This window comes from Dermacentor albipictus, chromosome 3 (assembly GCF_038994185.2).
Source record: "Dermacentor albipictus isolate Rhodes 1998 colony chromosome 3, USDA_Dalb.pri_finalv2, whole genome shotgun sequence".
NCBI lineage: Eukaryota > Metazoa > Arthropoda > Arachnida > Ixodida > Ixodidae > Dermacentor > Dermacentor albipictus.
In genome coordinates this window covers 65,160,117-65,448,474 of record NC_091823.1, presented here as the reverse complement: position 1 = coordinate 65,448,474, position 288,358 = coordinate 65,160,117, and the positions used below count along the sequence as shown (strand labels likewise).

At 46.2% G+C, this 288,358-nt stretch overlaps 4 protein-coding genes, 1 long non-coding RNA gene and 1 pseudogene across 11 annotated transcripts; 3 read left to right on the top strand and 3 right to left on the bottom strand.

Moving 5' to 3' along the window:
* Window positions 1-78,389: 78,389 nt before the first annotated feature.
* On the bottom strand, window positions 78,390-102,041 carry LOC135905541 (cytosolic non-specific dipeptidase-like). Of its 2 annotated transcripts, XM_065436498.2 has the most exons (12): window positions 101,879-102,041; window positions 101,247-101,370; window positions 96,465-96,635; window positions 93,205-93,360; window positions 91,608-91,765; window positions 88,901-88,975; window positions 87,890-88,034; window positions 85,924-86,023; window positions 85,012-85,183; window positions 84,350-84,435; window positions 83,056-83,222; window positions 78,390-78,946 (listed from the first exon to the last, which is right to left on the bottom strand). In XM_065436498.2, exons 1-12 carry the CDS (start codon window positions 101,920-101,922, stop codon window positions 78,899-78,901), a joined length of 1,446 nt encoding a protein of 481 aa, XP_065292570.1. In that variant the 5' UTR covers window positions 101,923-102,041; the 3' UTR covers window positions 78,390-78,898. The 2 variants fall into 2 exon arrangements, with proteins under 2 accessions (XP_065292570.1, XP_065292571.1); XM_065436499.2 differs by lacking the exon at window positions 78,390-78,946 and having other exon boundaries at window positions 83,062-83,222; window positions 85,017-85,183.
* Window positions 102,042-136,334: 34,293 nt separating this feature from the next.
* On the top strand, window positions 136,335-138,251 carry LOC135905516 (serine/arginine-rich splicing factor 5 pseudogene; annotated as a pseudogene).
* Window positions 138,252-140,915: 2,664 nt separating this feature from the next.
* Window positions 140,916-149,006, bottom strand: LOC135905542 (uncharacterized). Of its 2 annotated transcripts, none has more exons than XR_010565410.2 (5): window positions 148,824-149,006; window positions 147,190-147,295; window positions 144,774-145,011; window positions 143,365-143,443; window positions 140,916-141,041 (listed from the first exon to the last, which is right to left on the bottom strand). It is a non-coding gene; the product is annotated as an uncharacterized lncRNA (long non-coding RNA). The 2 variants fall into 2 exon arrangements; XR_011513043.1 differs by having other exon boundaries at window positions 144,826-145,011.
* An 8,261-nt stretch (window positions 149,007-157,267) lies between these two features.
* LOC135905518 (PHD and RING finger domain-containing protein 1) lies at window positions 157,268-264,642 on the bottom strand. Of its 4 annotated transcripts, XM_065436457.2 has the most exons (14): window positions 264,099-264,642; window positions 257,345-257,438; window positions 232,461-232,561; window positions 227,888-227,965; window positions 224,187-224,475; window positions 219,472-219,722; window positions 211,934-212,237; window positions 199,726-199,913; window positions 197,374-197,607; window positions 196,519-196,760; window positions 185,123-185,236; window positions 176,720-181,391; window positions 161,854-161,982; window positions 157,268-157,932 (listed from the first exon to the last, which is right to left on the bottom strand). In XM_065436457.2, the coding sequence occupies exons 5-14, from the start codon at window positions 224,419-224,421 to the stop codon at window positions 157,807-157,809; spliced, it is 6,495 nt and encodes a 2,164-aa protein (XP_065292529.2). In that variant the 5' UTR covers window positions 224,422-224,475; window positions 227,888-227,965; window positions 232,461-232,561; window positions 257,345-257,438; window positions 264,099-264,642; the 3' UTR covers window positions 157,268-157,806. The 4 variants fall into 4 exon arrangements, with proteins under 4 accessions (XP_065292529.2, XP_070391633.1, XP_065292527.2 ...); XM_070535532.1 differs by lacking the exons at window positions 257,345-257,438; window positions 264,099-264,642 and adding an exon at window positions 235,160-237,473; XM_065436455.2 differs by lacking the exons at window positions 257,345-257,438; window positions 264,099-264,642 and adding an exon at window positions 234,547-234,685.
* Window positions 249,608-256,967, top strand: LOC135905519 (uncharacterized). Of its 2 annotated transcripts, none has more exons than XM_070535534.1 (3): window positions 249,608-250,733; window positions 255,144-255,275; window positions 256,218-256,967. In XM_070535534.1, the coding sequence occupies exons 1-3, from the start codon at window positions 249,624-249,626 to the stop codon at window positions 256,350-256,352; spliced, it is 1,377 nt and encodes a 458-aa protein (XP_070391635.1). In that variant the 5' UTR covers window positions 249,608-249,623; the 3' UTR covers window positions 256,353-256,967. The 2 variants fall into 2 exon arrangements, with proteins under 2 accessions (XP_070391635.1, XP_070391634.1); XM_070535533.1 differs by having other exon boundaries at window positions 255,144-255,458.
* Window positions 264,643-272,879: 8,237 nt separating the features above from the next.
* Window positions 272,880-284,183, top strand: LOC135905520 (solute carrier family 22 member 4-like). Its single transcript, XM_065436460.2, has 2 exons — window positions 272,880-273,295; window positions 282,004-284,183. Exons 1-2 carry the CDS (start codon window positions 272,909-272,911, stop codon window positions 283,480-283,482), a joined length of 1,866 nt encoding a protein of 621 aa, XP_065292532.2. The 5' UTR covers window positions 272,880-272,908; the 3' UTR covers window positions 283,483-284,183.
* Window positions 284,184-288,358: the final 4,175 nt, after the last annotated feature.

The window sequence follows — 288,358 nt, the reverse complement described above, 5'->3', positions numbered from 1 at the left end:
CCGTTGCTTTAATATTGGTGCCCATCTTTGTTGCTACTTTAGCTAGGAACAATCTTTGGATTTGTGCTACTACTTTGATTTACTATTTTACGGATAAGACTTAAGCGAAAAACTTAGGTGAGAAATTATACAAGTAGTGACTGTTACCTCAGAACATGTTAGTTCAGAGTTTGCTTTCTGTCTTGTGTATGCTTCCTGCTTTATGCACTTGCGCTAAACATACCTTTTTTTCTGAATATGTTACCTCGGCCCTACATTTGTCCAAAGGAACCTCTGCTGTGAGATTACTAAAGCAGCGTCATTCGTTGTAGTAGGTGTGCATTCGCACTTGTAGAGCACACCTATCATTTTTTCTACGCTGTACTTACACACTGCACTAAATGACAGAGCTCAGTACGAGCTCCCACAGATTCAGTTTTAATTTGCGCAGGTTTATGGCGCGAAGCTAACACCAGAGTCCAGATGGGCGCAGCGATCACCTTTGCGCTATAAACCTACAAAATTTCCAAACCAGCAGAGCCGAACTCGAAGTCATATATAGTGTTTGGTTACATTGTCCCTACTAGTGACAGAACGTGTGACAGAGAACCATTCTTCGTGCGCTCTGTAAAAGCCGCGAGCTCAGTATGGACTGTCATTCTGAGTCCTTCTTCATCCGGGCAGCGTATCCAAACGCCTCCGAAATCACTCAAACTCCTGAGCATGCTAATACTGACCTCACCTTGATGTGTCAGTGCAAGTCGTGTATTGCAAACTACATCATCTCTTAAAAGCGTCACCATGCTCTCAGCTTACCCACTATCACCATTCGCGCACCTGACGCCCCGTCTACAAGTAGTGCGACCGGGAGGCTCTGAACATTCCCACTGCTACACCGCCTCTCCTCACTTAATCGTTGCCCACGCACCACCGAATGCTACTCATGTAAGTGCAATTTACCATACGAAGCAGTTGATTGGCCATCTGATTGCGAGCGGTTTACAGGAGCTCAACGTTTTACGTTGTACTTATTGAGACAATGCAAGGTTCTGTGGTAGCCCTATCGCTAATGATTTTGGGTTAAAGAAGAAAAAGAAAAGGTTAAAAAGGCATGTCAGTTAGCAGCACAGGGCTATCCATATTTAAGGCGCGTGTTAGGAAACAATCAAATTACGGCAACCGTTAGGAGGAACTCAAGAACATAAAACCGATGCCTATAGGCGGTACGCGACCGTTGAATGGTTAGCAAACAAAAAAATGAAAAAAACGGGCCACAGCGCGTATTCATCGAAGTGGCGCTGCCGACCGGAGAGTCGATAGACGTCGCAGTTTGGGAAAGAAAATAACGAAAAGTGCTGGAGAGCGAGTGAAAAATTACTTCTCATTTCCTCCCCTAGACAACGAACAAGATGAACACGCAACGAGAAGTGAGCGAGCGCAACGGCAATGAAATAAACGAAGCATGCAATGCGGCTTAATGTAAACTGCGATCAAAGCCAACCGGTGTACTAGCGGTCTCGTCTAAAAGCACCGATTACAGAGTCGCGATAAGAGTGCATCGAACACACGAACACAGGGCTCATTTACTAAGCCCTCTGTACGTTCCGTTCTTCAGATACGGTTTTCATTTATGAGGACCTCCGCTTTGTTCACGTATTTTTTTTTATTTCGTGCCCGTTATCACAATACTTTCTGTAAACTTTCTCTTTGTTCTAGTTTAAGCGACAGCCTTCTATAAAACGCCTACCGTTTTAGCGAAAGCAATATTCTCTTTTTTAGGATATATAGTTCGCTTTCTCACCACCAACAAATGAGGGCGTAAAGGTTGCCAAGGCGAGAGAATGGGTTCGCTGTATAACGATAAGCCTCCCCATGTTTCTATTATTTGCACTCTGTTTCATATATTTCCTTATTTCATAGAGCTTTCCAGCCAACCTCACTTGCACTATGCCTTATATATTTTGTTTTTATTCCATCGATATTTTCTGCCAACCCCTCAACAGACTTTTTTAGAGAAGGCAGAGAGCGTCGTTGAATTAATCGAAACACAAATAGATACTTTTTGCAATTTCCCTCGTTTACTTGTTTTTGACAAGTCCTTCCAAACTTACGAGAACATGCACTTTTTTTTTTATTGCCTGAAAAAGAGTGCACAGCATTAGAACCAGACCTTCTGTATTGAGGATTGGCTAGATCGATGAGAGACAAATGTGGAGCCTTCGTATCGAGCTGGCTCGGCCGGTTATTCATATATCGCTATTCATTAGTATTTACGAATATTGTAGACCGCTATTTGTCGACAACATTTTTATTTTAACCGCCCAAGCAAGCATGGCTTGATCGATCAGTCACGCTCGTCATATTCCGACGTTATTAGAGAGCAAGCTGATATCGGCCAGCCATTCAACGTGACGTGTAGCCTTCTCAGTATGCTTTGACAAGTCGCCGCAATAAAAGTAATTATACCGGATACCACACTATGAGCTCAATTACTAGAGAGAAAGAAAATAGACAAACGTCTAGTTTGCGTCCCCACATGACCACTGGTGAATCCAACAGACCAAAAAGGAGGGGGGGGGGGAGGACACAGGTTGACATACAGGTTGACAGTATTGTGCATACAGCGAGCCGGCCCCCTCCCGTCCTCATTCTCTGTGTGCTTTGATCTAAGAACCCCCACCCCCTCCCCCGTCTACACTGGATCCGTCCCTAAAAACAACTGAATGGCGATTACACACGCGAAACTTGAAGAAAAAAATTCACCCACGATTACAATACAGCCTAACGTGAAATTTTAGCGCAGCTCAATATGTGTTTTAATTTCGCGATATGTTGACTGGCGTGAACAATCTGTCTCGTGGGGCACGTTGCAAACGGAGCGAAGCACTGGAAAACAAGTAACGCTCAAGCACGACGGAAAACAAGTAACACTCAAGCAAAACGAAAGCGGCCAGCAGGGTCGGCGATCGTCAAAAATTTGATCGGCAGGTCAAGTGCGTCGGGCCTTTTTACATGACTCGTCCAAGGTTCCAGTGTAATCATGTGGCTTCTAGAAAATACCACACAATTCGCGGGGCGCACACAATAAGATTACAAATGCTGTGGCGCCATCTCGTATTCTCGTACAGCACTTCGCTTTCCTCTTCACCATTTCGTAACACTCCCCTCATCCGCTTTCCTACTCGTGCTTTCACTGTAGCCTACTCCTACACTTTCCTCCTCGAGCTCCCTTCTTTCGTCTCCCGCTGTGCTCCACGTTCGCTTTCATCTAACGGCCATCCCACCACCTCGGGCTTCCTGATCGGCCACTACTTCGCTTCCATCTCTACGACCTTCTACCTTTCTCCCTCGTACCCTCTCTCTCTCTTAACCCCATCCCCCCCACCCTGCTGGCGCTGAGCCGTGCTCCCGCATGGGTTGCAGAAAATAGCGCTAGCCTTTTCTCCTTCCCCTCAAGAACCACTTCTCTCATCTGTCGCTGTACTCGTTCGCTCGGCTGCGTCGAGGAATGACGCCGACAGACGCCCACAGGCGCCGACGCTCAGCACAGGAACGGGCGCCTAAAAGCTGCGCTCTAAAAAAATGAGGGTATAAAGAAAAGTAATTACCTTATAAGAAACCTGACAAGAGGTATCGAAGGCTGAAAATGTGTCTGACGCTGTGCCTCCTCTATTTTAGCTGGACTCTGTTCGGGGAGGGTGAGAGACAAAGCTTTTTTTTTATTTTAAAGAAGAGTGTTTAAGTGCTTAGAGAGAGAGAACTGGTTCTTGTGGGGAAGGAGGAAAGGCTGACACTATCTTCTGCAACCCATGCGGGAGCACGGCTCAGCGCCAGAATGCTTAGCAGACGTACTTTGGACTACACTGAACGTGACGGAGAGGGAGAAAATCCCAAGGAATAAGTATGCAGGTTGGGAAAAAAACACAAAAGAGAAAAAGGTAGACGTGCCAACCTAAGAGATTTGTACAAAATTCAAAATAACTTGCTCTAGGGCAAGTTAGTTGGTGCTTTGTCCATTCTAGTGCAAAGAAAACCAACGCTATAAACAAAATACCGCATACTACGGACGCACGTAGCGCCTGCAGTGTCCTGCTTACGATCCTTCGTTTTTGTTTCATCACGAAGCACTGTCTCCGGCCACAGCACTGCACAGCATCTGCACTCCGTGTGCCCACCCTCCAGAACACATTTCATAAGAAATACCGATATTGAAAGAAGCTCGCATCCACCGAGACGTCACGGTAACGAGCAAACATGGTTGGTTAACTCATATATACGTATACTATACAAATTGTTTTTGAGTTGGACGGCGGTGTATTTTTCACTGTGTTCTTAGGTCGTCACAGGCTATTGTTACCTAAGCCTTTGATGCACTGAATATGTTTTTTCATGAAAAAGCAATTATATTACTTTCCCCTGTTCTTAGCTTGGCTTTACTGTGTATTGCCTTCATGTGGTTGTGAATAACAAAAGAAGGGGACCATCACCTCCCCATTCTTCTCTATCATTGAGAACAGTGCAGTAGAGATTAAAACAAGAATGCCAAATGAAAAGAATAACGTCAGATTTTATGAGAAGCTATTATGCGTATAAATCATAACAACTGTCATAAGAACTGTATTGAACGTAGGAGATTTCAGCTGGTCAAAACATGGCAATACCTTGCCAGAATACTAGTCCGAGCATTTTTTTTTTTTTATGCGGAATGTTGGCCTGAGCCATATCACTCAAAGGTCATTTAACGTATGCAAAAAGGTTTGTTTCATGTCATGAAGTACAAGTCGAACCGATAAAACAGCCCATGCATCAAGCGGTGTAAGTAAGGAAGTGTAAAGGACATGGCGTTTACATGATTGCTGCAGTCTTGAACGGCACATTAATGAATCCCAGGCGGCGAAAAAAAATTAAACCGAATTCTTCCACTATGGCGTGCTTCATGTTCATATCGTGGTTATGGCAAGTAAAACCCCAGAATATAAACATTATTTTTTTTTTTTAGGAACGTGACAAGGAGGGCGGATACATTACTGAAAGGAGACGCCGGTCATTTGAGCCCGGTTGCTTGTGGTGCGTTTACAGTTTTATTTGCCTCAGCCAATTGATTAACTTAGGTCGGAATCTGGTCTACGCCCATTTCGGGTCTTCTCGTTAGTCCCCTTCTCATCATATTCTTTACTTTATATATAAAATGCAATTAAAAAAAAGGTTACCGCAGCGTTTTCGTCTCTCCAGGATCAAAATATTAAAAAAGAACAAAAATGCAAGCAGACAGATCGTTTTCTTACTCTCTAATGTAAAAATGAAGGCGAGCGTAACAAGCAAACATAAAAAGCAATGAAAGAGAGGACACATTCTTGGGATTTACAATTCGCCTCTTCATGCATTCGGTTTTGACGAAACTTTTAAACGAGTCCCGGATGTTCGAGGTGTCCTCCTCCCGTATCACGCAATTTCGCGCGAAGACACGAAATTTGAACGGCGCCGAGCTGACACGAGGAACATCAATGGAGTCGTGAAGAGGAGCGAAGGAAATGACCCTGCAGCCATCGACCACGGCAGCTTCCGCTAATCAGCTCGATACCAACGCTTGTCCCCTAGGGAAACTGCAGTTTGCGGCGGCGGGCGGCGTCCATTATTCACGCGCATTGACCCAGGCTCCAGGCCAACCAGGACCGCATTCGACCGCGCCCTCTATTACTGCCTTTTTCAGTTACTTCTTTTCACCTCTGAATGCGTGTTCATTATGCAGCCCAGCTCCTTCCCCTCCAGTTCGCGTTATCTTCTTTTGTGTGTCTATGCGACGCCAGAATCTGGCGTATACTACGATAATTTTCCTTCTGACACGGACATTGCAATAACGACCCCAGTGGCGCGGTTTCATCTTTGTCAAGAAGTTACCTTTATATCGCAGTTTCTGCATTTCGACTATCGTTCTGTGCTCCTGCTCATACGGCCGTGAAAAAAATAAAGTGAGCGTCCTCAAGCTCTCAAATGAGCTGACTGATATCGAACGGAGCTACTTCTTACAATACAAAAGAAGGAAAGTAAAAATACCACTGGCGTGGGAGACTTCATCAACATTGCTATGATCACAATGACAATAGGGTGAAGGAATGAGATAAAAATTAGGCTCTTTCTGTTCAGTTCTTTAGTACCTAATTTTACAAGTCTCGTGCACCGCATATATAGTAATTATGCAGACAGTTCGCGTACAACAGAAACTCAGTATAGTGTACATACCGCAGGCCTCGCCATCACGATCGTGTTTTGCACCTCTTACAGCGCCTGCGCCTCAGGTACATGTTCCCACAAATTATATTAGGCCACAGGATTCTGTCCTAAGCGCCAGTTTTCGTCACAGCGTGAAGATCCTTACATGTGCACGTACTACGACCCGAGTCGTACGTGTCGCTGGGATGTCGTGCATGTTGTTGGGATGTGCGCGCCTCGGGTTACCGTTGCTGGTCACCAGGTGGCGGTAACTTTTACTGTCCTTGCGCAGTGCCCTCACGACCTCATACTCGGACTTGATTTTCTTTCTGCCCATGCCGCTCCGATTGATTGCTCCACCGGTGTCCTCCCCCTTGAACTGCCTCACCACTGCGAACCCAGTCACCAGCCTCCTCCGTCTCGTTTACATAGCATAAATTTGGTGGCCTATCATCTAAAACCGTGGCGTACGTTTAATTGTCATGTTCGCCAGCTGTTTCAGATGACAGCTACCACGTGACACCTCTTAGTGACGTCCTGCTCACGCTCTATATTACTGCACCCTACACGGTCCTGTGCATTACGGCCATCAGAACCTGCCTTCCACTTGTGAATTTTGGCTTCATCAAGCAAGTCCCTCCACAGAGGACTTCCGTAGCCCACCATTTCACCTCTTTACATAGGTGGAAATGGGCAAAACGATTGCTCTCACTTTACTAGAAACAGCCATCTAGGCTCATCTAGATCCTCTAAGCACAAACGTTACCTTTCGCCTTCTCGTGCATACTTTCATAACTATAGCTCGATGGGAAGAACGCATATGTGAATGCGTGATGACACTGGCACTGACAAAAGATGATTTAGCAGTTATGTAAACTTGATAGGCCTGACATTCCAGTAGCTTGAACTCGACCACAATTCGAACAATAAGCGCAATTGCGGAATTTGATGAAGGCCACGAGCCACGGAAAACAATTACGACTTCTCGAAGGTGTCGGAACGTGGCCTAGAACACCAGTGAAGTTCACAGCGCATTACCAATGGTCAGGCCACACTTCAGCGTAACGGTGCCACATAATCACTTCTCTTCCTGGATCGCATGATGTGTGTGCTTTTGCCCCCTACGGTACGTTCTTTCTTTTTCTTTTTTAACGTAGCGCACGTGCGTCAGTGCGAGTAGAACACTGTCTCGCGAGTATGGGCAGTGAACAATCTAAAGCCAACAAGGAGGTTACTGAAGGGAACCAATGCCAGAACTGCAGCGTATGGCTGCCGTTCTGGAAGCGCTTGCCATCTTTACCAAAGGTTAAAAAAAACGACGTTCATTGCAGTCCTCGCTCCTTGCCGCACGTTCACGATGCTCGTGATAGCAGTGAATGAACAAACAGCTGAACGAAGTTAGTAGTATTAGGGGCTGTTCGCTGCTCACGCCACATAGCTGACGAAAGTTGCGCAGGCCTGCCCGATTTTTTTTTTTTCTCAACCTACAAAACTTACAATGAGCACTCCAGACGGCGCGTTACTGTCGCGCTCTCTGGGGCCGTAACCGTGGCGAAAAACAAAGGCCCGGGAGGACGTTGGACTAACAACAGCCCCGAGCGTTGGTACAACCGCGTTCCAATTAACGTAATGCGCTGTTTCCACCGCACTCGTGGAAACGCGCCGCGCAGCCTGTTTATTGTCCCTCGTTTCTCTCGTTTCTGCTCCCGCTTCCCTCTTCGAGCTGAAAGTTCACGCAGTCACGCGACAAGCACGGGACATTCGTTTCACCGGGACTTGTACTCGGCACTTCGTAGACCATCTAGCGCAGCAGAACGAAAAAGGAAATTGGACATTCGGGCTTACGTGACGCTATTTCTTTTAATGTCTCGTAATATCTTGAGTTCATACAAAAATCACCGCCCCTTCTTGTCCGTGAAGATGGTCGAACAGCAAAGCTGTGTTAGCTACACCGAGTGTTACACCATGCAAGTCAAACTTCGCAAGCAGTTTATATTGTAAATTTTTGGTTTCACCATTCTTTCAGCTCATTTTGGCTTTTGCGCGCTTCGCGTGGTGCCAGCATACGTTACAGAGGTACATGTTGCTGGGCTAGTTGGTTCATATTGCTGAGTAGACCATAAATACGATCGCTTTGGGGCTTTTGCGCCAAACCGATCGTATTTATGGTCTACTTAGCCAGCATGCTTTAGAAGCGCTTTTTTTTATTCTCCCAGTTTCTTTTGTTTTTGCGCTTGAGGCAGGCCCTACGACAACGAACGCGTTCAAGAGCCAACTCTCGCTCACGCTCGCGGTACGCAGCTTCTTCCTAGGGAGTACGCGCTACTCGTGGTCTTCCCATAGTTGTAGCTTCGATGGAATGTGTGGTACCACTACTGCAAAGCTCCGTACATTGGGCGCGAGGCCCACCACTGGAGATGCGGGCGCTGCAGTCGTTTCGATGATTGGTTGGATTGGTTTGACGATCGACGTGGCTGCTGGCTCAAGAACTGCCGGCAGTCACGCCCTCCTAGTGTCGCGTTTCAATCACAGAGCACTGTTCGTTGGCCGCAAACCGCTAACATAACATTTGTTTCTTTCGCAGCAGGGTGGAATCAATCGTCGATAAATTCGATGCCAATCTGGCTCGATCGCCGAAAATGAACCGTATGACAACCGTATAAGATTCGCGTATAACGTAGCATTCTCACAGGGGGAAACTCCAACCCCTTTCTCCCTGTGAAGCTCTTCTTTTCCACTCCCGCTAGGTCACGTGGCCCGTTTTTAGCGAAATCCGACAACGACGGCACAGGGTCCGCATAAACAGCTTCGCTGTAAAAAAGCAGGCGGATCTATTGCTTTACTAAATATATAGTTTTCCTCCCTAAATCAGCTTACTCATAGTGAGCCAATTTTCTCGACAACGAGCACTTCTAAATCGACAACCTACTGTTTACTCATCTTTCAGGGAGCACCATATCGCAGAACCGCATATAAAAAAAGTCTAGTTCTATTTTAATTCCTGAGGCAAGAGGACATCCGTGTCATGCTACAATCCAAGGAGCCAGAGCACCGATCTCGCATACGGATAAGCATGGAGTTGCCTTAAGCGTCCATAGTGTACTCAGTAGCATTCCCGACACCGGATTTTGTGCCGTAGGGCAGTCTGTGCAGTCACTCTGAGTTTAATGAGAGACAGACCGCGACATATGAAAGAACTTCGTTAGATGTGCGTTACAACAATCATGAAAACGCAGACAGGCACCATCGTTTCGTCTAAAGATGGATTAAAAGAGAGGACTCTAAAAACTTCTTGATAGGAATCAAGTGGAAAGAACTTAAAGCGGTCATTTAATTCGAGGCGCTTTCTATATCCACAGAGGCGCAACAATTACAGTGAAAGAAGAACAAAGCAGCCGCATACAGATGCGACCTCCTATCAGAGAGTAACCAGCCTAAGCTACAACAGCGCCTATTGCTTCCGACGTGATGTAACGCAAGGTGGCCAGCCATAACAGATGAAAACAACGAAAACAGTAAAACTTGTTCGAACACGAAAAACGTATAGCTCGCACGCGACCGGAGAAAATAAACGACCGTAAAAAGGCACCCCTTTAATTAATTAACCGTGTAATTGAACGACCCACCACACACAATTTGTCATCGATGTTCACTTCTTTTCATGCTTCTGCGCGCTGTGTGCGGGCATTAAGGGCAACGCAATTTATAACCCCGCTAACTCCGAAAGCTCAGAAAGCTAGCAAGAAGTACAAAGGATAATTAAGCAGCGAAAAATAAAGCAAGCGTGCACCAGACCTCAGCCTCAGTCACGGTCAGCGTGAAGACAGCACTCGCTGCGGTTCTCCCCCAGGGTGCCCTAGCACATCTAACTGTCTTATTCAAAATCAAATAACTCATTCTTTGCGACAGGCAATTACTGCACATGAACACTGGTACATTCGCTGCATAGGCGCCGTCATACTGCTGTCATGGTATCTGGAGTATGCGCGGCACGCTAGTCAGTGGTTGGAGGGCCTTCGTAGACGCGAGACGCGCATTCGTTTGACTATACTCGTTTGGTTAGCTCAGATGGCAGAGCGGCTGTCCCGGAAAGGCGGTGGTCCCGGGCTTGAGTCCCCCGGACCAGGACGAATTTTTCTTCAACTGAGAGGCTCTTCTTTCGAGAAACCCGTATGGGCTTCTTTTGTAATAATTCCTACGATTGGCTGGATGTCGCATTTTCCCTTTATTATTTACTTCTTTCCACCTTCCGGATGTGCGCAGAACTTTTACGTTAAAGCGAAATTTAAGGGCAGCTGTATACGCGTTTTCATTTTGCGATATATTGGCTGGCGCGGACAATCAGTCTCGCACGGCACATCGCAAACGAAGCGAAGTGCAGCGCGAGTGCCTCGCTAACCAGGAGATCGCGAGAGGAAGCGCACGGGTGACGCATTGGCACGATTTACAGCAGCCGCCGCAGACAAACCTTCACTCATCCAGCGCTTTGTTTCCACACAGACGGCGCGCGCAACTGTGGCGCCATCTCGCAGCCATCGTCGCCGCAAAAGCCACTCGTGTGCGGCACTATGCTTTTCTTTCCCCGCTTTCGCCTTACCCTCCTGATCCGCCTTCCTCCTCGCACTCTCTTCTCTCTCGACGGCTTTTTCATCCCCCGCTACGCTCCCCATTCGTTCTCTTCTTTCGCTGTGCTCATTCTCTCGGTTACGAGGTATGACGCCGACGTTCGAAGCAGGAACGGGCGCTTAAGAGCTGCGCTCTAAAACGACAAGGCCGAAAGGACACTCCACTCAATCACCTCTACAGCGAAGCCAGGGCAGCGTTCCGCCTCCCGCTGCTGGCGTGAGCGTCGCGCTCACAAACATTAGCATTAACTGCCGATAGGCCGTGTGCCTACTACATCGTGGTGCATTCTGTGGTCTGAGCGCAACGGACAGTAAACTTCCAGCGACAAACGCCGAGAGTGTTCTTTCAGTCTCAGGTCGTGCACCGTCGAGGTACGGCGTCTGCGACGTCTGCGGGGGTGCTGGAGGTGCTCCTGATCTCGCCAGCGTTGAGAAGAGCCTGGTAGATGCCAGACATGTTTCTGGAGCAGCAGCAGCAGCTCCTCAGGCGTCGGCAGTGTCCTCAAGTGGCACGTCACGCCAACATGTCATTGTCGCGCAACACCAAACCTTGCTATCGCTCTAGAATGCATCACCCTTCGGGCAAAACTGGCATTTTGTTTATCGCAGAACTGCAGCGTCCGGTACACCATACGAAATCTTGTCATCGACTGCCCCACTTTTGTAATAAATCTAGCATACGCTGGATTGACGACGTTGCCATCTGATTTATTTTATGCTCACCTACTCTTCCTCGACAGCCTTTCTTCTGCTTCATCTACTTTACGATGGTGCAAACTGAGGCCTCTCAGCTTACCCGCCACAGTGGCCACAGGTGGCTGTGGCGTTCTGCACTAAGCACGAGGTCGCAGGTGGTTCGATTTCACGGCCATGGCGGTCGCATTTCGATGGGAGCGAAGTGCAAAAACGCATTCGTGTACTTTAATTTAGATTCACGTTAAAGAACCTCAGGTGGTCAAAGTTAGTCAGTAGTAGTTCACTACGGAGTCCTTTATAACCCACAGGGCAGTTTTGGGGAGTTAAACCCCACAATTCAAAAGAAAGCTCAACGAGTCTGAATAACACGTAGGGTAATGAATCAAGTAAAAATTTAAGCTTAGTCCAGGGCGGCACAGCCAAGGTTTGACGGTGGCAGCACGCAGACGTCACGTCTAGTTGTTCTCCCCTACTGTACCCTTGTACTTCCAATTGCTTAATTCAAGTTCGAGTCACTTATTTGTCATAATCAAAGAATACTTGCAATCGAACAGATATGTGGGTCCCAAAAGGTGGAGGAAGATACATCATCATCATCATCAGCAGCAGCAGCAGCAGCAGTAGCAGCAGCAGCAGCAGCAGCAGCAGCATCAGGCTACTTATGTCCACTGCAGGGCGAAGGCCTCCCCTAGCGATTTTCAATTATCCCTGCCGTGCGCCACCTGATTCTACTTTAGACCTTAACATTTCCCCAATTTCATCACACCACTTAATTTTCTGCAGTCGTCGTCTGCGATTCCCTTCCCATGGCACCAATTTTGTAACTCTAGTGGCCCACCAGTTATCTGCCCAGTGCATTACATGGTCTGCTCAGCTCCATTTCTTTCTTCTTGGGTCAACTGAAATATCGGCTACCCCCGTTTGCTCTCTCATCGACACCGCTCTCTTCCTGACTTTTACGTTACGCCAAACATTTTTTCGTTCTCCCACCCTTTGCGCGGTTCTTAACTTGTTCTCGAGCTTCTTTGTTAGCCTATAAGTTTCTGGCCCATATGGTAATACCGGTAAAAATGCAATTATTGCACACATTTATTCTCAAAAGTTGCAGTCAACTGCCCATAATGCCTTGGTAATGTTTCTAGTGGGCGCCCAAACCCATTTTTATTCTTCCACAGATTTTCCCTCTCATGATCCGGTTCCCCCAAGAGTAATTTGTCTAAATAAACGTGCTCTTGCATCTATTCTAAACGTTGACTGCAAACCACAAATTCTCATTCTCCGCTACGTTATCGAACATTACAATTGTCTTCTGCCTACTAATATTCAAAAAACTCTTGCACTTTATCATCTAACGTTTTCAATCATATGTTGTTGCTCATTTCTAGCATTGCTGAATAAGACAATGTCATCCGCAAGCCACTGGTTCTGACACGTTTCCCGTTGATCCTCGCACCTATTATTCCTTTAGTCTAAGAGCCTAAGTACTGCTACGTTTGCAGTGCATAGCGTTGCAGAGATCCTGCCTGCTTGTCTGACCCCCTTCGTATTCTATATTTTATCGCTTTTTCTGTGGAAAATTAAGGCAGCGGTACAATCATTATACACGTTAGATAAGACTGACCAACCGACCACACACTCCATAGGTGTAGTTATGAACATTATATAAGGCACAAACTAAATTGAGCTGCCGCTACTACTCTCGCTAAGAGTACGTCCATCTACACAGTAAGTCATTTTTGAAGCGTGTATGGCTTACGGTAAGGCAAGGAAATCTCATTCTGGACATCGTGTGGATGAAGGTCAGCCACACATTCTATATTTGCACAGACCGACCACAACTCAAGACTCTGGCCGCAGCGGAAGCTCTTACGTATTCACTCTGCCAAAGTGCTTTGCGTACGCGAGTGCCGCAATCAAATTTATATCACTCATGCAGTCGACGTTCAAAGCGCGCGTTCCACTACGCGAAGGTGCAGCAACTGCCGCTCACGTCACGCCACTGCAGGAATAAATTGTCCCCATATGAACTTTGTCTCCAGTCTGTATTACTTAAGACTACATTTTTTTTATGTTGCTTCCACAGGTTGATCTTCATAGGCGCGGATTCGCAGTCACCTAGCGTTGAATCACGCCGGACCAGCACAGAAGCCCGGAACGAAATCAGCATGAAATCTTCAGCTGCGTTCCAATACGTACACCGCGGAGACATCTGTGAAGACAAGACGGCGCAGGCACTGAAGGAAGAAAAGTAAAAAGGGAGGCAAAAAGTGTGACAAGAGCACGAAAAGGAAATTAAGTTTGCCTGGGCGTTCCGAAGACGTGACACGCAAGCATATGTTGGCGTACTGACGTCCACCACTCGCAAATGGAGTTGTGCGCCTACACACGTAGCGTTCCCACTTTTTGCTTTATGTGGTTTACCTTATGTAGCAAGCTCACGTACGTTATCTGGGCGACGTCCATCGTTCTATCCGAGCGAACGACGTCTGGCATGATAACGCATGAAAGTCTAGCGTGCAGAGACAAGTAATATTGGGCGTACGCCACGAATTGTTAACATTTGTGAGAACAGTAGAAAGCATTTAAGCCTTGAAATGCCCTGTCGTAATTCAAATAGGGCCAGAAGAACAAGGACTCCGTAAGAAACACGGACGCACGTGCAGAGGTACGCGTTAAGTAAAACGTGTCGTGCACAGCAGACCATATCGTTTACTTACCCTAACAACAAAAACAAAAAACTAGCTTACGGGCTCACTATAGTAAGGGACCTGTTGTACAGTGAACAGGTTATGTATACTAGTGACCCTTTTTTCGCTCTCTCTTGAAGTCTACTGTAAATCATTTATGCAGAAATCCGTAAGGTGGAGGAAAAATCATGACAGGGATTTGTGATATACCAGACAGTACCTGAAGCTACAAAGGAAACACCGCAAACATTTCTCGGAAAAAAATGATTAGCAGTTGAAAATAATATTCTTTCTGGTCCAGGGATCGAACACGGAATAATCGCATTTCTGGGATGCCACCTGAGCTAGCTATATGGGGTAGCACATAGCAGAGCAAGGTTAAATTAATTAACAACTTGCGATATTCTGTATACCCGCGCTTTGACGCGCTTGAACGTATTTACATAGTAGCTTTGGCTACTTCTGGGTGAATGACAAATGTTATCCTGACCGTCTTTCGTATATTATCGAAGCATATAACAGAACTTAACACTTGCGACCACTATTTACAGTCAGAGTTTCAGGTGTGCCATGCCACAGCGTGGTTGATCTTCCCGAGTTCATAGTTACTGGCGGCACTGACGACGAGGACAGAGAAAAAGATCGCACAGGACGGGCGCTGAGATTTACCTGTCGTTGTTCGGGCTGCCCGTAACCACGAACCAGCACCAACTAGCCCGATTTCCGTTCTCTTTCCGAGTATTGGAAATGTTGCCTCTGCTGCACACGGCACGACCCAACACTCCTGGAGTCCAGCCAGGCGTTCACGCCAACCCGACCAAGTCAAGATAACTCGGCTCATGCCAATGTATTCCTGTCGGACACATGTAAAAGCTAGTCGCTTAAGCTAAGCCAGAACCATATAAGGATGTATGAACGCACACTGGCGTGCTGTTGGTCGACACGGCGCGACCAACTTGGTGAGGTACCTGTAGACAGCGTCGAATTGTGCTGGTGCCTCAACCCGAATTCACTTATTCTGCTGTGCCGCAGGCTTTCTCTGGGCGTCCTTTTCCTAGAAAGTCGTGCCATATTACACTCTAATCTTTTGCATGTGCGCTCTAAGGCATTTCTCGTGAGTGTTTCGTGTCATCGGGTGTTCAGCGACAATGGCATACCACTGTAGGCACGTAGAAGACTGGCGCGTCTCACTTGTACGGCAGGGTCAATTCCATCTAAATCCGTACTCGACGCGCTTAGTTCAAGACATGTAATCCAGTAAATGTGGGCAAGTCATATAAAACGGGGGAGGCCGTTGCGGCCGCATTGTCGGATACCATATTCCTACACTAAGCTGCAGTGGTTTGGAACGAAAGACACCAGCCAGTATATTAGAAGCGAAGGCGAGCGGCCAATTGCAAGCAGTTCTCATAAGTATTAGAGATTAGTTTGTTCGGCCCTATTTCTAACCTGATTCATTCTGCAAAGCATAACACTGACAACACGCACTCGTGTAAGAAGAAAGGAAAATACACAAGCATATTTACCACAGGTGCTACTGGCTATTGCTGTCGTTGGACAATGTCACTGAAGCCCGTGTCAAAGTCACAGCATGGGCGATACTGAAGCTGACTCCGTCTTTTTGTCATGCATCCCGTCGCCATCTGACTGAGAGGGCTGCGCTTGCTTACCACTGCGGAAGTGGTTTCGGACGACATTGGCCGCAGGCGATCGCGTAAAAACTAAGGGAAAGCCACAAACGTAGTTGGCCAAAGACAACGGCAGAAAACGCGAACATTCAGGCTTGTCCCACCAACCTTATGCTTACAATCTGCTCCGAATATGAAAAGGGGCCCTCGATAATATCACACGGCAGGAAAACAGCCAAAAAGTAAAAGCTCTTTTCCTCATGTGAAGCGTAAAACATTATATTATTTAAACGAGAAGTAAGGGGGTTAACCGAGGGGCCCGATTTTTATTAGTCATATCATACGAAGCCAACAAACACTGACACCGAGGACAACATAAGGGAAATTACTTGTGCCTAATAGAGGAAATAACAAAACAATAAATTATTGGAAATGAAAGTTGATGTAAGAACAACTTGCGCAAGGCGGGGAACGATCCCACAATCTTCGCATTTCGCGTGCGATGCTCTACCAATTGAGCTACCGTGGAGTCGTTTCCCTATCCACTTTCTTGGGTATTTATGTTTCTTAGTAGAACCCTGGGAGTGCTAGCCAGCGCCACCACTCACAGACCTTTGCGGCGGATGTGGAACATCCTTTCTGCCGCAGGCGTCACGAGAACGTGACCCAGAAAGATCAGTGTGTGTGTGTGTGCGTGTGCGTGTGTGTGTGTGTGTGTGTGTGTGTGCGTGCGTGTGCGTGTGTGTTGTGCGTGCGTGTGAATGTGTGCATGTGTGCGTGCGTGTGTGCGTGTGTGTGTGCATGTGCGTGTTTGTGTGTGTGCACTTTAGCATTGGTAGTTGCCGGCTTTTCATGAACATGGCTCACGAACGAAAACATTTGCGAATCTTGCCGCAGTTCCGCATTCTTGCAAGTATATTTCTATGCGTTTCACGTGTGCTCTCCGGATGCCATATCGATACCACACCATTTCGGTAAATACAGCACGCACTGCTGCACCAGCCGCAGCACGTTAAATGGATAACAGCGAATCCACAGACGGCGTATTTTTTCTAAACGCCGCCGCTTGAGGGCAGAATACGGGTTGCACGGAGGTTCAGTATATACTTCGGACGTATAGCATTCCCCAAGAGGCATTCCTAAGCGGTGGCGAGAACGTGGCCAGCCTTGCTCATTCGTGATCGCTCAGCTCAACGGTATACACTCGCAAGGGTGAATAGCAAAATATCAGCACCCCTACCCTCCCCACCCCCCACCCTCGTTTCACCACCGCCCGACCCCAAACTTCCATCCTAACTCCTCCCGTTGTCGAGCTTAGCCCGGTTCCTACAGGCGAGCAGCACTGGCGCAGGCCAACGTCGAAGGTGGCATGCAGTTGTAGGGCCGCATCTGTATGCGATGCGTCCGATGCTGCCTCTTCTTCCGGGGCAATGAAGAAAGGCGAATGAAATGGGTTTGCTTATCCCCGACGAACACCACTCGAACGGTCATCGACGATCAGGGGGCCGAAGAAAGCCAACGGCTAGGCAACGCAGACGGGCCCACGCTTTCATAATATACGCCGGCACACAAAAAAAGGAAAATCCAATCACCTGGCGCTGCAGCCGCATTCCGAACACGAACGCGGGAGACACGTTCGTGCGGAGAGGATTCGCCATTTTTCCGTGCGCGAAGAAAAGACGCCGAGCGAGCTCGGGAGGAAGCGATGCGAGGGCGGCCCCACTGTTGGGCACTGCGTATCACGCGGGGCGCCAGAAGTTGTCGCAGTGGGGAGGAGGGTGCAGTGGACCCATCTGGCGTGGCTTCTTCGACGCGATTGATTAAACGCGGTATTTCTCGTGCCAGGCCTCGCGAGCAAGAGATAGGGATGCACGCGAAACACTATGCGCCTTGGCGAATGAATGACGCGCTGAAAATGGGGTTGCCGGAAAGGATTGCGGGACGTTCTTGGCTACCATCAAGAGCAATTTAGAAAGGCACAACTGCAGTAAAAAACGCGCGTGCATCAATTGATTCGAGTTGAAATAAACGCAAGACCGTTTTTTTTTTCGTTTTTTTCAGGTTTGAGCATGCCTCCGGCAACACAGAAAGAATGAAAGATGTCGCAAGTTGTGAGGTCAGTGCCTGAGGTTGGAAATAGCAATCAACAAAAAAATTATTCGTGCTACTATATCCTGCTTACTTTTTCATCAGAATTGTACAAGAAAATCAAGACAGTCCGTTGAACGCGTCCACCTTTCTTTTTTCATTGTCTGTTTGTTTGTGGTTTTCACAGAAATTTGACGCTGCGACTGTTGTGACTAATTGAGGTACCGCGCATATATATGAACGAATCAACGTAAAGTAAACGTTAACATATAATGCAACAAAACACAGAATACCTTGATTTCTTATCAATCTTTCTCTAAAAATTTGAGGTAGAGGAAATTACTCATTTGATGCAAACTGCTCACTGCTTAATCTGCAGTGAGGCTCGAAAAATTGCAGGCTTCAAATTCAGGACACTTTAGTATGTCATGATCAATGTCACCAAGAGCTTGACAATGCACGCACCAAGATGAAAAACGAAGGTCTTGTACCGCCAAGCTTGGTTTTGCCCTGACTCTGTATGAATGCAATATATAGAGGAGCGGCATCGGTTCTGTAAAGTTCCTTAATAACACAAGCACAATGTAAAATATTATTAAATGAGCTGAAGCTCAAGACGGCAGAAGGGTGCTTCGGCTACTCCCAAAGTTCATCAGTGTTACAGGGTTGGTAATTGAATGGCGATCCGTGTGGGTAGTCGTAATGTGGAAAACATGAAACGCATTGGGCTCCGTATGAACTTGTTTTTGACACCTGGCATTGTTATCGCGTTTGATAAGCGGCGTTGAGGCGGGGAAATTGCCGGCAACTTTTATATGCAGCAAGCATCATCCCTCCTCCTCCTCTGCACACTTCAGGGCACTTCAAGGAGTGGTCACGGTCTCTTCGAGATTAATTTTTATCAGGAATAAATTCTGACGCTCTGTGTTTGGCAGCACGAGAAAAAGCACCAAATCTCAATATTAGACCGAATACAGCCTGTATTCTCAATCGAGTTCGTGCTCTCAACCGGCTCGTAAGAAGAAGTTAATGGAAAGAGAGAACGTATCACAAGTAAAGCAGGCGCTCCAACGACACAAAGCTCTTACGAAGTGAAATCACTTCGAAAATAAAAAGTCGTTTTGGGATAGTGCTCATGCCTGTAGGTCCACACTAAACATATTGTTCGTTTGTAAGCACGCTATCTACAAAATTGCACAAATTAGGGTTGCAGCAAACGTTCGCGTAAAGCTTTAAACCCCATGCAGGCGACGCAATGGAGATGGCTGTCGCGTTCGCTCGTCGCCTACAAGTCAAACCCCACGCGAGCGACGACTTTGGCCCGGTTTTGCCGGTATGTGGGCAGCAAATACGCGCCAAGACTGGCCTGACGCGTGCTTTATTTACTTAGGTTGACGTGTTTTGCTGTAAAGAGCAGCCTAAAATATTTCTGAAGGTCTTCTAATAGGTTCTTACCCTTGCACGTACACAAATTTGGTCGTTTGCTCGTTCCGTGCGACAATCGATAGTACTTGACCGATGTACAGGCGCCCAAATCTTTAACTGGTGTGCGGGAGCGGCGACTTTTTCGTGCGTCAGCGCCGTTTGACGGGGCGAGGCTGGAAACAGTCTGTGGCTAACCGCATGCGGACAAAGCGCGCTCAGCTGGGCCCATCGTCTACTAGGCTGTTTCCAGCCTCGCCGCGTCATACGGCGCTGACGCCCGGAAAAGTCGCCGCTCCCGCACACCAGTTAAAGATTTGGGCGCCTGTACATCCAGTTTGGACTTCGCCCTATTGACTTGTCGCTCATGGTACTTCCGGGTGACTGGAGACGAATTCTAGATTTCCGGAACCGACGAGCGATCGAGTGAAAAGAACGAGCGATCCGTTCGCGCGACGGCCCGTTTCGTCGCTCAGAGCCGTCACGCACAAAATCGCTTTCATTGGGTTTGGGCTTAACGCTAGAAGGAGATCTCTTAGAAATCATTGAGCAAAAATCATTATGGGCGGAGTCCCTGAAACATACGCGCAACGTACGAAGTGCTGACTTATATATGAGGTGAGTAGGTGTTGATGATCCCTTACACTGCTAAGTGCTGATAAGCCATTCTCATCCCTGTGCATGATGTAGTATAGTATATTGAATATACATTGTGCATGTTATGTCATATATAGCGTATATAACAAATATAATCCGTATCATTTGCAAGAGGTTACGAGCAAGGATGCAAGTTTCACCTCTCTTTGAGCAGAATTGAACGAAGTCGTCTGCTCAGCAGAGCTTGTAATGTCATAGGGCTTTTTTTCGTCATAAGTCTATGTCAGCTAAAATTACACGGCGAAATTTTGCGCTTCGGATAAAAGCCTTTTCCTTCAACTAGTCTATCTATTGTCTTTCCGTGCAGCAACAGCAGATGCATGCAGAAATATTCCCAAAGCAAACACCTCTAGAACCGAATAATGCGTAAGTTTATAACCGCGTCATGTATTCTCTGTAGATGTACACCTTTATAAATCACGTTGTGCTGTTGAGTTGTCCTGCTACGGAGTTTATTTAAGACAATTTAGATACATTGCCTCGGGGGACGTGAAAGAAGTCACAACACGTGCTACGGAATAACAGCAGCAGGATTCATCACTATAACACTATAACAGTAACAATTATACTATACAATGTGAGAGCAGTCTTCCTGTGATTTACATGCTTTAACAAGAAATTGAACAGAACTGACGCACCATGGCTCACATACAGGAAAAAAGAAAATCCGCAGTACGCAACGACATAAATTAACAAACATCAGTGAGAAAACGTTCTTTCACAACCTTGTTTAGTTGAATAGGTAGAATTATTTCAATTAAAAGACCTCAGAATACGGCGTATTGATTTAAGGAGTCTGGAGTACAATGACTTAATTTTTAATCACCATAGCGTATTGGTTTAAGGACTCTGGAGTTCCATGTCTTAATTTTTAATCACCATAATTCGCACGTGCATAAAATTTATACAGGGATGGCTTTCTTAGCGTGCAAGTGCATATTCTAAACGAATATTTAGTGTCAGATAATATGTCAAGAAATAAATTGTTTATGATGACCGAAAATTCCTTGTTGTAATCTGCCTCTATAACAGAGTTACCTTACTTTCAGAGTTTTCTATATTTGAAAGCATGGCGTGGTATTTAGATGGAGGAAAATATTTCCTACAACTCACATTGTTTTTGCAATGATTCAAAATATTTCTTGTTAGTTTGTCCTATTGAACACGATATTTATTAGCAGCAAGTTAAACATGAATAGGCAAGTTCATTGTATATAGACGCCTCATATTTATAAGCAAATAATATCTTAACCGTTCTGAAGTTTAAATCGAATGTCTCAAGTTGGCACTGAGCGATGTGATGTGTTCACAACACGGGAGATCTTCTTGAAATATAGGACACCTAGAAAGCGAATAGTTCTTAGGCGCTTGATAAAACTCTCACGAAGCTTTATTGACGGCTCTGCAAGCACCGCTTTTATCCTTCAGCTTTGAATAGCAAGTACTTCGACTTTTTTTTAGTGTTCAGCAGACTGATTCTAACCAGAGGCCTAATTTTGCCATCCGCATGTTTGCTTGTTTATAAAGTTTTAGTACATCGACGCCAAGTGGTGATACCGCTGCTGCCAAATTACGTCAAGTCCGTGCAAAGTAATCGACTCATGACTTGCACTCCTAAACCAAGTTCTTGGCGCGTGCACGCTTGCCTATATATGTGTTATCTTTACCGGTTGTCCAAAGCAAAAGGGCTCAGAACTGCGGAAAATTTTGAACTTATTTCGCGTTTCTCTCACATCCAGCCAAAATATATTTGTGCGCGCTGCGTATTTCGCAGACTCCGAGGCAAAATACACGCTTGCGCTGGCGCGAACAAGCGTCAGAGCAATAACACGCATATCGGATTACGAAACCATTCTCAACACACTGGTTGTAACGCCCGTTTTTTTTTTCATCAAAGCGAGGGTGTTGTGAAATCTGCCACACAATGCAGAGAGATCAAGTTTGCCGCAATATCTGGAATCCATGGCCGGTCGCGAATTCGAGGCAAAGATTGCACATAATGTATACATGCGCATGGGTCGCGCTTGGAAGAAGTCGTTTTGCGCATTATATTTATACCTAGTCTGTGGGCCTCGCTTCTTGACAGCCGGTTTCGTTGCGTGCCTGTTTTGAAATATGTCCGGCTCATTGGCCCAGCCCTCTCTCGAATACCCTTCGGCTGCTTCTTGCCGAGTTTCTGTAATGTGTGCGGCGCGCAAGATGCTAGAGCGCGCAACTTGGAGTTAAGTATCTGTTCTGTGCGGCGTCGAATTTCGCCATAGAGCGAGGTGGCAAGTACGCAGTGCCACATGCTTGATTCGCGAATACAAGACACACGTAGTGCTTTCTGCAGCTTCGCTTCTCAGTCGGGGGGAAAATGCTCAAATTTGCTTCTGCATTGTGCGCCACCAGCTGAGCATCAGCTTGCCTCTGTCGCTCCGGCATCACAGTGAAATAGTCCAGCACCAGCAGCCCCAAAATTAAGTTATTTGCGTGGGTCGCAGACATGTTGGTGGAGCATATAGCTCGTTATTGCAACTCACCACCTACATATTTCTTTATTTGTTCTGCAGCAGTAATAGTACGGAACTATGATTAGCGGTCTTAGAATTTATTACCCTAATTAAAGGTGCCTTGAATATAAAAGTGCAGCGTCGTCGTACGCAGCATTACGCTTTTACACTTTCGATGGTTATATCCAAGACAGTACCAAACAGAACAAAATGTTCAATTTTGAGTGGAAATAGAAAACACTGACACCTCCGTGACAGCCCCACAGTAATATATCGTTAAGGTAATAATAACATGACAGCATTAATTTTAACCACCTGAGTCTCCTTCACGAGCATCTAACCTCCGTATATTCCAATTTTTTTATCCAACCAAATCTCCACCGCGAATCAATGATGATGACGATCATGATTTATTGGCATCCCCTTCAAAACGGGGCGGTGACTAATAGTCACCTAGCCTGTCTTGAGTAATTTACATATGTTTATCAATCTAGCACTTTGTTGATGTCTCCTTAACCCGTTCTCTCTTCCTTAATACATCTGTATCTACCTTCTATAATTACCTATATATGTATGTAAAGCTTCCGATCCCATCAGTTTCTTCTCTGCTTTTTCTCTCCAATTCCCTATGCGTCTCTTCCTTATCTCGACTGCTGACCGGTGGATGCTTCCATCCAGTCTAAATCGAAGCGCTTCTGTAAGATGCACGTTACCTACGGCTTTCGCTGCACAAACACCTTCTGATTTCGTTAGGATGTGCTGAAAGTGGATAACAGTGCCGTCCTTCGACAGCAGCAGTGACTGCACTTCATTGACACTCCACGGTAATTCTTGAGAAGCGTATCGTCTTCTGCAGTAAAGGGGCGTAGAGTGGAGGAATAAACTGGGGTCGGGGATCACTTGATAATAGCCGGGATAAATTTCTGCATGTGCACGAACGTCATCGCGTTTTGCCATTGCCGGAATTCGGGCACCACCACCGGGAAACCAAAGCCATGCCCAGCCGCACTATGCCGTAAGTACTGAGCCACCACAGTGGGCACAACTGTCGTTCTCTAGCGTACGCAATAGGGGAGGCATGGAGCTTTCTGCTAAAATTACTACAAAGTGAATCTGGCGCTGTGATCGCTCCGCTACCTTGGGAATGACGGTTAGTGCATAAATTTAATTTGTCGTCGTGCTTGTGGTTTCGGACTTTCTCGTAGCATTGTTTATTACGCCTTACCCGCTCTTATATTGACCTACATTTCGAAGCAATTCTACTTTTCAAAATGCAGGAGGCGGCAAGACTGCGCGGGTGCATAATCATTGCAAATTGTTGCACCTATAACGCAGTACTTTCTTTAAAGTTATCAATTTGCAAAGTCACCGTGCCGTGTGAAGCTAGAAGGACGAAGTTCACTCGTATCCGTGCAGTAACCATCATGCCCATGAGCGCTGAACCGCCATTATATTAGCTCCCATAGAAGCTAACGTCAGGGTTCACTCCAGCAATTCAGGTAGAAAATTTCACTGGGGAAACTGCATAGGCGTACTATCAGCGCACGTGTCACGCTTACGCCCGCGCCATTGACGCGCAAAAGAGCGCCCTGCGCTGGCAGAGCCCCCGGCGTCTTAGCGCGATCAGGCACGCTTGCATGCAAACTCTTTCTAAAAGCAGAAGAGTCAACAGCTTCACTGTCCCCGCTTATTCGGCGCGTGGGTGTCCCGGATAGACGCTGGCAACTTTCGTCAACTCCGTTACCCTCTTTTAAAGCGGCGGTGGGGAGAAAATTAGTTCCGAAGGCTAATGAGAAAAGTCAACAGCAGGCTAGCGGCACCAATTAGTGGGTCGTCGTTCGTTACGGTGCTACCGTATATATACTTTGGAGCGAGGATGTCGGAAGCCTTTCGAAAAATTACAGGATTCGATCGATCTCCAAGAGTAGTTTTTCTTTGTTGCATAGAAGTGCATATGACTGCTAAAATGTAGATCAGAAAGGAAGGAAGAACTTTAATAGTCATTTAGTAAGCTCTAGTACAAGTATAGAAAGGTTAAAGTTTATATATCCTTTCTTTTCATGCTCGTTCCTCGACTTTTAAGTGCGCTTTTTACATGGGCATGAAGAGGATTCATCAACCCTTGTCCGCTGCTTCAGAGGAAATTAGGTTGGTCTAGTACGCCGTGAGAACTCTAATAAGCGTACGGCGGTCAACAAACATAGCCTGAGGATAATTATTTCCATGTAGGGGCCGCATTGTTAATTATCTTTGTGTACATCACGAACCGCATAAAAATTTGTACAATAAATACCTGCCGTGTTCAAAATATGCATCACAATTAAATTATGCTACACTTTCTTCCTACGCAGCCATTGAAGTAGTATAGCAAGATAAATGCGATCATTGCTCAGGGCACGGCTTCTAGTACTGAAGGGGCGGGGAAAGCAAATCTCCAAGCTCATCCTCTCACAGCAGGAAATCCGAATGGGCCTTGTAGATGTAAGACCGTCGCATGCGATATGAGGTGCCGTTAGTCCGTGTCCCCAGGGCACTTTCCGTTCGCACGCTGACGCTGGCACGTGCAGTGTGAACGCATATCTCGTAGCTACTGCAGCCAAAAATGTCTGCGGCTAGAATGTATTGCCCATAGCTTAATCGTGTTCATGCAATAACGCTGCTATTTTGCTTCTCCCGCTATTCTGTGATGTCAGGTGTTAGAGTGACACCTTAAAAAAAGGTTTGCGTATGATCACTTCAAGACATTTCCTCTGTTACGAGAGATGACTACGGAACACAAAGGAACCAGCGCACTTGTCTGAAGGAGGAGGTGGCTTTCGCAGGCTAAGGTGCGTAGTCTGGGGTCGTCAGGTCGACGATATACGTAAGGTCTGTTTTAGATGTTGTCTGGAATAAAAACCGGCGTTATTGTTTCCGCGTCCACCTAGATGTCCACGAAACCACGCGACGGTAATTTTACACGTGTTTTCTAGGGTGGCCTATAACTGCAAGAATATATGCGTGTTGTTTTCCGAATAGAGTCAGCGTGGACACTACGTTACCTTGTCGACGTATAATATGCCTTGACCCTGCGCAGTGATCAAAGGGCAGCAAAACAGCATCAAATGTTACACATGACGTTGTTGTAAGTACACTGTGCAATGTTTCGATGCTCGAACTCTGTCTCGAGAAATTGGCACCCGGTGCGCAATGCGAGTATTCTCGTAGAAGTTGTGCGTCAACCAGAGCTTGTCTTAAAGTGACGCTAACGGAAAGCATTAAGTAAAGCTAGATCTACAAAGCATTCGTCTAGAAGCCCGTCATCATTTTCTGTATGCCAATATATCAAATGTCTGCCTAGTTAATTGTCCTCGAAAGTCCCGCTCTGCTGCTGCTTCTCAATTTGAACCACCCGCGCAGAGGATTTGGCGTCATCCCCATGTGACAGCCCTCTACGCTGTTACCATTTCTTGTAAATTATTTGTTTAGCTTTATATACGAAGCATACTGCTTGGCGGGTGCAGATGTTCAGCTTGAGTGAGTCACTCTGTAACTCTGTTTGGGTTCAGGTTACCAGTTACAGTCTCTTGAGCTTCGGCTGCCGGAGCCGGCAGGGTGGCCCATTACGTTGCCGCCTCGACCGCTGCCAAGAGAGAAACACGATGCCGTTGGTAGTGGCGGTTTGTGGCCGCTCTATGTGAATCAGAAATGCTGACGTCACAAATAAGCGGTACCAAAGCGGACAACAAATGGCGCCAATACGGTTTTCTGTTTTCGTCATTTTCTCGCTTACGAAAGCTATATTTTCATTACGAATGTAGCATTCGTCATTACAGAAGCATAATGTATGCCAATATAGCTCGACATAATGTTTGCCTTTAGTGTTCTTTTTAAAAAAAGGAATTAAATTTAGTAAGTGCGACGAACTGAAGCTAAATTCTCCTTCCTACGCCGGCGTTACGGTCTTGAGATGCAGGTAAATATTTTCCGCACCTCTTGAATTTCAACACTGGCGTTGGTCATTTTGCTATGTAGAGATGGTTCAAAACCCACGTCTCAGATTCACTTTATCGCTCGAGGTTTCGTTTACGCTTTTGTCACTAATTAACTTTTTTGCACATGGTCGGTGTCGGCATGCCCAAGAAGCGCTATGATTGGCCAAGAATGTGTTAAACCTCTGCGCTTATTACTGAGGACACCATGCACACGAAAATTTGCTGTTATGAATACGCTGTACGCGTATATAGCACGCTGGAATGCAACAAGATTACGCGCCTTTGCCGTAATATATTTAGCTCAAACACACGGGCGAAGTTTCTGCCGTAACCATTCCACTAAGATCCAAAACATATATTTACAGCAATGGTACGTATAAAAAAACGCGGGTGATGTTATTCTAATAGGAGTTATATGGAATAACGTGTTTTCGGGTGTTATCAACGTTCCTATTAAACGAAAGCAGGCTGTCGAAACCAAACGGCGGATTTCAGAACAACAAATGACGCTCGTGAAAAGTATTTCCACATGAAATAAGCATTTTGTGTCTGCTGCGCACTTCATCAACAGAAACAGCAGTGAAAAGAGCTTAGAGGCATGTTGCTCAAGGACCTAGCTTTGGCAGTGCTTAACATTAGCGCACTAAACGTTATAATGAATGCCTAAACAAGAAAATAACCCCTTTTTTCTCCTTTGTTTTTGTTGGTTCTAGGTTGTTTATTATGTTTTTTTTTCGTTTCCTTTCGTCTTCCAGTGTTTTGCAGCAATACAACGCTGAAAAAATCAGGCCCGGACTTTCACGACCTTAGAACAATAGACGCGAATGCATCGAAATATGTTCTCGAGTTTTCCACCGTCTTCTTATTTCATCGACGTTTCTTTTGCCGTCGGTTACCTGAAACGGCGACGAATCCGGATGACGCTGACGTTTACTGAAATTAATGCCTCCCCTTTTAATCACATCCTGTAGCTCGCACACGTGCAGCGACACCGACCTCTCGTCCAGGTAGCGTCCGCGATTAGGAGAACTTGGTGACCTCAATCCATAACTTACCGGTGGCGCACTGAGCTCCTCTCCGAGGAGCCACTATCGGTCACAAACCAAGAAAGGCGACGAGAAAGCAAACACGAGCGCCATCGGCGGCGCCTCTACACACTCGCCCTCCCATTCAAACGAGCATAACTCTTAGGGCCGGTTGGAGGAGGAGGCAGGAGGTCGGTTGCAGATGGCAAGAATATGGTAAGAATGGGAGCCTCCGATTTTTTTTTTTTCATTCGTTTCTCTTTTCCCGACCGTCAGGCTTGAAGGGGAGGGGAATTAGATAAATGCGGAGTTACGGTGGGGAAAAAAAGACCTAACTGATGACGGGGGAGTGTTTCGAGGTATTGGGATAGGAAAGGAGGGTCCAGAACGAGAGAACCGGAGAGGATAGGGGTAGAGTGGGTGAGAGAGAGTGAATATGATAAGGATCCGAGGGTGAGAGATGGAAGAGAGAGAGGGAAAGTGAGAAGGCCCGTAATAACGGGTGTCGGCCGACTGCGGCAACCGCGGCGCAGCCGAATTTGGTTCTAGAAGGCGCCAACGACGCCTTGGCGCCGGAAACAGCCGCCGAGGCGGGAAAGGTGAGACGACAGAGAAAAGAGGGAGGCGCAAAATAGGTTAGTGGTCGCTCCTCTCGATCGATGCACGAAGAGATAAGGGAGGAAGCGAGCACAGGGCAGAGTAGTTCAAAGGGACAGTCTCCGCCCCAAAGTGTAAGAGCGCTCGGAGGTTAGATTGGCCAATCTTAGCAGGTGTGCAATCCGCATTAAAAGAAAAAATTTTAAAACCTGCCGCATTGCGTAAATACCTAATTTACTGCCAGTGAACAGCAATCTTTGGTACTCTGGAGAAATATTTTAGGCCACCGATCCCCTCAACAGAATGAATGCTCTCGGGCAAGAAAGAGGGTGGGGGAGGCAGGGAGGTTCTCGGGCAAAGCAGCTGCATCAGTGAACCATCGCAAACACATAAAAGGCTCTGGAACGTAATGAGCACAACGAGGAGAGCTGCCAAATATCGATTCTATCATAACAGAAAATGTCGCAGCACGAATAATGCATACTATGCGGCACACACGCTTTTGCCTGCTGGTGCAAGAAAGACACAGGGGCAACGGAAGTAAATAAATCTATCAAGTGCTCATTGCATCATGTACTTAACAGAATTTGACGGAGGGAAGATACTGTGAAGACGCAAAACGGGACGTATAATCTATCGGCAGACATGTCGGTAAACGTAGTGATAAGAAACGCGGGAAGCACGTTTGCTATATCATCTTCAAGGGATGCTAAAGGTAAACGACAAGTCAAGCTACATTGCGACAGATTAATGCGCGAAAATGTCTAAAGCGTCGACATTATGGAGAACAGGTGTTTAGTGAGCGATAAATCGAGTGATATCTGAGAATTGATTTGAGACTCATCCGGGACATTCTATAGTACTAGCCTGATGACGGCGTAACGCCTAAATTTAATTAATCCGCCAGTACTCAGCGATAATAAAACGACCATATCATTGCATTACGCTATAAGGCGGAAGCAAAATGCTGCTTGCTGCATTCGATTCTTAGAAAAAAGAAAACTTGACGTTAACTTTGACAATGACACGGGTGGTCAAAGTTTCTAGTTTTCGCTAGACATTGCACTGCCCACGCTCTTACGTTTCGGTATATAATCTGCGTATCGCGCAGGCCTGCGCCTGCCATGCTGGCTCGCAGAGCTCGTACTAAGGAGGCAGCCACATGCACGCGACATTCAAGAGACAGCGTCGCGACAGACGGACCCTGTCGCGTTGCGGCGTGGGGCAACCACATGGGCCCGACACTGCGAAAAGAAGTAGCGACAAATTTTCGTCCTTGTCAAAGTAACTACAATCGTACGCTCGCAAAAAAAAGCCGCAAACGTATCGCGAGGCCGAAGTTTCAACCAGAGGGTGCTAGATTTAGTTATAATATGCCATCATTGCAAGTAAAAACGAGTTTTTGTCAGAAGCGTCAAATGCTGCGGCTCCCATCAGATATCTAGAAATCTAAGCGTCTCCGCAACTCTCGGTGGTGCAAGTCTCAGGTCTAAAAGCGTCAAAGCAAAGAGCTGTTCTTCATAACAACAACACAACATCGCCAATACTTCGCCCTTATAGTGAAATGAGATCAAGCGAAGGCTGTTGTTACCATTTATTCATTGCTGTTAGAGCGGAGAGGAAATAGTAAGAACGAATCAGAGTGCACGAATTGGTTGCTGCCATGTTGTTACGGAATCACGCGGTCGCCGGCGGAAGCTGCCGCACAGACTTCCGGGTGACAAATGAAATGTTTTCAAGCTGTCAGATGTCAGCTCTGTCTCGGCTCGGTTTATGGATGCGTCGTTGCGCAAAAAGAAAAAAAAAACACGGAGCGCCAGTTCTCGGGTGCTGATTTACTTGTCAAGGCCACGAAATGGTAGCAATGACGTATACAGCGCCACGCCGCCTGCACGTTGCAGACAATTTGAATTTCGCTAGCTCGAGGAATTCGGCCTCTTCAGTTGCGATTTTCTCTGGAACTAAGTCTCTTCTTGGCAAGAGACAAGAGTTATGAAGTTTCTGTAACAATATTTTAACAACCCACGTTGATTTAATATTTGCCCTCACCCTCTCTCCCTTTAGTGCCATTTATAATACTTCCAATAAATCTGCGTAAACAGTTTTGTATTCGATACAAAAACGTGAAGGTATACCTGCAAAAATGGCGAAGACAGGTGGATGCCCCATCACGTACTCTCTGCTCGATCGACTTTGCAGCAGAGTCAAGGTCTAATGATATGAGCACCTCGTCGAAGCATAATTTTGGTCGCATGACTAGTTTTGAGCATGAAGTTGCTTCTTTCTTGCACACAAATTTCTGCTGGTCTTGCGCCCGTTATTGGCGATATGAACAGTAACACCTGAAAGACCAAATAATTAATTAACTCCTAGTAAGTGCGCCTGCTTAAGTTTTACTTGGCTATAGTGTTTTGTACGCTCCTAAAAATGAATTCTTTGCAGCACCGAGCCACCAGCGATTCTTTAAAATTCCCTAAAACTTAAAAATGATCAGCCCCGTATGTGAACAACGTTTTGATGTTTGATTGTACTGACTACTGCTACAGGCTGCTTGGAAATTGTACGCTTTCCAAGATCCGGTGCTGTGTAAACTTTCATGGCTATATAGTGTCAGGGTTGGGGCTCAATCCCATCGCTCGTGATCCGTTGTCAAGATTGGAGTCCGGCATGAATTCGAAGGTAGCTGGCCCATGCCGTCGTCCAACTCATCCACGCTGAGGACGTTGATGAAGGGAAGAACTGCTTCTCATCGAGAAAGAGGAATATGGGTTTATTTACACTACTTATGTCAGTCTAACATGACTGCTTGAGAAAAGTGCATCAGTCTAACATAACTGCTTAAGAAAAGTGTCAGTCCAACATGACTGCTCAAGAGAAGTGTGTCAAGCATTCGCACCACAGCAGTTCTTAAACACTCGGTCTTCCCGCGATACAAGGTGACGCGAACGTTCGTTTACTCATTGTAAACTCGCCGCCACCCCGCAGGACCGTTTACACACACAAAGGCACCCACGGGCGAATGTCTGGAACCGACGTCAGAGGGGAGCCGTTCCGGGTAGCTCGGAGCCATTCTCGGTAGCTCGTTGTCCTGCGTCCCGGTCGGCACGTGGGAAGCAACTGAAAACGGCTTTCCCGCGGCAGCTCGCGCACGCGTAGCAGATCAGGTCCGCGCTGGGGAGTTCGGGCACAATAGTTCACCCGCCGAACTCATTCCGTCACAACGGCGATGGGGCTAGAGGATGGCGGCGGTTTCAGCACAAAGCCCGCTTCATCGAACGCATCCTAGCTGAAGCGACGAAGAGTGGGGGATGCGCGTCTTGTTCCCCAGTCGTAATTGGGTGGCAATCCTGCATTGCAGCTCGCCATTCTTAACAATAGTAGTCAGCAACTCCGCTTCACGAAAGTCTCGGTATAATTGGTGTGTGTGTGTGTGTACGTGTGTGTGTGCGCGTGTGTGAGTTCGTCTGGTCCGGGACTCGAACCCGGGACCACCGCGTTTCCGGGGCAGCTGCTCTAGCCTGTGCTTCGAGTTGTTGACAAATTCGACTTCGCCCTGCCGTCTGCTAGCCGCCTGGTTAGCTCAGATGGTAGAGCGGCTGCCCCGGAATGGCGGTGGTCCCGGGTTCAAGTCCCGGACTAGGACGAATCGTTCTTCAACCGCAAGGCTTTTCTTTCGAGGAACCCGCATGGGTTTCCTTTGTAGCATTTGCTACGAACAGGTGGATGTCTGATTTTCTGTTTATTTAGTTGGCTGTAAATATATTCAAACTCGTAGACGTGGTGCATTTTTATAACCCTATAGTTCTGTGACGAAGCTTTCGCGCCGGTAGAGCCATGGCGTCGTACCTATGTGAAGTGAGCGCTTCCGGGCGAACAAGCTTGCGCGTACTCCATGCCGAGCATTAGTTTTCGGTAAAACTGAACGTGAGCACAACCGTAACGATCCTACATTTAAGTGCATATACGGAAAGAATGAATAGCTAATGCGTGAAAGACGGGCGAAATTCCACAACGGCATCTCGACTACCCCAAACCAAACGAAAGAAGCGCAGTGCACAAAGACGTTAAGAATGTTCAGCTACCCTACATAAGCTACAGTGCAAAAAATTAACAAGGCAAATGCCCACAAAGAAGAACAGCCAGTCGTGCAAAAAGAAAGGAATAAATGTCGTTAGAACAATAAACGGTATAAGTTGCGCAAAGTGAAAAGTCTCAAGGCCGCACGCACGAAACTATACGCCGCCGAAGCTTTGCAAACGTTTTCGCCTCATTTGCCGCAACTTACGGCATAGATCTGAGCACTACGTACCATATTTCTACGGTATATCATTAAAATAAACAAAGGAAATAAGCGATCGTTCAGTTTGCGGAGCAGGCGTCTCGGGTTTCACGCCGGCATTTACGCTTCGAGCAGACAATGGTTAAATAGCGCATAGTGTGCGCGAAGCGTTCTTAATGGCCTGAAGTACAAAGAAATGGGCCTAGAGGTAGTATGTCTTGGAAGTGTCGTCACCCACTCTCCTACCTGGTTTGTTCAGATAACGAAAGCCGCCTTTGTGCATCCACTCAGGCGCACAACTTACATCGCATTTCTCCTTCTTCTGCTGCTCCTTTGTTTACCCTTTTCTCGGTGCTTGTTAACTTTCCCTTTCTCTAATCGCCTCGTCAGCATTTTTTAGAGCCCCCTTTTTCGAAATGTGCACACGGGCGTTTACACAAAATTTCATACTGCTTGCGATCCCTTTCGGTGCTTGCTTTCTTGCGTGCCGAAATTGGGCGACCACGCGTGATGCGTGAATGAATGATGAGCTATGCGCGTGTATCGTTACGGGTTGTTAGCATCGCTTTTATTCATCGCCTATATTAATTTAAGCCGAAATGTGACGTGGCTTGCGACGAAAGCCTGTGCTGAACAACGCCGCTTCTGATAAGTGCAAGCGATTGTTTACAGGAACGACACGCGCATATTAATCTCATGCAAGGGTATTAGTGAGAGGAAGAAATTAATCCCGTATGTTAGCAATGTTTCTCAGGGCACACATATTTGGCACACGATGCAGGTAGACAGCGTAACAGGTCCACCAGCATACATGGCCACCTTTAACTGAGCAAACGACAAACGCTCGCGCGTGTCTATGCGCGCATATTGCCGACTTCTTTTGTTAAGGTTAATGTTAAGGTCTCGATCAGTTATTATACACCTAGATTCCAATGCTCAGATACCATAGTTTAGAACCAGAGGATACAGGATAACGGTGCATCGGGATAATTAACCTCGTCATTCGAAGAGTCAGGGACGTCATGCACTTATAGTGAGCAGGTAAGGTACCAAGGCCGTTTACAGTATTGCGCAAAATACAAAACGGCAAATGTAGGTGCTTGTTCCCATTGCGGTGATGCTGCGCATCTTAAACTCCTTCTTCTCAGTTCACTGTCCACGAAGAGCTGCTGAAAATGTGCTTCAGATGTAAAGGCACTCACAGAGGGCAGATCACTCATTCGATATGTTGTGCGATCCCTCTAACGCTGAGACATGTTGAACAACGGCACTGAGGACAGGGGACAAAAGGGCGGCATGACATGGACGTCGCTGCATCGACGACCTCCTTATCTTCTGTCCTTCTTTGTCTCCTGTCTGCAATGCAGCTGTTACTCTCGCATAGGTCATCAACCAACGTGAGACCACTAGCATATATGAATACCATTGTAACGTTCCCTCTCGCGCTTAACTATAGTTATGACTACACGCCCTGAGATGCCAAGAATGTGAAAATATTTACTTTGGAGTTTTAGCCATCATCACGGAGTCAAACTTTCCTAAACTGGTGATTTCCTTCATTTTATCGTGCCGAAAGGTGGGCGAGCTGACTACTTCCGAATACGGTCAAATAGGCTTCTGATCATGATCAATCGCCGATGTATTCAGCGCCTCACATCGTTAAACTTCCTGCGTGCTACCTCGCTGGCTTGCGTGCGCTTTTCGGTTTACCCTGGTATGGAAATTTTTCGTCGACCAGTTGGCAGGCGTGCCGATGGCGGGCCTGCCTGTGACAGGATGGCTTTGGACACATTTAATTTGGTTTCGGGAGGGCAGGAGCCTATTGTGCCTGGCCTATCGGATAGTGTCGCTTTTGACCTCCAGTATCGACCTCGATAAAGCAGAATCGATTATGAATTGGCCATGTAATTCCCTTAGGCCAACACGCGGCATTTATTAAGCATCTGGTGGAAGACGCAAGGTCAGGTAGACTTTATTCAGCACTAATCGCTGCGTAGCTACGGCAGATTGTATTGCAGCGCCATTATGGCTACAGTCTATAGTTGGAAAAAGCACCGCAAAAAACTTGGCACGTCCAATGTGGATGCGAGTTAATTATTCCTTCCCCCCTCCCTCCTCTCACATACCCTCACCTACATGCCCAAAAATTGCCGCGCGACTAGCCACTCGAAGCATTTTGCGTATATTCGCTGGCTTCTCTCAGGCTCGGAAAAATATTCATGTAGCACGTATTGAACAACAGAAAGCTGTATAGCGAGCTTCTCACGTTGCTTCACTATCTTCTCATGGATGGATGGATGGATGCAAAACTTTAATAAGGTCCTGAGGTACGCGACTCAGCGCGCTGCGGGCCGCTTCCACGTTGGGACAGTCAGGCCTTGCCCGACTGCCGCATCGTGGGCCCTCTGGACAGCCCATAGTTGCGCCCCGGCATCGGGGCTCTTGATAGCGGAGAGCCACTTGTCCTCGTTGATTTGTTCTGTGCCTCGGAACGAGGGGCAACGCCAGAGCATATGGTCTAGGCTAGCGATGTCATTGCAGTGCCTGCAAGAACTAGTGGCATAGGTGTCGGGACAAATTTTGTGGAATAAAGCCGGGTTGGGATATGAGCCTGTTTGCAATAATCTGAGGGTCAATGCCTGCGCTCTATTTAACTTCTTGTGTGGAAGGGGAAATTCTTCTCATTAACATTTTTTATCAAATTACGGTAATTGAGAAGTTGATCATCAATTAAGACTAATTATCTAATTAGGCGGAATGCGAAACATAATCTGAGTGTCTCCAAGCGACAGTAAACAAGATTATCTTGGTTCTGTTCAGCTACGTGGCATGTACACATTTTTAAGGTTTGGCTCAAGTTACACGGGACACCCGGTATATAAACATACTGCAAAAGGTGTTGGCATTTGTTTCTTTTTTTACCACATTTGTGCAATCCGGGTTCTATATAGAGTGTCCCACCTAACGTTTTCCAAGCTCTGTAATGAAAAAGAAAGATTTAAGAGACACCATACAACATGCAACTTTATAACCTACGGTGCCTAGTCACCAGACTTCTGACTACCGAACGCTGTATGTCTTAGGCTTGCATCCTGCACCATGTTCTTTAAATCTTCATTTTCGTTGCACAGCTTGGCTAACCTGAGCTGGGGCACACGGTATGTCAGCCACGCGTTTGCATTAAAGCTTCATTTGATAAACAGCGCCTGTTGTCATCTTTGTTTTTTCGTCTTGGTATTTAGTTGTTGCGCTGACAGATCACCAGCATATTCCAACTCGGTCAGTTCTCGCTACTTGAGCAACATCTCACTGAAAATAATTGATCTGCAAATTCGCAAAACTGCTTGAAGCCACAAGGAGAAAGCTGAGGTGAACCTATGCACTATCCAACTTTCCTACCCTGCATGGCTAGCTGAACCACCGTGGCACGCTTAATTGCGACTCGCATATTCACCAGCGAAGGAGTTTCGTCTAGCAATCTTTGTTGGAAACTCTGTGGCTATGCCGTTAAGGTTGCCAGACCACGTGCCCGAAGTAATAAGTTTTCTGCTTCCGTCTTCGCCCGCTCGCACCTGCAGGATGGAACAGCCTTCTCCGTCACCATGCCATTGCACTCACCGATTCGACTGATTTCTTGAGAGCCAGAACTGATCGTGTGTCGTCCTGGCAAAATAAATAAAAAAGAAAAAGAACACCAGTGCCTCGCTATAAGCATCAAAACTTCCAGTCCCCTCCCATAAACCTTGCATTTCAAAGGCGCGTGTACTCTGTGTCGCAGCGCCGCCTCATGCATTATTATCTCTTGTGAGGTGGCACCAAGCACGGGCTTCAATAACCACTTTATTTTGACGATCGTCGTTGATGTCAACGAGGTCACACCGAAAAGACGCCGCATACGATCAATCGTTGCGTGTCCTGACTTAGTCATAGATTATTCAGGGAGGTATTTTATGCACCAAAGTAGTAGGTCTAGGCACCTGCCTCCAAAATTCTCTGGTCTGCTTGAACGTAACTTAGTTTTCTTGCGTTCATTGCCAATGAAAGGCGCAGCATTAAGAAAAAAATATGGAGATTTTTTATTAATATTTAAGCAACGATCTTCGTGCTGTTCTTTTTATTTCTTTATCTTCATGTGTGCGTGTGTGTGTGTGTGTGTGTGTGTGTGTGTGTGTGTGTGTGTGTGTGTGTGTGTGTGTGTGTGTGTGTGTGTGTGTGTGTGTGTGTGTGTGTGTGTGTGTGTGTGTGTGTGTGTGTGTGTGTGTGTGTGCGTGTGTGCGTGCGTGCGTGCGTGCGTGCGTGCGTGCGTGCGTGCGTGCGTGCGTGCGTGCGTGCGTGCGTGCGTGCGTGCGTGCGTGCGTGCGTGCGTGCGTGCGTGCGTGCGTGTGTGTGTGTGTGTGTGTGTGTGTGTGTGTGTGTGTGTGTGTGTGTGTGTGTGTGTGTGTGTGTGTGTGTGTACATTGTTTTCGCTCTTCGCGATTACACAAAACGTCATTAATATAATCTCACATTAATAGAATCTCGCATTACATGGTGTGCCATCGGATAAATTCGAAAAGCACACGAGCAGCCGTGTTTTGCAAGAATTATGCCCTTCTGATCGCAATCATTTGTTATCATCGGTCCCACCGAGTGGTTGATGACTGCGATAACGAGGACGTGGTCTAAAGCGACTCGATGGCGAAGGGCAAACAGAATAGAAAATGAAAAGCATCGTTACAATAATACGTTCTTTTTTTTTCTTATGAGTCGCGCCGAGTCGCCAATCCTACATAATAACAGCATAGTGGAGGCGTCCGAGCGAAGTCCGAGACAATAAAGAAAGGGAGGAAGAGGAAGCATAAAATGAAGTTTCGCAATACGGCTCCAGTGCCCGCATTTTGTAACGATTCTTTTCCCTCAGTATTGTTCTTGCACATTATTATTTTTTTAATTATGAGGTCTTAAGTGCCAAAACCACTTTCTGATTATGAGGCACGCCATACAGGGTGACTCCAGAAATTTGTACCACCTGGGGTTCTTTAACGTGCACCTAAATCTAAGTATACGGGTGTCTTCGCATTTCGCCCACATCGAAATGCGGCCGCCGTGGCCGGGATTCGATCCCGCGACCTCGTGCTTAGCGTCCCAACACCACAGCCACTAAGCAACCACGGCGGGTCCCTTGCACATTGCCTTTGTGGAAACTGCAGCCTCGCTACAGCAGGGACCAGCCACTTACCATGACGCGTATAAAAACGATCGTGAGGTGAAGGAATGTTTATCAAACACGTGCGCAGGAAAAACCTCTTGGTTGATTACGCGCGAGGCGTATAATGATTACGCTACGCTCCCTGTTGCTAGGCGTGTTGCGACAAAATGCTCCCAAGTGCGAAATTTGAGCGCAGCTTATACGTGTTTTCATTTCGCGTTATATTGAGGCAAAGAATTTGAGAGAGACATGTAGCAGCGTCGGCGATCGTCAAAAGTCTAATCTGCGGGTCAAGCGCATCGGCTTTTATGCACGACTCGTCGAAGGTTGCAGTGCAATCGCTGGTGCCGCGTGGCTTCCAGAAAGTAGTGCACAACTCGCGCCACGCATGCAATCACATTACAAAACAATCGCAAGCCATGACAATCAAAACAAGCGCTAACGAGACCAAACCAAGCTGAGCTCGTTCGCTCTGCTACGCCGCCGCCGACGCCGCCGAAGCTAGCCGCAGGAATGGGCGCCTAATGCTATGTTCACACTACGGTCGTAACGCGCGTAACAGCTCTTTTGGCGTATCGAACGTAACGGCTGTAAAAAACGTTACGGCAGTTAAGCCGGCACCTTCGTTCACATTTACTGCTGCTTAAATTACGGCTTTTACAACAGGCCAATCAAATTTGGAGCTGCAGAATCGACGTCACCAGCGGTCCAATATGGGCTCCTGCCAACATGCGAGCGCTGGCCGAGATCGAAGAAATTCACGCTCCAAACAAACTTATAGTCATGCATTCAATCGCCCAAAGACGACGAAGGCGACGTAGAAGGGTTTGGGTGCGGCAAGTATTTCTCGACAGGGCCGTGGACGGCGATTTTCACAACCTTTTCGCCAAGCTCCGAGTTGGTGACGCTGCGATGTTTCATAACATCATGCGCATGTCGCCCCAGCAGTTCCGCTACCTTGAAAACTTAATGAGACCACTGATCGAAGTTCGGAGCACGCATCTGCGGCCATCGATTTCCTCGGCGGATAAACCAGATGAACTGAAAACAGTCTCGCAAGGCGCACTGCAAAAATTTTCACGAACACAGCCAATCGTGCGCACGGAATGGCGGAATGGCAATTCCCGCGCCCGGAGCTGTCTGCAGACGGGAGGACGGAATTGTCGTCACCGGTTGTTGAAAGCCGAAAGCTTATCGGTCATTGGCTGTGTCGCAACGGTCGTAACATAACAGTCGTAAATGTTGCCGACCCTTTAACACGCTCACCCACGATTTTTGCGAGAATTGCGCACGTTGGTACCTTTACGTTCGCAGTCTGAACTAGACGCATACGCTTGTTGCGCTTCCGCTTACGTATGTTACGAAAAATCGGCGCCTTACGAACGTAGTCTGAACATAGCATAAGAGTTGCGCTCTAAAAAGAAATCGGCGTCTGTGCTAAAATGTCCACAGCGTACTGCTTCTTGGACAGTGGTTAGAAAACAAAACTTTATTGTCGCTCCTGCGTGTCCCGGTTTAGGTGGAGTGTTAAATTTACTTATGATTTCCTCCACGAGGCTGAAATGCACACGTGGTATTCCACGCGGACATTTCAGGCTCTGAAATTGATCCTAAGAAACTGAATTGAGTGATCTGTCACCGGATAATCATGGATGCAACCATTTGTTTTTTACTTGCAGAAAGGCCGTAAAAATGAAGCCGCACAACATTGTAAGAATGGTTTTGTGGTACGAAAGCGAAGTTTCGTAAAGCCAACCTGTGGTTGGCTTTAGACACAAAACTAAGCAATGCACAGGTAATCTCCCCTGCCCAGTTTCTACTGCTGGTCGTTGCGATCGAAATTTGGCCGCCATGGAAATGTAACGAGTTTCTACACTGGAGTGGACGTTGGGAGAAACGAAGAATTGTGATTGCCTTTTCTCACGTCTCCTCTACCACCATCTCCTAAAAAAGATGAAAGAAAACCATTCCGCTTCTGGTTCATTTTTTTAATCCGTCTCTTTATTTTAAAAGCCATTGCTAGTCGCGCAAGAGTTTAGGGCGTAGCGGGGCAATGTACTATTATTCGCGACACACGAACATTATCGGGGCGGTTTGAGCAAGGAAAGAAAGAAAAATGCAATAACAGAGGAAAATAACGGCGGATCCATCGAGCGGGGTACATTCCCTTGATCAGCTTAAACAGCGGCGTTTTGGCTAAGCGACGGTTATTTGAACTGCAGGGCGCGGCGCAGTTCGCCAGCCCGGTCCATTATTCACATAGATTGACCGATGTCCCTCAACAGTGAAGCACTTTCTCTCTATAATGTTTTAATTTTGTTTGTTGGTTTCTTTTTTTTGCTTTTTTTATCTGAGATATGCCTTTTGTTTTCCGCTTAAAATCGTCCTTGTTCTATAGGTGGACATATTCGCTTGCAAATTATTCTGTACCTGACAGAGATATTTATTTACACGAAGGGCAGAGACGTCCGCCTCGTGTACGTAATCTGCAATGGGAAGGATGGAAGGGGAAAAAATGTATAGAGTCATGAAAGATGATGAGGAGACGAGAAGGGGCAAATTCTTGTATGCTAAAGTGAGTAGATTGAGTGTCGTCAGATCAACCAGGTGGCGTTGGTAACGAGGCCGCTTGAAGTGCGGTCCACTTTGAAAGCCCATGCGCTATACTGGCAGTTCCTCCTTGAGGGCGTAACCGCATGTGCCACGTTTAAACGGATACAAAATAGAAATATTATTTTTGTTTAGTCTGATATTCCCTATATTCTTTAATGCGAAATTTGAGTGCAGCTCTATGCGTGTACTCATTTCGAGATATATTGAGGCAAAGAATTTGAGAGATACATGTAGCAGAGTCGGCGCGACCATCGAAAATCTGATCGGCGGGTCAAGCTCGTTGGCTTTTATACGTGACTCGTCGAAAGTCCCAGTGCAATCACCGCAACCGCGTGTCTTCCAGAAAGCACAACACAATTCGCGACCCGCGTACAATAAGATACCAAAACAATCGCAAGCCATGACAATCGAATCAAGCGCGAACGAGACCAAGTACTGGTATGCTGTACAAAAGTGTAATACATTCTCTATATTTACGTGAACCACTCCTTTGTTTTGCTACTGTAACCATTTCCTCTTTTCTACATTCATTATAATTGTATTAATTGTATATGAAGTTATTTGTTGCACTTTCCTATTTTTGTATTGACTCCTTACATTGCCTTCCTGCTATGCTCTCGGTTGAGAGCAGGAGTATTCAAAGTAAAGAAATAAATAAATTACTAGAAGAAAAATTACTGTTAGCGCATCACTTTCTTAATTTTAAATTTTAAGTTAGAAGCACAGCGCATGTGCTTTAGTGTGACACCGCGCATTTCAAAGTGCGTTTTCGTATTTGACTTGTTGGGGCGCAGTAAACGTTCTCGAAGCTTGTCAAGTCCAGACGTTAGTTCTCATTAGAATACAACGTAGTGCATGTTACTTACAAAATGTTAACTGTCGGCCCGAGCAGACGTTGTCAAAATTAGCGACACCACGGCGAGATGGTGCGGGTACTACAAGGTTACGTCACCGCCCACACTTTTGTTTTCTGCGTATTTTACAGCTCACCAAGCCTCGTCTCGCGCTAAGAGTCGCTGCTTCTTTTTACTGTTAATTTGAAGGGCGATTGGCTAATAAAGATCTAACTTTTTCTTAATAGTGTTCCTTGATTTCTACTGTGGAAGAGCTCTATACTCACCGTTAAAATACGCTTACTCCGCTTGTGGCTAGTCGAAGTGACCTTACGTTGTGGTAAAGTGCCCGCACGCTAGAAGTGGGAGTTGTAAACACGGCACAGGCGGTTACAACCAGCATACGAAACCCTCATCACAGCTCCGGCTCTACGAGTATTCAGTAGGCGCGTAGGAGGTAAGCTCTGTACGTTGATTTAGATCCATCTCGCCCGGTTGGAATCAAACCTTTTCTAGCTCAAAAGTACGGTCCAGAAAGGCGAACGTAATTTTCTATGATGACTAACACTTACCAGCTCGGAATTTCTGTCAAATATCCTCAACAGAACGTTAATTTCAATGAGAAGGGAAAGGTATCGTGGTGAGTTGAGGGATCTTCTTTTTTTTCCTAAAAGCAATGCTGAAATCCCGTTGCCCATTTAATAACGGGCAAACAAATGACGAATAATAATATTCTTACGTGGCAGCCAAACAGATTGTTTCCTTTTAATGCTGTCTTTTTTTCACTTTTGTTGTTGTTATTTATAAATTACTCGCAAGAAAGCCTTGTAAATTGTGGCAGTAGACCTCGACTGCACTTGCGGAGGCAACGCATACTCACAAAGTTGTATTTATTGCTGGTTAAAACTGCAACCACATTCACTCGCCCGTATACCATGGCAAACATGTCAGTGCTTTCACTGTCCTGCTACACCGCCCACTTTGCAGGTTGAATAGAATCAAGACCGCGCGTCACACCTGATCTCCCGCGTCCCTATCACGTTCTACAACATCTCAAATAAATAAATAAATAAATAAATATATATATATATATATATATATATATATATATATATATATATATATATATATATATATATATATATATATATATATAATTCTAAGGTTTTAGGCGCGAAATCTACGATCTGATTATGAGGCATGCAATAGTGGGAGACTTCGGATTTAATTTTGACCGCCTCGTCCAAATGGGAGACTGCTCATAGCAGCCCCGTTCTTGAAGCACAGCTGTGGACGCTCCATCGGGCCCGAGAGAGGCTCAGCCTTTCTGTACCGACGTGGGAGCGGCCCGCTACGTGCTGACGTACGTTCCGAAAGACCGGAATAATGTTTTACCATACCATACCTTGTACACGGTACACAAGCGCTTTTGGATTCCGCACTCCATCGAAATGCGGCCGCCACGGCCGTCCTGAAAAGAGAGGTGGAAATGAAAAAAAAAGAATGTACAGGAACCAACGATGGTTATTGTGAATGTAAAGGAATAGCCCGAACGAGTTAACGGACAAGCGAGTGAACGAAAGAGTGAAAGAGGGACGGAGAGAGAGAGAGAGAACGAAAGTTTTCGTTGCCGTATAAAGCTACTGACCTACCACAAAAACGACCGAAAGAGCCAAAGAGCTGCAAAAAAAGAAAACATGCCCCAAGAGGACGACGGTGAATGCATGTAGCTCCAGCTGAATGTCATCTGTATGCGGTTCGCCAACTCAGCTTCGAAGCGAGACTTGAAGAAAAGGTGAAACGGAAGGGCAGCGTTCGGTTAACGACCCCCATTTTCAAGCGTTCGGAACTCGGATGATCATCGACGACGGGACGGAGTTTTCTGGAATAAAAGAATTCCACAGACACAGGTGGAAAGAGTGAGTGCAGTTGGTACAGAAAAGCAATCATCTCACGTTCTCAGCCGCAGTCTGAGCACGCCAGTGCCAGACGACCTTCGGAAGAAAATGCGCTTTGTGTGCGATCACGTATAGGGCGCGCAGCGAGCAAGATATACCAGTAAGTGCCGGTACAGCCAGCGCTGGTTTACCGAGCGTTAAGGCGCTTGTGTGGACAGCCAGCGACCATGCGTGCCTGATTTAGTTATACTTCTTTTACACACTCTCGATTGGATGGGAGCTCAGGAATTTTTTTGTTCTTGTGGGAAGGTGAAAAGGTCAGGCAGCTTAGAAGCTGGTACAATGCTACAATTGCTGTAATTTCAAGGCGAAATAAAAGATAAATGTAACATTGGCTTATGCAGAACGATCGAACTGGAAAGCCAAGCTGGGAATGAGAAACATGCAATGAGGTTCTGAACAACTATAGGAAAGAGTTGGCTGTTCATTTTACAGCAAAGCTATACAGCTTTACCTCCCAATGGGTATGCCGTGTCCGCAGGCAAACACTCGGGATACGAACGCCGCGTGCGCCGCTGCATTCCCTGCCGCACCAGCAGATGGCGCTCACCTCCACGCCTCCGCGGCAGTGGCGGCGCCGGCCGTGCGGGGAACAAAAAGAAGAACCAGAAAGCTCACCTTCGCGCATAGTGTTCGCCGCAAGCATTTCCCGGCAAATATTACGGTTGCATAAGCTGCAGTTGGCGGGAAGCGGAAGCTGTAGCATACGAAGCAGGGAGCGACGTAACTACACTTTCGTATGCAAAAGAAGAACCCGCCTAGCAATTTTTGTTTTCAGTGCCACGGGAAGGACGCGTATACTGACGACTCCTGAAGAGCAGCGTGCATACGAGGCACGGCGAAAGTGTTGTTAAGTGCACTTCGCTTCCTTCTGGTCCACTCTTTGTAGGTGCACGAAGTAGCGGCACAAGCGAAGTCGCAGGCCGTTCAAACGTCTTCGGCTACTAATCAGGTAAAGTGCATGTGAATGTCGGCATGTGAATAATTTCAAGCTACGTCGCAATAAGTAATCGTTCTAGTCGTCAATAGGCAAACGTTCTAGTTCTCGTTTACAGCTTCACTGTCCAACTACCTCCACAGCGTCTATTGGAGACCAGCTTTCTAACAGTCAGATTTCTCAAAAATATCGTCTAAAACGTTCGCAAAATGCGTCGATGAATTCTCTGAATTTTACAGTTGGTTACAAAGGTCTCAAATGGTTTCCATGGTTCTTTCACATTGTTAGTACACGAGGCACGGGATGTCTAACTCGAGGGCTAACTGCAGTTTCATAATCTTAAGTGAGCATTCTTCAACGCCGTCGATAGGCAAACAGCAAGAGCACTGTGCACGGCCGAATAACTACGTTATTCGGCCGTGCACAGTGCTTCCTTAAAAAAGGGCAGGCTGTATCAAGGACGCAGCCACTGTGCAGTTCGTGAAGAGTCTTGCACGGGCTGTAGACACTGTATGGGCGCTAGGGTACAGAAATTCTGTAACCGAATGCGCAAGTCGCACTTATTCACGCGTTAGAAAGCTCACATGCCTAACTTATGTTAAAGCTAGTAAGGGTCTTACGGTCTAACTTTGCAATCATGCTCACTGCCTATTCTAGTGTGCCTGTTTGTAGGGCGTTTGGGCACTATAGGGTACAGAAGTTACCTCCCTACTGGAGGCACCCGAGACTGCCTTGCGCCTCTCGGAGGCGCCGCACTTGTAGATGGTTGGGGATCCAGCGCGTGTCCTACCCACCGTCGTCAAAGGGGTTTGTATTCGCGCTTTCCAGATACGCTAGCGCCGCCGCGCGGATTTTTTCGGAACCCGGGAGGGGGTGATGGATTTCCCGCCCACGCGGTTTCTGCAGCTGTGTTGGCGTTTTCGTACTCTTTGATATGGGAAAAAAAAAAACAGTCGACGAGCGAAGAGCAACCGCGTGTGCAGTGTGCCACAATGCACAAATCGTGCAATATTGGGAAAAGTATTGGGAAAAGCACCACTTTCCAAAAGAAAAAAAAAAGACAGGAAGTTGTGGGTGATCAAGCTCCGCATCGGGAAGCAAGTGAGCGAAGAAATAGTCATATGTAGCGAGAAACAAAAACTTCTTTTGGGGCCACCTTGGTGAGTGTACTTGACTGTTGCTCAATGATTTCATTTTATTTTTGTGGCGAGCTCTTACGAAAGCGGCTGAAGAGAAACGCTGTGCCTTCGCAAAAGATCCCGCTGCGGTCCCACGAAGCAAAACTGAGACCATGGTGTAACTGAGACCTAGCGTTGGCCGAAGAAGGCCCTCTACAGATTCCCAAAGTAAATTTAAGTACACAAGTGTCACCGTTTATTAAGTTTTCTGCCTGCACTCGCGCTGTTTCGGCAAATACTCTGCGACGGTGGCTGACGCTGCGTCGCGAGCATTGCAAACTAGAGAACCTATTCCGCAACTGTTCGTAGTCGTTTTGCGTGAGAACGAAACAGGCGGTCTATGCACAAGGCGTTCGCTGATTTTTTTTTTCTTTTGCTGTATTCAAAGGCGTGTACTGATCGGGGGTCGAGCGCACGTGTTTCTGATTTTGTAGTTTTGTTTGGTCTTAAAGTATCTCTTCTATAACAATGTTGCAAGAAACAAGGGCCAGGACTATACGTACCTGAAGCGGTCATTGATGAAGAATGCGCATGCGAGCTTCCCTACAGCACGCGAAAGCATTAATCGTGCTGTAAAACGGGGCGCACTGGCACACGTCATAGTGTCACTCAAATATTGTAAATCGGCACTACTGAAATGTTTACGTATTATCTGGCATCATTAACAAGTATTCCGTATATAAGCCGGTGCGTCGAGCCATTTATCTCTTCGTGAATGCACCCAACGTTTACCTTATGTACCCGCCGTGGTTGCTCAGTGGCTATGGTGTTGGGCTGCTGAGCACGAGGTCGCGGGATCGAATCACGGCCACGGCGGCCGCATTTCAATGGGGGCGAAATGCGAAAACACCCGTGTGCTTAGATTTAGGTGCACGTTAAAGAACCCCAGGTGGTCGAAATTTCCGGAGTCCTCCACTACGGCGTGCCTCATAATCAGAAAGTGGTTTTGGCACGTAAAACCCCAAATATTATTAGTTTACCTTATGCAGCGGCATAAAGCGCATACTGCGCTTTGTTTACATCTTTGCGCTACCGATTAACTGCTTGGTGTCAATTCTTGTACATCGCGTATAGATTACGAAACGTAAGGATACATAGTGACCTTTACGCGGTGCCGCTTACACTGCAGACTTGAACTTTTATAGTATGCGGCGGGCCTCTCACGGCGCTTGTCTGCAGGCAGAGTTACTCGACCTGAACAGCCGCGCTTGTCGTCTTTCGTATTTCACACCATATTATATGGCCAGCGTTAAACGTAGCCTCTCCCTCTAGAACACATCTCTGCGTTTCCTTAGCAATGTTAAGGATCGCGCTTAGAGATACCAGAGGCCCGTAAGCCGCCTGCTTCTGCAGATGCGCACGCTTTCGTATCGCCTCCATCACCTCTATCCCCACCATATTGGGACGTTCTCCGCGCCACCTACAGGCGCTGGAAAGTGCGAATAGCTATTCACCTTGCCACCAGAGTCTCTTCACGCCATTTCTGTACCACCCGTGTAGAATGCGGAGGAGTGGGGTGGCGCATAGCCAAGCAAGTTTGAAATTTATGCAAGAAATCACACACTTGTAGGCCTTATAACGCCTGATGTGCGCTAGTCCAAATTTAAATAAATTATACCATCTATAGCATAGTGAGCTCTCTCAAGCGCGACCAATACTGCTCGGATGGACAAGCGTACTGCCGAGACGCGCCTCTGAAAGACGCGCGCGAGACTAAATCGAGCCCAGATTCCGTCATGGGTGGCCCGACATCTGCGCGTGCGATTCATGCATGATCGATCAATGCTCTTTTTTCTACACAACGATACGAAAGTAAAATACATGACGTATATTTAGGCCTTTGAAAACTTACGTTCTAAGAAAAGTGCCGGGAAAAAAAAAGAGACTAACTGGGCAGTTCGTGCTAAATGTGTGTTTTCGTCCGTGAAGGGACTAACTATAGGAGTGTGCGCTGTAGGGGTTGTAGGACGGACTTCGGGATGAAGACCCAAACTTGGGAGTATTTATTCTACATTATTTACAAGGAGGTGAGCGTCAAGTAACAGTTGTACAGACATTACGGGCCGGCAGCAACTCGGACGCTGCGGCCCGCGGCAAGAAGTTCGAGAGAGGTGAATCAGGGAATCAGGGACTGTCCCAGAATCTCTCGAAGGCTTCTTATAAGCCCTTCGAGCACTGTAAGTCACGTCATGTTTGACCAATAAGAGAATCCGCTCCGATGACGCCACTTTCAGCCAATGGTAGGCGCCCGTGTCGCGGTGTCACACCTGGCGGCTTTCTGCGGTCTTGCCTCGCAGACTGGCAATGCACTTCTAACGAGGAGAGGGGAGGGCTGCTCATGCTCCATTGTCCAAGGCCCACCTGCTAATCCCGGCGGCGCACGAACTTGTTGTAACGTGAACTTGTTGCCTTAAACTTGTTTGCTCGGCCGCTCCTCTGGAATGTGCTTTCCTGCTTCGGCATTCCTCAATTAGCTGTGCTGCGACTCGAAGAGGTTTGGGGAACTCGAAGTAATCGCAGGAAACAGCTCCATATCTAACAGCGCGCCATGTGCCCGTTTCGGATGGTAAATTTTTAGTCCCCGGTTCGAAATAGAGGAATGAGAGAATGAACGGCAACGGTTACTCCCCATGCACTCCGCTGCTTTCCCCGTGTCGACGAGTGAGACTGCGGAAATGGTATCGTCTGTATAAATCCAGCAAACCTAAATACTTTGAAGTTCCCGCACTGTCTATATTGGACTACATGCAGGGCACGAAAATTGCGCGAAATTTAAAAAAAGGTGGAATGTGCCGACAATTCACTAGCCTCATTTGCGCACTATAAGTGAACGATACACATTAAACATGCAAGTCATTGATGAGCTGGCAGAAGTTCTTCGTCAATGGCACCTAAGTTGCTTCCGTTCCAAGGAAAATACAAGTGGCGCACTAAGCGACAGAGAAACAAGCTTTCTCTAGAACTTAGGCTTTTTGTTTTCCATCCTGGTGCTAACAGCGCGAAACGTAGACGAGACACGAGACGAGAACACGACACCACAAGCGCAGCGTTTGTGGTGTCGTCTTCTCGTCTCGTGTCTCGTCTACGTTTTGCGCTGTTAACACCAAGTTTTCTCGGTCGTTGTGGGTGCCCCGTTTGCGCTACACGCACGGCACGCAATATGTCACAGGTAAAAATCATCCCTAGAATAACCGGACAGCTACAGGGATCCTTTTTTCTTGCTACCCGCTTCTCGTCACGACATTTCTGAGCCCTGCGCGGCGAACGCGGAGGCGCCATGACCCAACAAGCGTGAAATTTCTGCAAAATATTTGCCCAGCTGTAGGCTTTATAACTCCTGATGAGCACTGGTTTGAGTTTAATGAATCGTACTTACTATGGCTGAGTGAGCTCTCTCAAAGGCGACCGCTCTTGCTCGGAACGATAAATGTACTGCCGAGCAGTGGCCGTCTAGCACCCGGGGCCCATAGGTCTTCTGTAACACCTCCCCCCCCCCCCCCCGGGTTTAGCCGGCGGAAAGACGGGTGTGTTTAGACGTATATGACACCCCCCCCCCTTTCTCTGGCCCCTTGCACCCGGGGCCAGAGAAAGAATGAAGTAAAAATACAGGAAGCCAGGTCCGATGAATAGGATGCGTGGGAGCCATCGGATCATCCCTGGTATGCTAATTACCACGTCATAGCCAAAGCAGTTGCAGCTGCGGCGCTGTCATATTGGAGCCATCAGTCACCGGCATTCCAAAGCCTTGCACATTTCCCTCGCACGTAATTTCTTAATCGACCTAATAATTGCAAATAATAATGGTGACACAAAATTCTGTCCCTGAGAAAGTGACGGAAAGCTCTCACTGCATAAATCCACAAACGCCGAAGAAGAAAAAAAAAGAACGAAATGGTGATCACCGTCTTGCCACGAGCACACTTGTCGCATTTCTTCAGTCTTGGTGAAGAAAACGTGTTCCACTGGCTCAAAACTTCCTTGGTTTCGGAATCATACATATAGTACAATCTTACGTCACCCGTGATTATTTTCGAAATGAGGCCTTGGCAACATTCGATGTGATTTTCTTTTAATCCTGGCAAGAAAGCAAGTAAAAATTCCGGGTCTTGGTTTTTACTATTACCTTTTCTTTTTGTCTTCTGTGGGCAAGTGGTACACAAGCATCGCAGCAACAATTTTCTTGCGTAATTAAGCACCCAAAATCCACTCCCAGGAGCTCTAAGTCAGGACAGCAGTTTCTGAAATCTTGGGAATTCTGTGGCAACGAATCTTTGTCGTCGTCGTCGTTGATTGTCATTGTCGCTGTCGTTGTCATCGTCGTCGTCGATACATTTCAGCAGTCTCGTAGCCACGACTGGTTGAAGGTCCGCCAAGATGAGAATTGCCTTTAACGCTGGTTTGGCCATCTTGAAACAACCCAAATCACTCAAAAACTCAGGTGCGGTGCAGTTAAACGTAGTTTGAAGTATTTCAAGTGCTTCGTTGTCGTTTTGCTAAAGGATAATGAATATATCAAGGGGATTCGCTCTCTGTTATGCACAGACGTCACGGTTTCGCAAGAGTTGCGCGACGACAGTTGGAACAAGTGTAAGCAAAAACCCGTAAAGATTTAACGGAGATTTCGGCTAGACTACTGACTTGTGAAGTGCATGTCTACCTACACCCACCTAGCGGGAGAACAGTGCAATGTCATTACCAAAATCTTCAAGTCAATCCGATTTCTTTTTTTTTTCGTTGAACACCTTGACTAACGTTAGCTGGAACACACCATATAATCATATGTGATAGTTTATGAATAACTGTTTTAGAGGAGTCCTATAACAACTTAGTTCTGTACAGAAACGCTTAATGAAAGAACACTTGCGTGATAGTGAAAGCAAAAATTGCTCATAACCTTTCAATCCTAAAGAGGTTCGAAAAAAGTTCAAATTAAGCTCGAGTACTCCGACTGTTAAAGTCATATGCGTAGATTCCACATCCAAACTATGTCGCCCAGTGCGCACAAGATGGCAGCCGCCATGGAAACAGCCTCTTTTTACTTTTGCCTGTAGCGCCGCGAGAGTAATTGAGGTCTCGGATACCGAGTTGTAGTTTTGATCGAGGGCTATTATATTTGCTGGAAGCAACCGGGAACCCATTAACAAATAGAACGAGGTGCACAAGAAAACACCATTTTACATGCCTTCGTTGCGCACGGTGATAGGTTAATAAGTGTGAGGTGTTTCCCTTACAAAATACTCTACTTGAGGACGTTCCGTTGTGAATTTTATTTTTATTACGCCCCGAAGAAATCTGTTCTCGCCGGCGGCTCCGAGCAGCCAGAGACGAAATGAACGGCGCGCGGCCATCTTTTATTCCTTTCAAAACGGGGCATTCTCAGGCTTTTACACAACTTTTCCCGTTTTTTTTTCGGCGTAGTAACGGCGATCGTTAGTACAGTCGCGGACAGAATATTATGGACCATGAAATCTAAGAAAAAGCTGAATACCTCCGCAACCTCACAACGCAATCTGGTATTTGCATTTTGGACCTCGACTAGAATATGCTAACAACGTTGTCGTGGGCAGTTTTACTGGTTACTGCTACAGGCTGCTCGGGTATTTAACGTTTTCGGAGATCCCGTGGTCCATTTTATTCTGTCCGCGACTGTACGTGCACGTCACTTTGACGCGATGTGTTTTTGTGGCTTTGTGAGGACGCGTGTCAGCGAGGCCAAATACCGCGGCCTGAAAAAGTTTGTCCAATAACGGAACTGTAATGGCGACAGAGAGGTACAATCGGAAATATATATACATTTTTTTTTCTTTTGTTCGGCTTAATCATGCATAATCATTGTCTACGCGTTATTTTGAGTTAGGGACCTTTCCCAGTTTCGTGACATCACGCGACAGACAAACGAAATGACCGTTGTCCGAAAATGTTTCCCTAATCGCCCAGGACAATGGCGGGAATAGAATTAAAAAGAAATTGGAGTCTTTATTAAAACTTCTTTCTGGGCGAGTTGGTGCATACTTGACATAAAAATGGTTACAGCGCAAACACATGCAACCATAAAGTATGAAGGACGGGACACACATCCCGTCCTTCATACTTTGTGGTTGCATGTGTTTGCGCTGTAACAATTTTTATGTCAAATTGGAGTCTATAGCTTTACGAGTAGCTTTAGCGCCCCTGATTCAGCGATCAGTCGCTTGCATCCTTGGCAGACGGCGACGAAGTTTTGTGCTCCCTTTCAAAAAGAAGCATGGCACAGAAGTAAAAGCTGCGAGAAGTAATGTGGCGCTCGACACTGTAGCTTCGTTTCGATGAACGCGACGCGAGCGGGTCGAGTTGGAAGTCTAGGTGACCCAACACGACCTGACCGCGTTTACGTGCATCTTGCCAGCGGGTCGGGGTAGTCAACCCACCCCTTGCAGGTTTATTGACAGAAGTCACCTCGACGTTCAATGGGCTTTATGCAATAAAGTTTGCATGCGCCCTATCACCAGATTTTGGCCCGACAAGCCAGTCAACCCGACTTTAGCACGCTCATGTAAGCGTAGATTTTGCTTGCGAAAGGGCATGTGCATGCTCATCATCGCACTCCATGCCGACTGACGCCATGTGTAGATTCCAGTCTATGTGAACGCCACCTCATTTCTAAAACAAGTTGTACGTAGTAACAGGACATATAAAGATTCAATAGGTTTCATCAGACCTGCCTTAGACCAATATTGTGGGCACGCATTTAATTTTACTGGTATGTGACCTTAGATACCTCTAATTGAGCGCTATATGAGGTATGGGGGTTTTGACGCATAAAAAAGCCTCAGCACCTGGATTACGAATTCCCGTCAACGATGGTCTATGTGAGTCAATGGGGATGTAGGGTGCGAAGCCAGACTGAGAGGAAGTAACGCTTACGCGATACACGTGGAAGAGGAGTTAGAAAACTTCAGAATCAGGCATTCCCTAAGGAGTGACGACAACGTGTAAAGTACGTGTGTTTCCATTAATTATGAGTTTATTTTTGCACTGTCACAGCTCATACATACAGGCCGCGTTGAATTGCGCTGTTGACGGTCGTATTGGCAACTCTCCGCAAACAGCACAGCTACTTTCACGCAAGTGCATCTGACAAGCAAATAAAATTGCAAATCATTTGACATGTGCTAAAGAGAGGCAGATTTTCGTGGGACCGGTCACATACACGGCAGGATATAGCAGGAGCTCCCGTTAACAAACTCACGCTATAATCTGCTATGTTAACTCTGTACATTTGCACACAAATTGGACTTTGAGGCCGCTGGTAATAACATGCCCTCAAATTATATGCCTGTCAAGGAAGGAAAGTACCAAGTCGTCCTCATGTAATGCCGTTCTATTTCGAAAGCAAACACCATTATCTCTTTCACCTGCAATGCCGTTCCATTTCGCACGCGAAGTCTTTATGCAAGCCTTGCAGGTTAAGTTGAAGAAATTGCTGCTGCTTCCGCTGCTTACAAGTTGAGAGCTCCTGGTGTGTCACATAAATATTCAAGCTGTATCTCTTAACAAACATACCCATATTTAAAACACCTTTAGTTCCACTGTTCTATTATATTATTATTGTTATCCTTTCTTCCTGCCTATATGCAGAGAGGTCCATGTTCGTCACTCTGATGACCGAACCCCACAGGCATTATAACTGCATGTTGCACTTCGTTTCTTTTATATTTTTTTCCGTTGAACAGCTTGTCTAACGTTAGCTGGGACACAAGGTATATTCAATATGAGTAATGCGTATTTTAAGTTACGCGCAACGTGTATTTTCTATATAAGTTTGGACATATGCCAGACATTTTGTTAATTTGTAAAGTTCTGAACTGTATCGATTGCTCCACTCGACATTAAGCAAATCTCGTTTACATTGTGCGTTAGTTTAACTACTGTAAATAACAATTTCCTCAACGGGCGAACACGACGGCGAAAGCGCAGTCAGCAGTTATCACACCTCGGAATTGCGTTGGGTTACCCGTTTATATTTCAGTGGATTACCGAGTTGGGTTACTCGCTCTTCTGGATATTCATCGTGAGCCTTCGAGTAAACAGAAGAAAAACAAAGGCAGATTGGATTTCAAGACTGCAGACTTCAACTGAGCCGGTATGCGTAAGCGAGTTTCGAAAATTCTCATTACTTTAGTCGCATACGTCAGCAAACTGCAGCCTACGGAACAGAGAAGCACGATACCATTTTACAAACGGAAGCGCCTGTGAATAAAACTGAAATTGGACTCTGTATAGAAATAAAAAAAAAGAATGAAAACTGCTTTTAAGGCAGCCATTGCTAAGATGTTCCCACCCGGCTTTCGTCTGCTGACATACAGGTCTTAGGAAGTGGGACCTTTTCGAGACTACGCATACGCCATACAAACTGAGTTGAAAATTACGCTTTGAAAAACTAATCCAGCCACGCCGTACTTTTCGGTATGCTTGCTCCGAAAATCCTTTCCGTTTTCATGTGTTGCGCTGGAGTCCCCTCGCATTCTAATCCAACTATCTGTTTGTATCACTGCCTTCGTTTTATATGGTTGGTTCACCGAGGTGGGTGTCGTCTATAGCGCTGGTAATGTAGGCGGCTGTCGGCCGCAATTTATAACCACGGAGTCCTTCCGTTATAATTACGGGCGTTGTTCGCCCTACCAGTCGACCAAATCCCCAAACCAAGTTAGGTAACCCGCGCTAACTGTACAAAACTAAACCGCCGAGGCTCACAATGTCGCCTTATTATACGAAATGTCTACCCACCCGCCTGAAGCACCTCCCCGCGATTCAATCGTTGTTCGTTTTCTGTTTTCTGTTTTTTTTTTTTCACGAGCAATTCATAAATGCAACGCGCCTGCTAATTCCGTCTTGTATAGTGTGCGCGAGTTTCCTGTGTTACACCCGTAAACGTGCCTTGCAAGCATCGCGTGCCCAGCTGCCTTCCTAGCAGAGCCTTCCTTAGCTGTGGCGCAGGGGAGTTAACTCGTTTTCCAAGCCTATATTCTTGTCCTGTGGCGCACTCAACGGAACGTGGCCGGGCTCCGCGGCCTTCTCCTCGCTTTCTATACGTTCCTTAGTTGCGAAAGCTCATTAGCAAAATCAACGAAGGTCTAGCCGGTACCTATAAGTACGCCGCTCGTAATTAGTGTAACTTATGTCGGTGCGCACGCTGTCCGCTTTCCCTTGAGGAAATTAGAAAATTTCGATCGATGCCCGCGATTAATCTCATCTGGTCTGCTTATTCGTTCCGCACACGTAGAAAAAGGAGGAAAAGAAGAAAGCAGTCAAGGGGGGCAAGTAGCAGCGGGGTTGCTTTCCGTTATGTTCTCTTCGCTATAAACCTCCTGTATGCGGAGCGCATGGAACGTTGCCGGTGCCTGTCACGATTAAAAGTACACAGCACTAATTTCATCCAGTACACCAAAGTTACACCCGCACTGTTACAATAGTGATGCGGGTCGCAGCCTGTTCTTTTCTCGCGTTTCTCGTCCGCTGCTTGACAAGGCGTTATATAAAGTCATGGTCTACTTATTCGTTTTTCTTCTGCCTTCACTTCTCTGCCCGTTCGTTGAGGCTGGTTTGAATAGAAATAGAAAATTGACCAACTAGCGCTTACCAGTTCTTCAATTTATTCGCTTACTTGCTTAGTTCGTAAAGAAAGCTTATAAGCCTGTCTTTTTTTCTTAACCATTTATTCCTCGTAAGAGTAGCGCAGCTAAAATTCCTACGATAGTTTATTGCCAAAGCGCAGAACGCTAATGAGCTTGCTTCTCGCGAACTTACGGTTCGGTGTCGAGTGCCCCGAACGAAAGAAACCGGACGCATAAATCGCAATTTTTTTTTATTATTCTGTCGTTTTACTTTCCAAAAACCACAATTATGAGACACGTCGTGAAGGGGGAGTGCGGAAACTTCGACCTACCGGGGATCTTTATCGTGCACCCAATGCACGGCACTGAGGCGTTTTTGCATTTCGACCCCATCGAAATACGTCCGCCGCCGCCGCCGGGATTCAATCCCCCCACCTGGTGCTTAGCAGCGCCAGGCCATATCCGCTGAGTCACCACGGCAGGCCGAAATTGCTAAGACACCAAATCAGAAATGAGTGCATGGAAGGCAGTAATGATCGTAAGAAGTGAAAGGTCTTTTTATTTTACCCGCAAACGTATTACCTGTGCACATGACTGCAGCATGATATATCTGTAAGGAATTAGAGATACGAAAATTTAAAGAGAGGAAAACGTTTTGGAAAAGCTAAATGTCCCGATAATAATTCTTAACCTCACCTACTGCATATGTTTGCTGTACAGACATATACTCCACATTCATAGTCCCTCGTAAGTGCCAGATAATGTCCTACATTATTATATGCGAGGATTAACTTGTCCCTCGGACGATGAACCTGCGGCAGAGTGTGATGCGCACTGTCCGCTCCATTCGCACTCGCGCATTTGAGTCAAGTGTCGCCCTCTGTCGAGCTAACGACAAACTCCCGCACTGCGCGGGACATAGGAATTGACCCCCGATGTACGTCAGACATATGTCCGAAATTGGAAATGTTAAGGTAGATTAATGAACGGCGCTGTTTGTGTCTACGGTGAACTCAAGTTCATCGCACTCTGGATTAAGACAAGCGTCCACGTTGCTGTGTTGCCATAAACGATGGCTTTCTTATGGATGTAACAGCGACTACGTGCACCTACCTACTCGGAGAACATGCAATGCAACAGTTGTTATGCATGCCCATCGTGCGCAGAGCCGTATAATTCACTCACATCACCCAAAACTTCATTTCGAATCATTGGCCAGCAACAGAGTGTATCGTGAGTGGTCACTTGGTCAGTCTACAAGCGAATAACACTTGTAGACTGGAATCATTTTCTATTCGGTTCCTAACTTTCGCAGTTGCTTCATGGTGCAGCTGTGCCATAGGGTATAGCCGTCCGGATCTTCAAGAATAATTCAGTACCCGCCATGCTAGCTCAGTGGTTGTGACATTTTGATGCTGAGAAGGAGTAATCTACTGTGCAAGTGGACCCTATACACGCCGACAGAAACACGCTGATCCTGTATGGATGTGCCTGTATGTCATGTTCATGTATTTACGCCGCCAATTTCTTTAACTATACGACCCCGCAAACGTCCCAAAAATATGTGCCAGTCGTACACAGGGTCGCAGTTCGAATTCCCAGCCTCAGCAACCGCATTTCGAAAGGACGGAAGGCAGAAACTCTCTTGTACTGAGCTTTATGTGCTCGTGTATACAAACTCCTGGTGGCCGCAGGTTATACCGTGTAACCGGCAACGGCGCTTTTTCATAGCCTTTGTGTCGCTTTGGGATCGATTAGTCAACAACCCATTACTATTTCTATCGTTTCATTCCGTAACATCTGAGCTAGACGGGTCTAGCGATATGCCTGTATGAAACCCGATTCTTTATCCATTTCGCGCCTACACGGCCAGATAGTTTTGCTTTTGGGTGCGAGTGCGTATCCGCAGGCCAAAGGGTCTCATTGTGGTTCAGTCCTCCCGGTATTGCCACTGTTAGGCTCCAGAGACGCGCAATTCTACGCAGGTCTCATAGACACACAGGTCCCAGACCTACACAGGTCTTACACCCTATTCTCCTTTGTGCTTTTTCTGTAATTAGAACGAGGCGATTTTATTATTTCGTGATGTCTCCGCTCTGCTTTAAGAAAAATAATTGTACGACTTTTCCCTCGCAAACATGGCTCGCATTTTACACATCTTGTACTCCTCTGTTTCGGAGCATCGACTCTGGCATTTTGTCTCCTTTCGTTGTCTAAAATTTTCTTGGTCAATACATTCAAGCGATTCCTCCTTTACATATGCATCTGTTTTCTTTTTTTTATGCGTGCGTGCGTTCGTTGCTGCGCATGTATGTGTGTGTGCGTATGTGCATACGAGTGCGTGCGTGCCAATGTTCCTTTCTCGTTAACACATAATTTCGCCTCTTCGCATTGCTTACTTTTAATCGGTCCTCGAAGATTATTTACGATTGTCATTCCAACTAAACCATTCGGCTCTTGGCAAGTGCCCCGCAGTGGGTACGAGCCATGCACTTCTTGACTAAAAATGAAAAGTAGAAGATGCCGACGAAGAAGAACCTGCACCTAGTGAGGCCCGCAACTCAGAGGAATGAGCTCCATCTCTGCTTCGCCGGAGCACAATCAGGACGTGAGCTCAATGGATGGCGCCGGTGCAAAAGACGCGCGCCGCCACGAGACCGAGGGCCTGGTGGCCGCCGCCCTGTCCGTGACGATGTGCCTGCTGATCGTGCTCGGCGTCTCCGTGTCGGTCATGTCTTTCTACGGACGCCAGCGCGGGAACGACGTCGGTCATGCCGCCGCCAGCAGCGAGCCACCGCTCTCCGATGTCATTGCCACAGGCGAGTCAGCATCGCACACTAGGATGCCGGGACAACTGGCCGCGGTTTCCACGGCGACTACGAACGAGAGCGCGAGCGAACACTCCTGGCACTCCTGACGCGTTCCTAGATGATAGAGGCCGTCTGCGGTTTCGAAATCGGCGCATCGCTGTGCCACGAAGATGAACGTTGCGACGACCGGTTGTCCGTTCAGTGGGCTTACAAACTGAACGCTTTTTTTGGCGTTTTACACATGCAGCGCGTAATGAAATTACCTTAAAAGCGGCACTCGTGCTTTGTCGTCGTTCATGCCGTCCTCAGGGTTTCTCGTCTGCGAGCAGTGACGCTCAGTCGTGTCTTCATAGGAGTATGCTTGCATCACAACGAAATGAATAAAATACCAATACGTTTCAACGTTTGCATGAAATTTTCATGAACAGACCGATTATAGATTCCTACTAAGTTGCCAAACAATCGAAACTTAATTCAGTTTGGTATTTCCTTTATATCATGCATAAACCAAATATTGGTTGCGTCCCCACTAGCTGGGTGAAGGCCAGTCGCCAAAAGTTATTCCTCTGAGCAATCGCGTGTGCGTGTGTGTGCGTGCGTGTGCGTGCGTGCGTGTGCGTGTGTGTGTGTGTGTGTGTGTGCGTGTGTGTGTGTGTGCGCGCGCGTGTGTGCGTGTGTGCGTGTGTGCGTGTGTGCGTGTGTGTGTGCGTGTGTGCGTGTGTGCGTGTGTGCGTGTGTGCGTGTGTGTGTGTGTGTGTGTGTGTGTGTGTGTGTGTGTGTGTGTGTGTGTGTTTGTGTGTGTGTGTGCGTGCGTGTGAACGAGAAGAAAAGGGGTTAACCGAGAGGCCCAATTCCTATTCTTCATAAGAATCCAACGAACAATGACAAAAAGGAAACATAGGGGAAATTACTTGTAGTTTTCTAATTGAATTAGTGAAAGGACAAATTAATGGAAGTGAAAGTGGACGAAATAAAACAACTTGTCACAGGTGTGAACGATCCCATGTCTTCGCATTACGCGTGCCGTGCTCTACCATTTCAGGTATACCGAGGCGCCTTTTTTCCGTCCACTTTCATGCGTACTTATGCTTGGCTACTAGAACTAACCCTGGGCGTGTTAGCCCGCGCCACCACTCCCAAACCATGGGGGAAGGGGGGGGGGGGGGGCGGCAGATGTGGAACATCCTTTCTACCGCAGGCGTCACGAGTACGTGATCTTTTTAGGTGAAAGCAACTGGTCAAGAAACACACGCGTGCTACCTGAAGGCATCAATGCTGCCGGATTCGAGACCCGCGTTATGTAATGAACGAGGAGAAAGGAGGCCTTCACCTCAAGCTCAACCTCAAGCTCAGCCCATCTAATATTTCGCCTGGCGCTGGCGAACGCCGATTGTTTACCATCGGTCTCTTCTCATGCACCATCGAGATGCGATGCTGGTAACGCCGACGCTGATAAAACGCTCTTCATCGCGCCGGCGTAGCAGTAACTCTACGCCAGGCGTTATGACACGCCTGGTACCTGATACGGCGCTGTTCCTGCTGCCCGGCCAGAGTTGCCTCGCGTGCTACGTCGCGACATGCCTCCGCCATGTATCTTTAAAACACCGCGTGAGGGTCTCGAACGCGACGGTAGACCTTCCTGTCGCTTTCAGTGGTTCACCTTAAACCCTACCTCCCTCTCGGGCAAAACTGCCAATTTTTCACTTGCCTCGCATTGAATTGCTTTGTTTTCGGCGGCAACCTGCATCAAAGCAAAACGGCAGAATTATTTCGGCACTTACCATCGGCATGGCATTTCTGCTTTCGGAGCTTTAAGGAACTTCGCCATTTACGTTATCCCTCATAACGCTTCCATAGCACCAATTGTTTTGGTAAAGGCGCGCAGGACAATGCCACGCCTCACGGGAACTTTCTCGAGCACAGATCTTCCGAGAAGTTGAGCGAGCGGTGAGAGTTTCAACGTTTTCTCTGGGTAACGCCAACAATGAGTGCTCCCGCATGTACACAGTTGAAACTCCAGGGCAGCACTGTTTCCAGCTATCTTGTTCAGCGCCCAAGTATATGCCGTCTCTAACGTTGACTAATTGACTGGAGCGTACGTCGTCCACGTGGGAAGCAGGGACTTGCGGTGCCTTTTGCTCGTGTGAAAAAAAAAACCGGAAATTTGAGCGGATCGAAGCAATGCACGAGTGTCCCGGTTGTCAACAAACTGTCCCGTGCTCACATCGTTAGGCGGTACTATGTGCCTCTGGTTCTGGCCTTCCTTGAGGATTTGCCCCGCTTGCCCTTCACTTCCTTAAGCAAATTCCGTACCTCTTTTTTTTTTCTTTCTGTTTGATGACTTTCTTTTTCGTGCACTTGGGATCCTTTGGGTGTACTTCACGAGTGAGAAGGAAACTTACCTAAAGCTGTTAAGCTGGACAGAGCGGATTTCGAATCAGTTGAACTTAAGGGTCATTTTCGCAGAAAAGGGCGAAGTCGCTAGTGTCTACCGCAGCTCTTGCAGGTAGTATACAGCCGTTTCAGGGATACGACTGCCGGCAATCGTCTCACGCCACAGTCTCTCTATTCACATGGTTTGCGCTTGGTTGCGAAAGCATTTCCATCCGCTACGTCTGGCGGATGCCTTCGTATGTCAGCTCGGACACATTGTGTGGTCCCTTGCCAGGCAGAATCCGGATGAATGTACGATGTTAAGTGCCGCTATATTGAATGTAGTGTTCAGCGTTTTCACTACTGCACAAAAAGGTGCAAGAAAGTGCTAAAGCCCACAGCACGAAGAAGCAGTGACACGAACATAACAAGAAGTACAGCCACGCGTAGGAACTTGACGTAGATAAGACAATAAGTTTAGTGGCCGAGTGTACGTACACTCTAAACAGGGTAACTTATAAAAGTGTGCTTTTTCACAATTTTGCGCACATACATAAAAGTTACATATATATATGGAATGCGCCGTTTGTGCAGTAACTTATCATATAAGTGTGCATTTTCACAATTTTGTATACGTATAATAGAATTTACATTCTATAGGAGTGTGCCGTTTACTGGAAGCATACATTTCAGTTCTGGCAATGTAACCTTTACAGTAAGTTTACACCAAGCCTGCAGTTAAACTTGATAATTATTTAGCGTTACCTTTACTAGGGGGAAGGGGGGGAGCCGTACTCCCATAAATTACATATACTGGTCATTCGTAAGCAGCTCTTATAAAAAGAAAATGCGCCCTTTAAGCAGTAATAACTTCGCTACTGCTTCTAGCATAAAAAAAATTCTGCACGACTGTGTATCACCATCGAAACACCTGTATAAAATTCAGTAGTGTCAAATGTAAACGTCTGCTCATATCCAAAGGGAAATGCAGCCTAAACAAAGAGGAGACACAAAATGAGACATGTAGGCTACATTTTCGAATCATCAGGATCTTTAATTATGGAATTGCAGCTGTTGATTTCTCAATTACGCAGCGTTCACTGAACACTCCGCAATAAAGAAGCACCATGTGCTTTGTGTGGCGTAGAAGATAAACAATTTTGATCCCCTTTAAATCACGCGATTTTTCTACATACTGCATAATACACACTGCTCAAACAGAATTTCACTTAAACTCAGATTGTGCAGTTTGTGTTCTGCTGACACTTTAGACAATTACATACTGCGCGATGCTTTATGTCAGGAACGTTATATACAGCGATAGAAAGAAACTTGCAGGTCGTCTTTTGAGCCATTTCAATGAACAATAATAGAAGACGTCCATCCTGTGCAAGTCCGGTATAAAAAACAATAAAAGTGAGGAAACAAGTTTCAGCAGTAAGCTCCGAGTCAGTAGAACTAATATTTTAAAGGGTGACGTTCTTTACAGCTTGCTTCGCAATATTGGCCTCGAGCTCCACCACTGGAAAAGCTGGCGCCACCATCGGCGTGACGTCCTAGGAGGGATCACGTGGACATAGCGGCCGCGTCGGCTGCTTCGGGCGCGCCGAAGCGAGCTGAAAACGAGTTTAAATTCCCTCGTACGCTGCGGTTTTCATTTAGTGGCGAAATTTTCCCGCTTCGAGTGTCTCCTTTACAACGCTTGAAAGCACTGCAATAGGTAGTGGCTGCCTTTGAAGGCGCGCAACATGGTAGGCTACTGCTCGGTGCCGCAGGGCCGGACGCACGTAACGGAGGCCGGTGTCGGCCTTATTCACACGTAGCCGCAGGACAAGAAGCTGTGTGAATCTTGGCTCGCGAAACATAAAACCGGCAGTCATCGGCTACAACTCGGGTATGCAGCAAGCACAGACGCGAGGAAGATTTCTGCTACGGCGCCCGGTCTGCGATGTTCTCAAAACGCGCACTGAGACGCTCGCCTGAGTCCGCTGCCCGACTAATGTCATGACGGTTTGGTCTATGAACTTGTCGATGCTATAGATACTGTCAAGTTCAGTGGAGTGGAAAGGCAGCGGTGAGAAGCACATTTAAAGAAAGCATGGCATATGGTCATGTTTGTGTTATGAATTAATGCACTGGATTACAAAAAACGAGCAGCGGGAAATTGCACGCTGAGAACGCCGATAAACATACAGTGCGACGCAACTCGAGCAATAGTATTGAAAGGTCAAAGAATTTAGAAGAAAAAAAAGATTGCATCGTCGCGACGGCACATCACAGACCCCGTAGGCGTCGAAGTCTCTACAATGAAATTATTTTTGAACAGCTCTGATAGCGCCCACGCAACAATGGTTGCCAGTATACTGTCAAATGCTCATATTCTGCGGCCTAAAGCTCATGGCACGGTGCGAAAACGCGCGCGCGGAGAAAGCGAAACAGTGCGCGGACAAGCATGCAGACGCGCAGTCGGTCGCTGCGAATCTGCGCGATCGCTGCATTGAGGCTTCATTCTATTACGCTCCATTTAGTTATACAAACACTATAAGAACATATTTCACATAGTTTGCTCTCAGCGTTTACCTACCTTTCACGCAAGAAGCCGGTTCGGGAGACTCCATAGCGGCGACCGCGCGCAGTGGCGTTCACTGTACGTGTTCGGTAAAGAGATAGCGGCTGTAAACGATTGTGTGCTTTCAGCTTGCCCAAGATTATTATTTAGACAGTAAGAAACTTCTCTCGTTTCGAAAGTACTTACAGAAATGTCTGGCAGAGCTCGCGCGTGGTGTTTTCAGTGAGCGCTGACAGCAAAACCTATGAGGAGCGCGTCACGTGATCCCTCATACTACGGCATCGAGGCGCTTCCGATAGAGGGCGACTCCGTAACTCCTCGCCGCCAATAGGTGACAGGAGATGGCATAGAAGTTTCTAATGCAGTCGCATGTCCGAGCTCGAATTGCCTGTGCAAATGAAGGTGGCCGTTGATGCACATGGCACAGTGCATTTCAGAGGTGTCTTTCTCTTTCCCATGACTTTCGTACTGTGCTTTATATATATATTGCAAGAAAGCATTACAAACTGTATGCCAACTATCCAAATTATACACGTTTTACTTTCCCTAAACAACTTCTTGCATAATGTTTTCCAGCATTAATTTTTTATGCGAACACTATAGATGACTTTACAGAAGTACACAAACTTATTCACAATACAAAGTTAAAGAAACAGTTACTAGAATGCAACACAACGGTGCAGAAATAGAAGTCAAAATCATAAAAGAAACTGTTTTAGATGTAACCACTGCTGGGAGCTCGGTTTAGCGTTGTCAAGTAATACACGTTTTGATAGGTGGAAAACGCTGAGTCGACTGGTTTTATTCTAAAGTGAAAGCAGGTTTGCTGAGTGGCTGTGGTGGCACCCCAGTCGGGCCCACTAACCTCCAAGAAAGAGCAGGGGGCAATGACCCCCACGTCGAGTCAAGGTGAGCAAAATGGATTTCCCAGGAGCGGGGACAACGTATAGTGACGGACGGTCGGTACACTACCTATGATCACAGAAACTAACTAGATAAGAAAACCTAAAGTAGTACAAATACAAAACTATGCTGCTTGTAATGTGGCACTGAGATCACACATAAGAAATGAAGGAATTTTGCATAACGGACTATACTCAAAACCATATTGTTATGGTCTTTTTGATGCCTGAGGAAGCTACACATGTCTTGCTCAAGTATTAAAAGACTTAATTGCTGCCCTTGGTAGTACTTTGATGACAAGAACGAAGTTCTGTAATGCATGCTTTCTAGCAATGTAATCGATTAGGCAGCAGATATTTTGAGCCCTATATGGCACTATGTTGTGCTTTAACGCTTTTTTAAATATGTGATGCTTAGTAGTCGATGCGTTTATTAGTGTCGGCTACCCAATTTCACGTATAGATCTACACAATGGAGGCCACATACACCAAAAGTCACGTGAAATGTCGCTCAAACTTAAAGGTCAACGCGTATAAATAATTAAAACATTGAGACTCAAGTCATTAAACATTAAGCAAAAGACACAACAAACACGAAGTCCCGTCACATTTCTGCGCTGATTTCGACACAAAGACCAGCTATATAACTACACTAAAGTCAGAGCACATAAGAAAACGCAAAATACGTTAACACGAAGGCACACGAATCCAGGCATACAATGGAACAAAGTCAACTCAACACTTTTTGGAGAATATTTCTCGCTTGCTGAAACCTGTGGAGCCGCATTAACGGTCGCCTTTGGAATGAATGTGTTGGCTGTACACCTAGAACCTACTTCAGGCTGAAACGCCTGCGGTATAATGCTGTTAAATGACTCATTAAACGTCGATTTTGTGCGTCCTGTCAAGTCCCCTTAAGTATAAGGTGAATCTTAACATCCACGGTGCCTACAAGTGCATTCCCAACTATCAGCTCGTGAAATTTTGTGCAGAAAGTGTTTTGTGGCCGCGTTACCAAGCAAGAGACAGCGAACCAGCATTTCAACGAATGTACTCGTATCCAATGTGGACGAGATTTCAGGTTCAAGCGTAGGAACATGGCAAAGTAAACTTGGACATTTTGAATTATGATCGAACCACGTCGATGTGCAACCACGTGCTGAAATCTGCCTTAGTATATGCCACAATTCGCCTTTGTTAGAGGAAGTCCAGATGTAACATTGTTCGCATGCACTTGTCCGGCTGCAACATTACCAGGAATATTGCAGTGGCCAGGTACCTTGCTGGAATATTATTGTGTGATTCTGTTCGCTAGCTTTTGTGAGTTTCTTCAGAGTTTCGTAAAGTCTAGGAATCACATTGGATGACCAATTTCCTCTATTCCTACTAAATTTATCTACAAAACCATAGACAACATCGCAAAAAGTTTTGCTGCAGTTCACGATATTGCGCGAGACAGCTTAAATGACTGTATTAGATTCCGTTATAAAATAACAAAGGCGGCAATAGAAAAGTTTGCTCGACCAAAACTATCTGCGCGCGCTTTAACAATAACAATTAGATATTTTACCAGTATCAGGTTTCAATATCACCAAAGGTACACGTTTTTAATAGCATAACGAATATGAAGGGCAATTTTTACGCAACAGAAAATGCTCCGCAATAGTTCTACGCACTACTCAGTCGAGCTTGTTTCTCTAAACGCACCGCACATATTTAAGGAAGCCAAATACACGCGAATATTTTTTTTTCGATCTCATTTGAATGAATGGACCAGCATAGGGCTTTCTGAACCGGTTCGAACCGTTATAATTTTCGCTCCGAATTTGGAGCTGAACCGAAGAGCCCGAACCCGAACCGGGCACGAAAAAATGTAGGTTCGGAACCCTTTTAGAGTACCAGTAGCAAGTCCTGCTGCATACATTTCAGACACGAGTGGCTTCTTGATTCTGCGCACACAGCGTCACAAAGGTAACCAGAGTGTGTTCCCTCTAGCCGCGCTATATGTTTTGCTAATGTACTATGCAGCCGTGACAAGGCATAAGCGTTAACAGCAGAAAACCGCGTCCCCCCTTAATCGACGCCCATTAGGCCATTATCAATTCAGCTACATAAAAGTGAGCACGTTTTTATGTGCCAACAAAGTAAAACCTTAGAAACTGTCACTGCGCGATTAAAGCCGGGATATCACGTATCAGAGCAACTTACCGAGCTCGGACATCTGGCCGTGAGCGCTTGGACAATGGTTGCACTGCTTGAATGTCATCTTCGGGTCCGAGTCGCCCTACAGGTCGATAACTGTGTACTGAGCGCAATCCCAGTATGACTAATTCCAGTGGCCCCGAATCACGCGAATTACGCTCTCTTGCTCGACGCCGTGGCTGCAAGGAAGAAACTGCGCAGCAAAAACTGCAAAGACACCTGAAAATTCAGCGGCGCGGGAAAGTACACATTCACGGTGACTCGCACACATCGGCTAAGTGGCGGCTTTCCGCTACGCAAGTCTTCCCGGCGTGCACCTCGAGCCAAAGACAAGCACGAGACAGATAGATGACACTGCCCGATTGCGGCTCCGTTCCATGCATGCAGACACACTAAGTTACGCTGCAGTTTACACGCTATCATGCAGACGTAACAGGATGCACAGCGCCGCATTAGAAGTAACTGTTGGTGTTACCTACAGTCAGCGCACAAAGAATCAGCCACACCACTGTTACGGCGTTGCGCCTATGGTTGCGCTCCGGCAGCAACTGGGTATTTCGCGACCGGGCACAAGGGGAGCTCACGATCGCGACTCAGTCTAGCGCGCGGGAGGGATGAGAGCGGGGAAGAAGCGCGGGAGAGAGGGGGCGGCTTCGACTGCGCCAGAAAGTGCGTACTTTGCACGGCATTGCGTGGTCGCGCGTGCCGTATCTTCAAAGGGATATGGGATCTACAGACGGCACATAATATAGCGCGCGCTGCGTATGGCTGCGTTGATGCCGCTCTTGCGTTGAAGCGATCGACAAACGTCACTTCGCTCGCAGCTGCAGCCGCGCTTGCTCGCGCGCCAGCGTTTTGACAACGAGCGTCCGCGCTCATCGAGTGTGATGTGTTCATGTTTGCTTGTGCGCGCTGACAGCATGCTCGTTAATTCAGTTCGTTACATATGCTATCTTCGGCTGGTCGTTTCTGAGCGCTCTGGAGTGCTCTGGCGAGCGGAATTGTCTTCGGCTGGTTGAAAGAGGGTGCGCGCCCTTCGTTCGGCTGGTTCTTCTCGATTGCTCTCCTCTATCTTGGAGCGCTCTGAGGCGCTCCGAGCGCTGTCGTCGGAGCAGTCATCGAGATTGAAACGTCATCGCAGCGCCGCGTCGCTGCTGTTGGCGACGGCCCACCGTAACCTTGGCAACCTAGGCCACTGCATGCTGTCGTTTCGACGAACGTTCGTCCCGCCGGCTCGTCCGCCGGTTTTTCGGGCAGCGCCGGGAGCTTTCGATAGGCGAAACATTGGACGTTGGCAGTAGTCTCGTGGTTTCGCATCAGCAATTTCCTCCTCCGAGAGCGAGTCGCACGTTCGGCTTGCGCGCTTGTCCTCTACCTCTGAATTCGGGAAACGACCTATCTACCCGACTCTGCTTCGGGGCATACAGGCGACCAGTCGAAGATACCAATAGTCAGCAAGCGAATGCTTCGAAGTTTATACAGCCGATAAAACTACTATACTTACTTCGTATAGCTGTCCACTGATTTGCTATCGCAATCGATGCTTCTCCTTTCGGGCGAAACATATGTATATACCTATGGTGTTCTCTTGCTCAGCACTCAGCGCAATGTTGTCGGCTTGATTCCGAACACGGCGGCTGCACTTTGATTCAGGCATATAGCGTAAAAAAATGACACTCGTGTGTCGCGATTGAATGTATGGTAACATGCCTGACGATGAAAAAAAAACATACCCGAAGCCCTCCACTATGGCGCCTCCTAACCGACTTTGTGTCGCTTTAGAAAGTCAAACCCTGAAATTCAAACGGCCTAGCCAATGCATCATAGTACTCTCCAGTTATACTCTCTTTCAGAGCTGCGAGGACGGTCCCACATGGATATGAGTATGCCTGTCAAGAAATTTCATTGTTAATCATAACGATAATTTGTTGCTTCGCTCCAGTCTTTGCATATGTGTAGTATTATTTATTCATGCTGACAGTTTAGGTAAAACACATCTGTGCTCATCACGATCGTTCATTATATTACACGTATTTCCCTTTTCTTCATTTTCCGGTATATATATATATATATATATATATATATATATATATATATATATATATATATATATATATATATATATATATATATATATATATATATATATATATATATATTCATTTATTTATTTATTTATGCTAAGATGCATTGGGGTCGATGCTATGGTCCTACCGGGTGCGCGACGAGTTCCCGTCCTCGCCGGACCTACAATAAGGTTTCTTCACTCACTCACTCACTTAGGTCAATATCATATAGCCACCAATGTGTCTTCAGCTGGCAACCCAGCTGATATAACAACCGTATGAAACCAACTGACAATGAAATCGTGGAATGCAGAGACGAAATTAAACTCTTACTGCATTCATTTTAATTTTCTTGTGATAAAACTAGACAATTGCATATTCGTTGAATAAAATTTACTTGTAAGTTAGCGCTTCTCCTCCTCCCCCTTACTTCCGTGCTATAACAGCTCATATCTATCATGGGCAGCGAATGGACAGAATCACCGAAACGACGGAAGATACTGTCGATCTGACAGCAGCGCTCATCGCTGGATGGATTTTTCGTGCCATTCAGTCTGCGCAAACAGCTTATGTTGCTAAGCGCTGAGCAACACGACAAAATGGTTCCGCCCTGTACTTAAGCGATCTCACAAAAGTACAAAAAAGAAAAAAGCAATACGGACAAGGCTACATGCAAAGGCACCGCTCGCAGTTCTTCAATTTCGTCGTAAAAAAGAAAAAGGAACATTGACGTTTTACGTGCTCATACCACGCTCTTATTATGAGGAACACCGTAGTGGTGGTCTAGACAATAATTCTGACGACCTTGGGTTCTGTAACGCGCACCTAAACCTACGTACACAGACGGGTTCTTACATTTCACCCCCATGCCATCGCCCCTGCCGCATTGAACCCACGGCGTCGGGCAAAGCCATGACCACTAAGCTATGGCTACCTGTACCACGGCCGGTTCATCTTATTTATTTATTTATTTATTTATTTATTTATTTATTTATTTATTTATTTATTTATTTACTTATTGTGCCTTCAAGGCCCGAAGGCGTTACAGAAGGGAGTGCAACTATATATACAGCATGTGCAGATAACAGGGTATAATAATAACAAGAAAAAAATTAGAAAGTGCGGATTAACAAAAGTATTCTTCAATAGTAGTTCTAAAAGCAGATGTATCGGTTATGTTAACAATTGAGGCCGGCAGATGATTCCATTCATTGGTAGTTTTAGGAATAAATGAATAAAAAAATAGGTTCGTGCGACAGTGTGGAACGCTCAATTTATGCCGACGGTCAGTACGAGATGATATATATGCAGATTCGGACAAAAGTTCACATTTTAATTCCGGATTGTAATAATAAATTGTCGAAACTAAATCCCAAAAGTGTACCAATATGCGTTCGCAATGCTTTATGAGTACGAGACACGCTGGAAAGCATAAGATTTCACATAAGGTCACCGAAAACAAGTGAAGATCCAATGCGCAGTCATTGAGCCCTTTAACTAATCCAGAACAGGAGACCTGCTAAAAGCGAAAGCGTTGATGCCATTTTCTGCGGCAGGCGTCGTTCTGACGTTGGCACCAGTCTCGACGCAGGAAGAACAGCGTTCTGGCGTCTCAGCCAATGGCTGCGCGGTCGCAGCAGAACCGCTGTTAGCGTTGTGCGACTCCTTGGTGATTTGCGCCCAGTTCTCCTGATGGCTGTAGAACGAGGCCGTTGACAGCACCATGGCCACAGTAAGGAGCAAGCAGAACATCGCACAGCCCAGGGCTGCAACCGGGGCCACGCTGTTTTCGACGTCCCCTCTTGGCTCGGGTCCATCAACCGCTGCGAACCCCTGCAGAGGCTCCGTGGACTGTGAGGCACTGCTTATGGCTGGCCTGGGCACTGCACTTAGCTTCTGTCGCCTTCCTTTCTTCCGGATGCACTCCTGTCGTCGGTAACGTTAACTCGCCGTCTTGCCTATGACGTCGGTTCGTGGATTGCAGAAGACACTAGATAAAAAAAAGCTCATCGCAGCATTTGACAAATAAGGGGCCGGTCGAAACAACGTCGAACAGTGACCCCTTGATCGTGGTTGGTGAGCTCCTTCTTCTTCTTCTTCTTCGAGTAGGGCGCCTTCATACTACGTGAGGGCTAGAACAATAATGCCTGAGCAAAAAGCGCTATACTCGGTTACGGGTTAGAGAAGGATTATTGTCATGGTGTATAGTGAGAGGGGAGAATAAAGCATTACTAGAAGCAGTAAATAACGAATATAACAACTTTATTGGACAAACTTGTGCCCGACGAAAAAAAAATTGAAGGTACCTCAACATTCCAGCCCTGCTAATGTCGATGTCCAGAGCGGTTTCACAGCCACGTTGCAAAGTACAACTGCTGAGGGGGGTATGCAATGCTTAATTATTAATTCGGATGTTTGTTTTAAGCTTGTTCTTTGTTGAAGCGTATGCTGTTTTTTGTGTTGTATGGGTTAAGTCAATGAATACATGCGCTATTCGCTTCACTTTGCTGAGCGTTTGTAGCCTTTGCTTTACGGAGGTATGAGCCATTACGTCTTTTGCTTGCTTACCGGGGGTATAATCCATTGCTGATGATGATAGATGCTTGTTTTGAGCTTACTCTTTATTGAAACGTACGCTGTTCTCTACAATGTATGCGTGATTCCAATAAATGCGTGCACTGTTCGGTTCACTTTGCAGAGTTCTTGTAGCCTTTGCATTACGAGGGGGATGAGCCATTTCATTTTTGCTTCCTTAGGGGGGGTACAAGCCATTGCTGATGATGATAATTTCTGCTCACGGACGAACAGCCGAATCTCACGGCTAAAGTCGGTCTGGCCCTTAAAAACGCGCCACCGCGTACATTCCAAAACAATCGTGACAACAACGCCATTTCAGTAAAGCTGTGATCAACAATATATACAGGGTGTCCCAGTTATCTTGGACCAAGATTTTAATTGTACCCAATTTCTCTAGAGCTCTTTTTTTTTATTGCGATAAAGACTTGCCCTTAAGACATAATTCTTGGTGCGTATATCTGTATTATATGTGTGCTGTGAGGCCTGTGTTGTATATGAATTGAAGCAGTGTTTGCTCTAGAGAAATCGTGCCGACTGCATAGTAGCCGTAGTCATATGTACTTGCGGCCAGCATTTCTTTCATCACCAAGCATTAATTACGTTTAATTAGTGAATTTTTAATTATTGCTTGGATCGCAAACATATCAATTACAAAGTTGTAGGGCACCTCAAGTAACCTCCGAATCAAGCATTTATGTCGTGCTGAAGTGGTCTTGGTTGTTTTTTCCAAGAAAAAACAAAAGCCCGCGAAATACGAAATAGATGCGCACTCTCACGCCGCTACTCAAGCGCCTACAAGCAACCATTGAAACATTTACGGCTGCATTCTCTTATCGCCGCATCGTGCAAGGCTCGGACTACGCTTATCAATGCGTCAGCGGCGTGTTCTCTTGATGCCGCGACCATCACATAGCGTAAAGCCCCGCATCGAGCTGCAGCCGCTGGTAAAGCCGTGTATCCGTGGCTATTCGCCTGGGAACGCTTGAGTAGCGGCGCGCCACCGCGTATCTATTTCGTGTTTTGGATGTTTCGCCTGCTTTTATTTTTTATCGGAAAGACCAATGAGACAAAGCTGAGCACTAAACAAATGCTTGATCCGGAAGTTATTTGAGGTGCCTCACAACAATGTAATTGATATGTTTGCGATTCAAGCAATAATTAAAAAGCTCAAAAATTTAAAATCATTAATTAAGCAATACTTCGCGGTGAAAAAAATACTGACCGTTAGTACATAGGGCTACTGCTACTACGCAGTCGGTAGAATTTCTCTAGAGCACTTGGGTATTTTCAATATCTTGGTCCAAGTTAGCTGGGACGGTCAGGGTGCATATTCCGGGGAATTGGGGCCACATGAATTTTGTTGCGAATGCTGAGCGAAAGAAGTGTGCGGTCTTCCTGTTGTGGTTTTCTTGGTGTTTGGTATCCTAGCCGGGATATCATGACGCTCCCTTGCATTGTTCGTTGCAGACGTTGCAATTGGCTGTTAAAATGACCTTCGACTAGTTCGCGGATGGTGTTGTGCCCCCTGAGTCGTAGGAAGGGACGTTGCGCAGTCTATGAGAATTGTCCCACATACTGTAGTCGCTAACTCGATCGTAGTTATCGAGCCAGTCTTTGACGTCTTCCCCACCTAAGCCAGCGAATACTTGGGAGTCACGCTGACGGCTGTTGATTGTTCAGATGGGAGAAGACTGGGCAGAGACGGCGGCGTCAGTTGTACTGGGTGGGTCTTGACATTGCAGCGCACGGTGAGATGATGTGACGACCTGAGCGGAGCTCCAGGAAGACGGCGAGAGGACTTGGGGAACAAGTTCCCCAAGTCCTGAGAGGTCACGGGGAACAAGTTCCCCAAAACCTCTCACCTAAAGCAGCCTCCCCCACTTGTGGAAAATGTAAAGCAGTCTCCACCACCTCTGAGGAACTTCTTAATTCTTTATTCCGCGCTACGACGACGAAATAGTCGCGGTTCTGATGATAATATGTACAGATACGATGATGACATGAATCGATGGTGACATGTACAGATGAGGAAGGTGAGATGCGAATACTTTGCTAACAATATATGTACACACACAACTATGGGTGGCAATGCGACCTTGTTGTGGCTGATGGCCACGGAGTCGCACCCACACTAAAACCATATTATGGTGAAACCATCGTGACACACCATGCAGAATAAGATAACGCGATACGCACATTCTATTTTTGGGCATCCAGAAGTTACGTCTTGCGGATACCTGTGTGTTCGTTATTTTGCAGTGCGGATAAGTCAGGACACGTCAAAACTGCAGAAATGCAAGTCGTGTTCGTCTGCATTCAGAACAAATATTGATAAAACCCAAATCTGCATGCCCTTTTCATGAATTTCGGGAACCAGTTGTTCTCGCTCATTATTGGAATTGCGCAACCCACACTGGGGCATCGGCCGTGAATCGGGCGGTGAAAAGACATCTTTTTTTTTTCTGAAGGAAATAGAAGCGAAATGAAATAAGTATCTTGTAAGTGTGAAATAAATTCTATACTGTTACAGATATGAATGCTTAAGAAGCTAAATATAGCAGTAAACATTACGTGAGCATAAGAAGCAAAGCGAACAATTTTAGCATGCCATTATTTTGTATCACGCAGAAAGTTGCAAAGCGTTTCACAAACGTTCCTGTGGCTATAACACGGTACGATAACCCCAAAGAGAAGAATTACCGGAACAGTCAAATTCAAGTCAAGGTTTTGGAAGGGTTCTTCTAAAAATCGGTTCCCTTGAATAATGAATGGGCGTCATGCTGAAAAAGAAATGTTGCAGACATTCACTCTCATTGCATAAAGGACACAAAGGTGATATATTCAGACCAGACCTCTGACGGCAAAAGTTCAGTGGGGAGACTCGGCACCGCATCTGGTAAACGTTACTTCAAGATTTCTAGTGGAGCATCATTTGTTGTTCCAAGGAAAATTGATATGCGGGAAACAGACGTTGACAACGATGATTTGGCGAAGCTATTTGTAGTAGCATACGTTCTGAATCACGCCGCAGTGACGAAAGCCGACGTTGGTTGCTGCTGAGGTTAGCTATGTGTAAACGTCGATGTTTTCGTTTTGAACCGACAAAAGCGCACCGAATCCTCTTTCACAAAATTCGGCTTAAACCGAAAAGGGCCAGCAAACTTATCAGTGAGCTAAAATAGCGATGTGTGCGCAGCTGTGCGCCTACATGCGCTCCGATGCATGGCGCAGACGAGGCTACGCGTTACGCGTATAGAATTAGTCAGCGCTGGTTGGTCAACACTCTAGCAACGCTAACACTCCAAGGGCTAATATTGTACACGTACGCAAATACCCAAGAAAGCTTCTTGGTAAAGCATCACACGCGTAATGCGGAGAACGTCGGTTTGGCTCCCACCTGGGACAAAGTGCCTTTTCGTCCACTGCCATTTCCCTTCAGGCGTATGGCCGATAGTACCGCGTTGGTGGCGGCGCTGCTATCGAGACACCGACAGATGATTTTTTTTATTAGTATTGTCATTGGCACCTCTTTCGAGACGGAGCGGCGACAAAATGTCACTTAGTCCGCTTGATCCGATCGAGCTTTACTACATCTATTGCAGTCCGGAATCTTTCCTATCCTTTCTTGATCTTTTCTTGGATTAAAACCGATTGCCCAAAGGCCTACCTCACGTGGAGCTCAACTCCTTATTCATAAAGCGAGAGCTGGTGCAGCCCTTACAGAAGACGTATACTCGCCAAATGGCGAGCACATGCAAGTCGCCGTGGCACACAATACGACTCAGTAAGCCACCGTGAGTTAAGTACCGTTCAGCACATGCTGGACGTGCCACACACGAGCGCCTATACTACAATGAAGTATACTGTGTGGGATTAAGCACCAGTGTGCAGGCTAAGCGGGCATTCTACCACGCTAATGTCTCGTTGTATAAACAATGAAGTTCAGCCCGGCCGCAAGCCAACGCTATTCGCGTGCTGCAATCCATGTCGGATTTCGCCCATGAAGCCGGAATCATCGGAAGGATATAACTTTAGCCCCTTTACCCTAGCGTCGGTCAGCGTGCCGTCACGTTGCGTAATAACGTTTCCCTGTCTATCCGTTAAAGCCTCCATCTCTAGGTGGGCAGCATTGTGACGTCACCTACTATAAGCCTATAGCATTGCATGGAGGCCAAAAAGCCCCAAATCAGCAAAGAGGGTAGGGATAATTAATTGAAATTTGAAATTTGCACAATCCTGAGTGAGAAAGATGCGTGAGATTGTATATCAAGCCGGATTCGCAATATAGCAATGCCAGTATAATTTAAACTGCGAAAATTATCGAAAAAGCCCCGCAAGCTTCATTTACTCGTTAACACCCCCAGACTCGTAACACAATATTACGACCATCTACAAGGTACCTGTTTCTCACCTCAAAGTGGTGCATACTTTGAATTTTGGCATTTAATGAGCGGTACCCCAGCTGGTGTCGAAGCAAAAACTTGATACTGCACGAAGCTACCAGATCCTGTTACGGTGACAAGCTGGCTGCCAAGCTCATGGAAAAGTACCTGCCCCTAAAGCACGGAGACGAGGAAGTCCGGTTTCCTGACTATTTCGGCCCGGCCCATCCGGAGTTGGACAAAGACTTCACCGTGGGGAAATTATACAAGCGAATTTCGCGCGCAACGGCAAGTCCGCGAAAGGTGCTGACAGAATCCCCAACAAGATGCTGCGGAACCTTGACGACCATTTGTTCGAATACCTCACCGAGAAGATCAACAAGACGTGGAAAAACGGCAGCGTCCCAGGGCAATTGAAGACCGCGTAAACGTCCTGATCCCCAAACCCGGCAAGGCTCTGAACGTGGATAACCTCCGACCCATTTCACTCACGTCCTGCGTCGGGAAGGTGGCGGAGCACGTCTTCCTCAACAAACTAAGCAGATATCTCGAAGAGAACAACGTCTACACCCACAACATGATTGACTTCCGTGCTGGCCTCTCTTCGCAGGACGCCTTGAAGATGATTAAACATCATATCAATGGCAGTACCATGGACACCAGGGCCCTTCTCGGTCTCAACCTCGAGAAGGCGTTCAACAACGTTCTCCACGAATACATTCTGGCCTCCGTCGCGGATCTCGAGGTGGGCCCCAGGCTGTATAACTACGCCCGTTCGTTCCTGACGGGGACGAAAGAAAAGCTGCGGATCGGCGACTTTGTCTCCGATGACGTGCTCCTGGGCCCACGGGGCACGCCACAAGGCTCGGTCCTTTCGCCTACTCTCTTCAACATCTGCATTGTCGGCCTCTCGAAGAAGCTGGCCCAAGCTGAATGTATCAACCACACCCTCTGCGCCGACCACATCCCGTTCTGGTGCACCGGCGGTAGCGAAGGGCAGGTGGAAAACGCCATGCAAGAGGCCGTAGACGTCACGGAGCAGTAGCTGCTACCCATCGGACTCAGGTGCTCCCCGACCAAATCTGAGCTTCTACTTTACAGAAAGGAAAGACGGGGCAGACACAAGGGCTGGAAAGGGCAACGGCATTGCGTTGCGCAAGATCATTGCAAAGACCGACAACGCTTTTTGCTTCGTGCGAATGGTCACGAGCAGACATCGTGGTCTAAACGAGGACAACCTGCTGCGGCTCATCAACGCCTTGTCACTTGTCACTTGCTTGTCACTTGTCACGCCTTGTCACTTGCTTTGTCACTTCACCTACCCGGTGGCCATGCACAACTGGCTCAGAGTCGAGCGGGCAAGTTCAATGGCCTCATTAGAAAATTTGTCAAGAGAGCCCTCGGGCTGCCCGTCAGAACACATACCGAGGACCTCCTCCGGCCCGGCATACACAACAAAATGGAGGAGATAGCTGAGGCTCAGGAATGGGGCCCAGCTAACTCGCCTGTCCAACACGTCAGCCGGCAGGCGTATCCTCGAGGAGATCGGACTCGCCCCCACCAAGAACTTGGCTGACAACACCCTCATGACCAGACAAATAGGGGAGAAGATCGTGGTCGCCCCGCTGCCCCGCAACGTTCATCCCGTTCACAACGCAGGTCGTCGCAAGACAAGAGCATATAATATACTGAAGAAAATATACAAGGACATGATCGAAGCAAGCTTCGTGGACGCCGCCACGTAACGAGACGGCAAGGCTTTTGCAGTTTCCGTTGTGGACACGCTGGGCAAAGTCATCAACTGTGCCTCGGTCCGGACGACGGACCCCGAGGTGGGCGAGCAAGTGGACATTGCACTGGCCATGCGAGACTGTCCGAGAGACAGGGGGTATAGCGATTCGAAAGCGGCTGTTAGGACATTCCAGAAATGCCGGATAGCCCGGCATGCAGTTCCAATTCTTAAATGTGCCAAACACGGCGACAGCTCCATACACTCCATCCTTTCGTTCCCTGCCCACGTCGGGGCGATTGAGGGCTTTCCCCTGAACCTCAATGAGTCTGCCCACGAGGCTGCGCGTGGCTTTACCGACCGCGTTGCCCTCGGATCGGGCGGCTTTTTCCCCGGACACAGAGACGCTCCAATCACACACAACGAAATCACTACATTCTTTTACTTAGAGAGAAGGGTTCTCCCGCCACCCCATTCCAAGCTAAGCAGGCCGCAGGCGGTCACGTTCAGACTCTTGCAAACTAACTCCTACCCAAACCCGGCGTCCCTTAACAGCATATATCCTGAGATTTATCCGAACTGTTCTTGCGTGGTTTGTGGTGAGGCTGCGACTTTGTCTCACATGCTCTGGCAGTGAGGGTCGTTGGGCCCCAGGTTCACCAAAAAAGAGTGGGACGCGCTCCTACGAAGTCTTGTCTTTGAAGACCAAATCCTGGCCGTCCAACGCGCCCGCGATCGGGCCAGCAGGCTAGACCTGTCAGTCCCGTCGGGTGATTAGCCGGGTGCGCGTTTCATCGCGTTTTGCTGGACCCAATAAAAGTTTATTCACTCACTCGCTCACTCACTTACTACTGTCTTGACCCAGAAGGAAAGAAAAAGCTTCCGTTTTTTTCTTCCATGCTCTTACTGCGACACCATATAATGGCCATAGAAGCCTCACAGATAACCGAGTGAGACAACGGAGACGCAGGTGCAGAGAGGGATGGGTTAAAACATAATACAGCATGTTAATAAGCGCCGTTAAGGATCACCCACCTAACAAAACATTCAGTGCGATATAGCGGTAAGTGCTAGGGAAATGCGTTAGCATTATCTCGCACCGCGGTCCGGAGAAGTCCAGTCTGTCTATATATATATATATATATATATATATATAAATGCACACACATCAATGTACCTCTCTAGCAATATGTACGAGAGCACTTAGATGCCTTCAAAAGACCATTCTGGCTAAACAAGCACGCCCCTCGCAAAAAGGCACGCTCACCGAGCACAAATGTCCGACGGGGAAAGCTACTTCTTACTTATTGAGGTGTCAGATTTCAATGCATACGTCACGAATACGTGCTGCTTGTAATTAAACATAAACTCGATGCTCTATTGTTCCTCACGATTCTACCTCTGAGAACTGTTGCTTCCAAATATACTGTACGTGAAACTGCGTGATCGGTTCGTGTCACTGCACAAGTCGTTGAGACGAAGATGACAATGTAAGCCCTCTTATCGATTTCATAAACGTGAAGGTGAGCGGTTTTCCTTTAGCAAGCCGGTTGAAGAACCGCGACTAGCTCAAGGACCTCGACATGCGTTGACACTCGCTCTGCATGGTTGCCAGTCTCGTACATCACGCCACCGCCAGGCCTGGCAGGGCGCCTTGTTTTGAAACCATAAAGACGTATCGACGACATAACTGTGAAGCCCGATAAACCAAAGCACATACCAGCTTGAAAATTCCACAAACTGGGCTGCTCTCAGAAAGCGACACCCTTGAGCCTTCTAATCTGAATTCTTGGTAAGTTTGATAAAGCTCGACAAATTCGAAAGTCCTGTGAAAACGGTGGACTGCATTAGGCGCGAATGTACCCTTTCCATCACCGAGCATGTTCGCCAAACAACTTCATGCCGTCTATGTAGACGTCACACTGCAACAGCCAAACTATGATTTTCACTTTTTTGCTCAACAGAAAGGATACCAACTGAATTAGATGGCTTTTCTACCGTCTAAAGAAGTGATCGCGTTGCTGCTTTCATTTTGTGACTGCAGTTCTGAACCTGCAAAAACTAAAGCTCACAAGAGCCGTCCTCTTGGCTACCTTGAGCCAATGGAATATAGTGGGAAGTCCACAAACGCAACATTTCATTTATAGCCCGATGGAAAATGGCGCCGTTTCTAAATTCAATCTCTGCACCAGGCGAGTAGACGGGAACATGTAGATTCATGCCTGTAATGGCACACATGTCAGAGTGACGTGATGAAAAGTTGTAATTGAAGCAAAATATTTTCTTGTATCTGTGTTTTCTAAATCGCCATCATTCATATAAATAAAATATTACTGTAATTCTCGTCAAGGAAGATTGTTTAGCCACACGAACCCTATCTACTCAAAGGGGGTGCAGAATACGCGTGCACACAGAAAATTAAAAATGCCGTGCACAAATAAAGAATTCGCTTCTCCTGCAAAGACAGTTTCTTAACATGACTGCGTCACCACGGTTCTTAATTCGACGAGCTTGTAGACAAAACGGCCACTTGAAATAGGGCTTCCAGCACTCAGGAAGAACGCGCGTCGAAGTACGTCGCACTGCAGTGGTCCCAGATGAGGGGCCATTCTTTCTTCCGGCCGGCTCGTTACTTCAGCTTGGACAGCTCGTGCATGTAAGCAGCGAACAGCTTCGCCTGAAAATAAAATATTGGAAGAACGAAAGCTCTTTTAAAATTTGCTACTTCTAAAGTCAACAAAAAGTTGGGCGTATCGGGTTGTTACGCAACGGTCCACATCTTTGTTCCACGGTCACAGGTTAAGAGCACTTACGCCACTTGGCTGGCTCCCACGCTTTACGTAGACAAGTGCGCTGGGGCAACACTTCCTTTGGCTTGGGGCGGTACGCCTATTCCATTGACATTAACATTACCATTACCATATCGTTAGCATACACGCACATCCTACACTACTATCACCTTTCACGAAGAACACTACCACCGCCTCAGATAAAAGTGCTTTTCCGAGCGTGAAAGAAGCCCGCGAATACACGCGAAATTACATCGATCGGCCAGCCACACGGCAATATTGCGTGTACGCGAGCTTCTTTCGTGCTCGGAAAAACGCAAGAGAAACCTGTATCGGTAGTTTTTCGGGCTGCTCTACAATTTTCTCATTGACACTTTTCATTTAATTATATTACTTGAGAAGTTGGTTATTTATTTAAGACTAATTATGTAATTATGCGGAATGTGAAAGATAATCTGGGTATCTCCAAGTGACGGCAAACAACATTACCTTGGTTCTGTCCAGCTACGTGGCATTTGCACACTTTAAATTGGTGCATGATAGCTGGGACATCCTGTATACAGAACACTTTCTGTTTCAGAAAGCCTACGAAATTTACTCGAATCACATCGCTAAACCGATGAATTACCTGTCATGGTGAACATCATTTAAAGTAAAGCAATTCATTCAATAACTAAACCAGTTACACTATTTATTTAGCTAAAGCTATAAAACACATATGCTCATACTGGAAGTTGAAGGGAATTAAAATACTAGCTACGGGTTACTTCATTTCAAAACAGCCATGCGAACCGAAATAACCGGCCGTCACTTTACTCGTTCAATATTCCTGATTATGCGCCCGACACCGCGAAGCGTGACTAGCATTGTAACCCCTCTGTGACGTAGTAGGGCGCTCAAAGGTAAAGCTTCGCCATACCACGTGATATAGTGGTCCGTCTCGCCCTTGCTGCTGAGATGACTACGCGTCCAATATGGAGTTGCGCAAATCGTCAATCGGACTAAGCGCGTAGAAAAATAAAAGGGAGAAAGCAGCTTTCTTTTACGTCACCCTTAAGTTCTGCGTCACAGAGAAGTTGGACGCTTCGTGGTGCCGCGCGCGTAATCAGTAAAATTGAATTAATTTAACGGCCAGTTATTTATAGACGATTCGAAATATAGCAATACGTAGGTGCACTATTATATGGCGATTCCCTTCAACTTTCTAACGCAGATACCTGCTTTGAAGTTTTAACTAAGTAAGCAATTCATGTAATTAGCATAATTTGTGGATGGATTGCACTGATTGTTCCTGCAAATGATGTCCGCCTGGTCGGATAATTTAGTTTCGTAGTGACGTAACTCGAGTAAACTTTGCAGGCGTCTTTTTTTAAGTGTTACAAGTAAAAAAAATGGGCAACGTCGATACCTGGAATAGTTGATTCGACATAAGTACGCAAGCAGCGCAAAGACGATGAAAGGAAACGACGGTAGGTCACCAGTAGTGCGGTTGCCAGTACAATGAGAAAGCAGCCGCAAAAAAAAGCCGCCATTTAGTCCTCCATGAAGCATCTCCATACGCCCACAATGAGCACACTGTAGAAAATGCCAAGGCGGCCGGATTCAGCACAGTACGCTGTAGCTCCGAGCTTGTCCGTTCAATAAAGACAGTCATAGTTCGCCCCTTTTTACAGCGAAGCTGTATATGGCTAGCCGATGTGTCCATCCGTCCGTCTGTCGCCTGTACGCCGAAAACTCGTCCGGCGTAACCCCATGCGCATGCGCAAGAAAGAAAGAGAAAGAGAGGCGCGCAATTGGCTGCGCCAGTAGTGACGTCGTTGCTTCCCGACGCAGACGAATGCACGCGCAGCAGTTTCTCTCAGGCTCCGAAATGGGTAGGCCACGCTTCACACGTGCTCCTGAGAAGCAAGTAGCTTTTGATCAGCAACGCCACGAGCAGAACCGGGAATGAGCTCATCTACGCCGTGCCGATGCTGCAGCCCGAGCACAAAAACAGGCTCGTGCAGCTGAGCGCAAGCAGCAACTGCGCACCGAGGATCCGGCAGCCTACCTAGCCGTCGTTTAAAGGGAAGCTGAAAGGTTTTCCAGAAAAAATCAGTGAACATCTGTACATAATGGTTTTCAACCCTCCGAATTCGAATATCGTATCCAAATTGAGCGAAAGAAAGCGCAAATATATTTTATTTTGACGAAAAGTGCAGCAGCGGACACGCCCAGCTCGTGCGTCTCGTTTCCGCCTGTGACGTCAACTCTGAGTCGTGACGTCAACTCTGCCGCTGCCGACCGCTGCCGCTACACATGAAGCGCGGTGCCAGGTAGTTTGGTGCTGTTTTCTGAGACGGTAATGGAAAATTTAGAGAGACTGCGTCTTTCTGAGGAGTTCGGCGTTACTCCCTTCATGTACGAGCCGATTGCGAAGAGCCGGCCTCTCGAAGAAGCAAACGATGCTGGTGCGAGCAGTGCTTTAGACGCGAACGAAAGCAAAGCCTTGTGATCTCCTCGTGTTGGAAATGCTCTTTAGTGAGTGTGTTTTTTCCAAAGCGATCTAGTGATCTCGGCGATCTTTCGGTGATCTAGTGAGCTAGTTTCCGGTCAAACAACTGTAGTGTTGTGTTCCTGCATGCCTCCTCGTGGAACGTAAGCGGGGATGCGATCGTCGGCATTTGTGCGCTGTCCAAAGCTGTCGGCAATCTACAAAGACGGTTTAAACGCGCGAAAAGCTTCCCGGTTCATGCAGTACATGTAGCGACCTTCATCTGTTGACTACCACTCACGTTGACTACCACTCACGTTGATTACCACTCACGTTGACTACCACGCACGTTGACTACCACTCTACATACACGCAGACGCACCAACAAAGGAATGCAGGGTCGATCGAAGCAGATACACGATGGCACGCACGCAGAAACAAGCGCGGTCAGGCACGGTCGCGGACGCTGCGAAGGAACGAAGCAGAGTTGACGTCACAACACCACGGTTTCCGGTCTCCGCTCCGCTCGCTCACTCAAAGGGGGGCGGAGCTACAGCGCAATTTCAACCGACGATTACGTCGCTCCTAATTGAAAAAAAAACCCAAATTTTACCGACATGGTTTATAAGGTTCCCGCATCCGTATATGAGCGTCTTATTGAATTCGACAGACTCTTCAGCTTCCCTTTAAGCAACCGTCGGGATTAACCCAGTGATAAACAGTGGCGCCGCACATTTCAGCTTCGCTGGTCAACCATCTGTGCGGAGTGCTGTGCTTGGGCGGTGATTTTTTTTTACCACATTTTGTTTATATGCTCGTAAGCGTGCCAAGTTCTCGTGTACGAGGTAGCTGGCCAATAAAAGCTTTCGTCCTTAGTGGCGAAAATGAAGACGTGCTTGCACCCCCCAACGGAAGCTACCCCAAATATTGCCAACCCTTCATGCGCAGCGCTGGGTGAACACGAGCCCTTTATATATAGCCATTCCCAAGGACTGCAAACAAGCACTCTTCTCATTCACCGAAATTAATTTACGCTTCAGCTGTCCTCCGTGCTGAAGTAAACAAGCATGCGTTGTAGCTTGCCACATTAACAATGCCAATGTGCAGACTTAGAAAACTGCGGTATACCAAGGAAATCTCTTAGCATGGTCTCCTATGCACCGGGCGCTCCTGGACTTTGTCGTCGAGAAAGGTCTCGGCCTTTTAATATAGCTTGTGGCTTATGGCGTTCTGACAACAACGAAACAACAGAAAGAAACGAGGCTCGCCGTAGTGGCGTAGTGACTATGCTGTTGCGCTGCTAAGCCCGCGGTTGCGGGATCGGATCCCGGTCGCGGCGGCCACATTTCGGCGGGGGCGATATGCGAAAATACCCGTGTATACCGTGCACAGGTTGCCCGTTAAAGAACCCCCAAGTGGTCGAAACTAACCCAAAGTCCCCCACTACGCTTTGTCTCAATCACATCGGGGTTTTGGCACGTAAAACTCCAGAATTAAACGAGAAAGAAAATATAGAGGGCGCACCCCGGAGACGAGATCGGCGACGCGGACGCTCTCGTTCTGCGAGTGGAACCCGCAGCCGGGCGGGTTGATGGACATGACCAGCACGTCCCGGCAGACATTGTCCTGGATAAGCTTCGCCGGGCCCACCGTGAAGCCACCGCGGGTCTTATCGGGCACCACGCCGTACGCTGTTCCGCAGGGGAGAGAGAGAGAGAGAGATAGAAATATGCATAACCAACGCACATTTTAGAATCTACGTACATACAGCTAAGCTTTCGCCAGGCGGTTAAGCAAATGCTATAAATTTGCCCATTTCATTCCTGCGCTTTTAGCGTAAAGGAAACTGGCGCGCATGCGCTGTCGCGCACTCGTGCTAAGCAATGCGACACACGTGGCGATCATCTTAATGAGCTAATTGGCGTCGGCACAGGAGAAGTATGCGTGCGAATGTGGTCAGATGGTTGAAGCATCGGGCTGCTGTGCTGGGCCACCTAGGCTCGATTACCATCGTGCACGCATAAGCGTGAGTTGCTCGGCAAAACAGAAGCAACCACGATCAGGAAAGTTCGGAAGAGTTCGAAAAAAAAAGAACTGGAAGGCGGCGTCGAAGAACACAGCTCGAGCGAAATTGCTAATTAAAAGCAACAAATGGAATTGGTGTTGGGAACTAGCGGTGTCACGGGAATATGTGTTTTGGGATTGAGCAGTTGCCCTCCGAAGATCCGTCATATGTGCATTCTCTGAGCGTCTCTTTATTCCGATTTCGCACGTCCCTGTGAAAGCCTGCAAGAACTCGCGTTCTCTGCTAAATACTTATGTCCTGCAGGAAAGGCATCAACTTTTTAAGCCAATGCTGCGCGTCACATGATTATCTTATGCTTTTTTTCTTTTCTATTTACACTGACCTTCGCTTCCTGAATAACTTCAAAGAAGATGAGCATAGTTGCGTTAGATGAGGAGAGGATGAAGTTTAGATATACGTTTTGGAAAATTAAACGCCCCAAAACGTCACGGTGGGCTATGCGGAATGCCCTGCAGTTAATACGAAACGACGATTCACCCTATACTACGAACTACGAGACTTCTGTATCCAATGGATCCCAACTAAAGCTATCTGCTATACTGTGCTGCCTACTCTTATGAGACACACAAAACGAGTAAAGAAAACAACAAATTTAAATGTGCTTATGTTATTCAGACAAGTCACTTCTGACATTTACTGTATTTGACACATCATTATGAATTAGCCTCAAAAAACAATTATTAGTGAAGTGCTTCGTTATTTACTAAATTAAGCAATTCATCACCGACGTACCGTGTTTCATGGCGGCTTCGGCGGCTTGAAAGTTCGGTCCACTGGGATCTGTGAACCAAGGTTCGGCACAGTGCGTCATGATGACCCTGAAACATCACGTTACGTGGGTGAGGACATCGATATGGCAACAGGTTATACGCGATGCGACGTTATTTAGGTTTTCTCAAGGGTATACCCTGTGGTGTACAGGAGTGTGTTAGAGTAGTGGAGACAAATGCCGCAGCTTGAGCCCGCATATTGCACAAATGTCAAAACAACGCATATTTCCGGCATATAAGTCAACAAATATGCCTAGAACCTGGCTTTCTTGGAGACCTTTCGCCACACAGGCTTGATCCACTTGTTCCTTTATTTCTTTAGTACCAGCCGTAACGCTGCTTCTGTCCATGATAGCTGTTCTATCTAATTTCCGTCACTACACGCATTTGCGCTGCCACATTGTTCAGATGCGTGAAGGGTCAACTTTCGGCGCACACCTTTGCGTCCGAGGAGCTTTTATGCGAAACCACCGAAACAGTTTCCTTCGGCATTTGTTGGCAGCTGGCATATCGTCATACGACATAGTTTTTACTGAACTACTATATTAATGACCAGGACCGTTCACTTGGTGATCCCGAAGGAGATGGGCAGCATAGAACCGCGCCCAACTTCGCGCGACTGACCTGACCTGGTTGGGGCTTCCCCGCTTGGTGAACTGGCCCTGCAGGTGCTTCTCGACGCACTCGCACACCTTCTGCACCCTCTGGTTTGGCACGGTTCGTATGGAGAACTTGCCCACCACCCGGGCCGGTATGACAGCCTTGTCGCCGGACGACCAGTGGGCACCCTCGACGCCTGCGCCGATCGACATGTGGCATTTCCAATGCGCGTGTTCCAGCTAGCAGCAGCGCCTTCGGAGGAGGGCACGTTCGCTTTCCTCGGCAAGACGTGGCTCTACGCCAAATAAGTGCACGTGTAGATGCTACTGCCGATATATCTATAAGTGCTACCAGCCGATTCAGCACATTGCGTTAGTGCTAATGTCACAAGAGGGAGTGGCTCTGCAGCGTCGACCTGGTTTCGATGGTTGATTGGTGGTGTCGGAAAATGTGCACACGGGCTATAAGATGGGCCGTAAGTGGAAGACGGTGGATCAAATATTTCAACGCTATCGAAGGGAATGCCTTTGTTGCAAGGACGTGACGCCATCGTCCTTACTACTTGAGACAGCCGAAAGTAGCGGCCCGCTCGTAGTGCGAGCACAAAGCGCGCACAGTGCGCATATCGGTGCACTTGGAGACGCCCCGAGTTTGAAATAGAAACTGCGTTTTTCAATATAGACAAATGAAAAAAAGAAAGAAACCCCTCTGTGCAGCTCTTGCGAGTGCGTATATTTTATGTCGCCAGTTACATGAAAAGAGAAAACTTAACGGGCAGCTCCTCGACAGCAAGACATGAAAACCTCTCGGCCAGATCGTTGGCGTCGTATCGCATGAAAGTGTGTGCACAGCTTCGACAACATCTAACGGAATCCGCATGTTCTTCGAGTCACTTCTACGGCGCAAAATTTCGAGGACGTCGGCGGTTTTTCTCACCGTGGATAGAGAGCGAAGGATACCGCCACCGACGCATCAGTAATTCCACCTTGTCGGCAGCGGCTAGCCTGGGGACGCCCATCTCCTTTCTGTACGCTTCCTGCAAAGGTCCCCATTAACGTAAGCATATAGATAGAGACTACTGAAAAGGAAAAGACACGTCAAGTGGTCCCCGGCTGTTACCCTTTCCATTCTTCATTTTTGTTACATTTCTTCAATTTGTTGACATTGTACCCCTATCAAATTATTCCCTCAGTGGTTTTAATTTTTTGTGTTTTGCTTCGTCATTTCTGTAGACAAGTTAATTCCAGCTATTACCCTAACCCTACTGTGGTGCGCCATTCCTTTTTCTTATGAAGGTGCCTATTATATTCACTTTTATCTGTAGGCTCTCGTCTGTCAAATATAGGAGCAACCAAGCCACGTACAGGTCGCGTGCGTTTTTCGAACACTGCTGTGTCTCGTCAGCCGTGGCGTTCAGAAAGTAAAACTACGCTACGAACTATACTAACAGCTTCATTGCTCAACTGATTCATTCATTCAATGTGAGATTTGTGTTTGACTTTGTGGCCATCATAAAGAAAAAAGAATCGTAAGCTACGATGCAATTCACAGATCGTCTTTTTCTTCTTTTGTATTGAATTGTATACCTTCCACCTGGATCCAGGCACATTGAATTCAGGCGCGTGTTACAATTTCTAAGGTGCCAAATATGCCCCAAACGATAAAGACAATAAACCTGAGCGGTATTGCTGGAAAGCTTTCACGATTTTCAGCGTGACTAACTCGACGATCAGAAGCGGCAGAGACACGATGCACCGTTCCCTAACAATAGCCGAAACAGACAATGAAGTTAGTGAAAGCATCGGGGAAATGAATTGCTACGTTTTATTTGAAATGTAGACATAATAAGGTGAAAGGAAATGAAAATGGACGCAAAGATAACTTATAGTATATGGGAGCCGAGCTTAGACCGTCTGCATTATTAGTACTGTGCTGTATCAACTAGTCCACCGTGGCGGACATGCGCTTTGTTGGACATTTCTCTATCTGTACAAGATTAGCTGTGGCAGTGTTAGCCAGCGTCCCTCACTTCCTGTATCTTCATATGATTGTCATTCACAAAAAAAAAAATCCAGCCTCTCAGGTTCGCTTATTCTTCCTGCTCTAGCAAAAAAGGAGGCCCATACTAAACATAGAGTAATAGAAAATTTCTACGCTGCTTAACCAGACAAGACACTTATTGCAGGCCAGCAAACGAGTCGTTATCATCCTTGCCTCGTTAGATATGAACATATATCTTCGATAAAATTAGGATGATTCTGAGCGTGCATTTAGTTGTAAGACAATGGTTTATAGTCCTTTAAACCCTTGTCGCAATCCTCGCCACGGTGCTCAACAAGGACACTGTAAAGCTTATCCTAATGCTGATCACCATTTACACGGTTGAACTGGATGCACTCGTACTCCCTGCTAAGGCTCATCACCACTTAGGAGGTCGAACTCGATGCCCTCGTACACCGTGCTAATGCTGATCACCGCTTACAAGGCTGGTGCCCGCTTACAAGGTCATAATTGATGCCCTCGCACACCTTGCTAATGCTGATCACGGCTTACAGGGTCGAACGCGACACACTCGTCCGCCATGCTAATGCTGATCACCACTTACAAATTTGCAATCGGTGCACTCGTACACCTTGCTAATGCTGATCACTATTAGAAGGCTGATCCCCGCTTACAAGGTCGAAATCGATGCCCCCATACACCTTGCTAATACTGATCACGACTTACAAGGTCGAACTCGATGCCCTCGTACACCTTGGTAATTCTGGTCACCGCTTACAAGGCTGATCCCCGCTTACAAGGTTGAAATCAATGCCCTCGTATACATTGCTAATGCTCATCGCGGCTTACAAAGTCGAACTCGACGAATTCGTACGCTTTGCTAATGCTGATCACCACTTACAAGGTCGAAATTGATGCCCTCGTACACCTTGCGCTCCTCATGCGTCAAGGGCAGCACTTCGTCATAGATGCCCGGCACCTTGATTCGCCCCTCGGCGTCAGTCAAGCTGTTGAGCAGGTACATCAGGTCGGGCATCGCTTCGATGCTGCCGGGTAAAAAAAATCACGGGTTGCGTGTATGGCACGTACTATGCACACAACGAGTGCTACAGGACGCACGCAATTGGTTTAAGTGTTCAAGAAAGTCCAGAACCGCAAGAATAATTTTTGGTGCTTTATTGGGTACCTCTCGCCCACCCACGTACCCGCGCCTTTGACCGGGCCAACAGGAACTTGATTTTAAGGAGAATGCAGAGAAGATAAAGATATTTTACTGGACGTGCAACGTCCCAACACAACCGCGATTGAAACTGACCACAATACCAAGGAATGAACGCTATCCGTCGTACTCGGTTCGATGCTACTTAAACGTACTTTAGCTAATGAGTCAAGGCAGCCAAACGACACATCCCATTCTAAAATCTCATCAATACCATGACACAGCAGTTGCACATATTTTACTTTATATATATGTACTTCACTTTTCGTGAAACCCGCAGCCACTCTTTAGAAGCACCGCACCTACCGCTGTGGATTGTTAACGCTTGCCGCTAAGATGTTGGCAACACGCGCGCTCACATGCAACGTATGAGTCAGTCCCGCAAAGCAACACGAAGCTTGCAATTTCTTGAAGTGTACAGCAAGCACTAAATTAGATGTGTACATGAGAGCTGGCCTAGGATGGAGAAATATCATTTCGTCATTAGCAGTCTCAACTTCCATGCACTCGTCTGATTTGAAATCTCTAACATTTCTTCGAATCAAACTGAGGTGCATCTTTAATCAACTGGTACGCTAGAAGGGACGCAGCCTAGCGCAGACAACTATACTATTATTTTGCTTCTACTACAGCTGATCGAATTTCATGCGTGTACGCTACAACATTCATCGCACGGACCAATGAACATCTTACGCTGTTCCACCGTAGATTCCAGAATGAAGGTCCGAATCGGCGCAAGTCACTTCGACTTGGAAATGGCATATGCCCCTGAAAAAAGAAACCAGTGACAAGAGTCAATGCGGCTTCAAGTTTGTGTCCTTTGAACAAGTGCGCAAACAAGACATTACATTTTGAGTATGCATAGATGAGGCGCTTTTGTGCTGAGCGAAAAAAACTTTCGAACGTCCTAAGAGTTCGCGTTTCTTTTTATTACTTTTTCGCAGCGGTGTTCGTGGCTTACATTTCTTTTTTTTATTTTTGGCGATTTGGTAGATTCGAACGATGCGTTCAGCTGGTGTAAGCGTTTACAGAGCGCGCCTGAGCTTGTAAACGTCAGCACTTACCGCCCAGTATAGGCATGTGATGATGCTTACCAGGTAAGCACAAAATTGCGCAACAGTTGTTGGCGGTGGCTAGTGGTACGACTACCGCGTCAGCAGATATCCTCTGCTCATTTCGGACGTAGAACACTATCATCCACTTGAAGCTTCTATGTATTTCACAGTACGACCGAATTATACTATTAATAGTTCCCGACGTCAGGATCTTGAATTCTCCGAGAGGTTACTTTTGAAGCAACAAACACGTGGATGAATTCGGGCGGGGCAAAATAGATGGAAATTTTCTGTAGGTCATATCAGCAGAGTACTTAGTTCGCAGAAACTGTGTCACTGGCCGGTCACCTCGGCCTTCACGATTGGCCGAGGCCGTTTCTTACAAAAATAATGTAGCGTACGAACGTCCTGCGATTACGGGCTCCGATGCTTTCAGCAATAACTTTCAGTTTTATACGCCGAGGAGTCAAAGCCCAACTTCCCCAAAAAATCGCTTACGCTGGAGTTGTTCATCAGAGCAAATTCTGGACATATCATTAGCGAAGCCGGCCGGTCAGTGGCAAAGAGCGCTTACCGAAAAAAAAATCATAAAGCCTCGTGAATTCAGCTCCAGGTTAAATGTCACGTCAGTGGGTTGGTCCAATGCCGTTGCGTGCAACTACAGTCAATTTATTTGTTCTCGCAGTGCGTTTTCGCGTCATGGAGGGCATTGCTATTTGTCTGCTGCCTACGCGTGTTAATAATGACACGGAAACACAAACGGCTTACTTAGTTTTAGCATTCTCTAACCATTTTCACGCGAACGCCTTTATAATGCTGGTCGCCCAAGCAATCGAAGATTTTATCTTTGCCTTTTGAACACAAAGACTTCTTCAAAAACATTAGATCGATTTAGGTTCATCGGATCTGGGTATCTGGCTGCCACTTTCTGACCACTTTCGTCAAAATAGGGCAATTTGAGGCCGCCTGTAGTGCACGTAGGACAACGGAAAAGGCGACAAAATGAAGCTCGTAACGAAAAAGACGCACCAGGCTAGCGTAGATCTATGTCAACGGAGCATTAATAATTCGCAATCAAAGCCATATTGTCAAAATTATATCCAGATGCGCTTGTTCAAACTAAGCGCTACTAAAACCGGAATCCGAAGTGCTTAAATCAGAATCGGAGGCATTACTTCCCGAAATATACGGGCCGATCCAGGAGGTAGTGCAGTATAAGCAAACCACATCGTACAGTAATGCATCCATGAGGACCTTGTCTTTCTTAGACGTCAACCGCGATTTTACTCGCCTTTTCTTGGATGTCGAGAGTATCTGCCGGGCAAATTCCAGTGCTGTGCTCTAGCCGAACCCCCAAAACAACGTTTGGTCTTCTCTTTTTTTTTTTCGCAATGACTGCTTCTTTAAGCGAAGCTTTCCTTGCGAATCCTCCCAGACCTTCCTGCCCGTGGCCCTCTGGGTACGTGCTGCGCTCTTGCCGAATAGCTCATGTTCGAGACAGAACTGCCAAGTTACAACCCTTACGAGTGTCCAGGCTGCTCAGCTTGTTGTGTACAAAATCGCGCAGTGATAAAACAAATGCTACCTAAATATTTCCATTGCAACAAATATACGCCATCAAGAGAACGATTCCTTTACTAAAGGAAACCTTTCCATGTCTAATTTCCTAGCATTTGTAGTTCGACGTACCTGCTTAGTCGGTCTTTCGCGAAGCAGAGTGCAGTTTACTATTGCACGGTCTCCAGGATCGGTCCACCCTAGTAGGCGCGCCGAGCCGGAATACCGCGTCATGGCAAAGGTTGCCAATCCCGGAGACAGTATAAATAATGCGCAATCCCGTGGGTGACGTGGTGGGGGTTTCTGCGTTCTGCCGTCTTCACTGGCATGCAGGTAATCGCCACGGTGCAAAACGCTGATCAGAATATGATCAGGTTCATGGCATTTATTTAACCGCTACACGAAAGCTTCGCTTCTCGTATTCCAACATGTGGGTTGGATCTGCATTTTTTTTTTTGTAAAGCGGAGAGCATCAGTGCCTTTATTTACACTCAGTCAAAGAATAGCCGCTATTAATGCTTTCTCCCTTCCTCCCCCTATTTCTATTCATTCATTCATTCATTCATTCATTCATTCATTCATTCATTCATTCATTCATTCATTCATTCGTTCGTTCGTTCGTTCGTTCGTTCGTTCGTTCGTTCGTTCGTTCGTTCGTTCGTTCGTTCGTTCGTTCGTTCGTTCGTTCATTCATTCATTCATTCATTCATTCATTCATTCATTCATTTATTTATAGTGTTTCTCGATCTCCTGCACAGATACGAGGGTGCGCGCAATAGTAGCCTCACCGGAGTGCGTAGCTGAGGCACGGCGTCTTCGGACGCAGCCACACGCCATCCGAGATGCACACGTAGTCAATCCCGCCCAGCAGCTCGCTCTTCTTGCTCGACTTGAGGTAAGCGGCGATGCCCTGCGAGTCCACTTCCTGCATGCTGTCGATCAGCATCTGCGTGCGACGAGAAACAGCTCAGACTGCATAGTTTCAAGCTGTCCGTGCAGTGCCAGAGCGATTTCTCAAACAAACGAGATAAGATTGTTCGTTTCTGATATCATTTGTTCACCATAAAAGTGGAAAAATTATCGATGACGCACCCTGGGCAGCCAATTGGATAGCTCGCCCTCATGACGTCAATTGGATGATTTACGTCATATGGGTAGGGGCGGCTGAGAATTCCGCCGAGCAGTGTGCTGCGATCGGCAGCGACGTAGATATTTAAAACCTTATAATAAATTACACGCTTTACGCGGAGCACTTAGTTGCGTCAATTAATGATCAGAAGGACCCACTCTAACGACTCAGTACGTTTGTACAAAATCGTCAAAATCGTTTCAGGGTCCCTTTCAGGTACTGGAAGGGGCAGCGATTTTTTTCACAGACGAGGTCGAGCTGGTGATACTGACGCGCATTTAAAGATAGTTACGAGGAAATATGGATTGGGGACTGCCTCAAAGTGGCGAAGTTCGTAACACTTCTCTTTGGATCAAGGTAATAGAGAAGCGGTTCAGCCATGTAAAGTGATGAGGAGTTGATCGCAAACAAGTCAGCAAAAGTTGGAAATGGTGAGAAGAGGAAATGAAAGAGATACTGAAGAGCGACAGAAAAGAAAAAGAAATGAAAAAAATAAAAATATTGGCAGGACAGCGTAGAGAAATATGTTAAGGTCGGGAATTTCAAGAAGCAATACGAATATTACTATACGGAACGTAAAAAATAAGTCCAGGGAAAGTGCGTGCTTATTAAAGTTGTTAGTTTTGCTTTCGGACGCCATGACACGAAAGTCATCGAACGCGATGCCACAAAAAGTATATAGGACGTAAAAGACAACTTGTACGTTACAACACAGACGCGACATTGGAGGGCAATCCGCAACTTTCGCAAGGTCGCTGAATATTAGATGCAGACGCACTGATTGCTTGATCAAATAAAGACACATTTCTTTTTTTTTTTGTTCCTCTGGTGCATCCTCATCTTAGCGTCCGCGATTATGTTAATTTCTTGGCCAAGTATCGTCGCGCAACTTTTAGGAGTCAAACCTTCAAGTCCTAAAGCTACACGCTATCAGGAACGCGTTCTTCTAAGAGCTGCCATTATTTTTGACCACCTCGGCATACTTACCATGCACTAATATCCGAGCGCACCGGCCCTTTTACATTATTTCGCAATCAAAATACGGCCGCCTGACAGCCGAAAACCAAACCCTCCACATCGTGCTCAGCAGATTAACGCAACCACAACGGCATCTTTAAGCTAATAATTTTCGCCGATAAGTTATGACACAAATGGCTATCACTGAGACAAGGTATATATTTTACGAAAGAAAGAAAGCTAAGCGACGCAGGTTACCTTGAAATGCCCGCCCGCGACGAGACGGACCTTACACTCACCCTGACGTTGAGGGGCGGCCTTCCGGCGCTCTGCAGGTAGGCGCACAGAGCCCAGATGCAGGCGGTCAGCGGACCCTTGTTGTGCGCGGTGCCGCGGCCGAACAGGCGGCCGTCCTTTTCCACGGGCTGGAACGGTTCCGTGTTCCATCCGTCTTCCTAAAGACAGCCCAAAGAACGACTTCTGTGTTGTACTATAGCAGCACACTTTTCAGAGACGCGTCGTACACGTCGTTTTCCGCGCTAGGTATGTACGGTGCGATCATTTTAGATCGCAGCCGTTCCTGCCGCGAGCGTCAGCGTAGGCGTCGGCGTCGGTGGCGTAACCGAGCGAACGGGCACAGAGAAAGATGAAAGAGCGAACGCGGAGCGGGATATGAAAGATGCGTGCCGCGAACGGCGGAGACCAATGAGAGTGGCCTCTTCAGCGGCGTGCGCGTGGGAAACTGGTGTCGTGCGGACCCGCCCGAGCGCTCGATGCGTACGGTCTCAGCCGGACCCTTCGTTACGTACTATCGTCTGCTCACGTCGGCTTTCACTTGCGCTTGTTTGCTTTGCTCGGTTTGGTCTCGTTCACCCGCCGTGGTTGCTCAGTGGCTATGGTGTTGGGCTGCTGAGCCCGAGGTCGCGGGATCGAATCCCGGCCTCGGCAGCCGCATTTCGATGGGGGCGAAATGGGAAAACACCCGTGTACTTAGATTTAGGTGCACGGTAAAGAACCCCGGGTGGTCGAAATTTCCGGAGTTCCCCACTACGGCGTGCCTCGTAATCAGAAAGTGGTTTTGGCACGTAAAACCCCATAATTTAATTTTTTTTGGTCTCGTTCATGCTTGTTTCGATTGTCATGGTTTGACATTGTTTTGTAATCTGATTGTATGCGCGACGCGAATTGGGTAGTACTTTCTGGTAGCTACGCGGCAACAGCGATTACACTGGAACCTTCGATGAATCGTGTATAAAAGCCAACGAGCTTGACCCAGAGATCAGATTTTCGACGGTCGCCGACTTGGCTATATGTCTCTTTCAAATTTCTTGTCTCAATACATCGCGAAACCAAAGCACGCAATGAGCTGCGCTCAAATTTCGCATTAGGGAGTATCGTAATTGTCGATTAATTATGTTTTCCTGAATTGTTAAAAATCGCCTGTTGCAGATAACGTAATCCTAGTCCTCGAGCTGGATTATTCGGAGAGGCAGACATTACTTGCACGAGAAATCGGAACACTAAGCTTATTCAACAAAGCAAGAAATTTTCAGTACTTTACTTCTTAATTACATTACTGTACATACTGCAATTTACGACTTGTACCCGGTGAGGTTTCACGGCTTATCCACTTAGAATGGATTTCCAGAATGACACCAGCTTGGAGATATGCGCCATCAAACTCGCCGCAAAAATGCTCTGCTGTGCCGTTTATTATTTCAACAAAACGCTTTTTTGACCCACTGAAGTACAAAAGTAACTGGAACACCCACTTATTTCATCTCACACTTAGGGAAATACCTCGAAACTGATGCCATTATGGAGATTCAGTTCAAGTGGATCGACACCTCTTGCAAACTCGCCGGCTACAATCCGTAAATTACAATATGAGCCGTAAGGTAATTAATTAGGACGTTAGTTATATTTTGTTATTTGAGTATATGTTTCGATTTCTCGTGCTAGTAATGTCCGCCTCCTCTTCAAGTTCAAGGACAGCTCGAAGAGAAGAATTATGTGATCCGCCACAGGCGATGTTTTAAAAGTTTCGGAAAACTTAGGAATTATCAGCCCGTATAACGACAACAAACACTGTAGCGGTGTCGGCACTGTGTAGATACCCCTTTTGAGCCCGCATTCGAATAACTTCTACGTATACATAGTATGCACGTGACGTCACATCCACTGCTGTCGTCTGCTTCCGCTACCTTCCGCCATCTTGGGGAACCTTATCAACAGGCGCGCGCATATGCCTATAGGTTCCCCAACATGGCGCCGCCGCAAACCGGAAGTCGCGGAGTATCCTTGAATGACGTACGTGCATGGTATGTATTACGTCGACTCAATGGCCAGCGCGCGCGTGCGTCCGCCACTCACAATGTTCCGGAATCGACAGGATAATGGAACTGCCGCGACGGTGGCTATTTGCGCACACCACTTGCGAAGATGAAAGCCAAGCGCTGTGCAACAAAGCGGCGACGTGCCACACGCGGTGCTTCATTGAAACAGCGAAACACCTACGCTAAGGGCCTACGCATGAAAGCACGCTGTCATTATCTACGACACCATTCTCATCATTCTCATCATCTCACTGTATTAAACCAAAGTCGGCGACAAACAACCAGATCAAGTGGAACGCCTAATTCAAACGGACACCAAATAGTGGCACTAAGTAAGTTTTAGAAAAAATACACTCTCAATAACCTATCCGAAATAATTTTGCGAAAGACGGTTATTAACAACGGGACGAATGAAGAAAAAATATCCTTTTCTTTTTTTAACTTCGCGGCCTATTTGTGGCGCCAGCATGTCGGTATGATCGACGTCGCGTATTTCAAAGTATCTTCTCATATTTAAGCCGTCCTTGTGCAGAGAAAGTTCTCGAAACTTGCTATGTTCAGTACTTGGCTCGCTTTCAGCACGATGTAATCCTCCTTTATCTATTAGCAGTTAGCTGACCCCAAGCAAGATGTTGTCAAATTTCATGACGCCAACGGGAATTGGTGCAGAAAATTCTAGATCGCGTCACCACCAGCCTTCTCGTTTAGTGTGTTTTGTTTTCTGGCTTGCAAGTCTCTATTCATGATCCAGAAGCAAACTTGGCCTCTTAGAAATCCGCTTTAACTTGAGATTTCTCTTTAATATCCTGTAACGCGAGGTCTGCAGTGTGAACACTTCTTTGTTCAGTCTCCGTGCACGTAGCGGTTTATTCTAAGCGCTCATATTATGCTTCCTTCCTACTTATTGATGGAGTTTTCCTCCCACAGCGTAAGCAGAACTCACGACCTGGAGGTTTTTGCATTTCGGCCTAAAGAGCGAACGACTTCATTGGCAGCAGCGAGCGAAAATAAAAAGAAAGGTTAAGGACACTGCGGCATTGGCATGGCAATTAATTTGAGGAAAGGAATTGCCGAAACCCGAGCTGACATAAATCGGCCGTGTGACGGTAGGTCGAGGGTAACGAAGGGTAGCCAACACACTCGGCGCCATGTATGGAAAAACGCAACGATTCCTAATTCGTTCCGCCTCTGAGACACCCGGCAGTGGATGGTGGATAGCTGACCTTGTGAGCAGGCTGAACGTCCAGGTGGCCGTACACGCACAGCGTCTTCCGCTTGGGGTCGTGCTTGGTGCTGGCCAGAAGCAGAGGAGGGTACGGTATCGTGCTACCGTCCGAGAGCTTCTGGTCACCCAGGGGCTCCAAAGTGACGTGCACGCCGTGTTTCTTCAGCTTCTGCAGGCGACGTGCGAGGGAAAACGAGAAGAAGGGAGCGTCCACAGAATCGAGCCACTCACTTTGCATCGCTCAAATGAAAATGCAAATCACTTATATTGTAAAAGTGTGTCTAAAAAAAACACAGTTACGTCAGTTACATCAAGCAGAATTAATTGCGAGCAAGATGTACTCAGCGAAAGATTGTTACGGAGGCACGCGATCAAACGTCAGTTATCGATGACTGCAAGAGATTGTTCATGCGAAAAAGCGTCCGCTTCGTTTCGGAGAGTTAGGAAGGGCAGTCTCAAAAGAGCTGGGGCCGAATTCCCAAAGCGTATCATTCGTAGGTGCTCTCTGCCATTGGCCGGGCGCCTTCGCTAATAATAAATCTAGCATCAGGATTGGCTGAAATTTTCCCGTATACGAATAATTCTCCAGTAAGAACCTTTTGTGAATACAGGTCCTGATACGCTATCAAGAGGTCATGAACTGCGATGAAAAACGGTTACAAAAAATTTCGATGCGCATATCAACATATAAATGTAACATTGGAATCTTCAAATTTCACCACGTATTGAAACCGAAACTGAAGGTCATGGTCAGATGCGTTTTTTTGCATCAAACAACCATAATTCTCCCTGCTATCTCTTACCCGGCAGTGTTGACAGTATGCGCCAATGCTCGGGCGAGGCAGATTTAACAAATCTAAACCTTTGCCAAAGTGATACTTTATGCTCCTGCTCTTTTCAAGGCAGAAACGCGCGATGGTTCATGTGCGCAATTGCTTAATTGGCAAAAGAATGGGCTTTTATACCCTCAGGAACTCGATCAGACCTTTGAAATTGTCATTTAAAACTTATTTTCGTATCTTAGACGCTCCTACAGAAAACTTCTAATGCAATATAATTTCTTAATGACTTTTTTTCTGTTAAAATTCATTCAGCCCTTCTGGCTTCAAGAACATGCAAGCTAGGCAATTAACTCTTTTAAACATACATACTCAGCAATTTGCACAGTGCACAGTAGAACTGCTTGTTCTGACAGGCTAGGCAGAAACTGTTCATTTGCCTTTGTTTTACGACGAGCGCGTTTTACTGACGATGAACAAGAATTATAGACAGGCTGAACGGCAATGAAGTGCGAGATTATATGCATGAAAATTAACTATGATAAATCTTGGTTTAGACGCTGTCTATTTCATAAGAGGTTTGAGGCTGCCTTTTTCAGAATAATCGATAGTGTGATCTACTTGAGATGTAAGGCGACACCTATATCTTTAAATACCAGATCTTACGACTTCGTGCATAGTGTAATGCATATCGTAATGAAAACCTTAGAATTGCCTATCATTAATTTTATGGTGGATATGCTACAAATCCTACTGAACATGATGGAAAATATGGTGTGCATGCTGGAAATTAGTGTTGGCGTGGTAGTGATGATGAGTATAGTGTTTTGTGGCGCATGGGCCAAATATGACCAAAAAGCGCCAGGCCAATGTGAATGTGTTCAATGCGGAGCTATAAATTACGAACAAAGGATGATACAGGGCTGTAAAGGGGCCTAAAAGACGTTAGAATACATGCAATAAAATTATGACAATGACTATGAAGCGTGCCAAGGACGCGAAAGAAACGTTGTGAAAGAATTGCAATGTGCTAAAATTGAACGCAGGCTAAAAAATTCCTAAAATCACTACTGCCATAGCAGAGTCCTTGGAGCGCAAGGACCTGAAGGCGCGTGCTATAAAAGGACCACTATCACAGCAGCATCCTCTGTAAAGAGGATGTGCTACGAAACCTTTGGGCTATTAACGTGCAAGTTGGCGTGGTAGTAACTATGGTAGGTAGAGTGGGTGGATGGTGGCTGTGGTGAATGGATGATCGCATATATGGTGGGTGGGTGGAGGGTGTAGTGGTACTCTATTTTATCGACTCCGTGCAGTGCAGCGAAAGCTATGAATTGGGACATAACTGAAAATTAAAACAAAAACAGAAGCACACTTCCAATGTCCGCCTCAGATAGCCTTCCGCGCGACACAGTCTGAATGGAAGCGTCACGGAAGGATTAGTAGCGCACAGTGGCGTAGCAACGGGGGGGGGGGGGGGGGGGGGGGGCCGTGGGCCCCGGGTGCAAGGGGCCAGTGAGGGGGGGGGGTGGTGTCATATACGTCTGAGACACCCCTCTTTCCGCCGGCTACACCCAGCGGGGGGGGTGACAGAAGACCTAAGGGCCCCGGGCGCCACGCGACCTAGCTACGCCACTGGTAGCGCACAATGGGCGAGCCCTCCTTCCCTTTTTGGAGCACACAGCCTACTCTCGTTAATGAATTGCTGACACGAGCCTTTGCCGCACTATGTGGAAATCGCGAGGAGGTTACTGTCTCATGCTTACTCAAATCGCATGCTTCATGGTAGAGCATGAATGCAGCTTTGCATTCTGCAACGTAGTGGAGAGCTTGTTTTTTCGCAAACTTCTTTACGTTTGCGGTTTACCGGGCTGCCGGAGCAGTGGACGGCACTTGCGCGAAGCCCCTCAATAAAAATCATTACAGCAGCAAAGCTGGTAGCGACGTCCTGTGGCGTTTTGTCCAACTTTAATGTGTTTAAAAAATTTTGATGCCGCGTCAGATTATCGTCGAAAAAAATCGCAGAAGTACTGCACATTAACGATTACATAGCTACCAACGCTTTGCACCAACACCGAAGTAGAATATTTAGGCCACTGCAGCGTTAGATTTACGTGCTCTCTCGTTAGACAATGCGTCACCAGATGTCACTCCCAGCGTTGTTGCGGCCGCACACTTCCGGAAACCCGGTATTCCGCGAGCGGTGTTATGTTTACGGACACGCTAAAACTCTCACGTGACAACGGACGGCGTGATATATGTTAGCGTGTCCGGCATTCCGGTACACGCAGTAGCGATTGCCGGGTCACCGGAGGCGTAAACGCGAGCGGCCGTATTAGGCCAGATTGATTGGTGACGCCATCTAGTGGGGCAGAGATCAATCATACCAACACAGCTTTTATTGTTGTAATGATGTGTATTCAACTTTGCCGCAGGTGTGGATTTTCGGCAGTGGCGTAATCGCGAACACGTTGCCTTTTTAAATGCTTTTTTTTTTTCGACAACACTCACAGAACACGAAAATGTGTATAAGGCCTCGTGTTTAGACGAAGTGTAACAGCAGGCTACAAGCATCCGGTAACCCAGTATTACGCAAAAACCACTGCGTATATACCGGAATACCGGTCACGCCTTTATCTGAGCATTTACGTTCCGCTCCGCTCAGACCACGTATGCTTTGCTCCGTGCACACAACCGCTCAGCCCGAACGCTAGTTTGCGCTTGCGCGCGTCGCTCATGCCGGCAGCGAAGCGTAGGACGCAAGGTCGATTCAAATAGGTCGCGAAGCTTCGGGCGAAAAGCGGTTCAGTACAGATTGTCACCGACATCAGCATAGGGGGTTATGGGAGCAGCGATTGAAACGCGACTATGTTTGGAGGGAACAAACATTGGGAAAGAAAAACGCGTTTTTTAATTCAAACGAGACACAGTTAGATTCATTCAACGAAAATAAAATTCCTAGGCAATTTTATACATTCTTGACGAGTTCAGAAAATGCAAGTTTAATTTTATTATTATTAATAAATGCATTTCTTTTAAGCGCCCATCGCTACAGGGTGCGTTGACGCCACTATCACTCGCAATGCAATGCACGTCTTGAATTGGGCAGAAAGGCGCACTCGTATCACCTGTTGAAATACGCCCCCCTCACAATTTGTGCTTTCTTGCTTGTCGAAGTTTGTCTGAATTTGGTGACGCGGGTAGCTTCATTGCTTCTTAATCTGTTCAGTCAAAAGTAGTGAGTTACGACCACCAGATAATTGTGTAGTTGTTTTCGTGCGACTGCGCTGGCCGACGGGCTTGGCATCCGACAATAGGATCAGCACTCTACACCTAAAGCTTTCGTCGGCCTCTAAAGAAAGTATGTTCTGTGCAGGGATGCGATTTCGACAACCGTACGGCTGGCCTTTTCCTGCATCGCTTTCCACGCTGAAAGCTCGAAACGCCCATCAAGTCGAATGGTGGGGCACTTGAATATACAGCTCCAAAGGAAGAACAACAAAACAAATTTCGCGCCTTCGAAAAATAAAATGACGTCACTTCTGCTCTTAACGGACATGGCGTCACGTTATTTTTTTCTTCCGCCGGAAGTGTTCCCACCACATACAGATGGCGCTAAGCCCCATGAACCGGCGATGGACCGCCATGTTTTGAACGTATGGGCTCCTATGGAAGCTTCGCTACCAGGTATATTAACCTTGTAGAACGCTTCTGTCGCTATCGCTAAGCGATTGAGTGGAGCGTGAGAGCACGTCCACTAGGCTTTTTGATCGTTTTGTAGCCGAACTGATGGCGCATCGTTCTCGTCCCGGCAAGACGCGCTTACCAAAACGCGAAGTTTACGCAGTTTTGGGCAGTGCTTGAACGCGTGAAATATCAGAGCGGAGATGGAGCGTGCGTCACTCTGCTAGATCTGTTTGCCACGTTACACCGAGAGTGTTTGGTGTACACGCAAGAAACGTTTATGCCGGTTGCTTTGATCAGATATTGTAGGCACAAACCCCTTCTGTCTGATGTATGAGGCGCATGATGTCGTTGCGGTGGCTCACTTCTGCAGACACAGTGGGAATAGCAACCGACTCCTTCAGCCAGGACAACATTTGATCCTTGTCTTCGTCGATTATCCTGTGCACGTCACCATGTTAACAAAAGCATAAATGAATTAGGTCTCGAACATATCAAGAGTTTCTCCTGTAATTCTTTAGACCATACAAAATTTCCGAAAATCACCTGTGGCAGTCTCGAGAGGGAGACAATATACAAATTATAAAGCAAAATGTTTAATCGAATAATTAACTGACTTCCAATAAATAAGTTTTTAACCAAACGGCACCGGCTGCAATTTACGATTGCAGCCGGCGATCTCGTAAGGCGCATCCGCTCCGCACTAAAAATCCCGTTGAAACGTATTGCGAGAAATTCCTTCCCAAAATGTGTAACGAAATACACTGGCATTCCAGCTATTTTTTGTGCTTCAGAGCACGAAACGGCGTTTTGGTTAGACTTGACCACTTGAAACTAACAGAAAACAGAAGCAAAAGTTTCACTTGGGTGCATGCACCGCACGTGACCGGCGCCATAATTACGGTAGCTCGTCGTAACCGATCGTCGTAACATTGATATTCGGCCTCACCTGAACACCTCAGCCAGCTCCTTGGGTATGCCGCTGTCATCCATTGTGTTTGTGGTTTCTAGGTCAGCAGCGAGAAGTCAAAGAGAGGGCGTTCAATGCGCAAATGACGACTCCAAGCCTTCAGCGCTGCGCCTAGCCAAGTTCTTCTTTTCTTTTAGTACTACCTCTGGGCGCGCGTGCAGTTTGAGCTTCTTCCTTTTCTTTAGGAATTCGCTTCTAAAGAAATGTCGGTTGGCTGGTTGGTTTTTCAGTTATGCCCAATATCTGATTAGATTAGAAAAAGTATTTAGAGTCATGTCTGTTTATGATAATTATGAATAAACCGTAATGTTCTGATCAAGCGAAGCCTTAAAAAAACGAATAAAAATTCTGAGGATATCAAAGGAAGATAACGTAACGTATCCTTGTAACGTTACATTCTTTTTTCACCATGCTACAGACTGTAGAACGAATCGGTCGCTACCGAAACCGTCATTGAGTTAAAGACACATCTGCTAACCACGAAAGCAAATTTACGTGTAATTTTCGTTCTACATCACCGCGTTCCGCAGTGTATAACCTAATGCTGAACTGGTTCGTTCAAGCTGCGAAAAAATAATGCAGGGAGTGTATTAGGGACGAGCGTCGCCACTGGCATGACTGGTATTCAGGCACGTATCCAAGGGGGTACGTGCCTGAAACGATTTTGATAATTTTCTACAAACGTACTAAGTCATTAGGGTAGGTCCTTCTGATCATTAAGTGCCACACTTAAGTGCTCTGCGTAAAGCGTGTAACTTATTATAATATTTTTTTAAATGTCTATTGATACTGATCGCAGCGGCGCCGGTCCCCAGTTTCAAGCACCCGAGTTACATCAGCTGGGCGAGCTATCCTTTAGCTACACAGATCGCATTATTGATAATTTTTCCAACTTTGTGGTGAACAACTAGCTGTTGTTCGTAATAGTTCGAACGTTGGTTATAATTTGTTCCTATAAATAAAAGTCACACTTTCGCCGAAATACGAAGCATCGATTGCGATAGCAAATTAGTATACAGCTACACAAAGTAAGGATAGTAGTTTTAACGACTGTATAAACTTGTAAACATACGGTTACTAACTAAATTGGCAAGCATGGTGTCATGCGTGCACAAGCAAGCATGAACACATCTCACTCGATGACCGCGCACACTCGCTAGCTGTCAAAACGCTGTAGTGAGAAAACGTGCGGCAGCAGCAGCGAGCGAATTGACGTTATTGCTGCCTCTCAACGCGAACAAAGCGGCGAGAACACGGCGCACACGAAGCTTCGAGCCCTCCACACACCTATACTTGATCTCTCAAGCTGGTTGCAGCACTCTGAAAGCTATGCGAATTCTTAGCCTATAGGAAAACCGAATGCCCCTCGACATGTGCTCATCCTCGCCGCGTCGTCTGCTCAGTGTCTGCTTGCCATAATTTTACATTCTCCATGGTTCTCAGTATTGACCCTTTTCGCGGATCGGTTGGTCCTAGAGAAACGAGATGGCGCTTTCGGCGGCGCACCGCTTTACGAAGCGCATGTTGCCTCAGCGACAGCGCACGAATACGAAACCATTACCGCTTCCACTTTGCTTCTGTGCGATCAGCTGTCACGAATGCAATTGAGTTTTCGCTAACGCACTGTGCTCCAATAATGCCGGATTGAATCATGCGGATTGAAGACATGGGCAGTGTTTGGCAGCAAAAATAGTGACTATAGCGTATTAAGGAATGGAATGAATCTGTGTAGCCAAGTTCGCGGACCGTTGCCCCCTTCAACCCTCCGTACATACGTAAGGCTTTCTTCGAGGATACAGAAATTTGCTCATCCACCAGCATTGTATCACTAACGTCCAAAGAAAGTGCTTCGGCCTCGGAACGTATAGGCCAGAGTGAGTACCTCTCGATCGTTTAAACGACAAAGGGAGTAGCACCACTTCCTGTCATAGTACGTTTCGCGCACAGTATCCAAACACATCTACCCGAACTGGCACGGAATCTTACGCCTAATCTACTGTCAACGTGTCAATAAGTGAATGGGCGCACACTTGTATGTATGCGCACCATATACACATAATAAATGACGGACTACACCGACAGCGCATTAATGGTCGAAGCTGAATGTTTCGTGACGGTCCACAAGAGTAAGCGAGTTACTAGAGATGACACATATTTTGCTACAATGTATTACAATGTACAAAATGGCGACGTTTCAAGCCTTGCGCGCAGCAAAAGCAAACCAATTGGAAATGAGCACACCCGCTAACGATTAGGACAGGGTGATAAGATCGCAGGGAGAGGCCTTCGTCCTGTAATGGAGATGAAATATGCTGCATGCTGCGGATGATGGTGAATCAGAAAGTAACCACATCAAGGAAATTTACTGAGTCAGAAATGTGACAAGCAGCCGCTTCAAAATACTTGGCAATTAAAAAAACGCAGAGCAAAACACAATAATCCTGATTTAGTTCATGGGCGGAAAGTTCGGATAACTTGGAATACATATTTAGCCTCGCTTTTAAACCAAGCACCATATATATGGTGCTCGTGCCATTTGAACATGATTTAACCAGCTTCCAAAGTGCTTTTGCATGTTCTCTGAAGCTATGACCAAAGCTTCGGGTCATCTACCCAGTCAGTCTACGATATCACCCGAAACAGGGGTTTGCTAATCTGCACCGGCGTCACACACACCCATTGTAACCGCGGAGAGAGAGAGAGAAACAACTTTATTGAGCCGAGCTCGACATCTTCTTAGACGCCATCGATGGAAGTGGTTCCCTCTTCACGGGACCCATATGCTTCCCTAGCCGCCTGGCCCCTGGAGATCAGGACGAGCTGGTCTTCCAGGGTTAGCAGCTGGTTAGCAAGGTCTGCCATCGCTCGGTAGCAATGAAGGTAGCTGAGGCAAGCAATAGACGTGTCACCATGTGATCAAACATGGCAGTGTCAATGGAATACTCCATGCGATCACAGCAAAAAGGGTCATTTTCCATGGAGCAGTTTGTTCTAGAGAAACGAGATGGCGCTTTCGGTGGTGCGCCGCACGCACGTGGCCGCACGTAGCCTCAGCTACAGCGCGCGAACGCAAAACCGTGGCAAAACCATTACCGCTTCCACCTTACTTCTGTGCGATCAGCTGTTGGAAATGCAACTGTTTTTGCTAACGCACTGTTCTCCAATTGTGCTGCAAATTGTGGAGTGGTGGATTGAAGAGGTTTGCAGTAGGTGGCTGAGAAAATAGTGACTGGCATATTAACAAATGGAATGAATCTGTATGACCAAGCTCACGGGCCACTGCTACATATATATAACGACAGCCTGTGTTGCCGGCCATTCACGATGCATGACTTTTTCCGAGAATAAAAGACTTCGCTCATTCGCCAGCGTTGTATCGCCAACTCTCAAAGAAAGGACGTCAACCCCGGAACGTCGGCAAGAGTGAGTACCACTCGTTATAAACAGTGACAAAGGGAGCGCTGCTCTCACAGTAAGTTTCCTGCATGTTATCTACACCCACGTAACCAAACTTAAACGCAAACTTACGCCCAATCTGTTGCCAACGTATAATGTATAATTGAATGCTCACACACTTGAATATATGCGCACTTTACATGCACAATAAATGACAGACTACACCGGCAGCACAAGAATGGCCCAAGCAGGATGTTTCGTGAGAGTCGACAGGAGTAAGCTAGTTACTAGTGATAATATGCATACAGCGTTGCTACAAGGTATTACGATGCACAAAACAGCTACGTTTTATGCCTTGTGCGCAGTAAGAACAAATCTATCGGAACTGAGCACACTCACGAGTGATGGCAGAATGAGATAGTGACTGCACCGAGGAACTTTACTGAGCTAGGAACGTGACAAGCTACTGCTTCAAAGTATTTGTCAAATAAAGAATGAAGAGCAAAACACACCTTATTCCTCATTCAATTCATAAGGGGAAAGTTTGGATAGCCTGGAACACATCTTTAGCCCCACTTTTAGAACAAGCACCATATACGCTGCTCGCACTATTTGGACACAGCTTAATCAGCTCCGAAAGTGCTTTTACATGTTCTCAGAAGCCCAGGCCAAAGCTTCATGTTGCCCACCCAGTGAACGTCTATGATATGTCCCGAAAGAGAGGTTTGCTAAGCCGTGCCGGCATCATACACATCCATTGTAAACCCGGAGGCAGCTGAGGCAAGCAATGGTCGCGTCACCACGTGCTCAAACATGGCAGCGCCCATGGGATCGCCGCGAAAAGGGTCAATAAGCGGAGACACAAACGTGAACGCCCTGCACGGTGCAGTGACCTGGTGGCCCAGAGCTCAACCAGACAAATACACAGAGCTAATGTAGAAATCACCAAGTGCATTCAACTTTGCTGCTCATATAAACTTTCAGCAGGAAAGTAATCGTGAACATGCCGTCTCTTTAAAGGGACACTAAAGGGACACTAAAGGACACTGTAACAGTCAAGTTAAAGTGATAAAGCAATGCTCTAGAGCGTCTAAGGCGTCAGTATAATCGCGAACAGAGCAGTAACCGAGAAATTGAGGTAAATGCATGACACGATTTGAGACCCCCCCAGCGACATTCCGGTACTAGCCCGATGACGAAGGCACTCCTCATCATATTTTATGTTACTAGTACTCAACTACTCGTATTAAAAAAGATAATCTCATTAGGTTATAAGACGGAAGAAAATGCTACTTGTCTACTTCTGTTCGATTCGAAGAAAAAAACATTTTCACGTTACCCTTCAATAGTATGGGTGGTCGAAGGGTTTCGTTTTCGCTCGACTCTGCGCGCTCGACTCAGCACCGCGCGCGCTTTGGAGTTTCAGTTGTTTCGTTATCGCGTCGTACTGCGCTGGTTCTGCTGGCTCGCGAAACTTGCATTTGGAACAAGCAGCGAGAATGGCACGTTCATGTGATGTCGTGGGATGCGCGAACGGTCCGCGGTGCTTCGTCAAGGGCAGTTGCGGCGTCGAATCCAACGTTACTTATCACTGTGTGCCAACGAGTGAACCTCTCCGTTCGAAGTGGTGCAGTGCCGTATCTCCGCCACAGCGCGATGGCAAAGAGCCGAAAAATCGCATAGTGTGCTCGCTGCACTTTCGTCCCGAGGATTGCGAGTTCAACGCCGACTTACTGAAGTCGTGTGGAGTGCACGTCAAAGCAATGCTTTCCCGTAGCGCTGTTCCGTCGGTCGTGCCTGCATTCTCCGTAGTGCAAGAGCTGCAGGTGGAAGACGGGGCGGTGAGTGCGGCATTTGGTTTTCACGAAGGAAAAGCTACAAATCTGCGAATATGTACAGCCATGACATACAGTTGCCGTCGTAGTAGTATGCTACGACGGCGGCAGCGCGAGCCCTCAGCAGCAAGTCACGTTCATCAGTGCTTAAATCGCTGAAGTCGAGCCCAGCATCGCGAGCCAATGTGTCGTTGTCAGGGTCGTCCATTGCAACGAACGTCAAAGTTGGCGTCATAAAATAAAGAACCAGCTTATCGTCGCGCGCTTTCCCTTGCGCTGGCCACCATAGTTCCGCTTTTGCGCTGCTGTCGGCTCTGTTGGCTCTGTCTTGCCTCTGTTTCTGGCTGCGCCAGGGTTGCCGTTGGGAATTTTTCAAAAAGAGCCAGAACTGAGGCTAAAAGTAGCCAAAAGTAGCCACGCCACCTGGTCTTGGCGCCAAATTTGTAGCCAAGTAGAAAAGTACCATTATTATAAGCAACTTTTATTAATGAACAATAAATAATATCATTTTGAATCAACACAAGAACACAGAGTAAATAAAGAGCAAGGAAATTTGGTTCTCTTGCTTGGCCTTCAAGCATCAGGTACGTTGCAAATAAATAAAAGCTCAGGCCGCGTAGTTTATCTAGAGTAGATAGTGTTCATGCCGGAGTAATTTTGGCACATGCTATTCAACAACTCAGCAGGAACGTCAAACGATGATGCTGTTTTTTCTTGAAGTCGTAGCCCAAATTTGATTCGCAGAATCGCCATGAGCAAGTCCAGCTTCATTTTGTTACGGATCTCTGTTTTCGTCAAGTTCACGCAAGAGAACACGCGGTCTGCATCAGCGTTAGAAATTGGAAGGGTCAAAATTTTCAGTGCTCCTTGCGCCAGGTGTTGAAAAGGGCATTCGCCGCAAGGGTCCTTGTACGATGCCGCTGCGCGCCAGAAAGTCAAACATGATGCGCGATCAAGTGCACCGCTTATACTCTGCAGCTGGCGTATTTCAGACTCCAGTTCGATTGAGGAACATCCAAAAAAATGCAGCGGTAGCTTCATTATGCATTCACGGCTCTTAGCACTTTCTATGCCATCGGGATTTATGGCACACAGTCTTCGAAGTGCAGAGGAGGCATTTGGAAGTCGCTGCTGCAGTCCCATCGCCATTTGCCTCAGCGTTGAAACAGCGCTCCCTCACGGCCCGTTGGTCTTCAACAGGGACTAGTGAAATCTTCTCTCTGAAGACGTCACCTAGGTCCACTACCTCTGGTTGCAGGAAAATCGACTTCATTTTTGCCAGGTCTAGCGACAGCAGACTTGCCGTTGTGTTGTGCCTCAAAACTGATGGATTCAAAATCCGCCTAAGAATTTCCAAATACAAATTTTCTAGCTCTTGGAAGACAACCAGTGGGTCAGTTGTGTTTGTTTGGAACATTTTGTTCACTCGCCTAACGTTACGGAGAACTGAGGCAAGAAACACGAGGTAGACACAATTTTTTCTGTCTCGATACATCTCTCGTAATATGCGCACGTTGTAGCTGCGATCTTCTGCTTTCTCAAAAAACTCTTCGAGAGACTGGTACTGCGCCAAAATTCTTTCTATAGAGTCTGCAATAGCAAGCCATCTCGTCTGCGAAAGCGACAGAATCTTGGGCGGTGGATTTGCACTTTCATCTTCCACTGTCATACTCGCATACACTCTCTTATACGCATCTTGCCGGCAGCTGCTGTGTGCAAAGTAGTTGTAGGTTTCTCGCACTAAGTGCTCAACCGCAGAAGGAATCGCCTCCGTCGACTTGGATGCCACAAGGTCCAGGCTGTGGCAAGAGCATTTGATCAGAATCAAGTCTTTGTTGTCCTCACTAAGACGACTGAACAGAGAATTGTGTTTGCCGCACATGGCATTTGCACCATCGGTGCAGAGTCCGAGACAGTTCTTGATCGATAGGCCGTGCTTGTCCAACGTCTTCAATACCGTGTCGTGAAGCGTTTCTGCCGTTCCATCAGACAGCTCTACGCGATCAAGAAGGCTGGTTGCAATCCTGTTTTCTTCTAAACTCAGAAACCGCACAACCATGCAAAGTTGCTTTGTCGTGGATACATCGGTTGATTCATCCACCATTAGAGAATAGCTGGAGCCGTTCAGTTGTTTGTCCGTGTTTTCCGTGAAGTACGGGAAGAGAACATTCGTAATTATAGCCGTGCACTTCGTTCTGTGCAGATCAAAATCATTGAATTCGGAATGCAGAATCTCACCAAGTTCGTCGACAGCATTTATGGAAGTGTGCACTGCAGTGTACAAGGCGATCCTTAACTCTCGGCGAGCCTTTTCATAGTACGTTCGACTCGAAGACGCTAGAAGCTGCGGCAGTTTTTGGTGCGAACTTGGGATTACTGCGCACTCGCGGTGCTTTTTGGTTTCTGCGTGCTTCAACAGATCACTGTAGTGGGGTCGAATGTTGCAATTGCAGTACTTGCAGTGAGCAGTCGTTCCGCCGTCACGTGACGAAATCCATCCTGTAACGCATGGGAATATGCATATTAGATACTAAGCGGCATGCGACTAAACGCCTAAAGAATAGTTTCCGTTTTGCTTACCGCTCAGTTTCTTGGCCTTTCTCCATTCTTCTCGAAACGTGCGCTTTGCTCTTGCGTCTTTTCCCATGGTAGACGCCGGTGTCGGCAAGCCGAAGGCACAAAAACAGAAGCTTTGTCGCCTTGGGGTACACAAGTGTTATTTCACCTGTACTGCTCGTTCCTCTCTGGTGTCATGCCGTGCACACGGCTGCACCTAAACGCATGGTTTCGGATGCATGACCCTAACGGAGAAAGTACTCTAGATTAGTGTTATTTTCTCCAGATGGAGCGCAGCGTCCTTGCGGCCTTTGCTTCGCCGTGCGCTAGAATTAGCGTTATTTTCTCCAGATGGCGCGCAACGTCCTCACGGGCTTTATCACGGGCTTTGCTTCGACGTGCGCCCATCACCCAGAGTCCGTGCGTCTGCGCACCCGCGTCTGCTAGTTGGTCTCTATGTGCGCACCGCCGGCGGAGAGAATATATGCGTACAGGACGCGCGCGCTATGGCGCGCGCGCGTCAAGGCGACCGGAACAGCCATGAGGAGAGCAAAGCTTTAAAAATAATTGTTCTTCTTTGTTCTTGCTTGCTATTGTATATGCAATTGCAAAAAAAATGGCTAGTGAATGCGCCAAAATAGAAGTTCAAAGTAGCCAGAAAGTAGCCAAGGAGCCAACGTGAAATTTTCATCGCCAGACGGGGTCGAAAAGTAGCCAATTTGGCGCAAAGTAGCCACCAACGGCAACCCTGGGCTGCGCGTTTGTGTTTCGGCCCGGATGGCATCCACTACACTACACCAGCGGGATGGCAGGTAGGAACGAGGGTGGGTCGTAGGGCTCAGGCTTTTTTGCAGGTGCGCAGGGCGGCCTTGCAAGCCAAAACCTAAAAGATGAAGGACAGGGGAGGGGGGGCAGGACAGGAGCACGGAGGAGGAGGAGGAAGAGGAAGAAGGCAGTAAATGTGGGGTTCATCAACATGCAAGGGGGAAGAAATCGCATTAAGTGGGACGAAATAGAAGAACAGTTACAAACGGAAAATTTTCAGGTATATGGAGTTGCCGAAACCCATTTAAGAGATGAGGAAGAGCCACCATTCATTGCGGGATACACCTGGGTTGGTTGCAACAGAAAAAGGGAAGAACGCAGAGGAGGAGGCCTTGGGGCGCTAGTGAAGGGACAGGACTGGGAAAGGGTAAGAGAGAGCTGCAGTGAGCACATGTGGCTCAAGGGCACCGTAGGGAATGTTGAGACAATCCTGGGAGTTGTGTATCTGAAAACGGGGAATGGGTCGAAAGAGGAGAATGCAGAACATTTCAAATGTATGGCCAAGGACATCAGGGAGGTAGCTATGAAACGGGAGATAATCATCCTAGGGGACATGAATGCACATTTGGAATACTTTGACGGGGCGACAGATGCAACAGGGCAGATGTTAGTAGATTTTTGTGAGGCTCATGATTTTGTGATAGTTAATACTGAAATTAAATGTGATGGGAAAATAACATGGGAAAGAAATAACACCCACTCGACAATCGACTACTGCCTAATGTCCCACAAGCTGTATGAACGGTTGGGATGTATGGAAATTGATGAGGAAGGTACAAAAAGCCTGGGGAGTGATCACAAACGAATCAAAATCAGTTTTGGAAGGACAGTACCACTGGTAGAAACTAAAGAAAGGAAAGGTATGAGCAAATTGAATGACAGGCAGCTACAAGAAGTGGCGAAAAACATTGAAAGCATGGTATCCAAGCAACCACAAAGGGCATGGACATACGACGAGTTAATAGGTATTTTTAAACGAGAGCTAGAGAAGGGACAGATTAGGAAACTAGGAAGTAAGCAGGGTAAATATAAACCGAAAAGCTGGTGGGACCAAGAAGTTAAGGAAGCCGTAGAGCAACGCAAAGATGCGTGCAGAAAACACAGAGCAGCGAAGAAAAGGGGAGCCACACCAGAAGAGGTGGAGACTAAATGGGAGGAATACCTTGCAATGAAAAGAGAAGCAATGGCATTAATTCAAGCCAAGATAGCAAAAGTTGGGGTACAGTGGATGATAGAGATACGGAAAAAAGACAGGAATGCCTCTAAGAAATTTTGGGAACACATTAGGCAACAGAATAAGAAGACAGAGGTGGTTCAGCACTCACTGACCACGCCAGATGGAACAAAGGTAGAGGGAGAGGAAGCTCAGGAATATATTAGGTTAACAATAGAGGCAGCATTTGCAGAGCCAGTGGGTAACGAAATGGAGAATAATGACAACAGCAGGACAGACTTAGAGGAGGAGTACAGAAGGATGACAAGTAAGGAATGGGACAGAATTGAACACAAGGTCCCAGTGGGAACAGCGACAGGACCTGACGGCATACCTATGAAATTGATAAGCATATTAGGCCAGAAAAGTAAACTAAAATTACGACAACTTATTGAACAAATAGTAGTAGGGGGAGATGTTCCACAGGACTGGAAATCAAGCAGAATGTTATTAGTTTACAAAGGTAAGGGAAGCAAGGACAACATTAAATCCTACAGGCCAATAACTATCACATCAGTCATATACAGAGTAGCAATGCAGATGGCGAAGGAGAGAATGGAGGAATGGGCAGAACGAGAAGAGATCTTGGGAGAACTGCAGAATGGATTTAGAAGGAACAGAAGGCTAGATGATAATTTATTTGTTATAACACAGTGCATAGAGATAGCGACAGCCAGGCAGAAACCACTATGGATAGCCTTTTTAGACATTAGAGGAGCTTATGATAATGTAAACCGAGAAAAGTTATGGAGCCAGTTGAGGGAATATGGTCTAGAGAGAAAGATGATAGAGTTCCTACAACAAGTTTATACAGATAATGAGGTAGAGATAACATGGGAGGAGGAAACTACAAAGCCAGCTAAAATAAGAAGCGGTCTCAGACAGGGCTGTCCATTGTCACCTCTGCTTTTTATGATCTACATGAGCCAAATGGAAAAGAGACTAGAACAGAGCACAATAGGAACCGACATAAGCTATATGCTGGAAGGGCAGAAGGTAGTTCAAGTACTAGCCGGACTGATGTATGCAGATGATATAGTACTGCTTGCTGACACCCGAGAAGGACTACAGGAACTAATGAGCATATGTGGAGAGGAGGGAGAAAAATTGGGACTCCAATTCAGTAGAGAGAAGTCAGGGGTAATAGTATACAATGCAGAAAGGGGGGAGCCATTGGAAATACAAAGCACTAAGATTGATCATGTTCAAAAATACAAGTATTTGGGCATATGGCTAAATGAGGGCAAAAAGTACTTGGAAGAACAGGAAAAAATCATGATTGAAAAAGTGAAAAGGAACTCGGCTGTAATGAAACACAAGGCACTTTGGAACTATAATAGGTACGAGGTGGTTAGGGGCGTATGGAAAGGGGTTATGGTACCTGGCCTCACATTCGGAAATTCAGTACTGTGCATGAAATCGGAAGTTCAGGCATGCATGGAAACGAGACAGAGAAGTGTAGGCAGGTTGGCCTTAGGAGCACACGGGAACACCCCTAATGAGGGAGTGCAGGGGGACATGGGATGGACGTCATTTGAAGGTAGAGAGGCAATAAGTAAAATAAAATTTGAGCAGAGACTCTCAGCACTGGAGGAAAAAAGGTGGGCAGGAAAAGTGTACAAATATCTGTACATGAAAAGTTTGAACACAAAGTGGACACTCCGAACGAGGAAGCTGAGGAATAGATACCTACAGCCGAGGGAGGGGATCCAAAGTGGTTCTAGTGCGGGAAAGGAGGTGAAGGAGACGGAAAGAAAAATGTGGGAAGAAAGAATGCTCGGAAAGCCATCGCTATCAATGTATAGGTCACAAAAACAGGAGATTAAGAGAGAGCTCTTATTTGATAACTCGCGGGGCAGCTCACTATTATTCGAGGCTAGGACGGGGGTTTTGAGGACGAAAACATACAGGGATAAATTTGAAGACGTGGACCTTCGGTGCGCAGCTTGCGGAGCAGAAATGGAGACCACTGAACATATAGTGCTGAGATGCACAGCCCTTCGCCCGACCCAGGCAGAGGGAACAGAGGCAGATATGGAAGGGGCATTAGGTTTTCCCGGGGAACGAGGGCAAATAGATGAGAAAAGAGTGGCAGTAACGAAGGGGAGGCTAGAGGATTGGTGGAGGAAGTCAAGGGATAGATAATAACATAAATCGGGGACAAAATGTTTCCTCTACTGTTTTAGATAGTTATCTTGGGGGGGGGGGGAGGGGAGTAAAAAATAGGTTGGGGAAAAAAAAGAATAATAATAAAATAGGAGGGGGGAGCAAAAGGCTAGGTGGCGCTAGCCGCCGCCCGTTACAAAGGGTATAGCCGCCATCCATCCATCCATCCATCCGTTTTGCGCAGAAAAGCCGTAGCGCCGTCTGCGGGCGCCGTTTTAAGCCTGTTTCACATGATGCGACTGCAACGACGAAAATCGGTGCTGTCGCACGCGTCGCAATGCGATTTTTAGAGGGCTCATTTCACATGATTGCGATTTTAACAATGCGACTGGTGCGACGCCCAGGGTTGCTTAGTGCCAGGTTTCGTGGCACACGCTGCATAATTCATTTATTGTAGTGAATAAAACGTTTACACTATAATATTATTGACTTCTTTTGATTATAAGCAAATAATATGTACGTTTACTCATTTAAAAACGTTAGTTAAGATTTGTCTTGGGGTGCGCGACGGCGGTTTCTGTAGTTCAGTGCGACATCGCGCACGTAAACAGCTGTTCGTAGGTGGTTCAGCGGTGTGTGTTGCCTTATCTACCTTCTATGACCGTTTTGTTCTGCCTGTGCTACAACAATCTGCAAGATGACCTATCGACAAGTTCATATAGCTACCCTCACCGTATATGCAGTATTCGGAATTCGGCTGCCACGAAGTTGTCGTGTCAGCCCAACAAGATCCTCGCGCTACCCGTGCTCGGCGTCAGCGTCTAGAGAAATGATGCGTGTATATTGCCTGTCATTGCGCATATGTGGTGCCTGCTCCTAGCCATATTCTTACGCCAAACGCAACAAGAAGCACCAACCCGAACGCCCGCGTGTGCCCCTGAACGAAGCCTCAAACGATCTGTGTGATTACGACGTGGAATGAAAATTGTGTTGTGAAATTCAACCTTAGCGCTAGCCTGGTTCGTCCATCGCCGTGCTTGCGCTGCGAATATATATATGGGAGCCCCCTCTCAATATTTCTAAAGGCGCAAAAGCCGACGCATCAAATGTTTCGAGCAGTTACCGTCACTTTTGTAGAAACCTGTACGTTGTAACATAGCATTCTAAAAGACACGCTTCTCGTCCACTTTGTTGTCCCGTGTCTCGCGCTCGTCCACTTTGTTGTCCCGTGTCTCGCGCTGGTAGTATACTCGGAACTTCTAACAAGAAGACCATATCAATACGCGCTATTCATAATGCAGGATCGTAGGCCCACGGCAGGCGCACTTGCCGTAGAATTTTTCAGCTTTCTCCTCAGCCTCGCACGCCTCTCACGGTTAGCCTGTTTTGTGGAAATAAATATTATTATATTATTAATGTTATTAGATATTATAGTTTCTTCACTGTAATTTATAGCAATCGTCCAGATTTCTTAAGCTAGTCATGCATTTAACCTATATTAGATCAACATTGTTACGACATGCTTATGGGAGTCATTTCAAACTAGATTGCTCAGCCAGAGAAAGTACAAATGCAAGCCTCAATGTTTATTCCAATTTGGTATTCCTATGCATTATATTGTCAGAATTTTATGCCTGCTTGCATTTCCTGCAATTCAATGTTCAGAGCTGGAAAAACTGATTCCTTTTCTTGCTGTCGAATGGCTGCTTCAATGTCGATAGCAAGCTATAATTATTCATTTCGAAAGTGTTAAGCAATGACTATATGTCTAAGCTTATCAGTGCGTTTTTGTTCCACGAACACTTTTAAGTTTTCTCTCTCCCTCTCATTGACAGCCATGAAATGAAACCGTTCACTTTCATATGTATCAGAATGCAAACATTCTGAAATTTGTCCTGAACATTTGTCTGTGTCCTATAGTGTGCATGTTTGTATTAAGTTCTGGGGTTACAATCGCAGTGATCTACACATATTGTTATATTGCAAGAAACAAATTTATTTCACTTTGTTTTCAAATCTACAATGTGGCCATGCAGTAACGACTGCATTAATAAGCAAAAAAGAAAACTGCAGATTCAGTGTACGTGTTGGAATCTATGCGAAGTGAAGTTTTTGTCAAGTGGTCAATTAAATGCTGTTAAAGTAACTGCGATATATACCATTTGTCTTATTTTCAACAATCCAACTTGTCATCTTTTGCAAGGTTTGCTTATGCACCGCATAGGTCACAACCTTAATGTCATGTAATCTTTATGCATTACACTGTTCACAAACCATACCGAAACGCAAACGGCAGTTAATGTAGATGCACGCTGCGAGACATCAACACAGTGACGTTTGTTGAGCAAGGAATGGTGCGAGGTGTATGCAGATGAATGAATGACGTGCTTATGTACTTATTTATTTATATACCTCGCAGGCTGCAAGGTTGGAGTATTATGCAAGGGGGAATAAAAAAGTTGTTACAAAAGGAAGAAGGGCACAACATTAAGAAAAAAAAACAGCAAAAAAAAGCAGTACCACTACATTGCACCAACTAGCCCAACATGTTTTACTGGCACATTATACAATACTTAACAAACAATAACAGAAAAAGTTACTGCCCATGCACCCTGTACAGACGGTAAACCATCGAAGCTGAAATGTGCAGCCCCGGTTTTTATCACTGGGTTAATTCCAATGGCTTATTAAAGTCTTTCTATATTATTGGTTATGTCTGTGTTTCTTAATGAGGTTATGCACATGTTTGGCTTGGGTTTATCACATTGTTTATTTGGAATGCCGCACATTGCACTTTGCAAGATCACCATCTTCGAAAGTGCAATGAGCAGCGGTTCATTGTGTTAATCCAGGTGGTCCGTCGAAGTCTTTCTGAATTATGTTACGCATTTGTGTTTTGTAATGCGTTAATCATAATGTTTATGACTCAGTTATGCACTGTAGTTACCAAGTGACACACCGGGGCTGCACATTTCATTTAATTAAATACAGGGACACATTTTTGAACCTATAGGGAAGTCTGAGAGAGACTTCTGCACGCGCGCTCTGCTGCTAGAGAGAAATGACGTCACTATCGGTGTAGCCATTGCCCCGCCACACCTTTGCTGCAAGATAATTATGACATCATGATCTTGTCTTAACCCCGTCCCACTCTGTGTCCCTTCCTTGGAATAATGCGTAGATAAATGTTTATGTGTTAAATGCATAAGCAATTTCTATGTCTACCCAACAAGAAATGTCTCCGTCCCTCATGTAAGACGAACAATGGCTCACAACCCCCGAAACAATGGCTCATACCCCTACGCTAGGGTTCTTGTGATCGGACCATGAGTGTTTCGCCTAGGCATATACAGCTTCACTCTAAAAAGAATGAACACCTTTCTGCTAGATACCAAGATAATCTCATGAGGTGTTCTAACAAATGAAAGTTTATTGACCATGCCGAGTAAATGCTGGTCGACAAGCAATAAATCGAATTTACACAAAAAGCAGAAGCAAGATCTGATGCGTGTCCATACAGATCCCAACAGGAAACGCATCCATCTCTGAAAGTGTAACAGCGGCCATGCTGACACAAGATTCTCCCAGTGTATTTGCATCTACAGCATCCATAATTTCTCTAGGCAGCCGATCTCCACAGAATGCTAGCTTCTTCCTCTACAATGCACTCTCCACATCTGAGCGTGCATCGTAGAGGAAGAAGCTAGCATTCTGTGCAGATCGGCTGCCTAGAGAAATTACGGAAGCTGTAGATCTAAAAATGCTGGGTTAATCTTGACATCACGGCCCCCGCTAAATATGGATGCATTTCCCGTCAGGAAATGCACATGAATTTTTGCTTCTCCTTTTTGTGTATGTTCAGTCTATTGCTTGTCAGCGAGCATTTACTCGGTGTGTACATTAAACTTTTGATTGTTAGATCATCACGGTTTTCTTGTTTGTCCTATGTGTTCTTTGGTGCCATTTGCAGCCAGGCTATTCGTTTTTTTTTTTAGACTGCAGCAAGTCACTTTAATAGCCCTCATGATACCTTATAAAATCTTTTATTTGGCCAATGTAGCAAGAATTTACAGTGTGAAGCAGTAAGAACAGGGTATGCTAACTTCTAATTAAAAGGTTTATTGTGAAAGTGCAGTGATCTATAAAGGTTACCACAAAGTAGTGCAGCAATAAAACCTGATAAAGACTAGTGCTTGATGAAACCAAACATAAAAGCAGGAAAGGGGGAAAATACGTATAGATATACAAGTCCAGGGAAAAAAAACAGTGATGACCAAGTGTGCAAGTGGCTACCTTCCAGGAAACTCATTTTTTCCCCAATGGCATGGAACTGGAAGAATGTGCTTGCATTGCATAAGCAAACTGTCAGTCTGTCTATTGGAATAACAACAGTGTTTCTTGAAAGGTGCTGGCATGCAGGATTGGCAATTGTAATTATTTTTTCCTGCACTTGGAATTTTTCTCTATTTTCTTTCTGTAGCATATTTATTTATGTTTGGCTGCATCAAGCACCAATTTTTATCTATCCTTCAATGATGTCTTTCTTTTTCTGGGGAAAATTCGGGGAAGGCAGGAGATGGAAATTCAAGACGATGAGCAACATGATAACAAGGTGAAAGTAGGAGCCAACGTTTCCACACGTGGACTTTGAAGAAGACAAGTCCACTTGTCGAAACGTTGGCTCCTGCTTTCACCTTGTTCTCGTTTTGCTCATCGCCCTTTTACAACTCGCCACATTTTTACAAATGAACCTCAGTTGAAAGTTAGTCCTCATCCATATCTAGTGTCATCCTGTTGATACTGCTCCATGCTATGCACTCTTGCAACATTTGTGTGTGTATGTGTGCACACGTGTGGATTTGGATGCGAGATCGGACCCTTGGGCAGAGGTATCATTCTTCTCCTGTGCAGCCTTATGAATTCATTAACTATACTGCAACAGAAATGCAATGGACAGGAACGAAGTGAACACACAGAGCGCTTCGTTCTTGTGTGTTGTCTATCTGTTGCACTTTAGTTAATAATGAATACACACAAACTCATCTAGTTTTCAGTTATTATGTCAGGCTTATAAGCCCGCTTGTGTCCTGGAATAACTGCATGGCTATGTATCCTGTAATTTAATTTCTGGCCATGTGCTGGCAAGTCGCGTGTTAATCTCTTGATTTTCCTGACAATCTTGTGTGATGTGCAGGCCCAGACAGTTTCTGGTGAATCCATGCAGGGTGTTGTGCAGGGTGTAATCTGCATTACAAGTGCTGCTTTGATTGCTTTCCGTTCAGCTTTTCTAGGTGTAGGATGACCTAAAATGGTGCTCACTTATATGGGGTTTAGTTTTATGTAGTGTCATACTACTGTTACACTGCTATTGCCAGATCAGTGTACTATATGTGCCTTATGTTTGCTTGCATCTTCGTGATTAGCAACCTCCTGTGTTTGTTTGGCAGCTGCATATAATCTCCTGGCCTAATTGTTTGTCCCCATATTTCACGGTATGGGCCTGTTGTGTTTCAACTTCACGTACTCCCGAGGTTGCCTTTCTGAAGGGAGGGGTGTTTGCATCTCATATGCTAACTGGCATAGTATCTTGGGACGAGGTTCTGAGCTCTTGAGACAAAGAATTTGTGCTGCAGGCTGCAACTCTACTCTGTCTAGGTGCTTGTTCGTTAGCTCTTTCTCATAGAGGTCTTCAAGCATGGTACAGTTGGAAAGACCTGTTATTACTACCCGATGCCTGTATTCGATGAGTTGTCTTTTTTGTGTGCTGTTGGTAATTCATACCGTACCATACCTTGGACACAAGCACAGCATCTGCGATTTTCTATAGTATCCGCTCGCCCACCCCCGTTATTTCGAGATTATTCTTTTCACCAGGTGTGGAAGTTGCGTCCAGGCATTGCATAATTGTTTCACCCACATGCTGGCTCTGCCGTCATGGGCTTACACTAGCTGAGGATTTGTGGATGTTGACTTGCGGGCATATTTGTCCAGCTATGTGGATCACTATGTGCAATCTGGGGTAGTTCTTGATTCTAGTCTTTCTTTTTTTCTGACGTCGATATGAGCTGACTTATCAGAAAGCGAGAGGCCAGACTAGCCAAGAAAGTCTGCAGTGTTGTCGAGGGCTTGTTGCATCATTTTTTATTTCTGTATAAGATAGCTTTCCCACAGACTGTAATACACCATAGGCTGTAGTGTTTCTTGTAGTATGCCCGTGTTGTTGGTGTGTGTGGGCTAAACGTACCTCCAACTCTCACCTGGAATTTTCTGTCTTTCAGAAAGTTAGTTTAAGTGTTCTACCAGAAATGTTTTTGCACATCGTTCCTCTTATTAGAGCAGCATGAGGTACTGCTGTTAACCCTTTAATGACGAGACATATAAATACCGAGAAAACATGTTTATTGTTCTATCTAAATATGCAAAACACGTCAAGAGTAAGCATAATCAACAAAAAGAAAAAATATTTTGCAGAAATTTTTCAGCAATAGAGGGAAAACCCCAGGCAGGAAACTGGAAGTGGGCTTCACCCCATTGAAGCCACCTAGCTTTATTTTCCATTTGTATAGACAGCTCTTATCATATGTGAACCAGAGGTGCCCATTTCATTTGCTTTACATCAGATGTGCGACACCAATGCAGCTGCATACGTTGCATTGGCCTGTCTCCTCTGAACTTGCTTGCACAAGACAGTGAGTCACGTGCCAAACTTCTTCTTCCTCGTCCAGTGTTCCTGCTCTAAACCAACAAATTGACAACCAACAACGCTTGCTGCTTGTCATTCAGTGTTGGCCGAAGACATTTAGCTAGAAACTTCGTACTCGATACTTAAACTCGACAAGAAAAAAATTCTTTTTTGGTGTGTTGCCTGTAGGCAACACTCGTCAATACAGGGTTAAAAGCCTCTTCACTCTGTTCATTTTTTCATAAGCGGTATTACACAATGTCCTGCAATAAAGTTTCTGCTGCTTATGGCCCACTCATATCTGCCAGAAGGGACAACTCTTGAAAAAGGTTTTCTTTGTGCTATGTGTGCCACGTAGTATGAGCATTCATGCCTTGACATTTATACATCTGTATAACCAGCTTCTTGACAGAGTACTTGCTATACCTGATCATGCTTACTTGTGCAGTGCTGTTGAACAATACATATTGATGCAATGAATATTTACACACTTGAATTATCACGAAAGATGGTTGTTTTACAATTCTGCACTTTGCTTTCTATTGGTGTTAGATTTTGCATAAGCATGCCCCCCGTGCAATAGCATTTTGAAGTGTAAGGGTTCAATAAAAGGTGATGAACTAAATCTAAGTGCAAGAGCTTTTTTTCGCACCTATGACTCCCATCGAAATGCGACTTCCATGGCTGGCAAATCAATCCCTCGCCTTGTGTTAGCAGCAGAATGCTATAGCCACAGTGGCAGGTGAACAAATTGAAGAACAATATTTCTGTCTATAATTTTTTTTCTTGCCTGTATGTAAGTAAAGTTTGGAATAAGTTTGTCATTGCAAAAAAGCCCAGTTTGTGTTCTTTTATTGAATAAACCACATATTGTGTATAGTTGAAATGCAGAAATTTGTTCTAAAATCCTCAGGTGATATATGTTCTTGCAAGTAGCATGGTATTTCATTACTTACAAAGATAGTAATCGCAGCGGATATCGTTATATGGGTTTACACACTAATATATGTGATCACAAACTTATTAGAAACTTACTAGAAACATGTAAGGCATGAATGTTTCTGCACACTTGATCAGCTGTGAACGTGCAAGAACTACTTGTACTGGCTGACTTCACTGCACAGTTTAGATTTACTTTTCTTCAGCGTGTCGTTTTATACTGTTTTATCCACACAAGAACAGGGCGTTTGCCTGCTTTTCGCATTGTTGCACGAGTTCTACATAATTGTGCAGGAGGGTACGTTGTCACTGTATTTACTTAATCTACTAGCTGTGCAGTTAGTTACCTTGCAGAGCAAGTGTTCATACAGATGCAGTAAGGATACAAAGTCCGCAACATAGTCAATGTTTATTGGTTTCTGTGCAAGAAAAAAAAATTCTCCAGCGAAGAGGTGCAACCAAACGTGCATGTAATATTTTATTCAAGCCACGGATTTAATGCTATCGTAGCAAATTCATTACGATAGCCTACACTTTTGCTCTGTCAGATTTAATAAGAGGCAAGATAAGCTTTCAAGATGCATCGGGAAATTCGTGCTTGAAAACCGACAAGAAAATGCAACTGAACGGTACCGCGTTCAGCGCAACGTTGAAACTTCGGGTACTTTGCTGTCTTGTCATTTGCCCTTGACGAGGTTGAAATAATTCAAGCTGCTCCGTAAGCGCGATTTTTGCATGCTACTCAAAACATTGTAGCGACCTCGTCGTCTGCTGGGGATCGAACACCTCCTAGCACTGACAACTCGCAAAGGCGTACGAAGCAAACCTGAAAATGCACTTCATTTGCTGTGCAGAGTGTCAACAAACGCATAGAAATCGGAGAATGCAATCTGCGGTACAAGTTTTTTATTCTCCCTTCGCGTACGTACCGAATTCGACGATCCACGTCTCCGCGTATTGCACTTGTCGATCGAGACGCCATTTTCCAAAACAAACCAGCGAAATAGCTCCTTTGGCAGCTCTCCGCGCAATTTCGACGGAAAATCGCAGCGATCGGTGCGACGGTGCGACTGTGCGACCAACCGGTTGGTCGCAGCCGAAAATCGGGGGGTCGGCACTGCGACTGCGATTTTCATCGCAAACGACGGAAATCGCACTTCCGGTACGACGAAAATCGCATCATGTGAAACAGGCTTTACTCACGAACGGCGCAACGTCACTATGAGACCATGACGTCACCACTCCTCGATCGGAGAGCGAGCGATTTGAACTGCGCTAGAGGCACGCGGACGCTTCAGAACCCATTTTCTCTTAAGTCTCTTCTTCGCATGAAACAAGCGTTTCGAGGTTTCTGGGATGGTACTTCAACAGCCCACGTTGACTTAAAATTAACCTTTAGTGCCCCTTTAAATGTTTAAAATGTTTTACACTTGGTTACAGCAATAGTAGCCCTGTGTTTGTCTGGTTAAGCTCTGCGCCGCCAGGTGGCTGCATAGTGCAGGCCGCTCTCGTTTTCCCCAAAGCACCTTTATTACAGTGGTAGTAGAGTAGTAGTATGGAAGGCATGGAGGAATGAGTACATGACGAGTCATGAGTACCTCCATCAGTCAAGGTACTCCATCATGAATTTCTTCCTCCATGATAGAGGGGCTTCAGTTTACCTTTTGTTTATGCTGCCGCCCATCAGTCAAAATGCCCAGCTTGCCTGCGGCTTCCGGAATACCAAACACGCTCGGCGCTGTGACTGTTTGGATAACTCTCATGGGGGATTGACAGCCATGCGGCTAGCAGAGAGGTTGGAGTCTATGCGTGCTGGCTCCAAAATAACCAGAAGTAGACAAAACGACGTCACATCATGACACAGAGTTAGTGAAGGTGGAGCTCAGCCCCACTCACTCAGCAAATTAGTTGAGGAGAAAAAGCGTGGCTATAGGGAGGAAGGCAACTTGTAATCGCCCGTAGCTCTCTTCATATGAGATGCTTCACTTAAATTGTGGCGCTAAATTTTTACTGTAGCTGTACACTATGTGTCTACAAAATCTGTCCAAACTGTTTCAGGGACGCTTCAATTGGTCCGATCAGCGGCCCTCCCTTCATTCATTTCCACTAACAGGCTGGAAGCTACACAGGGAAGACAGCAGGGGGCGCAAGGGAGCGGTTGATGCTAGAGTCACTGGTGACTCTAGTTGATGCTAGATTTACTGTATATAGCTCCATATACAGCTCCATATACAGTAACTAATTGATGCGGCTTTAATTAATGCCCCACTGCACCCACCCGAACATTGAATGCAAGATGGCTCTTGGTGCCACCTCTTGGCAGCTGCGGTGTCTACGCTGCGCTTTTCCTCCCAGAGGCCACCCGCAGCAGGTGCAGCCCGTGCAACTGAGGTTTAGCCCGGAAGTGCAAATATGAAATTTTTCTTTCTGCCCTTTTGAAGCCACAGACGTATATATTTCTCACTTATTTAACTCAAATTAGCAATAACTGCATTCCTCAAAATAATGTTAATTCCAGGGTGATCACGAAATTGTTCTAAGGTGATCACGAAATTGCGTCCAGGTGCTTGTGATGACGCCGCGTGATGACATTGCGGAAGTGAAAGCAAGCAATCTTTCACTGCTTTTGACATGAGATTGTAAATTCCCTGCTGCATGATAATGTTTGGCTCATACGTTCACAGAAGCCTCGTTAACAGATTGACAATGTTTTCTGTGTAAGTTCAAAGTGTTTCAGGTCCCCTTTAAGTATAAGGGTGTGCGAGGATTCAAAAATTTTGTATAACCAATTGAATATTGTCCAATTCGAGCCTTCTAAGCGAATAATCGATATTCATAAATATGAATATTTTAAAAATATTTCATGTGGTCAACTGTGCATTTCATCCCAACAGCCATAGTAAACAAAGAGCAGCAGAACAGCGGAGCATGCTATAATGCATTATTCAGGGTTTCGTATGTTTCTGGCTAAACTGCTGTCATTTACCCTCGCGAAAAAGTTCCGAGTACGCAACAAACTGATGATGCATTCTTAATGCTCCATTTGTGCATTTAATAAACGATGCCTCCTAATGTGCAACTTAATGATAGGAGCTTGCTAACATTGTAAATACCTATACAAGGATGTGAATGTCATATTATGTTAATGGCAAAAATGGCTCCTCAATATTCGAAAGGTATTCATAATTCAATTTGATTTGTTTTTGGAGTTATTTGACCTATATTTGATTCAGTCTCAAAAATAACTGCTCACACACTCCATCCAACCATTGAGCCATTTTGGTGCATAGTTTGTTTAGCATGACAATGCGAACTGCATGCTATCACTGCTGGCACAGGTGCCCTGCCAAAAACGGCAGAGAGCCCACAGAAGCAGCTATGATAGTATAGCACCTAGTGACCCCATAAAAATTAAGCCTGTTAGCAAAAGGTAGTGGAACAAACTGCAAGAGAAGCAAAAGCTTAAAGGGACACTCAGCGGAAAAAGAAGCTGCATTGCATTAATAAATTCCCCTAAGAAAAGCTTCTCTTATTGTGAGAGGAGGCTTGGAAAGCCAGAAAAGATGCAAGAACAAAAGCCAGAAGGCAATGCCACCTTGATATTCCTACTAGAAGATCTACACCAGCTCAACGCGAGGCAATGGCTTTGGACAGCATCTGCGAGGGCTTAGTTAACAATGTATTGGCAAAGATGAACTCGAATGTATTCGAAGAGAGCCCGAGATTGAGTTAAGCAAGTTTCAAAAACTTTTACTGAGCCACAGTGGCCCAGGTATAAAAATACAATTTGAAATTTGCGTCGCCCCACTGACGTACTACAAGCACTGAGGTTTCAACATGAAATTCTTTGTAAAACGGAACTTCGACCATCATTTTCTTTTCTAATAATCAACCTATTTATCACAAAATTAATGAAAATGAAGTTCTTAGAGTCAGTCTAAAGTCACTGTTTTTCTCTGTAACGTACGTCTTGAATATATCAGAGGAAAAGTCGCCTTGAATGGCCGTAAGGGAGGCTGTCGAAGCCACAAAGTTGCTAAATAGAGCACTAATTAAGGCTGTAAAACAAACAGCAGTGCTCGTGCCTCTCATTTATTTACATGCCATCAAAAAATGCCATTCTCTTTCATTATCCATGAAGCTGAGAGAGTGAAATGAAAACAAACAGAACAAGAGGAAGTCAGTAATGCGAGTTCGCATTAGGTTAACAGAAACAACAGATGCCTCATAATATAGCAAATTAGCTGTGGAGTGTTAACAAACCATTTCTACCCAGATGAAATACCCTTTCAACCTACATTGTGAACTGCATCTAACAACTGTCTCATCCTAAGTATCTTGCTGTCTAGCTTTTAAAGTCATACCTTAAGTTCATCTATCCTTGTGTACAAGGCACTGGTTTTGCAACATTCTGTAGTCCCTCGTTTAATTTTAATGGTAATTTCAATGAATTTGTGCACAGTATGTGGCTTGCCTGTAAGTCCACTTTATCAAGGACACCTGAATAGGCAAGCATTACTTTTTCATATCTGTGCAAAGTAGAAAACTGGGATTTGCTGGGATCTGGACTGCTAATTATACCCCTTTTGTACAGTCAAACTAATCACAGTTATGGTGAACCTTGCTTCTGGCCTACTTTGATTTATGCACTGTTGCACGAGACACCTAAGCAGAGTAAATACAATTAACCATGGTAGTAACTGCACGTGCAATAATGGTTAGATTTTCCTTCTAATTGAGCCATAAGTCAGACTCGGTTCAGTAACAACTAGCATGCCAGTTTGCTTAGGATACTAGTAATGTGTGCATCATCCTGTTGTTATATGAATTTATTAGGCACATAAATTAATTTTCAGCTAAAATGCAGCAGCTAAAAGACACATTTGTCAAGCATTTCAAGAGTGACAGGAAACAAGCAAAGCATGGAGGATTGTATACCTTATTTTCCTAAAATTATGCCCGCTCCTTATCTCTTTCCATGGTTACTTTCTTTTGTGGCTACTTAACACACCTTTTGTTACCTCTACTTCTTTCCAGCTACATTAATTTATGCACTTGTGCAGGTTACTTCACAGGTGAGTAAAAAGAAGGCGCTTCACAACATGTCTTGTTCATTCAACTTGCTGAACAATGACTCTCGTATATATCTTTGAACATCTGTTGGCATCACTATAAGGGGAAGTACAGCATGTGGCAGGCTCTCATGGTTAATGCTGCGTTCTGTGAAGCTTCACTTGCTCTTTGGGCATTTTCCAAGAGCCGCCCATGTTAAGGTTGTGGTACCTGGTTCTTGCTACTCACAACATGCCTAGTTTTTCATCACAGTAGCGAGCATAAGACACATTAATCATTTACCAAACAGACATCAAGAGCATTTGAAATCCAGATGAGCATAGGGCAATACTACGGCTTCTTTTGAAAAAAAGAAAAAGGAAAATTTGAGCCACAATGGCTCAAACATGAAGGCGTTTTAAAACGTGGAACTGGCACTGGGGTTTCAGCGCATAATTCATAACTTTGACCTTCAGTTTCTTTTCTAATAATCAACATATTAGTGTTAAATTAATTAAAACAAGTTTTGGAATAATATTTTATCAGTCTTGGTGCAGTTTTTCTCTTCAATGTCCCTTTAAACACTACTAAGGGCAGTTTTTATGCAAGCGATGCAGAAAACGGAGGCACTTAGATTTCACTACGACATTTATGATATGTCACAGAACTAAGGATCAACAAGTCCCAAACAACTTAGATGACAAAATGTGTCATATGTTGATTACATTTGTGATAAATCCCAATTTGCAGATGCCACAGCAAGATCAGAGCGATATGACACCAGAAGTCAAGCTTCTTATGCATAAGGCAAATGGTACTGCTGCTGGAATATGCAAAACCAGTGTAGTAAAAATACACACAAAAAATATGTTAGCACCAAATGTGAGCGCATTCAGGGCAAGGCACTTAGATTTGTCCCTAACTGATATACAGTCAAGTGCAATAGGTATAACGTGCAAAGAGAAAAGCTGGAGTTCAGGCTGCACAACAGATGAAGGCTAATAAATTAAAATTCTTTTTCTTTCAAGATATTGAATGCTTGTTGCAAAACGGACATTTCAAAGTGTTTATCTCCAGATACACAACAATCAGCTAGGCGCTAAGCATGGAAGGAAGTTTCCAGCTTCCAATTACAGAATGTTAATCTTTTTTCTTGTCAAAGCTGTAGATGCATGGAAAAAAGATACAAGGAATGTAACATATTACATACTAATATATTTTTAAGCTGAACTTTTAAATGTGAAAATGCAATTGAGCATTTTAAATTTGTCAACTAGCACTATTTACACAATACTGCTAATACTGATGCTGTTTTTTATGTTTTTTATAACCGAAATTACTTTTTGCTCCCGACAACAGTAACAATTGTTATGGTATAGATGCTGACAGCATAAATGAATGAACGAATGAACAAATCTCCCACACTACCACCAGACGAATATATATGACTGATTGAGCAATTCACTAATCTATTAATTATTACTGATCTCTTTTCATATTATAAAAGATTTATCGACTGCCACATTTCTATAGCAATCTCACTTGAGCTAGCTGCACAATCCTTTACCTCAGCGCAATCTATCGCCACAGAGTGCTACTTTGGTGTCAGTTGGTATACCCACATACTTCGCTAAGAGAAGAAAAAAGAAAATATATATCGTAGAATTTTTTTCAAATTAATAGTAACAGTTTTCTTCTTCTTAAAATCAGTTCTTCTCAAGATCTTTTCTATTGAATAACAAATGGCGACATGTCAATAAGAAGTGTTGCAGATATTCACTCTCATCGCATAAAGGACACAAAGGTGATATAGCCAGACCAGACTCGTGGAGGTAAATACAGTTAAGGGGGGGGAGTCGGCACTGTAGTCTCGTAATCGTTACTTCAATTTTTCTAATGGGGCACCATTTGTTGTTCCAAGGAAAATTGAGATGCGAGAAATCAGATGTCGACAACGATGTTTGCGCAAAGTTATTTGCAGTAGTATATTTTCTGAATCAAGCCACAGTGGTGAAAGCTGATGTAGGTAAAATGGGGATTATAGATCCATTGTGGGGTGCTACTGTGAGTCCATCTGCATATTCATTAAAGGCTAGACATGTGTAGCCTCGCACCCACGCTAAATATACGAGATACAAGTGTCTTGGGAGAAGAGTATAAGCAGTTTCTCACGAATCTAACAATTTGGATGTAGTTAGTGAAGAACAGACAGACAGGCAATCCGTTAAGATTATGGCTGATGACAGAGACTATGGTAATTTGCATAAAGCTAAGACAATTGCCAATAATTCTGCCTGAAAGATAGGTGTGAAGTCAGGTAGCCAAGTGGAAAAAGACCAAGTTAGATGTGGTGATACAATGCCCCCACTTGCCTTTTCTTCACAGAGGGAAGCATGAGTTGTTATAACGGTCTTATCCAGGTGTTCAAGGTGGCTTTCAAAAATACTGTCAGGGCTATAAAATTATTTACGCGGTGTAATTTCAAAGCGTATATAAACAGCTGCTGAGAATCTCGAGAGGCTCTTGCCACTTCTCTTCACTGTCAATGACCTTGTTCTCTTTTCCCACCATAACACGACCCCTGGCAGAAAAAGCACCGTCCCGGTGCTTCAGATGGGGCCGTCGGCAAGGGCATAGTAAGGCTTAAGCTGAGAGACATGTACAACGTCCGGTGATGTGGAACTGGGTGGCATGGCGGAGGCATCAGGGATTATCTCATAAGTGACATTGGTCAATTGATGAAGAACACGGTAAGGGCCTTTGTAGCACGGAAGAAGTTTCTCAGAGAGCCCCGCTCGGCGGCAAGGGCACCAAAGTAGCACAAGAGAGCCTGGTGAAAAATATGTGTCACAATAGCAGCGCTTGTAAGCATGCCGTTAGATTCCTGCAATGCTAGCAGACGAGTATGGGCAAGCTGGCACGCATGGTCAGCATGGGCAATGGCGTCGCGGGCATACTCGGTCCTCGAATTCTGTATCAAGGGGAGTGAAGTGTCCAAGGGTAATACAGGGTCATGACCGAAAAACAGCTAAAAGGGGGAATACCCAGCAGTATCATGACAAGATGAATTACAGGCGAACGTGACATAAAGAAGTGCCACATCCCAGTCCTTGTGGTCAGGTGAAACATATTTCGATAGCCTGTCAGTAATGGTCCGATTAAGTCGCTCAATAAGGACGTTGGTCTGGGGATGATAGGAGGTAGCCAGTTTGTGCTTAGTAGAACATGAGCGTAGGATATCAGCGATGACTTGGGAGAGGAAAGTGTGGCCACAGTCAGTAAGGAGCTGATGTGGGTCACCATATACTAAAATGATACTCTGGAGTAGGAAATCTGCAACGCCAGTTGCGCAGCTCATGGGAAGTGCCCGAGTGATGGCATAGCGCATCGCGTAATCAGTAGCGACAGCAATCCACCTGTTGCCAGCGCTGGACTCGAGGAAACCGCCAAGGAGATCCAAACCGACGCGAAAGAACGGCTCAGGTGGTGTGTCGATCGGCTGTAAGTACCCGGCGAAAGCGTTGCTGCCTTTTTGAGATGTTGACAGGGCTTGCAAGCAGCTACACAGCGCCGTACGGAGCATGTGAGGCTGGGCCAGTAGAAGCGGCGGCGCATGCAGTCGTAAGTGCGAGCAAACCCAAGGTGCCCGGCAGTTGGGGCGTCACGGAGCTCCCGAAGCACAGTTAAGCGGAGGTGTTGAGCAACGACAAGGAGAAGGGGAGGACCGTCAGGATGAAAACTGCGTCGGTACAATATCCCGTAGTTGAAAACGAACCACCATAACGATGGATGAGTAAGAGCAGATTCCATTTGGTCAATGAAGGTCCTCAACGTAGCATTGTGGCATTAGAGTTGGCCATGTCCAAAAGCTGGGAAAGGGAAAGAACACTTGCAGAAGCATCCATGTCGGCGTTGATGGGCGTGTGTACAGGGTGATGGGACAAGCAGTCGGCATCCTTGTGCAGGCGACCAGACCTATACACCACCGAATAGGAATACTCTTGTAGCCGCAAAGCCCATCGTCCAAGCCTCCTTGAGGGATCTTTTAAGGACAAAAGGCAACAGAGAGCGGGGTGGTCTATAACAATAGAAAAGGGCCTGCTGTATAAATAGGGGCAGAATTTCATCACTGCCCACACAATGGCCAAACATTCGCGCGGTAATAGAGTAGTTCCGCTCCGCAGGTGACAAAAGATGGCTAGCATACGCAATGACACGTTCATGGCCGTGTTGAACTTGCGCCAAGACAGCACCGATTCTGTGGCCACTGGCATCGGTGCGCACCTCTGTGGGGGCTGAAGTAGCAAAATGTCCTAGAATCGGTGAGGCGGTGAGCATGGTGGTAAGGCGTGAAAAGTCGGTGGCCTGAGAGGATCCCCATGAAAATGGCACACTTTTCTTCAGGAGATCTGTGTGAGGACGTGCTGTGGTGGCAAAATTTTTAACAAAGCGCTGGAAGTAAGAGCAAAGGCCCACGAAACTTCGGACATCTTTTGCAGACCGTGGAACAGGGAACTCTTTCACTGCGTGAATTTTCTTGGGGTCCAATCGGATGCCAGTCGCATTGACATGTCCAAGAACAGTAATCTCATGATGGCCAAAGTTACATTTCTTGGAATTGAGCTGTAGACCGGCCTTGCGAAAAACAGCAAGTACAGCTGAAAGGCGCTCAAAATGTGTGCTGAATGAGGGCGAAAACACAATAACATCATCTAAGTAGCAGAGACAAGTCGACCACTTGAATCCTGGGAGTAATAAGTCCATCATATGCTCAAAGGTAGCCGGAGCGTTGCACAGCCCAAAAGGCATAACTTTGCTGGTAAAGACCATCAGGCATTAAAAAGGCAGTCTTTTCACGATCTAGATCATCGACAGCGATTTGCCAATATCTGGACTGTAGGTCGATGGATGAAAAATACTGTACCCCGTATAGGCAATTGAGGGCATCATCGATACGAGGTAGTGGGTAGACATCCTTCTTTGTGATGCGGTTGACGTGGCGGTAATCAACGCAGAATATCCATGAGCCATCCTTCTTTTTGACCAGCACGACAGGAGACGCCCAGGGACTCGACGATGGTTCAATGATGTCTTTCGCTAGCATCTTGTCTACTTCTGTTTTGATGACGTGCCGCTCTGAAGCTGAAACTCGGTAGGGTCGCCGATGGATGGGTGTATTATCGCCTGTATGTATGCGATGTTTGACAAGTGCCATCTGGCCTAAGCGTCGGTTGTTCAGGTCGAATATATCCTTGTAGGAAAACAATAGACTGCAGAGCTGTTCAGTCTCCGCAGGAGTGAGGCTCGAGGCAATCATTTTCCTAATGTGATTGTCAGTACATATGGCAGACCAGAAAGTCTCACAGGAATCGTCGACGGCAAGTCTCAACGCAACTAACTTCTAAAGCAGTGATTGTAGCCAGGGTGATAACTTTAGGCAGAATTTGCTTAGCGAGCCTGAAATTCACCACAGGGAGGCACGTGCAATTGTCTGTGACCCTCAGTATTGTATGCGGGATAGTAACGCTGTGCGTGAGAGCGATGGCAGTTATGGGAGCGGAGCTGTAATCACCATCAGGAACTGGTGTAGAAGGCGAAATTTCGATGTATGTCAAGACCTGCAGTGGAATGTGAACAAAATCACTCGGCCTTAGGCGAATTTCGTGTGGTGTTAGAGGAACGTCCAGTAGAGGTAGGTCAAGATGCACAGTACTTGAAGAACAATCGATGAGCGCTAAATTGGCGGAGAGGAGAGAGAGAGACAACTTTATTTATCCCATCTTAAAGGGAAAGGAAGCACGGGAAGAAGGCGAGGGAGGTTATCCTACTTGCGGTAGGCCTCCTCTACCACCTCAGCCCACCTCAGGATAGCTTCCTGAAGTTCGGGGTTGTAGCTGCGCATGGCAGCCTCCCACAGCTCCCTACTACTTAAAACTCTACAAAGGTTAGGGGGAGGGGAGTGGTTCCTGCATTGGAGAGGAAGTTGAATTGGCGGAGAGGAAGTCTAGGCCTAGGATGAGGTCATGGGGGCATTGGTCAAGCACGGTGAAAAGAACGACAGTATGGCGGCCGAAAATGCTTAGACGGGCAGTACACATTCCGACCACGGTCACCACTTCGAGGTGCCGCATTGCCTAGTTTTCCTGCTGGGATGATCCTGGGTAGGTTAACGATGGAGAGCGGTGAAGCTGGGGTGGACGTGACTGGCGATGTTGAGGCGAGGGCGAGCGAGCATAGCGGCGAGTTGAGGTAGTGGCGTCGGAAGCGTCGTAGAAGCAACGGGGTGACGAACTTCAGGGCAAACTTGAATTCCGGAAGGTGTTTCGAGGAGGGGACGGCCACCGGTTCTGGCAGTAATGGGAAACTTGACCGATTCGGCATCAGCAGAAACAGATCGGCCTGTCGTCAGGTGTACACCAGTCTGAGGGATTCCTGGTCACTGTGAGGACACTGTGAGGTGGACTGCGATAGGACCGAGGCATAGGAGCAAGGTGGGTGTCAGGGCGACTCAAGGAGCAGGCGCTTGGAAGACCCATATTAGCGATTTTTGGACGAACTACGGACTGGATCAGTGATATCATCTCAGCAGTGTTGTTCCAAGATGTCTGTTGAGGCAAGGCAGGAAACGCTGCTTCGAGTTTGCGGTGTACAATTCGGGTCACATTTTGCTTGGTGGTGGCGAGCTAGATTGGTCAGCACAGAAAGAGGTCGCTGCAGTATTTGGAAGCCGTGTAAAGTGACTGTATATACGGCGACTCTTTGCCTGCTCGAAACGGTGGCATTCCTTTATGATGGCGTCGACAGTCGATAAGATTCTGGACACCAGAAGGTTGAATGCGTTTTCCGCGATGCCTTTGATAATGTGTCCAACCTTGTCCACCTCTGGCATGGACGTGTTGATTTTATGACAGAGGGCTAGGAAGTCCTGAATGTAGGAGACATGCGACTCGGTAGTAGTTTGGGCACGCATGGCGAGTTGTTGCTTGGCGGCTAGTTGTCGACCGGTCGGATTACCAAAAATGTTGGACAACTTTTCTTTGAACAAGTCCCAGCTGGTTAGCTCTTCCTCGTGTGTATAAAATCATGTTCATGGTGTTCCGTCGAGGTAGAACACGACATTGGCCAGCATTATGGTCTAGGTGAGCCAGCATTATGGCTCACCTAGCTGACACGCTCATACATCTTCAACCATTCTTCTACGTCAACACCATCGAGGCTGGTGAACTTGCCGGGGTCTTGCGGCTGAGGTAGAGCAATGTACTGGGTATCCGTAGTCGGCATTGCAGCTGCAGATGCGGTGCCTTCTACTGGAAGCATGGTCCCAGGCTGGGTGAGCTGTCCACTGCAGAGCTCTGTGGCGAACACGCGTACCCCGCACGTCCACCAAAATGCCATGGATATAAAACTATTTACACGGTGTATTTATAAAGCATATATGAACAGCTGCCGAGAATCCCGACAGACTCTTGCCACTTGGTCCTCTTCACCGTCCACGATCTTATTCTCTTTTCCCACCATAACAATACTATTCCAACATTGATAGGGCAAATGTTTAGCATTGTTTGGAAAAATATCATCAAATTCAATCTTGGCGACTGAAACAGAGAAATTTAGTAGGACCACTTTGTATAGGTGAACATTTAATGGGTCCAATAGTTGTAGGAAAAGAACTGGAGGGCAACGTGAGCAATGCCATTCATTGTTAAAAAATGAGGCCAATTTGTTAATGAAAACAAATTCTGACCTCCTCTGTGGTGATGCACATGTCTTTAGAAAAGATTGTACTGTTATGATATGAAATCGCATGAGAAGAGAAGGCAGGCATGTTTCTAGATATGCCATTAAGAACAAATTTAGGAGACCCAAGACATAAACGTAAAGTCTCTCATTCTAGTAGCAACAGACGCCGAATTTTGTATGCAGGTCCACCAGAAAACAAAATGCAGCTAAACTCTATTATTGGGTGAACGTTCATGCAACAGAGCATAATGAGGGTGTTCCGACGCAACCCTGATCGATTGCTGCTAAGTTTACGCAGCCAGCATTCCTACTGTGCGTGCTCCCTTTGAGGTAATATGCTCTATATGGGGACTACAATTAAGCGCATTACACCCAAATATTTAAGTGAACTCACCTGTGGGATACTTTCTTGTCAACAAAGAATCGAAATTTGCACAGGAACGCTTTCAGGAAAAATTAGGATCACACTTTATTTTATATTAAGAGAGAGGTTAATGCCATCAAGCCACAATTCTAGGCAGCTCATATAGGATTGTAGAGTTTGGTACAAAGCATGTAAATCTACTAATGCAGCATAAAATGCTATGTCATTGGCGCATACGTAGATAAGCACATCCTGTTGCAAAGGTACAGTACTCGGTAAAACATTAAACGGCAATGGCGATAGGACTAATCTTTGCGGTATACCTCTTTACTGTTGACACGTTCATGAAAAAGATCTGCATTGAGAACAGTAAAATTACTTGCGAGTTAAAAATTCATAAACCCACGCAACAAACTAATTTGGCAGACTTACATTCTGAAGCGTGTTTACCAGGCTTATATGTTCAACACTGTCATAGGCTTTAGTGATATTCAAAGTGACTAAGCCTGCATATTTTTCCTGACGTCGAGCTCGTTGAATACGACTTTCTAGGTCTACATGGGCACATCAAATCAAGCACCCACGTCTGAAGACAATTTGGCGTGGGGTTCCAAAATACGCTCTCTATCACCCAATTATCTATGCGGTCATGCAAGATTCTTTCGATGAGTTTTACTGGGTTAGATGCAAGAGATATTGGTCTGTTATTCAAGACATAACCTGCGCCTTGCTTTCTTTAATGATGGGATTCCTTTTGCAATCATACTGTCCTGCCAATGTTTCTCGTTGTCTTTGGCTTTGTTGCACCTTTTGTTTCATTCTCATTATTGACCACCACGTTTCCCTAAAGTTAATGAAGTCAGCTTTCCTCGCATATAATCTAGGTGCCCAAAATTACTGTTGGCCCATTTTAGAAATAGATTTTGCCCCCCCCAAAAAGTGATTACTAACTGACCCATTGATGGAGTCATACACTAGAAATAAACAATATGGCTTATTTGGACTTAGGTCCTGTTAAGTGAATTTAGGAAATTTGCAATATTTAAAGGTTGACTTGCAAGTAGTCGCGCCTATTTATTTCAAGGCTATTTTACGCCGCTTGCAGTTCATTACACACGTAGTTAGCTGTCGTGGTGCCTTTCTTCTGAAGACGGTAGTGGTTCCGACTGGTCAGACGTTACATGATAATTAAGAAATGGTAATGCTAAGCTAACGTGATTGAAAGCCCATAACCTACCAAAGTTTGAACAGATCAGAGATAACCGAGACGACCGAACCGCGATACAGCAAATCAACGTCGCAGACGGATGCTGACCGACGTAACAAGCACGTACACACGCTATGCTAGCTAGACTAAAACCTCTAGATTTCGTTTCTGAACATTAGAGAATAAGAATAATGGGCAGCTAAGCTCACGCCCATCTTCTGCCCTGTCCTTACACATGGCTGTGCAGCATAGAATTATAAAAAAGAAGTGACACAGCTTTTGGCGTCATGTCTGGCGTAATTTCGCCCAGTTTCACCAGCTGCTTTGGCAACTACGGCACTGCGGCTGTGGCACTTCCTCATTGGCTACAGTCATTGGCGACTTTGATTCATTCAGCCGCCAGATTTTCTATAAAGTATAAATTAAATTCTGCATAACCTAGAAAAAAAGAAGCATGATTTGTTAATCTTATGTGCGTAATGTTACGGATGGTTTGCATACTAAACTGCTGAACAGCTGCAGTTCAAACGACCACGTGACGTCGAAGAGCAGCCGATCGAGCCTGCTTTCGTCGTCGTTTTCGTCTTTTTCGTGATCGGTTCGCTGAGACGGTTTTTGTTGTATAATTTCTAAAATCGCTGACAAAGCGACAACGTTAGCTACAACGCCTGAAAATGCGAGTTAAATTAGTCAGCGAGCTAAGTCCACGCTCATAGCACAGTGCGCTCAGTGCACGGCGAGCTGCCGTGCTGCAGCCGAACGCCATTTCACAGAACCGGCGGTGCCGGGCGGCGCGTCACGTGAGATTCTGAACCCATCTCACCACCCTACCGCGGGGCCGTGGTCGAGCCACGAACCGTGCCATCAAGGTTCCATGTTCGAAAAGCTAACACCTCCCAGGAGCAGTGCTTGAGTGTGCTCGTCGTCCGCTGAAGCATCGGCGAGTCGTGGCCGCTGGCGAACTCCACTTTCGCGTGTTTACTGTATCGGCTATTGCAACAGCAGGAGTGAAACCATGGCGACCCGGGTGTTCGTAGGCCGGCTCAACTACGACGTTCGCGAACGCGACTTGGAGCGCTTTTTCCGAGGCTACGGCCGCATCGAAGACATTGTCCTCAAGAATGGCTTCGGGTTCGTGGACATCACCGACTACCGCGACGCTGAGGATGCCGTGCGCGATCTGAACGGCAAGCGACTCATGGGCGAGCGAGTCACGGTCGAGCTGGCGCGGGGCATGCGGCGCGGGCCTCCAGACTACGACCGCGGTTCTCGACGCTTCGGGCCGCCTACGCGCACCAACTACCAGCTACTTGTGGAGAACTTGAGCAGCAGCGTGAGCTGGCAGGACTTGAAAGATTTCATGCGCCAGGCGGGTGACGTGACATACACGGACGCACACAAGCTGCGACGCCACCAAGGAGTCGTCGAGTTTGCCAGCTACTCGGACATGAAGAACGCTTTGCGGAGTCTTGACAACGTGAGCCTCGACGGCCGGAGGATCCGCCTTGTGGAGACTAAACGTCTGTTGCGTCGGTCGAGCCGATCGAGCTCGCGCTCCAGGTCGCCGCGCAGGTCGCGCTCTAGGTCCAACTCGAGAACACGCCAGTCGTCGGGTCGCCGCAGGTCGCGCTCTTCGTCTGGCTCCGGACGTGCCTGGGTGAGTCGCAGATCGCGCTCTTCATCGAGGCGCCCGAGCAGCAGCCGGTCACGGTCAGGCTCCAGGTCGCCACGCAGAATCAGCAGTCGTCGAAGCCGTTCGAAGTCACGATCACCGGAAAAACGTTCGAACTCACGATCATCGTCGAGGGAACGTGCCAGTCACAACCAGTCGGCGAAGAAGCCTTCTGATACCGAACACCCAGAGGATGCACAGCAAACTCAATGCATAGCCCAAGAGAACAATGGTCCCTGCGAAGAAGCGAGTAGCTCGCATTCTCCGTCAGGATACGCCGAGTGAAAAAGCGACTAGCACGTGAACATTGCTCACCTCGTACACGCCGTGATTCCACTTAATGGCACCATTTGCAAATCAGCGAGAAGTACTACCAGCATGTGGAACTCTAATCATAGTCACTTGTGCGCAAAAACATTTGCATGTTGTCATCGTTGCAAGAGCTCGTCTCAGGAAGCAGTGTTGTTGGATGTGCCTTGGTTTGTTTGTGTTGATGTTATTGGTGTGGTGGCGTGGCGAAAAGAGCCACCACTCATTGTAATGTTGTACATTGGGTGTTGTGGTCAATAAAGTAACGAGCTTTCATCACAAGCTTCCACGCAAGCTTAGATCAACGAAGTGGAAAGCGAAGGCACTGTAGTCCAGTTGCGCTGCAGCAACTGCTGTGCATGCTGTTGGCCAGCCAAAAGCCCTTGTCACTCTGCTTGTTGTCAATTGCTTTGTTGAACAAATAAAGTATCAAGTTTTGACTGTGTACAAGTTACAGCTGTTTCATAAGCGCCTTCTTGCAGTGAGATGATGACTTCGGAATATCTCATTGCTAGTGCATTTCATCATCAAATGCAGGTTTGTTTTATATATTCTGCATTTTGTGATGTGCAGGTTGGTGTAAATGAATTTTTTATGTTGATTATACCACTGGGTATCGCAAAGCACTCCACACATGACTCAAAACAAGCACACAAACACAAGACTTGTACAGGATCCTCAAGAAAGGTATTTAAGTGACTGAGTACCATGTGAAAAAGTATTTGAGTAAAGTACGATATATACAGTTCATTACTTCCAAGGTGCTTGCAAGATAAGTTTACTTCTGCATCTAAAGAAAGTGCAAGAAAAGGCCTTGCACTACAAGGAAGATTTATCATTTTGTAGGAGGAGTAGCGTCTGATGACTGCCATCTGACAGCTTATCTCCGGTTCTCTTTTCACTGTCTGATGAAGCTTCTATTGCAGCAACAGAACTGGAGTGACAATCACGTTATGAGGATGACAAATTGTGTGCCCACTACAAAGTTTAAATGTAAGATGACACAGGATCGGATAGGTTTGTAAGTTTCTAACAGCAGTAAAGCATTAATTTGATATGAGTCATAAAAACTGCACAAGACACTGACCGCATGACCACCTTGCCCAGTCTCCCCACCGCATCAGTGCACATATGAATTGTTGTCATGCATGTCCTTAAGAATGAATTTCTGCACTACTTGTGTTCAACTGGGCACACAAGAAATGGAGGGAAACTGCCCGCTTGTGCTTGGGCACAACCTTGAGCCCAAGCACAACCTTGTGCTTGGGCGCACCCTGAAGGGAAGACAAAGCTGGAAAATATGTAACATCAAGGAAACCAGTAGGGGTGAATAGTATTTGAAGGGACATTACAGAGCAATACAGAATTAGGTTGTACAAGTGAATTATGCCTCTGCAATAGTAAAACGGGCTATCTTGCCACAAGGGGATGCTTCATAAGTCAGAAATGATGTGTAGACTTAAAGGGACACTAAAGTGAAACAATAAATTCGTTTAGACTAATAAACCATTGTTTGAGAACCCTGCAGGCAGTCATTTCAAAATAATAGTTTAATTAATATATGAGAAAATAAAGGTAGAAGTATCACTGTTTGAATTTCGCGCCGAAACACTGACGCCGGTACGCCATTGCGACATCAGGGATACCAAAGTATGTTTTCACATTTGGGCCGCATTGGCCGAGTAAAGGTTGGCGAAAATTGCTTTGCTTAATATCTGGTTCCTTTAGAACACAATGTAGTCAATATGTATCGCTATATAAGTAGGCCCTAAAAGATGCCATCAAAATCCATGACGTCACAGCAGCCAGGTGCGGGAACTTCAAGGAGGCGTCGCCACCCATTTTTCGTTTTTGCGCTTTTTCTGGTTTAACAAGCGCCTTATTGTAGTAATAGTGGTGTTTTTAGTGCCGTAGGAACATAATTTACTGATGCAGAAGAAATCATTTTTCTCTTTAGTGCCCCATTAAGATTAGTGGGGACAATGCCCTGAAATTACCACACCAGCTAACCGTGGCATTATGAATTTTGGCATCGTCTGCCTGTGTGCAGGTGATTCTTTATCTGGAAGAGAATGGCTGCACTACATGCTAAAGGAAGCAAAGAGTTGGCAAGCTTTGAAAGCTGAAATGTGAAAAAATACTTTGAAATCTTTGAGGTCACACTGATGTATCAATTGAGGCTTTCGTGCAACCTGCACAAACGGAAAACATGGCCTTGGTTTTGAACCTTTTACTTTCAAGTAAATGAAAATCGGATTTTTCAAGACCATTTAGCTAGTCTAAACTGATCTATATAGTCATGGACAACTTTCTGTGGCAATGAAGAGAAAGTTACAGAGGCAACGCGGTGCACAAGTAAGAGTGCTCCTGAAAAGAGTCCCATATTCTCATCAGCACTAGTTTAATCCGGGCAAGTGAAAACATAAACACCTCATTTACAACAGCTAAATGAAACAAAACAGCAATGAGAGTTGAAATTATCTTTTGGCTTTTCCCCTTCCACGTCTGGACAAATGCGATACACACACCACCGTATGGCAGCTATATTGTACTGGGCAAACATTTGCATGTATGTGCAGAATGCGAGGCAATGCATATAATATGGCAATTCCATGGCAAAAGAGAACAGCAGACCACAGCCGTAGACGTAAATATATAACTCCTCTTCGGCACTGCCAAACGAATGGCAGTATTGCACATTGCCTGAAGCAGCTTTTGGCACTTGAATGTTCATTTGCAATTACTGTGCAATCCCATAAATTGGCATTTCTAGCATCTACTCAAAGTTGCTGGAGTGGAAGAGCCTTTTTGAAACAACTCGCAGAATGAATCGCTGAAGGGTGAAGTGGCTACATGAGGTGGGAGGCAGCATTCCCCTCCACTTTGATCAGACTCAAGTGAAGGAGCATGTGTTGTTTATGAGAGAATAACCCATAGTTTGTTTCTTTAGTATGCAGACATAGGTGCAAATGATGAAGGCTAGGGTCCATCAATCAATACGCATAGACTGAAAAGCAGCTACAATCAGCCTGTGTGCACGAGATGTGGGCTTCGAAAGTCCCTGTAAAAACCACGAGCATTCAATGAGGCACCCTTGGAAGAAGAAATGTTCCGTAAGTAGAAGCACCAAGACCGCATGGTAGGTTCCAGGGGTCAATGAAAATGCAACAGATTTATTTAAAAATTGTTTGTGACAGTGCCTTTTCACCTCTTCAGGTTGGCTTCTGAAAGAGTTGCAAATGTTACCTGCATGAAAAATGACAATGTTGAAGCAGCTAATTAAAAGGATTCACCATTTCACCTTTCAATTATTCACTTTAGGGCCCATGTTGCAATTGTAACATCCTAAAACTAGCGATATTCATACCGAAAATGTTCTAAAAAGTACATTGGCATTCTCGCTAAAATTATCTCAAACTGCTAAAGGAAGAATTTTAAGACACTGTTCATGGAACACCAATGCATTTCATTGCACATTGCAAGAACTGATATATCGAAAATGGTGCTAGTCTTATTCCTGCTAAGCAGAGATGACTTCGATGCTGTTTGGCTTCACTTTCCCAACTTCGATAAGTGTCCCATTGCAAATAATTTAAATGCAAAATTTTAAATTTTTTTTGTGAGACTACAATGCGATTTGTCCTGCAAAAAATGTATGCTTCGTCAGGTAACCCACCTGAATATGATTAACTGCACTATATGAACCCAAAGCAAACACTGCGACATGCTAAAATAACAATAAAGTTAGAACCCATGGAACACAAAACTACCTGCAAGTGTCTTGAAACTGATAAAAAAGCCAATGAGATCTTGGTCTAGATCAAGATGCTTGGTAAACATATCCTTCAAGAGACATGCATTCACAATGTGTAAAAGGTGTTTTGTACCTCAAGTAAACAACAAAAACACATATTCCGCAAAATTTCAACAAGCCAACTTTAAGCCACTCAGCATTCATTTGAGTGTACACATACGCTGCTAGGGTGGCTGCAAAATGGCTTATACAATATGAATATGCTAAAACAGTTCAGTGCATAGCTCTTGCAAACAGCTCGCATATATACAGGGTCCTGCATATTTCGCTGCGCTTGTTCGGAAAAAAGTTTTGCGCTCACTGCTGCACTGTTCATGCTCAAATTTTGCTGAAAGACTGCATTTTGGAGTTTATCTCCGTTAGTATAACACTTACACCAGTTAATTGCCTGGTTTTTAAGAAAAAAGTGAAAATTTGCCTTCATTTATGGGGACACAAGCTTCTACAGCGACGGTGCTAGCATTAACTTGCGTCGTCGCCTACCGGCTGCTGCAGAAAGCAGCCAGTCAGGGAGGTTTGCCACATGTTCCAGGAACAGGCAACACGTGGCAAACATCCCTGATTGGCTGCTTTCTGCAGCTGCCGGCAGGCGGCGACACAAGTTTATGCTAGCACTGTCGCTGTAGCAGCTTGCTTCACTACAAGTGAAGGCAAATTCACACTTTTCTTAAAAACCAGGCAAGTAATTGTGGTGAGGGTTATGCTAAATGACGTAGATTCCAAAATACAATCGTTCAGCGAAATTTCAGCAATAACAGTGCAGCAGTGAGTGCAAAACATTTTTTTGAGCAGGTGCAGCGAAATATGCAGGACCCTGTACCATAACATAATCACATACATATTACAGGAGCACTAAAGAGAAATGCTTTATGACATTTTTTTCTGAAAGCCTAGGGCTAGATTACTACTTGACTTATAATACAACATGTCAGCGTATTCCTGAGAAGACATCTCCTAGGTGTCCACATGAAATTTTTCTGTTGTCTGGGAAAAGACGTCACATCGGAGGTCAGCTTTGATACTGGGACTCTACAGCATGCACCTATATCAGAGAACATGAACTTTACTGCATTGGTCACCACAGCTGGGAACCCTTACCTGCAGAATGCTGTAGCCACAGAGCCAGTACAGTGGGTACATTTGATACACTGTGTAGATGCTGCATCCCGTTTTCATCCTAAAGCTTTATGCTATGTCCAACGAATTTGTACTGTTAATGCCAAATGTGTGGTGCACCATCCTCATCAAGTCGCATAGTACTGACTTTTTGATTGTCCCACAGCATTAGGTGATGATGAAGTTAGAAATATATGCATATTAACTGGTAGCTGTGGTAGTAGCCATAAACTGACACCCTCTAAGCTGACTGTGTCACATGCTCTTAAAGGGGTCCTGAACCACCCCTCGGGCTTGGTGAAATAACATATCTCAAGAAGCACTCAGCTAGCTAGCCGATGTCTACCTTCCAGCTTGATCTAGCCAAGGCCACAGCTAGCAGCTGTCTTTTGTAAGCTGTACTCTAGCACTAGACTTTTACAAGCCAGCTGGTAGCTCAGCTAATGCTCCCTCCATTTACGGCTAGTAGCCACCACAGCCACTGTAGCTGCGGTGTAGGCAATGTCCAGGCTTGTTTCAGCTTCGCAGGTACTATAGTTAGCTCTACTTACCACGTTTACAATCCTGGAAAGAAGAATTCTTATTTTACATGCCCCTACAAAAGTGCAAGAAAGGCAACGACCACAGTAAAATATTCACTTTGACTGGTCAGCGTCTTTCTTGTGTCAAGTTAATCCCCAACCAGATGAGCTGTTGTCAAGCCCTTGATTTCTTGTCACTGTAATATTGCACAAATATCAAATCGATAATCATTTAAAGATGCAATAAACACAGTGCAACAAAATGCATTTTGTCAATACATAGCACCAGCACCGAAATAGTTATGTTCACAAAGAAATGTATTTGTGCTCTATGTATTGTTCTCCCATTCCTTGTAAACTGCTCCTTGTAAACTGAATGACAACGGTTTCCACCTAAGCTCATGCAAGTATATGCATTTCTAGTGGCATCAGCACTAACCAACTTTAATGTGTACCAAACTTGGTAACGAAACATTATTGGAGGTTTTCATACAAACTATGGCATCTGCCTTTATACATGTGCAGCACAACAAGCGACTTTACATTATGCCTCTTTATTAAAAAAAAGTTAAGATACAGCTTAAACAAGTGTTGCAGTTTAGTCTAAGCACACACTGAGTTCACATAATGCATTGCAGTCCGCTCAATTTGTTCAGTGATTCTTAACATTTGAGAACCATGGCTGTAAATAGTTCTACATTTTCAGAGTCAGATAGGACCATTGTTTTGTGATACTAGTGGATCAGTATTAGCATACTACACTATGCATGCCGGCTATAGCAGTGCACTTAATAAGCATGTCTGTCTGAAATATTGCAACAGATGTACGATTCTACTTCTCTTGTTCCACATGCAGGTCATGAATAGGCTCCACATCTTATGTGCAGTAGTCTTGCACTGGTATGAAAATGCATGGATCTATATGCAAAAACCACATATACTGTTTCCATGACTGAACACAGCCAATAAATGTTACAATCACCTGAGGTAAACTGCACTCTAAATGGTTGCATGCAGGACTAAAGGCAGCAGATCTGAGTGCAAGTGTGTGGAGAGTGCATTTTAAGGAGGATAAAAGAGCATGCAGAAAAGCTGTTTCCTGTCTCTACACAGACACAACCTTGCATAATTGCTCACCGACACTTAAGGGAGCAGTAAAAGAATGTAGTTTATTTTATAAATATCAATGTGATTCAGTGTGGTTGCTATGAATATGGGAGCAGGTCCTTAGTTAATGCAACATCTTTACAGATAATTTAGAAATCTTAATTATCAATGCACCAAAAATAAAAATTGTCTTGTTAAAATGGTGACTATGTTTATAAATTGCGTACAGGAGCTAATGAGTTTTTTAAATAGCATCATTAAATGTAGTAGACCTTATTTTCGAATAAAGCTAACAGCTAACTATACCATTGTCACGCCACACACACACACACACAAACACACACACACACACACACACAACTGATTTGTGGTGCTGAAATGTTACTGATTGGAATTACAACTGAACTGTGGCTGGCCTACCACAAAGAGCTCGTTGTGGGCCCTGGAGCCATGTTTTGATTAGGAGGCCCACCATTTCTGCTAACTGGAAAGGCTTGGTTTTCACCCTGGAATACTTTGTTGCAATCTTCTACGAACAGCTGGGACTCCCATGGAGAAAGATGGCCGATGAAACCACAGCTTCGGAACTTCCTTCTTTGTGCCACCTCAGATGCAGCTGCTTACACAGGGATTGGCGGGCCCAATGGTTGCTAGTATTCTGCATGAGTTAAAACAAGGCATCAACAATGTAAACCAAATTGTTCACCAAATTATTACTCTCTTTTAAAATCAAGTAATGCACGTTGGAGAAATTCATTAAGGGAGTACTGACACAAAAAATTTTGTACCCCACTTTTGCACTTCTTTAGGTTAGTTGCCGACCCCGCAATTATGACATGGAGCCACAATTCCTTGAGCAGTACAAATAATTATTACGTCACATTTTATGCAGCTAGTTTAAAATGTACTCCAAGTTCAGTACTACTTTATACGTGAAACCGGAGACTATGCACATCACCGAAACCATAGCTGGAATTCATGTGGTGTCGAACAACTCGAGCACGATACAGTTTATTTATTTTATTTGCTCTCATACCCACAGCGCCATTTAGGCATTACAGTGGGGGGGTTACGTACATCAATGTAAACAGCTTATGGCATCGAATAAACAGCATTAAACTATACAATACAATGAAAGAGAAAAGGAGAAAAAAAAAACTGCAACAATGTCATGACAAAAATGGTACATCAGGATGTACATGTACAGCACGCAGGAAACGGCATCATACAATTAAGTCATAAAGCACTATGTAATGATAGCAAACTCTGCAATTACTGTTTACTGTAAAATAAAGAAGAAAATTTCAAAGAGCATTTGCAAAATGTTCATTATTAGGTATACTAACTACGGCAGCAGGCAGTCGATTCCATTCTAAAATGGTTTTGGGGAAAAAGGTGCTTTTGAAAAGTTTAGTTCTACAAGTGTATTCCCTAACCTTGAGCTCGTGATCTGTTTGTCTGGATATATAATGTGGCTGAAGAATATACTTATTACGGTCTATTCCAATTTGGCCATAAAATATATTGTGAAAAAGTTTCAAGCGTAATGCCTGCCTTCTCTTTTCTAAGGTGTCCCATTTTAATGTTTGTTTTGCACTAGTAATACTAAGGTTTCTGTCATAGTTGCCAATTATGTACCGTACTGCTATATTCTGAACTCTCTCAAGTTTATCTCAGTCGGTACACGTAGGAGGGTCCCATACGGTACATATTCTAAAATGGGTCTAACATAGCTTTTGTACAGAAGATCACGAGCCTGCTGGGGAAAGAGTTTTGGATTGCACCGTAGAAATCCTAACACTTTGCATGCCTTTGCTGTATTGAAATCAACATGCCTGTGCCAACATATGGACGGTGTGAGGAATACACCCAAGTACTTGTACTCGGAAACAATCTGCAATGGGGAACCGGATAGATAATATACGGCTTCTGGCATACACTTTTTAGTAAAGCGCATGTGGACAGTTTTCTGTGTGTTTATTTGCATATGTGACTCTCTGCACCAGTTTTGTAGTTTAACTAAATCATTTTGCAAAATAATAGTATCGTCAATGCTTGTAATTTTTCTATATATTATCAGATCATCAGCAAACAATCTTACGGAAGAAACAATAGTGTTGGGAAGGTCATTTATAAATATAATAAATACAATACAGTAGTTGATGGCGATATAAAACACAGGAGGACTCTCTCTCAATATCCTGTTAGGTGCTGAATGATTTCTGTTTTCGCAGCATGGTCATAGTGTGTGTGTATTCGTCATTTGCGTCTGGTACCATGAGACTGCCACGTCGAGTACTGGTGACATGAATAGACTTCTGTTTCATGTCCAAGGCCACACTACACTTCGCGTATGTTTTGAGCTGCCACACTAAAAGGTAATGTAATAATAATATTTCTGTATTTTTAAACAAGAAATTGAGGCTCGATAGCATAATTACTGAGTTCACAGCTACCTAGTCTTGGTATAAAAATAAGACAAAACTTCTGTGGTATACTTGTAAAAAAACTAAATATACTCTCGACAGCAAAAACAATCACGAACAACCTTATCATCATTGTTTCATGTCAAATTCACATTGGATATTGTAAATTTCAAAAGGGAAAGTCCATATTTCTTACTGACAAATAGTACAACATAAAATTCCCTTTCCTGATGCCGACAGCACTTAAACATAGGAATTTGGCAGGCTCGAGCTCAGACTTATATTTATAACTGAATTAAAAAGCTATAGGTTCCCCACCAATAAATGCAAGCATAGCTCACTTTTATATATGCCAGAAAACACAGCAAGAATTCTATGTAATTAAGGCCATAAAATGCATAATTTTTTACCTTTGAGTCGCAGATGATGCTCAAGCAGCAGTGTTGTCAGCCAGTCGGCTACAATTTTGATAGAGGGTGACAGCATAGTAGCTCACATTAGACCATTCCTAACCACCTATGAAAATCAGAAAACATTGATCAGCTGATGCAGGTAACATAAACGACTTCTTAAATTAGAATAGTAAAATAATAGCACATTGGCAATAAACAGCCTTAAGCTGCACTAGCTTATGTCAAAACAGTTTAAATGTGATAGTGCACTATTCAACAAACAAAATGTACCTTGTTCTAGCCTTGTTTCTTGTCTCAAATTTATTGTCATCGCTTTTTCTCTGCAGCCAAATTACCCGTACATTACCTAAAGGTCACATTCGATGACATCTATGAATTGCTTCATCCAAGGTTTTCCTCTTGCAGTGAGAAAGGTAGATTGTCATATGAACAGTGAGAGCTTACACAAAATTTCAAATGTGACCTCTGAGTGAAGACAGGTGCTCCAAATGAAAAAAGATTCATATGTTCGGAACAACAAAAATAGAAAAAGATGCAGACTAAATGACTAACACTACTCTGCAACGACACTGCAAGCAACACAGCTGTCTCGAGTCACATGGGATAGCACAGCGCAGAAGCCATTCAGTAAAAACAGAATAAAGATCAACTGACGGTTAAGCTATCTTAAAGAAATAAAAATAAATAAATTATACTCATTCAACCAAAACAATACACGCAAAAGTAACTTAAAGTTCACCACGATTTGCAGATAGGATTTTTCAATTTCGCACAGGAACATTGAATTCAGTCCCTCAGTACTAAATTTCTTTACCTTGAAATTGCAAGCTTCATTTAGTGAACGTGTAAAGTTATTTATTATTTATTTCTTTTGCAGTCAAAATAGCATGCAGTGCCCGTCAGATTTTTGAACCACTCTAAATCTCCAATTTTCATGAAATGTTGCATATGTGTGCTTATGAGTTGCTGATAATTTTGTTGTCCTCCATTGTGGTTTCCCTTGAAATAGCATAATAAACTTCTGTGCTTTACTGTTATGATTGTACAAAAGAGGCCTCAGCTGCAGGCACCCGTTACTTTCGGTGATCGCACTTGTTTGCTGCCTGCCTTCGGTATTAGTATTTGCATTGCCTTCATGCCCAATAGTGGAGTGGAAACACTTTCATGAGCTAAATGTGGGGGCATTAGCAGTTCTTTTCCCAGATTTGGGAGGTCAATGAAGAGTGTAGAGGTGAATTTTATGCAATATTTTTGTGGTTTCACTTATTTTTTGTCTGTAGTCGCAGCTTGCAAGTGTTATTTACATGATCATGTTTTAATACAGTGCATGCATAGTGATGAATATAGTATCGTAACTGCTTATAGAATCGGTAACAGAATTACCCAGCTCCCGCCATAGCCTCAAAGCCAGTACCATCTCTATGGTACCGTATTCAAGTTACAAAAAGGCAAAAGAGAAAAGAAAATGCTGCTAACAAGCTAAAATGAAACTAGCAATCTGAAACAGCCTCCTTCAATAACTGCACAAATGCGACAATCAAAAAACGTTAACTGATGTTCATGCCGTTCAAATTGTGCCACATGTTTCCGAGCAAAGTAAAACCCTTCAATCATATAATAATGTCACTTACCGAACTGAAATAAAGCGGTGTTGTTGATGCCGTTCTCGCAAACATGATCCAAAGTTCCTCACTTGAAAACTTGCATCACTTTAAGCAAGCGAACATCACAAACCGCCACCACTGCTGCCGAAAGTTTTAAAATTGGCAAAAAAAAAAAAGAGCGCGAAGCAGCACCGTTGCATGTGGGGCCACCTTCGCTGCTGGCACTGCTCTTGAATAAAGCTGTCTAATCCTTTATCATGCTGACATATTTTCGCATTAAAACAACTATAATGCAGCTATGTATTTTGAACAGAACCCATTTTATTTTTTTACTTGTTCTTTATGTTTATTTCAAATTGTGTGCCCTCTTTGCAGGCTGCAAGAACCACCATGCTATCAATGTGGTACCAGATGTGAACCGGCAAAGGTGTGCACTGCAAAATGTGCATGGGAAATCTATGAAGAATCGGTTTCCGCATGCTTCATTTGTGGTGCCGATTACGTTACAAGCGGTTTCATATGCCCTGTCAATGCAACTATCCCTTCACTTTTTTCCAAAGCACACGGGCAAATGTTGCGCTCACAAAATCGACCTTGTCGCCCTCTGCTCCCCCAATTCGTTGAGGCTTTCCTGGATTCTCCGTGGGAATGCCTTTGAAATTTCGACACTTTTTCTAAGAAATTGTCTTCACAATGGCTAGAAGTGTATGGCTTGGAGACATCAAGCGCTAGCCATCTTGAACATGTCTAAAACTATAGCTTGGCATAGCTCTAGCTGCTTCTAGCCTGCTCAAGCTGTATCAAGCTAGCTAGTAGCCAACTTGTGCTTCTTGGGATAGTCCACGGGTAGCATACGCTGCTGTGAACATCTCAGCCAAGTTTTGCTGTTGTACGCGGTGCATGGAGCTCGCAGGCGGAGCGTGGGTCACCTTTCTCTCAAACGCTCTCTTTTGAAGCAGAAGCCTGCTCCTCCCTCTCTTCTGGATGCTTTATTTCGTAATAAAGTGGACTCCCACACACGACTGCTGTTGGTAGCTGCGGTTGGCTATATCGCGTCGATACAAGTCCATTGGCAAAGCGCACTGTGGCTCGATGAGGACAACCACGTTTGGCTTATGTTTAGTGCATCATAGGCACCAAAATTGGAAGTCGTGGCATCTATATTAACATCGAAAATGAAATTTAAACTGCGCACCACGATGAAAATCAGAAGGAGGAGTGCTGTCGGCACACCCCACTCCGCCGTAGCCTTCGCAGTGCAGGGCATTGAAGGAGGAGCGGAAGCACAACAGAGGCCGTGTTTGATTGCCAATAACTCTGCTTCTGCTAAATGCATTGAAGTACTTTTTGCGGCGAAGTATTTTTGAAATAGCCTATTTTCACTTCAAATGCCTTTCCCCAATTCAACGAAAAGTGGTTCGGGGCCCTTTTAAAGGGCCCCTCACGAGGCCCCAATGCAAATTTTATTTATACACTGGAAGATCTAAAATTCTGCCTAGCGATTGTTCTACCGATAAAAATTTTCAGATCAGTTTACTAGTGAAGTAGATACAAGAAATTGAATGCGTATTTACTATACTACCAAGAGGCGAGTGCAGCTGCCAATGGAGACTGTCTCCCTCTGCTTTGGCCAGCGTTTGCAAGCAACATTAATTTCCTGCCTTCTTTCATAATGGAGCTGAGAGACATGGTCAAGTTCACGTAACAAGCCCCGCTTCACTTTTTTTTTATTGCTCTCTTCCTTATTTGATACACAGTGTACCACCGGTGGAAGCACTGCACGTTGCGCATTGGATGATTTACTAGTCGCGTCATAGGGATTGACATTGCTAACACTACTACATCACACTGGCACTGCGTTTTATGTAACGGCACTTGTGCGTGTTACTTTGACTCTGCCTGGAAGCTTTTTCGATAGGTGGGCGTGTAGCATTTGGTTTAAAATTTCAGTTGTTTTCATAGGCACACAGCACTGCAATAATTTGCAGGCACGATCACCAGCACGTGAAGTATACATGGTGCTTGTCTGTTTGAAATGGCCAAGCCTGGTGAGGCGCCCTTTAAACTGACATTGTCAGAGTGGCTCTGGTGCTATGGCAAATGAGTTTGAATTTCACAAATCCACTGTTTCCAAGTACAGCTAAATTAAATGCAAATGATAGTTCCAGTAGCATTAAGACATGCTATGAAGCTTTTCTGGTCACATTATTTGTTGAGTTACGAATTGTACAACTACCAGATTTTGCAACCTAAACCTGTTCTTGTGCTATTTATTTCTTAAAAAAATTGGAGGACACTTAAGCTTCGCCTTCAAGAGTGGGACGCGACAGCGTTCCCGTCGACCCGCCAAGGGGTATAAGACAATGCGCTATGGCACAGCGATCACTTACGATGCGCCCCGCATCGGACTTAGCGCCCACCTATCACGCGGTGAGCGTCGAGCAACGGAGCGTTCGCCGCGGCAACGAAACGTGCGCCTGAGCGAAAGAAACGAACCAAAGAACTCGGTGTCTCGGAGGGGAAACGGTTTACGCCAGCCAAACGTCGTGATCGGCACGCGCAGAGAGATAGATAGTAATCTAAACCGGAAGCACGGCGAAGCGTCGTCAGGGGAGAGGGAGTCCCGCGACGCGCCTGGCAGCGGTCCCAATGCGCGCGCGGCGCGCCTCCTGTCGGGGCAGCGCCGTACATTGAGAGGAGGGGGTCTTCTGTGTTTGCCGCAAGATGGCTCTGCGTGTGCGGAAAGCGCAGAAGAAATTCAGCGGAAACGCACTTCGCAACTCGTGTAATTGTGACTTCTGTACGTTACATGTTCATAATTACCGATATACACCGCAGTATAACTTTCCACGGCTCGTATCCGCACTGGGGAACAGTAGCTGTTTCACATTATCTTGCTGCTACTCAAGAGCAGTGATGACAAGCTGAGAAGAATGCAAATGTGAAATGCTTTATGTGAGCACCGCAACATCCCAAATTCAACACCTGCACATTGATAAGAATATGACCATTCTGGCATAATTCAGAGGTAAACCTGTGACCAAATATATTTTGTGAAGTAACTCACAAGCAACCTTAAATTAACCTTTCAGTGACAGACGTCGGGCATTGCTGGGCTCTGTTAGTTAATCATCTCATTTTGCACTCAGCCTGACCAGATGTCTTGCACTATGATAACATCACTCTCATAGTAGCATGGAGCTTTACCTTGTTTGCATATGCACCACTATTTAAGGAAAAACCAGGTTACGATAAATGTATTTGGCAATAACAATGCTGGTAACCCTGAAAAACTTTACTTGAGAGCAGTACTGGCAGCAGCCAGGATGTGTTCAGACTGTTTATTAGTATATGTTGCTTTGTGTGTATATGTCACATGCAAACAGCAAACTGTTTTTGCAAAGCTATGTTTGTGTTTATCAATTTGTGTAAATAAATATGCTATTACATTTGTTTCATACAAGAATGTGCAGCATTCCTTTATGGTCAGTTTAACACTTTGCAATCTACCCAGCAGAATTCACTGCACGTGGTTTTGCCGAGGACTACAGCTATGCAAATCTGATACTTCGTAGTTGTTAGAGCACAGTCAGAGGGCAGATACACTTCAAGCTCCGCCATCGAAAATTGATGAACTGTATGCCCTTGAAGTACGTAAAAATTGAAGTAATGACGAACAACATGTTTCCCGATGATATGAGGGTGGAATAGTGAAGGGAGATTTGTTTTGCATCTGTGATGTGTATACTGATCTTGTCTCGTCCTTTCTCATCCTCAGTTCGCATTGTTCTATTCTGTATGGATTGCAAACATGCCCATTCGTATATTCTGCAGGCACATCAGTGTAACATGAACAGATTTCAAAGGATCTTTTTTTTTCACATTCGCACCGTTGTGGCTTAGTAAATGCTCTCAAAACTTGCTAGGCTGTCTTTGGGTCTAATAATATACAACGTATGGATAAGGTTGTTCGTTTTCATGTTTAATATTTTTATGAAATTCTTGTGGTGAAAAACTCGGGTTATATTCAAAGAAGAAAACTGGTGTGGAACTGGGGGATGTTGTTTGACAGCCTAAAGTTCAGGATTTTCATGGTAACTTTCACACACGATTAACACAGCAATGGTCGCCTTTCGGACACAAACATTCTATTCCAACATGTGAAATCACTGATAGCAACATGCAATGACAAAGAGTTGCTTGCAAATCATATAACGAACTTGCCTTGACAAATCCTCATGGAAAGGCATTATTCATGCTTTTAAAGGAAACCACATGAACAAAAACAATCTGTTGTCTTCGACAACAAACTTACCTGTTGTCGTCCTGCTTTACTGGCTCCAGCTACAAGCTTTTGCTACAAAATTAACAGAATACAACCTAGCCGAATGAGCCACCCTTGCATGAACATAACCTAGTTGGTTAACCTTTTTCGTTCCATGGACAACCTAGGTTCGTTCACACGTGTCTGGCAAAATGGCCAAGGACGTGCTATGCTCGTTTACGGGACTTCTCGTTTTCTAGCAATGCCATGCATGCACTGGTTTGGTTTCAGTGCTTCATTGTGCTTCTGGTAGATGGCAGCACACAATCTGAGGGACAGCGCAAGCAGGAGCGAGTTTATTCTAGCGAACCAAGTAAACCAAGTTGACAAGTAGGACCTTTAACTTGTTCCCTACTGCACCCATTCACCATTGTTTTCCTCCTAACGATGGTTTATAAATTTGAGACCTCCCACGCGGCTCCCGGACACACTAAGCCATCTGACGTACAGGAGGAGAACTAAACTTCTATCTTTTATGGCGTTTTTTTTCCCTCTCTCGCTTGGTGGTGATATTTCAATGGGCTCCAAAGACGCTCACATGCAAATCGTAGCTGAAAGCGACAACGGTCGCCTGCGAAAGCGGCATGTGCACTCCAAAACATCGTAGATCTTGGCATTACACTGTGCCTGCGGTTGATTTTACCAACGGCTCAAACAACAGCAAGTCAGAGAATAAGGCCTTTTCACCTGACTGATTCCGAGAGTGACGACGACGAAAATTAACCTGCACCTTGAGGATGCACTACTAGTTTGCACTCCTCCGCCAACTGAAGCCATTCAGCAATAGCCAGCTAATATGGGGATGTACCAAAGCTGCAAGAAATATTACAACAGCAAAACACAGCAAGAAACAAGAGATTACTGCAAGACTTGCAGTTTTCCCATGATTGTTTCAAATCAAGGAGCTGCTTTGCTTCATGGCATGCCCAACTGTAGGTCTTCCAGTTAAATTTTTGCAGTGCAAGTAGTTTTCAAGGAAAGATATTGATTTCTTTTCAGATAATGGCTATTAGACAGCAAGACATTTTGCATATTTTAAACGTTAATAATTTTTTACAGCGAAACTATTAAGGGCTACTTTCCCTATCATCGTGTCCGTGTGTAGAATAAAATCCCGAAGATAGTGCAATGCCAGGCCGACCCACTGCGAAGGTGATGCAGGCGTTAAGCACTCCCCATACATGGGCCCATCAAGAAGATAGTAAAATACTGGGCCGACCCACAGCAGATGTGAAGCAGGGGTTAAACACTCCCCTTACGCAAGCTGAACCCAAAGATAGTGCCATGCTGGGATGACCAGCGGCGGAAGTGAAGCACGCATTAAGCGCTCCCCATACGTGGGCCGATACCAAAAGTAGTGCGATGCCGGGCAGACACACGGCAGAGGTGAAGCATGCGTTAAGCACTCTCCATACGTGGGCAAATCCTGAAGATAGTGGAATGCTAGGCTGACTCGCAGCGGAGGTGCACTCAGCCACTATGGGGCCCAGATACATAGCTTTGCTGGTCATCCTTCTTCACAGAGTGGAAGGGCACTGAGTTTTTTAGATACAAGCATCGTGGGGACAATTGACTCTCGCGTGTCCCTTGATGTTGTTTTTCCCACATGGCTCTTGCGTAGACCGTAATCCAGCTTCTCCGTGTAGCTAATCGCTGGCAGCAGTTGGTGTGGTTGCAGCATATTACGAGATGGCACGAGTGTTGCACTGCTAACGCCACCTAACAGAGAGGTTACTGGGGCGCAAAAGGGAGTAGGCTCTTGATCTTTGGCTTGGGGTTGGTAAGCAGCGCAGATGTTTGGCACACTCGCCCACCGTTCGTGGGGCAGTCCTGCAAAAGGCTCTGGTGCAGGACACCAGAAAGTACAAACAAGATCGTTTGAATGTGCACGTCAAAGTGTTCTATGGGAAGCAATTCAGCAGACAGGCATTAGCGTATCAAAGGTGCAATAAATGCCCCTGTGATTGCTTTCACTACTGTGCTATCGTTCCTTTACCCCAAGAGCACGCTTAAGACCCCACAGCGTATCTTTACAAGCTTTATCCAATTTTATTCTACAATTTTGTTTCTGGCAATTTATATTTCTTTAATGTCATTAACTTAATTAATAAAGGTTGTATGCCTGAAAAGCGGATTCATTTTGCTTTGCTTTCATGTATTGCATAATATTTTGAGTGGAATAGTTTCTTCAGAAAAAAAAAATATATATATATATATTGTGTAACTATGAAATACAGCCTTTCCCCCCACGGTAGGAAAGGAGTTAAATGTGACACTGCTGGCAGCTCTAGCTTCGCTGGTTCTCTCTCGGAAAAAGAAAAGCCAACTTTAGCGATGAATCCAGCGTTCTCGAAGATGAAGTGTACTGCTCTTCGAGTGAAGAAGATGAGATAATGAATGCGCTGAGCTCGTCTTCAGAGAGCACCGCTTCTAGCAACCTTGAAGTCACACGGCAGTAGTGTGAACTTGATGTAAACACAGCCCCTACATGGCTGCCTAGCTTACAGTTATTGCAGCCTTTAGTTATGTTTGATGTGGAGGAAGCAGGTGACCCATTAGAGCACTTCAATGCGTACTCTGCCGGCAAACATCGAGTTTCGTGTTCTCTTTTTATACCTATCACATGGTATATAGCATAGTGTTGTTAAGCGTCAGTTTTGCAATAATGGTGGACATTTTGAATAAACACGATGTTTTCATAAAAGATTCTAATATAAAAAAATTATAATAGATGGCACGAAAGGGGTCGGATGTTCTCTCAAGGTCACAGCTACTGTTTGTAATGCAGATCAAGGTCACCACTGCGTTTCCTTCCCAGCACATTACCACTGTTTACGCGTATGCACTGAATATAATACATATGCATGCTTTTGCTTGAGTGTAAAGCAAAAAGGAGCCATATACCATATATGAACAGCAACATTATTTTGATACATTTTAACACTTTTTCGCATAAGATGGGTAACATTTCTTATTTTTGTAGTACTACCTGCATTTATTATTACCATTTAGAATAGAGAAGCCTCTGGGCAGAAATCAGGTTAATAGTACCAATTTTCATAAAACTTGTTTGCGGAGAAAAATAGGGGAATTATCACATTTTAACTGAAAATGAGGGACAATATGTACAGTCCATCTTTACTGATGAAAAACTCGCACAACAGTTACGACTGTGTAAGACGAATGGTTAAGCATTAGTTGTGGTGCAAGCTGCACTTTCTCGCTCCCAATCTAGAGCTTGCCGTATCACTTGTAGGCCTGAAGGGTCCTGCTTCGTCAATAGCATATCAGTGTAAAGTATGTTTTCTAGCGCTTTCGTTCGTCGTCTCCGATGCCCGAGCGCTCGCCAGCTGGCACAGCTGAAGGTGCTATGACGACTGCATGATGACAATGGGATGACGATTCTGAAATGATGCAGATAGCATAACGACGATAGCATGAAGACAATAGCATAGAATAGGATGATGAAGCTGGAGCAACCCCATGACATTATGATGAGGGTAACCATAAATGTGACGGCTGTATGAAGCCAATGTCATGACAATGGCATAAAAATCTTAACTGAGTGACAGCATGATTGGAACGGAGTGACAAAGAAGGGATGCCAAAGGCAGTATGACAAGTGTAGGGCAACGATGGTTTGATGACACTTATATGATGATTATGGCACATACCAAGTCGCAAGACAACATACTCAGCGGCAAATACCTATGAGAACTGTAACCTCTGGAATCAGCCCACCACTGTGGACGGCACTAAAGGCACAAAACTGAGCAATGAGCTAAGCTAGTGCTTTACAATTGAACCAGTCCTAAAGTTCAAGATGTAAAGGCAAGCTGCTGCATGAACTTCAAGGTGGTGCCACCACCTATCTTTTGTTTTCTAATCTATAAAGTGTCCTCTCGAGGTAAGAGTAGCTTTTCTGCTATTTTAGGAGGACAGTTTATTAATACAGCTCAAATTATTTTTCTCATTGTGTCTCTTTAAGAAGTGCTGTTTACCTTGAACGGCTTTTGCATTCTTACCTGAGAACAAGCAAACATTTTGGTGACATGCAGAGACAGGGAAACACTTCCATGGCTGAGCAGGTATCTTTTCCAAAAGAGGATGCACGCACACACAGACATACACACACCGAAACGGACAGTTCTTCAATGTGTTAGCTTTTTTTAATTTTAGCAGATGATCCACGCGCTATATTTACACAAGGTCTGGGCACGTGATAAGAGACACTGTGTGCACAGCAGTTGCTGCCGGTGGTATGCCAATCACAGTTCATTTCACACGCACACACAATTGCACTGTGGACATGTGCACACAGCAGTCTCTCCTCTGCTTCGTCTTACTTTACAACGTATTAAAGATGCAGTCATTGCCGAAAGATCTCGGGTGACAATGTGGGTTTCTCTGGTCGCTGACCAGTCATTGCAGCTGGCTTGGCTGGAGGCTGGACTGGGTGGGCAGTGGGCGAAGGGAGGGCTCGTAGTGAATCGTGGCAGGAAGGGGACGGGAGACGGTCCTTTGTTTGTACAACACGCAGCTGGCAGACGTGCGATGACAAGTGCCCACCACATTATGATGATGACTCGTTGGGTGCTGCCAGGTACAAACTCCGCAGCCACTTCGCGAGGCGAAGCGCTCCTTTCACGGTGACGACGAGGGCCCGAGGTGGCAGTCACTCATTGCTCAGGATGCTTTGTGTCGGTGCTCGCTACTCAGCTTCTTGCGGTGGTGCTTGATCTTTCGGATGTACCCCTCGACAAACGCCTTGATTTTCATTGGGTTGATCTCACCCTTTTTGTTGTGGCAGATCTGCAGGTTTTTTTTTTTTTCGAAAAATGAAATGATGTCACTATAGTGTAACACTACAGTTTGTACGGTGCCTATTGGCTGTGTCAGCTTTTCAATGCAAGCTGTTTGTGGGAGAAATGAAAATGTAATTGAGTCTTAAGTAGGCCCCAACACATGCAGCCCTGCTCAAGGTCTTTTTCCTGAATATGCTGCACTGCTATCCTCAATCAAAAGCACAAAGGCTCCACACACATTTTATGTGATTCCTTTTGTAATCAGTTATTCAAACTAAGAGAGAACCTTCGACTTAAAAACAATGTTTACAGTAATATTTGCACGAGAATCACAAAGACTAAGGTGGTAGACCACATAAAAAATTTTAAATCGGAAGCCAGGATTTAAATAACTTTTTTTCGTGAATAAGCAAGTCTTATTTAACTTATTCAACTATTTAAAGGGCAGAAAATGGTTCATTTTATTTTCTGGCATGTAATTTTTGTCATAAGATGTGGTAAAACTGCTAGTCGCGCCAGCGATGTTAAGTAACTAATGAATTGCTGAATTGAGTAAAGCTTTGGCATTTATGTAGCCAAGTGTGGGACCTACGCAATGAACTAGGATAAATCTAATGTGGTAAATATTAAGAAAGTAATGTCTGAAAAACTAAGCAAAGTGATAAATACTGCCAATTTGGACCAAATTTATTTGAAAAATAAGCTGCAAAACAAAAATACTGCATCAATTTCTTTTGTCCTAGTTCGTTGCACACATCACTATGTGAGGAATGAGTGTGCAAAATTTCATTTAAACATATTCATTTGGAAAAAAGTTGTTAAGTTTGCGTAACATGATGTGGAGCAAAATCTTGCTTAAAAAAAATTTGCAGTACATGTATTTACTCGAATTTAACACACACTTTTTTCCTGATAAAACGTGTCTAAAAATTGTGTGCGCATTAGAATGACCCTAATTCTGCATTACCATATCACCATCGGCATTTTAAAACGGCCACCTCGTACACACTTCTTGCCTAGCTGACGTAGCTTCCTCTACGTGCCGTAGTAGGTCTTCCCGTTTTCTGCGTTTGTTCTATCGGCATGGAAGTGCCGACTGTGAAAATACGCCGAGCTCATCACAATGCCGCAATTAAAAGGAAAGCGATCACGTATGCCTGTCCTGTATTGTCTGTCCTCACACACGTCGTTATAACCATGTTCCATCAAGCCAGCAACCAACTAGTGCATCTAAGTCTGTTAATTACTATAAAGGACTTTTTAGGTCATGGCAAACGGGTGCATGTTACAATTGAGGGCATTTATTTTTCTTCCTTTTTTTGGTCACGGAAAACGGATACGTGTTACAATTGAGGGCGCATTAGAATCGAGTAAATACAATACACAAATCTTCCAAATGACGTGAAAGTTGCCAAACACAACACAAAGGCCTAAAGTGTACCAGCTTCATAGCTGGAGCCCCCATGAGATGCACTAGTCTCCTTTTGTTCATGTGGCTGCTCGTCGCTAGCAAAAAATGAAAAGAGTATTTTCAATAGTATTTATATAAAAGGAATACAGTCTACGCTTGTTACAACAAACCTGCGTACAACAGACTTTCTGATATAACGGACCATATTTAAGCCTTCGTTTGTTATACAATGCAATGACGTTCACTTTTAATGGACCGCACTACAACGAACTATCGGCTTCAGCGGACGAAATTAGCGGCAATTTTTGTGAAATTTGGGTGTATAAAACGGACTTTTGCCATGTCAACATGGGCTGGCAGCTGACTTACGAGGGTCAGCTGACGATCGCGGCTCAACATCTTGCGCCCAAGGGAGGGAGGAAAGCGAAGCGGTAGCGCCGGCGTCCTTCCCGCATGAGGCACAGGGGAGAGGCGAGAGAAAGAGGGGGGGTTCTACTCTAGCGGCTGCTGTTAACAGCATGGCCGCACGGGTGCCGTATCTTGAAAGCGATCTGCGATGTGGACAAAGTGCGCCCAGTGCTGGTAGCTTCGTATATGCTGTGCTTTCGATGTGTAGTTCGCGATGAAACGAGAGCAAGCATGAAGGCCAATTTGCTTGCAGCTGCGCTTATCTTGCTTCATTTGCTATCGCAATTAATCCTTCGCCTTTCGGGTGAAACTACAACTTTTTTGTTTTTTACTTTGGATGCTCATCACTCACAATTTGCAATAAAGTTAGACATAGTGAGGAAAGTTTCTTCTATCGTTTTTATATCGGCCAAACGGGGTGTTGCATCAATGACCGCATGCGCGAGCACTTCAACAAACTTCAAAAACGGGCAAAAGATAGTCAGTTGTCACTACATTGCAATGAATGCGGCTGCAAGCCATCTTTCGAAGGTGTAACCTATCTGCCAAAATATCGTGATGACCGCGCACGCCTTATATCCGAAGCCTTCCACATTCACGTTAGTGGCGAAGCATGTGTAAGCCTTCCGTCCATTTCTCTCCTTCCGAAGGAGATTGCCTTCTTATCACATTAATTGCAATTCCCCCTGCGCATGCCCAATTCTGTAGATTCTGTGCTTTCAGATAGCGGCGGAGCATATATATGCTGACTGAAGGAATAAAGACACTTTGGTTGTTAGTCAGCGCTGTTGTCTGTGTCCCTTCACTCGTCCCGTCGTTTAGCGCTGTTTTTTTATTGCTCATAATCATGAACCAACCAGCCCAAATGCGTACTCTTTTGAAGGTTTCGGAAGTGAGGCATCTCAGATATTGTGGACTTCGGATAAAATTAAAGTTTTCTGACGGATTATCAGGGTCCGTTGTAAAGAGAGTCAACTGTAGTACTGACTTTCGGTATCGCAATACGAGGGTATGGGTTGGAAAACTCACTGTAGCTCCCAAACTAATGATGATAGGAAGATCATTTCTTTTGAAACATGTCAAGCGTTTTGGCATACATAAAATGTAAAACACAAAATCAAACTTGTTAAAAAAAATTGACTTTTGAGTGTGGCCTCCCACTTTAAGGACTTCCAAGGCTCTGACAAGAACTTTTCAAGGACTAAGGCAACATTGTACTAGAAAGATTGATGACAAAATATTGTTGTTAAGAGTGAGCAAGGATTCTTTTGCTGCTAGATCAAGAAGGGCACATATTGACTCTATTAGGTATGTTTTGCGCCGCAAAGGCGGCTAAATTGTCAGGCATGTCTAAAAAGTTGGGTGTCTGGAAAATCGATTGTTAACTGTAGAGCAAAGTGAATTGCCGGCGTGTTTTGGTGTTTTCCTTGTCTTTTGCGCAATTGGACTTATCGGATAATTCGAGTAGTTTCATCAGTCTCGTCAGGGTCAAATTACTTGAAATTGACCTCATTGAGTTTTGACTGTATATTCACAATTGAGTCGCAGTAAACATGGGCCGCGATTTTGTAGCGATTTCTTTTCCTGACGCTAATGCCTTTCTTTGCTTTTTGCATTCTTGAGTGGCCGCGTCTGATGCTCCACCCGGGACGGAGTGTCTCTTGATCACTCATGAACGCGAAAAGCACGAAAGGCATTAGCACCGAGAAAAGGCATTGCTACAAAATCGCAGCCAAGGTCTGCAATATCTCCGTGCACACTAGTGCCAATACTGATGCCAGGGCCTGTAAATTTTTTCTCAAAGACCCTTCACATCATTCAAATACTAAAGCTATGGCAAATGAAGTCCTCGGAGGGGGGGGGGGGGGAACATTCCAAAGCAAGTTGCAGACTATCAGACATGCATTGGCGGGTCTCCAGATTATACCTGTGTGATTTTGTATTTCCTACTTGTCAAAACGTGATCACCATGTCTGGGAATCGAACTTGTGACCTTGTGCTTGGCACAGCAGAATGCAATGAATGCAATAGCTACTGAGCAAGACACTGAGCCAGCAACTGGCTGCGACAGTTGAATGCAACACTACAACTAAAGGTCTGGGCCTCTACCTTTGGAACAGATTTCCGGAGGATGTCCTTGTATTCCTCCTTGGAGATTTCGCGGCGATTGTAGTAAGGCTTGAGTGCCAGCTTCACTTCGTCCACCACACGCTCCTGCCTGTTCAGCTTCTTCAGGAACTGCAACAGGCGAGGATAAACTATAATCTTGGCACAAAAAGAAGACCTGCCAAAAGCTTAACCCAGCAAGCAAGAAAATTACAAAGAAATGGCACACAAGATCAAGCACTAAATTAGGAAGAAAGGGCTAGATCAAATAAGAGGATTCAAATTTATTGAAAGGCGGTCAATTTAGCAGCTTTCAGAAAATGAACTGTCTATACTTTGCCCTTACAGTGCTCCATCAATTTTCTGAAAAGGCTTGTGGGAAAGCACCTCTTTAGACAGTACAACAAGAATACCAGTTAAAAATGAACATTCCTGCTAGACACAGCAGAATTTGATGGCTACAGTCATTTGTTTGCTGGATACCTTGCGGCATCCAGCATAGTGTACATGCTAACCACTTCCACAGACTAAGACGAGAAATCACCCCCATGCAGCATTAAACCTTGTGCCGTATACGACACTGGCTGTACATGTATAATTGCTCTCAAGTGTGTTACGACCTATGCTGTGCCACACTGAGGTGCTGTTAGTTCTAACTGCCTTGAATTTGGGCGACAAATAGTTGGAATTGCATGGCGCCATCACTGCTCTCTCACTGTGCATCATACATCATACAGTAGAACTCCATTCAGCCTCCGGTTAATTTGATCCCGGCTGAAAGTCCCGGTTGGTACCCATGAATTTCTGCAACGAATGGTGTGCCACTGGGAAAGCGTACATTTTTACACATGCAAAGAAGAGACAGCGCGAATAATAAGGGCCCAAATTTCCGATATTTTGGTCCTAAAATTGGCCATCGGCTGAAAATTTGAACTCGACCAGTCAGCACGTGCACATGTGCCTGACCCCTCAGGTGACAGTGAATGCGTTGAAAAGACGTCATGTCCTGTCAAAAACGATCTTTTTTTTTGGCTTGCCTTAGAAAGATTTTCAAGAAATAACGGCGGCTCACGATGTCCAATTATTGTATTTACCCAATTCTAACATGCACCTTTTCTTTCTTTTAGTTCTGTCAGGATCGAATTAACGGAAGTCAACAGTATTTACATAATCTTCACGGATGCCCTGTTCTCAGAAAGGGTATATAATTGTCATTCTCGAAGATTAAACCACAAGCTTAACTTGATATTTCAGTATTTAAGCAGAATCACATGCCATTGTGGCCCCTCCACGCACGATGACAACACGCATTAGACTACAAGACATCAGTCAAGTTTAAAATGCACAATCATCAAATAGCTTTGAGCAGCTGTTGCAGTGAACACAACAATGTGCAAGTGTGATTACGATGCATTCAGGCAACTCATGCGAACTGTACAACCACTTATGCATTTTTGCAATGTTACTGCATTAGAAAAAAGTAATAATAACTATACATAACAGAGGGGCCTGATTTTTGTAAATCATGAACACACAAAGCCAAGAGGTGTGTGTGTGTGTGTGTGTGTGTGTGTGTGTGTGTGTGTTTGTGTGTGTGTATATATATATATATATACATATATATATATATATATATATATATATATATATATATATATACAGTGCAACTGATGTTGGTCAGCTTCGGACCGCCGTGAGTTGCACTTTGCTCCTCGAAGAGGCAAAACATGTGCTGAGTGAGCCCCTGAACAGCACTTCACAATGTGGTAACCTCAGTTTAAACCGTGGATTCCGGACATCAAAGAGTCGTGATGCAGTTCCTGACGCATCTCTCTCCCATATAGCTAAATCGCGACCGTTCTTTTCCCCAAGGATTTTGCATTCCTTTTTATTTTGGCGCACAGACTGAGTAGTCAGATTTACTTCTTATAGCAGTAGTGTGGCATGGGAGCATTGCAGTGAGCAGTTTGTTTTGCCACAGCACGCATACAGAAATTGACGGTGCATTGACTGCTTACTGTTGTATCCAATATATTGCTAAGACCACTGTTTTATAAGTGGGTTTGACTGTATTATGTAAGCTAACACTGATAGCATTTCAGAACTAATTGGCCACTTTTTCTGGTGCTGCATGAAGCATATGAAAGTGCTGGTCTGTCACAGTGCAAGCCACTTAGGAACATTTTTAAGTATGTTAACAGACACATTTCAAGATGTGCTGAAGATGCTTCACAGCAGTCACTGGAGTGCTTGTAGTACACCTTTTGTAATGTTAAAGGGTATTTAAAGCATACCAGCATGACCTGTAGCATAGTGTGTTTCACTTGATGTGTCTGAAAATAATGCAACACAGGGCTCAACAGGCATTTAAATGATTCTTGTGAGATAACTTAGTGTGTGTCAATAAATTTAAATAGCTACAAGTTCTGTAACTGGCCAATTAACAAAATACATTATTAAACATTCAATTGGCAAGGTAGGCACCACAGTAAGTTTCCATTATAGATGGGAACTTTATCTCTTTTACAGTGTGCTTCAAGATTGTCTTTAGTACTGCAAAATGGCAATGCTACTAGCCACAGCTTCCCTGGTAAACTTTAAGCTTATTTATTGTGCTAAACCAAAACTGTGTGCATCAGGTGCACTACTGCTATGCCCAGACTGAACACACTGGCGACATGAAAGAGCACTATCGCAATGGCTCTGTAGCTGCCAGTGTCATGTGGTGGCAGACTAACGCAGTCTTTTCATAATGGCATCTTATACCCTAGTCAGATGGGCTAATTTAGTGACACTTCGAGCAAGTGTACTTTGCCGTTAGTGTCACTCTGAGGCTGTCAGACAGAAAATTTAGTGACACTTGCTGTGGAGTGCACTTGCCAGCAAGTGTGTTCGAGGAACTCGCTTCACTGCGTCAAGGTGTGTAGCCTTGATAGCAATGTGTCAAGAATAAATAAATAAATGCTCACAGCAGAGTTGGTACTAATAATAAGACCAGTTTTTCATGATTTCAAATGTGATGGGCATGCTTGTAAAAAAAAAAAAACTTGAAACGTTCACTTTAGACAGATTCCACTATTTTGGCCCTGTGGATATCTTCCTTGCTTGCACTGGCTCAAAACAAATAAACATGTTAATGGGACTACAGTATTTCTATTTTTGATGGCAGAGGATTGTGTACATAAGCGTTTTTTCTATATAAAACAGCGATCGTTTCTAAAACTCAAAATGCCAAGAACCATATCAACCCCTATGGCTTCATAGATTGTCACTGTCATCAATCCCAAATGATACCTCATTTTGCTGTTCTGTGTGTCACTTCCGCACCACCATAGTGACACTCAGTGAGACGAAGGGCACTTACTTGAAGTGTTGCTGAGTTTCCTCGTATGACTTAGGTATCACACATCTACCCTACATTCACGTAAGTGCAACGTCTAGCTGTGAAATTTGTGACCAAGTAGCTGTGCTATCAAGCAACACATACATACACACATAGCATATTTACTTGCATAATGATGGCACTCGCATAATGATCCCACCCCTGAATTTTGTTGTCAAAATTCTTTTTTTTTTTCCTTTCCTGCGTAATGATCGCACCCTGAACTTGCTGCAGCGATATGTTGTGTGCCAGGTCTAGCTAATGATGATCCTGCTTACCATCTGTCAGATGCTGTAATGGTACGCAAATGACATTTCGAGACATAACAAATGATCTGCATTCACTGAACAGATTCTTAAGCAGATGCCTCATTTCATTCCTTTCATCACTTTCTGCACTTCCATGAAAAAAAAAAAAAAGATCTACGACCAAACTTGCCTTGGCTTTAATATTTGCAGGCTTTATAATGGTTGTGGTCAACAACAACAACAAAAAAGGCACCTTTTGATTCCTCTCGTCTGCACTTGTGGGCACACAACAAATTGCGAGCTGCAACGATAGAAGCCACGTTTACACTGATACATAAGAAGTGTACCCCATTCATAAGCCAACGCTTGTAACACAGCTAAGATATTTGTCCACCCCTAGCAGAAACATGGCGCATTAGGGTAGTAGTGAAGACAAATGTCGTAGTTTTCACAGCATGCCCGCCATGTGTTTCTATGTCACTGGCAGCTAAGCACGCCTATCTCCGTTTCTGTCCCCTCAAAGTGGACATGGCTATGTTATTGCTGCAAACTTGCCACAATATTATTCATTAATGATACGGAAGAACCTGTTCCAATGCACAAAATGTATTCAGGAGAAGAAAAAAAATCATGTTCGGTGCATTCAGCTTGCTCCGCCGTTGATGTCTCACACTGTTACAGTGGCAGCCGCCTGTTCATTGACCTCTTGTCATCCCACAGCAAATGCGGGATGAAAAAAAAATTTTTTTGCAGAAAATTTAACCCACGTTATCGCACCCCTGAATTTGTGTGAATTATTCTGATAAAAAAGTGTGATCATTATATGAGTAAAAATAGTAAATACTACAGTTAAACCTCGATGTAACAAAGGCGGTAAAATCAGCAATTTGGTTTCTTATATTGAAATTTCATTACACTGAAATTCGACCCTTTATGCAAACAAGTACAGTCACTGATAAACTTTTCTTACTTGGACTGGGCTGCAATATATTCCTAATTATCAGGCAATCAGGAAAACCAAATTTGAATGAGATAAAATTAATCTTGTTGAATTTGAGAGTTGGTGACGAAAGATATAGTTTCATGCCATGTCGGCGGTATATTCACATTGGTGGTATTAAGTAAGGCCAGCCATGCTTTCGCATCAACTACAGTCTCCCACAGTGGCACGAGGCTATCATGAAAAGCGCCAGCAGCTGGGAGTAAATGCTTTCGTCTGGTTGGTGTCTCACTTCGACATGCCTATGAAACTCGAGATTATGCAAACTCCAGCATTAAATGCACGTGAAGACAGCACACCATGATGTCACACCATCTCGGCTCGCAGTCTTTGCACGTGTGACAAATTACCTCTAAACAAGGCACGCGGGCTGCGTATGCGCTCATCCACGCTGACAGTCATGCGCAATTATGGTTGGGCTAGAAAAAGGTGCGCACCATGCTGCTTCCATTTATTGTTAGTTTTCTTTCACACCAACTGGGAAATTTCATTTTGTTGAAATAATGCATAAACGTACATCATTATACTGAGCTTCAATATACAGTGGAACCCTGTCCATATGTTTTTCACCGGACTGGGGCAAAAAAAGATGTAACAGCCAGGAAAACGCAGCAGCAGTGAGGAAAGCTCTGAAAATGAGTGAAAACAGTGTGCTTTTGACTTGAAACCACTTATTTTTTACAAAGTTGCCTTTCAAGGCTTAAAAAATATTGAGAATGGAGGCTTGCCGTTTCTTTCTCTCACTGGATAGCACTACACATTTCTCAATCACCTGAAAAGCCTCATTGCTGTCGGTATCAGTTTGAGGTGCAACGTACCTACACAGGAGGTGACTGCCTCTGCAAAGCTTTGATTTGTTAAATCCCCAGAATCTTGTGGCTTGTACTCATCGTCATCATCACAGGCATTGGTGTTGTCACTCAGGGGCAAGTTTGCAACGATCTCGACAATGCTCTGGCACTCCGACGTCATGATGGCAGCATCCAAGGCGACATAGTCGTTGTATGAGACTCCAATCGCACCTAGCGTATCCATCTCCTCACTGTGCTCTTGGTCATGAGTGGCTGCTGCTGACTCTTTAGGCTCTTCAGCTTGTACCAAGGCCATTTCCATTTCTCCATCCATGTGGAAGCCACATCTCGCGAAGCAGTGCTGTGCGGTTGATGTACTCACTGCAGCCTACGCTGTAGCGGCGTAGTGCATTGCGTCAAGTACGGAGATGGTTGCAGGCTGCTGTCCACGATCAATACGTGCCAGACGTTGCTTCACGATACACTTCTGATAGGTGTGCTTTAAATTCTTTTTGATGCCGGCATTTAAAATCGAACGGCTGCAAATGGATTGTGTTCGGTTGAAAAAAAACGCAAGCTTGATGTTCGAAGAAACGGCAGGTTTCTCTCGTAGGCTGCATAGTTGTCAATAAAAAGGAGAAGACTCCTGCACTGTGAACCCATCTTATTGTCGAGGTGCTGAAGAAATTCTTCGAACAAAGAACAAGTCATCCACACAAGACTGTTGCTTTTGTAGTGCCATGGCAGTAGGTGAGTGTTCTTCAAGCACCGTGGATTCCCATATGTTCTGATCACCTGTGGCTTTAGCTTGTCCGAGCCATCTATATTGCAACGAAGAAGCACGGTCAAATAGACTTTGCTGCATCTGTCTCAGTGGCACACTTTGTTTTTCAGGCTTAGCGACTGATGGCTGCACCCGAAAGAAGAGGCCGGTTTCGTCAACATAACTGTCGCAAGGCTCATATGGTTTCCTCTATAACTGAGGGGCAATTATAGATTAAAGTATGGCCTTCCAATCATCCATTGTGTCTGTGTTGATACTCGCCGCTTCTCCGCTGAATGCCCTATAAGCAATGCTATGCCTCTATAGAAATGGTCAATGCAGCCATTTGACGCCGTAAGGTCTACAATGCCCAGTCTATCTGATACTTTTCATGGCCTTCTCGCTTAAAATGCTGCTGTTGAAGTTCACACCAGAAGCGTGAGCTTGCTTTAAGTTCTCCAGGATCTCCAGAAAGTTCGAGGGAGAAAAATTCTGCTCAATGAAATTCAGTAAAATGTTCTCAAGATATCATTCTGTAACTTTTATGGAAGCATCAGGGAGACATTCTAAACATTTGTGCCAATTTTCATCAAAATCCATGAAGAAATAAGGAAGTTGATATTCAAAGCCACGTCTCCCCTTAACCACGTCAGAAATGCCTTGTTGAGGTTCTTGTACTTAGCGCCACGAGCCCGCTTAGCTTTTCTGCCGAAAAGCATGGCATTTCCTGCTATGTTGACCCACTTCTTGATCATGCTGTTAAGTGTCAAGAGTGGTAGTCTGAGGCCCTTGGCAATGTTGGCTCTTTTGTGTGCTGGCTGCTTGTCTACTGCGTTGAATACACCAAGCTTTCTCTTAAGAGAAAGCGCCTTCTGTTTTCACGATGCCATCGAGAAGGCACGGCAAAGACCAGTTTGGACCAGTTTACCAGCTGCCTGCTAACTTAAAAGTAGGTCAATTCTCAATCGCCGATATAAAAAAATTTTTCCGAAGCCAGCAATATTCGACTCCTCTATAAGTCTGTGTTTTCTCTTTGATGCATTCTTCCTTTTATTTTTTATTATTTTTTTTACTTTTTTATTTTTTATGTTGTCCTCCGAACTATTGTATAATTTTTTGAGCATTTCGCCTGCCTTTGTGTATAACTGTCGTATAACTGCTGTCACGTGAATCCTGTGTAAAATACTGAGTTGTCTCGCTATAATTATTTTTTCGCACTTCCTGCATGGGCCCAAGTCTAGCTGAGAAGGCTAAGGGCCCAGATGATTCACATGTATTTCTGATTAGCCGTTTGAATAAACTGATTTTCTGATTTCTGATTTCTGGAGGTGTCACTAGATGGCCATCCATGGATCACCATCTAGTGCTGGCGATTCTCACTTGCGTGCTGCTCTGTGCAGGAAGTTATATGATCAAGCCAGGCCAAGGCTCGCCAAAATCAAACTGACGGTTGGCACTTGTTGCTCAGGCAGGTTGTGGGTGCCAGATTGTGACATATGATATGGGAATGTTTTCATAGTTGGGATGTAACAGCAGGGTTTTTTCAATGCATGGTATTCTATGCAAGCTATGCCAGGACTGGTCAAAAACAACATAGCAGCTGGGAAAACGCAGCACCGGGGAACAGAACAGCGTGCTTCTACAGTACATATGTTCTATGGGCGCGAAGTTAGAAAAAAAAGTAAAATACAGTGAAGCCTCGCTAACCCGTAGTTGGCCGTAACTCGGAAAAAGTACGTACTAAACGGTAGTACTGCTTAACTGAAATAGCACAAGATCGCCCACATACCTGTCAAAAATGGAACTCGAAGAGAGTGCGATGAAAGGGGAAAAAACATGCAGTATTTATTTACTTCTCGTGGCAAACATGTTATTTTCGTTTGATGCCGCGGCGGCCTGGCAGCGACCTCAAACTTGCTGAAGCTGTGAGCCAGCTTTTCAGCCAGCCCCCTTTTCTCAGCAAAACTCGCATGGCAGATTCCTCGTTGGCGTTGCATATTCACCGTTGTAAAGAACGGCGGGTTGCACAACAAGATTGTCACCTTGCCACCCGATTACGACAAGGGGTGCAAGACGCGCACCTCCCGCTCTCCACCTCTCCGTGCTGCAGCTGCGAGGCGTTCAAAGAAGCGACCTTTGCGCTGGAACCCGCCGCCTTCCTCCAGCCCCTTCGACATGGTGACGGGACGAATTCGGCGTGTGGACAATGATTCTAGAGTTCCCCAATGCGGAGCTGATTTGACACGCCTGAAGAAGCTACCGCGGGAACGTCTTGTTTTTGTGCTTCTCACGGTTTGGAGTGGCTCGGAACAATGAGCGACGCGCGATCGACAACGTCGATTTTCCGGAACGGCACCACCTTCAACGCCGTCGCTTGGGCTTCGGAATGTGTGTGCCTTTGTGTCTGTAAACTGGTCTTCAGAGCAGCTGCGAGTTGGTGGTGTGTAAACGAACAGCCGCCGCGTCGTAGGACCAGCGGATCGAGTGTATAAAAACTGTGGTTGTGCGATTGTTGGACGCACTTCTCTTGAGCAGTCATGTTAGACTGGTTCACTTCTCTCATGCAGTCCTGTTGGACTAATACTCTTTTTCTCAAGCAGTCATGTTAGACTGAGTTAACTTCTGTAAATAAACCCTTTTCCCCGTTCTCGATGAGAAGCAGTTCTTCACTTCATCAACGATCTCAGCGTAAATAAGTTGGACGACGGCATGGGCCAGCTACCTTCGAATTCATGCCGTACTCCAATCTTGGCAAAGGACCACGGACGAAGGGATTGAGCCCCCAATCCTGACAACTGGCTGACAGCGGTAGGATGGACTTTGCGACATGGTGCTGTATCTGCGGTGAGTGCTTGGTTTTTGCTTTGACTTTCTAGGCTTCATTTTGTGGTTGTTCTGTTTAGAACAGTAGGGAAGCTAGATTGTTGTGTGTTAGCTAGGTTGTGTTTTCCTAGCTAGATTTAGAAAGCGAAATCAAGGCAGTAAAGCAGCAGTCATGGAATTAAGGACACTGCTGAGAGACGAGTTGTTGATTGTTGGTGAGGAACTGGGCCTAGATGTACGTAAAGAAATGCTAAAATCAGAATTATTGCATATCATTTCCGAACAGGCCAGTGAGGAAGAAGTTGAACTGGGGTTTGAACTTCTGAAAAAGAAAGAAGAACGAGAGAGAAAAGAAAGGGAGGAACGCGATAAAGATCGCGAGTTAAGAAAAATGCAACTTGAACTTGAAAGCAAACGTTTGGAGTTGTCTCAAGGAAGTGAAGGCGCTCTAGGTCGATCAAGTGAGGCAGAATCATACCGCATGGACAGGCTATTAAAGCCATTTGAGGTCGGGACCGACATAGGCTTGTTCCTATGCAATTTTGAAAGGACTTGCGAAAAGATGAACTTCGGCCCGAGTACATGGCCACAGCGGTTGCTGTCTATGTTGCCGTGTGAGGCAGCGGAAGTAATCGCCAGACTGAGTGTGCAGGATGCATATGATTATGCAAAAGTTAAGGCTAGTCTCCTGAAGAAATACCGCCTTTCAGCCGAAGCTTTTCGGCAAAGGTTTAGGAGCACAGGCAAGAAAGATAGCGAGGGCTATCCGGAGTTTGCGTATAGCTTAAAGGCCAACCTAGTCGAGTGGCTTAAAAGCGCGGAAGCATACGACAGCAGAGACATGATCATTGAATGCATGTGTCTAGAGCAGTTTTACAAAACCATCCCCCAAGCTGTGAAACTGTGGGTGCAAGACAGAGGTAATGTAAACACTGTGGAAAGGGCGGCTGAATTAGCCGAAGAGTACGCAACCCGTAGAAAATTGAACGCCGAGGAGGGAAACTGGGACGGTCGAAATGGACCGCGGAAACCATTTCCGTTCAAAAAGGGTGCGCAAACTAGACGATCGAAGCCTGTAGACATGGCGGAAAAGCCCGCAGAAAAGAGCGAGGAGAAACTTAACGGAGAAACCGCACAAGAACAGAAAAGAAAATTCGAATCTGTTAGACCAATTCGCTGTTACAAATGCCACAAACTGGGACATATAGCTGTAAACTGCGAGAAGCCTAGCGTAGTTTTTTCCTACGTGGAGGAAAAAGATGAGAATATGGAACTTTTAAGTCCATATCTCCACGACCTGCAAGTTAATGGAAAACCATGCCGAGTGCTAAGAGACAGTGCCGCCACGCTGGACATTGTCCATCCGTCCTACGTGATGGTAGATGACTTCACCGGAGAAGTAGCATGGATAAAACAGGTTGTAGAAGAACACAGCGTGTGTCTGCCCATGGCCAAAGTCAAAATCAGTGGACCATTCGGGGAGCTAGAGACTGAGGCTGCAGTTTCCAAATTTTTGTCACTGCAGTATCCCTACATCTTTTCGAATCGTTCGAATCAGTTACTGCGTGACAGAGGGCTCAAACTAGGAGAGGGCATAGTACAGGCATTGACCAGAGGCCAAGCTCGTAAGATCTCGGCGCTTTCGGCTGAAAATGCTCAAGCTCCTCCAGCTGAAGCAGAAAAGGGGATAGCTTCAATCCCCGAATCCGAGCTAGGCCCGAGGGACAAAAGAACAGTTGAGGAGAGCCTGCCAGTTGACCAGCTCAATGAGAGCGTAGCACTAGAGTGTCAGAGTTCTAGCCTGCAGGAAGAGCATGCAGACGCGCTCCCAAGCGAGACAGGGTCGTTGTTATCACCGGCCTCAAAGAACTTTGATCAACTCTTACGCGTGGATAGAGAGTCACTGGCAGCTGAGCAAAAGAATGATGAGAGCTTAGCTAAATTACGTAACACAGCTAAAGAAGGCATTGCTAGGCGCAACGTAACGATACATGAGAAAGGAGGTTTGTTGTATCGGCATTACAGAGATCGAAAGGGTAGGATTTTAGATCAGTTAGTCATACCTACTAAGTATAGGGAGGACCTTTTGAGTCTTTGTCATGGAAATGGGTGGTCCGGCCACCTAGGCATAAACAAATCAAAGGAAAGATTGCTTATGGAATACTACTGGCCTGGCTGTTTCAAAGATGTAGAAAACTTTGTAAGATCATGCGACGCCTGCCAGCGTTCTGGTAAACCAGGAGAGACTTGGAAAGCTCCACTGAAGGTAGTGCCCTTAATAACAGAGCCTTTCAGACGGCTTGTAATAGACACGGTAGGGCCTCTTCCAAAAACAAAATCAGGCTACAGGTACTTGTTTACCATGCTGTGTCCGGCTACCAAGTTTCCAGAAGCAATCCCTTTGAAAGAGCTCAGCTCCACTGAAGTAGTAGACGCGCTTTTGACAGTGTTTGCACGAGTTGGGTTTCCAGCCGAAATTCAGGCAGATCAAGGGTCAGTATTCACGAGCGCACTGACTTCCACATTCTTGCAAAAGTGCGGGGTAAAGTTAATTCACAGTTCTGTCTATCACCCTCAGTCAAACAGTGTAGAGAGGTGGCATTCGGTGCTTAAGCGAGTTTTGCGTGCGCTCTGTTACGAGCACAAGGAGGACTGGGAGAACTGTCTGCCGGCAACTTTGTTTGCTTTGCGAACGGTTCCACATGAGGCGACAGGGTTCTCACCAGCAGAACTGTATGGGAGGACACTCCGTTCTCCACTGAGAATGTTAAGAGGGATGTGGGAAGAAAGAGGGGAGATTCCGACAGCGGTTGAATACGCGCTAAATTTACTGGAACGGCTGAGCGCAAACCAAGAACTAGTCGGAAAGAACATGGCAATAGCTCAAATGAACGCCAAAGTCTATTACGAGAAGAATGCGAGGCTTCGTACGTTTAAAGTTGACTTAACGATGAAAGCGGAAAAGTGTAGGTTTGGTTGTTCGCAGGTTACTTATCTGGGCCATGTTGTCGGTCAGGACATGAGACGGCCGGCTGAGCTGAAAATAGCTATGATTGGAGATTTTTCTCAGCCGCGCACGAAAACGGACGTTCGTTCATTTTTGGGGACTTGTGGGGTACTATCAACGGTACATTCCGAATTACTCGCAATTGGCAAGTCCATTAACAGACGCCCTCCGAAAGGGAGCACCGAGTAACGTACACTGGGATAAGGACAAAGAGAACGCTTTCCAAAGTTTGAAGACGCTATTGGTTTCTCGCCCTGTGCTTCGCGCGCCAGACTACACAAAGGAATTCATAGTTCAATGCGACGCAAGCGACAGAGGTATGGGCGTGGTACTTAGTCAAGTCGGCGACGATAACGAGGAGCATCCTATCCTCTACGCCAGCCGTAAACTAAATGTAAGAGAGGAAGCCTACAGCGCTTCAGAGAAGGAATGCGCTTGTTTGGTTTGGGCCGCCCAGAAGTTGTCGTGTTATTTGTACGGAGCGAAGTTCATCTTCGAGACCGACCACTGTCCTCTGACGTGGCTCAATCAAATGTCACACAAAAACGGCCGCTTGCTCCGATGGAGCCTCACTCTCCAAGAGTACAACTTCTCCGTTAGATATAAGAAGGGAAAGTTGCATAGCAATGCGGATGGTTTGAGCAGGCTAATTTGAATTCTGCGTTTGAGGGTCCCGCCTAAATTTTAGGGTTACTAGTGTTAATTTTATTAAGCGAAGAAGATCCCCTCTCATTTAGCAGGATTCCCTCCATGATTGCTGAATTTGTCTGCAGGAATTTGCTTCAGAAATTGGCATAGTGAAATGCAGCATTTTTTTTGTTTCTGCACTTATGTTGTTGTTGTTTTTTTTGAAGCCTAGCGAGTCTAAAGTGAGAGCCAATGCACGTCATCTCGGCGCAGAGCCGTGTTGTGGGGTTCATTTTGCAGTTGCCTGTCCTTGTTGGATGTTTTGGGGCGGTGACATCAATGCACAAGTGGTCGCTGCGGGCCAAGACATCAATCCCCCCCTGACCAGCAGCCGTTCTCTTCCTGCCTAGCGGTTGTCAGCGCTAGACAGTCGAGACTTTTGGGGCCATGGAGGCGCTGTAAAGAACGGCGGGTTGCACAACAAGATTGTCACCTTGCCACCCGATTACGACAAGGGGTGCAAGACGCGCACCTCCCGCTCTCCACCTCTCCGTGCTGCAGCTGCGAGGCGTTCAAAGAAGCGACCTTTGCGCTGGAACCCGCCGCCTTCCTCCAGCCCCTTCGACATGGTGACGGGACGAATTCGGCGTGTGGACAATGATTCTAGAGTTCCCCAATGCGGAGCTGATTTGACACGCCTGAAGAAGCTACCGCGGGAACGTCTTGTTTTTGTGCTTCTCACGGTTTGGAGTGGCTCGGAACAATGAGCGACGCGCGATCGACAACGTCGATTTTCCGGAACGGCACCACCTTCAACGCCGTCGCTTGGGCTTCGGAATGTGTGTGCCTTTGTGTCTGTAAACTGGTCTTCAGAGCAGCTGCGAGTTGGTGGTGTGTAAACGAACAGCCGCCGCGTCGTAGGACCAGCGGATCGAGTGTATAAAAACTGTGGTTGTGCGATTGTTGGACGCACTTCTCTTGAGCAGTCATGTTAGACTGGTTCACTTCTCTCATGCAGTCCTGTTGGACTAATACTCTTTTTCTCAAGCAGTCATGTTAGACTGAGTTAACTTCTGTAAATAAACCCTTTTCCCCGTTCTCGATGAGAAGCAGTTCTTCACTTCATCAACGATCTCAGCGTAAATAAGTTGGACGACGGCATGGGCCAGCTACCTTCGAATTCATGCCGTACTCCAATCTTGGCAAAGGACCACGGACGAAGGGATTGAGCCCCCAATCCTGACACCGTGCACAGGCACGGTAGTGCTGCAGAAGTCACGGTGCACCTTTTCATTGCGGGGCGCTGTTCTCGTGATGATGGCATTCATGAGGCTGACGTAATGCGCAGATTCTGCCACTGTCGGGCCTAAATCCTCCGTGCTGTGAATTTCCGTGTCGTTCTTATCACTGTTGCAGGCGACACTTCGGCAACAACAGAGGCAACGGTGGCACAAAGTCAAACTTTATAGCCAACATCTCTTCGTGGTCGCAGCAGCGCTGCCGAGCAAGTTCTTCGCATTCCAAATGCCACACACCGCAGTCAACAGCAGACCCATGTCGCGTGCCAGCGCCAACTTTTCGTGTCACATTCGATAGCACAAACGATGTCTAATTTTTCTTCTATGCTGAGCACTTGGCGTCTTTTTTATCCGAGTTTCGGCATGACGTAAGTTCTTGCTTGCACGACGGCACAACACTCTCTGGCACGGTGCTCTCTGGCACGGTGCTCTCTGGCGCAGTACGACGTAATGATGTTGATGTTGCGTCACGCGCAAGCGCGCAGGGCACTTGGATGCCATTGTACTGCTCTCTGAGGCTTGTTGTTCTACCGGGTCGCCTGATGGAGATGACGCACCGCCGTGTTTGTGCGACGAAAAATGGAAACACTAAGTGTTAACCGATACGTACACAATAAGCTGGTACGGTTTATGCGGATACAAAACACATTATGTTCAATGGCTGCCGAGTCGGGGATTTGACTTTACTACATTTAAAACGAAACTACTGTTTAAGCGGGTACAGTTTAACGAGGTTTTACTGTACATGTTATATTGAGAATTTAATTATATTGAAGTTTGTTATGTCGACGCTTTAATGTATTTGTATTTGTATTTTAAAGACACTTTCAGGGGAGGAAGACATAGAAAATGCCAATTTACGATTCACAAATGCCAACTTTCAAATGTTGAATGTGACAAGACAGAAGCTTTTCCTGCCATTGCACTCACCTTATCCTTGACCTGCATCTCAACAGCAGAGCTGGGCAGTTCGTCGAGGATCTGGAGCTGGCTTTCGTCCATGCTGCGACTGCTAAACTTGGACTCCGACCGGCTCCGGGTCACATTCGACGAACCACCCTTGCCCTTGTCGACCACAAAGTGTACAATATGCTTAGCATCTTGTGAAGAAGCACCGCTACTGCTGGTGTGCTGCCGCTTGGACTTGGAACTGCCTTTGCCACTTTTCCGGTCAGCTGGAAGAAGGGAGTCGAATGATGCCTTTTGCGCAACAGGTGCCGGCTGAGGGGGCATCGCAGCAGGCTCCGGAGGGGAAATTGGAACATCCGTGGGGGAGTATAGCAGTGGCGTTGAAACATCCATGTCCACAACACCTGTCTGCTCCGCTACCCGCAACGCTGGTTCAGGGGGCAAGCTGAGAGTCGTTGGGGCAGTAGGTGCAGTGACTATGGGTGGGGCAGCAAGCCGCACGATTGGCGCTGGCGGTGGCCTCAGTGGCATGAGGCCCATTGGCGGGGGTAGAAGTGCACCGAGCGCCGGTGGCACAAACGGTGCCCTAAGGCCAAGGATCATGGGCGCCGCAGCTGGAGCCCAGGCACCAGCCAGATTTCCCACCACTGTAGTGAGAGGCCTTGCCGGCAAGAATGGTGGCGGAGGTTGCAACTGCAGCCCTGCCATGGTGGGGAGCACTGGTGGGCCACTGACAGGTGCTGCAACTGTCACCGACGGCAAGGGCAGAGTTGGTGGCAAGGATGCTGCTGTTGCCATTGCACTGCGGGCCGGTGGCTCTGGTTCTGGTGGAAGTGGTGGCAACTCGGGCTCAGGAGGTGGGCATGGATCGGTCTCGGTAGCCGTTGCAACTGTGGCCATCGGTGGTGGTGGTGGGCTTGGGCTTTTGGTCGGCTCACAGGGGTCATAGCTGTTGTCCTCTGGCGGTGATGGGGGCGACCGCGGTGACAACTGTATGGCGGAGCCGCTTGACAAAATGGGCATCTGGGGTAACGGCGGTGATGGTGGCTCCGGCACCTGAGGAGTCGCTTGTGATGATGTCGGTGACTTGTCCGCGGCCGCAGGCGATGGGGGTGACACATGCACTTCTGGGGGTGTGCTTGGCTTGTTATCTACAAAGCCATCGCTCTCCGATGGCGAGGACGCTGATGCCTGATCACCAAAGTCATATGCCGGAGATGCTGGTGACCTCTCCATCGCCTCTTGCTCATCGTCTTGCTCGCTCGCTTCACTTTCGTCCCTGCCACCGTCATGGCCAATCCGATGGTGGCGGCGCCTCCTTTTGGACGAACTCTCATTGGCATCACTGTCACTTCCATACTGTGGTGTGGCAGGAGAGGCCTCACGTTTACGTGACCGTGACTCCCTGACACTAGGTTTAGGATGTGCATCGGTATCTTTCATTGGCACAGGCGCCAACTTTGTTTCCTTCTTGCTGCGGTTGAAATTTACATTGATTATGATGCTGTCACCCTTGGCAATCACCTCTTTTGACTCGATGGGTGTGTGTTCTTCTGCCTCCTCTAAATAAGGGCTGGGTGACCGTTCTTTCCGCCGCTCATGCTTATCGCGCCAGTAATCCTTCTCGACAACCACCTTAATCTTTTCTTCAATCCGCCGTGGCTCCCTAATTACCTCTCGTGACTCCCTAGTTTCTCTACCTTCCCTAGATTCCCTGCTCTCCCTAGATTCCCTGCTGTCCCTCGATTCTCTGCTGTCTCTTGTCACGTCTCTCGTTTCCCTGTTGTCTCTTGACTCCCGCGTGTCTCTCGACTCCCTAGTATCCCTAGAATCCCTCGCATCTCTCGACTCTCTTCCTCGACTGCCATCATCCCTTGAATCCCGTGTTTCTCTAGAGCTTCGCGCTTCTCTTGAGTCTCGTTTTTCTCTTGAATCCCTACTGTCCCTGTCATCATAGCGTCTTGACTCTCGGTCATCTGCTCGACGTGAATCCTTGTGCTTAGAGGACTTCTCTGACGAGCGCTCGTCAGAGTGGTCTCGATGGTGTCGGCTGCTGTGGCTGCGCTCACGGCGTTCTTTCGAGTTGCTCCGTCGTCGGTCCTTGCTACTGTGGCGAGTGCGCTCTTTGCTGCTGCTGCCACTTCTGCTATGTCTGTCTCTCTCCTTATATTTGTCCCTGTGGTCTTTGTGTGATGATGACGATGACTTGCTGTCCTTGCGTGATGACCTCTCTTTTTCTTTGTCCTTTTTGTTCCAGTCGCGCTTCTTGTCAGGGCGAACGTAGAGCTCCCGGTCAGGGCGCCGTTCTTTCTTTTTTGGCGGTGGTGGCGGCGAGGGGGAGCTTGCCCTCGCCTCAGTATCCTTGCGTGCTAGATTATCGGAGCGCTCAACCCGACTGTCTCTCTCACGTTTTTTGATGTCGCGCTCCTTGAACAACACTGTGTCATCCCGCTGCTTTCCGTCTCGGTAGCTGCGCTCCCGTGAGTGCTTAGACAGTTTTTTCCAGCTGATATCAGTGCCCGAGTCAACCCTGCTCATCACACTGGTGCGCTTTACTTCCGCATGCGATGCCACCGTCATACTTTTGCCATCACCTCCAATGCTGGATTCGCTATCAGCAGCATGACTCGTGGCCTTGTCGCCCCTCTTGATTTTGGGGATCCGCGGTAACTCGGAAATATTGATACGTGGTGCCAACTCCGCCAGGTCATTTGCAGGTGGCTCCACATCCTTCCGTCGTCGGCTCGAAGAGGATGGCGAACTCTCCTCAATGATCTCTCCTTCTTCACGGTCCTCATTGCTGCTGTTGGTCCGTCGGTGACGCCGATGCTTCCGATGATGACAGGTCTCCTTCTTGTGCTTGCTCTTCCGCTCCTTACGCTGTGGCTGCTCTTGCCCCGACTGGTCGCACCGCCAAGGTTCCTCCTGCTCCCTGACTATGGCATCCAGGTTGTCCACCAAGCCATCTGCACTACCCGGCTCTGATATATCTTCCATGCCATTGCTGGTATCCTCAATTAGGCCTTCTTCTTCGGATGAGGAGATATCCTCAGTCTCTAGGAGGTCGCCAAGGAGGACACCACCATCATCTGGCTCCTTTGATTCTTCTGGCACCGGGGAAGCGATATCCTCGCCTGGGCCGCCCACCACCAAGCTACTCTCTTCCTGCTCCTCCCTATCCTCCTCTTCCGGCTCAGCCTCAGGGCTCTCAATTTCTTTTGGAGAGGACGAGTTGTCTTGGGTGTCTTCTTCTTCACCCTCATTGACATCTGAAATCACCTTTTCTTCGTTTGGTTGCCCATCTTCGTTTTCTTGCCCGTCTTCACCTTCTCCTGCAGGCTCTGCCACTTGCTCATCTGCTGGTGCTGCTTCAGGAGAGACGGGTGCTGAGGATTCCTCTCCACTCTCAATTGGTGAAGCCCCAGGAACCACATCTTCTGATGGCGATGCCGGCATGTCAACAGGAGCAGTAGGTGATGGTGTTTCTTCTAGTGGAGATGATAGACAGTCTTCAGCTGGGGGAGATGCAGGTGCATCTTGCACGAATGAGGGGCCCTCTTCTGTGGGGGATGCTGGAGTGTCTTCAACTGGCACAGAACCTGTTTCTTCATCTTCAGTGTTCATCTGTGAGTTTTCTTCCTCTTCAGCTAACGGTTGCACTTCTGCCTTTTCTTCTTCCTCCTCTTCCTCCCCCTCCTCACCATCTCCTGCTTCTTCTCCACCATCATCACCCTCTTTGGCTCCACTACTTTCATCTTCATGCTGGTCACCATCACTTGAGTTTCCATTCTCAACTATTTCCAGCCCACCCTCTCCGTCTGATGCTGGCGATTTGGCCTCATCATTGTCAGGGGACGGACTTCTCACATTGTCTGTTTCCAAGATGGGCCCTTCCTCCTCACTCTCTTCAGCTGCTTTTGAATGATCATCTGTAACTTCTTCATCCTCCGGCACCTCGGCGGCATTTTCTTGCTCATCAATGACCAGCTCGTTTTCACTTGATGATGCTTCCTCGTCATGGTCCACGATGCTGGCTGCGACGCGCCGTGACACACTCTCTCTGCCAACGGATGCTGCTGCAGACACTCTCATTGGGCTTTCACCATTCACTGAAGGTTCTGTATCATCTCCATTATGATTCACACCATCCCCCCCACCACCATCACCACCACCACTATCATCACCATCGTCAATATCACTATAGATGTCAATGTCATCGTCTTCCTCAACTGGGCCATTTTTAGTCCGGTCCCGGCCATTCTTGCGTGCATAGGCATCTGGCGGAGATGGAACCATCAAGTTGTGGTAACTGCCACAGCCTTCCCGTTGTGCATGGTCATCATGCCGACTAGGTGTTGTGCCGTTGTCCCCCGGTGCACCAACATAATTCGAAGTGTAGCCTCCCCCACTTGATGCTCGTCTGCTGGGAGCCTGGTTTGCCGAGCCTGTTGAGTGGCCACCTATGCTTGAGGGCGGAGGAGAAGCTGGGGATTCAGCGGGGGAACCAGGAGGACTTCGAGGGCAATTGCGCGCCGATGAAGGCACCGCACGCAGGTCGAGGGAGCCGTCACGTTGCACAACAGCACCCGCGAGACCTCCTTTGGAATGGAACACAGATTGCATCTCCAGGATGCTGCCTAGTAGGTCGCTGCATGCTGGAGGAGGAGAAACTTTGGCCAGAGCTGCACGTACCCTGCAAGCAGTGGGTACACGCGGCTTTGTGATTAACTGGTTTAGCAGCACTTCCCGAGTGGGAATGTGCCAGGGTACAGTTGAACCTCATTATGTGTACTGAAGCCACATCTGATGTGAAAATGACATGTCTACTCCTGTAAGACCCGCACTTTTTTTTTTCTGATATCTTACAGGGTTCGGGCCTCATAGGAGGAAGGCTTCTGACTACATAAAGAAGCCTCAAACTGCACTTTGACTGCCATGTAAAATAACACAATGACTGGTGGCCAACTATAAACAGATTTGTAGTTGCCGACTGCTTTTCGTACACGGAGAATGTTGGGAAAATATCTGAACAATCAGGTCAATCAGCAAAAAATCAATTGCGATGGTAAAATTGATATCGTTGCTGTAGATGTTTGTGGAGCAAAATGTTCAGAAAGAAAAGGAGAAACGGACAGAAAGAGTGTCATAAGGAGGATGTGGTTCCCTATCTGTCCGTTTCTTTTTTTCTTTTCAAACATTTTGTACAAGAAACACCGACAGCTATGCACCTACTAGCCCTACATTGTACCTTGATTTCATTGCTTTTTAGACCACCGGCAAAGTGGAACATTCATTGGCAGACTTTTGCTCTGTGTTGTGCTCCACGTAAAATGAATATTTACTTGAAATTTCGTAACGGCTGAGGGTTTCGGTGTGTTTTGCATTCACCCATCAAGTAGCTCAATGTGCATCACAGATCATTGTGAAGTGCAGATACCATGATGCAATCTTGACTCTGCTACACCCGGATGAAAACTTCGGCAATTGGTGAGTGAAACTTTTCTGCAAACAAAATTTATTTTTCATAAAACTTGAGGCAACATTCATAAAATCCTAAAACAAGTCTAAATTCATAAACCTTATGGAAAATTTGGGAGAGTTGGCAGATGTGCTCATTCCCATGTATGGTCTCTGCATTCAATACAGTTTGCCTCAAGTACCCTACTTTTATGCTCTAACCAGCACCAAAAATTCAACAAGTTTAACAGTAGAGTGAGGTGCGGGTTACATGCAAATTTCCCCTTGAGGTCTGGCTTCATAGTAGTGCAGTGCGTATTTCTGTGAAACCACACCTCAAGGCAAGGTTCTCTGTCATTCAAAGTTCTGTCATCCTAATTTCTACCCCTCCCCACACCTGCATGTTGAAGCTCCTTTCTCTCCTCCTTCATGGTCACCTATTCTCCTCCTCTTTATGAGTCACAGTTTTGCATTTAGCAGCTAGCGAATAGTGCATGTGGTACCAGCAAACTAAAACTCAGATCACGATGAGTTGCGCTAAATGGCCATTCTTTTACAGTGCAGCAAAAGCTGAAGATTATCAGCAGTGCCAAAGAGTGAGAGGCAACAAAGTCGTTGGCCGAGGATACATGGACTAGTGGTGCATCTGTGAATGGAGACTGTTCTTGCAAGATGTGAGCGTTATTGTATGCAATCATTTCCACGGTTTATAGATGCAGATTTGTTCTCCTCATTCTGAGGTGTTGTAATTGGGGGTGCAGTTAAATGTGGCAAAACACAATACAGTCGAGCCCGCTTATAACGAACCTGAGTGTTACACGGCGTCTGTTCGTTATACCCCGAAGTTCATAGTAAGTGGACTACAGCTTAAAAAGAAAAAAAGAAGAGGCTAGTAAAAACACAAAATTTATTTCTTTGCAAAGAAGTTCGCGATGCTAATCTGTTTCTGTAGTGCAGATACGATGAGGACGGTCTCCAGTTTATTTAAAGCAGAAGTGTGCTCTTCGCCAAGGACTTTGGCAAAGACAAGTTGCCAGAAGCTCTCTATGTAGCCCATTGTTACAGGCACGCTAATAGGTGCTGGCTCCGAAGTTTCGTCGTCATCCAACTCCTCTGCGTCACTCTCCGCCCGGACTTTGCAAGCGATGCCCTCACCCATGCACGGTTCCGCAATATTGGCGTTTTCATCAGCAGAAATAATGTCATCCCAACCAGTGTCGTAATGCCCCATGTCGAAGTTGACATGGGGCATTACAAATCGCCGTCAGACCAATCATCTTCGGAAGCATCACACTCGGATGGCATCAGGCACTGCATCGAAGAAGCAGGCCTTGCGAAAACAGTTCCGCATGCAAGTGGCCGTCACCTCTGCCCAGGCCGCCTTCGCCATCTCAACGGCTGAATACAGAGAAACTCGAAGCAGCAAGTTGGCGGCCAGGACGTCTACAGCGATGAGCAAGTGCTCCACAACGCGGCTCCTATACGACGCCTTAAATGTGCGTATTAGGCCCAAATCGAGCCGCTGCACTTTCGAAGCGGTATTGGGCGGCAAGAACAGTAAGTGCTGTCAGAGAAGTTTGTACAATGTACGCTGAGCAGTTGTCAAGCACAAGGAGCACGAGCCTTCTTTGCCTCTGCACGTTGTGGTCAAACTCGCCCAGCCACTCTGTGAATAAAATGCGCGTCATCCAAGCCTTATTACTGTGCCTGTAGTGCACAAGTATACAGCTCTGAAAGCAACGCGGCTTCTTTGATTTTCCGATTAGAAATGGCATGCACTGGTCACTGCCATTCATATTAGTGCACAAAAGTACTGTAACGTGCACTTCACTGTGTTTGCCGCTAGCGCTTGAGTCGCCTTTCATGGTGTGCGTTTTGTCCGGCAGCATCTGATAAAATAACAGTTTCACCTGCGTTATACACATTCTGCTCCACGTAGCTTGCAATAATGACTCGGTTTGTTACAAGCCACGTGGCAACGTCTTGCTCACTTGCTGAAGCCACCTTGCCAACAATCGATTTAAAACAATCCCATGCCGCACCTAGAATCGATGTAGCCAGTCAGTTCCTGGGTAGAAGTCAGGAAAATTTAGCAGGAACGCAAAGTCTCTGGCTTTGCTCAGCATCATTAGCTCACTTATTGGAATGTTGCGAGCCTGTGCATCGACGGACCACTTTAGCAGCACACCCTCTGCGTCCGTATGCAGAAACTTTCTGTTCGTCAAGTCGGCGTCAGAGATGGCAATCTTTTCCTTGTCCTTTAGCATTGTCCAGATGGTTGAGTTCGACAAGTTGTACTTTTCCCCAACTCACAGTTTTAAGCACATTGAGACAGTTCCGTCAAAACTTTCCACTTCGTTGCCATATACAGCGCTTTTCATTTTGTGGTTGCTGCAGGCACCGCATTCCCATTCTTCCATTACAACTCGGACCTGACTAGAACGAAGCGTGGAAGCATGAAGACTAGTGTGGATAGGCCTGCTTCGCGGTAACGGCCAGAAAACAAAACTTCTGAACTTTAGCCGGCACTGTAGTGCACGCCGAGATAGCGAGGGTGTTGCAAGAAAGAGTGAGGAGAGGAGAGCGCAGTTGCGAGGACGGGCGGGCGGGCGATCTTGGAAGCCACACGCCAACACTTGTGGGCAGTATGTGATGACGAGGACAGGGTAGAGGGCCGCGAAACCATGTTGTTTTTCCCTTCTCCATGCACAGAACGGATAGTTTGCCTCCGAGGAGGCTTTGGCAAACAGACCTCGCGCGCGTAAAGGGGTCGGAGGTCGTTGCTATTTCGATCGCGGCAGCAGGTTTACACCATCCGTTCGCTGTAACCGATCGGCAGGGCTCAAAGACGTTCGTTTTAAGCAAAAGTTTGTCTTAAGTGGGGCCGTTATATGTGGGCTCGACTGTATGGAGCGAAAGAAAGTTTTAGATTGAAAAAAAGGAGAATGAGGAAAAAGGTTTCCTTACCGATTCAGTGATGCTGATGCAGGTCTTGAGATGGCTTTCTTGACTTGGGTAAAGGATTGTCGTGGTAACCTTGGTCGGGCAACCATGACATCACTCCTGCTGTCTTCGTCACAGCTGAAACCGGGAGAGAGCAGGATATCGTGGCTTTGCAAAATTCTAAGAAGGCACACTTGGGAATTCCTGCCCAAACTAGAGACAGTAACAAACTATACAACTGTACAGTTCACATGAAGCACAGGAGTACAGGAGCAATGTGCTACACCGCATATGACGAGAGAGTAACTTTGCTGTTTATGTGGCTCAAAGAAAACCTGCAAGCTTACAAGTGAGACACACATGCTGGAAACTTAACATACAAGGGGTTTAGTATTGCAGGAAAATCAAAATGGTTGAGGAGGAACAGCTAAAGTTAAACAGCAGAACTCTAACACATTTGTCAAATTAGGATAAAGAGAAATGCAGTCAAGTCTATCTTTGGCTTGCACTAGAATACCCCATTGAAAAGCTGATGTCATACAAAATGTTAAAAAGAAACTGCTTAGATGCTACACAATGCTTTTTATGAACAGCTCAGCCGGGTATTTTTCTGTACTTGCAACAGGCAGCCTATGCGTTAATTCAAAAGACTATCTGCTGTTTCCTTCAACTTCCCTAGAACTTCCTTGGAACCTTGCCACACATACTGTATATGCCACTGGCTGTACAGGCACGAAAGTGTCATCACCCGGTTGCATGCATTTGCCTGGAGGGCGGAAGATCGAAAGAAAAAAACGAGGGGGGGGGGGAGTCATCGCGCAAACTTGTCATGACCCTCTAGATTTCAGAATATTTGACAAGTGGCAAATGAAACTGAGCGGACAGCGCCTGTTTACCGTCAGCGCTGCTATGCGTGGAGCGGTGATTGAGTCATCACATGATGCCCGTTCATTTCATCTGTCGCACAGATTGGCCTTACGATAAACCACTTGCCACGATGTTGGGCCAGCCCTTTTACAGGGTGATCATAATTAAGTTTTATGAAATTTTTAAAATCGCCTATGGCAGATAGCATAATTCTTGCTCTAGAGATGGATTATTTGAAGAGTCGAACATTACTAGCATGAGAAATCGAAACAGATATTCTACTAAATAACAAAAATTCACTAATTAATTACTTTACAGCACATCTTGCAACTTACGAATTGTAGCTGGTGAGTTCTCAAGACGTATCAACTTGAAATGAATTTCGAGGATAACACCAGTTTCGTGATAATATTTCTGAAAATGTGGAGCGAAATACATGGGCACTCCAGTTACTTTTGTGCTTCTATGCATAAAAGAGTGCTTTGTTAACAAAGTAGGTGGAACAACACTGCATCTTTAGGGCAAGTTTGATAGCACGTATCTCAAAACTGGCATCATTCTGGAAATTTTTGGGTCATTCTGGAAGTGAACATCTGTTTTCGAATTTCAGTAATAATTAAGTACTTGCGAGAGAAACTGACTGACGTTTACTGACGGTTGCCCACAGCCACCCGCATAGGAATTAAACTTTGGCCAGGCTGCTTATCGGTGTAGTGACCATCAAGTCTCGCTAATTTCGAATACAGTCACCGACCGATAAATCAAACACTGATAAGCCAGACAGGCTCAGTAATTCAGACTGCTTCGCAGTACCGCAAATGGCCCCATAGACTTAATGTGTAAAGACAACCAATATTTCGGCCAGTTGCCAGCTCTACATTAGATTATCCGGACTCCGTCCGTGGCTGTAGCGTATGCCAACTCTGCCGCCATTATCTCTCCTGGCAACCTCGATGAGATATTAAGTACAGTCGAAACCCGCGGTAACGAAATCCCGAGGGAACGAAATTCTCGCCGCAACGAAATATTTTCAGATCTCTGGCGAGCAGCCATAGGAGTCAATGCATTTCCTATCTCGCGACAACGAAACTTTTTTCTATAGCAATCCCTCATCAACAAAATTTTCTGAAACGACAGTCCGCAAATAATCTACTCATGTAACATTAGTTGTGCCCAGAAACTGCTCAAATGCATTCGTTGTGCACTTAAATTGCATTAACTACCGCCACAGCACACTTGCATGGCTGCCGCCATCATTGTTTACAATAAAAAAAGCCTCGCACCACCTCTCGTGTCAGACAACAGTGATGATGATGATGGTGGTCATTCGCCCGTCGCAACGGGTGACTGCGCAGTGTCCGGGCCAAAAATGCAATTAGCATTTAAATGATACAAATAAAAAGACAAGAACCGTAGGCGATCTCGCAGTGAGCACATTTTATTTAATCCTGTGTGCCATTACAGCTTGTGCTAAACACGGAGCAAAACGCCTGCGTGCGTGGCAGCCAAATCGACATCTACTACACGTGAAGGCTCCAATAACCCGGATGACGCTTTAGTATCAGTGGGCTTTGTGTACCGCCGCACATGGTCGTGTGCTCAGTGTCGTTGGTGCTAGGGTGCGTCAATTGTGTGTCTCTGTGCCAATCGGACCATTTGCTTTGACAGCCTGCTAAGATGCCGCCTCCAGCCAAAAAGAGGAAATTTATGACACTGCAAGATAAGGCTGCAATTATTGCCCAAGCTGAAAAGGGCAGGAAGAAAATGGATATCGCCGAAGAATTTGGAATTGCGTGCAGTTCGATATCGACGATTCTGAAAAAGAAGGCCTCCATTCTCGGCGTGCTCGGAAATGATGTGAGTGCAAAAAACAAAACGGTGAGCGCTGCGGCTTTTCTAGACGTTGACAAGGCGGTGTTTGCATGGTTATGTGAACAGCGTGCCAACAAAGTGCCGCTGTCTGGCAGAGTTCTTCAGCAGGAAGCACTGGACTTCGCATGCATTCTCGGGTACACTGATTTTAAGGCTAGCCCTGGCTGCTTGAGCCGTTTCAAAGCCCGCCACGACATAGTGGCCCAAGTCATTTCCGGGGAGGCAGCAGCTGTCGACCCTTTGACAACGTCGTCGTGGCTGCTGACCAACAAAGAAGTATTGGACCAGTACAAGCCCTCGGACATTTACAACGCAGATGAGACGGCCTTATTCTACGAGATGCTGCCATCGAAGACCCTGGACTTAAAAGGCCAGAAATGCCGCAGGGGGGAAACACAGCAAGCGGCATGTAACAATTTTGTTGCGCACCAACATGGACGGCACAGATAAACGGCCACTGCTTGTAATCGGCAGAAGTAAGAAGCCCCGCTGCTTCAAGGGAAATCGTCGGCTGCCCGTACAGTACACCGCGAACCTGAAGGCATGGATGACCCAGGCAATATTTGGCAGCTGGCTCGAGGCCTTTGATACGGACATGCGGAAGGCAGGCAGATCGGTCTGCCTTTTTTTTGGACAATTGCAGTGCCCATCATGTCGATGACGTGGAACTGGGAAACGTGCGCTTGGTTTTTTTCCACCGAACTGCACTTCCGTGCTGCAGCCGCTTGATCAAGGAGTCATTTGTAGCGTCAAGTGCGCCTATAAGGAGAGGCTGATTCAGCGTCTGCTGCTGAACCTCCAGTTGAAGCGTCTCAACGTAGTGGACATGTTCATGGCGCTTGAGCTGATGGCCGCCGCATGGGTTGCGATGTCGCCAGCCGTGATAGCTAATTGTTTTAATCACGTCGGCTTCATTGCCACTCGGCAAGCATCATGCGCTGATCCAGTGGCATCGCAAGAAGATTCGCCTGAAGGTGCACTTGTTGACAGTGCTGACGGTGCAATGCCGCCATCGCTGGCCCACGCATGGGATGAACTTTCTGCCGTGACAGATGGTGTTCCGGATGGCCTCAGCATCGATGAGTTCGTTCGTGTGGATGAAGGTGTTGTCGTCCATGAACAGATGACTGATGAGGTCATCATAAGTAGCGTTTGCCAAGGTGCCGATGACGTCGACGACCACCAGACAGCAAATCAAGAGAGGACTGCATACCCGTGGGATGTATTGAATGCCTTCGATGTAATTCGATCATTTTTCGGTGAGCATGATGACGACGTAGCAATGGACCACTTCTTGCAGTGCGAGTCGAGAGCAGTAAAATTGCTTCAAGGCAAGGCTCGGCAAAGTAAGCTGACTGACTTTTGGCAATATATATATATTTTTTTTTTGCAAGCCAATTTTCTTTCCTGTCTTTTCTGCCTCATTCTCGCGCTAACGAAATTCCTGCAAAAGCGAAATGTTTTGCTTTCCCCGGCGATTACCAAACTAGGTAATCTTTGAGGCCTTGCCTTCATTGCAGCTCTATGCCTCTGAGATTTCACTGCAACTGCCAATCATGGAGGCTTTGCCTGAATTATGAGGTCTCATCAACATCGCGATCATCACATTCTTTCCGGCACCGCCGTACATGGCCCACTCTGTTGAGTTTGCTTTGCGCACAGCGTTCTGCCATGCTGTGCTTATTTGTTTAGTTTGCGTTCCAGAAAGCGCTCTGCTGGCTCCAACAAGTCTTTCTCGTGGAGTTATAGACAGGCCGCATCAAATGGCCCCAACAGTGCCCTCGCAGTACGACTCCAAATGAGTCTTGAGTCGCAGTCTGAATGAGCCTGACTCCGCAACTGAAGAGGCTGAACTGCTGCCTATCACAATGAATTCAAATGTGGACATCATTAATGACCTGCTGGGCTGCACGCAGTGTGCAGATTCCTGCTACCGTTAGATTTGAAGACTTTGCAGACATCGACAGCCCGGTTTTGTCACGTGCCGAACTGAACGATGATGAAATAATTGAGCAAGGTCTCCCACCATCAAACAGCGACACTGACTTGGATGATGATGTGCCGTGTGCACCGGAGCCTTCCACATGCAGGTCTGACTCAAGCCTTTGCAGTCTTTGTATCGGCGTACAGCGAAACTCAAAACTGGCAGAAATACAGGTGGTTGCATGCAAGTTGAAGTGCGTGCAGCAATGCATCAACCACTTGTTCCATGCACAGGGGCCTTAAAACGTCAATAAAGTGATCTTTTGCGGATACATTCGTTCTTTCAGACATTCGATAGTTTGGACTTATTTACATTACCCGTGGAGTCAGAATTATCAGCCGTTGACTGTAGTTTGGAACACTTAGCCTCAAACCTCGCAGAACTTAATGTCACACAAGATGCATGCTTTCCAGAGCACGCTGACTACTGGCCTGCTCCTGGTTAATCGCCATAGCAATCTTTGCCTCTGTATTAAGCTATTCATAATGCTTCAAAATATGCAAGTTGGATGTGGCTGCTATCTGTCGGTCAAACTGGTGCAGGACAAAGCATGGACAGACTGGAGTGTAGGAGCGTGAGCACACACTCAAGCCCCGTTGTGCACAAAGCAAACCCTGTGCATGCACACTACAGTTGCATGTAGCTGCGATCTGCTACGTAGCGTAGATACCACGGGCGCCACGGGGTGCCGCAATGAGTCCACTAGCTGAGCTAACTGCAGCTCGCCGAGGACCACTGCGTTTGGCATTTCGCAGGCACCAAAATTGGAAATAAAGTCGCCGACCGTTTATTCGGACGTCACGGGGACTGCGGAAATGTCCAAATAAACAGGTGTCCGAAAAAGCAGATTAAGAAAAAAAAAATGAAATCCTTTATTTCCACGCACTTATTCAGGCTCGGCAGTAGCCTTGAAGAAATCGTGAATGTGCCGTTGCACGCTGTTCCGTTTACGCGCAATCAGATAAGCCTGAATCTCGGAGAGGGTCGTACAATCACTATAGGCGGCTGAAAGCACAGTCACTGCTTGTACACACTCCACATGCAATGGCAGCATAGCACATGGTGCGTCATCTTCCAACGGAGTCACTGTCCGGCAGTGCAGCAGAAACCTGACGAATGATCTCGCCGTCGTAGAGTTCTGCGCATGTCAGTACAGTAGTGTCAGCACCTTTGAAACTGTCAAATGAGACGGTATCCGGAATCGCAATGCAACCACTGCGCAGGTCTCGGCAGAACATTTTCTGTAGAACATTTTTGTCAGTAGGGAGCACATCAGAAGGTGACAAATCTTAGGCGTCCCGCCACCTGCTTGCCGGCATTCCCCAGTGCAGTCTGCGCGGGCACTATTGGCGCCATTAAACACTTGATGCGATGTTTCCGTATGACGCGTTGGATCACTGGCACCTCAACACAGCACACAAAGCAAACACCACCATGCCGACACCAGTCACACAAATGAAAAATGTGCGTGGCCTACTCGCAGCGTTGTACGCGAAGAAACAAATCGGCTGCTGGATTGTCTTGACATGGCTTACTAAGCTGTAACCAGAACTGCTGTAGAGCCACTCTATCGAACCAGGCAGAAACGATGATGATGAGCGGGGATTTGCAGTAGCGCCACTTTGTGGGGCAGCAAGGAGGCTCCGTTTAAAACAAAAATGGCGTTCGGCAAGTCGAACCATGCACCGGTCAGAGTCGGCGCATGGTGCTCTCGATCGACTTGGCTCAAGGAGTGTCCGAAAAATCAGACGAGAGGTTGCAAGGAGTCCGAACTTTCGGCAGTTGTTATACATTATGGTCTATGGGGAGAATGGCGGTGCCGGGAAGCAGACCGAATAATCGAGCATGTCCGAATTTTTGGAGTCCGGAAAATCAGTCGCGAGTGTAGTGGTGTTTACGTGAACATTAGAAATCAAAGTTGAATTGCACGCCACGGTGACATTCAGTAGGCAGAGCATTGTTGGCATGCCCTGCTAAACTGTAGCCTTCTCAGGGCAAGTCATTGAGGAAGGACCACCAGGGAGGGGGGGGTAGAGTTTGATTGGCAATAACTCCACTTCTGCTGAACGCATTGAAGTACTTTTTGTGGCAAAGTATTTCTTAAACAGTCTATTTCAACTCTAAATGCATTTCTCAACTTCTATCAAAAATGGTTCAGGGCCCCATTAATAGGTTACCGCTGTTTTGCGGCAATCTTTCACTTGTTAATGCGAAAGTATTACATGTCCCATGAGGCAGAAAAGCCTGCGTTGTAAGCAATGAGTGGTGCCAAAAATAATCATCATGATTGACGTCATCAGCATCTTGCATGACGTCAGCAGTAATACAGAATTAAAGTTAGAACAATTTGTAGTAAGGTGAATTGAGGTCAGGTAAAATTAATGAAAGTGAATTAAAGTGGATTGAGGTTGGTTACATTATGAGGTTTTACGTGCCATAACCACGATCCGATTATGAGTAGTGGGGGTCTCCGAATTAATTTTGACCAGCTGGGGTTCTTTAACGTTATTTAACTTCATTAAACCGTAGTTGTCCGGAGCTCGGCGAAAGTATATAGTAGATGGTAGTACTGCTTAACCGAAACATAGTGCAGTCCACTTATATAACAATACCACATATAATGATACAGTTAAAGGGTCCCTGAAACGGTTAGGACAAATTTTGTAGACGCGTAGGGTACAGCTTAAGTAGAACATTCGCACCACAATTTAATTGAAGCGTTACGTATTAACGGAGCTACAAGCGATTACAAGTTACCCTCCTCCCTAGCCATGCTTTTCCTCCTCAACCCGTTCGCCGAGCGACCGGGGCTAAGCTCCGCCTTCACTGGTTCTGCGTCCCGATGCGACGTCACATCGTCGACTTCCAGTTGTTTTGGAGCCCGCCCATGAGAAACCTCTCCGCTAGCCGCTTGGCTGTCGACCCCAAGCGAGAGCTATCAAAGCAGCATGCGTTGCGAGCATTCTGTCGTAGCGCCGAACGTGTCTGGTATTCCGGTAATCACACACTACCTGAATATTTCGACGGAACGCTGGAGACATAAACTCAAGCTGATGAAGGAACCTTAGCGTACACGTACGTGAACTGCCTGGTCGGTCTCCACGGTCCAGCCACCCGTTGGTGCAGAGCTTAACCAGCCAAAGGAAGAGCTAATATTCCACCAACCAAGTGTAAAACATTTTAAACATTTACAAAAACAAAGTGTTAACGATTACACTTCTGCGAAAAATTTACACCAGCAGCAAAGAAGAATACATTTTGCTACTGCTACTGTGTCTGGTTGAGCTCTATGCCACCAGGTGGCTGCACCGTGCAGACCATTCACATTTGCGCTTCTGTTCATCTCCTGAAACGACACTCAAGGGGACACGGCCAGGCCCTGTCCCCTTGCGCTTGCGTTTACCCTAATACCGGACTCGCGAAACTCTCTTGCGTTAGTAATCTTCCGGTGTAAAGTGACGGCCGCAATTGCACAAATCCTGGCGCCAATCGGATAGCGGCAGTCCGATGCGCTGCAGCCAGTTCGCTCGTCTACTGGCTTGCAGAGGGACACGATGTCGCAGCTTGACATATTGCCAGTCGCTACGTTTGCCGTCCACAACGCAACAAAGTCTAATCATAGCGCTCGTGAAAATACAAACCGACACTGACGGCAGAGCTCTCGTCAAAGACGGAGCATGTTGTAACACAAGCAGACGACACTTGCTGTGTGCCGGAAGTGCTTAAGTGTACTGAAAAATTGTTTTTGTGCATTCTCTTTATGTTACTTTCTTTTTAAAAAAACAAATGAACTAACATTCCAACTATTACGTACATCATTTATTTACCATAAAGTTGAAAAAATTATTGATCACGCGCCCTGGTCAGCCATTCGGATAGCTCGCCTCACTGACGTCATATGGGTGATTTCGGTCATATGGGTAGGGGCGGCTTAAAATTCCGCCGAGCAGTGTGCTGCGATCGGCAGCGATGTGCATTTTTAAAACCTTAAATTAAATTACATGCCTTACGTGGAGCACTTAGATGTGTCAATTAATGATCAAAAGGACCTACTCTAACGACTCAGTACGTTTGTAAAAAATCGTCAAAATCTTTTGAGAGTCCCTTTAAACCTCGTTAAACCGTACCTGCTTTACTGCACTGACTCCTCCTCGGTGCCACGCTTCAAGAGGGCTGGCAGTTTGCATCCGCAAAGACGCCCGATAGTGTGTGTTCACTGGGTTCGCTCATAGACGCCTTGGCAGACGCCACTTAATACTTTGTTAATGAGAGTGTTTCAAAATGCTTCAGTTGACAGACATGGAGATCACAGCAGAAGTAGCAGCCAAACGAAGGCGCCGCAGAGTTTGATCCCGCAAGCGCTGATATTGCCCCGCTTCCGATTTCAACTGAGGCTGTAGCTGCTTTGGCACTTCTACACCGTAATTGTGGCGCAATAGAGGGCACCAGCCTATTGCTTGTCGATCGTTTAGACTATGTTGAGGACTCCATGCGGCGGCCAATAAGAAGCAGATAAACTGCTGCAGTACTTTCAGCCAAACAAAGAAATACATTGTGTGAAGCTTCAAGTGAGTACAGTGAAACCTCGATATATCGAACACGGATATATCGAATTATTGCGTATATCGAACACTTTCTATATCACGTGGAAAATCGCATGCATTTTTAATTTTTTATTTCGAACGGGGCCGGATGTAAAATGGATATATCGAACTCCGCCGCCCCAGACCAAGTGCGCTCTGTTGACAGGAGGCGAGCTTTCCCGCAACACTCTCGAAGATAGCGGCGGCGCGATGGGCATTCCCGACTGCTGCGTACGACAGCTCCCACATCGGTTGCGCCGAGGGCGCCATTTGAACGTAGCGGCGTACACACGCGGCGGTTTGGAGCCAGCCACGAGCCCGTCTCGAGGGGAGCGCGCGCTTCGCGCGCTCCCCTAGAGACCGGCCGTGAGCCAGCCCGGCCGCCTCAATCACGCGCGCCCGCGCCCCCGCCGTGCGCGCGTGATCGAGGCGGCCGTGGAGCCAGTCGGAGCGCTTTGTCGGTGCTGAGCCACACAGCATGTGCATTGAGGACTTCGTTGGCGGTGATGACAGCACCGGAACAGTGGCAGAGTTGACAGACGTGAGATCGCGGCAGAAGTGACTGCTGAGCGGCCAAACGAAGACGCTGCCGAGGCTGATCCAGCAAGCGCTGATGTTGCCCCGCTCCCGACTGCAACTGACGCTGTAGCTGCTTTGGCCGTTGTACGCCGCTACTGCGGCGCAATAGAAGGCACTGGACCGTCTCTTGTGGAGCGTTTGGACTATGTTGAGGACGCCGTGGTCAAGCACGCGGTTGCCAATATGAATAAGGCTACGCTGCTTCAGTACTTTCAGCGAACGAAATAAATACTTTGTTTGAAGCTTCATGTGAGTATCTATTGCGCCACGATTGGTTCATTGATTGATTTGTGCTAGTTTTTGACGCGTTTTCTACGTGATTTTATATATCGAATTCTGGCTATATCGAACTATTTTGCGATCACCGCGCTGTTCGATATATCGAGGTTTGACTGTATTTACTGCGCCACGTTTTGGGCTCAATTGTGGATTGCTGCTCGGAGCGTGCATTCGGTTGCACCGGACAGCCTTGTTGTCGCAAGTCATTGTGGAACGATTCTTGAAGTTCTCTGATAGCGATCGCCTCTCTCACTTCCCAAAATTGTTCTTGGTGCTGAACTTCTTGATCGGCCGAACAATAGCTGCAGTCAGTCGACAACACCAAGACAAATAGGCGCGCGCTTGCGCGCATCTCAACAGTGTGAAGCAGACGACGGGAAGGCCGCTAGGCCAATCGGGTGCCTAGACTGTCACGTGCGCCGAGCAGCCAATACAATCGCGCGTTGGTATGCCTCGATGACGCGTTTTTTCTAGAAAGCCAATGAGCAAGGACAACCAGTGACGGCGGGAAATCGAAGGTGAAAGGCGGCTCTTTCAAACGAGACCAAGACGGCCATGATAACCCGTGTGCGACGGCAACCGTTCGGCACGGAAAAAGTGCCAGTTTTGCTTAAATTTGCGCTCAGATTCACCTCACAGGCGTGTTACAAATTGAATTTGCGGCGAAAATAATGATAGGTGAAGCTAGAAACTTCGCAAATTGGTGCAAATGTGGTTCTAGATTCCAAAAATGTCAGCTTCAAAAAGTAAATCTTTTCGCAATTTTCTGCCTTTTAAGACCAGTGTCCCCCCCTTGAAAATTAACCTTGGAAGCCAATGGGCTACCATTCTACGCCATGACCAAAGTGAGACTGGTGCAGGCTAAGCACTACGCTTTCAAGTAGTGCTTACCGAGGCAATAAGCGCGGTATTAAATGGCATAAATATCAAGCCGGCATTTCTCACTTTGAAAATGTGCTGCTCCATTACCCTCAAGCGACGATACTTTCACCCGTCGAGTGAACTTCACTGAAGGCCATCTGTCTCCATGATTGCATTCATGCGATTGGTTTGTTTGTGGGTACATTCATTTAATGAATAGCCTTAATGAGCACTCAAATGATAGACATAGCAGCATGCATCAGCTCTTCCTGAAAAATAGCCTTTACCTCCATACAACCCAGGAGCATGCCTCAATTTGAATATGCATACTTGGTGCACATCATATTGCCTTAAGATTAGCATTCCGAAGCTTCTAAATAAGCAGCAGCCCTCACCTGCCATCGAGCGAGACCAGCTCATCTCGATCCCCAAACAGGGAGAAGGAAGGGCCATAAGTTGAGCCAACAGACTGTGAGCCCATAGCATAGGTGGAGGAAGAAGTCCCCAGGTCGACACGGCGCATGAGTGGCAAGCTCTGGCCTGGTGGGGGCCGTGCAAGTCCCAAGCGATCGGCAATGCGCTGTCGTACTGATGGGGGACAGGCCAGAGGTCGTGAGGATAGACGCGACCGGCGTGTCTGCAATAAGATGACCAAGAGGAAATGGAATGGTTATTCTGCTTGCGTAATTGCAACATGCCAGCCAGAAATTAGTTAGCTTGATGTCAGTTTGATAGGTTAGCCAGTTTGTTGTATCACCTAGCAATATAATGCAATCATCAACCCGATTGAGTAGGGTAAAACAGGAAAGTTGGAAATAAATAGGGAAATGGGACGCAGCGCAACATCGATATTCCTCCCCGAACTCTCCATGACATAAGATTTTGAGAGCACCTACTCAAGTTAAATTTATGTGTTCATCAATACATAAAGATAACACTGCAGTTTAGAGGAAGTAAAGACTGAAGTATTTGGTTCGCCATTGTCACTACGTAACAATAATATTAAAGTCCATGATGGTGTTCATACCCTTTCTCCAGCTCTTTCAATCACTGAGCACGTACTCAGTGATTATTGCACCTAAGTGGTTGTTGCGTGTCTCCTTCCTTCGTGCGTTGTTTTATTTGGCACCTTCCTTGTAATCTTATACTCAGCAGATGCTCAAAGAAAACATCTAATGACTGCAACAGAATGATGGCCTCAAAGATGAAACCAACGCGTATGAGAAGGCATAACACCGCAGAGCACTCACAGTGCGTCGGTTGCTCTTGCGCTTGCTACCCTTCCGGTGAGTCTTGCGGCTGCTGCCAGTTGTCTTGCGCCGCTTGGCTGTGTTTCCCTTGGTCTTGCGCTTGCGGTGGTGACCAGTGCTGCGCCGCTTGCGCTTTGATGTCTTGCGGCTCGACGTCTTGCGACTTGACGCTTTCCGCCGTCTGGGCGCTGAGGAACGCTTTGCTGGTGCTTGTTTGGCTGATGATGACCGTTGCTGAAATTGACAAGATGGCAGAAGGAATGAGCATTTTAGAGCTTTTAAAGGGAAATGCCAGTATGATATCTTCATAATGTGCGAAGCACCAGTGCCTATGCTCACTGCGACTAAGGCTTACTGGAGTGTTTATAAAGCTTAAAAATGAGCCCACATGCTACTAGTATAGTTAGAGGTTTTTTTACTCTTCGTGTACTTGCGTTTAAGCAAGAGTACATGCACTTCGGCATTAATCGCAGCAGACATTAAAAGGTCCCTAAGACACTCTTGAGCTTGGAACATTTGTTAATAGTAGCAAATCTACAATGAATAGTGTACCAATCTACAATGAACATGCAGTCGCAAGAATTTGCAAAATAATGTCATATTAGCAAAGCTACAGGTGTTTGATGAACAACTACATGGCTGTTATGGTTTTTCACCTGCTTTTGCTACCCTTCCCCGCATCACACTCTCTCCCCCTAACTACCGTTATAGTATTTAGAGAGAGATGCACCTAGCAACGCCTAGGAAGGCGTTGCTAGGTGCCGTAAACTAACTGTAAGAAAGAAAGCCTACGGCGCTTCAGAGAAGGAATGTGCTTGTTTAGTTTGGGCAGCCTAGAAGTTGTCGTGTTAGTTGTACAGAGCGAGGTTCATCTTCGAGACCGACCACTGTCCTCTGAGACGTGGCTCAATCAAATGTCACACAAAAATGGCCGCTTGCTCTGCTGGAGCCTCACTCTCCAAGAGTACAACTTCTCCATTAAATATAAGGGAAAGTTGCAAAGCAATGTGGATGGTTTGAGCAGGCTAATTTCAATTCTGCATTTAGGGATCCTGCCTAAATTTTAGGGTTGTTATTGTCAATTTTGTTAAGCCAAGAAGATCCCCTCTCATTTAGCAGGACTCCCTCCATGATTGCCCAATTTGTCAGCACGAAATTCCCGTGAATATTGGCGTAGAGAAATACAGTATCTTTTGTTTCTGCACATGTTTTCTTTGAAGCCTAGCAGGTCTAAAGTGAGATCCGCTTTGCAGTTGCCTGTCCTTGTTGGATGTTTGGGGTGGTGTCATCATTTCACAGCTGGTGGCTGCCAGCCAAGGCATCCCCCCCTTGCCACCAGCCATTCTCTTCCTGCCCCGCGGTTATCAGCACTGGCCAGTCGAGATTTTCCGGGCCATGGAGGAGCTGTTACGATCAGCCTGCAGAGGTACCAACCTACAAAATTCTCCCAGCCCACCGCAGCTGCGGGAGTGGCGATCTAGAGGAGAAGCGACCTGCGAACTCTCACAGCCTGCTGCGGCGACTCGCTTTGCAAGGACGACAACGCGCCGCGTCAACATCCCATCGGCGCCACTATGTCTAGACATGGTCGACGAACCAAGTATTGTTAGTGAAGTCACCGGCGCCTTCACGGTTTGATTGGAGTGGGGGAACTCCTGCAAGGAGATGTTTTGCGGTGCAGTCTCACGTGCACCAGAAGAGGTCGCAGTCAATAGACAGACATGGTGGCCATAGACTGCAGTGTCAACTATGGAATCAATAGGCGCCTGCTCGGGCCAAGACCTGTGTCTGCGAGAACCCTCTCACCTCGGTCTGATCAGTGAAACCTCTGTGGAAGTGAGTGCGTAAACCCTCCCCCTCAAAGGCGGGTCGGTTACGATGACTTTGGACGCTCTGATTGGTCGAAGGTTGAACGGCCGTTTCTCCCTCACCTAGGAATCTAGGGAAGACACAGTGCTTATAAGCAGCTGTTGCGTGGCTGCTGAATGTGCATTCTCTTTCAGTCGTGCTAGACTGATGAACTGTAACATTATCATGTAGATACTGTAAATAAATCCCATATTCCTCGTTCTAGATGAGAACGAGTCCCTCCCTTCACAACGTCCTCAGCATGGATGAGTTTGGACGATGGCACGGGCCAGCTATTTCATGCCCGACCCCAACCATTACAACCTGGGCACCTCTCTCGCGCATACACTCTACGCTTTCTAGCGCCGCCACCACAAAGTCCATCCGTACCCATCCATTCCATCCATACCCCATGACCCAAAACGGTCATCGGGTATGAATCTCTTTTTCCAAGTTCAAGGGTTTTCAAGGATTGCAAAGAGGTGTGTGAACCTTGATACTCACAGAAGGTTCAGGTGAGGATGCACTTTCCCCTTCAACGGCTGCTCGACGGCGCTGAATGCGAATGCGCACGATTTCACTGGCACGTGTGCGGGCAATGGCTCGGCGGAGACCACCTACGTGGCCAGGCCGAAACCGCGATGCCAGCATCTCTCTGAACTCTTCCATCATATCATCGGGCAGCGGCTCATCTGTGACAAGAGATAAGACACAAAAGCTGCACGAAGGTCCTCAGGGGAGTGTTGGATAGCAGAATTTTACAATTAGGTGCAGCAGTAGAGAAACTAGCAGTAAGGGTGCAGTCGAAATGCTGCAGTGAAATGTTTTACTGAATGGGATAAAGTGTCCATAATATAAATTTTAATGAAATGAAATACTAAGTACAGTGAAAGCTCATTAATACTTACCAGACATTAACTATGCACTAATCAGCAAGTACAAGTTAGCATCCCTTTGACATGCACCACCGCTACCAACAAATAAATAAATGCGACGGTACCGTAAATGTTGCCCAACATACCTACTTTGAGGGCCTTTCTTTCTTTTCTAGCAGTGAAAAAATTTTTAGCATTCTCATAAAACTGTGCGACAGCACAAAGATACGTGTTTAAAGCAGAAAATTAATGTAGGACTGACATTAAAGCTCCTAAACAAAGCAAAAATCTAACATGCAACCCATCACAAGACTAGCTTTGGATTTACATGGCAGGTGCGAAAGTGTCATGGCCGGTTACATGTACTTGCTTGAACAGTGATAAGCATCACGTGAATTTGCTGTGACCCTTCAGATTTCAGAATGCTTGAGTGGTAACAAATCACACCGAAACTGACAATAAAATGGCGCACGTGTATCCTCTTAAGCATCGGCACTGGCTACACACAGAGTGGCAGTTGAGTCACGTGATGAGCGGTACTTTCGTCTGGTTGCACAGATTGGGCTCCTGATAACCCACCTGCTCTAGAGTTGGGAGAGCCCTCTTGTGTTTTAGAGAACTTTCTATGCAACAAATAAGAGATTGACGCAACACACTTCTCCATTATTAAACTGAGAACCTCATTGGTATTTAGTATAACAGAACGTCATTAATTAATTAGTTTCAGAGGGAAAAAAGCACTTGACTCAACAGAATTTCTATTGATAAAAAGATATTTTCCAGACCTTCATATACTACAACTGAGCTGTTATCAGTGCCAGCATATCAATTTGGTGTTCCCTTTATTAAAGAGACCCTGAAACGATTTTCATGATGATGTACGAATCAGGGTGTCTACCAAGTTGACATTTCCAAATTCCCTGAGTTTTCCAGGTTTTCCCTGAGCACCTTTGCAAAATTCCCTGAATGAGCCAGAACATTGTTTTATGTCAAGACAGGCTGACACCATGTTGCTTGATGCTGTCGCTCTTTAGTAAGCATGTTGAAACAAAAAAATGACTTAATCCAGTTTGAATAGTAAGGAGTAATACTTAATTTATTTAAAAAGAAAACAGAGGACACAGCAAAAAAAATGGTAAAATCCATTCCAAATTGAGTCGAACATTTTCAAATATGAATGAAAAGGAGATGCATACAAAAGTAAATATTTTTAATATGAGCTATTTCTATCAACGGATAGCAAACTCATCGGTATGAGGCCTGAACTTTGTCACAACTACGATTCTCTCTCAGCAGCTGGAAAGTCAACCTCAACTGTCCTGACATACTCTCAGCCCATACACATCATCTCAGTGTTGGGTTTCACTGCTTTAGAGAGTTTATTTTGGTTTGAATGAGGGACACCTGCATCTCGGCATCAGCCAGCACCGTTTCTTGAGCTCAAGCTCCTTCAAAGAGGTGGCGGCACGCTTCCTTTCCCCTTAATTCCTCAGTGCGTTGGTCCTTTCTGTTCTCATCCCACGGATCATCTGAAGCATCCTCTTGGTCAGTTGTACAGTCAACGTCAGATTTTTCGAACTCCCTAGGGACCGCAAAAAAAAAAAAAAAAACATCCGATATATTGGGCAGTCCGAAAAAAATGAATGCATGTCTGCCCTTAAGGACTAAAATTGTGACAGGCATGCCCGAAAAAGCTTTTAAGGCCTGCCAGTACACTTATTCGACATATCGGTGCTCGTACTGTGACAGGAGATGGGAGTGCACGCGTGTATAAGTGAGGAATACATACTGTGTCCCGTGAGAATTGCCCTTTCCCACGCATGTTATCCTTCACCGCGTAACACTGCTGTATTAAGGCAAAGCTAACCTTCGGAGACTGGCATTACGCAACACGCTGTGCTCTGTGAGCTTCGAAGCCAATCGCAAGGATTACAAAGGTGGAGTCGGTGCCATTGCTGACAGCGGCAAATTCTTTCAAAGAAAAACACAGCACCGCATGGCAAGAAGCTTAACAGCAAACGTAGAAGCAGCTAAGCCTAACGTTGCTGCAGTGGTGGCTACGGCTTCCAGCGGATCTGTGTGAGAGAGTGGCGGTTTGAGGTGGGGCGAGATGGTCAAAATGGCGACGGTGGTGGCTTTGGTTAATGCCATTTCAGACCTGCAGTCAGGGCAATATACATTGACTATATGGAGTACATGGTGGTGCCACAAAGCCGTGCGAATTATCGGGCATGTTAGAAAAATCGAGCGTCTGGAAAATCGGTCGTTAACTACTCTGGCAATACCTCGTGCCGATGACACGGCATCATTCACGATTCGTTGCAATTCCTCTGTTACTGGAGCCAGCGTTAACATGACTTTCATTCCCTTTCAATAAAGTTACAGCTAATTTTCCCTAATAAAAGCACAAATTCCCTGAGTTTTCCCTGAGTATTTCCAGACTATTCAAATTCCCTGAGAATTCCCAGTTTTCCCGTTTGGTAGACACCCTGCAAGTGTACAGAGTCGCTAGGCTCGGTCCTCTTGATCATTATTTGATGCATTTGAAACCTATAATTTATAAGGTTTTAAAACGTACATCGGTACCGATTGCAGCATGCTACTTGGCGGAATTTTCAGCTGCCCCTGACCGTTTGACGCAAGGTGCCCTAATGATTCTGTAGGGCGAGCTATCCGATTGGCTGCCCAGGACACGTCATCGATTATTTTTCCAACTTTATGGTGAACAAATGTTGTTTGTAATAGTTGGAATGTCAGTTAATTTATTTCTATTAAAAGAAAGTAACAGAAAAAGAATGCACAATGACAATTTCTCACTATTAACCCTTTCGCTGTCACGGACGTACCGGTACGTCATGGCGCTCCCGCCCCCTCAGTGTCACTGACGTACCGGTACGTTCTCTATCGTGCGTTCAAAATTTCGCGCCTGAGCGCAAAGCTGGCGTTCCTGGATTGGCCCCGCCATCTGTAGAATATTTCTACAAGTTCGTATTTTCGCCCAGCACTGTGTTGATACATGTATTGAAGAGTACGGTGCGACTGCCCCTCCCCCCTCTCTCCTTGCTCAGTGGCGCGGTCGCTCCGCGTTCGCTGGATCATGCGTCGCGCGCGTGTGGTTATAGGTTCAAGGGTTGTTCTGCTATCTTCGCTGGCTTGAAGGTTTTTTTTTTTTCTGTTAGTGCGTCTGCTACGGCGCGTCAAGTTCAGAGGCGCGCGCCGTTGCCTCTCCGAAGTGAGATCGACACATGATTGCTTCTCTCGCCGCACCTTCGCTTCCGGCTTGCTGCAGTAAATGTAAAGCCCCTCAAACTTTGTTTTAATCTTTTTCCGTCTCACTCTATCTTCTTGATCAGACAACGTCATGTATCTCTCCGTTGTGCGGGCGATTGAAAGCGCATCCTCCCTGCGCGCGGTTAGTTCCCTGGTATGCTCGTTCCCTGAAACCAAGCCGTCACTGGGGGTGCGTCACGGCCAGATTTGTCCGACAGCGAAAGGGTTAAACACTTCCAGCACAAAGCAAGTGTCATCTGCATGTGTCGCAACGTGCTCCGTGTTGATGAGAGCTCCGCGGTCAGTGTTGATTTCGATTTTTATTTTCGCGAGCACCATGGTTTGCCCTTGTTACATTGTGGGCTGCAAACGCAGGGATTGGCAATATGTCAAGCTGCGACATCGCATCCGTCTGCAAGGCAGCAGGCGAGCGGAGTGGCTGCAGTGCATCGGACTGTCGCTATCCAATCAGTGCCAGGATTTTTGCTTTTGCGGCTGTCCATTTACGTTGGAGGATTACTACCACAATAGTGTTTCACGCCTCCATTATTTAGGTAAACGCAGGTGCAAGCAGGCTGGGCCTGGCTGTTTCACCATGTCGTTTCACAGGATGAGCAGAGGCACAAATGCAAATAGTCTGCACGGTGCAGCCGCCTGATGGCACAGAGCTCAACTAAACACAGTAGCAATAACGAAATGTATTCTACTTCGCTGCTGGTGTAAATTTTTCGCAGTAGCGTAATCATGAACACACTGTTTTTCGAAGTGTTTAAGATGTTTAACACTTGGTTAGAGTAATAAAGCTCTTTGTTTGGCCGGTTAAGCTCTGTGCCACCAAGTAAGTGGGCCGTGCAGAGCAATCAGGATGCTCATGTACATCTACGCTAAAGCCGCTAAAGCTCCTTCATTAGCTTGAGCTTACGCATCCACCTATCAGTCAAAACGCCCAGCTCGCCTGTGGTTAACGGAATACCATACACACTCGGCGCTGGGACAGAATGCTCATAACGCGTGCTGCTTCGATAGTTCTTGCTTGGGGTCGACTGCCAGGCAGCTGGCAGAGAGGTTGGAGAGGCTTCGCGCGCTCGCTGCTAGACAACCAGAAGTAGATGACACAACATGCCATCATGATGCAGAGCCAGTGAAGGCAGAGCTTAGCCCCGATCATTTGGTGAACGAGTTGAGGAGAAAACACAGGGCTGTGGAGGAGGGTAACTTGTAATTGTCCATAGCTCTATTAATATGAGACGCTTCACACAAATTGTGGTGTGAATGATTAACTGTAGCTGTACCCTACGTGTCTACAAAATTTGTCCAAACTGTAATATCTCCATTCCTATGCACCTAAGTTACTGATAGAGAAGAAAGAAAACCGAGGGCCCAATTTTTATTAGCCGTATCATAAGAAGTCCAACAAACAGGCACCAAGGACAGCATAGGAAAAATGTGTGCTTATTAATTGAAATAAAGAAGTGCTAAATTAATGGAAAGGAAAGCGGATGAAAGAACAACTGGCTGCAAGTGAGGCACGAACCCACGTGTTCACATTACGCTTGTGATGCTCTTACCAATTAAGGTACCATGGCGCCGTTTTCACATTCACTTTCTGCGGTATTTATGCATATCTACTAGAACTAATTCTGGGAGTGTAAGCCAGTGCCACAGCTTCGGGCGGATGTGGAACATTCCTTTTTTTCGCAGGCAACCCATGTACAAGATCTTTTTGGGTGAACTGGCTAATGAACCCACACATGCTGCCCGAAGACATCAATGCTGCCGGATCCGAGGCCTTACCATGTAATGAACGAGAAGGAAGAAAACTGAAGGCCTGATTTCTATTCCCCTATGCTGTCCATGGTGCCTATGTTTGTTGGCTTCTTATGATAAGTTAACGATAGCCAGTTACATCCTTGTTATGCAATGCTAGGAGACTCCCGAGCATGTGCAGCATCGCATTTCCTTAGTAAAAAATTTGTTAGCATTAAATTTTGAGAAAGCTTTTCTAATACAGTCAGAACTCATCAATTCAAGCATGCTTAATTTGAACTTTTGGATTATTTGAACTTACGCTGTGGTCCTGTCAATGTTATGTGTATTCCAATGGGCAAAAACACCCGGTAATTAAAACGCGCAAACATTTGCAACTGTTAATTCGAACATACTGCGCTCCGACAATGCTCTCAGCAACACATGAAATCGCATGGCGGCACCCGGACCAGCATTCCTCTGACCTCGCCATAGAGGAGGAGCCTAGGAGAGACCCCTCAACGCCACGCATGATGAAAAAACATTTTAAAAAAAATACGGCTTTGTGAGCAGACGTGTAAGTTTGTGAGCAGACGTGTGCAGACGGGGCATCACCGATTACAGTCAAACCCGGGTATATCGAACTCGCAAAAAGATCAGTTCGATATAGAGCATAATTCGACATAAGCCTGCTAAATGACTGGATGTCATAAAAGCACATACCATTTATAAAATCACTTTATTGACGAAACTAGCTTAGTTACGCATAAATTAGTCCTGCATTTTCTTCTGCTTGGGCAATTTCGCTGCCTGCGACACACGCACTTTCCCACGTTGTCTAAGGAGTCGGAGCAGCTGAGGCCGCAGCCTTTCGCATTCGCGCAGAAGCTCTGGACTAATGCGAGTGCACCGATCACTTCGGAGGATGTGGGCAAAGGACCGTATTTGCTTTCCTCAATGTGCCTACTTTCATTTGTGCTCGGTACGATGTCGGCGATGTAGTCTTCGTTTACGGGCTCTACCATGGTCGCGACACCATCATCTGCACTCAACTCGTCCATCGTTGATTCAAATGTCCAGGAAATTTCGACAGCTCGCTCCAAACTTCGGCAACACCGGCAACGGCTTCGTCGCATTCATCAGAATTTAGTCATCACCGAGCACGCGGAAACCGGCACGTATGAAGAACCCTTCGTACACGGCCGTGCGTACGCGTCGGGCGTCATGGGCACCGGGTTGCGAGTCTGGCCACTTTAGCCCTAATCGTGCCGAGAGTGCTCCTCGGAATCTTGCATGCTGCGGGGACATCGAACTTCTCATCGCGTTCGACGCGATTTATGATTTCGAGCTTCACGACGAAAGGCGATTTCTGCCGCTTCATCACGGCAACACTGCGGGAGAAGGCCCACAAGGCGCTAACATGATAAACCAGAGAAGCAGCCAGACAACTCAGGACGCTTGATTCTGCAACCCGTGAGAGAGCACGGCAAAGCGTCGTCAGGGGAGAGGGAGTGGGAAGTGAAAGATGATAGAGAAAGAGGGAGGATGTGGCCTAATAGACTCCACTATGCGCGAAAGGGGGAGTGTCGACGGCTCGCCCGAACAGCCCGAGGCAGCGAGGTCATGGTAGGGAGAGCGGTTGGATGGAGCCGCGTCGCCGGGTTTCCCCGATACTGCAAGAGAAAGCCAACTTCTGGGGGCACTTTTCCGCCGCTTGACGTTCGATATATCAGGAGTCACTGCAATATTTGTTCGATGTAAGCGTAATTTTTGCGATACATACTCATTGTAACTATACCGTGACCAAAAATTTTTCGATATATACAATAATTCGATGTAAACGGTTTCGATGTAGTCGGGTTCGACTGTACTTCTGTTGGTGATGGGAGGAGGAGGAGGAATAAACTTTATTTGTGGACAGCAGGATTGAGACCTAGGCCTCTCTACCTGTATGACGGCCTTGAGCCCTTGGGCCCTGGCGGCATCTTCAACCTGCTGGATTGCCTTGAGTTGGTCTTCCAGCGCACAGCTGAGCAACACTGTCTCCCACTGCCCTCTGGTCTTGTTTATTTTATTCTATGTGGGTGTCCGAGGACAAGCCCAAACCGTATGTTATGTGTTCGCCCTTTCTTGAGAGAATCTACATCTATCAGTGTAAAGGTACAGGTGATGTGTGCAGGTGTACAGGTAGTGATGGTAGGCCAACTGGTATGGATATGTATCTGTTTGTAAGAGGCGCCATACCGTCGCATGCCGTCTACTCAGTGAGGAGTGTGCCAGGGGGAAATAGGTCCTTTCCAATTTATAGTGAAACATCATTCCAGCGCACAATTGAACACGGACGAGAAGAGAAAGCCGGTAAATGAGGGGAGAAAGGGCCCAATGTACTAGAAAGTATATCGCTAAGTATGAACAGCTCGGCTAGTTGGTTGTGATTAGCATTATGAAACATCGTTCCAGTGCACAATTGTGCACTGGAACGAATTCGGAGACATTCGGAAGCGGACTTTCAATTCAGGGCCTGAATTTCGTAACGAGAATTTTCAAAAATTCTAAAGTTGGAAAAATAGTAGAAGCACAAAGTTTAAAAATTTATAGCTCTGCATCAGGAACAGATATCGCAGTTCTGCAAACAGCATCCTTTAGATCTTTCAAAGAGGACACATTTGATATGTCAATGTATGACTTATGTGAATTTGTCACATTGTGTACAAGGGTTCTGCAAGAGCTGTATTTTCATATTGCTGAATTTTTTCTCATTTAGCGTAATATCAATTTCGTCCACTTTAGATGTACTATGAGATGAGAAGTTCACAGAATTGTGCTAACATTTTTCTTTGCCGAGTTACAGAGTTGTAAACTTGATAGTTTCGTTTTCTGAAAATTTTCAATTTTTGCCAATTTTTAATAAAAATTGACGACCTAAATCAAAAATCTAAAACCAACAGTCACCAGATTTTATGTTTTTCCTTTAAATGCAACAAACCTCGTCAAATTTGCTGCAGTGGTCGCCGAAAAAAACGAGTTCTCCTTTTATATGTATTTAAGCAGGAGTGCCCAAGCTAAAGCTTCCTCTTAATTCGGATAATTCTGAATTCGGTGAGTACCACAAATGTGCGACTTAAAAGAATGAGATGGTGTTGGTGCCCACTGAAATGAAGAGGCGGTGGTTTGCATCACCATAGTCATCAGTGGAAATTGTACATGAATGACAGCAACGCCAGGACAATTCGTGCACATTTGTGCCTTTAGAGTCATCACTTTTGTGCGGACCGCAGCGCACAGCACTGCTATTTCGGCGGTAGTTTCACTCTGACTCAGTGTGCGTGTTAGCAGCGCGCCTTCATGACTGTGTAGTCACTATCCACGATTGCGTCGATAGCGACCGCAGTTTCATCAGCAGTTGCAGCAAGAGGTAGTTTCCTTTTGACTCGGTGCGTGAATCGGCCATGCGCCTTCAAAAATGCAAGGCTGCCGTCCGTGATCACGCCAACAGCGGCCGTGATTCCGTCTGCAGCGATTGCAGCGAACAGTAGTTTCGTTTTTACTCAGTGCAAGGCTGTCGAGGATGAATAGCTCCATCTACATCGTGATGGGCAATAACCTGGCGGCATTGGAGATAAATAATCGGAATGTGCACGCAGTAGTGATAAGCGTGTCTCGAATAAAGACGTGTGCCACGGCTGCGCTGTAGAGGAAGTCGCGAGGCCTTCTCCACTGCAAACGTGAATCAGTCATGAGATGACAAGAAATGCAACTTCCACATTTCTTTAGTGCAAAATGGAAACAGTATGTGTTGACTCATTCAGCAAATAAAAGCGTGTTGACATAGTAAGCATTTGTTTATTATTTTATTGATGCCCTCGATAATTCGACATTCGGTCAATTTGGACATTTCCTTCAGTCCCATAAAATCTGAATTGCCAAACTGTGCTCACATATCCGGCTGCTAGATACCATGTGAACAAGAAAATGCGCAAGGCATGTGTGATTGAGAGCAGCAGGCACGCATCATGGCAGCTTCGCTGCAGTCCTTGCCCGGCCACGTCACATAAAATCAGGCATGCACTCAGTTTCTTCTTTGGCAGCATCAAGTTTTCTTAGTCGCCGAATTCATCGCTATCGCTGCCAATCCTGGTGTGATAAGCATCTTCACCTATCTGTTTCCAAGTGCACGCAGCGTAGTGACGTTGGAAGTGTAGTGCGGTGCATGCCTTTAAGGGGGACGTGACATTCGATAACAGCTTTTCTATTTCTTCATGGATTTTTATGAAAATTGGCAGACTTATCAGCAATGTTTCTGTGATACTACTGTATAAATTTCATAAAGACATCTTGAGAACTTTTTATGTATAATATTTTTCTCCTTCTGGCATTGTTCCAAGCCTGAATCACTTAAAAAATATGATAGAACACTTGTGCAAAGCACTGTGCATTCTAAGATGAATGGTTGAGGTCGTGACATTCTTAGATTTTTTTTATTTGCACGCAATTTCTTTTAGTTCTCATTTTTTTAAAAGGTAACTGTACCACAAGCGCAGTACCAAAAAGCATAGCCTTTGAGATTCGTGGCTGTTACTCAAAGGAAATCATTGCTGGGATATGTGTTTGGATGCCACCTATACGTATAGTGGCGCTCGGCAACGTGCAACCGGTGCAGCTATGAGAGTACCACGGAGACCAACGTCGCAGCAGGTTGTGGTGCATTTTAGAGCACAACTCTTGTTTCTGTGGCGAGCGTCGGTGCCGGAAAGGCGCCTTTATATAGTCCTGATGTTTTCGTTCCACATCACTTGTGGCCAGTCATGCTATGCCGCTTGCGCTGTTGAGTGCTCTCTGCACAGCATGAGCAGAACGGTTCCCAAGCCATGTGCTGCTTTGAACGGGTGTCTTCAACCGCTGGTGAAGTGACGTGGGCACCTTTTTTCTCCGCGCTATGCATTGTGGGTCAGTGGGTCAGCGCAGATGGCGCGACGAACGCGTGGATGGAGCAAGAGCCGTCTTGACATTGGGCCGCATTAGCTGCATTGGTTACATTGGCTGCGCCAGTGCATCAAACTATATGTGTTGTTGTTCTCACCAACGTGACGTAGTGTGTGCGCGCGCGTGCTCATGCTAGGTCAGACTGTATACGCGCCTTAACCGGGCAATTTTTTTTCTCCGGCTTTCATTAGTTCAACTTTTGTATAATTCGAATTTTCGTAGCATCCTAGTGGAATTTGAATGAACAAGCTTTTACTGCATCAACGATGGTTGAGTGCGCCCAATTTTTTACTGACTTCGGGTCGCATGTTTTCTTGGTTACTGCATTTTTTCTCAAGTGTTTTTCCAAAACATAGGAACAAGGTTATACAGTAAAACCTCGTTAAACCGTACCCGCTTAAACAGTAGTTTCGGTTTAAAAGTAGTAAAGTCAATTCCCCGACTCAGCGGCCATTGAACATAATGTATTTTGTATCCGCATAAACCGTACCAGCTTATTGCGTACGCATCGGTTAAAACGTAGCCATAGAGAAATTTCTTTTCTCTATGACGTAGCGTTTCCACTTTTCGTCGCGCAAACACGGCGGTGCGTCGTCTCCATCGGGCGGCCCGGCAGAACAACAAGCCTCAGAGATCGGTACAACGGCCCCCAAGCGCCGTGTGCGTTTGCACGTGAAGCCGCATCAACATCAACATCATTTCGACGCCGCATGGACGCCGTGCCAGGGAGCGTTGTGGCGTCGTGCAAGCGAGGACTCGCGTCATGCCGAAGCTAGGATAAAAAAGACGCCGGGTGCTCAGCATAGAAGAAAAATTAGACATCGTCCGTGTTACCGAACGTGACACGAAGAAGTCGGAGCTGGCCCGCGACATGGATCTGCTGTTGACTACAGTGTGTGGCGTTAGGAATGCGAAGTTGCTCGGCAGCGCTGCTGAGACCGCGAAGAGATATGTCGGCTACGAGGATCGACTTTTCACCATCGTTGCCGCTGTTGTTGCCGAAGTGTCAACTAGCGACAGTGATGAGGACGACACGGAAAGCGACAGCACGGGCTGCGTGTTACGTCAGCCTCATGAATGCGATCGTCGCAAGGAGAACAGGGGCGCGATAACGTAACTATTCCATACAAAAAGTTTTCCGAACTCCGGCACCCGGCAATGAAAAAGGCGCCCCGGGACTTATGCAGCACTACTGCGCGCGTGCACGGAGAATACGTAACGCCAACGAGGAATCTGCCGTGCGAGTGTTTGCCGAGAGGAGGGGGGCTGGCTGAGAAGCTGGCACGCAGCTTCAGTAAGTTTGAGGCTGCTGTCGTCGTGCTAGGCCGCCGCGACATCAAATGAAAATAAAACTTACCCCCCGCGAATTGAATAAATACTGCATGTTTTTTCCCCTTTCATCGCACTCTCTCTGAGTTCCGTTTTCGACATGTAAGTGGGCGATCTCATGCTATTTCGCTTAAACAGTACTACCGTTTAGTACGTACTTTTTCCGAGCTCCGGCCGACTACGGTTTAACGAGGTTTCACTGTACTGCATTTGTTACATGCTGCTACTGGCAAGAAACTTTTTATATTTACTTCTCTGTATGTGATAACTTGTTATTACTTTTGTGTTTATTATATTGAGGTTTGACTATTGCTTAGCCTCAAAGATTCAGGGTATGCACACTCTTACAGATTACATAGTGGCTACTCCCTGTTTGCTGCATGAAGGAACATGTGATCTTTTCCGAGCAAGTGCAAACGGTAAGGGTAAAGGATCGCATGCGGTACTTCAGCTGATCTAACAAAGTGGTCTGAAAGTGTTGGCATGTGCAACACTTGTGGAAAACATACCTTCTGGTGGGGCATGGTCAGGGGCACAGTCGGGGCAGTACCACTCCTCTATGGGCACAGAGTCAAGCGGCGGGCTCAGGCACTCGCAGTGGTACCCCAAGTCACAGGCATCACACAGAAGCAGCCGATCCTCGCGATCACATCGACCGCACACTTCACAGTAAGTCAAGTCCTCTTCTTCCTGCTGCTCCTGTCCCTCCCCCTCACCGGGGACTGGTACTGAGATTTGGTGGACCACTCGGTCTCCCTTGCGCACCAAGATGAGCCGAAACACAGACCGGTCCACAGGGCATGTGTTCATGTTCTGTGCACAGAGAAAGATATTAAGGATACGCTTGTGCAAATATTTTATATTTTCCATCATTTGATCAAATATTATGCTATTTGGTGTTCGTTTTAGTTGAAATTACAGTACTCACAAATTTTAAGTACTTGGAACAAATGAACATAAATTTCAAAACATGTACAAGTGGGAGTTTCAGTTTCGGTGAGCAAGTTGCATTACCACTGACACTGTTCATAGCAAAGACAGGCCATAGACAAATGGTACTTTAGGCTGCAACGAACCACAACGAAATCGTCCATCGTAATGCAGATACAGTCGAACCCGACTATATCGAACCCGTTTACATCGAATTATTCCATATATCGAACAATTTCTGGACACGGTATAGTTACAATGAGTATATATAGCAAAAATTACGCATACATCGAACAAAACTAGTAGCGACCCCCTATATATCGAACGTCAAACGGCGAAAAGTGCCCCCGGAAGTTGGCTTTCCCTCGCGGTGAAGGGAAAACCCGGCGGCGCGGCTCCATCCAACCGCTCTCCCTACGTGACTGCGCTACCTCGGAGCCGCCGACACCACCCTACAAAAAAATGATCCTGGCCCGTCCGCCCGCAGCGCTTGCTCCGACAGCCAATCAGAGGCTCTTGTGCCCTCGTCGTGCAAGGTGGCGAAAGTGCTAGTTGTCTCGCTGCTTATCTGATTCATTGTGTGCGCGTTCTCCCGCAGTGTTGGCGTGATGAGGCGGCAGAATTCGCCTTTCATCGTGAAGCTCGAAATAATAAACCGGGTCGAACGCGGTGACAAGTCGGATGTCCCCGCAGCGTGCAAGATTTCGAGGAGCACTCTCAGCACGATCTTGAAGAATAAGGGGGAGATTAGGGCTAAAGCGGCTGAACTCACGACCCGGTGCCTGTGGCGCCCAACGCGTACGCGCGGCCGTGTACGAGTGGTTCATCCGAAATTGCTTAAGCCGTACCGACTTCCGCGTGCTCGGTGATGACTGTAAATTCTGATTAATGCGATGAAGCCGTTGTCGTTGCCGAAGTTTGGAGCGAGGTGTCAGAATTTCCGGAAGCTGTTGACAAATCAACGGTGGACGAGTTTGTGAGCGCAAATGATGGTGTTGCGACCACAGGAGAGCCCGGAAACAAAGACTACATTGCCGGCATCGTGCCGAGCACAAGTGAAAATGGGCACAACGAGGAAAGCAACGACCGTCTTTGGCCCACATCCTCCGAAGCGATTGGTGCGCTCGCACTAGTCCGGTGCTTCTGCGCGAAGGCGGAATGTTGCGACCTCAGCTGCTCCGACTCCTTAGACAACGTGGGGAAGTGCGTGCCTCGCACGCAGCGAAATTGCCCAAGCAGAAGAAAATGCAGGTCTATTTCGTGCGAAACGAAGCTAGTTTCATCAATAAAGTGATTTCATAAATGGTATGTGCTTTTATGGCATCCAATTATTTAGCAGGCTTATATCGAATTATGCTCTATATCGAACTGATAGGCGTTTTTTTGCGAGTTCGATATAGCCGGGTTCGACTGTAGCAAATTTATCGCTTGCCTACATATCACACTCAAGGGCCTCTATTTTGAGCAGTAGTGGTGTTTCCAGCATCAGCCACACAGCATGCCTTGTAGCCAAAACAAACTCTGAAAGACCAACCCTTGGGCGGGCTGATCTTGCATTCTCATAAAGGCAAGTCAGACAGCAGAATACCAGACTGACACAACGAGACAATGACTTGTCTGTATTGTGCCTCTGTTTAGCATTTTGCCTTAATATATTCCTTCAATGGTCGAATTTTTTCATGCAAACTGTGCTTGTGGTCAATTTTTTTAATGGCAAATTCCTGTATAGAAAATGATATAAAATTCATGAATACAGCACAAATTTCTACCAAGCAAACGATTTACTCGCACAGCAGTATACACACAAATATGCTATACAGTAAGAGAGAGAAAGAGATAAATAAATTTTATCAATTGACCAGACTTCTTTGACTTGCAAGAGATCGAGAAAAGGGTTTAGCAAAATTTACGGCTATCAATTTGTTGTTCCAAAAACACATTTGATTCCAAGAAGAAATGCACCAGAAATAAGTCGCAAGACGAAACATTTGAGCAGTCGCCAGGAGAAGAGGCATTGTGTGCAGCCATACCAAAATCACAACTGCACACACCCCTGTGTACAGTGAAATCTCAATATATTGAACTTCAGGGGCTGCGGTAAATTGTTTGTTATTCTGAAAGATCGCTATAGTGAAAGCCCCAGAATTAACCCTTCTGCCCATCAACCCATCAGTTCGTAAGTTGTCACCATATGGGCTATCCACGATAACGTCGCTGTTGGCTCTTGGCATGTGCTGTTGCTATTTGTCATAGATTCCACTGCCACGCACCCCCAAAGCACCGTATAAATTATGAGTGACTCGCGCAAAGCAGATGCTGACGCTGAAAAAGCTATAGACAAAAAGGTAGCTCCATGTCGCTTCCAAAGCACAATGTTTCTTGTTTTTTGTTTGTTTTTCACATTTCTTAGCGTGGACACAACTGTCTTGCTCAAGGCGGACACATGAACTATGCCAAAGTGCAAGTGGGCGTAAACGACAGCATCTGTAAAGTGCAAAGTGCGACCGTGTGGCATCTCCACGAGTGTGGAGGTTACATTTCATCACACGCGAAGAAAGAAGCACGAAAGAAAGAGGCATGAGCAGGAAGAAGGGTGAAAGAAGGAAGAGACGCGCTCGCCAAACCTGATGCGCCGTCATCTCCACTCGCCCACGTTCTTTTTTTCTCAGACGCCATCTCAGGTTTTCCGAACCCATGCACTCTAACGTCCTCCGCTCTCTGCGCCTTGTAGTCTGCTAGCCTACTGTTTCAGCTACAGTCGAACCCGGCTATATCGAACTCGCAAAAAAAACGCCTGTCAGTTCGATATAGAGCATAATCCAATATAAGCCTGCTAAATAACTGGATGTCATAAAAGCAAATACCATTTATAAAATCACTTTATTGATGGAATTAGCTTAGTTTCGCATGAAATAGTCCTGCATTTTCTTCTGCTTGTGCGATTTCGCTGCCTGAGACGCATGCACTTCTCCACATTGTCTAAGGAGTCGGAGAAGCTGAGGTCGCAACTTTCCAAATTTGCGCAGAAGCACCGGACTAATGCAAGCGCACCAATCACTTCGGAGGATGTGGGTAAAAGACCATCGTTGCTTTCCTCATGGTGCCCAATTTTACTTGTACTTGGTACGATGTCGACAATGTAGTCTTCATTTTCAGGCTCTCCTGTGGTCGCGACACCATCATTTGCACTCACGAACTGATCCACCGTTGATTCGTCAACAGCTTCCGGACCGGAAATTCTGACAGCTCGCTCCAAACTTCGGCAACATCGGCAACGGCTTCGTTGCATTCATCAGAATTTACAGTCATCACCGAGCACGTGGAAGCCGGCAAGGCTGAAGCAATCACGGTGCCCGTGGTCGGGCACCACGGGCACCGAGTCGCAAGTTTGGCCGCCATAGCCCTAATCTCCGCTTATTCTTCAATATCGCGCTGAGGCGGAACAAATGCCGGCTATGTATGCCAGGCTAACCCCGCCTGCTTCAACATCACCACCACCACCACCACCACCTGTGCTGAGAGTGCTCCTCGGAATCTTGAATGCTGCAGGGACATCCGACCTGTCACCGCGTTTGACCAGATTTATGATTTCGAGCTTTACTACGAAAGGCAAATCCTGCCGCTTCATCACGGCAACAGTACGGGAGAAGGCCCACAAGACGCATACACAATGAACCAGAAAAGTAGCGAGACAATTCGCACTTTCACCATCTTGCACGACGAGGGCACAAGAGAGCTCCGATTGGCTGTTTGAGCAAGCGCTGCGGGTGGGCCAGGATCATATTTTGCAGGGGCGTGTTGATGGCTCGCTCAACGCAGCGCAGTCACGGTAGGGAGAGCGGTTGGATGGAGCCGCGCCGCCGGGTTTCCCCGCCACCACGAGGGAAAGCCAACTTCTGGGGGCATTTTTCCGCAGCTTGACGTTCGATATATCAGGAGTCACTGCTATTTTTATTCGATGTAAGCGGAATCTTTGCAACATATACTCATTGTAACTATACCTTGTCCAGAAATAGTTCGATATATAGAATAGTTCGATGTAAACGGGTTCGATATAGTTGGGTTCGACTGTACCGTGAAGGATACACGGAAATCAAGAATCCCCAGATTTCGGAATATTAGTTCGTAAAACTGAGGCGTTGTTAACACAGGGAAATTGAATGATTGTTATTCTGAAAAGTATGTTAATGTGGTGTTAGTGGTAACGAGGTTTCACTGTATAGGAATATACGAATCACAACCGAAAGAACCACAACTGAAGGCAAAAAAAAAAGAAAACTGATTAGTATCTCTGAACTCTGGTCGCAGCCCACTGTTGGAAAGGCAATGGCAGCATGTGTAAAAAAAATGATAGCATCTCCTACACCCAAGCTTTGGAGGTAGCAGATAACACGCGCATGACCACTTGACCGAGCGCTCGGAGGTAAACTAGTGGAGCGCACTGGTAAGCGGGAACACAGCTTCAAATTACATTGAGTGACTTCATAGAGATGGCAGCACCTCTCAACAACCAGTAATGTCGAAATCGTGCAAAGTACGAAATAACATATCTACTCGCATAATGATCGCACCCCTGAAATTTTTGGCAAAATTCGATTTTTTTTTTTCTTTCCCGTGTAACGATCGCACCCTGAACTTGTCGCAGTGATATGTCGTGTGTCAAGTCTAGCTAATGAAGATCGCGCTTACCATTTGTCGAATGCTGTCAAATGCTACGCAAACTACCGTATTTACACGATTGTAAGTCGACCCCTTTTTTAAAATTTGAAAGCCTGAAGTTGGGGGGTCGACTTACAATCGAAACCAAAACATGGCCCTGCCAAAAAAAGCGATACCAACGAGAGCTACAACGTAGTTACAATGTTATGTTTGCTCTATGGCCCTACCCGTATGTTTTTGCTATCCCGCATGTTTGTTTGCTCTCGGAAGGGTTTTTCAGCATTTTTGAGAGTCTTACAATGCATGCAACACTCATGGGGGGGGGGGGGGGGGGGTCGATAGTTGATGGAAGCGCCGCTGTTCCCATTTGCAGCGGCACCCTCAGAACGGCGGCGCTTGCAGGGGGTATCAGTAGTTCATGGAAGAGCAGGCGCCGCTCGCGGGTTTCTCTTTCTCTGTTTAAAGGCATTGCTATTGGTTTGACCAACTTTTTGACGCGTTCCACTTGACTGCCGGCTGCGTGCTACTTCTATGCTGCCCCAGTCGTCATGAGTGCTGCAGGCCCACTAATTGTTCGGCACTCATTCCCAGCAGCATTCAAGGGGGCTGCCATCCTTTACGCCAAAGAAACAAATCACTGCGCAGCGGGCCGCAATTTCTATGTTTCTAAATGGGTGGTGCGAGAGTGGCGACTGCAGCGAAGCGAAATTTTCACCCTGTGACGGCAAGTGACAAATTTCCCACGTGCCGAAGTCTGGACGCTTTCCGGAGCTGTAGGTTTTCATCCCGCAACAAATGCGGGATGAAAACAAAAATCTTTTCACGGGAAATTTAATCCGCGTAATGATCGCACCCCTAAATTTTCGTTAATCTTTTTTAAAGAAAAGTGCCATCTTTATGTGAGTAAATACGGTATAACATTCACACCGTACATGTACGTCGAAAACCGTGTGGGACAGATCAGCAGTGCCATACACGTATGGCAAAAACCCTCAAAGGGCTACAAGCAAGACCTACACACACATGGTACAAACCACAGAAAGGATACATCGCGCTTCCATGGTTCATCTAATCATTGAACATAGCAACGGGTACATCATTGCTTCATTTAAATTGGACTCCAGCATAACTTTTTCAATGCCCGTAACTAGTGCTCCACAGCTGCCAAGATCAGAGGCTTGTTTGAATTACATGATGAAGAACTGAAACACTTCTAAATTACAGTCGTCGAATGATTTTCCGGACTCCGAAAATTCGGACATGCCCGATTATTCGGTCAGCTTCGCCGCACCGCCATACTCCCCATAGACCCTAATGTATAACAACTGCCGAAAGTTCGGACACCTTGCAACCTTTCGTCTGATTTTTCGGACACTCCTTGAGCCAACTCGATCGAGAGCACCATGCAACGACTCTGAGCCCAGAAACTGGAAATCCACGCTCATCATCATCGTTTCTGCCTGGTTCCATAGAGTGGCTATACAGCAGTTCCGGTTTCAGCTTAGTAAGCCATGTCAAGACAATCCAGCAGCTGATTTGTTTCTTCGCGCACGACGCTGCGAGTAGGCAACGTTTTTCGTTTGTGCGACTGGTGTCGGCACGGTGGTGTTTGCTTTGTGTGCTGTGTCGGGGTTTCGGTGATCCAATGTGCCATAGGGAAACATCGCGTCAAGTGTCTGATGGCCCCGACAGTGCCCGTGCAGACTGTGCTGGGGAATGCCGGCAAGCGGGTGCCGGGAGGCCTAAGATGTGTCACCTTCCGATGTGCTCCCTACCGACGCGGAAAATGTTCTGCCGAGACCTGCGCAGTGGTTGCATTGCGATTCCGGACACCGTCTCATTTGACAGTTTCACAGGTGCTGACACTGCTGTACTGACATGCGCAGAACTCGACGACGGCGAGATCATTCGTCAGGTTTCTAATGCACCGCCTGACGATGACTCCGAGTCAGATGACGCACCATGTGCTACGCTGCCGTCGCATGCGGAGCATGCACAAGCAGCGACTGTGCTTTCAGCCGCCTATTGTGACCATACGACCCTCTCCGAAATTCAGGCTTATCTGATGCGCGTAAACGGAACAGCGTGCAACGGCGCTTTCACGATTTCTTCAAGCCTACTGCCGAGCCCAAATAAGTGCGTGGAAATAAAGGATTTCATTTCTTTTTTTTTCTTAATCTGCTTTTTTAGACACCTGTTTATTCGGACATTTCCGCAGTCCCCGTGAGGTCCGAATAAACGGTCGGCGACTGTATTGACCATCAGTATGCTACAGAGCCACACACATTTGGAAGGACAATACGGTGAATGGTGAGTTGCAGTTATTTAATTTTCCAAACCGACAAGCCAGAATAAGGATTTACTGTGTATCATCAGCTCTCTATGATGCCTTGTCACCAAAACTAATGTGAAACAAGCAAATGGAAGAAAAAATGTGAATGCAGTCATCCATGCCCACCTTGGCCCATTCCTGTATGCAGTCGAGGCAGAAGGTGTGGTCACAGCTCTCGGGCGTGCCCACCTCCTGTCCCAAGAAACGGTTGAGGCAAACAGCGCATCGCTCTGCCTGTGCGTCGCTCAGGTCGCTGTCGCTAGCCTCGCCTGCAGCTTCGGCTGCCTTGCGCAGAGCAGCATGGACAGTCTTCTTGGCCGATACTGCTTCCACTGCTCTGGTGACAACCTGCTGCTGGCAACCTTCCAAGAGCAGCTCTGAAAGACAGCCCACACGAATGAGCAGCTGCACCCTCAAGCGATGCAAAAGTTCCACCTGCTAAAGAGATGGCATGTCGACATCATTACACAGTCTATACAGTCAAAACTCATGGTGAAGTTGCTTCTTACACGAAAATACAGCAGAACCTTGTTCATACATTACCATTTAATACGATTTCTCGGCACCAATTCTGACACTGAGAACGCAAAAATTTGCCAATACAGTTACGCTTCCTTTTTCCAGCTAAAACATTCCCGAAAAACACAGTATTTTGGCACCAATGTTCACTACCGTATTCACTTGAATCTAATGAGCACATTTTTTCCGACAACGCAGGTCCCAAAATTACATGCACGTTAGAATTGAGTACGACCATAAAACTGTGTTACCATATTGACATCAGCTATTCAAAATGGCTGCCCTGTATGCGCTTTGAGGCAAGCGGCTAAAGCTTCCTCCATGCGCTGTAGTATGTGTGCTTAGGTTAGTCTACAGTCTGTCTTCCCATTTTCTGTGTCTGCTCTATCAGCAAGGAAGTGTCGACTACGAAAACACACCGAGTTCATCATGATGCTGCATTTAAAAAGAAAGTGATCATGTGTGTAAACAGACTGAAATTGGACAGATTCACATGTGTTCCGAGTTCCAGAAACTTGTGTGTGGGACTAGCGCAAAGAGAATCAGAGGCATTATACTCCGGCGACTGCTGAATATTGTGTAGCCACGTGTACCCTATCTTGAAAGTGATCAGCGATTGGAAGAGAGTCTAGGCGTCAAGGTGCACCAAGGGCCAATAGCTCTGTCTGCGTTGTGATCTCATCACTTTGTTCATGTTGAAGCGAGAGGCAGCACGAAGGTCAATTCGCTCGCTCCTGCTACCACACTTCCTCACTTCAGTGTTTTGATAGCGAGTTTTGGTGGTCATCGAGAGAGACGTGTTCATGTTTGCTTGTGCACACGTGACACCATGCTTGTTAATTTAGTTATAAGCGAATGTTTACAAGTTTATACCGCTGACTTTGTACAGCTGTTCACTAATTTGTTATCGCAACCGATGCTTCGCCTTTCGGGTGAAACTGCTACTTTTTTATTCTTCGCAAATTCAGTGCATTGGGAGTAAATCTTTTTTTTTTTTTCTTCATTGACAGAACATTGTATTTCTGTATGAAAGCATGAAGTGCACGGTACTGTAAAGGACGCTTTTCTTTTTTCTTGATACCGAAAAACGGGTGGGCAGCAACAACTCAGGGCATGTTAGGATAGAGTAAATACAGTACAGTCGCCGACTGATTTTCCCGACCCCGAAAATTCAGACATGCTGGATTATAGTCGCCGACCGATTTTCCGGACTCCAAAAATTCGGACATGCCCGATTATTCGGTCAGCTTCGCGGCACAGCCATTCTCCCCATAGATCACAATGTATAACAACAGCCAAAAGTTCGAACACTTTGTAACCTCTCGTCTGATTTTTCAGACACTCCTTGAGCAAACTCGATCGAGAGTACCATGCACCGACTCTGACCGGTGCATGGTTCGACTTGCTGAACGCCATTTTTGTTTTGAACGGAGCCTCCTTGCTGCCCCACCAAGTGGCGCTACTGCAAATCCCCGCTCATCATCATCGTTTCTGCCTGGTTCGATAGAGTGGCTCTACAGCAGTTCCGGTTACAGCTTAGTAAGCCATGTCAAGACAATCCAGCAGCCGATTTGTTTCTTCGCGCACGACGCTGCGAGTAGGCCACGCACATTTTTCGTTTGTCCGACTGGTGTCGGCATGTTGGTGTTTGCTTTGTGTGCTGTGTCGAGGTGCCGGTGATCCCAACGCGTCATACGGAAACATCGCATCAAGTGTTTAATGGCGCCAATAGTGTCCGCGCACACTGCACTGGGGAATGCCGGCAAGCAGGTGGCGGGACGCCTAAGATTTGTCACCTTCTGATGTGCTCCCTACTAACAAAAATGTTCTCCAGAAAATGTTCTGCCGAGACCTGCGCAGTGGTTGCATTGCGATTCCGGATACCGTCTCATTTGACAGTTTCAAAGGTGCTGACACTGCTGTACTGACATGCGCAGAACTCTACGACGGCGAGATCATTCGTCAGGTTTCTGCTGCACTGCCGGACAATGACTCTGTTGGAAGATGACGCACCATGTGCTATGCTGCCATCGCATGCGGAGCGTATACAAGCAGTGACTGTGCTTTCAGCCGCCTATAGTGACCGTACGACCCTCTGCGAGATTCAGGCTTATCTGATTGCGCGTAAACGGAACAGCGTGCAACGGCGCATTCACGATTTCTTCAAGCCTACTGCCAAGCCCGAATAAGTACGTGAAAATAAAGGATTTCATTTTTTTTTCTTAATCTGCATTTTCGGACACCTGTTTATTCGGACATTTTCGCAGTCCCTGTGAGGTCCGAATAAACGGTCAGCGAATGTAGATCACAACTGTAATAGTATGACATGATTTCCAGCCTCTGAACCCAACGTGAACAAAAATAAAAATACAACGCAATTTTTTAGAGCACTTCTACGTGGTTTTCAGTGATGATATTCACTAATCAGATAGAAAAATGGTTATAGACATAGAAAATGTGATTTTCAAGAGAACTTTTCGGCCATTTTTCGCGATGCAAAGACAATGCCCCCCAGCAAAACTTCCTGGCAGGATGTTATGCCTGGAGAAGCTGCTGACCTAGGCCAAATTCGAGGATCATGAACATAAGCTTACTAATGCCGGGCCCCACCAGATCAGCACGTGTCAGCGTCTCGTGCTACAGCGCTTCGCATTACGTAGACGTCAACTAGTTTAGTTCGCCAAACTTTTAGTGACTTCGAATTGTACATGTCTGTTGAGGCCTGTTTTGTCCAAAACATATGAACCATGTTCTAATGTACTTAGCTGTATCCGATAGTCAATATAAGCATATACAGTCGCCGACCGATTTTCCGGACTCCGAAAATTCCGACATGCCCGATTATTCGGTCAGCTTCGCGGCACCGCCATTCTCCCCATAGACCATAATGTATAACAACTGCCGAAAGTTCGGACATGTTGCAACTTCTCGTCTGATTTTTCGGACACTCCTTGAGCCAAATTGATCGAGAGCATCATGCACCGACTATGACCGGCGCATAGTTCGACTTGCTGAACGCCATTTTTGTTTTGAACAGAGCCTCCTTGCTGCCCCACGAAGTGGCGCTACTGGAAATCCCCGCTCATCATCATCGTTTCTGCCTGGTTCGATAGAGTGGCTCTACAGCAGTTCCGGTTTCAGCTTAGTAAGCCATGTCAAGACAATCCAGCAGCTGATTTGTTTCTTCGCGCACGACGCTGCGAGTAGGCAACGTTTTTCGTTTGTGCGACTGGTGTCGGCACGGTGGTGTTTGCTTTGTGTGCTGTGTCGGGGTTTCGGTGATCCAATGTGCCATAGGGAAACATCGCGTCAAGTGTCTGATGGCCCCGACAGTGCCCGTGCAGACTGTGCTGGAGAATGCCGGCAAGCGGGTGCCGGGAGGCCTAAGATGTGTCACCTTCCGATGTGCTCCCTACTGACGCGGAAAATGTTCTGCCGAGACCTGCGCAGTGGTTGCATTGCGATTCCGGACACCGTCTCATTTGACAGTTTCACAGGTGCTGACACTGCTGTACTGACATGCGCAGAACTCGACGACGGCGAGATCATTCGTCAGGTTTCTAATGCACCGCCTGACGATGACTCCGAGTCAGATGACGCACCATGTGCTACGCTGCTGTCGCATGCGGAGCGTGCACAAACAGTAGTGACTGTGCTTTCAGCCGCCTATAGTGACCGTACGACCCTCTCCGAGATTCAGGCTTATCTGATTGCGCATAAACGAAACAGCGTGCAACGCCGCATTCACGATTTCTTCAAGCCTACTGCCGAGCCCGAATAAGCGCGTGGAAATAAAGGAATTCATTTTTTTTTCTTAATCTGCTTTTTCGGACTCCTGTTTATTCGGACATTTCCGCAGTCCCCGTGAGGTCCGAATAAACGGTCGGCGACTGTATTTGTTACACGCCGACATCAGGAATAAAAATTTTAATTTACCGACAATCTGAGTGTATCCTACTTTACGGCATTACCTCCACAAGAAATTTGACAACCTACGCTGCAATGAAGCCACGCCACACTTCTACATGAAAGAGACATAAAAAAGAGATTGCAGTACAGAGAAACAGAAGATGTTTATGTCTTCAGCTGTGCTTTGCAGGTGACTGTACTAGGCCACTATGATATCAATTTAGGTGTTTTACATGGCTATTCACACAATTCATGTGTACATTATGGTCCAGTGTTAATGGAAAGACTAAATTACAGATGTGGAACCAACTACGGTTAAGTTTTGATCCAAAGGCATCAGCAATAATTTCTCTATAAAATATCAACAACCTCCCCATAATTAAGCCACACAATCAGAACAAACCAGAACCTACCTTGAGGAATCTCCTCCCACTCCGACTCGCCATCACCACCTTCATGTTCTGCTGCAGACTCATCCTCTTCCGAGGACGATCCGGGCTCCCCACTGCTCTCTTCATCATCCTCATCCTCGTCGCCGCTGCCTTCCTCTGAGCCACTGTCAGATGACGACTGCTCCTCCTCTTCATCAACAATCACCCTTGCGTTGCGCTTGCGCTGCGGAACAATCTCCTCCTCGTCGGAGCTCATGGCAGTCACCCCTCAGTGTGGGACTCTTTCAGCTGGCCATGGTAGAGTCTGCCTCTAGAAAGCATAGGAACAGTCGGTTCAGACTTGAGGCACTGGCAGCACAGACTATACATATGTGAAATGGCCACATGTCTGTGTATGCCTTGCTGCAAATTACATCCAAGTGGGTAAGCGTTGCAGTACTATGGGGTGTGAATACCGAATACAGTAAGAGCTCGTTAACTTGAATACCGTGGGGATGCTATGAAAATTCAAGTTATACAAAATTAAAACTAATGAAAGAAAAGAATTGCTCGTTTAAGACACGTATATACAGTCGAACCCGACTATATCGAACCCGTTTACATCGAATTATTCCATATATCGAACAATTTCTGGACACGGTATAGTTACAATGAGTATATATAGCAAAAATTACGCATACATCGAACAAAACTAGTAGCGACTCCCTATATATCGAACGTCAAACGGCGAAAAGTGCCCCCGGAAGTTGGCTTTCCCTCGCGGTGAAGGGAAAACCCGGCGGCGCGGCTCCATCCAACCGCTCTCCCTACGTGACTGCGCTACCTCGGAGCCGCCGACACCACCCTACAAAAAAATGATCCTGGCCCGTCCGCCCGCAGCGCTTGCTCCGACAGCCAATCAGAGGCTCTTGTGCCCTCGTCGTGCAAGGTGGCGAAAGTGCTAGTTGTCTCGCTGCTTATCTGATTCATTGTGTGCGCGTTCTCCCGCAGTGTTGGCGTGATGAGGCGGCAGAATTCGCCTTTCATCGTGAAGCTCGAAATAATAAACCGGGTCGAACGCGGTGACAAGTCGGATGTCCCCGCAGCGTGCAAGATTTCGAGGAGCACTCTCAGCACGATCTTGAAGAATAAGGGGGAGATTAGGGCTAAAGCGGCTGAACTCACGACCCGGTGCCTGTGGCGCCCAACGCGTACGCGCGGCCGTGTACGAGTGGTTCATCCGAAATTGCTTAAGCCGTACCGACTTCCGCGTGCTCGGTGATGACTGTAAATTCTGATTAATGCGATGAAGCCGTTGTCGTTGCCGAAGTTTGGAGCGAGGTGTCAGAATTTCCGGAAGCTGTTGACAAATCAACGGTGGACGAGTTTGTGAGCGCAAATGATGGTGTTGCGACCACAGGAGAGCCCGGAAACAAAGACTACATTGCCGGCATCGTGCCGAGCACAAGTGAAAATGGGCACAACGAGGAAAGCAACGACCGTCTTTGGCCCACATCCTCCGAAGCGATTGGTGCGCTCGCACTAGTCCGGTGCTTCTGCGCGAAGGCGGAATGTTGCGGCCTCAGCTGCTCCGACTCCTTAGACAACGTGGGGAAGTGCGTGCCTCGCACGCAGCGAAATTGCCCAAGCAGAAGAAAATGCAGGTCTATTTCGTGCGAAACGAAGCTAGTTTCATCAATAAAGTGATTTCATAAATGGTATGTGCTTTTATGGCATCCAATTATTTAGCAGGCTTATATCGAATTATGCTCTATATCGAACTGATAGGCGTTTTTTTGCGAGTTCGATATAGCCGGGTTCGACTGTAGTCCGACGTAGCGTGAGCGAGCGAGCGCACCCGCTAAGTCATGTTGGTGAGAACGTCTTTAGTTCGAAGCACAGGCACAGTCAACGTAACCGGACGCAGTCCAACATGCCCGACGTTGAGATGGCTCTTGCTCCATCCACGCGTTCACTGCGCCAACCCACAATGCATGGAGCGGAAAAAAAAGGGTACCCACGCCGCTTTGCCAACGGTGTTGAAGGTGAGAGGCAGATGAAGCATTTGCTCCCCGCTGCTGGCACTTTTCTCAGTACAGTAAAACCTCATTAAACCATACCCACTTGAACAGTAGTTTCGTTTTAAATGTAGTAAAGTCAAATCCCCAGCTCAGCGGCCATTGAACATAATGCGTTTTGTATCCGCATAAACCATACCAGCTTATTGCATACAAACTGGTTAACATATAGTGCTTCCCCTTTTCGGTGCGCAATCACGGTGGCACATCGTCCCCATCAGGCGGCCCGGTAGAACAACAAGCCTCGGAGATCAGAACAACAGCCTCCAAGCATCCTGCATGCTTGCGCGTGAAGCCACATCAACACCATTTCGGCGCCGTGCCAGAGAGCGTTGTGCCGTCATGCAAGCTAGGACTCGCATCATGCCGAAGCTCGGATAAAAGACACCGCTTGCTCAGCATAGAAGAAAAATTGGACATTGTTTGTGCTATCGAAAATGGCACGAAGAGTGTCGGCGCTGGCACGCGACAGGGATCTACCATTGACTACGGTGTGTGGCATCTGGAATATGAAGAAATCGCTTGGCAGTGCTGCTGCAACCGTGAAAAGATGTCAGCTACAAGGTTCGACTTTGCGCCATCGTTGCCTCTGTTGTTGCTGAAGTGTTGCCTAGCGACAGTGGTGAGAACGACACAGAATGGAACAGCACGGGTGATTCAGACCCGATAATGGCAGAAGCTGCGCATTACATCAGCCTCATGAATGCAATCGTCGCGACGAGAACAGCACCCAGCAATGAAAAAGGCACCCTGTGACTTCTGCAGTGCTACCGTGATGCAATGCCAACGAGGAATCTGCCATGCGAGTGTCTGCTGAGAAGAGGGAGCTGGCTGAAAAGCTGGCTTGCAGCTTCAGTAAGTTTGAGGCAGCTGTCATCACTGCTAGGCTGCCCCAGCACCAAACAAAGATAACAGACTTCAGTTGCGCGAAGTGAAGAAATACTGCATGTTTTTGCCCTTTCATAGCACTACCTCCGAGTTCCGCTTTTGACAGGTAAGTGGGCGATCTCATGCTATTTCGGTCAAGCAGAACTACCGTTTAGTACATTCTTTTTCCGAGCTCTGGCCAGCTACGCTTTAATGAGGTTTCACTGTAGTGTCGTCCTACTGCAGGCTGCAATATCACATGATGGACTATAGTGGACACGAAAGCGCAGCTGGCTTCACTTCGTACTGCTAATAAGAAGATACCATTCACACAGCATGAAACCGCATTGTTTGTCGCCAACTTTTAAATTAAACAAAATAAATTTTCTTCTCATTCAAATTGCTTTTTCTGGCAGCTGATGTTCTACATCAGCCACCATGGCTGTGAGTTGTTGTGCTGGCCAACGCTCCCCAACGTGATATCTATTACACGTATAATACCCAAGAAAAATGGATGAGAAAATTGCACCACGGTAGTTCAATTGGTAAGGTCATCACATGTGTAATGCGAGGACGTGGGTATGGATCAGACCTGTAGCAAGTTGTTTTTAAGTCTACTTCCATATCCCTTTATCTTTTTACATCTCTATAAAAATTTATCCTAAGCTTTCCCTGGTTTCATTGTCAGTTGGCTTCATATGCTTGCGATTAACAAAAATTGGGCCCCTAGTCTCCCATTCTCAATCACTTAAACATAGCAGGCGTTTCTAAAAACAAAGGAAAGAGTTCCGCACTCACCAGTGTTTCTTGTATCAAGCAGTGGCCTTATGGACTTCTGCAGAAAAGTGTCAGCAAAAATGGCATGCTGTTTTCTTCCTGAAAAATGCAAATGTGAATAGACTTAGGACACTGCGTCAGTATCACATGATAGGTCCCACACTCTTATATTAAAATATATACTCAAGGGCACAACTAGCATCAAAGAAGGTTTAATAACATGCTAAAAGCAAGCAGAGCATAACATAGCAGCTTGTTATGCAGAGAATCAAAAGCTATAAATTTCCAGACTTCAGCCCCATGACAGTGGCATGGCAAACCTCAATTTCAATACTGTGACACCTAGAGTAATGGATATTCATTGCATAAACTGTTAGAAAAGTCAGCCACCCTGTTGATACTGAAGAATACTGAGCCTGGACAGCACAGTTGCACTGCAGGCTGCTAGGATTGACCAACATGCAATGATTGGCCGATGCCACGCTTTACCCTCCTGAGCATGAGAATGGAGCATTTGTACAATAAATTGGACATTAGAAAGCTGGGCGCCACTCACTTGGCGAAAGGCCATTTCTTGGTTTGCTCTAGGCCCTGTGCTGCCATCTGAGGGGCATGATTTAGGTGTGCTTGTTTCCCACCAGAGCAGGAACTTCTAAAATGTTGGTGCTCACCGTAGAAGTGGATTTATAGTTACCGATGTAAACAACAACTTATTAGTGTTTCCGATGACTGAAGGAATACGCAGAAATAAATTTTGTCCACTTAATATAATAATCTTTTTGCAATACTATCGGTCAAGTCCAATTTATTGGACATTGCTGTGCTCACTACCAAACATTTAAAAGAATATAAAATGCGGTTTTATGTTTTCTTTGGCAGCCGAACTGGCATAATCTATAACTATGGAAAAATTCTGTGACACAAAATGCACTCTTGGCCTCTGGAGGTTACAGCTTGTACATAAAACAGTACAGCACTATTGCGATAAAATTCAAACAGAGCCAGCGGTAAGAAGCAAAAGGCAGGATACGAAATAGGAAGGAAAATGTGTGTTTCTTCACATACACCTCTTGCAAAATGAGACTGAAACTCGTTTGTAGAAAAGCCACTACTGTAAATTATGTAGGGTCCTTGAAGGCTAGCCAATATTTTTTTCCAGCGTATTGAGGTCTACAAAGTTTTATTTTTGTTTTATTTTTATTTTTATACAAGTACCCGCAGCACCACAAGGGCATTACTGCAGGGGAGGGAGGGGGGGACAATTGAAGGAAAATGAACATGTGACAAAAACTTAAAACAGCTAAGCACAGGTGATAAAAGTAACAAAATACATAACATTGATGAGTCATCTCGACAACAAAACGGTCTTCAGTGAACTGCGGTGCAAAATTGCAACACAGAAATGGAAAGTGTACACTATCGCATGAAGCGCAATGCCAGCCAAATGATATAAAGAAAACGGGACGATATTATACTACGGCAGATTATGTCACAATAAAGACAGAAACTCTGAACACGTTTTACATTCACCAATGCTCTTGGGAAGCATATTCCAGTGTGCGGAAGAATGCGGAAAAAAATGAATTACGGAAGAAGGCGAGTTGGAATTTTTAAGTTTGCCCTCAGCCCACACCTTTTGTGGGATATATATGTGCTACTTCAATAACTATTTACACCTTTATGTGCAGCCCACAGGTAGCAACAAATTTGCAACTGCAAAAACTGATAAGCAACATTGTTTCTAGAAAACAATGACTTTTTCGGTGTCTTTGATGTTGCCAACTTCATCTGTGTAAACATACACCAGTGTCACACATACACTTCTGTTGCAATAGGGGCAGATTCGGATTGAGCTTGATCCGGATTGAGTGGTGCTACACGGTCATTTGCGATCGTGATCTTACAAGATCCGGACAATCATGATCCATGAATCATGAACGCTGGCTGACGTCTGTGCCATCCAGCGCAGTATTCTGAAAACGCTAAAAGCAAAAAGTGAGGGTAACACAATAAAAAACAATTATACACCTTATTACCTGCAATAGTAAGCCGTAAAATTGAAATATTATCCAAATTTAACCAAATTGGCAAACCTCAATTTGAAGCTAAGGCATTATGTAGTTCTGAGAGTTGCCGACGATCAGCAGACGATAATAACTCAATCTAAATAATTTTACTGTGCAGCAGCAACTACTGTTGATCGTGATCGAGAAATCCGATCCAGATTGGCCCCGATCGCGATCAGAAGTGTACGTGTGACACCGGTATTACTCAAAGCAGGTACCTTCTGTTGTCCTATCACTATCGGAAGCCATCCGATTGTGGAGTCGGAGAACGACGAGCCGAACCTTTTAGAAAATTGAATTTACTTTTTATCAGGCTTGACCAAACAGTGGTCAAATCTTAGTTTACAAAAATATTCGGACACTTGGCAGGTAGACTGCTTTAGACGTCTTACTAGAAAGCGGAAGTACAGATGAACGAATTTATATAGAAGTGCTTTGGGCCTCTGAGATCGTACGTTGTACAGGTCACTTTGTTGTAAAGGTCGCTCACTGCAGAGCTCACAGTACAACGGGTGCATAATTATTCCTTCGTTATGCAAAAAAATTATGTTTTTTTTTTGTGCCAAGACCACTTTCTGACTATGAGGCACGCCGTAGTGGAGGACTCCGGAAATTTCGACCACCTGGGGTTCTTTAACGTTCACCTAAATCTAAGTACACGGGTGTTTTTGCATTTTGCCCCCATCGAAATGCAGCCACCGCGGCCAGGATTATGCAGGTCATTTCGTTGCAGAGGCACTTGACTGTAGTAACATTAGCAGGCAGCATTAGTAGGGCATATACAAGGCCGTTGTGAATTATATAAATTACAGTTGAAACTCGATTTAACGAAGTCATGACCATGTATTAATTATTTTGTTAAATCGAGAAGTTTGTAAAATTGAGAAATGAATTTTTCGGTCCTTCAAAATCTAAAATTGTAACCTAGCGACATGCAAAAGCTACTGCAGCATTGTATTTGCCACTAATCTATCAATCTATTGCATAAACCATGAAATAACAAAAGTAACGACTGCCGCCCAATCCCGAGGTGGTGTTAAGTCCGTTGTTTCGTGCATGGGTGCAGCGTGCAGCCTCGTCAAAATTAAGCTAGGGCTGTGACCATAGGGCCAGATGTGTTAACGTGATAGCTTTAGAGTGCACGCTCGAAGAAAAGCCTGTATGTGAAGAAAAAACTTCATTAAATCGAGTTTGGAAAAGTTAGACTTGTTAATTCGGATTGATGACAACATTAAACCCTATCGGTATCTGCCGGGGAATGGAAATTTCTGTTAGGTCTGGAACTTCGTAAGATCAAGTTTTGTTAGATTGAGTTTTAACTGTAGTGGGACAGAAGGCAATGAAGAGTGTGATAGAGAGATTTATTGAGAGAAAAGCTGAGAGGTTGGCCTGAACTATGTTCTAGCCTGCAACTCAGTGTTGGATTAGGGGAACAAAAAGAGAGGGAGCAAGTAAAGATGATGAGAAAGCTATGGAGATTTGCAGGTAACGTATGTAAGCTTGCTTTTGGACTTAGCATTGTGACCTTTGGTAGCTTGTGTAGCTAATATGACAGGATGGCAGCACGCAAGGCACCAGCTTCCACTTGCATTCCTTGTACCTACTTGCTCTTCCACACATTTGCATATAATATTAATAGGCTTTTGCTTGGTTTCAGTCAATTTCAAGTACAATGAATCAGCAGTGGTGCGCTGCAAGTTTCAGGACAACTTGCCTGCTTTGATGCTGTCAGGCCTAAGAAGAAATGAAAGCACTCTTGTTTCTGTTTATGAGGTAATGCCAAAGCACTTGAGTTCACTGTGCTTTGACCAACATGGAACACTCTAACAACAGCCTCCTAGGGAATCTTGACAAAAAAATGAGCAAGCTAGCCGGTGCAACGTTTCAAAATGCATTGTGTTTTCAGTGCAAAGCAATAGGGACAGAAATAGTAGGTAGCTGGCTAGCAGGTGCAGTGTTTCAAAATGCACTGTGTATTCACTGCAAAGCAACAGGGGGCAGAAAGTGTATACAACTGGCGCTTCTGCCTCCATACTGGAACCACAACACATCCTTGACAACACGTGTGCAGTGGGGTCATAGCTATGTTGCCTGCATCCTCATAAATAGCGTAAGCACTGTCTCAAAAGTGTCTAGTGTTCAACAAAACAAGGGCTGCTGAGGCCATTCCATGACAGGTAAAGTTAAAAAAATTATGGGGTTTTATGTGCCAAAACCACTTTCTGATTATGAGGCGCGTCGTAGTGGGGGACTCCAGAAATTTTGACCACTTGAGGTTCTTTAACGTGCACCTAAATCTAAGTACACGGGTGCTTTCGCATTTCGCCCCCATCGAAAATGTGGCCGCCGTGGCGGAGATTCGATCCCGCAACCTCGTGCTTAGCAGTCCAACACCACAGTCACTAAGCAACCATGGCGGGTCGGCAGGTCAAGTTATGCTTACAAAACTCAGGAAATTCCAAAATATCCCAGTTCAATGCAGCACAACACAACACCTGTTTACGATGCAAAAAGCAGAGTGCACTCACTTGGAGAACCAGCCAACGAAACCTAGCTGATCTCAGTAGCACAGCAGCAGTCAATGGCCAAGCAGACTAGATGAATCAAAGACCATCTCCCCAGAAAAAGCCTGCACAAAAAATAAGGGTACATTGTAACATTCACACAACAGCAAAGCACACTCACATTCCGTGCGGCCTTTGTTAAAGAGAGACATTAAAAAGTCAAAGGTGGCCGAGATAAAGGTCATGAATGCCTTAGGTACCATCTAAAAAAGTACTGCTAACAGCTTAATGTATTTAATGTGGGTTGTGACAAAACCCTTACAGCTTGTGAAACCTAAATTCAGCTTTCACAAAAGTTTGTGGCTGCTAAAAAGATGCAGAGTTTTGTTTATACAGGTCTGTATACAACAGGCATGCCGTTAACTCCTACTAGCTTTTAGCCAAGTGTGTATTGTATGTAGAAAACCATCCTTTTTAATATAAAAATAGAAGAAAAGATAACCAGTGTGCTGCCGAGGTATAAAAATACATAACCTTTACACAGTACAACATATATGTTGATCTCTCTTTCATTCGTCTAGTTACGGGTGTTTTAATTGAGCAAATAGGATATAAGCACTTGCAACACTGCATGGAGCAATTGTGGAGCATAAATATCAGAACAGATCATGTAAGATTACCAAAGCCTATGGATACTCAGTGGCATTTGGTTCAAGTGTGCAACGTTTGCAACATGAAAAAAAAAAAAAAATTGGACGAGTTGCACAAACTGGTGTGCAGTGCGAGAGGCGACTTTTTCGTCTAATCTTCCGCATCAAAATAGGGCATGCGATTAGACGATATACCATTTTCGGCGATGAACACTTTATATAACGACCGCATCACTTTAGCGGTAGGATGCTTAAGCACGCTGTATGCAGAGCTTATATAACGGCTACGAGATCAGTGACAACGTGTTTTGTAGGGAAATCTCCAACTAATGAAAGCCCACAGATCAGTTCAAAACAACGAACGGAGTCCACTGCGCTAGCACGTAAGCACGCTCAGCGATCACGCCACTGACCTTAACAGGTGACTAGTCAATCAAAGCTCTACCTCCACAGTGGCTAACCACGCTAAACAGGATCCCGATTCGGCTATATCGAGTTAATGATGAAAAGCCGCTGCTGGGTCACTACGCCGAGCGACTTGAATGATCGCGGTTCGATCGCGATAACGGCTCCCGACGATGAGCACGCCATGCGAAGCAGCCAACTGACGTGTCGCGCACGCTGCTTTGACGTTCTGCTGGTTCACGACGGCGTCGCCGACTAGACGAATTTCAGCAAGGCAGTGGCGTTGAGCACCAGCAACTCATGCGCGAAGCGATGCCGCGATTAGTAGTGCCTAAAAGACATGAAGATCCCAATACGATGTCGCGGAGGAGACATGCTGGAAACTGGTTCGGTGCTGCACATGATAGGACAGTCTCAAGGCTGCTATAAGAAGATCGCATGGAACGCAGCGTCACTACATACCTGATCGCAGTGGCGAAACAGTTCACGGGGCGCAAAAATGCTCCCTAAACGGACCCAACGCAGAGCACTCTTTTCCCAAGCAATGCAAATATCTAAAAAAGGTGGGAAACGACGGTCGAAGCACGACAGGTTAAATATACGTCTGCCAACTCGTGCGCTGTAGTAGAGCGGGAACCACTGTCGGAATAGCACACCAAGGTTGAAACAGCTGCAGACATCGGACGTGAAACGTCCGTGGCGAGTCAAGTTGCGAGTTGAAGTTTCTGCTTGTTAGGCTTATCGTGGACACGGCAAGCAAAGTAAGGAGTTTTTCTGCTGACGTTCGGCCAACCAGATGCTCGTGTTCAATGAGAAATGGCAAGGCTGTAGTTACAGAATGCGTCCGAGCGCAGATCTTGGCCGATGTTTCGCGCTGTACGATGCAACAACAGGGAAACGACAAACACGCAGGAGCTCCCGGCACCTCATCCAACGGCAGCTTCGGACAAGAGATCCGTCAGCACCCGATATAGCACCACAGAAAGAGCACTGGTTAGCAGCACAAACATCCACGCGAGCGCATAACGCTGCGAGAGAAACTGATAAATGATTACCAAACAGCGCATGGCAATGTTGCGACAGAATTCTTTATGCGGAGCTCGATATTCATTGCTTGCCGACATGGCAGCCATTATTGTCCATAACTTTAGTCCTTCCCAGCAACCCTTGCTGAAAAACCCGGATGTGATGGGTTGCTCGTCAATAGATGGCGCCACTACTTCCATTGGGAAGCGAAGTCAAAACCACTGCTTCCCAACTTTGAACTTGATTTGTTTCGCATCTAAATGCGCAAGAAAAACTGCTGCTGGCTACATGGCAAGCACTGCTGTGGAGCTTCTTAACTCTGAACTTGATTGGTTTCGCATTTGAATGCGGAACAAAAACTACTGCTGGCTACATGGCAAGCACTGCTGTGGGGCTATATCAGGTGCTGACGGATTTCCTTTCCAAAACTACTGCTGACTAATTGGCAACCACTGCCATTATCGGGTGCTGACGGATTTTTTTTCCGAAGCTGCCACTGGACGAGGTTTGTCGTTTCCCTGTTGCTGCAACGCACAGTGCGAAACATAATGGCCATTTAACTGGCAATTATTGGCAATTGGCAACGTGCTCAACTGCAGTTGTTAACGTTCATTCGTTTTGAACTCGTAAAAGCGGAAGCACCTGCGGCCGCTTTCAGAGAAAGCAGGTGGTGCATTGCGACACGAGCAGACACTTCGGTCATTTAACACTTTATTCAGCTGTCCGGGAGGCGCGGTGAGGACCAAGGTAGGCGCGTTGTCACTTGACCAGGTGTTCGGATAAAGAGCAGGAACGTCGAGAGGGCACCTCCTTGTAGCTGTCCGACAGCGCTGAGTAGCGCCACAGGTCCGTCTTTGCTATGGGCAGGTAACAGCCAAACTGGTTGGCTCAACTGCTGCGGCTCTTTTGTGTTGCAGCGCCCTTGGAATGCTGCCATGAACAGAAGCGGACGAGCAGAGCCATTGTGAAGCCACTGCTGGGCTCGTCTTCGGGGCCTCCCCCTTCCACGCCCCTGAAAGGTTCCAGGAGACTTCCAGCTTAGGAGGGCCGTCAAGAGTCTGCATTGAATAAAAATTACGCAGTAGAGGTGCCGTGTCCTGGTGAATGCAGGCCTGCCAGAGAGCCCCTTGTAGCAGCTTTTCCTGCAGAATGCCAGCTGTAAGGGACCGTCAGGACTGGTCTGTAATGAAGATCCGAAATACCGTCACATATTATCCGATGAAAATGATACGTTTAGAGGACCCCCTTGAAGCTGCCTGACGACGCATAAAGGCGCCACAGGTTAGTCTTTGCTATGGGCAGGTAACAGCCAAACTGGTCGGCTCAACTGCTGCGGCTCTTTTGTATTGCAGCGCCCTTGGAATACGGCCATGAACAGAAGCGGACGAGCGGAGCCATTGTGAAGCCACTGCTAGGCTCGTCTTCGGGGCCTCCCCCTTCCACGCCCCTGACAGGTTCCAGGAGACTTCCAGCTGTAGGGGGCCGTCAGGAACGTATCTGCATTGAAAACAGACGCGCTAGCGCAGTTCGAATTGACTGAAGTACGTTGAGAGAGCCCACATTGTAGCTGCCCGAAAGCGCCGAGGTGGCGCCACAGGTCCGTCTTTGCTATGGGCAGGTAACAGCCAAACTGGTCGGCTCAACTGCTGCGGCTCTTTTGTATTGCAGCGCCCTTGGAATGCGGCCATGAACAGAAGCGGACGAGCGGAGCCATTGTGAAGCCACTGCTAGGCTCGTCTTCGGGGCCTCCCCCTTCCACGCCCCTGACAGGTTCCAGGAGACTTCCAGCTGTAGGGGGCCGTCACGAACGTATCTGCAGTTATGAACTCGCTAGCGCAGTTTTAATACGTCAAAAGTACGGCGAGAGAGCCCACACTGTAGCTGCCCGAAAGCGCCGAGGTGGCGCCACAGGTCCGTCTTTGCTATGGGCAGGTAACAGCCAAACTGGTCGGCTCAACTGCTGCGGCTCTTTTGTATTGCAGCGCCCTTGGAATGCGGCCATGAACAGAAGCGGACGAGCGGAGCCATTGTGAAGCCACTGCTAGGCTCGTCTTCGGGGCCTCCCCCTTCCACGCCCCTGACAGGTTCCAGGAGACTTCAGCTATAGTGGGCCGTCACGACCGTGATTGCAATGAAGATCTCTAAATCGATGGCGTGTGGTAGAACATGGGACTGCCGTGGCTGTGCAAGAGGATCCCATCTCGCTCCCCGACGGCGACTCAGGCGCCACGGGGCAGTCGTTGCTATGGGCAGGTAACAGCCGATTTAATCGGCTCAACTGCTGCGGCTCTTTTGTGTTGCAGCGCCCTTGGAATGCGGCCATAAACAGAAGCGGACGAGCGGAGCCATTGTGAAGCCACTGCTAGGCTCGCCTTCGGGGCCTCCCCCTTCAACGCCCCTGACATGTTCCGGGAGACCTGACAGCGTCTAGGATCGTCAAGCAGGTTGCACACGGTTAGTCCGTTTAACAGGATTGTGCTTCAAGCTCGCCTAGGTCAGCGGGTCGTAGGAGGACCGCGGAGAAATCCTCTTGCGGCGGTTGGCGTTGGGGCGCCCTTGTAATTGAGAAGCTATGTCAGAAGCGAACGAGTGGAGCCCACCTGAAGCCGCTGTGTGGCTCGTCTTCGGGGCCTCCCCATAGAGAAAGGCCTCCCCATGAACGCTCGGGGCTGGTTCCGCGAGGACCGTCCATTCTCCAGCAGGCGTCGTCCGGGACAGCGTACGCTGCGCCAAGGCTTGCACGAAGTACGAAGGGTCGATGTGTTCGATCGGGTTTTGACATGCTTGCGTGGGAATCGCGGAAGAGCTTGCGATGAAACTTCACAGGCACTTAAATGAAGTGAAATTCGTGCAGACGTTACAGAAGGTAGCTTGCGTGTAGAAAGACATACTTGCCAACGTGGCCTCCATCAGGTCCCGGCCGCGCCCCCCGGGCAGCTGGTGCTAATGGCCAATGTGGGCGCGCTTTTATAGACGCTGGCTTCGTCTTCGTCGCCTTTCTTCATCTCCCTCATCTTCTCTTCCGCTCAAGACGACACTGCTGTCGCGGTTGTTTGTCTGAGGCCACTGGAAGCCTCTTTATGGCTATAGCTGCATGGCCCAAGTTTGTTTCAGCACGGAACAGTGGAAGTACCATGGTTCTTACACAACCAAGTTCTGTTTCTCTCAGCGGGAACTTTTTGGAGGGATCGCATTCGCGCTTCCTCGCGATCGTCATCTTCGTCCTGTGGGCGGCGCATGCAAAGTTTTCAAGCACGCGGCACAAATTGGCGATTAGTGTTTCTGAAAAGTGAATGAAGTTACAATGTGAGATGCATACCTTATCGCAAAAAGTTAAGGCCAGCCGACCAACGGTCGACTAGCCCTTGTAACGAAGTTACATGCATCTGGCTGCATGTGCAGGCTGTGATTGGCTGTGCATCTCGATGTGCCTGTGCATTGATCAAGATGCATCTGGCTGTGGTATAGGCTGCACATCTTGCGTCGTAGTAACGAAATTACGAAGCTACGATGCTTACGATGCACAGCCTGTCACAAAGAGTTAAAGGTCAGCCGACCAATATGGCCGACTGGCCTTCGTTGTTTTTTTTTCTTGCGACAGGGTGTATGTTTAATAAAAATGCAATACCCTAATTTTTCTTCAGCCATATATGCGATTGAAGCAGAAGAAGAAGAAGGTGGTAAATTGACAACCCAGTTGTGGGAACGTATACCATATTCGAGGTTAAACAACCAACTATCGAATTCATCGTCAAGTTAATCAAATACAAAATAACAGCAATCGGTCTTTATTTTCAAGCGCAGAGTAACAATATTTGCATTCAAACCTATGCTAAAATGTCGTCTCCACGTTCAGAAGACGCGAGTGAAACGATAGACAAGTCCACCATGGCGTATTTTTGTATTGCGGTCTGGATCAGTTTACTGCATCGTTGTCTCAGTTCCCTGAGCCTGGGGAGCGACCTTAAAGTGTTCTAAACCTCGGATCGAAGAAGTGCGCTTCGGCGAGGTGTACTTAGCGTCGGGGGGAAGGAAATTCAGAGCAAGGCAACACGTTATTTCTGACCGGTACGCTATTGGCGGTCTAGAACAAAACAGAGGTACACGCGAGGTGCTCCGAACACCGCCTCGTGTTCAGCACTTCGCAGGTTGACGATCGAGGACTCCTCGAAACTTAGAAGTTATGCATCCGCGTTCACGGGATGTGCATAACGACTATATGTTGATTATCACATGGGTAAAAAAATACAACCATCGCGCCTGCCTGTTTGCATGCAAATTTAAAAATCTTCGCGGAACTCTTGTGCAACGACCACCTCATGAAGAGTAACGTCCCCAGGCGCCGCTGAAACACTCGAAGAATAAAAATATCAGATACGTTAGAACGTTGAAGCACAGTATAACAGTTAACCGATAGCTACCCACCACAGGGTAGCCCATTGCCAAAGTGCGGCTTTGGGACATTCAAATCAACAAACGACATTAAATTCATGGTCACTTGTCTCAACCAGGCAGTGGTATCGGCTTTTGGGCTGCGGTCAGAAACGGATGATACCTACAGATGATACCACTGGTTGCCAGTATACCACTGGCCGCAGCCAGAAGAAGCGCATACAACTAGGCCTGTTGCTATTGGCTACCGATACCACATACAGCCGACAGAAACGGGGTGGACAAAAATGCACATTTGAGCAGTCGCGCCTGGCGAGTAGCAGCATCGTACCGCAAAGCACTGCCTAGCCATTCAAATTGAATGGTTTCACGACTCGCACGGATGCAAAGATACGCATATGTATGCAATTGTTTGCTTTTACGAGCTCATTCTGCCTGAATGCGAACGAAGCGGCTTCAATTTAATCCATGGCATGACTGTTTACCAGTGGTATCTCGTTCAAGAGCATGCAAGGACGTCGACCCTGCCTTATGCACGTAAGCAGGATTTGCGCGGTTGCAATCCGAGCTGTAAGAAGGAGCTTTGGTAAGTCTCACCTATTTGTGCATTTGAAGTTAGCCTCGCTAACTCTTTAGTTACCGTCTTCCCCCTGCAACTGAGCGGGAATATAACACTGCAAGATGAAGTGTCTTTGCTGGAGCTTAGTTCCTGCCATCATAATTCACAGTTTGATGTTCACGTATCGGACTAAAACCCGTAATTTTATTGCTTTGCTGCGGCTTCCATGAAATTATGTACCTTCATCGTTCTCTTTCTTCTTTTCTGAAGCGACACGTAGCCTTAGGATGGGATGCATCGAGACTTTTGTCACCCACCATCTACGCACAGTGTGTTCTTTTATTTTACCGCTTTGTAAAGCACTGCACGGAATAATATGACGACACCACGGCTGATTATTCGCGCTTTATTCCCAATGAATGTATGCAATCTGTGCCCTTGCATCTGCCAGTAGTTGTTATGGTATAAGGTGTACCGTGCATTAGAGAACCCCAAGCGATAAAAATTACTCCGAGGTCTTCCGCTTCGCCGTGCCTCATATTCATATCGTTGTTTCGCCACGTAAAACCCCATAATTATTTCATTCGCACTTCTTTTTGTATACGAGCTAGTTCCGTTTCGTTTCCCAGGAGATGGTTGCGTCAGTTCTAAAAAAAATTTTCATCTTCATAAGATCCCGCTGTCTCTCCAACCTGTATCTTTCGATTCCAACTTACAATTTACACACTCTTGTCCTCGTGTTTTGTATTTCACTTTATACCCTGTTGTATTCCACCTACCCTGTTCTTGGCCACTCCTCAAGAGTGGGTACGTGCCAGTATCCCCTAGGACCTACATCCTCATCTGCTTCTAAATGATTCCTGTTGTAGCTTCACACAGGATACCACAATTCCTTTTGTCGGGGCATCGGCTCTTGGCTACAGGGATGCTTGCCCCGCTATATGCAATTTCATTGGCAGCACTAGAAGATGCGTGCAATAATTGGACATTCTTCTTCGCCTTTCTTTAGAATTTCTCACGCTAATTACGCGAGTTGTTTCATTCATCTTCAATCAATCCTGCACGATCCCTCTTCTATTTCCATTCCTTAACTCTTATATTGCGATGTATTTCTTCATTTAATCTAATTTTATTTTAAACGTGCCTCCCGCTTCCGACGCAAAAGGAGCTGTGTGGTTTAATCCCCCGTTGTGGGCACGTGCCACAGCCTGAAAAATCACCATCTTCATGCATGTAGTTCGGGAATGCGGTGCCTGCACGCGTGACGGTTGGTCGCGAGCCAGCACGAGCAGAAGAAGAAGAGGCAAAGCGACTGCAGCTCAGTCGAACTCTTGCTCTGACCAACGAACGAACCGATTCTGTTCTACAGGGGACCGCCAATCAACCTCGTGCTGCCATGAAATCTGTCCTCTTGTCGGGATCTTCGCCCACGTTCGGCTACAACCCCGAAATAGCCGGCGGCGGCTGGATGCCGCTGGGACGCGCGGCGCAGGACGCTGAGCGGCGCCGAGGTCCGGACACGGCGGCAGCCGGCGGGCCGGCCCAAGGGCGGTCGTCGCCCGAGGAGGACACATCGCACACGGGCCACTGGCTGCGCTACGCCTCGTTCGTGGCGACCCTGGCCGTGGCCACGTCGGCGACGCTGTTCACTGTGCCGGCCGCGCTCGTGACGCGCGTCGGGTCCTGCCCGCGCGGCTGCCTCTCCCTCGCCAAAGATCTGAGCCACTCGCTCAACAGGAGCGTGCACCCGTGCGACGACTTTTACGGGTGAGGCGTTTTCACATTTAAGCTGCAAACGCCGGGGTGTCGTAGTTTCCGCACAAATGTCGCTAGAGAAAACTGTGGCGCTGCGATCGTTCAGGCATACCATAGGAAATGACGGTCAGTACACGGATTTGTCTACTCTTCGTGCTTGTGGCTTGGAACGTACGCCTATAGAGCTGCGCTCTAAAAACACATGTATTGCATCCTGATTAAATCAAGCTGGCTAGGCGACTATGTCACCGCCCCGTTCGAAAGGCGAGGCCAATAAATCATCATCATCACCATTAGCATCGTATTTTGCCACTTATCACGCGATGCGAGATGCGCGCCGTGTAGCGTCGATACGTGCATACTTTGTATCGTAGTTGCATATTATTACAGCAGGTGACACCTATCTAAGCTTCCACGCAGTCGCGGTTTTATGGACGCAGGAAGATCGCCTCTGCACACGTATGCAATCGTCATGACGAATTGTTGCATTTATATGGCGATGTACAATCGACTCTCGTTAACTCGTGCTCGGTTAATTCGATTTCTCGCGTGATACGATCGTTCTGGAGTGTCCCGGCGAGAAACCATACATTGCCATGGAATAAAAACTTGGTTAGTGCGAACACTAAAATACGCCGCTTCGGTTAATTGGTCTGTTTTGTGCCCTGTCAGGCAGTGCCAGCGCTTAAACATGTCGGCACTCTTCGCCTCATGCTGGTTGGGCCGCGCTTCAAGAGGAAGAAATGAAAAGGCGTTACAAGCTATACATCGAGGAATAAAAAAAAAAGAGTAGAATTCGCTCATTTTGGGGCTGTTTGTTAATTCGACATTTCGTATAATTCGAACAAATTGTGTGGTCTCGCGAAGTTCTAAATAAGGGGGGTTGACTGTATAACCGAATGTTTTGTTCAGAATGATCAATTCGCAAAGTTGCAAAACCATTTGAACTCAAAAAAGAAGTTTAGACAAATTTTTGTACTGCACACCAACGCATTGCCGTGGTTGCTAAATCACCATAACTTTCAGCCGCTGTAGACACTAGCACCAAATTTTCTTCTAGCCTTTTTTTTTTAGGAAGCTCTATGGCTGCCTGTGCGTCGCGATGTGCAAGTTCGCGAACCGCTCCTGGATGCGCTCTAGGCAAGTGTGTTGGTGGTTGTGCTAGCTGTTTCCAAGCATAATACTACACTCAGATGTTAAAAAAGAAAAAGAAAACCATGTCAAACCATATAGTATGTACATAACCGACTTCAATATATAAACGGCAGTATTATGGCTATTTTGTTTACAGCTTCACGTATTGCAGTATCGAAACCAAAAAAAAAAAGAAACTGGAGGGCTTTCTGAAACTGCCACGAATGATGATAAACGTGTCACTGAATCGATATGCAAAGATAGCGTACATTTTCTTTATCAAGTGGGCACCGCAATCTCAAATCTTAAGTTACCGAGATAATGTGCACACGAACCGCAGTGAAAACAAGTGCGAAAACCAGCTACACTCTTCAGAAACTTCAGAAACGCGTGCTGTTGCGGCGGCTCTGCTACAGCAAGGTGACACACGAAATCAACAGAGTACGAAAGCTTTAAAAGGGTGTCCACCAACTTGACATTTCCAAATTCCCTGAGTTTTCCAGGTTTTCCCTGGGTGCCCTTGCAAGATTCCCTGAGTGACGCAGAACTATGTTTTATGTCAAGACAGGCTGCAACCACATCGCCCGATGCGGTCACTCTCTAGTAAGCATATGAAACAAATTAAAAAAACGACTTAATTTAATTTGAATACTAAGGAATAGTGTTTGTGTTATTCAAAAAGTGAATAGAAGGGAGGGGTTAGAAAAATGCACAGCAAATAAAATACCTTCGAAAGAAATTGCAAATCGAATCGGACATTCTCAAATACGAACAAAAAGGAGATGCATACAGAAGCAAATATTTTTGAATATGAGCTATTTCTATCAACTGACAGCAAGCTCAGTGGTATGAGGCCCGAACTTTGTCACAATTGAGATCCTCTCTCAACAGCTCATAACTTAACCTCGACTGTCCTGATATACTCTCAGCCCACGCACGATGCCTCAGTGTTGCGTTTCCCTGCTTTAAAGAGTTTATTTTGGTTTGGATGAGGGGGACACCTGCATCTCGGCATCAGCCAACACTTTGTTTTTTGAGCTCAAGCTCCTTCAAAACGGCGGCAGCACGCTTTCTTTGCCGTTATTCCTCAATGCATAGGTCCTTTCTATTCTTGTCCTCCTTCCACCACTTTTTTTGCCCCGTGGATCATTTGAAGGATCTTCTTGGTCAGTTGCACAGTCCACGTCCGATATTTCGAACTCCCTGGAGGCCGCAAAAACGTCCGAAAAATCGGCCAGTTGGAAAAAATAAATGCATGTCACTTAGTGCTCTTAAGGGCTCAAACCGCCACAGGCACATTCGAAAACGTTCTGAAAGCCTGTCGGTACACGTATTAGGCATATCGGTGCTCGTACTCTGACGGGAGATACCGGGTGTACGCGTGTATAACTAAGGAAAACATACTGTGTCCAGTGGCAATAGCCCCTTTCCACGCTTGTTATGCTTCCCTGCAACATGTTTGCGTATACTTCACCAAGTAACGTTCTTGTGCAGAGGCGAAGCTGACTTTTGGGAACCGGCATTATGCAACGTACCGTGCTTTCTAAGCTTCTAAGCCAATCGCGAGGACCACAAAGGCGGAGTTGGTGCCATTGCTGACAGCAACAAATTATTTCAATGAAAAACATGGCACCCAACGGCAAGCTTAATAGCGAACGTCGAAGCAGCTATGCCTAGCTTTGCCGCAGTGGTGCCTACGGCTGCCAGCGGATCTGCGCGCGAGAGCACCGGTTCGAGGAGGCGAGGTAATCAAAACGGCAGTGGTGGTGGCTTTGATTAATGCCGTTTCTGACCTGCGGTCACGGTAAAACGTCTGGAAAATCGGACGGCGAAAAATTCTTGCGTCCGAAATTTCAGACGTTCTGATACATTGACTGAATGGGAAACGTGGTGGTGTCGCGAAGCCGTCCAAATTATCGGGCGTCCGGAAAGTCGGTCGTTGACTGTACACTGGCAACTCCTCCAGCCGACTACAGGGCGACAAAGACGATTCATTACGATTCCCGTCTGTTACTCGCGCCAGAATTACCGCGACTTTCGACCCTTTCAATAAAGTTACAGCTAAATTTCCCTGATAGAGGTACAAATTCTTTGAGTTATCCCTGAGTTCTCCCACACTACTCAAAATCCCTGAGAATTCCCGGTTTTTCCGGTTGGTAGACACCCTGTATAAGCATCCACTCCTTGCAAAGACTGCGTAATAAGCGATTCAATGCATGCAGGAAATAGCGATTGAAATTTCACATCCCCAGGCACGTGTGCAGCGGTTGGGACAGCCGCAGAATCATCCGTTACCGGTCACCGATGGACAGGTACAGCGCAGAATTCAGCCGAAGCATCATCAAAAGCATACTGCTCGAGTATATCCCCACACGTTCTACCACCGCCAGGGGAAAAGCCGCGGGGTTCATCTTTCGCTGCCTTAGTCGGGTGAGTGATAGTCGGCCGTCGGTTACGAAATCATCGTTAACGTTGCGATTCGACCTCGTGCATTGCGGTTGTGCTATTTCTTACTGTGGTATAGACAAACACTGTTTTTTTTACTTCAAATCTTTTTATACTTCAAACAATTTCTTAGGAGCGCCTACAAAATTTGCTCGAATACGGTGCATACAAATGAATTATCAGCTCAGGCGGATATTTGCAAAAATATCAGTCTTCCATTCACCAGAAAATACGCGTGGGTGGATGTCAACTTTTTCGAATACGAATGGAATATAAATAGTAAGTATCGAATATAAAAGTGATTATCGAATCTTCGAACGCAGGCGCATATACGTATTTACATAGGGACATTTATTTCCGTATAATCAGTACTACGCCTGACTGACAACCCCCCCCCCCCTCAAAAAAAAAAGGAAGACGGCCATCAGTGACATAGGTTTTAAACACAACTACTAATTGTGTTTAAAAAGCTGCACGAATAGCCTCTCAATATCTTTAGAGCCTGGTTGCAAACAAGAATTCCAAGAATGAATGGCAGCTGTATGTAATGCGGCTTCCCCAAAACACTACATTATTGCTTGACCGAAGCGACAGATTAAGTTGGGGAAAAAAGAAAAAAAAAGAAGCTGCTGGAGAGCTTGTGTGCCGTAAACACACGTAAAAGAGCATACTGGAAGGAAAACGACGCTGGTGCTAGCGCAAAAAACAAACGTGCTACATAACTAGACTGCCGAAAACACTAAACGACAGACTACATGGCAAAACTCGAAGGTTGCTATGAAGGCTTTTGCTGCGAAACCGAAAACAAAACTGGCGTTATCCTTCTTGTTTCGGCATTCCTTCGAATATATACGTGTCGTTGCTTATCTTCTTATATACCGCGGCACTTTTTTTTTTAGTAGACGGGGAGCAGTAACAAGATCCCTCCTGTATAAACTAATTAGCAATAATTGCCTTATTAACTACGAGCTTTACAATGCACGTTGGTATAGAAAAGTTTGAAGGAAATCACCACAACAGTCTTGTTCCGTGTTTGTGCACTCGTAAACGGCCACGTTGACTTATATAACCGGCGTCAAATTATCTGTTCGATTTGCCTGATTACGCATGTGGCACCGCGAAACGCGACTCACGGTGCAACACCCCCCCCCCCCCGCCACCCCTGTGACGTCATAGGGTGGTGTAAAACAAAGCTTCGCCACACCGTGCTATAACGTGGCCTGTCTCGACCCGTGGTACTGAAGTGACTACGCGTCGCCGAGCCGTGAGTTCCGCAAAGCACCAATCGGAATCGGCTTGAGGGAACAGGGAAGTTCAACGGGAGCTTCATTTTTTTACGTCACGCATTTGCATCAAAGAAGGGCTTGGACGGAAAGACGCGAATCGCGATGCCGCATGCACAATCAGATAAGCTTAACGAATAACATCACGCTGTTTATTTCCGCATACCTGGTCGGTTTTAAAATGTATAGATACCTGCTACTGGACTTTTTTTATGATCATTTTCTTCAACCTTGAATAATAAAAAAAATTTGGAGGAGGCTTAAGCTCTGCCTTTAAGAGCGAAATGCGATAGCATTCAAATATCCCCACTGCTTCTCACGCTTCCCGGCAAGTGAGGCTTATGTAACCGTAATGTTTACCGGGAAACGCTGGCGGTGAAAGCTATATATGCACGAAGGTGAGCGTTCTGGTACAAGCGTGTCCTCTTGCATGGGCCGATTTCAGAGGTACTGCACAGCCGAAGTAGAGGCGCCACACGCCGCGAAGACGTCATGGCCGCGTCACGGTAACGCCTCCCTAACAGGGGAAGGCTAACCGTTCTGCAGGCGTTCACAACAAAGTTTCTTCACTCACTCACTCACTCACTCACTCACTCACTCACTCACTCACTCACTCACTCACTCACTCACTCACTCACTCACTCACTCACTCACTCACTCACTCACTCACTCACTCACTCACTCACTCACTCACTCACTCACTCACTCACTCACTCACTCACTCACTCACTCACTCACTCACTCACTCACTCACTCACTCACTCACTCACTCACTCACTCACTCACTCACTCACTCACTCACTCACTCACTCACTCACTCACTCACTCACTCACTCACTCACTCACTCACTCACTCACTCACTCACTCACTCACTCACTCACTCACTCACTCACTCACTCACTCACTCACTCACTCACTCACTCACTCACTCACTCACTCACTCACTCACTCACTCACTCACTCACTCACTCACTCACTCACTCACTCACTCACTCACTCACTCACTCACTCACTCACTCACTCACTCACTCACTCACTCACTCACTCACTCACTCACTCACTCACTCACTCACTCACTCACTCACTCACTCACTCACTCACTCACTCACTCACTCACTCACTCACTCACTGCACAGCCTCGCCAAAATAATTACATCATTTTCAGGTTTCTGTTATTGTTTCGCACTTTTACGATTTAAGTCTGAGAAGATTTAACATAAAAAGGCACCCGCTGTTGGTGTTTTGTTTCACCACATTTGTTTGTGGGCTGTCATTCTCAAAATTCCCGAGGAATAACTTTGTCAAGAATGATGTAAGACAACGTACGAGTAACTTTAGTGACAGAATGGTGTGGCAATATAAACCCGTATATACACCATGTCCTACAGCAAGGCGTGGTGCATACATATACTTAAATATGGACGGAAATTTACGCTCACGGACAACTCCACCGACGCCGATATTGGGAACGGATTTTCTGCGGCATGGAGCCTTTAAGGCTATCGCGTTAACAATATGTATTGTTTGTAGTATGACGCTTATTAATGTAAATAGTTTAGTTAGTGTATGGATTTCTTTGTCCTTTCTTGCAAGTGATGTCCGCCTGTGCATATAATTCACCTTTAGTTACGATTCTAGTAGTTTCTATGTTTAAGCGTTCGACGCCATAAAAAAATGCTCATTTTTTAAGCAAGGTTACTTGCTTTCTTTACCCGCCGTGGTTGCTCAGTGGCTATGGTGTTGGGCTGCTGAGCACGAGGTCGCGGGATCGAATCCCGGCCACGGCGGCCGCATTTCGATGGGGGCGAAATGCGAAAACACCCGTGTGCTTAGATTTAGGTGCACGTTAAAGAACCCCAGGTGGTCGAAATTTCCGGAGTCCTCCACTACGGCGTGCCTCATAATCAGAAAGTGGTTTTGGCACGTAAAACCCCAAATATTATTATTATTATTATTGCTTTCTTTCGAAACCGATTTTTCTCGATAAACAACGAAATATAGCTTAGAGCAGATAGTAAAAGTGCGTGCACTTACGTTAAGGATGCAGAACATTTGCGGCCAAACGGCGTTCGTTTTTGCTTCTTTCTTGGCATGCCAGGCCGCTATAATCGCAGCGACACTGATGTATTAGTAATAACGTATAATTTATCGGCTACTCTAGAGTAACATATCTCTTTACGGCCTCTTTAATAACATGATGAAATATCGGGGTGGAGGAGGGATATAAAAAAAAAAGCACTCAAAGGGTCACATGCTGAATCTTCCGCAATCGTGCAGCTGTCGGGGTGAGAAACCGGAAGGCTTCTTTCGATGGGGTGGGTGGATGTTCGAAATTTCGAATACGAGTAGTCTGTGCTATTCGATTTGTATATTATTCGAGAATTCACTGCTATACGAGTTTGTCGAATATTCATTTGTTGGATACGCAAGGGAGAGAGAACTGAGGACCGTTTTGAATGATTGCGCTGTGCAGGGGTGCTGCTGCTACTGACATATGAAATTACACGTCGGAAAAAAAGTATTTCAAACACGACACTGTGCACAGCGTCGTGTTTCGCGCTTTTACTATCTGCTCTAAACTATATTTCGTTGTTTATCAAGAAAAATCGGTTTCGAAAGAAAGCAAGTAACCTGCACGATTGCGGATGTTTCAGCATGTGACCCTTTGAGTGCCTTTTTTTATATCTCTTCACCCCCTCCTCCCCCCCCCCCCCTTATTTCATCGTGTTATTAAAGAGGCCGTAAAGAGATATGTTACTCTAGATTAGCCGATCAATTATCCGTTATTACTAATACATCAGTGTTGCTGCGATTAAGCGTGCGCTCGCACGCGAGGAAAAACAACAACAAGGAAACGTGGCGGGAGAGGCAGGGGAATCGCTTGGCGCAGCTATCCTTCTCTTGCACGTTCCCCATTGCATTTCACTTCAGCTTAGTTCAGCTTAGAAATTGCGCTGGTACCACACTGGGGCTGCAAGTATAGCGTATAAAACCCGCCGTGGTTGCTCAGTGGCTATGGTGTTGGGCTGCTGAGCGCGAGGTCGCGGGATCGAATCCCGGCCGCGGCGGCCGCATTTCGATGGGGGCGAAAACGCCCGTGTACTTAGATTTAGGTGCACGTTAAAGAACCCCAGGAAGTCCAAATTTCCGGAGTCCTCCACTACGGCGTGCCTCATAATCAGAAAGTGGTTTTGGCACGTTAAAACCCATAATTTAATTTTTTTTAATAGCGTATAAAGAATATTCTCACCTGTACTTTGCATTGCAAACTTAAGGCTTTCGCCCGCTCATTCCCGCTAAATTCGCCACTATGCGGTGCAACGTTTCTGTTGCGATTGTGCAAAAAAAAAAAAAACCCCTGAAAAACGTAGATCTGTGCGACCAGACTGTCACCGGCACATGCCTACTGTTTTCAGACGGAGGTGGAAAATGCGACGACGTTCGTCGCGTTCCTCGACGAACTGGGCCTTCCTTGGCCGAGCAAGTCTCCCGCGACACGATCGCAGCTCCTGGACGAGAGCATCCCTGCAGTTGGGTATGCCCATGTTCTGGGCCTTTTACGTGGGTCGCCATCCTTCGCGTCCATCGGAGAACACCATTTACATGACGCTGGACCCGCGCTTCAGCCAGTGGATTCGGGATATCGAGGCGCTCGACGCCGACGGAAAAGCGAGCGACTACCTCAGGCGCTGCGCAGAGATCGTCGGCCGCACGGGCCAGTCGTACTCGGTCATGATACAGCAAGTGCTGCAGACGCACTCGGAGCTCGTCGAGCTGGTGCACCGTTTCTGGGGACTCGGGGCCATGCCGCAATACTACAACCTGACCGACCCGGACTTCCGAAGGGCCGTCAACGGCTACCTGCCCGACGACTCGCAGCTGTGGCCCGTCGACGAAATCGTCAACCTTCAGCCCGAATTCTTCGCGAGGTTCGACGCGACCCACCTGAGCCAGGACGGGTACCAGGAGCGGTTCAAGCTGTTCCTGGGCGCGTACGTCGTCTGGGTGTTGTCGCCGATAGTGTCCCGGTACCTGACCACCAGCATGCTCGCGGACATGGGGCGCGAAGACGGTGCGGACGACTACCGCTTCTTCAAGTGCCTCGAGGCGCTGGAGACGCTGCTGCCGCTCGTCAAGTGGCAGCTGCACCGCGACGCCCAGAAGAACCTCGCGCCCACGTGGAACACCGTCCGGTTGTCGCAGCGCGCTCTGAGCGAGTGGATGGGCTCGTACGACGGGGAAATGCAAAAGTTTAGCACCTCTCTTTTATCACGGCTGGGAGCGAATGCTTTCAACATGACGAACACGTGGCAAATGCTCGACAGCGCGTTGGCTTACCTTCCGAACGACACCAAGCCGCCTTTCTTCGAGCTGTACCGGAGATACGCAAAGGCTACAGCGACGTACTTCAAGCAGTCGCTGCGACGGCCGCAGCACAGCATCTACCACGTGCCGGGAGTTGTCTCTATTCTGCTGTACCGAGTGACTGTGGGCAGGGAAGTGTCGGTGCCCCACTTCATGACATCTTCGCCCCTCTTTGAGCCGTGGTACCCGGCGGCCTTTCTTTCAGCGCTAGCGGGCGTCTTTGCCACTACCCAGATGGTCTCGCTGCTTCGTTTCACCATATTCTACAACAGCCGTTTCCAGGCAAGTGGCGCTTCATTCCACAGCGAGTTCTCGCCATCCACCTGCATCTCCAAGCGCGTAGAACATCATTTTTTAAGGAAGAGGCCTATATTCAGGAGAAGAACCTACTTTGAAATTGTTCACGAGAGAAAATTCCAGCCAATCCTGCGGGTGGAGCATTGATGTGGGCTAGCTGGTACATATCGAAGTCTACGCAGCTCGAAGGGCTGGACAAGTAAGAACACAAACGACGAAGCGCTGCCTTCTACTAAGGTTGTGTACATCTACATCTACGGAATGTAGATTCCGTAGATGTACACAAGGGAAAGACAACCACGACGTCATTGCAAGGAAATTCGTATCACTTGCCACACCCAAGCCGCGCACGAAGCCGCGCACGTTGACAACCTTCAAGAAACCCTACCGCTTTATCAAGCATATAAATTGACGATGTGCTTACACACGCTGCGCCTTTCTTCGCTATCTTGCGTGCTCTATATATGTTACGTGTCCTTTGGTTCCCACACTTTCTTAGAATGGCTGTATTGTTCAGCTCTGGAAAGCATCCGCAGTTCTTGCAGTGCATGACAAGGTAGCTGCTTGTCCCAGTTATTAAATAATTGGCGTGTTGCGCAGCCGGTCATTAATGCAGCGGCCGTGGTCTGTCCAATAGCGCTTCATCGTTTGTGTCCTTACCTGTCCCGTCCTTCGCGCTGTTTATACTTCAACAGGTAGATATGACTGATGGTACAGCTGGAAGGCATTTTCGCAGCGGTAACGAAAGCCTGATACGGCCATGTGATGCCACATTTCTATCTTGTTTCGTTGATTTCCCATGACCAGTCAAAAGTACACCATGACTTTACGGACCCACTGTATATGGTGTGGGAACGATCACCAGCCTCCAAAAGAAGCATTGCGCGAGCACTCGGATGGTACAGCACATGCCTGGAATATTCGCGAGTAATAGCTCGCTACCTAGCGGCCTCGCCGAGAAGCAGCCGATCTAGGTTCAGGCTTGAAGCGAAAAAGGGTCTAGCTCCTATCACGGCAAGCACTGAATGCCTCCTACTTCTCAAATCGTCGTGATGCCGCCGCGCACATATCCCCCGCCCCCCCCTCCCCCCCTTCAGGAAAAAAAGAAAGACGGATGTTGAAACACGTTTGTTGTGTACCATAATGGGCGTGTCATGGCGGTGGAATGACAACAATGTATGATTTCATCGTTTCCCTAAAGAGGCATGCAGACGACGCGCATCGGTGACCGACATGGATAAGATTCTTAAGCATCGAGAAAAGGTGGCCGATACTTATGCTGGTCTGTACGTAACCCTTCACTCGAGACTTCTTTAAGCCCGGCGAGTAGACAATTTCTTTGTTTCTATATATGGCGTTTCAAATCGCGCAGTGTACTTTTGTTTAGGTAGGCGCTTTATTACATTAGTGATGTACGCTTAAGCTTCACTTGATTTGGTTAGTTTCCTGTTCTAGCATTAGCGTTACTGATGTCTTAAGCAGCAGGAATATTCTCAATGATGTACTTTTGTCCGCAGGCACCGGTAGCAGGAACGATAATTATCTCGGAAAGTCTGAAGTTGATGACACGTGTTATGCCGCGATAAGGCATATCGTATTGATAGCACGCTTTCATTTAGCGGCGCAAGCAGAATGTGCCGTTTTCTCATTCATCGCGGTGAGCTTTCAGTTTACTTACTCGCAAGAAATTTCGGAACAACTGCAAACAGCGCTCCTTCCAGATTTGAAGCATTCTACCTGGCCACAGCGCCGCGAATTTGCTTCCCGACTCTGAGCACACAGCCAAATTGCATTACAACTATTTTGATTCGTTTGCGAGTCACGCATTTACGCTAATACAAGGGACACTGCTCAAAACAAAAGCCTCGGTAAATTTCAGAAATCACGACATCTTTATCCGTGGTACATTGATCGGAGGGTGTCTTCAACTCTTTCAGGAGCAATACGAATAAGAGTGCGTTGCCGGGCCCGTTTGTATATGCCAGCTACTAAAGAGAACAAACTAGCGCAGAAAGGGTGCGAAGGCAGAGGTGAAGAAGGCGACAAGGAATACGAGCGCTACTTCGTGTATACTATCTAGGAAATGGTAATTTCGTGACTTAGGAACAGACTGCGGTAGAATATTTGATAAGTGCTTTTCCCCTGCGTGCTCGTAGCATGTCATCAGACCCGTAACGTTGACCGATATATCAGCAAGCTAATGCACTGCATGGGCTGTTTTTTATTCTTGTAAATCGCATTATTTGACGAAATCATCTCTACTAAGTGAGGGTCGAATGCAACAAGATTTCATAGCGAGTTAGGCATGCACAGCCAGCAATTCGTGCGATCCATGCTTTCTCATGTGTTCGAAGACAGCTCAGTCGTCTTTGTATATAGCGTGGGCTTTGAGGTTCAGTGCCTGGTTATAAATGACTTGGCTTTAAAGAAAGGCGCACATGATCGGTGAATTTTGGTTGAACAGAACCGAGTGCTCATGTCGCCTAAAGATTTTACGGTTCACGAGAAGCTTTAGCTCCGGGCCAACTCCAACTTTCCTATTCAAATACTTTTGTCTATTGAAAATAACTTCCTTAATAAAAAAGAAAGGAACTGAAGCACGAAGTTTACAGATCTGTAACTTCAAGAAAATTGGGCACCAATGTTCTGTAGCTGCATCTGTTGTAGCATCTATGGCTGACAACACTTGTTATGCTATGAATGAGCCGTCTACGTTAAATTGTTACAATGTTTACGAGGCTTTTGCAAACGTCCTAGATGGTAGATTAACGGTATATTTCTGGTGGGTGTACGATACATGAATTTTGCCTACTTGAGATTTGTTGTTAGGTGCAGTTTACAGAACTCTGCTATCGTTCTTTTGTTCAGTTAGATCTTTCAACCAGATATTAGATTTTTTTTAAATGTTTAATATTCAACAAATTTTTGCCAAGAAATTGACGGACTAAATAAAACATTTGCGAAATTTACTAGATTTTTGCTTGGTAAGTGTGAAAAAAAAGATAGAAGCGAATTTATAAACAACGTGCTTCTATCTTTTTTTCACACTTACCAAGCAAAAATCTAGTAAATTTCGCAAATGTTTTATTTAGTCCGTCAATTTCTTGGCAAAAATTTGTTGAATATTAAACATTAAAAAAAATCTAATATCTGGTTATATCTGGTCAGTGGTCATTATAAATATTACTGAGAATTGTAAATTTTCAGGAAATGAAACTAAGTTTGCAACTCTGTAACTCAGCAATGAAAAATATATCGCAGTTATGTAAATTGCATAGAATAGTACGTCTAAAGCGCATACAAACTTGATGTATTGTACACGCATGGCTCTAAAATATACCACTAATACATGAGTAGCACTTTTGCAAAACCTTCGTAGACATTGCAACAAATTCACGTAAGAGACAATTATATCAAATTTGTCCATTTTGGATGTTCTGACGAATGCAATTTACAGGACTGCGATGTCTGTTCTTGGTGCAGAGTTGCGGATTTGTAAACATTGTGTGCTTCTATTTTTTTTTTCAAATTTACCAATGTTCGGCAATTTTTGTAAAATAAAATTCAGGCCATAGATCAAAATTCCACTTCCAGCAGTCACCAGAATTTAATGTCCTCTCTCAATAGCCGCAAATTTTATTCAAAGCGACCCAAGCATTTCCGCATTTTACATGTACTTGAACAGGCGTGGGTGGGAGTTTTGGTCTGGCTAAAGCTTCCCCTGTAAGTCTGAAATTGCGAATAATCGAGTTCTATCGAATTAACATTTGTGATATGCACAAACTCTGCTGGACACAGGAAACCAGTTTTATGCGGGTTTCCCCTCCAGTTCCGTGTCATATGACTCACGTCTACACCACCGTTCTGTAAACGGAGCGTGTTACATCGGTTGCATCGAAGCGCGTTGGTTTCTTCTACATACGCCAGTGGTAGATAGTCTGCAAACGGGTGCCTAGCTTTTCCACGCACGAAGGGAGGTGCTTCAGGAGTCTGTATAGACATTTTTCATCCACGCTGTGGCAGCAGTGCATTCATGACCCCAGAAAACTTCCGGTCATACATTTCTGACAGTCAAGTTTGCCAAGAAAACGGAAGTATATTGCGCATAATTTACTGTAGGCACATATTCTTGATGTGTTCAGATATAAAGAAAGTGCGGCATGTGTAGATCTCATATATGGGATTTTCTTGTGGCACTGAACAATAAAATTAATTTGTAGAACATTCCAACTTCTTAGCAAAACTTATGCCAGCTGGAGGGTTCTGTAAACTTATAAGCTATTGTTACTTGCGTTGTTTCCAGAGGGCTTAACCAAATGTCTTCTGGGAAGCCTGTTTGTAAGCGTGAAAAGGGTCTATAGCCTGCGATTCCGTGCGGGGTGTGCGCGCTCGCAGGCCCACGGGTTTAACAACATCGTGGCTGGAGCGAGAGCCCTGGGGGAGGACGTGTTCCGGCTGAGGGCGGTGCTCAACGCCAGCGACTTCCTGCCCGACGCCAGCGCGCAGGAGTTTCGCACGGTGTACGAGGTGAGCATCGCGGCGCACACGTCGAGTCGCGTGCCAGACTCGCCCGAGTGGCGGCGCCTCTCGGCCGCTACGCCGCCCGCGGGCCGGCCGAACCCGTTCTGGAGCTTCGATCCGGAGCAGTTCTTCTTCTACTTGGCCTGCTTCGCGCGCTGTGGCGGACGGGCCCGCGAGCGTGAGAGAGAGGCAAGCGCGCCTTCTCAGATACCGACGTTTCTCGCTGAACGCGAATTCGGCGATCACGGGGCGCCGTGGGGGGGATTTTCGAACTCGCGTTGGGCGCGGTGGGGCGCGTGTCGTGGGACGGGTTATTCGGTCGTGTCGTGGAACAGGTCCCTTCGAGACTAACGTAGCACGCTGCGTGCTTATCGTGTGGCTCAGTTGAAATGCTGTTCTACTGTCCTTTCACCTATATTGGCTTCGGCTCTGTAAACGTGACCTCTATAACAGCGCCATTTATTTGAAAGGCGACGCTCCAGTATACGGCCCATGGGCGACCCAATTCTGTGGTGTCGTATATGTGAGCGCGATGACGTGCGGTTATTGTTGAACTGCGTGGTAGGCTGCGACATCTTTTTTTAAGGACAATGTTTTTTCTTATCGAGCCACCAATATACTTGGCCGTATCAGGTATGTGCGTTTCTAGCCTCCTTCGTGAGCCGATCCTGGAGATATCGCGGTTCATGTGCGTGGGCCGATCTCCAGGGTAGTGCACTGTTTAACGATGAGGACCGTATCCACAGGTATATGCAGTTTAAAAATGCGGGAAAAGAATCAGTTCGACGCTCCTACTATTCCCCTCAGGCGAGCGGTGACGCGGTAGAGCGCCCTGCGCAGTGGCTCCGCCCCACTGACACCCCCTAAACGCTCAGAAAAACATTGTCTGTGATCGACGCCAAGCGAATGTTGAATCGCCTTGCACCTATTTCCATTTTTTTCTTGTAGGTGGCCCTGTGCAACGTCGCGCTTCCGGCTTCGCCACGTTTCCGGGACGCGTTCAAGTGCGGACCGCAGCACAGGTTGTCCACGACTTTCATGTGGCGGGAGCGTTCCGAGCAACCCACCGCCAAGACTTCTTAGCGGACGAGAACAACATCTTGGATATTTTTGCCACTGTGGCGAGAAGATCGACTGTGGCTATTTGAATGGCTTAGTTATTTCAACTTTCGCTTTACAGAAGGCATACAACTTTTTCTTTCGAAATGTCCTCCGCATTTTTTTTTTTTTTTGCCCACGAGTGAACTGGAACTTGTTTTTATTGTGAACTTGGTCAATTCGCGCCCCTTGTATCACAGTGTACATAGAATACCGATTATAGAACACTACACTATACGTATGTATCAAGGTTACGGTCACAGAATCTTTGAGCTTCCTTTTGCCATGCATTTGCGCGCGCGAGCATTGACTTAGTAATCGGAACGCGATAACTGAATCCCTACAAGAGAGTTTTTGCACACGTTGGTGTGTGCGTTTTTCAATACTGTTTGTCCAGCTTCGCTTACGCATTTTTTTTTCGTTCTTTGCTTGTGCGACGGTGTCGCGTATTCGTGAGCTCGATTGTCGGCCTTTGTGAGCTTTCCTGAGGGGCGATGTTCTTTTCTAGCAGGTTCTGTCAAGAAGCTGTTCGTGTAAATTCTCGTTAGGACGAAGAAGAAATGTCGATGTTGATATTATAGATCACGCTGATACAAATGGTACTTTTGTATACTCTTTCATTTGTAGTGCATTTCGGCAATGTTTCATTGCGTATGCATGTTGAATGAGCCTTGGAACCCAGGAGAACGGTGAATTAGGCTAGTTGGCATTGTCATAATTGTTACAGCGCAAAATACGAAGACAAAGACGACATATGCACGAAACAGTATCCTCGTGTTTCGCACTGTAATAATTATGCATCTTGGAACCCGTTCACCGATTTGCTTAGCGTGATTTACCGTGCTGTTTACTGCAGGAGCATATATTACGAAGATATTTTTTGTAAAAGAAAAAAGATGCAGTAGTGTGTTGAACTTGTCTTTTCTGTACGTGCCTTCACTTGTCGCCAATCTATAGACGATGCAGCGTACACTTACGAGTTGTGTGCAGATCTCTTGACATAAATGTCCCCATGATAGATATTTCCGTTTTGTTCGCACGTTGCTCTTCGGTGGTTTCTTTCCTCTGCTCCTGAAAAAAAAAAGAAAGAAAAAGGTAATTACGTCTACCGAAGCTGGGTGGTCGGTGGAGCCAGATCGGCGTGGCATCGCAAAGGATTATGTTTGCAGCACGGAACGCGTAAACCGCCCCCTTTTCGGTCCCGACACATCCACATTGAAATCACCGGCAACCGTAGCTAAGTCACGCAAAGTGAGTAGCCATGAACCTTACGGGACTACGAATCATTCCATTTTTTGCTTGCCTACAGGGTATGAGCCATTGCTTACGGGGGTGATGATGGTCTTCAACATGCTGTTCTATATGTGGTATCCATGATTGGAAAGAATGTAAGAACTGTTCGCTTCACTTTGCCGATTGTTTGTAGCCTCTGCCTTACGGGGCTATGAACCATTGCATTTTTTTTATTGCTAACGGGAGCATGAATTCTTACGGGGGTAAGGGCCATTGATAGTTTTTGTTCACGGAGAACAAAAATGCATGGAACCCTAGCCATGTACAACTTCGCGGTAAAAAATTGGCCTTCGAGTGGCATTCGAATTCATGACCTTGCATTTGCCATCCGGAAGCTTTAACTAGTGCGTTACGAAAATAAAGTGCCATCGACGAGAAACTTGTCATCAAATCGATAGTAGCGTGAAAGCTAGAAAATGAAACCCGTACGAATTCCTCTGAAAGAAAGCCTAGCAGTTAAAGAAAAATTTGGCTTGTTCTAATCATCGGACCCAGGACGAATGCCATTCCCGGTTGGTCGCTCCACTATGCGCTAACCAGGAGGCTAGCACATGGCAAAGCGAGGCCAAATTTACAACGCGTAACACAGGGACACTGAATATGGCAAACAGTCAAACAAGTGCTGTGGAAATCGGCAAGGTGAAAGAAGTTTCGTCGCAAAAAAGGAAAGATCCACCCGACTGGAGACGAAGCTGCATAGGAAACCTACACAGTTTCCTCAGAAGGGAAGCTTTATGCTATTTTCGGGTGGACGACAATTTTTCCTTCCACGAACCTAAAAAGTACAATATATACAAAACACTTTATTTGACGCCTGCCTCATTTTGGCCTGATTCGAGGTTCGAATTTTTCAAGCGCGACCAAATCCAAAACTTCAAATCCTTCAGGAACTTGTTGCTGAACAGAAGCTTTTCTTACGTATATAACTTGTTTTCCTTTGTGGATTTGGCACAAGCAATAGTGAGAACAACTTGGACGACGCTTAAGGTTCGCCTTTAAGAGTGGAACGCGATAGCATTATCGGGCCCCGTTGGCGCTGACACCAACACCGGATGTACTGCGACACGCGGTTCGATAGAAAACAATAGTCGGCCGATCCAGGCGCAGTGCAGGGCACAGCAATGACTCGCACACCCGTAAAGTCGAGGTTACAAGCAGTGGCTCGTCAATGATTCATGCCTCCCGTAAACAAGAAAAAATGGGTTTGTGTTTGAGTTGCCGCGTAACAGAATTATGCTTTCTCGTATAATCAAATTATTTTCTCATATATTCAAAGGGCAATCCTACGCATTCATGTCTCCAAGTTGCGTGTAAGTCTGACTTTACGAATTTTCCGACTCATTTTACTTCGAGAAATTCAATTAATTCAGTAACGCCTTTGCGTCACGCGCAGCCTGCGTGGTTGTGGTTGGGGAGGCTTTTTTTTTTCTGCGGATTTTCTGCCGGAACCGGCACCCAGCAGAATCGTGAAGTGGCAGTCTCAAAGTCAACCACAATGGCGAATAATACCACGACAGAATATGCGTATATTGTTGTAACCGCAGGATCTCCTAATTGTTGCTATATGTCCCGCGCCCGATGGACCAGCGCCCACTGGGCACTCGGATTTCCGGAGAACTCTGCCCTAAAGATGGTTTCACGGCAGAGAGAGCCGCCCTGCCGTGAAACCGCACCTCCAAACTACATATTTACTGCCGTGAAGCCACATCTTAAGTGAGAATTGGCATATCTTATTTCATTTCATTTTACTGTTTCAGAAAAATTAATCCACACCTCGATATTAGTCAAATGTTTCCATTGTTGGTGCCTGTTATGCTCTTCAATTTGGTAAATTTTAAACATGTATAATCGACAGTTTCGGTTTTGGGTAGCAAGTCGCCTCGCATAGCTGAAAGGTGAAATTGCTTAAAGTTGCCTATACTCTGATTCTTCACCTGCTCGATTATTCAAATATAATAATCAAACATATTGCTACGGAACAGCCGCCACAGTGAGGCTGCACTGAGGAGGAAGAAGATGACGTGGGCTCCGCTTGATATAGCGTCGCCATTTTGGCCTTCCGTTAGCTTCCCTGTAAATAAATTGTATATAGTGTTGGGCTCAAGCTACACATAACATTAATTTGGTGGAGGTATATTATTCGCAGCAACCGTACGGTCTTCCGAGAGCCGTATGGCCTATGTGAATCGATTTCCGTCTACGCGGCACTAAACCCTGACATTGGTGGCAGACGCTCGGGCGAAGCATTACTAGTTAGGCCTAACAGCCAAGGCAAGCGCCGCCGTGGACGGCGACCCATCGTGGAAAGTTTGTCGTTCAGTGGTGATCGGGCCCCAGATCACGCGCACGGGCTATACTGAGGACTACAGGAGTGGCGAGCGTGCCTGCCAAGTTCGTCTGTGCGCTTTCAGAATAGAACGGGTTGAGTTTGGGCGCATACGGGTTGCTGGGCTCAGGGACTGAGGTTAGATCCCATCATCAGGTCACCGTATGCATCGCCTAGCACCCGGCTCGGCTGCAGGAGGTTGAGGGTTCGATTCCCACCGCCGCCAGGCAACCAATGGCTTGGCGTTCGGCTTTCTCCAGGTGCGATACGCGTGGGAAAGGAGCCTGCGCCAAATTGCCGCGCGCGCGCGCGGTAATTGTTATGCGTGTGTGCGTGCGTGTGTGCGCGTCGTGTGCATGCGGGTGTGGGTTACACACATGCATGCACGCGAGCACACACACACGCACACACGCACACGCGAACGCACGCACGCACGCACGCACGAATCTGGCAGTAACATGTCTCCGACTTCCCAATAGGTGGGTGTCCTTCCAGGTGTTTGGAACTCCCATAGTTACCGAGCACCTGGTCGGAAGCACGCGTGTAGCTATTCTAGTGGTATACGTACCAGGTGGAAGCTCTTGTCTGCCCTCTCTCTAATATCTGCCCTCTCTGTACTCTATTTCACCAAAGCTGTGGTGGGGACAAGGAGCGTCCAGAGACCTTCGCAAATCCCTATAGTGCTCCATTTCGACATGAAAACCCATGTAAATAACCGAGCGACAGGTCGTGCTACTTCTCTACCCATTGAGAGAACCAGTGGGCTCCTCGTTAGGATTCCTCCTCCTTAGTTAATAATTTCAGCTCCCGCTTAGGATTCCACGAGACCAGGATAAGTTTCTACGTCAACTGAATCTGAGTCTTGGTGTGAAATATAAACGGAAATCCATGAAAATAAATTGGATATGGAGATCTGTAATCCTGACTATTACGTCTATTTCAGCCTTGAGACTACTGAGCATGTGCTCTGTGTGTGCCCACCAGTGTTATCGACTATTCTTTCGAGCGTGTTGCTAAACAGAGACAGAGCAAATTTTTACTAAATTTGCTGCAATGGTAATGTAGGTAGTTTGGAGCAGTATGCAGTACGCTAACGTGGCGCAGCCCATCTACCGAAACGTTTTACGTATGTCCAGTGTCTGCACAGGTGAGGAATGAACAGTAAATTTGCCAGGAGGGTGCAGATGACTCTTTTTTTTATATGCTTGCAAAACAACGGATGATAACGGGCGAAATGTTTCTCTTTAGCTTCAGAATGTAAGATGACAAATAACATCGCCGTTCAAAAGAACACTACTAACCTGATTTTCGTAGCAACAAAGACACGCCAGGTTCGGTTTACACTTGCTGGTGCTCTTGTGGAATTCCTACCTGGGAGAACTAAACTTAGTGGCCCGCGCTTATTCACGTTGTTACCACGACGAACAACAACTATGTGACATTTATACCAGTCAAATACTGCGCTGCCTCCTCTTGTTCCACTTGAAAGCTCCGCGCAATGGCTGTGAGAAGCGAAATTAATGCATATGTGATTCGTGTGTGCTTCGCGGGAACAAGTCCAGCCGTTACGATATGTACTACTTTTTACAGTTAACACATAGTATGATTCACCTGCTGGATTCTATACTGAATTCTATATCTCACTGTAAAATTTATTACAAATGGTAATCTTATCTACTGCTGAGCCTGCAAACTGCCACCAGTCGAACGTATTCAGATAAACTGCAGCAACAGCAGTGTTAGAACACGTTTCGAACGAGTTTTGTAAAGATAAAAAAACAACAAAGAGAATAAAAGAAAACAACTAACGCGTTTTGCAAGCACATTGTGAAGTTTGGTTCTTTCGTCCAAATTAACCACAGCGTATGACATCTCTGGGTGCCATCTTGCATCCCCCACCTTCTCACTCGGATTACTATGCTAGGTCTGTCATTAGGTTAACGTCTCCAGATATCATTAAACTCTTTCCTTTCCTCCACCTCTCTCTCTCTCTGTGTAACTCTCTCTCTCTCTCTCCATCTGAGTGCAGAACATAGTTGCTTCAGCATTCAGCTTCAGCATCCATTAGGCACTTTCGCACCCCTACTCGGTCAGCTCTTGAATGTGCTCTCTTGAAGCTCTTGAAGTGCTCTCAAGAAAGCCATTATTGAAGCAACTTTCATAACTTTGAGGTCACCAAAATGTTGTCAAAGTTGACGTGTCATTCGTTAAAAAAGTCGCTTGTCGCTAAATAGAAAGGTTTGTTCCTAAACAGAGAAAGAAGTCTCTCAATCTAGTGACGAAACCCCTAAAATGGCAACACTGGTGCTCGGTATGCGCCTGAGCGGAACACACTCCTAGCGGCTGTCTCTTCTCTAGACTTCCGACCTCTTTCTGAGGAAACTGTCCCAGGAGTCTGGGAAGATGCCGGGAATTTACTACGAGCTGCAAAAGCTGTTGGATTTTTTAAAATGATGACAGTCTGAATAAGTGGCTGTGAATTGAATATGTGATGTCTACCATTGATTGCTGTGAGCTGCGCGATATGTAGCTGTAATGCATGTGGTCATTTCATGTGTATACACCTTTCTATGTACTTATATATACAGTTATTGCAGAACTGTACGTATCGACAGTGTGTGCGGATTGTATATATCCTGTGCTTTCTCGTGCATTTGTCAGGGACACCGATGAAGTTGGACTGATCGGGCAGCAGAAGTCTCGGCACATGTATTTTCCATCATCACTCCTCATCTTTCTGCTTACCTGTCTTTCCCTTTTCTCCTTTACCCCCTCGAGACATGCTCCTCCTGTTAACCTCTCAGCTTTTCTTTTCATTAAAAGTTCTTCTCTCTCTATCTGAAAGGCGTTTAGCATATGACTCGTCCATTACTGGTTTTATTGTTCAGGATTGTACAGATCACCAAAAATCTAGATAGAGAGAAGGTTTACTCCACACAGACTTAAATAGAAAGGAAAAAAAAAAGAGAAGTAGAGGAGCATGAGAAGTGACGACGGAAACACACTAACGCTCTGCGCTACACCTTTGGAAGCGCCGAGCGGCGAAGAGTCGGGAAAGGAAAAAAAAAGTTGGCAGTGTCGCCCGAAGGGCGTAGCATTGACAGTGATATTAGGGTTTAGTGTTGATCTTGAACTACTCGGACTTCGTTCTGAGTAAATAAGGGTGCGACATGTCGGCGCAACGCAGTACTACGCAAGGAAACTCCTGCGCGACAGAAGGAACAGAGCCGTGGCGGCTACCAGGCGTCTCTCAACGCTGGCCTACATGGAAGAGCATCGACAGTAGTGCGGCAGGCATCGCATCTTGATGATGCACGAGATGAGATCGACAACATATCGTTGTGTTAGTCAGCGCCCAGTTAAATACTGGTTAGCTTGGCGTTTGCGGCCCGTTCCACTCCTCCCAGTGACGCAGCACCTGAGCAGGAATGCTTGTGTGCGCATGGCGCTTTCATGCCAGCAGTCGAAGGTATAAAGCGGCCCTGGCTATCAAAGCGGCCCTGGCACCGAGGCTATTAAACGCAGCGCTGACGATGCGTCCCCTTCGATTTGTTGTTTTTGTGGCGAAACGCACCGCGCGTCCCCCGGCACTTTCGATCTAACGCGCCGCCAACTGGCCCCGTGCGCGTGTCGCGCATGCGCCGTCGAGCGAGAACGCACAACGGCAACGGCGGCGCCGACGGCACGAATGCGCCTCGAGCGTCCGTATAACTGCTATCGTAATAAAAAAAAAAAAAAGAACGGGCATTACGTTTTCTGAGTATACACAGCAGTTAACCTACAACGGAAAACTGGATGGAATTGCGATGAGGTAATGGTGTATTGGATTAACTCTATACGGCAATAAGCAAAGATAGCGCAATAAAGATACAGAGCACGCCGACGTGCTACGCATAAGTGGGACTCTCAACTCACCCAAGTGCAATTTCAAGAAGCGCCCAAGAATTTTACCTTCGTTTCGTTAGGCGGGGCAGGTGTGGATTACTTGTCATTGACGCCGTCCAGTTGACGGATCCTGTACACAGTACATTTAGCGTTGCTATTCGAAGCGATTTCCTAAAATATGCCGCCATGTTGAAGTCAGTATATCGAAAGGACCGCACGGGGCTTACCTCGGCACGCTGTGCTGAGTCTCCTGCGCTGTGCGTCTCCCGCTCGCCATTCCCAAACTTTCCTTGTGGCTCGCTGCACGGTGTATATCAGAGCCATTGTGGTGGAGTAAGCTGCGAGTACTCGGAATCTCGTCCATAGAGATGCTGGACCGCGCACGGGCACTCGGGTAAGACCCAGCCACCTTGCCGACCAGGGGTTTATTTTCTAGCAAACGATGCGGTGTCCGAGCCAACGACAACGGGCGAAAACGCTGGGAAACATAATGGATCACTAGAATGTATCGCCCCTGCAGGTAGACGTGTCAAGGCGTAGATGCTATAGGCTCGGCTTCTTCGCCGTGACCTCCTTGAATCTTTGCAGTCCGCAGCGATGTAACAGCGACGCAGGCTACGTTGCCAGCTGTCCTTGTAGTATTTCATCGTCAGCGTCCAGTTGCGCGTTGTCACCGATACCCATGGGGAGACGGCCGCTTCGGGGCTCCTATGTAGGTAGAGTGCGTTGCCGGTTGTCTCCAGGACGGCACTCGATAACGACGACGCCGCCACATGTTCCTGGTACACAAAAGGTGTTGTTGAACTCTTCTACACAATCTCACTGTCTCGCAATTAAAGAGAAGAGAAAAAATGGCTGTGGCTAGCTAAGGTTAAGCCCAGGATGCGAAGCATACTTGCCTTTATTTTAGTTGTTGAACCACTGTTTAGCCTGGTTAACTGCTGTTGCTTGGCTATATTTGGTTCGGCTAGACGAAGAAACAACTCATGCAGGCGAGCGCACGAGCTGAGACCCGGCTATGTAGCTACGCGGCCGCAAGCGAGCGCACGAGTTGAGCCTCCGAATGGGAGCGCGGGGTAGCGTTCCAGACAACCGGACTGGCCCATAGAGAAAGACTGGCCCCTGCGAGAGACGCGCACCCATCATTGCGCCGGGGAGGCGTTCCTGACAACACACCACGCTTCTGCTGGAGACGCGCGCCCATTGGCGTGCCGAGGAGGCGTTTTGCAGCTGTTATGACGTCATATGGTAGCTACGCGGCCGTCAGCGGCGCAGCAAGGAAGAGCGCGGTTGTGCGGCTAGTATGCTTCGCATAAAAGTCCGAGAAAACCTAAGCACTTCTTATAAGTTGTGATTGTCAAAGCATCAATGTTCAATTGAACGCCGACGAGTGGTCTTTCGAGTTACGAACTCCTTGCGGGCAAGCGAGCGCGTTGAGACGCTTAGCGCGTTTTCATAGGGCCTCAGCATCGCCTCCTGCCTTAATCGAGGCGCAGTTAGAACGCAGGCGACAGCTATAGCGGACAAGGAACGCGCGGAAGGAATGTCACCGAAGGTACTATGATGCGTTCGCATTCCCACACGCAAGCAAGTCCTAAGGGTTTCCGCCAATTTTTCTTTTCGTTGTACTGCGACGGAATTTCGGCTGATTGTCGTACACGTGGGCAACAGCACTTGTTCTTTGTTTTGATTTGAAGGTTTTACACGCTGTATGAGAACACACGGTGTTTCGCCGTGCCGATGTGGGTGAAATACTATTGCAGACGTACTATTGCAGAAACAGAAAGCAGCTTCTACATAAGCTCAATGGTCGTTAAATCCCGGTGGTGAGTTTTAAAGCTCGCATATACATGTACAATATAACGAGTTACATTGACAAGAGTGAAGCTGTCAAATACGAAAAGCGAATTACAGTCGGCTGGACTAATCAGCCAGTTATTCCATTGGCGTAGCCGTTGATTCATATTTCGTGAATCAACGGCCTTGTTTCGTACATGTGAGTGGATTATGTCGCAGATATTCTGAATTTATTGGTACCTTTTCGTATTGTTTCTTTTTTTACTTTCTCGCGGAAAACGTGCACACAGGTCCGGTTGTATCGGTCAGATCCTTATGTTTGGCTGTCTATACTTTCTGGAAAGATGGTTTCATTATCTGCGTTACTTGGTGCTGCAAGTACCTTCCTCACTTAACTTCCCAACAATATCTTTGGCCGATATTCTTTTATTGCCCGTGCCATGCAGAGCCTTAGGGACAAGCGCGAACGTTTATTACCCTGCATAAGATGCCGGTCATTCTGCGTTGTTGTGTCTCGTTCGCATACGCCTAAGTGTACGTGAACGCAGCTGATAGCTTGCTGTAATTTTCTGCTTTGGCGCAAACATGCTCGAAAAGAACACAAAAAGATGCGTGAAACTACTGAGTGAGGTGCTGAGTGGTCGTATTTCTGTTTTGTACGGTAAGATATACGTGGTTTAATTTTGTGTTTGTATCATCAGTAGTCAAGCTTGTGTCTTTATTTGCGCCGCTGATGAAAAAGATAAAAACGAGTCATATACTTTTTCTTGTTTTTACTACGGCAAGCGTTATGATCAACTGTAACTCGGCCCCGTCTTGAAGTCTGACAACCTTTCACCACAAGATAGCTTACTGATAACGAAATTCCAAGGAGTGATCTCCAACCACTTAAGGTTGTCAAAAAGATCTCTCACCAGAATGCATTTACATAGATCAGGTCTTGTCTCTGCATTCCAAGCGAACAATCCTACCGAAAGAAGCACAAATCTCGGCTATAGCTGGATATATTCCGCGATGATCGTATAAAAAGCATTTAGAAGGTGCTGAACAATCTTTTATGTTGTAAACGACAGTCATTTAACAAAAGGCGACGTTCACATACCACACACAAAAAAAGAAAAAACCCATCCTAATCAGAAGATAATATCGCCGCGCGCACTTACGCCGCGGCGAAGTCATGTCACGTTATTCTACTTTCGACGCAAGAACGATTGCAGCGCCGGCAATCGCAGTGGTAGCTAAGGGATGGATGGATGCTATGAGCGTCCCCTTTCATACGGGGTGGTGAGTTGCACCATCAAGCTCTTTTTGTTTTTTATTTTGCCCAATGTCTTACCTATCTCATTTTTTTTTACCGGACCGAAAATTCCCAGCATCAACATTTTTGAACCGTTATTGGGAACTTTGTTTTTATACAACTCCGTTGTTTGTTAAAAAATTAAATTATGGGGTTTTACGTGCCAAAACCACTTTCTGATTATGAGGCACGCCGTAGTGGGGGACTCCGGAAATTACGACCACCTGGGGTTCTTTAACGTGCACCTAAATCTAAGCACACGGGTGTTTTCGCATTTCGCCCCCATCGAAATGCGGCCGCCGTGGCCGGGATTCGATCCCGCGACCTCGTGCTCAGCAGCCTAACACCATAGCCACTGAGAAACCACGGCGGGTATCCGTTGTTTGTGGTCTCCATACTTTCTACCAGCAAATGACCGATTGCCTTTTACTTATCTCTGTTGCGGACATGTTTACTTTCTGCCTGTTAGCCCTGAAATCAAGGGCTTGAAGGGGGCCAGTCGAACCGTTGCATCGTTTCCCTAGCTTTACCGCCGCAAGCACGTGCTTCTTCTTCATTGGCGTATATCACTCTATAACTACGCGTTGTAAGGCATCCAGATTTCGCTTCGAAAATTAGACTTCTCTTTGAGTTATCATAGATTGTTTCTTTCCTGATTTCGTTTCTTGGTGGTATGTTTCCTAGTTCTCTTCCTCCACTGTGCGTCAATGTTTTAGTGTACAAATACCCAAACACTATCGCAACACATTTACTTTCACATTCCTAAGACATTCTTCAAAATCAATTTTACTGTGAGCTTCCCTCTCCTCAAAACTTTTCCAGCACATATCGCCCTGCACAGCTTCATTTGTAGTCTTCTCGTGAGTGCCCAATGCGAGGCGTCCCACTGATCTTTGGCTACCATCGAGTCATGATTGTACCCCTGACTTCAAGCAAACAATCCGATTTCCAAATGGAAGTCATGGAACCATTACAACACTACACCTTTCCACATATCCCGGATCACCTCGTACTTATTGTATCCTTATAGCGCTCTGTGTTTCATTATAGTCGTATTTCTCTTCCAATTTTCTGTTATTGTTTTTCCCCTGTGTTTTCATATATCAACTGCCCTCGTTTATCCATACACTAGGGTATATGTATTCTTTTACACGAGGTACTTCTTGACCCTGTATTGAGACTGTCTGTTCACTGTTTTCACTTAATAGTATAATACCTGAATTTTGGAACCTAAATTTCCATCCTAAATTCTGACATTCCTCTTCACAGATATTAGCCAGACCTTGCATATCAATGAGCCTGTTACTGTTAGCATGCGTCACAATGCCATCCACATGAAATAATCCTGGGAGCTGCTGCTCTGCTATTGTGCCCGCCTATTTCTACGAGAAATTAAACCCGATATTACTTCCTTCTACACTCTTAAACAAATGTACGCCCTTTGGGGTGTATATTTGCCACACAACAATAATCGTCATCTGTCATGCTTGCGTTTCCCTTCTTCAAAACGCTGAACTCACTACTTTCCTGTCAAGAATGCTCTGTCATGTTGATAATGTGTTTGCCACTCATGACTTGGAAGTACCGGGCTCGCCACGTTAAAGGAAATGCGGACAAGACAGATGACGGTTATTATTGTGTGGCAGGATACGATCCAAAGGGTGTAATTTTGCTTAAGAGTGTATCGCCCTCTCCATCCTCACCATGTGCATCACAACAACGGCGATAAATGACACCCTTGTCTTAGTCCTTTGGGCATTCTCCTCGCTCCTCACCCCTTCCCATTCAACGCAAACAGTATCTTCTACGTAAATATCCCTCAAAAGCTGTATACAATCGCTGCTTAAGCCTTGTTCCAGAAAATCCCACAAGATGTTGCGCTTCACGTTGTCATACGCTCAGGTAATGTCTGAAAAATCCACAAATCATGGTCTCATTTCTTCTCTGGATATTTCAATACACTGGGTAAGAACAAATAAGTTATCATCGAGACACCTACCGATCCCGAAGGCATTCTTAAGGTATCGCAATATGCCATTATGTTTTGCCCATGCTTGCAGATTTAATTTATATGCCTGCATGGCTAACTTGTATTTTACCGTTTAACGGTCTATATGATCAAATCCCATCTTTTTCCCCCTTACCTTTATAAATTAAATTATATCTACTTTTTCGCCAATTCTTTGGAATTCGCTAACCTTGTAAGCTTATTTTTACTGCTTTCAACAGAGCTCCCTTACTTTTTGGTCCTATAGTGCATCAATCAGCCTAACGGGCACTTCGTCAAACTCTGAAGCTGTGCGCTCAGAAATTTTCCCTTCGGCTTTTATTCCAGTTGAAATTTCTCAGCACTAACTCCATCTCTGTCTGGTTCTCGTTTGTGGTCTTTCTTTTTCTGCAATATCCACCTCGTCCTTGCTTTGAAATGATTCGGCTGTTATTTGTCCAAAGTAAATTGTTGCCGCGTTCCATTCCAGTTTGTATCTACCTTCGTCGAGTATATGCTGTATTGTTACAGACTTGCTGCCTAATAAGTTAATGTGGTTCCAAAATATTCTAGGTGCGACCTTCTTCTTCTCGCGCATTCCCGACAAATAACGTTCACTTTCGCCTTTTATCTTTGCTTGAATCAGATTTTTATGCGAAGCATATTACTAGAGCTCAACCCAGCTCCTCAGGCGCGGCGGTGTCGCCTTCAATACCGCGTGACACCGTGACGTCACGACAGAGGAGAAACGGGGCTCCAACTCGCGCCGTCGCTCACGGCGTCGCGGCGGTATATAAGCAGCTGCGCTTGCCTCTGCTGGTGAGATGCCTCCTGGAGACAGAGCTGCTCGTTGGAATGAGAAGCGAAGGTTGCGGCGTGCTACAGAGACTGTTTCTAGGTGGCTTTGCTACGGCGCAGCGACTACGCGCCCCGTATAGGACGCGGTGAGCGTCGAGCAACGCAGCGTTCGGCGCGACAACGAAATGTGCGCCTGAGCAAGCGCCGCACGCCTGAGCCGACGCCGACGACACCGGCTTTGTGTCGTCGAGCTCCTTAACGCTGTCGCGTTAAAATAAAGGCTAGTATGCTTCGCATCCTGGGCTTAACCTTAGCTAAGCCACAGCCATTTTTTTTTCTTCCGGTATATTTAACATTTTCTGTATACTTCATCATGCGGCAACTACGCTTTTTTGCCTGCCTGTGCTCTCGTGATGCTTTCTGTCGTTAGGTGATCGCTTCTTGTATCTCTCTGTTCCACCGGATTTTCGGTTTCTTTTTCCCTTCCCATCGAGCATGTTGCTTCTCTTTCCGTACTTCTGTCGTAATTACGCTTAGAAGCTCACTATATTCCCACTCTTTGCTTGGCCATTTGCCAAGTTCTTTCTTCACTCTTGTAACTAGATATTTGTTGTTTGTTTAGCATTGAAATTTGGACTAGCCATTCTTCGCTCCTTGCTCCCTTTCCCAACTACATATAGCATTTTCAAAATTATGCATTTAGGGTCACTCCCTATGTTGCTACATCCTTCCACGTCAACGACCATTTTTCTGAACTTATAAATTACTTGTGTCATCAGATAGTAATCAGTGGTCGGTCGCTTATTTCCGGCTTCCCCATTGATCTGTCCATGACGTTGATGCTCCGTAATCATTATAACGAGGTTATGTTCCTATCAGAGTTGTGCATTAACACTTCGTCGGTAGAAGAGGTAGTTCCTTCTTGCGTCACCGGATTACGGGCATTATCGTTCCCCTGGATTCCCCAGTCGCGTCTCTCTCGGCAATGCGAAGGTTCGATTACCTTATTGCGAAGTCAAATACCACAATTAAATCTAAATTGTGGAATTTTACGTGCCAAAACCACTTTCTGATTGTGAGGCACGCCGTAGTGGAGGACTCCGGAAACTTCGACCACCTGGGATTCACAATTAAATCTGTTCATGAGCAGCTGTGGGTTCGAATAACTGAACCATTGTGCGCCATGTGGCGTTATAGAATCACTGGACCATTTCCTCCTCTGTTGTGTAAAATATAATTCCGAAATACCAGCTTAGAGCAACCGTTATCGCTATGGACCTTCCTCTCTTGGTGCTTCATATCTTAATATCTTTTGGTGCAAAAACCCTTGGTCGAGTACGAAATCAAGTGTGCCAGATTGTGCATGAATATGTAATTGCGACAGGGAGACTGTCACATTGAGCGACCTCTCCTCATTATCATTAGATCGCATTTCCTTTTCGTAATCCCGCGGCTTCATCTAAAATTGGCATAATCATTTTTCAAAATAAAAAGAAAAGTTTATAATGATTATTATTTAAATATAGGTAGTACCGACCATTAGATAACGGGAAGCAAGGAACTATGTTTACATTGCGAACCTTGACCAATCTCCCCTGGTGGGTACGTACCATATGTTGAAGGCCAAAACAACAGCAAAATACGTACCATATGTTAAAGACAACGACAACACGAAGGAAGAAATTCTGGCCGGTTCACGAGCAATATTTTCTCGTGCGCCAGCTTATGAATTACGCCTCCTTGTTCTGCTTGAGCGGGAAGCCCTGCGATCGTGATACGCATTACCAAAATTTGTGGCTAATAACGTATTACATCAAGAAGTCAGGTTACCTGAATATTGTGCAAATTTCGTATGCGGACGGTGCAAACATTCTCAAATATGTACGAAACCTTTATTCGAAGATTGGGAAACATATTCATTTCCTAGCCTGCATTATTCTTCGGAGTACACTGGCCCCGGTTTCACGCACCACAGGTGGTCTTTGTAAAACATTGATTAATCCCTTTAATGTGCGTATTTGGGAGGTGCCACCTGTTTGTGAAGAGAGAGAGTCTACAAATCATCTACGATGACATCTACCCAAGCAATTCAAAATTTATCTCACAATATTTTAAATGGACTATTACAAGAACATTTATTCAATTTATCTATAAATGCGGTCATTGCAACAGGCGATTCACAGCGTGGAGGAAAATCTGGAATTGTCATTTTCGCTCCTTCCCCAGACTGGTCATTCTGAATCAGGATTCCGGACTACTTATCCGTATATCTGGCTGGATTTCTAGCTGTAGTGTTAGCCTTACCCAAGCTAAATTCATCAATATCGACTGTAGACATAATAACGAATTCTTTATCTTTATGTACATCGCTCACAACAAATAGTTGTATTAATCTTTTACGTACACTTCATTTTCTAGTGCCTGCCCATATAAATTTAATTAGGTTACTTTGGGTGAGTGGGCATAAGGGATAATTCGTGAACGAAATGGCTTGCAGTCTCACGAGACCGGCCCTTAATGACCCTGTACTATCATTACTTCGCACGTAATGATAGTACGAAGTAATGATAGCCTACATAACAACCGCTAGATTCAGGAGATATGCAATTGCGCTAGACTTTATGAACCCAGTGACAGCACATTTTTCAGAATATCGACACCTCCTATTCCCTTGGCACAAAAATTTCTTTCACATAAGAAAAACTGAAATAATTTTTACTTGATTACGATGTATCATACCAGTATTAAACGTTTATCGTCCCAGGGCTGGTCAGAAACCCTCCCCTGTGTGCCCAATTTGTGCAGAAGACGAGACCATAGATCATTTTTTTTTTATTCTGCGGTCGTTTTCCTTTTTTTAAGGAAAACATTTCAGAACCAACGACGTTCAGGCAACTTGTTTTATATGTTTCCATTCTAAATATTTTTTCTCTAGGAGCCTCCTCTCTTTGAAACTACCACAGGGATGTTTGCTCAGCCGTAGAGAAATTCATAGTTGTTTCAAGGTGATTCTCTTAAATTCTTCAAACATCCTTTTCAACCTGACACTTTTACAAATTTTCGTATTAACAAAATCTTCCCAAATCCACCCAAATCTCGCACAATCCTCAGCAGTGGGTACGCGCCATCGTAGAAGGCTATCCTATCCTATCCTATTCATGAGTAGAGAAGAAGTAGTGGAAGAAGAAGAAGAAGAAGATCTGGGCTTGGCCATGGAATTGTTGATTGGTCTGTTCTCTGCAAAACGGCTAGCACGCGTCGACCTGAAGAGTAGCGAGTGCTTTGACTGCAACGACCTCTTCGGCAACGGCCTGTTCCAGAAGGGCATCGCCTTCGTCACCGTGGTCAGCGTGCTAGCCGTCCACTGTCACACGCTGACATTCCCGCTCGTCGCTGGGGACGTGGACCACTGGTGTCGGAAGCCCGCCGATGTCAACATGTCTATGGACGCCTGGAAGAACGCCACCGTGCCCCTGGAACCAGATGGGCGGTTCAGCCGCTGCAACGTCTACGACAGGCACGGCGATCCCAACAGCACCCAAACGGTTCGTACTTCATTTATACCGGTCATCAAGGGTATCACACAGGCGGACCTAATATCTTCAGTGTTATTCAATACAATCTTGCAACATGTATTTAAGATGATAAATATGGAATGATTAAGGATAAGGATCAGTAGAGAATATCTCGGCAACTTGCTGTCCCCTTCGTTTCTAGGCCACAGGCCGGGCGTAGTGGATAAAGTGCATAGTTTATTTTCTACGGTTACATGAGAACTGATAGTGAGAACTATCAAGTATCATGATAGTGCGAACTACGATTACATGAGAGCTATAGGTGGCCAGATAGTCAATCCTACGCAGGCAAGCACACAGCTAAGTGGAATGTCTGCCACGCGCAGTACCAACAGATTACTACTGTACTTGTGCCCCAGCCTACTCGCAGACTTGCTGCCGCAACAAATAAAGATCGCTCCTGCAGGGGCACTAACAATCGGCTGTTAGCAGATGGCAATGCCTTCTTCAGCAACATTAGGAAGGACAAGGTATACAAATGATCGAGGGGCTGATCGAGCAAACTCTGTGGTTGGGTCGAAGGATTAATATGATAAATAGTAAGGTAATGTTCAGTAGCCGAGCAAATAAGTGGAAAATAGTAATTCGTAGTAGACCTCTTGAAGCAGGACAGGAATAATTTTACGAACGAATAGTAGTCACAAGGGACCCAGATCATGTGAAGAAAACCACCAGAAGAGTATAAAAGAGTTAACTCGCATATACCGCAGGTATTATGAAATTATTAAAAGCTAGCTGCCGTTATGATTAAATATAGAAGTGTAAAATTCGCACTTCAAGGCCGTTGCCGTCTTGTATTTTGGCACCCTCGCCTGTGTATTTTATATGCTATAATTAGCCTACAATAAACTGAAACTTAAGAGTTTATAATTTATAACAGTGCTAACGCACTGGTTCAAATCTTGGACGACAACTAGGAAACTTTGAAAAAACTAAGGAAGGCGCAGTAAGCGATAGAACGGGAAGTGGTACGCAAGGTCGAGAGAGACGAAGAAAGAAGTATGAACACGAAAGAAAACGAACTCAGCTTATATTCCTGTTGAGGTAAGGATAAAGACATGATGCACGGCATGTCATGTGACACGCAGAACGGCTAGCTAGTCATGCATCAGAGTAACATAATTTTGCAATACCGGCAAGGGAACGAGGTACAGGACAGCATTGAAATGCGTGGCGTGATGAACTAAGGAAATTTACAGCTGTCAGGTGGTGTCGACAAGCGTAATGCACGGCGATTGGTGATCGCTTGAAAAGGCTTTCCTCAACAGTAGAATCATGGTTTGCTGGCAAAGGCCCGATGAATGCCTTGTCTCCTCAGCCTATTTTCATACCTGCCGGGCCGTTATCGATGGACGTCCGTCGGTGTTACTTGGGGACTCCAGCTAAAGACGTTGGGCACCTGTAACTTCATTTTTACACTTCCTGTTCCGCAGGTGTAGGCAAAACTAATCGATGTCGGAACGGTGTGTTCTCGTGAATCTTCGATAGACAAACCAAACCTTTAGACACTAACGAGAGCACATATATTTCTTTGGGAATTTATTTCTCTATTTAAGTTCGTTTGAACGTTGCTGTGGCGTGATATCTAGACTTCTCATCAACCATTGGTGTTTCAAGTTATCTGATGGCTCGTGGGGACTGAAAACCAAATATAATATAACGAAAGGCGTGCAATATAAACGGATGTAATAAAAATGCATAAAATGATGTTCAGCGATGGTGTTGAGAGACTTCGCAAATTGGATCTCTAATGCAAATAAAAAAAAATTCGTCCCTATATATAGTAAAGTTGTATTTGTTGTCATGGTTGCCTGATCGAGTTTATTCCAAAGGTGTTCATAAAGAAGTGCTAATGGCAGAAAGTGATTTAAACATTACATTCCTAAAGGCAACGTTGGTGCGCGCCCTGAAGTTTATGACAAAATTGCGAGCAACTAGATACGAAGCCTAACAAGATAGCGAAGGACATTTATGCTGCTGAAGGATGTATTTATCAGATAGGAGAACAAGGAGACATAAGTGACAAGGAAGGTGGTAACTTTCAACTAATTCGTCGCACACAGCGAGTATGTACACCAACCATCCCATTTGCAGTCGAAACAATTAATCCATGCGGCCACAATCGTTTGTCTGAAAGCTGGTTAGTAGTTGTGCAACTAGATTTCTTTTTTACGGAACACTCACTACTCTACGTGCAATTTTGGTTTCTGTCCTTCGCAGAATTTTAACCTTACGGAAACACGGATCGCATGTGTAGTTTTCCTATTTATTTATTTATTTATTTATTTATTTATTTATTTATTTATTTACCAATACTGCTGACTCCAGTGGGAGTCATTGCAGAGTGAGTAGCAAACGATGAATACATCATGTCTCTCAAACAGAGAGCAGAAAAGAAAATGAAAAATGATTACATATATACAATATGTGTACTTAAAAAAAGAAAGAAAAAAAGAAAAAGAAAAAAGAGCGCGTACAATGACCGATCAGTTGGTAAAATTTTTCAAAATTTTTGATGTCTTCCGTTTCAGCTGCGCGCGAACCTAAGTCATTCTACTCTATTATCGTTCGCGGGATGAAGGAATACTGAAGCACATTATTTTTTTGGCTGAAAGGGAACTACTGAAAGATTATGGCGCCTTCTAGTAGCACAACCTGTAGATTAATGCACATAGATGTGTCACTTTTAAGTGCCCTTTAATTATTTTGAACATAAAGCATTTTATTTCTCTCCGAGGTGTGCTCTATACCAGCTTTTGCCATCAATCCCGAAACCGATACTCTGCCATAGCGATTAAAAATAAATCTCACCGCTTTATTTCGAAATATTTCTAATCTGTTGATATGAACCTAAGTAGAAAGGTCCCATATAATATTAGCGTACTCAAGAATAGCTAAAATAAGAGCCTTGTATGCTGTAAGCTTTGTTTTTCGTGAGGAATTGCGAAGGGAACATTTCATGTAATGCAGCTCCGACATTGCCTGGTTAGTGAGTTGGGTTATGTGATTGTCACAACGCAGATTATTGCAAATATGAAGACCTAGATATTCATGCTGCATGACGCGTGATAGTATGCTTGCATCCATTATGTAATCAAATATCACACGCACCTTATTCGTTACAGAGATGACAACGCTACTACTGGCATTTGCCATGTGTGGCAGCACTGAAACAGTTGGTGAAGTTCTTTGGATAGTTGAAGCTGATCCTCAGTCGAGTTAACAGGATATAACGCACAGTCGTCCCCGTAAAGTCTGATTTTAGCATCATGTCCATCAACAATATCATTTATTTATAGAAGGAACAACAACGGGCCTAACACAGAACCTTGGGGAACACCTGAGACATCTGGAAGTAAATCTGAAGAGACCTTGTTAAAAATTACATATTGATACCTGGATGTTAAGTAAGACTGGATACAATTAGAAATCATGCTGTTTTTTAAGGTGCACGATAATTTAAGAAGTAGTAATTGGGTGTGAAAACTTATCAAATGCCTTGGCAAAATCCATAAACATAGCGTCAACTTGACAAGGATTATCTGTAGCTAAAGCAAATTCATGAACTACCTCAACTAGCTGTGTGATCGTGGAAAAAACATGCCTGAACTCATGCTGTATCGGCTATAAGACCATCTTAACGTTCAAGAATTCACTTACATGGTTGTATAGGATGTCTCCCAGTACTTTTCAACTTGTACAAATCAGAGCTATCAGCCTATGGTTAGTTATCTGATGTTTATCACCTTGTTTATGTAGAGGCTTTACTTTTGACTCTTTCCAGTCACCTGGTAAAACACCACTTGAAAGCAATTCATTAAATATTATGACAAGGTATTTAAAACACCATTCTGCGTAGCGCCTTAAAAATACGTTAGGTATCTCATTCGGACAAGGAGATCTCTTGTCGCAGAAACCTTAAAATAAATTAAGTTATTCGGCTTCCGATACTTCCAGTTTTCAACAGGAGGTAGATGTTTAAAATTGTCATATAGAGGCAAGTTTCCATTGTTGGTTATAAACAATGATATAAAATGTTCGTTAAATGCACTGGCAATTACAATAGCACCAGAAGTAGAAGCGTTGTTTACAGTAAAGTTATTATTATTAGACAGGAAGAGTTTTATAAATCTCCAAAAGTTCACTGGAGACTCTAATCATCCGGCTAATCCGGACATTATAAAAGATGTCCTTTTGTTCTCGAAGCTTATTCTTAAGTTCATGAGTCATGCTTGCAATATGAATTTGTGTAATTGTGCTATGATGGCATGTTCTCGAGAATTTTTTTTTACGTTTGATTTTTCTTTTTAGGTGAATGATGTCTCTCGTAATCCAAGAATTAGACATGTTAGTTTTTTACTTCTAAGTGGTACGAATAGTTGTATACAAGCATGAACTGTATTCTTAAACTTTAACCACAGAGAATCGACATCACACGTACCAACACTGCAAAAGAAATTGTCGTAAAAAGGTTCTAATCTTTTCAATACACAAACATTATCAGCCTTTGAGAAGTAACGAAATTATGTAGACTTAATAGGTTTCTTTCATTTTCAAAGAAGAGAACTGTAGAAATACCGTTTTGTGACCCGATATCCCATCAACCACATCACATTCAATGGTTCCTGGGATGTTACTTCGGACAAAAACAAGATCAAGAACAGATTTAACCTCGCCATGTACGTTCGTGTGTTTATGAACCGGTTGTCTTAGGTCAAAACAGAAAGCATTGTCAATAAGTTCTTGATTATTGACAACATCGTTATTTGCGGCTGTGAAGGTGCTCCAGTCAATGCCAGGCAAACTGAAATCACCATAGAAGATCAGTGTAGTGCCACGCCACGTAATAGAAGCGATAAACGTTTTCAACTCTTCGAACACTTTCACACCTTCACCCGATGGTCTGTAAACCACTCCTACTATTATACGTTGGCATTCGAAAAACAACTTACAAAACATGACCTCGACTGCAGGCGGCTCAACAATGTGTACATCTTTTAGGCGCTTCCTAAAAAGCAAGGCTACGCCCCAACCCTTAGTATTATCGTGCCTCCGTACACCAAAATGGGAAGGAATAAATTCCCTGTCAAAGACACCGTCATAGAGCCACGTTTTGGTAAGCGTGATAACGTGACGTTCGTGGATTAAAGATAATGCTCTAAGTCAAGTCCCTTGCACACGACGCTCTTATAGTTTACATTCAAAAATTTTAGTGAAGAACAATCAGGAAGTCATTGTGTTTTTATATTGTTAACACGACAGTCTTATCATCAGTGGACTCATCTAAGGCGTACAAAGTCTCATTTACTGATACCTTGTCGTGAACAACTCTCACCCGATCATAGCGCTCTCAGTTTCCGCTGGTACACTTCCACGATTTTTTTCTTATGCTTCGTACTTTTCGCGAGTAGTGTTCTGTCACATACATATCTGAATTTCTTTAGTTTGCCACGATTTTTTAGAATAAGGAGTTTTCCCCTGTAATCGAGCAACATAAAAATAATGGATAATGGGTCTTGTTCTATTTGGACGTTTCGGTCCAATAATGTGACATCTTTCAATACCAGCTACATTAACTTCAAGCGTTTCTTGAAAAATATTTTTGTGGCACTCTCACAAAATGACGCCAATGTTTCGTCTGCAGGCTCGCGAACCGTGAATAATAATGTTATTTCTCCTGCTATACGACTTCCAAGGTCGTCAACTTTACCAGCAATAAATGCTGCACTTTTCTCTACCTTCGTTACTTCAGATTCGACAGATGCCACTTGCTCATGAACACCAGTCATTCGCGTGACCGATGCCTATAAAGAATCCAGTCTGTCCTTGTATTCTACTAACGATTCCTGTAAACTTGTTTGTGTTGCGCTGAAGTCGTTCATGCGATGAATAATTTCGTTTTGACCTTCGAGAACTGGAAGTTGTAGATCATCATCACTTAAACGCTCCTCTTTCACACTGTGTAATTGCCCTACCTGCTTGTCGTCATCAGGCCCTGGATTCTGTTCTACGTCACGCCGCGTTTGCAACATATACAGAAGCACATAGAACAAGAAAGTGCACTCTTTAGCTTCCATGGGCAAGGCAGCATAAGAAAAGCATCATTACTCAAAAACATTTAGCACCACTAAGGTAACTAACCTGCACGAAGAAAAAGACAGGCTTCTTCAGAATCGTTGCAGAAACGCTGCCGCCTTGCCCACTGAAGACGCACGGGGATGGCGGCAGGTTTAAATGTCCTGGGCCAGATGACGTCACATGGAAGATGGCGATAAAGTCGATGCTTAGTGCACACTGGGCACTCGGCTGCTCAATGAAACTGCAGTAGTTCCTGCCGGCGGCATTGTTGTCCCCATCGGCAAGGAAGACAAAGGAATCGATGGCCTGGTAAAGACAGTGGCCTGATGCAGATGCATGTGGGGCTACAGCTGTAGTCGAAACCTGCACTAGGAAAAAGACTTGTTCAGCATCGTTGCAGACACGCTGCCGCCTTATCAACTCCACAACAAAGCAAATGTTATGGTATAGTCATCTGGGAGAGTTGGTCAAAATTCAAGTTAGTGGATGCTTTGCGTTGCGTTCACGTCATGAAGACAAGAGTGTATTATTGTATTTGAAGTTTAGCCTCGGTATCACGTCGTTAAATTCAACGGGACTGATCATGTGTAAGGTAAAATCTCTATTACTTACTCGCAGGACTTTCAAAGTAAAGCTTAACATGTTTTTCCTCTTTACCTGACGGACGTGCATAAATGAGCCTTACGCATGGTCACGTAGGGAGGGTATCTGGGCCGGCTAACGTCCGTATAGTGAACAAATAAAGATGACGGCGCTGCAAGGTTTCGTATGGGGGAAGTACCTGGGCTGGCTAACGTCCGTAAAGTGAACGAAAACATAACGAACCGTAGTACGGCGCAGAAGAAAGAAAGGACGCGTGATTTCACCGCGTGCCGCACCTGCGCAGTGTGGGTGTGCACCCGCACTGGCCACCGTTTCTGCCGGCTGCGTCTGCTGTCGTTTGCTATCAATATAACGACGTGGCAGTTGTGGTAGGAAAACACAGGCATGTGCGCCGTAGTAGGCGCCGCGGTGTGTAAGAACCGGAATGCGCATAGCAGAGGTTCGAGTTTCACCGGGGTGAATCCGAAATTCAAGAGAATGTTTCTGGACGCTCAGTTTGGCCATAGTTGCTCGGTCTCTGATTGTCAGCTTCGCTGGCTAATCTGCGGCCATATGATTGGTTCGACCCAAAAGTTTTCTTTTTCTTTTACAACCATATCAGTTTGTGGTTTTATGTCCACGTATGAATAATAGGTGTGAGAATGATGGGGGATCTATTTGGAGTATATAGCACTAGGGAGGACAATTATTGTGAGGGAATGTCTTTGTTGAAGCTTAGTGGGCCTTCCTAATTTGGTTGCCCCGACTAGGATATAGCCCCACTGACTCTTGGCATATTTTGCCGGTCTCAGACGACACTTAAGCCTGAAAAATATAGTGGACTGGACGAGGGTTCGAGCTTGCTACCTTCAGATTCGAGGTTCGGTGATCTACCTCTGCTTCACGCTACCACCGTTTATTTAGTACGTTTATCTATCAGTAACTCACAGGGGTCCGTGATCATGAGAACACAAATTACAGATGAATAAAAATGGGTTCGAGTACATAGAGCAGGCATTACCAAATATTTACGGGAAGCTTACCACTATCGTTCAAAGGAAAAGTGCACAATCATTGCATTCTACCTGTGCTAAAACATGGGACACAAACATTGAGCTTAACAAAAAAGATCGAGAACAAGTTAAGGACCATGCAAAGAGCGATGAAACGAAAACTCTTAAGCGTAACGTTAACAGACAGGAAAAGAGCGCTGTGGATCAGAGAGCAAACGGTGATAGCCGATATTCTAGTGGACACTAGGATACAAAAATGTAGCTTGGCTGGCCATGCATTGTGTAGGGCAGACAACAGATGGACCATTAGAGTTAGTAGAACGGGTGTGAAAAAAAGGGACGCGCATCCGGGGACGGCAGAAAATTAGGTGGGGTGATGAAATAAGGAAATCTGCAGGCGCAAGTTGGAATCAGCTAGCGCAAGACTGGAGTAATTGGAGGTCATTTCGTCCTCAAGTGGAAATAAAAATAGGCTGCTGCCACCGATAGTAATGATGATGATGGTGATGATGATGATTATTAATATTAATATTCGTATGTGCGCCTGTTGCCGGCAGCGGCAGACCCAACGCTCCTGATGATGGTGCGACAGATTTTCGAATAAATCGGAGATTCTTTTGTGTTCCACTGTAAGCGCGTTCGGAAAAAACAGCATTGCAAAATATGTCTTTATGGTCGCCGAAAAAAAACAACCTCACCTGCACTAGTCATCTTTAAAGAACCTTGAACAATGGTAATGAGGGGCAGCCGGTTTGGATAAGGCATCCAAGTGCTAGAGCATTGTAATTTACAATATACATTACCTTCAGTGCCACAGCGTCTGCTATATGTCATAGTCACCGCTGCAAGAAAATCGGAAGGATTTCGCAATGACACCAGCTCTTGGGTTGATCTTTCGTTTCCATGGAACAAACTGGTTCATGTTGAACAGCAATGCAGTGACCTGCATATAGGCTCTGGTTAGACTTCATAATGCCGTGACGTGAAATCTGCTCGCGTGTGCAGGTCCAGTGTCTCGAGTGGGACTACGACCCGGAGAGAGCGGACGAGACCCTAGTGAGCCGCTGGAACTTGGTGTGCGACAGGCGCCCCCTAGTCGGCGTTGCCAACGCTGTCTACAGCGCAGGCGCTCTGGTCGGCATGTTTTGGGCGGCTTACATGGCCGAGCACATTGGGCGCAAGCTCGTCGTCCTGTCATCCGCCACCGCCTTGCTGGCCGGAACCGTAGGGATCACTTTCGCAGACACTTATGCAATGTACGTGATGACGCGGTTCGTCAATTCGGCAGCCGTGAGCACCGTCGCCGTTATCTCAATCATCCTCCTGGTTGAAGTGTCGCCAGACGACCGCAGAGTACTGTATTCCAGCGTTTCTGCGGGCGCGGGACTGACGCTCGCCGACCTTTTGTTCGACACGCTAAAGCAAGTGCACATGAGCTGGCGTCTGCTGCAAGCTTCCATGTTGGTGCCGACTGTGCTGGTAGCAAGCGCCTTCTTTCTGGTCGAGGAGTCTCCGCGATGGCTAGTCTTCAAGCACGACCTAAAGACAGCCGAAGCCGTGATGTTAGCGGCCGCGAAGACCAATGGCTTCTCCCTTCCCACCACGGCGGCCATGATAGTGAAGATCAAGAACGAGATAGTCAGGAACCAGGAAGCGTTGCAGGCACAAGCGCCATTGCCCCACGATGTCAACGTCCAACACAGCGTGTTCATCATGACCGTGTGCTACATGTCTATAACATTCGCCTTCTACACCGTCCTGAAATCATCGGCGCTAAAGGGCGATGCCTGGGTACGCTGGAACGCTTTGGTCATCCAAGTTTTATGCTACTATTTGATGACATGGGCGATCAGGCGGTTCACTCCGCGGCGGGTGGTCACCGCCTATTTTTTGGCGCTGGGCGGGTTCGGTCTCTTCATGAGCGCCAGCATTGACGTAGCTCTGGCACCCTCACTAGTTAGCCAGCTATGCTACGCTGCTGCGAGAGGTTGCGTTTTCGTGGCGTTGACTGTGAATTGGTGCTACGCCGCGGAACTATTTCCAACACCGCTGCGCAGTGCCGCGCTATGCTGGATCTTTGCGTGCGGTCGAGTAGGCGCTGTGGTGGCATCTGTACTATCCGCCCTCCATGACGTCGGCACGGAGAACATCGAACTGGTCGTTATGGCTGCCTTAGCCTTCGCCTCAGCCATGGCGTTCCAGTACCTTCCGGAGGACTCTGACACAGTATCTATCAGTAGGACGCCAGCTCTGAGGTGCATCAAAGGGTCAAGCGCGGAAAAGCTAGACATGAACCACATGAAGACGTCTCTACAACCTGCGCAATATGCGAAAAAGACGACGGCTCGCAAGCAGAAACGCATCCAATCTCCCAGCACCCCATCGAGGTCTCTGAGACCTTGCACCCAGGCCGGATCTGCAACCCCTGCAGCATCGGCAGGTTCAAAAACTCCTACGACGAATGTTTCAACCGCTCTAAAATAGCGCAGACACTACGTTGCTGGATCTTGCCGTCAACCTTCTCTCTCTTATTTTTTTTTTTGCATGCGCGGGGTCAACACACAGGCAAGAGTGGCCGCGCTTTGTTTTCCTGTGCGCGTTTATATGCACATTGTTTAGAAGTGGGGGATTTGAAAAATCAGTTCCGGAAATTGTAGCTTTTAGCGGCTGTCGTTTTCACTGTTACGTGAGCTGAAGCCAGTAACGTGTTCTTATTTTTTTTTGATCGTACAGGCCACATTCATGGCTTAAGAAGGTCTTCCACGCCTGCTTGTGGCGCTTAGCAGACCGTAAGCTTAGTGCAACAGGTTTTTTTTTTTTTGAGAAACAACTTTGGGGCTACTAGAATCACATGTTGACTTCTTCACTGTGGCAAGGCGAGTTAGATGTATCACCGCTTTCTTTTTAAAAGTTTTGTTTTGTAATGACGTGCGAACATCACTTTAGTTGATCATAACAACGTACACGAGGAGAATATGCAGTACGGATCGTTGATGCCGTTGGCTGTAAAAAGCCATGCATGTCTCTTGAATCGAATAGTCCACGGCTAGTATTTTACATCGCAGTAATTGTCGCTGTGAATTAGCGATGTCTGTGCGCAGGCAAGCGACAAGTAAAACGAAGTGAACCTGCAAGATCAAACGCATGCTTCTTTAGATGTGTTCTCCTAAGCCTTTAAGAGGTAAAAGATAGCTATTTGTTGTCTTTTTCAATTCTCTTCCCAGTAGGCTTCGCTAATGTCGACACGTTTGATTTGTCATTGGCACTTTTCGGAAGGTCCAAACGTCACAACCTTTGATGACTAGACTGTTGCATTGCACCTTTGAGAGAGGACAGTGAAAATGCCGTGTTCGCAACTTGTTATTTGGCAGCTTCAAGTTGCAACGCGTCCGCGAAGGCAAGAGCTAACTCCCAAGGGGTCTCAAAATTATTTAAATAAATAAATAAATAAATAAATAAATAAATAAATAAATAAATAAATAAATAAATAAATAAATAAATAAATAAATAAATAAAAAATGGTGTCGAATCTACGCTGTGAAGGTGGTTTGACTGCGAACCTGTAAACGATAACTAGAACGATTACCCATTGCGATCTAGGTTAAAATTATGCAAGCGGGGACATGCACATGCACTTTACCTAATTATTAGCCCAAGACGTTTCTACAGCCTGCGATTTCGCTTGCGCCACTACTTCGTGCACCTACAAAGAACGGACCAGTGAGAAGAGAATTTTACCGCGCCTCGTATGCCCGCTGCTCTTCAGGAGTCTTCATACGTACGTGTCACAGCACAAATCATTTAATAGGTGTATTCTTCCTTTACATACGAAAGTGTCTTTACGTCACTCACTGATTCGCATGCTACAGTCAAGCTGTCGTCGCCGCGGGAGCTTACGCAGCAGTAATGTTTATCGGGAAGCGTATATATGCGGGGAGCGCATTGCACGTAGACGCAGGAGCGCCTTATCATCTGTTATGTGGTTCGGATGCTTGTTTTGAGCTTGTTCTGTTTTTAAACGTACGCTATTCTGTATGTTGTATGCGTTATTCCAACGAATGTATGCGCTGTTCGCGTCACTTTGCCGAGTGCTTGCAGCCTCTGCCTTGCGAAGTATGAGCCATTGCATGTGGAAGTACGAACCATTATTGATGATAGCCTGCTGTCGACGTTACGCCACGAAGAAATCCCGGCATCCTACCCATAGAAAGCTTCGCTGTAATAAAATAAATAAATAAATAAATAAATAAATAAATAAATAAATAAATAAATAAATAAATAAATAAATGGTTGGCGGCGCATTGATCCTGTGGAGATGACTGGCGACGGTAATACGACTAGCGTTCTTTCTCGCGACACGTGTTTAATTAGTGAAGGATTCTTTGATGGTGGAGTTAACGAGACAGAGAGGTTTGTATGATTCATCCGATTGCCGAATGTTTGTTTATTGTCGTCGGGTTGGTTTGTATTTAGATTTCTAAATAGAAAAAAGAACTGCGGCAGAAACCTTCTCACGATGACTGGCGACGGTAATGCGTGTTACATTGAATCAATATAGCGGCACAATTTATTGCGACCGTCAAAATGAGTTATATATGAGGCGCATACTGCAGCGGTATTCTTCTGCGCTTTGCTAAGAATTACACTTAGTGCCATCTAGCGCTGCCACCGGGAAGCCTGCGCGTTGTCTCCGAAATGCATGGTGCGTCGGTGCGTGCAAACACTGAGAAACACGTCATGCGGCACCCGGCGTCCTCTCTCGCGCTTCTTTGTGGACACGCTGTGCCATCTGTTGGCGCTGCCGAGAAGTCCGCGCATGGCCTCCGAGACGAGAAGCGTCGCGTGCCGGTGCCTGCGAACGCTGAAAATGATTTCCTCGCATGCCGCGCACTCAGTGGCACATACTGAGCGACCCCAACTTGGCAAGAGCTTCGCTGAAGAGCGGAACGTACCCTGTGCCATTATGACGCAGCTCGCTAAAGCGTTTGCGTGAAATACATTCATTGAAAGTTGCCACATATGCACTAAATTTGTGTGGCAGCCTGCTAATGTGTCGGATTGCGTTCCTTGAGAAACCCTTGTGACGCGGGTTTGACTCCCCTCAACATCCAAGACATTTAAAGGATCATTTTAATCATTGTGAGTAGCACGTTCCCAGTGGCACACACCTTCTTATCCAAGTTGACCTGCAATGACGGCAATTGACGTTGACTGAAGATAATTGAGGTTGACTGAAGACTAGTACAGAACGTATGGCACATACAGAGTGCTCTAAGTCGGTCTCAAATAGTTTCTTTGAAAAGTGATGCCTATCCGGTTCCACATCTACAGTCACCCATGTCGACGTGAAAGAGCTTGGTTAAAGAGGGGCACGTATGTACACGTCGAGAATCGAGGGGTCGCAGCGGAGCGCCAGAACAAGAGGACCAGCGTAGCGGGCTTCCAGAACCCGAACTGCGCGTGCCGTTCTTGCGCATCGAGCACGTGCCGCACAACTTCATTTATAATTAAGAAAGCATTACATGGCTAATGAGGCGGAAAACGCGGCGTTGGCGTGACCGCACCGTAGTCGGAAAAGGCTACGAACGTAAGACCATTGGTATGAGTCGAACCCACTATTTTTTGTGGTAATTAAGGCGAAGGTAATTAAGGCACCGTTAAATAAGAAAAAAAGTTAATGCACTCGAACCCACGACCTTTAGTGGGAGTCGATACCCCGACTATTGGTGGGAGTTGAGCCCACGGCCTCTCGTGTTAATAAAGACGAAGTTAATCAAGACCGCTGTTGGTGATGCCATGGTCCGAAAAGAGTACGAACCCACTGCCATTGGTGGGAGACGATCCTGGAGCTGTGGTATTAAGGCGGACGTTGGCGTGACCACGCCAAGGCTCTAAAAGGCTACAAACTCGCGACCATTGGTAGGATTCGAACCCCTGACCTTTGGTCTTAAGGGGGAATTTATTAAGGCACAGTTAATTAAGATAGAGCTAATTAAAGAACTAGATGCCACGGCCTTTGTTGGAAGCGAACCCACGCCCTTTGGTGTTAATTAAGGCGAAGTTACTTAGGGCCGGCGTTGGCGTGACCACGCCTTGGTCCCAAAATTGGCGGGAATTAAACCCACAACCGCTGGAGTTATATAAGGGGAAGTTCGTATATGGAATACACGAAATTATAACGAGGGAAAGAATGAGGAAGCAGTAAAAAATGGGCGCAGCATGAAATCAGTGAGAAGAAAACTTGGCATTGGACAAGGCAAGATGTATGCACTGAAAGATAAGAAGGCTATTATCATCAACAATTTCGGTGATGTAGTAAAATCAGCGGAAGAATTCTATACTTACCGGCGCAGTACCTAGAGCAGCCACGCGACCTTCATTCGAAGTAGCGATGGACAGGATACAGAGGCTCCTTCAATAACGAGCGGTGAAGTTAGAAGAGCCTTGCAAGACATGATCTGGGGAAAAGCGGTAGAAGATGGAATAACAGTCGATTTAATCATCGATGGAAGAAACATAATTCTCTAAAACCTTGCAGTCTTTCATACGCAATGCCTCATGACTTCTAGTGTATGAGAGAACTGGAAGAATGCCAGCATTATACTAATCCATAAGAAGGGAGACGTCAAATAAATGTAGAATTATAGGCCCATTAGCTTGCGCTTGAAGGGAAACTTGGGCGTGTTGGTGTTTATTCATCCTTCGAAAAGTAACAGCGCTAAACAGACAAGGGCACAGACAAGAAGAACAGCGCCGGTGTCGTGCTCTCCTTTGCCCATGTCCTTGTTTGTTTAGCGCTGTTACTTTTCGAGACCCATTAGCTTGCTTTCAATACTATATAAAATATTCACCAACACAATTTCTAATAGAATTAGGACAACACTTGACTTCAGTCAACCAAGAGAACAGACTGGCTTCGGGAAGGGATATTCTACGATGCATGCCATCAACAAGGTAATCGAGAAACCTGCGGAGTGCAAGCAATCTCTCTATATGGCTTTCATAGATTATGAAAAGGAATTTGATTCAGTAGAGATACCAGCACTCATATAGGTATTGCCCAATCAAGTCGTACAGGGGGAATACGTGAATATCTTGGCAAATGTCTACAAAAATTCCACAGCTACCTTGATTCTCCACAAGAAAAGCAGGAAGTTACGTATCAGCAAAGGGGTCGGGCAAGGATGACACAATCTCTTCAATGCTATTCACTGCATGCTTATAAGAGGTATTCAAGCCATTAGACTGGGAGGAGACATCATTCTCTAAAAGCGTGCACTCTTTTATACACAATGGCTCATGACTTCCATTGTATAAGGCACTTGAAGTCAAGTCATTCAACATATTTTATAAACGTAAC

Excerpts from the sequence above, each read along its gene's own strand:
- LOC135905520 (XM_065436460.2), top strand. The coding sequence starts at position 272,909 with ATGAGTAGAGAAGAAGTAGTGGAAGAAGAAGAAGAAGAAGATCTGGGC. Across the intron at positions 273,296-282,003 it reads ATCCCAACAGCACCCAAACG|GTCCAGTGTCTCGAGTGGGA; the intron begins GTTCGTACTTCA and ends TCGCGTGTGCAG.
- LOC135905541 (XM_065436498.2), bottom strand. The coding sequence starts at position 101,922 with ATGGATGACAGCGGCATACCCAAGGAGCTGGCTGAGGTGTTCAG. Across the intron at positions 96,636-101,246 it reads TCATACATCAGACAGAAGGG|AAGCTGAAGAAACACGGCGT; the intron begins GTTTGTGCCTAC and ends CGTCGCCTGCAG. Across the intron at positions 86,024-87,889 it reads AGGGCATCAATTTCGACCTT|GAAGCGTACAGAAAGGAGAT; the intron begins GTAAGTGGTGAT and ends GGACCTTTGCAG.
- LOC135905519 (XM_070535533.1), top strand. The coding sequence starts at position 249,624 with ATGCCCATGTTCTGGGCCTTTTACGTGGGTCGCCATCCTTCGCGTCCA. Across the intron at positions 250,734-255,143 it reads TCTACAACAGCCGTTTCCAG|GCCCACGGGTTTAACAACAT; the intron begins GCAAGTGGCGCT and ends GCGCGCTCGCAG. Across the intron at positions 255,459-256,217 it reads CCCGCGAGCGTGAGAGAGAG|GTGGCCCTGTGCAACGTCGC; the intron begins GCAAGCGCGCCT and ends TTTTTCTTGTAG.
- LOC135905518 (XM_065436457.2), bottom strand. The coding sequence starts at position 224,421 with ATGAGCTCCGACGAGGAGGAGATTGTTCCGCAGCGCAAGCGCAACGCA. Across the intron at positions 196,761-197,373 it reads GCAAGAGCAACCGACGCACT|ACACGCCGGTCGCGTCTATC; the intron begins GTGAGTGCTCTG and ends ATCTTATTGCAG. Across the intron at positions 161,983-176,719 it reads AGATGCAGGTCAAGGATAAG|TTCCTGAAGAAGCTGAACAG; the intron begins GTGAGTGCAATG and ends CGCCTGTTGCAG.